This window comes from Rattus norvegicus, chromosome 18 (assembly GCF_021556685.1).
Source record: "Rattus norvegicus strain SHRSP/BbbUtx chromosome 18, alternate assembly SHRSP_T2T, whole genome shotgun sequence".
NCBI classification, from domain to species: domain Eukaryota; kingdom Metazoa; phylum Chordata; class Mammalia; order Rodentia; family Muridae; genus Rattus; species Rattus norvegicus.
In genome coordinates this window covers 53,484,380-53,772,737 of record NC_141551.1, presented here as the reverse complement: position 1 = coordinate 53,772,737, position 288,358 = coordinate 53,484,380, and the positions used below count along the sequence as shown (strand labels likewise).

The window sequence follows — 288,358 nt, the reverse complement described above, 5'->3', positions numbered from 1 at the left end:
TGTTTTCTTTAAATAAATTCCGATTGCTCCCTAAGCCCACAGATGGGAAGAAATTCCATCCCCCTGGTTATTGGGGCACAAAATCAAATAGCTGCAATTCTCTGGCTTAGAAACCAACTGGAACGGGAGCATAGGTGAGTGCTTAGTTGCTCTGGGTTTTACCCTAAAATACATGTAAGCGTGTGTCTCTTAAACATTGCGTTTCTCCACAGACCACCTACCTGAACGTAGAAATTTCATTTCAGTCCAGTTTGTAGGGCTTTCTTCTACAGCTTATAGGAAACCCAGAGGAACTAGTGCTGTGTGGGGAACTTTTCCTGAGGGGCTTCAATATACACAGACACGCCTCCCAACACATACACCGTACATGCACACAATTCCACAGACAAAAACACACCACACATAACACACACACATACCACAGACACACACACATACACATTCACCACACACACACACATACCACACACACACATACACCACACACACACACCACACACACACACACCACACTACACATACCACAGACATACACACACACCACAGTCACACACACACACATTCACCACACACACCACATACACACACACTACACATACCACAGACACACACACACACCACAGACACACACACCACACACACACACACTACACATACCACAGACACACACACACACCACACACACACTACATATACCACAGACACACACACCACACACACACACCACAGACACATACACACACCACAGACACACACACACACACACATATACACACACCACACACACACCACACACACACCACACACACACCACACATATACCACAGACACACACACCCATACACCACAGACACACACACCACAAACACACACACACACATACACCACACACACACACACACACACACAGAGACACACACACACTCAGAGGGGGTTGAGGGGAGGAGAAGGGAGAGGGAGAGGGAGAGGGGGAGAAAGAACTGAAAATAAAACACAAGGCAGACTAAAGCAATGATTCTATCAAAGATCAACCTGGTGGTGAATCGCTGTGTTTTTACTGGAATTAGCAACAAAAATACAGACGAGCAATTATTTACAAAATCGGGGATGACCCCAAAAGTGTCACCATAAAGCCCCCCTGAACACAGGTGAGGACTCATGGGAGCTGCACCCTTGGTGCTTTCTGCATGATTTGCAAGCAGCTCAACGGCTCTGAGAAGTCTCCTCTTTGCAGCTTGCCTGTGTGAGTCTGAAGTCTCTTTGCATTTGCCTGTACGAGTCTCCTCCTCTAGCAGGTTTTTTTTTTCTTTTATAAAATTGGGGAGGAGCCTTTGGCAGTCTTCCAAGTTTTTCCTTACCTGGGAGCTAGTAATTAAGGAAATTTGGAGACCTTTCTGTAGGGGTCTCTGAAAACACTTCGGCTGGCAGGGGAAGGCTCCACCTGAGGTAAGAGATAAAGGCAGGCCAACACAACCTGTTAGAGAATCTATCTGATTCAAACGCCTACGGTCTAACCCCGAACTTTGCTTTTGACATATTTAAGCACAATTCAACTTTGGGGGAAAGTTTACTCGTGAAAATTATTACAACAAGGCAAAAGGCTTAAGTTTAGAGGTCTGGTGGGATGGGGTGGGGTGGGGTGGGGACATCCTCATGGTGACAGGGCTGAGCTGGGGAGGAGGTATGGGATGTGGAACAATCAGGGGGTGAACCAGGAGGGCAATAAAATCTGGAGTGTAAAAATAAATAAATAAAGAGAATAGGTTGTTTGACTGAAAAATCAACAATCAAGGTAAGGTCTAGGGAGGAAGGATTTGTAATAAGCACATGGGACATCTCACATAAGAATGGGTTTCATTGCCTGAAGAACGATGTTCAGGAGTCTGGGGTATATGGGTGAAGCCTGGCTCTACAGAATAGCAAAGATCACTAGGCCATCAACATCCACTCCCAGCTCTCCCGTGGCACAGGTGTACATCTTCTCCCTTGAAGAGAAAAGCCTGCGCGTATGACATTTCTGTTTTCTGGATTGCTACCTGTACCCTCTACTCATCCCCGCTGGCTTCTCAATATCTTTGTCTCTAGTCCAAGCTGCTAACTGCAGATGTGAGCATAACCTCCCAATCCTGCTCGGTCCTCTCGGCTTGGAGTCTCCACTCTATTGATGTCAAGTTCAAGGGCAAGAGTTAGTAGCGGGCAGAGCCCTGTACGCAGGCACAATTGACTGGAAGTCCCGACAGCCTCAGCTCATGGAGTCTGCAGGGTGGAAAATGTCTCCGGTCCCTCTTCAGTCCCTGCTGCTGGACTGTTCAGAAGCTTTCCACTCACAAGGCTTACTAGCTTCTTCAAAGCCTGTCTCTTCTTTGGCAATCTGATACTGAATTTCCTTCATGAATTTCCTTTTATTAAAGACTCTCCATGGGCACTGTCATTTCTTGGACACCTTTTCTTCTAGCTTTGCCACACACAAGTCATTCATAATGAGTCATGTCCTTCAGAAAAGAGAAAAAGAGCTTATAGGGCCATGATCTTAGAACATTGAAGGTAAAACAACCTATTATTGGGACCTGGGTAAAATATTAAGACCTAGATGAAATGTGGAAGCCTAGGTAAAATGTTAAGGCCTAGATAACTGTAACCTGGATAACCACCATTATAAGGAATATTTCTCCTATGTTTCTGCTTTTTCTAGGAAACTTTCTTTTTTTTTCTTTCTTTTCTTTTTTTCGGAGCTGGGGACCGAACCCAGGGCCTTGCGCTTGCTAGGCAAGTGCTCTACCGCTGAGCTAAATCTCCAACCCCTCTAGGAAACTTTCTAATGCCAAGATTGATTACATATTCTGTTTTGTTCTGTGCCTTTGGAAACCAATCATGATAGAAGTCAGTAGAACTCTTGTACAGTTACCCACAATGAGCTTGGACCAGAACCAATCACCCAACAGCACTTCTTTCACATGTGTATAAGCTTTTATGGTATTTGCCTCTATAGGCTGCTCCTGGGATGGACCTCAGCGAAAGAGAGACACCTGCACCAATATAAGAAATTATTTGGAATAAGACTTCCATTTTGAATAGTGGTCTAATCAAGTTTAAGTTCCTAAGAACTTCCTGGGAACGGACATCGTACTTGGCAGGAGGAGTCATATACATGGGTAACTGATGTCCCAAGTTAAGACATGAATGGGTAGGCAAGTTCATCCTGGCAGACAAGTTAGGACATGAATATTAGACAAAGCAAGTCCCCTGCCACAGTGATTACCCCAACCAATGGGAGCAGGGTAAGTGTACAACAAAGACATTTCCAAAGGAAATCCCCTCTCCCTAAATCCCGATTGGTAAAATAACTTGGCACAGATGTGTGTGGATTTTGGGCTTAAAAGCCCTTTGGGATCTTAACTCAATGTCATGGCTCAGTTCTCGAATTTGGACCATGGCCCTGGTTGACCTGTTCTTGGGCATATGCTCAATAAACTATCTCTGTCTGACACAGATCAGTGTTCATGTGATTTGTGAGGTGATACCAGAACCCCAGCACCTACCATGAGAAAACAAAAGACAAAATAGTCTCCCAATAAACTCCCTACCCCATGATAGTATGTATATATATATATATATATGTGTGTGTGTGTGTGTGTGTGTGTGTGTGTGTGTGTGTGTGTGTATCTAACACTATATATTATTTATAATTGCTAAAAAAATAATCCTATGTGTATGCTGAAATGTTAATCATGTGTGTCAAAACTTCATGAGGTTAGATTTGGGGCAAGTATTTATTATCTTATAGTGCTCATTTTGTGAAATTTTGTAAACTAATCTCAAAATTATTTTCTCTTCTTTAACACCACCAAGAAGACCTGGCAGTTGGAAATCAGTGGCACACATCCCTGTGCTGTAAGCAGTACCTGATTTCACACTGGTGACTACATGTACCAGCTTTGTTCTAGCAATAGAAATCCCTTTAGAAGACCGAGAGCTAAAGGCACAGTGTTTTACTTAGAGTTTCTATTGCTGCAAGGAAGCGGCATGACAGAAAAAAAAAAACCAAGATCTGAGGGAAGAGTTTATTTGGCTTATGCTTTCATATAGCTGTTCATCATCAAAGGAAATCAGGACAGGAACCTGGAGGCAGGAACTGATGCAGAGGCCATGGAGGATGCTACTAACTGGTTTGTTCCTCATGGCTTGCTCAGCCTGCTTTCTTGTAGAACACAGAACACCAGCCCCAGGATAGCACCACCATCATGGGCTGGGCCCTTCCTCAAGAATCACTATTTAAAAAAAAAAACAAAATGCCTTATAGCTGGATCTTATGGAGGCATTTTCTCAATTAGGGTTTCCTCCCTTCAGATAACTCTAGCTTGTGTCAGGTTGACCTACAGTTTGCATCACCAGGGAAAGGAAAGAGAAATGATCAGCTACTCATAGTGAAGACTTAAGACAGACGTCTCAACTGCCTGGACTCCACTCAAATAGTCACAACCCTACTGCTCAACTGGTTTGAGGGCGAAAGGTTTTTCTTTTATCAGAATCCAAAGTTAGTGGAATTCAGAAGAAAATCAACGTGGTTTTGCGGTACATCTCGTACTGTATCACTTCCAAACATACCATCGACAAGCCATGGTTGGACTTGTAAGATTAAAATTTATCTTGAGGCTATTAGACGCTAGTACACTTGGGGTTTTAGATGTAGTTTCCTGATGTGGGCTAGTTCTCCCGACACTGAAGGTTACACAGTTTTGAAAGTGCTTATATTTTTGCAGAAAAGGAAAACCGACCACCCCGGGAGTTAGGATATTTCTAATATATATTTTGAGCACAGGTAGTTTCTCCAAAAGCCGGGGAATTAAAAACTTATAACACTAAGGGCTAAAATGCTCCATATTCTAATGGTTTTTCCAAAAATAACAGAAAATCAAGGTTTGTAAGAATTATGTTGCATTCCTAAGGAAGTATTGAATCAGCTGGCTTCCATATGCCACTGTGCGGTGAGACACTAATTAAAATGCTCACACCCAGGGGAAAATGATGAATTGTTAACAGTACATCCTTGATACAGTGGCCAGAGTAAACAATTATATCTATCCTGAATTTCCAACTGTAACTTACTGATAATTTTCATACTATAATTAATTTCTTAAAGACTGTGGCAGCTCACATTTGAGTCCATTTTCTTTTGAGGTCGAAACGTGAAGCTAGCCGAGAGGTTGTGCTTACAACACTCATGCTTTTGATCTTTATAGTACAAATATGTGACTTTTTGTGCTAACAGTTTCCAGAGAAATCATTGAATTGGTACCAACTTGGTTATGAAATAAATATTTTGTTTTCACCCCAAATTTGTATGTTAACAACTAATCCCCAGCATGATACAATTAGGTGGTAGGACCTTTGACAAGAAATCAGGTCAGAAGGCTGGTGCTCATGACCAGGATTAGTGATTACAGAGAAGGAAGGTTACAGACAGTTCTCTGGCCTTGTTTCCTCTGTGCAGCTACAAGTCGTTTGCTCTCAGCCTGGAGAAAGACTTTCACAAGAACATAAGAATACCAGCACCCTGCCTCAGTTGTATGGCATTCAGAGCAGAAGTAACAAGATTCAGAGCAATCATCAACGAGTCACATGCTGGGTATTTTTGAATAGTGGTCTGAACAACTGACCCAATGATACAATTTCAAACATGGAGAAATTGCATTTATTTGGAGAGCAAAAAAAAAGCATTATTATCCCCAAATAACATCTTCTAGGTATCTTAAGTGTTTGAGAAGTAAACATGTTCGATGCTAAAAGAAAACCCAAGATACTGGTTTTTTATCTGAAGGAATTGGGAAGCCGAAAGAGAATCAAGACAAATATTTCTGACCTCTGACCTTTAGGTTCGTGTCATTTCTCTTGTTGTTAAAATCGTGTTTGTTTTAAATGCGTGTTAATATCCATGTTCGTTATAGAAAACTCTCTTCCAAAAATTAAGAAGGGAGACTCTTGAAAGGCTGAAGACTTCTTTGAGGGTTGTAGGTTTTGGGGTTGCGGTGGTGGTGGTGGTTGTTTATGAAAACAAAAATAAACAGAGTTTGCTTCCTATTGCTGTGAGGACCGCCATGTCTAAAAGAGTTGGAGAGGACAGGGTTTGCTTGGCTTTCATGCGTCCATCATAGCCCATCAAAGAGAATTCGGAGGAAGAACTCAATCAGGAGCAGGGGCAGGAAGCCTATCAGAAAGCTGCTTACTGGCTTACTGCTCACGGCTTGTCATCATAGTGACTCCTCCTGCCACTGTGGATGGCCTACTCAATGGGCACCACCCACCTGGGCTTGGCCCTCTCACAGTAATCATTAATCCAAAAAAAAAAAAAAAAAAAGGCTCACAGGCTTGCCCACAGGAAAACCTGATGTGGGCAATTCAGGTTCTTTCCAGGTGATTCTAGTTTGTGTCAACCGACAAAACTGAACAATTGCTAAAGGGCCCATTGGCTGACAAGACAAAAACGTTCTTTCAGCCTACTGAAATTAAAAAGTCGTTTAAGGAAAACTGTGCTAAACTTCAAAGTATTCACCCCAAAACTAACCTTCCCAACGACCGTAGGAGTCATTCATGTTATATACACATACATACGTACGTACATACATACATACATACACACACAGATATGTATACATAATATACATATGTATATATGTGTACATAAACCCGTATATGAAACATATCACTGGTGCTGACCATGGAGCGAGCTTTGGCCAATGGGATACTGCATTCTATACCCAGAGGCTTGAGAAGGGCTTGCCCGATAGGATTTACCCTTTTGCAATGCTCCTTCTTAAATTTAACTCTGGGGGTGCCTAAGAAGCCATGAAGGGAGGCTGATATGGGGAACCACTGGAGAAGGAGCTCTGCTAAGTCTCTCAGCCAGGACAGCACCAGCCACCAGTCAGATGGACGGGACCACTGTAGACATTTTTCCCTTGTCAGCGTCCCCAGTTGACTGTATAGGAAGCAAAGAGGCCTCCCCATTGTTATAAAATTATGAAACATAAAAATTTGTGATTGAAGTAGAGATTTTGAGGTAGAATTTGGGGGAGAGATATCATACGGATTGTTCAGCCTATGGAAGGTCTGTTCTATGGTAGGCTAAGAAATGGATTATCTTCAGACAAGAAAAATAAACATCGGACAAATGCAAACTCTAACGACACATACACTACAAAATCTTCAGAATGGTTAGGATTAAAAACAATAAACGTGAGTCTATGTGTGGAGTGGCTGGAGTTTCCTCACATTCCTGACAGAAGAAAAATATCATACAACCAGGGTGAGAAAAAAATCTGTAAACATCTTATAAGAACAAAAATTCCCAGTACCAACCTTCTGAATCCACAGTGTGCTCTGTGGGCTTCTTCATGCATGACTCAAAATGGCAACTCTTATTGACTACAAAATGCTGGTCTGCCTAAGATTTTCTCAACCAGTGTGTGGAGTACTGTGCTCTTCAGTCTCAGTCCTCTTTCCCTTCACAAATGTCAGCCAAACGTGACCGTCTTAAGTGTCTCCCTATGGAGTATGTTAACATCTAAACCCCAGAGTAATGCCATGGAATGGTAGAAATTTGAAAGTAAATTAAGCCTCATGAACAGGATGAATGCCCTGACAGGGAAGGGAGATTCCAGGTGGTTCTCAGGATCCTGTCCCTTTTCCGAACAAACATCTCCCTTTGCAAATTCTTTGCATATCAAATCTTGCCTTTACAGCTGCTTCACAAAGGACCTGGACTGAGACAATATGGGTGAATCTCAAAAGTACTGTGTATTGAAAAATATAGCCTCAAGGGAATAAATATTATAACACAATTCTATTTACGTAGAGTATATGAGAAGAAAACAACCAGAACAACCCCTGACTCCAGAGTTCAGGGATCTTTTGCCATGACTGGAAAGAGATATAACAGAACTACCTATCAGGATGATAAAACTCTGAGTCTCTATGGAGTTTAATTGAACAAAACTCACTGATAGACTGAAAATTAAGTAAAATTCAAGGACTGTAAACAAATATTCAATCCTAGATATATGCAAGTTAAAACATCTAGATATTACATTAGTTTCTTTGTGATAAGCTTTGATTAAATACCTGAGCAAAAGAAAGTCTTTCCAATAAACTTTTCTGTTTCCATATTCACTGTAAAACTGGGTAAAATTAACTATAATACATATCCTTACAACAGCCTGACTGTTTGATTTTCTTGAAATTTCCTCTATGAGGATAATTAGTACATAGTCTTTAAGCAAAGGACATAAGTGTTATGTATGCTAGCTATTTATCAGAATGTAATAGGAATAACCTGGAGTTCAATTCCTAGTAGAAGCTTTGGTTCTGACCTGAATCCTCATGAGTGCATTGAGTCTGTACTGCTACAGCCATTTTAATCTCTTAACTTTAAGAAAGCATTGCTCATTAAGCTCTACTTACACCACTCAAGGGATTTCTAGTCTTTATCTCCAATCTCCTCCAAATTTCCCTAGAAGTCAATTCCAAAGGCTTATGAAACACATAATAGAGAATAGTCCCAATGTCCCCTACTGGTGCTGATACATTATTCTATTTCATTCAGCCTTCATTCTGATGGAGATTTCCCTATGATGTACAATTGAGGATGTATTTCCACTTATGGTTCTCAAGTTCTCAATCTAAATATCAGATAATTCTACTGCTTTGAGCCTCTGGTGAGATGGAGCAAGTGGTGCGGGCTGGTAGGTGGGGGGTGCCCTGCAAAGCCACTTATTCATTTCTTAGTAGCCAGAAGCAGAGAACAGAGACAGGAGGTATTCCCAAACCAGATTACCCTGAAAAGGCAAACCATCAGTGAGCTGCTAGTTGGCCCCACATTCTAACATTTCTACCACTTCCCAAAATAGTACCAAAAGCAGTACAAGCATCCAGCACATGAGCACATGAGAAGAACTTTTCAAATTCAAAGCATAGTAGAAAAGCTAATAGGAGAAATTCATGATGGATTGACCTCTGTCTTGCAATAATACATGATGTGGCATGTTATCTGCAAAACGAGAGAAGGTTTGGTAGATTCAGTTGCTCGAGCATTCTAAGCCATGTGTTCTTATAGTTTTATTTATTATTATTAGCATGTATGGGCTCTGGACACAGATCATAGACTTGTGCAACAAGTAATTAGCTGTCAAGCATCTCATTGGTCTCTAACCTAGATTCTTTTAAAAATGGCTCATCAACTGTGGTCTGTGTGATTGAGAGAGACATGCATTCCATCCAAGTTGTACTTGCAAAAGTAAAAAATAACAAAATTACAAAGTAGATCTAGAGAAGAACATTATTGACAGAGAAATTAAAATTTCTTCTTTTTTATCCAGTTTCTAGAACTAGGTCATTAAAACACATCCAAGAAAGTCCCCTAGCAAAAAAGACTCTAATGGCCAAAAGAGGGACAATAACAACACAAATGTCATGTATAGGTAGAGATAAATTGCATGGTGGATGGGAGCTTGTGTTCTAAAATTCAAATTCTGACTATGACTGTCTTAGTTATGGTTTCTATTGTTGTGATAAAGCATCACGGTCAAACCGGAAAAGGGAATAACATTTGAAATGTAAATAAATATATCTAATCAAAAAAAAAGGGGAGAAAAAAGCAACCTAGGAAGTAGAGGGTTTGTTTTAGCTTCTAGCTTGCAATCCATCATCCAAGGGCATCAGGGCAGAACTCAAGGCAGGAGACTGGAGGCAGGAATGATGCAAATCTACACAGGGGTGCAGCTGCTTATGGGCTTGTTCCTCAGGGCTTGCTCAGCCTGCTTTCTTATACTACCCAAGACCACCAATTCAGGAATGACATTGCCCACAAGAGCTGAATCCTCTTATATCGGTCATTTATCAAAAAAATATACCACAGGCTTGTCCACTCTGGGAAGTGCATTTTCTCAACTGAGATTCCCTTTTCCAAATTGTCTCTATCTTGTGTGAGGTTAACACAAAACTAGCCAGCACAGCGACTAACTGACTTGGTAACTTTGTGCATTTACCAAGTTAATTGTGTATTAATGAATTAATAATAATAATAATAATAATAATAATAATAATAGCCAAGTATTTAGAGAAATACAAAGCAATGTGCAGGAGTCAATACTAATTCTTGAAAATGTAGCATATTGGTATTGGATATATAACATCATCTGAGTAAATTACATACTTCCTACTCCAAAGTGAGTCTAGTCATGGAATCTTGCACACCGTTGCCCTACCAAAACATTTACACTCGACATTTCCAGTGAATACAATGGCTTTATGATGTACTCATGGTCTAGAGTCTACTGGCCCTATAAAGAGATAGAGAGGACAAATGAATGTAGATTAAAGTCATCATGGTAAAGAAATAACCTCTGACATTAATAGTAAGCTCTATGATACACTAACTGTTCTGATCAAGCAAACGGTAAATGATTCTGGGTTTCCACCAACTAAATTATATCAATATAAATTGAAGGGCTGAGAAGATGGTACCATCCACCTACTTACACATTTTGTGTTAAGAATAGGAAAAAAATCAGAGCGTTTCCAGCATCGAATGGAAATGAAACCTGAGGTAGGTCACTTCACCTTTTTGGAACTCTGAAAATGCAAGTAGAATGAAGGGTTATAGGCTGGCTTGACTGATTTTTATTCTCCAGGAAAAACCAAATTGCCACTACAGGGGAAAGAACAGAACAAACAGAACACTTTCTCACATTTCTGGTGCCCACTGGTAAAAGTTTGGCAAAGGCTCTGGCAGCCGTGCAGGCAGAACCAGTAAAATCTTAGCTCCCAGGGGAATGAGTGCTTGAGTGACCCCATTGGACAGAGGATCCCAGCCAGCTAAGGTGCCTGGAAAGACACAGAGAGGGGGAAGGCCTCCAGGGCCAGTGGTGGCCTCCTGGCCAGATCAAGACCAAACTGAAGATTCTACCTGGTTCTGATGCCTTGGTAAGACAGGGCGATGCTCACACATTTCTAATCATGTTTCCTTTTCTGAGGGAGAATGCTGACAATGACTGATGATACAACGTGAGCAGAATGAGTAAGTTCTGAAGTGGCATCGTGCAGAAGTAAAGCAATAAACAGAACCAGAGACGTTGGACTGGACTCACCTCTGGGTTTCTAACTCTGGAAAGGAAGGTACGAAAGGCTCCCCTGTCCACCCGAGAAAGGAATGGAGCCAAGGACAAGGAACCCTGCCTCACCCGGAACAGCTGGAGATCTCACATCCTACAAAGCCCTATTCTAGTCTCCTGCTAATATCTGGAGTCTTGAAGACTCCATCTTTCCATGGCCTGAATTTTAATACAAGAAAGCAAGAAAGGAAGGAAGGAAGGAAGGAAGGAAGGAAGGAAGGAAGGAAGAAAGGAAGAAGGAAAGGAATAAACAAATGAACACAAACAAATAAACAAACTGTCTCCATAATAGAATGGAGGGAACCTGGAGTCCAGGTCTCCTGCCCCACCAAAAAGTAAGGTGTCCTGTTTAGCAGTTAAATTTATATGTTCCACTCTGTTTTGTGACTTTCTGTGAATTCTAAGATGCCACAGGTGTGATGTGGGGGATATAAAAGTCTTATTCCTCATCAGTTTGGCCAAGCTGAAAATAAATTTGTCTTCCATAATTCATTTATGTTTCTGGTTTCCTTTAAAAGACAGGTAAACTGAGGTAGCAGACTTAAAGACCCAAGGGCCCACTGGGTGTTAGTGTTCAAGGCTCATCAATGGAGGTCAATCCTGGAGCAGTGTGTAGAGCAGAGCAGGTCTGAATGGAGACCTGGGATGTGTTCCCACAGCCTCTGGGTTCTCAGTTCCCACCTACACTAGAGGCTGTTTTCATGGTTTGTCATGCAAAGCCAGCTAAGGTAAAGCTGTTTTCAGCCCTGTAGAAGAAAGACACTGGAAGGAACATGGGGGAAGTAAACAGGTAGCTCTGTAGCCCCTTTCGGTCTCGATCCAGGAGTCAGACGCGTCAAAATCCAGACATCCATGTGCTTTAAGGGCAACTTGCTATACATGGGCGTCACCTGACTGGGAGCAGTACCTGAAGACGTGTTCTGATTGCTTGGGTAGATCTGGAGGAATCCGCCATGCTGGGGTGGGCGCTGTCTGGCAGCAGTGCAGGTAAAGGTTCTGAGCTGAGGAGGATCACTTACATCCCTCTTTGCTAGCTTGGCCCTCTCCTGGCTGCACATTGATCTGCCCAGTTGTTGCTGCTGCTCCCTCCTTCCCTGACTGTAGAAACCGTGTCACCACACTTTCATCACGGACTAAGGACAAGCAGCTATCTAGGAAACATCAGGGCTTCCAACATCAGACTTGGACCACTAAGGCACAAGCCTCAGGGGCTTGAGCAACGAACTGCAGCTTGTTGGCCTCCTCCCTAGCGAGAGGCAGCCATTTGGAACTCTTCGAACTGATGAGGACCTCAAGTACCAAGTAAGTGCTCTCAGGAAGGTGTGATTCTGGTGTTGCTACTCCCTAAGATCTGACTTAAGAAATCCCACATATTATGTGTATATATTCAACTTGTTAGTTCCTACAGCGGGCTGTGACTAACACAGATGTCAAAGTCCCCCCCCACACACACAAGCGGTCATAAGTGAAAGAAAAGAATCGGGGAATACATGACTGAGACCCCGACCCAACATAGCTCAGGGACAAAACTCTAGTTGACAAGGTGTCAGCTTTGTGTTCTATTTCAGGGCCCCGTGAAATCTCAAAGTATTCTCCTACTTTAGGTGTCTCTGAATAACCATTCAAAGAGAATGATGAGAGCCCTGCCTCGGGAATCTCAGGCAAGCCTGACTCCTTCCTGCCCCCAGCAGATTACTCGGGGCCTCTAATAGAAATCTCAAATTACCTGCTTCTGAGGAAACTTCATTAAATTTTGCAAAGGACACAGAAACAAACCTTCCATTCAGTGAGATAATGGAGAAAACTATCCACAGAGTGCACTTTGGGAAGCAAGGCCCAAAGTCAGAATCTATACAAACGTTCCACACAAACATCCCTTTCTTCAGTATTCAGTAACTAAATACATAAAGAGATTTTGTCCTTGCTGTGGTGTTAACTCCTCTTTATTTAGTCAGGTTTAAAATATCCCCCATTTTCCTTTTACAATAGCCAAATGAAGTTTTGGTCTTTTCTTTCTTCAGCCTTTTTCGGTTCCAAATGGACTCATGCCCAGCGTTGCTGAAGGGAACATTTCTCCTCTACGGTCAGCGGCTTCCACAGAGCTGATAATGCAAGCTCCCTTTGGACATCTAAATCTAACACCGGAAACGGCGCTTTGTCCCTGGCCAGCCATCCCCTCTAAGTCAGATCCAAGTTACGTTATTGAAGCAAGGTACCATGGTACCTAAAAATAATCTGTCTTGGGCATTCCTCCCGAAGCCCTGCCCTCCTCCTCCCGTGCTCCCTTCTTCCTCCCGTGCTCCCTTCCTCCTCCCGTGCTCCCTCAGTGAGATGCAGTATAACTATCCAAGTCCCCACATGAAATATATGAAGCACTCGGGAGTCTGGGCCTGCCATTGTCGGGTACCCTCCTTAGTGCCTCTAGATAGACCCTATCACAGAAATTGCAACAGTATCACGCAGCCACTCCTCCCCGAAATTTGACTTCCCTTCATGCCTCTAACAGATTTTAAGTCACCAAATGACTTTTCAAACACAAGACTTTCTGTTTAATGATTCCGCGCCTACCCACTGTCCAAACACCACACACCTGTAAGACCACGCATGGGCAGTCTAATCCCATCCCATCAAAAGACTCTCTCAACCTTTAGGCTTTTCTTACTATTCATTTCTTCTTGTGTTTTCTCAAATACTTGGTGTTTTCTTCCCCTAAGGCTCTGCAAAGGACCTCCTTCAATGCTGCTTTTGCCAGTCATTCTTTCCCTAGGGAAATTTGCCTCCTTCCTCCAGAACCCCTCTGATGACTGATGACTCAGATCCTAGCCCTGTTGTGCCCCTCCGTAAAGCACGCTATGTTGTATTTCCTTTAGGCCAGTCTCCCCAACACCAGCAACTGTGTGCTTCTGCAACGTCAAGACTAGCAACCTGAAAGCAAACGGCCACTGAATTAGTGGCTTATAAATGTGTGTCTCCTCCACGCGCACACTCATTCGTGGGTGGCAGATGCTCGTTTGTCTTGTATCTGAAGCGCCTCCTTCTCGGGGCCGCAACTTTTTTATTTTTATGTTTTGATTTGTGGTAAAGCAATACTCATGACACTTTTTAAATGCAAAACAGAAATAACCAAGCAAATTGACAAGGATAAAATATTGCGGAAGATGGACAAGATAATATTTTGAAGCTGTACTTTGTCACCTAATACTAAGAGGCAAAAAAAATAATAAAATATATTGTCTTTAGAAAAATCATGAAGTTTACTTGGTGCATGAGATTTGTGACATCCTGCCACACTAGGGAGTTAAATAGAGGAGACTGTTTTATCTATTTCTTTTGACTAAGATATAACATTGTAAGTTTCCAGATAATAATGACATACTTTGTAACGTTTTGATACATATATTCAAGGCATGTTTAAATCAATTTAAACATTTATTTTCTCAAATACTTGTCATTAATTGTAAAATTTTTCAAATAGTTTCCATTTTATAGTGCCTCCACCTTTCTCGTTTGATTTATTCCTCTGTGTTTTTACTTTATTTTTAAAGTTCCTATAACTGGAATTTCTGTTCCTGACTTTCCTTTTAGATAACTTACTATTGGCATAAATCTACACCAGTGATGTTTGTACTTAAATTAGCATTCTGAAGCTTCGTTGGATTCACTCATTGATTCTAATAGGCTATTTGGATAAGTAGAACAAGCTTTTCAAAAATATTCAGTAGAATTTAACAGCAAATCCATCTATCGGAGATTTTCTAAGTGAGAACCTTCTTGTAATGACTCAGTCTTCTTACTTGCTATTTATTTATTTGTTTTATCCCACAGACGCTAATATGTTAGGTCTCTGCTTCACTCATTTAAAGCAATTTTAAAATGTATTTCTTGAATTCTTCCTGAATATTCTGTCTGTTCAAGAATAAATTGTTTACTTTCCATGTGGTCATGTTGTTTCCAAAGTTTTGCTTGTTTTCTAGCTGTATTCAATTGTGGTCAAAAGGATAGTCAACATGATTTTAATTATTGTTAAATTTGTTGAGTCTTTCTATGTGACCATCATGTTGTCTGTCTTGAAGTATCTTTCATGAGCTAAGAAAGAAATGTGTATTTTACAGCTGTTGGGTAGAATTTTTCTGTAGATTTCTGCTAGTTCCATTTAGTCTAGGAGATGATTAATTATTTTTCTTTGTTCATGTTCTGTGTCAAGGATGTATATTCAGTGCTAAGAGAGGGTTGGTATTGTCTATCTTGTCCATTCAGTCTATTAACATTTTCTTTATTATTGGGTGCTTTATGTTCAGAATTGTTCTTTTCTCTTACAGAATGGAGAGAATTAAATAAAATTTTTCTTTGCCTCTTTCTGTCTTTGGATTTAGTCTATTTTATCTAAGATCTAAGAATGACCCTGTTTTATTTTAGATTTTATGTACATGAAATGGACTATTTCATCTTTTATTTTAAGTATATATTTAGAACTCAAGTGAGTTTCTTGTAGGAATGCATAGTTGGGCCTTGCTTTATATATACTTATGCACATCTTTTAACTGCAGAGTTTAATCTATTTTTATTTAAGGTATTTATTAGTATGTAAGTTCTTATGGAGCCCACTATATAGCTAGTTACATAACTTTTTTATAGTTCCTTCTTCTCTTATAACATTCTTTTATGGTTAAATAATTACTCTTGACATTGTCATTTCAATGAATTATTTACTGCATGTGTGGTATATGTGCTTATGCATACTTGAGTATGTGTACATACTTATATACAGCTGAGCATACATATACCTGTATATGTAGAGCAGGGGCCAATGTCTAGTGTCTTCCTCTATTGTGAGATGAAGTCTGTGATAGTTAGGGTTGACTGTATTGACTGGGTTAATTGAGATGGGAAAACTCACCTTAGAGGAGAGCAACAGAACTCCCCAAGCTTGTTTCTGAGACTTCAAATAGAAGCAAAGAAGCTGAGCACAAGTATTCATCATTGACACCTTCCTGACTGAGATAGAGTGCAACAATCTGCTTCCTGCTCTTATGCCTGGACTGCCTCATGTCGGCTATAAACCCTAATAAACCCTGGATTTGATTTATCACCACAACAGAAAAAGTACCTAAGACATAGTCTTTTGCTGGATCTGGATCTCACCAATTCATCTTCACTGTTTGGCCAGCAAAGCCCCAGGATCTTCCGTCTTTCCTTCCATAGCATGGATAGCACAGGTGTAAGCCGCTGTATCCGGCTTTGAAATGTGAGGTCTGGATCCTAACTCAGATCCTCATGCTTGTGGAGCAATGTTCCAAATGGGTCATCTCCATAGTCCCTGTGGCATATTTTGGTGCATTCCTTTTAATTTTGCTTATTTAAAAAATATATTTGAGAGATTCATGGTTTAATGCGGTATTTAGTGTCAGTGATGTGCCAGTTATATTTTTGTTGTTCTGATAACTTAACTATAAAAGGCAAACTTATGGCACAGAGAGTTGGTTTCAGTTTACAGTTACTGAGGGGAAATGCATGGCATCAGGCAGGCCAAGCTGGAAGCTGTATGATCATGTCTTTAACCAGACACAGAAAGCAGTGAGAGAAAACTAGAAGTAGGGTAAGTCTATATTCTGATATTCTGAAAGCCCTTCCCCAATAATATACTTCCTCCAGCAGGATCCTATCTCCTAAACCAGTGGTTCTCAACTTTCCTAATGCCACAGTCCTTTAACGCAGTTCCTCATGCTGTGGTGACCCCCCAACCATAAAATTATTTTGATGCTACTTTAGAACTACGATTTTACTATTGTTGTGAATCATGATGTAAATGTTGGATATGGAGGATATCTGATATAGGGACGGCAACTCACAGGTTGAGAAACACTGTCCTAAAACAATGTTTCAAGTATGGGAGCCTACGAGGGCCAATTTTTATTCAAACCACTACAGTGGTTTAGAGCTCTCTCCTTCTTGTGTTTGTTTCACCATACACTCCTCCCATGACGCTCCACATCATCACAGGCATAGGAATAACAGCCAAGTGGCTTATGGACTGAAACTTGAAACAATGAGCCAAAATAAACCCTTTATACTTTAAGTTGATAGTGTTAGGTATTCTATCACAATAGCAGAAAGGCAGAGTTGTAACGGTTTTTAAATTTTTCCTTAGCGCCTATGCTCTATATATAACTCTATAACTCTATTTATCAGTTGGTCACACTTGAGTTCCACATTTGCGAGGACCTTTACAATATCAGGGCTATACCTTGCTATGGTGGTCATATGTCCCATATCATGCCATTTGGTAGAGGGAGTACAGATCTACACCTGGTACTACAGTAGCACTTGAGCCTCATATGAGTACCGTCCTGGTTATGCCAGATGTTAAATGGTGGAGCCAGCCTCTTATTAACCAAGGCTAATTAATAATAAGCATTCTTGTACCTAAGTCTCCTAGATACAGAAGGCCTACACAGTCTTAAATGTATGTGCCCCAAGTTACCTGCGAGGCTGGAAATGTGATAAAAACTCAATTCTATAATGGAATACAGGTCTCTGGTGCCAGGACCAATCCATATGTCTCTATCTGTGATCCTTGGCCTGCTTATGGGGCCTAAGTTTCTACCAGTGCTAGGTGTCCCAATGAGCTTCAAAGCATTATGCTATCTTTCACGTCCATTTCCCCCTGAGGAGAGTCTTGCTCTGCCAACCCACATTGGAGGGTAGATGGTGACTGCTGGCAGCTGTCTGGCCTAATGCAGATCAGGTGGCTCGTGGTTGTATCTACCTGACATCAGGCTGTGGGACTTGACCAAATTTAATCTGCTTTTGGATTTCAGATTTAAAAACTAGATTTAATCATTTTTCCTTCTACCCAAGAAGAAGTTGATTTCCACACTGAGACTGGGAAAGGTGACACTGAGAAGTCCTTTGACTTGCTTTTTTTTTTTTTTTTTTTTTTTATTAACTTGAGTATTTCTTATTTACATTTCGAGTGTTATTTCCTTTCCCGGTTTCCGGGCAAACATCCCCCTAGTCCCTCCCCCTCCCCTCCTTTATGGGTGTTCCCCTCCCCACCCTCCCCCCATTGCCGCCGTCCCCCCAACAGTCTAGTTCACTGGGGGTTCAGTCTTAGCAGGACCCAGGGCTTCCCCTTCCACTGGTGCTCTTACTAGGATATTCATTGCTACCTATGAGGTCAGAGTCCAGGGTCAGTCCATGTATAGTCTTTAGGTAGTGGCTTAGTCCCTGGAAGCTCTGGTTGCTTGGCATTGTTGTTCATATGGGGTCTCGAGCCCCTTCAAGCTCTTCCAATTCTTTCTCTGATTCCTTCAATAGGGGTCCTATTCTCAGTTCAGTGGTTTGCTGCTGGCATTTGCCTCTGTATTTGCTGTATTCTGGCTGTGTCTCTCAGGAGCGATCTCCATCCGGCTCCTGTCAGCCTGCACTTCTTTGCTTCATCCATCTTGTCTAAATGGATGGCTGTATATGTATGGGCCACATGTGGGGCAGGCTCTGAATGGGTGTTCCTTCTGTGTCTGTTTTAATCTTTGCCTCTCTATTCCCTGCCAAGGGTATTCTTGTTCCCCTTTGAAAGAAGGAGTGAAGCATTCACATTTTGATCATCCATCTTGAGTTTCATTTGTTCTAGGCATCTAGGGTAATTCAAGCATTTGGGCTAATAGCCACTTATCAATGAGTGCATACCATGTGTGTTTTTCTGTGATTGGGTTACCTCACTCAGGATGATATTTTCCAGTTCCAACCATTTGCCTACGAATTTCATAAAGTCATTGTTTTTGATAGCTGAGTAATATTCCATTGTGTAGATGTACCACATTTTCTGTATCCATTCTTCTGTTGAAGGGCATCTGGGTTCTTTCCAGCTTCTGGCTATTATAAATAAGGCTGCGATGAACATAGTGGAGCACGTGTCTTTTTTATATGTTGGGGCATCTTTTGGGTATATGCCCAAGAGAGGTATAGCTGGATCCTCAGGCAGTTCAATGTCCAATTTTCTGAGGAACCTCCAGACTGATTTCCAGAATGGTTGTACCAGTCTGCAATCCCACCAACAATGGAGGAGTGTTCCTCTTTCTCCGCATCCTTGCCAGCATCTGCTGTCACCTGAGTTTTTGATCTTAGCCATTCTCACTGGTGTGAGGTGAGATCTCAGGGTTGTTTTGATTTGCATTTTCCTTATGACTAAAGATGTTGAACATTTCTTTAGGTGTTTCTCAGCCATTCGGCATTCCACAGCTGTGAATTCTTTGTTTAGCTCTGAACCCCATTTTTAATAGGGTTATTTGTCTCCCTGCGGTCTAACTTCTTGAGTTCTTTGTATATTTTGGATATAAGCCCTCTATCAGTTGTAGGATTGGTAAAGATCTTTTCCCAATCTGTTGGTTGCCATTTTGTCCTAACCACAGTGTCCTTTGTCTTACAGAAGCTTTGCAGTTTTATGAGATCCCATTTGCCGATTCTTGATCTTAGAGCATAAGTCATTGGTGTTTTGTTCAGGAAATTTTTTCCAGTGCCCATGTGTTCCAGATGCTTCCCTAGTTTTTCTTCTATTAGTTTGAGTGTATCTGGTTTGATGTGGAGGTCCTTGATCCACTTGGACTTAAGCTTTGTACATGACCTGCTTTCTTTAATACTGATTGTTATTTAAAGGGAGAGGGGGCAGGCATTGTGAGCTCTCACCCCACTTCCTTAGGTCTGCATAGTGCTTTCTTGGCCTTCTTAGTCTGTCTCTTGGAGATGTGATGAAATAGTCCTTGTTTTGTCTTTTTTTGTCCTTTTGTCATTTGGAACTTGAAAATTCACATTTCTTTGCTCCCAAGTGACCAGACACTTCAACTGTAGATTCTAATTCTGCATTTTCTGTTTAAAATGAAAACCTGTGAACGCACATTGTCATTAAAGAGAAAGTACAGTTAATTCTAAAATGCGAGTCTTTCAAGTCTATCTCCTCAATAGTTTTCTCCAAAACCAAGTAGAAATGAAAAGCTGTGGTGATTCCGTATGTCTTCAATGGGCTCTAGGTAGAGAAATCATGCAATTAAAGAACATGGACTATTTGCAACTACATTACCTGATTGCATCTTCACGTTTCTTAAAGGCAAGTGTATTTATTTCTATATCTAATTTTATATATATAACATAATATAAATAATATACATAATATATTATTAATATTATATATTATCAATATATAATATGCTATATTAAATGTTATATAATGTTATATGTTATATATTTTATTATGCATTATGTTATATGTTATATATATTATATATTTTATTATATATTATGTTATATGTTCTACATACAATATATATTATATATATTAAATATAAGTGTCGACTCTTGACACTTATGGATGCTTAACAAGAATTTCATATACAGACTGTTATGATATGGATATGAAAGAATTAACTTCATTGGTGTTATTTACTAAGATTGCTAATATTCCTGCTAAAAATACACTTAGTAGAAGTTATAAGGTATGATAGGACTGCTGGAATTCTGGACCTATTTCTTTTTGTTACAGACATAAAATGGAAACAATTCTATCAGACTTATTGTTACAGAAGCATTGTAACAACAGAAATTTTAAACACATGCAGATTTTGTAACAATATGTTTCTATTCCCAAATTTTGTGACATATAAAGACAGGAACAAGAACTCTAGGTAGCCCAGAAGGTTGCAAATGATATACATCAACCAAGTCTTATCTTACAATTGTGTAAATGAATTTGTAACACAGAATATGCTCCAAGAACAACCACATAACATTTCTTCTCAAATTTAATATGAAACATTGATGAAAGTTAGGAAATTATGGATATTAGTGGTTCAATGTCAATATTACCATGTTCTTTTTATGCCCTAACCTTATAATTGGAACTTTTATTTTTTTAAATATAAACGTTTTTAAAATCTTCACTTGTCCTTCAGAGTCCTGTAGTTATATAATTTTAGTGAATATTAAGATGAGTTAAGAGCAGCTTCTGGAGAGAAGTTTCCTAAGTCATTTCTCTTGTTTCTATTTCATGTGCGACTAGGAAAGTAATATTCCCGGCGAGCCCCCAAGCAATGGTTTTAAAGTACTTGATGGGAAATGGGAAATCCATTAGTTGTTGGTATTTTAGAGCTCTGAATTCTAAGTTTGGCTTTATCTCTCTGTTCTGATCTTATTATTTAAACCTAGGAAGGAAATTTTGATTGAAAAACCCTCTCTGAAACCGTGCAGCAGTGGGAAGCAGGATGTGAGGGCGTGCCATTATTTCCTTCCAGCCTCCTGTGTGACCCCTTTATTCTGATAGTAGATGATCGCTCAACAGGAGAGAGAGGTTTCCCTCGATGTTCATGCATTTTGATACCTTTGGTGCATTGAGGGACACAATGATTTGCCCCATGTGGGTGAAGTTAGCAGTCTATATACGAATTTCTTGTTAAGCATCTTAGGCTGACTTCTGTCATGGGACTTGGTGAGTGCTGAAGATTTTAAGAATCACCAAGCTGCCATATTTGACCCATTGGATAAACTTTTTTTTAAAAAAAAGTTATAAAATGCAACAATAATCATTTCGATTTCACTGTGCTGACCAGATGAAATCATGCATGGTTTCACACACTGCATGGTACAAGCTGCTCAGTATGAGATTTATGTAAGACTTCCTTTAGTTCACCTTCAACGTGTCAACCATTTCCTGCTACCAACTCTCCTTTTCTCTGATTATTCTATGTACAAGGGGTGTTTATTCAAATTACACTATTGGCATACCCATCTAGTACCCAAAGCAAAAATCAATTTACTTGCTAAATATCTCCAGAGCGATTTAAATTTACCCATGGCAGGCAGTTGTGATGATGCCCAAAAGAACAGGAGCCTCATGTTACTGTGACTTCAGTTCTGATTGAGTTTAACTCTCTTTTCTAAAAGGTTTTATTTTTATTTATGTGTATATCTGTATGTGGTGCGTGTGTGTGTGTGTATGTGCGTGTGTGTGTATGTGTGTGCGTGTGTGTGCGTGCGTGTGTGTGTGTGTGTGTGTGTGTGTGTGTGTGTGTGTGCTACCCAAAGAAAGCATCAGATGCCCTGGAGCTGGAGTAACATGCAGTTTAGTTGCATGCTACCCGGGTGCTTGGAACTGATCTTAGGTCTGTTAGAAGAGCAATGTGCCTTACCAGCTCAGCCCATTTATTTCTTTTGCTCCAAGAGACGGAAAGGTCACTGCCACTCTGTGGTCATTTTACCCATCCAACACATTTCCAATTCCCAGAGCAACTGTTTTAATCATTTACCATGTCTCCAAGGCCATCATTCTTTCCCTAACCTTTGACTCTCACCATATGGCACAGTCCTTACTTAGTGTAGAGGAAAACATAGGCATTCGGATTTAGCTCAGACTCTATCAGGCTTTAGCAGTGTCCCCACGTTGTCTGTGTGTATCTCACAGTGGGTATGAACACAGAGGTAAGCAACAGAATGTTCTGTTCAAGATCTCTTGAAATATTTGCTTACCCAAATTCTTAGAGAAAATAGAATCTAAAATGTTTAACTTTTAAAAGCTGTGCAAACCAGAAAAATGAGGCTTTGTGTGTGTGCGTGTGTGTGTTTCTGGAAGCCTGGGGTGTAGAAGATTTCATTATAGTCGTTAATTGAATAATTTTGCTTAGATCATTAATGGATTATAAACATAAATTTCTCTTATTTCAAATTACATTAGCTAGAAATACAACTGTTTGTTTAAAAAAAAATGTTCGTTTTTAGGTACCCAGCCTTCAAATGACACTTTCTAATAGCAGGAGTTGCGAAAGGAACTCTGGACAACCGGGTCTAGAGGATGAGAAAATATGTAAAAATCCTCCTTTATTATCAAGTAATGAAGTTGAAATAATTAATGACCAACAGAATACAGACTCGTTGGAGTGTACTAACACAGTAGCTGCCACAAAGTGCTGGTATGCATAGAGTAACGTGCATGGTTGCCATGCCAACCAACAGCGGGTCATCAAAGTCAAGCAGGTCTCAGGAATGTCCTGGATATCTATCTTGGAGAAGCAGAGACTTCCTGCTAAAGTTTACTGCTTACACAGCTACTAAAGTATAAATAATGAATGATAACAAGTAGATATGCGTAGCCTACAACACTCTGAACACACAACTTCACACTTTCACAAAACACAGTCACGGCCTCTGAATCAGTTCCTCCATCCTTAGAAACCCGGGGAAAGACAGAGGAAAGCTCCACTGTGACTCAACACGAAGTTTCTCTAATGCTGCCTTCCGTCCATCTGCAGAAGAACACGAGGTACAGAACACTGTGAAGACTAGGTAAATGGAATGCCAAAACCTTTTACGTAGTTCAGGATCCTGAGCTCTCAGTGATTTTAATTCCAGTAATCCACAACATCAGTGTGTCCTGATGGATTTAGATTCCTGGCATCAGGATAAAAGGAAGACCATGCCCAAGGCCAATGGAACAAGTGGCCCGATTGTTATTTTTATAAAGTAGCACTATACTCTTAAAAGGCCACTGGCAGAACCTTTATAATGGCTTGGTGACCAATGATGTCAAAGTCACTGTGGAAGGGAAGGCCAAATGGAAGGTCTTGGTGCTGTGTGTTCTGAAGCTCACCCACACAACACATACTCAGCAAAGTTCTATGCATTGAACAGAAGTAGATTTTTTTACATGACAGTACAATATGGGGGCTCCATAAAGCCCACAGTTCTGTAATCTCACCTCTTTTTGACCCATAGGTCATCATCATTCTTTGACTCCATGGGTAGCCTTGAAGAAAAAGAGGTTGAAAATGAAACAGAAATATTACCAAAATGCCCTGGCCTTTACTACAATTTCTGTTCAGTTTGTCAAGACACAGTCAGAGGATCACGTCTAGATACAAAAAAATCTGGTAAAGAAACTTTGAAGGTAATTTCAGATGACTCTGCTACAAGGGGAAATGTAACTGGCCTGGCTTCTGTGTGGTTTTCACTAGCAGCTAATGCTAATTCAGGCTGCTATTGAGTTATATTCCCACCAAGATGTTGCCCTAAAAGAGAGTTCTTTCGGTGGGAAGAATTGTGAGTCACCATTCTCTCTCCTTATCACCTAGCTCTTGACAGAAAAAAAGAGCCAGAGATTTTCTGCACTTCTGCCTCAGTGCTGGCTCTCAAACAGATCTCTCAGAATTGATAAAGGCCAGTAACAGTTGTGTCCCCTGTAAATGCTCCCCAGATAAACTCTGACTAAGAGATGTTTAGAAAAACAGGGGTGAAACCAACAGCAGCAGTATCTTATAAAGAGCTGGGAGGGAGAAGCAGAGGGAGCTTCTAAACCTTGGTAACCAGCTGCAGGGACTAGGTTGATGTAGCATAGAGTTTCCCAGCTGGAAGTTGAACACACTAAAGCATCACTTTTATTGGTTTTCTTTATGTCACTGAGATAATTTATATGTGTGTAAGAGTCGTTATGTTAGTGGAGATCATTTTTCATTTCTATGAGATAGAAACAGAGAGACAGACACACACACACAGAGAAAGAGAGGGAGGGAGGGAGGGAGGGGGAGGAGGGAGGGAAGGGAGGGGGAGAGAGAGGAAGGGAGGGAGGGAGAGAGAGAGAGAGAGAGAGAGAGAAAGAGAGAGAGAGAGAGAAAACAAGTCAATATGTTACTGATAGAATCTTATAGGCATCTGGTTTTTTGTTTGTTTGTTTGTTTTGTTTTTCCAACATAAAGTACTTTCCTTATCTTTATGGCTGAGAAAGAACCTTATGGTTGGGAAAACTGACTTCTGTTGCTAGTAGTCACTAAAGTATGAGAACAACTCAGAACATGCCTAATAGATATCTCATCTTGGAATTCAAGTTAGAAACAGAGATGGACAAGAACAAGGGAGATTAAAAAAAATAGTGGCAGGTTCCAGACTCAAGCAAGAAAACTCTGTACCCTCTTGTATACCGATCCTGAAGCCATATGGTTTTACTACTAGAAAAAGAAGATTTTATGGACTTATAATTTATGTTCCCATATTTTTAAAATATGTTTGGTACTAATGCTTTATCTGGGTTGAAATTTTTTGAATGCCAAATAGCAAGTGGCTAGGAAATAGCTTTGAAAGTGATCAACATCCTTAGCAATTGGGGAAATGCAAATTAAAACTTGAAGATTTCATCTTATCCAAATCAGAATGACTAAGAAATCAAAATAAGTGACAGCAGATGCTGGCAAGGATATGGGGAAATGGGAAACTTTATTCACAGTTGATGGGATTCCAAATGGGTCCAATGGCTATGGAGATTAGTATAGAGAATTCTCAAAAGGCTAAAATAGGTACATAATATGACTGAGCTATACTACTTCTTGCCATGTGCCCAAAGGAGTTGATATCCTACCACAGAGATACTTTCTTACCCTGTGTGTTGCCAATCTCTTCACAATAGCTAGAAAAGGGAATCAACCTTGGTGCCCTATGCATCATTTAGGGTTTCCATTACTATGAAAAACACTATGATCAAAACAACTTGGAAGAAGGGACTATTTCATCTTATAATTCTCAGGTCACAGTTCATCTCTGAGGGAAGTCAGGACAGGAACTCAAGGCAAGAACCTCCAGGCAAGAACTGAAACAGTGGCAGTGGAGGAATGCTACTTCCTGGCTTGCTCTCCATGGCCAGCTCAGCTTGCTTTGATTTACAACCCAGGATCATATACATGCCTACAGGTGGGACTGCTTAGAAAGGTGTGGGCCATCCTACATAGGTCATTAATTAATGAAATATCCTACAAGCTTGTCTACTGATAAATCTGATAGGGACATTTTCTCAGTTGATGTTTCTTTCCCAAATGACTGTAGCTTGTGTCAAGTTGATTAAATAAATAAATAAACAAACAAACAAACAAACCTCACCAGGACACTTTTTGACTAACAGGTGGATAATGCAAACATGGTATATATACACACTGAATTGTATGCAGCTAAAAAAATGGAAGCTCCCATGGGAAAACAACAACTGACCATTTTGCCTAGCTGCAAAGCCTAGGAACTACAGTGACTTGCATGGCATGACACATGTGGTTCAGTAGTGGCACTTACACTTGGGAGTAACCAACATCTGCCTAGTGAACTTAAGACATGCTCACAAGGAGTGAACTCATGTCTGATATAGGCCTAGAAGAGAGCCTGCTACTGCCATCTTGGAAAACCAACGTAGCTCCCAATTGTATTATTAATGTTTATCTTTGGTCTATCAGGGTTGGGTAGCTAGAGCTCACTCCTTGCTTAAGTTTCTTTTTGCAGTAGACAGCGGTTGTTATGGAAATCCATCACTGGTCAAAATTATGATATCATGTGACCACGAGTTCAATAGTCCTCTTTTGTACATCGAGATCACTATACACAAGGCTCAGGGGATCTTGTAGAAGATGATGGTAAGGGTGCAGAAGGAGTCTAAGAAAAGCCCGGAAGCCTTCTAGAGAGCCTGTGACCATCAGTCCATATTGGAAGTTCATGTAGAATATGCTCATAGACCTGCCCAGAAATACATCTCAGTTGACTGTAGGTCCAGTCAAGAAGACAATCAGTGGGGTTGTGGATTTAGCTCAGTGGTAGAGTGCTTGCCTAGCAAGCGCAAGGCCCTGGGTTCGGTCCCCAGCTCCGGAAAAAAAAAAGAAAAAGAAAAAGAAAAAAGAAAAAGAAGACAATCGGTGTAAACTGTAATAAACATGTCATAAGCAACAGTCTTTTCATCTTTGTTATAACCAATATTATCTTTGAAAATTAAAACAGAGGCTTTATATTAGTCCCACTTGGCGGTTCCTGTGGACTTTGACGGTAAGTCAAACATAATTCTAAAAATACCGGGGAATGTCAATATTTCATTGGGTATTTAACATCACTTCTACGTGAATCTCATTGTCTGGTGTGTTGGGCATACCAGCCACAAAGACGTTAATTATAGTGTTTGAATGTTCACAGATCTGTGGTAGCCTTCATGACTGACAGTTTTCTGTCATACTGAACAATCGTGCCATAGGATGCCCTTTATAGGACTCTGTTGTTTGTATCATTAAACTGGAAGCTAATGTATGCAGAGACAGAGTCACAGAGATCAAGTAGAGGCCTTGTTGTATTTTATCAAAATTGCGTAAATTCAAGATGAGTTCTGACTATTGACCTTGACCTTTATCATCTGGCTTTAAAGTGTTTGCGAAGTTTCTTACCTACTAAGTTAATTTCTTACTGGCTACGTTAGTTTCTTACCTGCTACGTTAGTTTCTCTTTTTGCTCTTCTGCTTTTCCCGTTCACTCTTCCCAGGGATATCGCTTTGTGCAGCAAACTCCAAGGGAGCAGGTATTTCTCTTTCCTTCCTTCCAGTTGGAGCAGCCTCACGATTTGTGAAAACAAACAACTTAAGCATGGAATAATTATATTACTTCCTCTATTAATTTATTCATGGAATCAGGAAACCTTGGGTATTTTGTTTTCTGATTTGGGCTGTAAGGCAACACTATTTCATTTATTTTGTCATTCAAAAATTTTCAGTTTTAGAGATTTAAAGCTCTTTTAATAGGTTCTGTCTTAATTTAGGATTTCTAACACTGTGATTTGAACCCTTCTACCCCCCGCCCCCAAAGAGTAAAATCAACACAAATCAACTCAGGTAGGAAATAACCAATTCGTGTTTCAGTTTACACCTTATAGTCTCTTATCAGGGAAACCAAGGCAGGAACTCAGGACATAACCTACAGGAAGGAACACAGAGACAGACGTGACGTGCTGCTTACTGGCTTGTTCCTTTCTGCTCACTGCACAACTTTCTTAAACCTTCCAGGACCACCTACCTCGTGTTACCTCTTCCTGCAGTGTAAGCCTGACACATTTTCTCAACTCACGTTGGTTCTCTCTTCCCAAATGACTCTACCTGGTGTCAAATTGACATAAGATCTGGCCATCACAGACTCCTGTTTCTTTTAGGAAATCTCATCAATGGATATGAGTTTGTTTGAAAGTTATTTATTCATCTGAGCCTGTCATTAGTTTTGAGACTAACAAGCTCCAGGCCCAGCAGTTATCAGCACTTTTTCAAAGATAACAAATAGTATAACAGAAAACGGATAGTTCCTAAAGATAAAATAATAAATTATTGATTCTATTTCTTTCTCTTTTGGCCAATATTTTTTCAGTCTGATCAACTTTCTTCAATAACAGGCTATCCTTTTAGTGGTTCTCAAATTTCAAGTTCTGCTTTTTCTTCGTTAATTATTTCAAAATATTAATGTCTGTTGAAACTTCTTTCTACGCATGTTATTTAGGATTATGTCATCTAATTTCCTGGTAACCCAACATTTTTCAACTTTCGGTTATGGATTTCTGTTATAACTCCATTGTGATGCTAATTAACTTTCCATATTGTCTATTATCTAAATTTGTGAAGTAATGGTTTCTGACCCAGAATACTGTCCGCACTGCTCACTGTTTCAGGTTGAATGTTCCAAGTTTAAGGGGGGAAAAGGAAAATTTCCATTCCTGAGTGATGTATTCTACAATTGCCCATTAGATACAGTTGATTAATGGTGCTATTATGTTTAACTATATCCCCATGGATGCTCAGTATCCTGGAAAGAAGTGTTGACATGTCCAAGTACATTAGCAGATTTGTCTTTGTAACCCTATCAGTTTTTGCATCATATATTTTTGACTCTATCAAGCCCTGATAATGTGACTGCAAGGTGTGGAAGGGGAAGCATTCTATAATCCCACGATTGAGTCTCACATTTTGAACTGGCCTATGCCTTGAGCTGCGGACTTGGCTGACTGCCTTATACTGGTCAGATAAGGCCCCACTGAAGCCTGTTTCCCTGGACAGAATCTATGAAACACTGATTGTTCAATATGGTTATGCTTCAGCCACAAACATGAAAAGCCTTCTTGACTCTTCATCATGAGAACAAGAGTTGCCAGAGAGAGACTTTGCAACAATATGGGAATGCCTAAGGATTGAATTAAAGGAAGTTTCTGGTCTTAAACTAGTCCACACTTAGGCACCATCTATTCAACAGAACCTCTGCAGTGCTGTGATCGGTTTGTGGCTATAGTGGCTTCTGCTCTGGGGAAGCTCTTCTAAACTGTGACCCTTTGCATTCAGCTTGATTTCACAACGACAATTTTCTCTGTAACCACAATTCTCTAGTGGGTCCAAGGAAACTCCAATTTTCAATTTATGAAGGATTTTTCTTTTTGTGAGGATGGAGTGACAGCTTCCAATACTTTATAGGTCAGAGTTGAAAGGCCCTATCTCAGCTTACAATTGCTTCTTTGTTTTAGTTAACATACAAAGCAGCAGATATCTTTATGGCACTTCCCTATATTTTCTAGATTCCTCCACATTTCATTCGTGGCCCCCTCACACCTCCATTGTCTCCCTTTCCATTTCCATAGCTATAAGAATTCTGTCACTGCTCTTTTCCTTCCTTAAACCCTCTTCTGTCCCTCTCTCCTGCTTCTCTTTATAGTTTTCTGGCCTCTACCCAACTCAGTCCCACATAAATATCCACACAAAAATAGGAGCTATGAGTCACATGAGAAGGTGTAACTATTTTTTTCAAAGCTTACTTTTAATGATGGTTCTTAAATGCCTTAACCTCCCTTATAGACCACTACCCACCAGGAGTAGTGGAAAAGAAAGGATACAAGGAAGTGGACCTGTTTAAAAGTGGTTCTTTGGAGCAGATCCATTGATTGTCATCTGCATTGTCAGGAAATCAGCCGTTCAGTTCAGCAGGAGTGAAGCAAAGATCAGCATATATGAGAGACCAAGAGGCGACTGACTATGCAAACAAGCGAAGCAAGCTGTTACCACTGTCTGTTGAGTCCTTTTTTTACTCCTTCCAAGCATCACATGTCCTCCACAGGTCTCGCCTCAGCACATGCTTCTGTCTCAGCTGACATCATTCTGCCAATCAGCCTGAATTCCCAGAAGTAACAAGAAGCCTGGACATATGACCAGAAGCTTTTTTGATGTGTTTCTATGGAGTCGGGACAAAAGGAGCTCAACTACGCAATGTAAGTAGGACCAGTGCTTGCATTTGTTAGCAAAAAATCCTTCATTGTATGTCCTTCATGTACTTGCTTCAGCAGAACATCCTTCAACCTGTGTCCGCTTCAGGAAAATGTTCCTTCACGTGTCTGCTTTAGCAAAACCTTTCACTTGTGTTTGCCTCAGGAAAACACTCCTTCACGTGTTTGCTCTAGAAAAACACCATCAGACACAACTGATTTTCCAAAGAACCTTAATTTTCCACTTCAAGAGAGCATATATATATATATATATATATATATATATATATATATGGAGAGAGAGAGAGAGAGAGAGTCTGTCTTTCTATTCGTGGATTGCCTAATTCAATACAATTGTTTCCAGTTCCATTCATCTTCCTGCACGTCATAATTTCCGTTCTCTTCCCATCTGTATAAAATAAATGCACAATGGTGTGTATTTACCACAAATTTCACTATGCAGTCATTTGTTAGTGGGCATCTAGGTACGTTTCATATGACTGGGACCAGAGTTGGAAGAAACATGGATATACAAGTACCTCTGTGGTCAAATACAGAGTCCCTTAGACTCCAGAATGTTACATCTAGGTCATATGCTCTAGTTTTTGTTTTTGGAGAAACCTCCAGACTGACTCCCAAATGTGCTGTCCTGGTTTATATTCACCACAGTGTGAATAAATGTTTATCTTTCCCCGTATCCACTCTAGCATTCTGACTGATGTGAGTTGGAATTTCAAAGTATTTTGGATTTGTGCTTTCCTAATGGTTAATGCCGTTAAACAGAATTCAAGATATTTACTGGGCATTAGTATTTCTTCTTTAGAGCACTGCCTGTTCAGATGACTGGCCCATATATTTGTTTGTGCAATTACTTCATAGCTGAAGGTTTGGGTCCTTATCTGATGGAGCTAGCAAGGACTTTTCTCTTCTCTGTGCTTTCTGTTTACTCTACTAATGTAATCATTTGTTTTGCTGTGCAGAAACCTTTTAATTTCATGTAGCCTCGTTTTTCAATTCTTGGAGTTATTTGCTGTACTGTTGGAGTTCTATTCAGAAAATTCTTGTCCATGTCTATACTCTGGAGTGCTTATATTACATTACATTTTCTAATAGCAATTACATAACTTCAGGTTTTTAAAAATCACACTTTTCCCAGTGTATGCTTTTGACACTGTGCTGGTTAGTTTTAACTGGCAACCTGACAGAACCTAAAATCACTTAGAAAGAGACTCTCATGAGGAATTTGCTAGATTATATTGGCCTGTGGACATGTCTAGGAAGATTACTTTAATTGTTGTTTGATATAAGAAGACCAAGCTGGAGTAGCTCTCTGCTCCCAGACCCCGTGAGAGAGAGACCCAACCGCCTGGTCAGGTGGGCACTCCTGAGGCTGCAGAGCGGAAGAGACCACCAACACTGCCCACCCCTGCCCACATCCCTGGCCCAAGAGGAAACTGTATAAGGCCTCTGGGCTCCAGTGGGGGAGGGCCCAGGAGCGGCAGGACCCCTGCCTGAGACACCGCCGGAACCTGAAGGAAACAGACCAGATAAACAGTTCTCTGCACCCAAATCCCGTGGGAGGGAAAGCTAAACCTTCAGAGAGGCAGAAAAGCCTGGGAAACCAGAAGAGACTGCTCTCTGCACACACATCTCGGACGCCAGAGGAAAACACCAAAGGCCATCTGGAACCCTGGTGCACTGAAGCTCCCGGAAGGGGCGGCGCATATCTTCCTGGTTGCTTCCGCTGCAGAGAGCCCGAGGGCAGCACCCCACGAGTGAACTTGAGCCTCGGGACCACAGGTAAGACCAACTTTTCTGCTGCAAGTGACCTGTCTGGTGAACTCAAGACACAGGCCCACAGGAACAGCTGAAGACCTGTAGAGAGGGAAAACTACACGCCCAAAAGCAGAACACTCTGTTGCCATAACAGGCTGAAAGAAAACAGGAAAACAGGTCTACAGCACTCCTGACACACAGGCTTATAGGGCAGTCTAGCCACTGTCAGAAATAGCAGAACAAAGTAACACTAGAGATAATCTGATGGCGAGAGGCAAGCGCAGGAACCCAAGCAACAGAAACCAAGACTACATGGCACCATCAGAGCCCAATTCTCCCACCAAAACAAACATGGAATATCCAAACACACCAGAAAAGCAAGATCTAGCTTCAAAGTCATATTTGATCATGATGCTGGAGGACTTCAAGAAAGACGTGAAGAACTCCCTTAGAGAACAAGTAGAAGCCTACAGAGAGGAATCACAAAAATGCCTGAAAGAATTCCAGGAAAACATAATTAAACAAGTAGAAGCCCATAGAGAGGAGTCACAAAAATCCCTGAAAGAATTCCAGGAAATCATAAATAAACAAGTAGAAGCCCATAGAGAGGAGTCACAAAAATCCCTGAAAGAATTCCAGGAAATCATAAATAAACAAGTAGAAGCCCATAGAGAGGAGTCACAAAAATCCCTGAAAGAATTCCAGGAAAACACAATCAAACAGTTGAAGGAATTAAAAATGGAAATAGAAGCAATCAAGAAAGAACACATGGAAACAACCCTGGATATAGAAAACCAAAAGAAGAGACAAGGAGCTGTAGATACAAGCTTCACCAACAGAATACAGGAGATGGAAGAGAGAATCTCAGGAGCAGAAGATTCCATAGAAATCATTGAATCAACTGTCAAAGATAATGTAAAGCGGAAAAAGCTACTGGTCCAAAACATACAGGAAATCCAGGACTCAATGAGAAGATCAAACCTAAGGATAATAGGTATAGAAGAGAGTGAAGACTCCCAGCTCAAAGGACCAGTAAATATCTTCAACAAAATCATAGAAGAAAACTTCCCTAACCTAAAAAAAGAGATACCCATAGGCATACAAGAAGCCTACAGAACTCCAAATACATTGGACCAGAAAAGAAACACCTCCCGTCACATAATAGTCAAAACACCAAACACACAAAATAAAGAAAGAATATTAAAAGCAGTAAGGGAAAAAGGTCAAGTAACATATAAGGGCAGACCTATCAGAATCACACCAGACTTTTCGCCAGAAACTATGAAGGCCAGAAGATCCTGGACAGATGTCATACAGACCCTAAGAGAACACAAATGCCAGCCCAGGTTACTGTATCCTGCAAAACTCTCAATTAACATAGATGGAGAAACCAAGATATTCCATGACAAAAAGAAATTTACACAATATCTTTCTACAAATCCAGCACTACAAAGGATAATAAATGGTAAAGCCCAACATAAGGAGGCAAGCTATACCCTAGAAGAAGCAAGAAACTAATCGTCTTGGCAACAAAACAAAGAGAAGAAAAGCACACAAACATAACCTCACATCCAAATATGAATATGACAGGAAGCAATAATCGCTATTCCTTAATATCTCTCAACATCAATGGCCTCAACTCCCCAATAAAGAGACATAGATTAACAAACTGGATACGCAACGAGGACCCTGCATTCTGCTGCCTACAGGAAACACACCTCAGAGACAAAGACAGACACTACCTCAGAGTGAAAGGCTGGAAAACAACTTTCCAAGCAAATGGTCAGAAGAAGCAAGCTGGAGTTGCCATTCTAATATCAGATAAAATCAATTTTCAACTAAAAGTCATCAAAAAAGATAAGGAAGGACACTTCATATTCATAAAAGGAAAAATCCACCAAGATGAACTCTCAATCCTAAATATCTATGCCCCAAATACAAGGGCACCTACATACGTAAAAGAAACCTTACTAAAGCTCAAAACACACATTGCACCTCATACAATAATAGTGGGAGATTTCAACACCTCACTCTCATCAATGGACAGATCATGGAAACAGAAATTACACAGAGACGTAGACAGACTAAGAGAAGTCATGAGCCAAATGGACTTAACGGATATTTATAGAACATTCTATCCTAAAGCAAAAGGATATACCTTCTTCTCGGCTCCTCATGGTACTTTCTCCAAAATTGACCATATAATTGGTCAAAAAACGGGCCTCAACAGGTACAGAAAGATAGAAATAATCCCATGCGTGCTATCGGACCACCACGGCCTAAAACTGGTCTTCAATAACAGTAAGGGAAGAATGCCCACATATACGTGGAAATTGAACAATGCTCTACTCAATGATAACCTGGTCAAGGAAGAAATAAAGAAAGAAATTAAAGACTTTTTAGAATTTAATGAAAATGAAGGTACAACATACCCAAACTTATGGGACACAATGAAAGCTGTGCTAAGAGGAAAATTCATAGCGCTGAGTGCCTGCAGAAAGAAACAGGAAAGAGCATATGTCAGCAGCTTGACAGCACACCTAAAAGCTCTAGAACAAAAAGAAGCAAATACACCCAGGAGGAGTAGAAGGCAGGAAATAATCAAACTCAGAGCTGAAATCAACCAAGTAGAAACAAAAAGGACCATAGAAAGAATCAACAGAACCAAAAGTTGGTTCTTTGAGAAAATCAACAAGATAGATAAACCCTTAGCCAGACTAACGAGAGGACACAGAGAGTGTGTCCAAATTAATAAAATCAGAAATGAAAAGGGAGACATAACTACAGATTCAGAGGAAATTCAAAAAATCATCAGATCTTATTATAAAAGCCTATATTCAACAAAACTTGAAAATCTTCAGGAAATGGACAATTTCCTAGACAGATACCAGGTACCGAAGTTAAATCAGGAACAGATAAACCAGTTAAACAACCCCATAACTCCTAAGGAAATAGAAGCAGTCATTAAAGGTCTCCCAACCAAAAAGAGCCCAGGTCCAGACGGGTTTAGTGCAGAATTCTATCAGACCTTCATAGAAGACCTTGTACCAATATTATCCAAACTATTCCACAAAATTGAAACAGATGGATCACTACCGAATTCCTTCTATGAAGCCACAATTACTCTTATACCTAAACCACACAAAGACCCAACAAAGAAAGAGAACTTCAGACCAATTTCCCTTATGAATATCGACGCAAAAATACGCAATAAAATTCTGGCAAACCGAATCCAAGAGCACATCAAAACAATCATCCACCATGATCAAGTAGGCTTCATTCCAGGCATGCAGGGATGGTTTAACATACGGAAAACCATTAACGTGATCCATTATATAAACAAACTGAAAGAACAAAACCACATGATCATTTCATTAGATGCTGAGAAAGCATTTGACACAATTCAACACCCCTTCATGATAAAAGTCCTGGAAAGAATAGGAATTCAAGGCCCTTACCTAAACATAGTAAAAGCCATATACAGCAAACCAGTTGCTAACATTAAACTAAATGGAGAGAAACTTGAAGCAATCCCACTAAAATCAGGGACTAGACAAGGCTGCCCACTCTCTCCCTACTTATTCAATATAGTTCTTGAAGTTCTAGCCAGAGCAATCAGACAACAAAAGGAGGTCAAGGGGATACAGATAGGAAAAGAAGAAGTCAAAATACCACTATTTACAGATGATATGATAGTATATTTAAGTGATCCCAAAAGTTCCACCAGAGAACTACTAAAGCTGATAAACAACTTCAGCAAAGTGGCTGGGTATAAAATTAACTCAAATAAATCAGTTGCCTTCCTCTATACAAAAGAGAAACAAGCCGAGAAAGAAATTAGGGAAACGACACCCTTCATAATAGACCCAAATAATATAAAGTACCTCGGTGTGACTTTAACCAAGCAAGTAAAAGATCTGTACAATAAGAACTTCAAGACACTGAAGAAAGAAATTGAAGAAGACCTCAGAAGATGGAAAGATCTCCCATGCTCATGGATTGGCAGGATTAATATAGTAAAAATGGCCATTTTACCAAAAGCAATCTACAGATTCAATGCAATCCCCATCAAAATACCAATCCAATTCTTCAAAGAGTTAGATAGAACAATTTGCAAATTCATCTGGAATAACAAAAAACCCAGGATAGTTAAAGCTATCCTCAACAATAAAAGGACTTCAGGGGGAATCACTATCCCTGAACTCAAGCAGTATTACAGAGCAATAGTGATAAAAACTGCATGGTATTGGTACAGAGACAGACAGATAGACCAATGGAATAGAATTGAAGACCCAGAAATGAACCCACACACCTATGGTCACTTGATTTTTGACAAAGGAGCCAAAACCATCCAATGGAAAAAAGATAGCATTTTCAGCAAATGGTGCTGGTTCAACTGGAGGTCAACATGTAGAAGAATGCAGATCGATCCATGCTTATCACCCTGTACAAAGCTTAAGTCCAAGTGGATCAAGGACCTCCACATCAAACCAGACATACTCAAACTAATAGAAGAAAAACTAGGGAAGCATCTGGAACACATGGGCACTGGAAAAAATTTCCTGAACAAAACACCAATGGCTTACGCTCTAAGATCAAGAATCGACAAATGGGATCTCATAAAACTGCAAAGCTTTTGTAAGGCAAAGGACACTGTGGTTAGGACAAAACGGCAACCAACAGATTGGGAAAAGATCTTTACCAATCCTACAACAGATAGGGGCCTTATATCCAAAATATACAAAGAACTCAAGAAGTTAGACCACAGGGAAACAAATAACCCTATTAAAAAATGGGGTTCAGAGCTAAACAAAGAATTCACAGCTGAGGAATGCCGAATGCCTGAGAAACACCTAAAGAAATGTTCAACATCTTTAGTCATAAGGAAAATGCAAATCAAAACAACCCTGAAATTTCACCTCACACCAGTGAGAATGGCTAAGATCAAAAACTCAGGTGACAGCAGATGCTGGCGAGGATGTGGAGAAAGAGGAACACTCCTCCATTGTTGGTGGGATTGCAGACTGGTAAAACCATTCGGGAAATCAGTCTGGAGGTTCCTCAGAAAATTGGACATTGAACTGCCTGAGGATCCAGCTATACCTCTCTTGGGCATATACCCAAAAGATGCCTCAACATATAAAAGAGACACGTGCTCCACTATGTTCATCGCAGCCTTATTTATAATAGCCAGAAACTGGAAAGAACCCAGATGCCCTTCAACAGAGGAATGGATACAGAAAATGTGGTACATCTACACAATGGAATATTACTCAGCTATCAAAAACAACAAGTTTATGAAATTCGTAGGCAAATGGTTGGAACTGGAAAATATCATCCTGAGTGAGGTAACCCAATCACAGAAAGACATACATGGTATGCACTCATTGATAAGTGGCTATTAGCCCAAATGCTTGAATTACCCTAGATCCCTAGAACAAATGAAACTCAAGACGGATGATCAAAATGTGAATGCTTCACTCCTTCTTTAAATGAGGAAAAAGAATACCCTTGGCAGGGAAGGGAGAGGCAAAGATTAAAACAGAGACTGAAGGAACACCCATTCAGAGCCTGCCCCACATGTGGCCCATACATATACAGCCACCCAATTAGACAAGATGGGTGAAGCAAAGAAGTGCAGACTGACAGGAGCCGGATGTAGATCGCTCCTGAGAGACACAGCCAGAATACAGCAAATACAGAGGCGAATGCCAGCAGCAAACGACTGAACTGAGAATAGGACCCCCATTAAAGGAATCAGAGAAAGGACTGGAAGAGCTTGAAGGGGCTCGAGACCCCATATGTACAACAATGCCAAGCAACCAGAGCTTCCAGGGACTAAGCCACTACCTAAAGACTATACATGGACTGACCCTGGACTCTGACCTCATAGGTAGCAATGAATATCCTAGTAAGAGCACCAGTGGAAGGGGAAGCCCTGGGTCCTGCTAAGACTGAACCCCCAGTGAACTAGACTGTGGGGGGGAGAGCGGCAATGGGGGGAGGGTTGGGAGGGGAACACCCATAAGGAAGGGGAGGGGGGAGGGGGATGTTTGCCCGGAAACCGGGAAAAGGAATAACACTCGAAATGTATATAAGAAATACTCAAGTTAATAAAAAAAAAATGCCTGAAAAGTTGGGGATTTGGCTCAGTGGTAGAGCGCTTGCCTAGCAAGCGCAAGGCCCTGGGTTCGGTCCCCAGCTCTGGAAAAAAAAAAAAAAGAAGACCAAGCTGAGGTGGAAACTTCTAGTTTCTCTGAAAAGTCAGTTATGTCAAATGGTGTTTTGCTGGGGCACACAGGTGAACAGACAGACGTGGAAAAGAATGTCTTCCTGAAGCAGAACCAGGTAAAAGGATGCTTTGATATAGCAGACCCATGAAAGGACATGTGATGGGGGAGTATAAATATGACCCCACAGAGAGTGGGAGAAAGCACTGAGCGTGGTTTGGTTCGCTCCACCTCGCTGCTCTTCACTAATGACCTGCATGTATTGGTTTGCCTTACATAACGTGGTTGAGCTCAGCTTATGGTAATGCGGTCATTGAGAGAAACTCACCAAAGAACTTCTCCTGAAGTTCCCATGGCTTCTTGCTATTGTTTGGCCTTGTGGTTTTCTTCAGGATTGAACTACAGCTGCTGGTTCCTGCATGGTGTGTGCTTGCCAAGAGGGCTGGACCATAGCCGCTGTTTCATATTTGGTGTTCGCTATGGGACTAAACTGCTAACAAAGAAGATGGAGCTCGCCAACAAGAACCCAAACAGGTCCACTTCCCTCATATCTTAATAACTTTTCTCTTCTACTACCTCTGGTGGGGTGGTGAGCAGGAGGAGAGAGGTTGAATATTTATTAAAATAGGCTGAAAAAATTTATGCCTACACCCAGCCAATTATGGCTGACACTACTTATTAAACAATGCAGCATAAAAAAGAAGGCAAATAAGGTTCTATTTAGTTTCTCTTTGTCCTTGACTGTGGAAGTGATGAGTTAGATGCTTGAGATCTACTTGGATGTTCTTGATATGATTGGCTATAACCTAGAATTGCAAGTCAAATAGACACTTTTTCCCCAAAGTTGCCCTTTGCCATGGTATTTTATCACAGTAACAGAAGTGGAACTGGAATCTTACCTTTGTTGTATACCAGTGCCATGGCAGCTTTTTCATTATGGCTCTGTGGTATACTTTGGGGTCAGATACTATGATATATCCAGCTGTGTTTTGATTAAAATTTCTTTGCCTTTCTGTGGTCTTTCCTGTTTGCTATGGATTTTCAGAGTCCATGGACTTTAAAAATTAAACTAGCCACTTTGAGGTTCAGCTACTTGTGATGTAGATCAGAATTATTTGATATTTTCTGTGGATAAAATGGTATTATATGTCAGATTGGAGAAACACAATACTGAGTCTCACTGTTAGAAGGAGCTAAAGGTATTTTTGCTGTCAAAGAAGACATTGTTTCAAATGAAAATATAGCATAATTTGGGCAGGGGAACAAGATCATTTAGAGGTAAGCCCAATAAGGTTTGTCACGAGAGACAGCTTAATGAAATCAAAAGATAGTTATACAAACAAAAATTTGACTTAGCTTTTGATCTGACATGAATTCCCTATAGAGGGGGATAAAATTGAACACCAAAACTCAATAAAACAATCACAAAGAATGAATAAGTTTACAAAAATACAGTTACTAATGTCAGCTGGGAAGTCAGTTCCAAGGAGACTGTACTCTAAGCATAAATGAAAAATTAGTCCTTAGGCAGTGATATATGAAATCTTTATGATTATCAGGGAAAATGTTAAGATGTTTGCATAACATGTTTTGTAGGTTGATTTATTGCTTCATAATGCACTTGACACAAAGACAAGAGGAGAATGGGTTCATAAGTGTGTAGGTCGGTCTCAAACACAGCATCAAACAAATTGGCAGAAATACAGAGACAAATGTAGGTGATGAAAAAGAAATGGTGAGAAAAAAAGAAAACACAGAGAGAGAAAGAGTGAGAAACTCTTGCCAAAGTATATTCAAAGCCTTGCTACAGCTCACAGACCATCACTAGCTATTAATAAAACATAACTTCAAAGCTAAGTATGGTGATTCTTGCCTATAATCCCAGCACACAGAAGTGGATGCAGAAAGATCAGAAGGGCAAGGTCAGAGTGGTCTGTAAGAGACCATTGATTTTTAAAAAAGTGATGCAATGTCACCTGGGATGATAAAATAACGAGAAAGCACTGACTGCCTCCCTAGTATAGTCTGAATTGTTCCATTTATCATTTTTACATGGCAGTTAACATGGTACTCAGTAACAAAGTCATCATGAAGACTTCCCTGTATAGCCCACTCTTGTGTGCAATGAAGGAGTTCTGTCTTTTTCACACGCATAGTGAGATTTCAGGGGCCATGTTTATCAATGTAATAATGGATAATTATGGATAAGTGGCTGAGATTTTCATTGGTATAGGAGGGATGAGATAGACTCAGTTCCAAGTAGTAAGACCCATTTTCTTGGACCTCTGTTGGTGTAAAAAGGGAGAGCTCTCCTGCCTGCTTTAGGGCAGTTATAGTGACTACGACAGGAGTTCGGGACTGCTCGCCTCCTGTGCAGATTTGGAGGAGACACAGACTGTGAAGGCTGCTTCCACAGAGGTGTGTACTCCCTTGGCTTCATGTTGAAGAAGCAGGTGCTGCTTTAAGTCTACATTAACACTGATGGGTTTGGTTCCTTTTATCAATCTATTTCTATTCTGTGCAAACCTCTGTCGAACCCAATACTTTGACTTCATTTTCCTAGTGATAAAGAGTAATGTGGAGAGTTTTTATTATGTTAAGCCCCAAGAATATAATAAAATGGAGAATAGTTTCCTTTAAACTTTTTATAAATTAATTTTTATTGGATATTTTATGTATTTACATTTCAAATGTTATCCCCTTTCCCGGTTTTCCCCTTTGCTATTCCCCCTCCCCCTGGTCCTTTGAGGATGATCCCCCTCCCTCCTCAACACCCCGACATACCCCTACACTGGGGAAACAAGCCTTCACAGGACCAAGGACTTCTCCTCCTATTGATGCCAGATAAAGCATCTGCAGCTGGAGTCATGAGTCTCTCCGTGTGTACTCACTGGTTGGTGGTTTGGTCCCTGGGAACTCTCGGGGGTCTGGTTGGTTGATGTTGTTGTCCTTCCTATGGGGTTGCAAACCCCTTCAACTCCTTCAGTTCTTTCCCTAACTCCTCCATTGGGGACCCTGTGCTCAGTCCAATGGTTGGCTGCAAGCATCTTCATCTGTATCAGTAAGGCTTTGGCAAAGCCTCTCAGGAGACATCCATATCAGACTCCTGTCAGCAAGCACTTCTTGGCATCAGCAATAGTGACTGGATTTGGTGGCTGCATATGGGATGGATCCCCAGAGGCAGTCTCTGGATGGACTTTCTAGCAGTCTCTGCTCCAATCATTGTCCCTGTATTCCTCTCACGAGTATTTCGTTCCCCCTTCTAAGAAGGACTGATGCATCCACATTTTAGTCTTCCTTCTTCTTGAGCTTCATGTGGTCTGTAGATTGTATCTTGGGTATTCTGAGCTTTTGGGCTAATATCCACTCATCAGTGAGTGCATACCATGTGTGTTCTTCTGTAACTGGGTTACCTCACACAGGATGATATTTTCTAGTTCTATCCATTTGCTTACATATTTCATGAAGTCATGGTTTTCAATAGCTATAGTCTCCTTTAAGCTTTTAAATATATAGTTATTGGTATGTGTGTTTGCATTCATGTTCATGTGCGACTTGCATGCATGCTTGCTCGCACAGCATGAATACATGAGCATAGCATGGCAAATGCAGGTTTTAGTGGGTTTGGGGACTGGAACTGGGGTTACCAAGTTCGCACAGCATGTTCTTTTCACCTGCTGAGCTAGCTCACTGCCTCCATTTTTTTTCAATTAAAACACTGTTGCCTCACTAATACCTTCCAAATACAGATAACAAAATGCAACTGACTTCTATAGACTAAACATCCTATGGCACATGCCTTAACCTTAAGTTCGTAAACACTTCATCTAGTATCACACATGCACACACACACACACACACACACACACACACACAGGCACACGTGCGCACACACACACAGGTTTAATGAACACTGATACCCAATGAAGACATCCCACTGACATGTTTATGAGGACGTAGAATAGTGGCTTATATTCTTATCATTTAGCTACGTGTTCTAACCACCTTCAAGCATCAGTGCTTCAGAGCACTCCAAACATCCACCTTCTATTTCCCTCTTAACAATATCCATCTTTATTCTGTCCCCACTCAACCTGAGTCTTGCCAGGTTGGCCAGTATTAACCACCTTCATGGCATGTTTGACACCCAGTCAATGTTAAGTTCTAATGGGAAAGTACAGCAGAGTTAGAGACTGACTTCCCTAAGCCCCTGCTGTTCCTTGTGGCTCTTGATTGTCTTTATCCCACTACAGAGGTATTTTCCATTTTGAAAGAGCAATTCCTCTATCAAAGTCTTTTTGGCTTCGGATTTTAAAAGCCGGGCCTTTGTCAAGATTAGAGATGGGACAATGGGTTTTTTTTTTCTTACTAAAGTAGGATGTCTACCTGATTCCATATAATTTCATTATATGCCACCTATATATCAATTAATATTTTTTCTTTTGTGCATGTGTGCTGTGCATATTGTAGAGACATATATGATTTTATATGGTGGATGCACCAGAGGTTGACATCAAGTGTTTAGTCTCTTTCTACATTATTATTTGAGAAAGACTTTTTCTCAGCAAACCTGAAGTCCACTGATTCAGCCAAACTGGCTATCTAGCAGCCAATGTGATCTGGCTGTCATCAATGGCCTCACTCCTCCCAGCAAGGAAGTTACAGATGTGTGTCACCAGCCTGGTTTATGTGAGCACTATTGGTCTGAACACAGATCTATCTACATGCTTTGCAAAACAAGTACTTTAATGACCGAGCCATCTTCTCAGGACAGAGCTTTCCTGTTCTTGAACTTGTAAAATCACTCAACTGTCAGTGTGCCAGCTTTTTCTAACCAGAATCTCTGGCTGGTGCAATGTCTTCCCTAAGCTCTGCTGCCCAAGATGCATGCTACTTCTCCACATCTCTCAGTCTTTCTGGTTCCTTCCGCATACACTTTTCTCACCAAATGGCCATCTAGAAGACTTAGCTGAATAAGAGCTAGTTGCCAACTTAAGGATGAGCCATCACCATTCTTTCCCCCCTAAAAATTGTTCTGGAGGATTCAATAGTTGTTTCTGTTTATGGAGACTACCGTGTTTTCTCATAACACCAAAGTTCATTCCCACTGACTCACTTGCTCACCAATCCTCCTGATACCACCTATACTAGCACATATGACTATGAACTGTTCAACCCTGTCAGCCTTTAGAGATGAGAAGTTTGGATAAATATACCTGCTGCCAACAAGGAGATGACAACATTTACCACAATGGTTTTCAACACTCCTAATGTTGTGACCCTTTAACTCGCTGTAGGAACCCAACCATACAATTCTTTTTCTTGCTACTTTATAACTGCAATTTTGTTACTGTTATGAATCATATAAGTATATATAATGTACACGATATCTGATATGTGACCCTGTGAAAGAGTAGTTTGATCCTCAAAGAGGTCTTGACCCACAGGTTGAGAACTGCTGATCTAGAGAAAGAGGCAGAGTCTGGCATCAGATTTTTTGTTTCAGTCTTCTCCATGACACTTTAGCTAAAGCCTACCTTCTGCCCTTCCAGCTTGTACCCATACACAGCAATAAGAAGCACCTTTCCTTCAAATTCCTGACTCCTGCTAGTGTAGGATGATGGCAGACGCAAACAGACCACTGCATTGTGTCATGGAATGCATTGTGTGTGCTCATTCTAACTTCTTGACCAAAGAGAAATGATAGGACATTTCAACCTTTCAAGGTACACAGGGACCCACTATTGGTTTAATGGCCCACGTGTCTTAGTCACACTGCTTCCTCTGTGTGTATCTTCTTTAAGAACACCAAGGGCACAGTGATATCAAGTCAAGGGTGTGGTGGTTGCCAAGCTTCCCAGGTTAGCTGCAAGGTACTGGAAATTCCACGTCTCCTCCACCATCTTTCTCTGCAAGGAGTCCCGAAACAAGATGTTGATTTGTACACCTAGGGCCTTTAGAGTCAGCCAGGGGTGCTAGCAATAACTTTGACTTCTGTCTGCAGGTCACATCTGGATGGGGGTTTACAAGCCAAAAACCAACCACATACTTGCTACCTCTAACTGATCTCAACTTCGGAAGCTATGTTCTCAGCACCTTGTAAGAAAGTTTACTGCTTGTATTTCCCCAGTCTAAACACATGTGCTCAACCAATCTGTCCTTCCTTTTGAGAAGCTCTTGCCAAAGGTCCACTACAGAAATGTGCATCTTTCCCAACTCCTCGGCCATTGCTTTTATACATCAGTATCAACACAGGCCACGGTGACAGTCCTAAACTGGGTCTTGTTAGCTCAATGCTTTTCTTTTCTTGTGCACTACATTTGTCTAAAAAATGTTTCACAGCACCCAGTCATCTGGCCTCACTATCACGAAATGCCTTGAAAAGCATTTCTGGGTTCTCTAGGTCCAAATTAACTTGATCCGTTTCTTCTTAGCAAGAAATGCCAAGTTTCAATTGCCTGTAGATGCTAGCTGATTAACAAGTGGATATTAGGAAAATCCTACATTCTAATCACTGGCATACTGCTGGCACCTAAGTTATCGGGAATAAATCTATTGTTTACACTTTCTAGCCAAGTGACTTCTGACCAGCTCTTTACCTTTCCTGAACCTAGACGTTTCGTTTTTAAATCAGAAAACCAAAGGTATAAATTGAATCTAGAAAGTTGAGCATTTTTCATAACCCAGGCCATATCCATATTTCTAATAACAGTTATCCATTAGGAAAGACTTGAGAGGGAAGTCATAATTTGTGAGATGGATGTCAAAAGAGAGAGATCGATGGGTATACCACTCTGAATGCATCCAATCTAGGAAGCTAAGTAGGGCTGGGTCTGGTTGGGACTTGGACTGGAGAAGGGGAAGATTAGCATCCATGCTATGCATTTACCTTTGTTAGGAAATGATAATGGTTTCTTCAGTAGCCAACAAGAGCTGCTGACCTAATGATCCATCCAAAGATGATCTGAAGAATATAGAATAAACATGACCCACACCGTCCAACACTAGCCATTCTGTAATTCCTTCAGATGATGTCTTCGCTCTTCTCGGTGTTTATAAAGAGCAGTTACTTTCATCCCCTTGTAGTTAAAAGTAAGCACATACACATGGCAGCCACACTATGCAGCGCACTAGAAATAAATATAAATTTTATCAACACATTGTTTCCCAATCGCCATTTGAAAACACGAATTGCATTTTTATGCTTTGAAGGGCGGAGACTGACACTGGCAAGAGGTTATGCGCCGCCTGTTAAGTACACGTGTTGGATTTTGCTAACGGTAAAATACGAAACTCAAAGTGACTATTACTTCATTTTTGTCTCCTTTTTGCTGTTAGCAAAACATACGTAGAATATGTGAAATATTTCAGCCCAGGCTGTTAGGAGAAGGGTGTAACGAACATTTCCTTTTCAGTCTGAAAATTTACAGGAATGCACCGAGACGTCTGTGTGGAATTAGGGCGCTGATTCTATAGATTCAAGCAACTCTCCACTTGCAGTTTCGGCACTTCTGAGACAGGCTTTTGTCTGTTTTCTTTAATAAAAATATGACTTGTCTGCATTATGGGGGACAAAACTAAACCAGAATAACACAAACTTGCTTAAATATAAACTCCAGACCATCACATTGCTTCATATGTTTGCCTTCCCTTATAAAATATGATCTCCTGAGATATCTTTCATTGGGCCCAAAACCAAAACAAGCGAACGGATTCAGAAAGCTCAAAAGACACTGTAAGTGTTCTGGGTTCTTGAAGTTGATAAATTAAACTTTCCTATGTAATAAAATGACTTCATCTTGGAATCTCGTTGGCTGTTTAATTTATGGACACTACGTGATCCAAGCTTACATTTCATAAATGTGTAAATATATTTAAGACAGAACACACCAACTTCATTACTCATGCTGCTCACCTCTCAGCTCCAAACTGTAGCTCCTTCTCAAGCATCTACTCTGGGAATTCCCTCACAGTGCTGGTTTGTTTGACTTCCAAGGACTCGCATGCCTGCCTCAGTTTTGTTTTGCTTTGTTTTGTGAATGTTAAATTTTATTACAACAGCAAACCCCTAAATACAATGAATGGGAGAAAGAGAGAGACAAATGTACCAAGAGCCACATAATATCAAAAACCATGAGAAGGACAATAATCACTTGTCATCTTGTTCACACTGAGCCCTGGATCCCAAATGATAGGTGAGCCTCCCTCCCATCAATAAACACTGTATTTTAAATATACACACGAAACCCTGCAAATAAGCATAAACAAATATGAAAGAATCATATCTTAGCGATTGGAACAATTACAAAGTATTAGCCTAAGGCATTATAGAATATATTATATTTCAAAATATATATTGTACACTGTATATAATACACAGTGTAGATATATATTTTAGATCTATATTTTTCTACAGAAAAAGGGAAATTTATCTCTAGATAAGTACATTCAGAAGTTTGAAAGAAGATGATAATGTTGTGACTATGAAGTCCTAGATTCTAAGATGTCCGTGATCAAGACTCAGGACAATGCGAAGAACTCCATAGACAGCAGCAAGGACAAGAGCCATGTGCACAAGAACCAAAAGGGCCATGAAGCCTCCATTCATGAGGGTAGAGCCTTTGTCTAATCCTTCTCCAAAGGACCCTCCTCTTAAAACAGATATATTGGAAATTGTTTCAACTTGAATTAAGGAGGGACACAACTGTTCAAACTATAGGAATCAGTATTTTGCATATAGCAATTTGCCATGGGTCCTGAGTGTCTTACATATGGCAAGAATGTAGCCCTGTCTTTTTTCCTAAGCCATGTTGTGGGGTTGTGTTGCGGCAAGAAAGCAACGGATAATGTTTTTCCTTCCTCTCCAGAATGAATAGATGGCTTCCGGATGCTATAAGGCACATAATCCTTCAGCTGTGTGATTCTGCTATGATAGCAAGCTCCCATCTGCACAGCATCTGTCTCTACTGCTGTCTTGTCCCTGAGGGACTTCAAAGAACTCCAGCAACCCAGCAGGAAACAGGCGCCCTTTGCTAAAAAACAACTCCCCCACCTACTATTTTTGAGACAGAATTTTGCTTTCTGTAGCTCAGGCTAGCCTGTAACTCACAGTCATTCTTCAGCCTCAACCTCCCAAGTTCTGGGATTATAGACTTTGGGCCTCCATAATCATTTCTTAGTATTATTTTTGACATTTCATCTACATATATGATAAAACATAATATTCTATGAAATCACCCTTTTGATTTAAGTGGAGAATCGTCTTTGAGAGCACAGGACCTGCCAGAAAGGACGTAATCCTTCCCACTCTGCTGTGTTTTCATTGGGTGAGCGATACTGCCCCTCCCACCCTCACTCCCTGCTACTCCTATGACGGAAGCCATAGGTAACAGTAATGTTTCCTGGGATCGTTCTAGAGACCTGGTGTGAGGTAGACGGAACCACCTGATAAATGTACTCCAGCCCATCACGTCCCAAGTCTCAACTGTTTCATCTGTATTATACCAAGGAAGTCTGGATATCTGAGCTGTTAAGCAGCTAATAACATTGGGAAGATATGACTTTGTTAGCTAGGAAAGAGAGCGAGCCAAGTGAATAGTCTATGTCATCTTTGAACTGAACATCCACATCTTTGAGATTCATGTAACTTTTTATTCTTACACGTGTGTGTGTGCAAGAACCTACCATGGGGATTAGAAGAGGATGTTGTATTTCCTGGAGCTGGAGTTACAGACAGTTCCCATATGGATGTTTGCTATGGAAGTTGGGCCCTTTGGAAAAACAGCAAACACTCTTAACTGCTGAGCAATCTCTCTAGATCCATTTCACATAACTCTGAAAATCTCTGTTCAAGCACTGAATTGAATTGATACTATTTATTGGCAACTTCAGTCATCAAATTTCAAGTTGGAGCCTTGCATTGGTGTCTCTATGCCTCTAAGAGGTAAGATTGAAGTTAAGAAAGTTATATACCCTCCTTAGCTTTTGTTTGATGCTGACTTACAACATGTAGATCTGATAGAGATATTCCTTCCCCCTCACCACCCCCCCACAACATATCTGAGACCTTTTGAATCAGCTCACTAGTTAAAGGCTTTGAATTCCTTGTGGTTCTTGTAATGGTCACAGGCAGAGCCAATTAATAACACTGAAGCCTTGTCCTCAACGGCAGGAAATGACAGGAATGTAGAAGCCAGTAATTTGCTTTTATCTCTGCTTCGACCAAATTTCCCTATGGATTTCTTTGAGGCCATTACCTAGACTACGATTTAATTATAAAGTAAACGAAGGTGCTTAGTTGCTAGCCAAAGAAATAACTAGCACAATCAGAAGGAAGCTCTATGGGAAGGAAGCTAAACAGCTATGATAAAAATTATAGAGCAAGGGGTTGGGGATTTAGTTCAGTGGTAGAGCACTTGCCTAGCAAACACAAGGCCCCGGGTTCAGTCCCCAGCTCCGAAAAAAAGAAAAAGAAAAAAAAATTATAGAGCAAGACTCAAGAGACATGTGTTTAAAATGGCTATCTTTAAAAGGTAGGACTTGTCACCACTAGAAGCTATCACCTGTACTCTCCAATATTATATTCCTACTTCCACTTCCAGTTCAGTGTCACAGACAGCAATATCTAAGGCTTCCCCATTTTCCTCTCATGTCTGAAGCTGTATAACCAAGTCCCAGTGGCGGTGCACAGTGAGGATGATCCCTAGGAAAGAAACTGGAGAGGAAGACGACCAAGCTTAGCACTTGCAAACATAGAAATGAACCTAACTTCTCCCTCTGGCCTGGGGTTCTGATGTCTAGTGTAACCTGCAATTCTCTGGGTAAATTCTCCTGGCTGGACATCTGTTTCTTTTGCCAGCCTCTCCTTCCTTTTAAAAGTGTTGTTTTCTATCAGTCAGGTTGCTGATGAGGCTAGGCGGCCATCTGATTCGCAGGAGCTCACTAGGGCACTGCCTCTTCTTTTTCCTTTCTAGAGACTGTGATGCGCTTGGATTTCCTACTATTTCGTTCTCGATACTCTGTCCTTCCTTATTCGCTTGAAACTTGGCACTGCTACCCCTAATTCCTAACCCTTGCTTACTATTTAGCAACTACCGTTTTTGAAACTGGGTCAGTTGGGAGGTCTTCAATGGAAGTTCCACCTCTCACCCGGAAGTAGTGACGAAAGCCCTCCTTTCAGTCTCCAAAGGGCTGTTCAAAGCAGAGTCACTTGAAGATCTGAAAAGCACGCAGTGATTAGTCTTTGCGGCAAGAAGTTTTCCTTCTAATGTTTCTGAGATGTCCTAGTAGGTACCCAATTCGACCCTCTAACCTGTCACACTTGGGTCCTTTCCTTTAGCTCTCTGCTTTTCCTTCTGCCACGTACCATCTTCTGAACCTTCAACGGAGATTTCTTTTTTCCCTCTGTTATTTTCATTCTAGTGGAGCAAACAAGTACCTGTGTGTCCACGGGCATCTTTCTGGTATTTGTGAAAGCCACAGCTGTGGGCTACTCACTGACCTACCTGTTCTTTGTGCATAGTCTGCGATACAGAAGGAGCCTAGGGGATCTCTCCTGCCTGAAGTTACAGCAGTAGAGGCCCCTATCCATTCTTTTGTTGTTGTTACTTTCACTCTTTGCTCATACATTACATCCCCACAGCAGTCTCCTCTCCCCTCTTCCCCAGATCAACTCCTCTTCTGCCCCGCAACCCCAAGGATCAGGCCTACCAGATGTAGCCATCAAACATGCTCTAAGAAGATAGAATAAGACTGGGAACAAACCCTCACTTCACGGCTGGATGAGGCAACCCAGTAGGAGGAAAAGTTGATTCTGTGGGCCAGGTTCTGGCAGTGTCCTGGAACCCTCTGGCTCCTACAATCTTTCCTTCCCCTCTTCTGTGGGGTTCCCCTGACTCCACCTAGAGTTTGGCTGTAGGTCTCTGCATCTGCCCCTCTCGGCAGCTGGACACTTCTTCACTGATGATGATACCAGAATATATTAAGAATTACTTCATTTAAACCCATTGCCAACAATGGTTTCTCCTGATTAACTCACAAAATGCACTCATTCCCACAGCCCCCCATTTTGTTCTTTTTACCCAGACTCATTCAGTCGTTTCCTCTTATTCAACAGAAGCCTTTGGAACAACGACTCCCCTACACACACACACACACACACACACACACACACACACACACACACACACACACTCTTTCTCACACAATGCTCTTGACTTTTGTTCCTGCAACACTGTATCAGGAATGTTCCTTCCCACCTCATTCCTTACCAATTGCAGCTTCTCGACATCTCCTTCTGGCTGAACAACCTCAAGATAGACCTGGCAACTGGGCATCTCCCCATCTCACGCGGCATCCCCCCCCCACCTCGAGTTTTCTGATTCTCACGGCATGTTTAATATTTGCCAACATTATTACTCCTTGTCCTTAATGTAGAAAATCTGCAGGAACACAAGTCTCCTCTTCGAGGTCTTTGAGTGGTTTTGGCGTTCCCAGTTTTCTCCCTGCTGCCTCATTCAGAACACAACGACCTCCTTCTGCCCTTCTGCTTCTTCTCCGTCCTTCTGGAAGTATGTTAGACCACTGAAGTCCTATTTCTTTATGTTTGAGACAGTGTTATTCAAGAAAATCAAACTAATTTTGTTTCTATGTTGACTAAAATCACTGCATAGGACATTATCAAAACCTATAGAAACTTAAGACACACCAGAAGTCACAAATGTCAAATGGCCAGTAGATGGGTAAAGGCATTCTCATTGCCCTTTTGTTTTCCTTGGCATTGCAGTTTTCTCCTGCTTGGGTTTTCCTTGAAGAGCTTTACTAGAAGCATGACTGCTATTTAATCAGCTTGTCAACAATTTTTTGAAACTCAACTCAGTGTCAGGCACTACACTAGTATCCATGTGTAGAGATGTCATTCACTGAAGGACTCACTAAAATATGTGCCCTCTGCACCAGGGGCAGTCTCCTTTCCTGAAACAATTGCTGAGGTAGGCAAAAGGGAAGATCTGCTTAGTTTAGGACAATCCTTAGCCACCACTGGCCCAGGGAAATTTCCCTTGTAGAGGAGACAAAACCAAAATAACAACACAGAAAAAATTCCTGGTAATTAAAAAATAAGCATTCACTGCATTTATTCTATTTAGTCTACACATAACACTTATTGAACTTGATAATTGCACTGATGTGCACTGATATATATATGTATATATGTATATATATCATATACACACAATTATTTATTTGCTTAGATTATGGTTTTAGAGATTGGCAATGCAAACACGAAGACACAAGCTTTGGCAAGGGTGAGGAACAATACCCAGAAAATGGAAAACCAACGATTGGGAGAGAGGGACCACTCTATGACTTTACACGAGGCCTCCACTACTTAAAGGTCCCAGAACTTCTTGATACTGCCACCCTTGGAATGACATTCAAAACACATGACTTTTAGGAACACATTAGTTGTCTGAGAACCATATCAACTGACATTTATGGATTCGCATTTTTTAAGCAAATAATTTTGGAAGAATTAATACTCTTACAAAATTCATCCTTCTCAGACAGAAATGACAGATACAGTTTCACTTACTATTCATGGGTCTCCCAAAGAAAGATTTTTACATGTTATTTGTATTTTGTATATAGTGAAAATGCTTTCCTGGAAATGTTATATGTCTGATATATGTAAATATTAATTTGTTTACTAGATCAAATAATATTTATAATCCCAATTTTAAAAGATATACTGGCATTTCACCCTAGACTTCATACCTAGACTTCACCCTCCACCCAGCTCCTAGCACTGACAGATGTGGCTGCTTTCAGCCTTGGTCACAGAAGCTTCATTTTGTTGTTGGCAGTGGTCGGTGAGAAATGCATTCTAGTAAAAGTGCTGAAAATGGGAGATTGGAAGCTCAGTTCCAAGTCAGACATCATATTAATCTCTCCACCACTATGGCTCAGGGAACGCTGAAGAAGACTAAGAAAGTATGTGAGAGAGGGAAGGTATACAGAAGGCTGCAAAATGCTCCCTTGGGCACGCCTATCCCAATCATGAAGTCACAGCTCTGTGGTACCTGTGTAAGATCTATGTAAGATCAAGCCAGTCAGAATCCTGTCATGGATGGGGCAGCTGGTCTGGAGGCCACATCCCTTAGTGAGAAGTTACTGGCATTGGATCATTGTTGGGAAAGAGATATGTTTATTTTATTCCTATGTGGTTTTTTTTTAATGTGACTACTGGTTTTTCATACATCCATAAATATATAGGCAACACTAAGTGAAGTTAGTGGGTTTTAAAAATAAAAGTATTTCAAAAGGCATGAAGTTAAGAGGGAGTTGTATTGGTCATATATGGTTGTATTTAGAAAAGAAGGGGTCTATATGATGGTATTTTATAAGAAACATGAAATTCTCAAAAGTAAAGAAAAACCCAAAATGTATGTGCTGTAAAGGATATAGGTTTTACATTTTCATTTCTTGGTATGTTAATAAACTGCTTTGCCTTCTACTCTTTAAAATCCTCATTCACATGTTATTGAAATGATATTGATTTCTTGTTGGACACAAAGCAGGGACTGCAGCTATGTTATTGTTATTTATATAATTATGGGTATGTGCTGCAATCTCTTGAGCTCATTAGTAATAAGCTGCGATCCCCAAACGGAAGAACAAGATCTTTTGGATTGGGGCTATTTCTCATAGCTTAGAGTTATGCTGTCACACCTAAGGGCTTAGGGTTAACTCCAAATACAGAAAACAAAGAATCTTTTGCATTTTGTCTATTTAATTAATTTGGTAAAAAAAAATCCTAATGTAAAGAATCTTTCCATGTGGTATAAATTATCACGTTAAGTATAGATATGATTGTTACTATTTCTTTCTGCTTGTTTACCTGTAAAACTATCATATCTATGGAAATAGATGGAAACTGTGTTTTAGTGTCTTCCTATATCTAGTAGAAACAAAAGTAAGATTTGTTTTAAAGGATAACTTCGTAATGTTTCATGTACCAGAGCTTTAAGTTCATTTTACTAAGAACTTGACTATGAGATGGCTATTTTCCACTTTTAAGTCAACTGATTTTGTTAAAGAAACTAGAACTTTTGTCTTGTTACGAAACGTTAAACTTCAGTAGTGACTTTCCCATTATTTTTATCTTTCTATTTCTTTTCCAACTAGTTTTTTGGCTCTGGGGTTAGCACAATATGAGGGAATTTTATTTAATTTTTCTCTAAACCACTTAAGTATAATCAATAAAAGCTCCATTATTCTCGTAAATTCCGTTTGCTCTACTTTAAAAGACCCAGTAAGTGAACCAGGTGCTTGGCACCCCCTCTGAAGGCGGGCATTCTGCAAAGCTACTCATCTAGGACGCCCTGGGGTGTGAGCAGGAGATGTGAAGTTACCAAGACGCTCGTCTCTTTAACATCTGCCTTAAAGCCTTAGACTTACTAAGCTTGCTTAATTTGGCAAATTCCATTTACTTTTATTTTGGTCCCCATCCCTTACCCCCCTTGAATAGTTACAGGAGTCATGCAGGTTCAAATTTCACATCTTTAAACTGTATTAGACAGTTTATGGGGTTGATTTTTAAAGCCAACTGCAACAGTACATTTAAGGTTCACTGATGTACACACCCTTTATACCTAAGATTGGTTTGCCCCAATGCAGACTATGTAGTATTTTATTGTTAAGTTTCTTTAATGTTCACTTCTCACAATGTTTGAAAGGAACAATATAGACCTGGCTGCTTTCTTTAGTGGTCACCGTATTTTGTTTGCTAGTTTACGTTTAAGTTCACTTATTCATTGGGGTGAGGTGGATGCGTAGATGTTGGAAAGAAACCGGACGTGTGTAGGATGGGTATAAGTCTGGAAAGTGATGTGAATAAATTTATAATGAGGATTAGACTCACATGGTAGGTAGTCTAGACTGGGTAGGTAAGTACTAAAGCCATGGAGTAGGTTGTCAGGAAGAAAAGCTGGGGACTCAGGAGAAGGAAAGATCCAGAGTCAGACAGGGTATGTTCTCCCTTGGGAAAACTTCACTCTTAAGGTCTTCATGTCTTTTAACTGACTGGATCAAGCCCACCAAAATTAGCAAAGGTAATCTCCTTACTGAAAGTTATTATTGTAGATGCTAAGTCTACAAAAAGCCTCCATCACAACAGCTAGACTCATGGTCAAATTAGTTATAAGAATACCCAGTGAAGGACTGGAAAGGTGGTTCAGTGGTTAAGAGCACATATTGTTCTTGCAGAGGACCAGAGTTCGATTCTAGCTCCTGTATTAGGCAGCTCACCACTGCCTGTAACTCCAGCTCCAGGAAAGCCAACAGTCTTCTCTCATCCTATGCAGACATATGTAATAGTAATAGGAATAATAATAATAATAATAATAATAATAATAATAATAATAACTTTGAAAAATACCTAGCGAACACATAAAACTAACCACTACATTGAACAAGAAAGGAGAGTTAATAATTCTATTCGCCAGTCAAAGACTCTCAAAATATATGTGAAAAACTTAACAAAATATTAACAATTGTATTAGTGAAAGAAATTAACCAAGACCTAATCAGAGTTGTTCTGTGTCTCCTTGATTCAAACGCCGAGTATGGATGAGACATCCACTCTTCTAAACTGTCTACAAACTCATTGAAATTTCAGTCAAAATCACAGTAGAGCTAAACCAAGAAAAAGCTTGCATGTCCATCATCAAGTGAATAGAGAAATTATAATACAAATAGACACTAATTGAAATGTTCCCACGGTATAATTACTAAGCAAAATGGGAAATTGAATGCTGTACAGTAATGAGGATTACATTTAAAATGACTACAACAAGAGTTACAACTTCATGCTGTATGAAAGAAGACACAAGAGCATACAGAATGCTGCAATTCATATGTTTCTATATCCTGCCCAGGGCAAGCTAGCCTTGTGTGCAACTGGATAGGGGTGGGAAGGTTAGCTTTGTCCCTGCAGGAGCGATCTTCCCCTAGCGATGCAAACAGTCTCCATTTTAACAGAGAGAGTGACAGGACTCGGGGCCATCATCACAGTCCACCCGACTGTACACACTTATAATAGATACACTTCACAATATGTCATTTTTTTTTCCTCTCTCCATTTACACAGACAAAGAAAAGTGTCTATGGGGAGGGAGGTTGGGTTCAATCGCCCTGGAGCTGAGTTCAGTTGTTTCTTAACAAAATATTTTTGCATGATTTGATTTGTGACCAGTTGTTTGTGTTGCTTTGATTAAAGTTTACTTAACGAGCACTCACAGACGTCCAGGTTAAGATGGTGGACTGAAAACAACCGAAAGTCTGCACTTCCCAACCGCAGTGAGAGAATACCAAGGGGAGAAACCAGTCAAAATTCCTCAGACTCGGTCAAAGGAAAAGGCAGAATTTCCTGACATCCAATTCAAAATGTGCAGTCCCACTCGATAAGGAGAGAAGAGGATGATGGGAAGAGATGTGAAGAGAAGGAGGGGGAGGAGAGAAGAGAGAAGTTTCTTCCTGCTCATCTCAACTCTGTTGTAAAACTTAATCTCTAGTTCAACCCCGGAACACAAGCTTGGTAGGTAAATCATATGAGAGAAGGTTTAATTAATTATAAGACAAGCTGAGTCAAGACACAAAAGATGTGCCTGAATTGGAAAATATATCAGAAGTATGCCTGTTTAATTATTTATTGATTGATTGATTAATTTGACTTAAGTTAAGGTCATCTGGAAAGATGGAGTCTCACTTGAGAAAAATTACTTCCTCAGACTTCCCAGTAAACAGATCTGGGTGGGGGAGGTATTTTCTTGATTAATGATTGATATGGGAGGGTCCAGCCCACTGTGGGTGGTGTCACACCTGGGAAGGTGTTCCTGATTGCAAGCTGAGCAAGCCATGGGGAACAAGCCAGGAAGCAGCATTCTTCTATGGCTTCCACTTAGTTCTTGCCTCCAGGTTCCTGCCTGGAATCCTTCGCCTGACTTTCCAGGACAATAGACTACTGGCTGCAGGATGAAATGAACTCTTTTCTCCCCAGGTTGTTTTTGATGGGAGTGTTTATCACAGCAGTGAAATCCTAGCTCAGACAGAAAGTTCGGTATCCATTTGCCGGTAGGAAACTAAAACGAACGGCATGAGCGGCCATTATATTCCAAGAACCTGGGCACCTTGCTCTGTGCTGGGAACATTCCTGTACAGAATGACGTGAGCGGCCAGGATAGTGTCAACGGGGAGCTGTGGATACATAGTAAGAGGTGGGCTCTGTGCTGCAGACAATTCTCTAGAAAAGAGATAATGGAAAAGTCAGGTGAAATCTCCCTACAAAACGATAACAGCATAAACACAGTAAAAATGATTCATTTTTTTTTAATTTGAGAATTTCACACAGGCATATAGAATACATTTTGATTTGACCCACTGTCTTTCTCTTCCCTCTAGGTCCTCTCCTAACCACCACCCCTTTTTCTCCAACTTCATGTGCTCCTTTTTTGGTTTTCTTTTTTTTTTTTTTTAACCCAGCGAGGTGCTGCCTGTGCAAGCAGACGCTGATTTATGGTCTAGCTTAATTGTAGCAATATAGGTATAATTAGCACTGCTGTGATACCTCACTAATTTGTAAGTTGAGTTCTCTTGGTTGGGTTTTCAAATACAAAGCTCAATATATTTAAAAGTCGAAGAGAAGACAAATGAGCATTAAGGGAAATCTTCAGACCTTAGAACCTAAAATATGTGTTAAGAAGCAAAACCCAACCATTAACATCTTCCTGGCTAAATAAATTCAGACTTGGTCACCAACAAAGAAGTACATTTTGAGATGACAAAAGCCATGACAACAGCCCCATAGAAAAAAGGCAGGGCAAATAAAGCCAGTGGATCAGCACACAGGCCAGACAAACACATCATCTGTCCTTGAAATGAAGAGCTCTGTGTTGCGGTATAATTTAAAAAACACTGCTTTTATCCCATACTAGTGCTGGTACTGTAGGGCCACTGGCATCTGTGGGATATTTTCATCTCAGTCAACAAAGCGTCTCACCCGCTAAGCTCCATCCCATCTCACACTGCCGATGGCTACTCTCTGAGCCTGGTGGCAATCTCTCTACCCATTTAGCTCCCAAGGCAGGTTGCCTCCATGCCAGGCATACACATCCCAATTCCGTGGCGGGCCCAGTATGTCTGGCCACCACACACTCTCTTGAACTGATTTAAGTTGTCACATGAAAAAACACATCGCACAATGACCTCTGATTCAATTGATAAGATATAATTGCCCATCTAAACAGCACAAAATCCTATACCCAAGAATAGTCATATCAACCTATAACCGTGCAGAGAGAAATCTTAACATCTGCCTCCATATTCTCTGGACTGCTGTCCCCCTCGCTCCAGTTTCCTCCCTTCTCCTCTCCTCTCTAAAACTTTTCTCCCACCCATCCTTCCTTCTTGTCCAGTGACAGGCCTTGTTCTATCCTGTACCTGCCTTCACCTGCATAATGACATCAACCTACAGCTCTGCACACAGGGTCCAAAGATACTTAAAGAACCATAAAAATTCATTTTTTAAAGAAAACAACTGAATCTATAGATGTCTAGAAATGAAAACAACATGTACCAAGACAGGGTGTGCTGGCTAGTCTTATGACAACTTGACCTATCAACTAGAGTCATCTGAAAGGAGGGACTCAATTGGGAAAGTGGGATCCTCCATAGGATCCAGCTTTAAGGTATTTTCTTAATTAGTTATTGATGGGGAAAGGCTCAGCCTTGGGCTGGTGGTCCTGGGTTCTATAAGAAGGCAGGCTGAGAAAGCCATGGGAAGCAATCCAGTAAAAAGCATCTTTCCATAGCTGTGCGTCAGCTCCTGCCTCCGAGTTCCTGTCTGTGTGAGTTCCTGTCCTGACTTCCTCTGGTGATGAACAGCAGTGTGGAAGTGTAAGCTGAATAAACCCTTTCCTCCCCAACTTGCTTTCTTGTCCTGGTGATTTATGGCAGCAATAGAAGCTATAAGTAAGACATAGTTCTTAGATACGTTTGTAAAACATGAACACTAATGCTTCCAGGGAAGAAAAATCAGGTTGAATGCTGTTAAAGGATGGAAAAGGCAAGGCAGGTCAGCCATATCCTGACCTAGAGCCCCAGTCAGAGTCCCAAGACACTGTGCTACCCGTGTTGAAACAGCTAAGGGAAAGCACAAAGCCACTCCTCTATACAGTGCTTGAAACTCAAAGTAGTTTGAATATGTAACAAAAGGGCTGGGAAACAGCTCGGTATCAGAGGCAAGGCTCGATTCACAAGCCACATCTGTTCTCTGGAATTACAGTGATGGTGATGATGGTGATGATGGTGATGACGAGAGGTAATAATGAATGATGGTAATATACAACAAGAAAGGTGCTGAGGTAAGATTCAGCATTAGAAAGGGGGTGCTGCCTTGGCCAATTGTAAGTTATGCAAATAAAATGAAACAAGCCAAAACTTGAGGGAATTCCTTTTATAATCATTCTCTTACTCTTATCAATGATAAGTCAACGGCCATTTAAAAGTGAATAACTTAGTAAATGACATTAAACTGTTAGTATGTGACATAATTGAAAGGCACTATTAGACTCTTCATGGGGGCATCAATCAGTATTGACTAAAGCTGCTCTAATGAGAAGTTATAGCTGGAAAACTATAAATACTGAGCAACGTTTCCATAGTCATGTCTGAAAACAAGACATTGCAAATCATGAGAAGCCCCTCCCCCACCACATGAGCAAAAATGAAGTGTTTACAACCAAAATATAAAAAATGGAAACAGTTAAACCAATGATATGGAGAATGTATTCACACAAAATGATCAGGTTTAGTAGAGGAGGAGGAGGCAAGGGAGGAAAAGGAGGGGGAGGGGGGAGGAGAAGAAGGATTTGAATACAAAAGAGGGATAGGAGAAAAGCACCATTCAAAAGGACTTAATTTCAAGCAATGTTTGAACAGGATAGCAGTCCCCTGTATGAATATAAGGCATACGATTTACTATGAAGATAGAATCATGCAAACTATATGGGTTAGGCCAAGCATGGTTTATGCCTGTCACCTCAGCTCTTAGGAAATAGATTAGGAAAATTGTTATAGCCTAGGCTAGCTACATAGTGAGTGCCAGGTCAGCCTGGCTAAAAAGAGAAACGCCTATTGTAAAAAAAAGAAAACTGGGATTATAGTAAAATAACACAAGACTGTAGAAAAGTAAGTTAGGAGCCCTGTGCTGTCTCAGCAGGACATTTTAACTTGCATCGGTAAAGTCAGAACAGATTAGCTGGAGACGGAAAAGAACAACTCCAAGTTTGAATTATATAATTGTTATTTATGTGCTAGCCAACAGAAGTCCTGAACAGTGTATTAAGAGCACGCACTATGTTTTCTTTTTAAACTTGTATGGACCATTTAAAAAGACCAACACCATGTAATGAGACGGATAATGATCACAGAGTTACGTGAATATGCAGAGGACAGGCCATAATCCCTGAATATGTCCCAAGATGACTAGAAATCAGTAATCACAGATACAAAAATATGTAATCATAGTAAAACTGTACACCTTTTCCTTAACTACTTCGAATTCAAAGTGAAATGAAAAGTTAAGATAATGAATATTCCACACACTAAAAACGAGTATCCATCACCTAAGGTTTGGTTTAGGAAGAAATCATACTGTACACCCCTTGAACAGTTAAAAAGAAATGTAAGCACCTGGACACAAAAGTTTAAGGAAAATGAGGAAATTAAAATGTGATTTCCACGACAAAATGACTCAGCAGAAAATAACTCCTCTGCATGGCAGAGAACTAGTAGAATTTTAAGACCTATATGTGGAAAGTTTGTGGTTAACAATAGGAGAATACAAACAGGAATAAAGCCAGAAATAACTTTTGATTATGAAAAAAGTTCATTTTTTAAAACATCAGTTCATTAAACATCACGTCAGAGATAAGCACATCTTGTGCTTACTCTTACACTGCATCCTGTGCCATGTTGCTGGGATGACTGTGACCCTTCAGAATTCTTGATGGCGTTCAGAGACAGTCCTGTGCCTATGCCATTCATCATGGCTGCTTTCACATAGAAACTCAAGAGTCAATATATCACATAGTAATAGCCACAGAATAAGGAGCCAAGACCTTTTCTTTGCAGTTGGAGTGACCGTATAGGTAACTTCTAGATGCCAGGGTCTCATCACTGGGTAGACAACATCCATCCCTTTAGATCTTTTTTCTCATCTGGTCTTTAGTTTCCCTTCTGTTAATGTTTGGCAAATTCATTACAGTTCCATCTCAGCAGGTTTTCTTCAGAAAGAAGGCAACTGACATTAGAAGATGGTTATTAGCTCCATTTCTTTTTAGTATTCCCTGCATACACAACCCTATCACCTGCAAACAACTGCGGTTTTAAAGATGCTCCTAATCTTTATATTTTGAGTCCACATTTTTGTCCTATTGTACTCTGCTGTGGACTAGAAACAGTGAAAGAAGACATCTTCGCCTAGTTCCCAATCTTGAGGCAGTCCTAATCCGAAAGTTCCTATGGGAAAGAATTCAGTTCTGATCATTAAATGTGTTAGCCACAAGGGTTTTAGAGATGTCTTTTATTAAGCTGAGGAAATGTCTATCTCTAGCTGGTAAGATTTAAATGCTTTTTAGTCTGTGTGGTTATTGGTCTGTTATGACCATGAGTTTGCTTCATTAAAAACAATGGGAGCTGTGGGAATATGTCGCCTATGCAGTAGTGTATAGAGGTGTGCATGTTCATGCATATGCAGAGGCCAGAGGGAGACACAGTGTCTTCTCTATTTCTTCCCACTTCACTCACTTGATACAGGGTATTTCTCAACCTGGAGCTAGAACAGCAGCTAGAAATCCCTTAGTATCCTCCTGTCTTCACAGTTTGGGGACTACATGGCTGTGTCTGCATACACGGGGGGTGGGAGATTTGACCTCAGGTCCTTATATTGTACACGCCGTGCTGCTTTTACCCACTGAACCATCTCCCCAGCTCCTGAGATTTCTTCTTGAACAGACATAGTATGATAATTCCCTTAAAAATTATTTTTTGAGGGTTGGAGAGATGGCTCAGTGGTAAGAGCATTGGCTGCCCTTCCAGAGATCTTGAGTTCAACTCCCAGCAAGCACATGGTGCCTCAGGACCATCTGTAATAGGATCTGATGCCCTCTTCTGATGTGTCTGAAGACAGTGACAGTGTAGTCATATACATAAAGTAAATAAACTTTCAAAAATTATTTTTGATTATTTGGGAATCTCACACCGTGCACCCAGATCCCACTCAACTCCTGGTCTTCCCATGTGTGCTTTCCTCCCCAGTGACTCCTCCTCAAATCCCGCCCCCCCCCACTCCCAGAGAAAAGAAGAAAGGGGAAAAGGAGAAAATTAAGTCCACTTTGTGTTGTCCATATACTCACTGGAGCATGGCCACACTCCTAGTGGCCAGCTCTCCTGTCCCCATGCCACAGTCACTGCCTGTACCTCAGTGCTCTGAGCCTTCCAGGAGCAGGCCAGCTCTCCCTCGAGGGAGGGAGCTAGCTGTCCGTGTGCCCATAGCACTGCCTGAATCACCCTGCTCTGGGGCTTTGAGGTTCAGGGCCAGCTCTCCTCTGCCCACAGATATTACCATGGCTTCAGGCAGCAGCCCAAACCACAGTCATCCAGCCTTCAGTGGTAACACATGCAGCAGACACCAGCCTGTCCCTTAATCACATCAGGACCACAGACCCACTCATGGCAGCTGCATGGACCATAGGACTCTGCATGGTCTCAAGTGGCTACACATGCAACTTATATCGGGATAGAATCCCCAAGGCAGTGAAGCCAGAAGACACCACCAAAGTATCAGACAACACTAGAGCTGTGTATGTCCACATGGCTTCAACATGGCCTGAGGCAGTAGCATGAACCACTTGAGATATTAATCCAATGTGAGCACTGTTGTCCATGACCCACAAGCCATTAGTCCACTCCATTTAAATTAGCATGTTTGTAACACAGTTGCTCATACTGTGTGTTTCCTTTTGATGCCACTAGGGTAAGTAGTGATGGTCCTTCATTTAATAGAGCGACGCACGTCTTTTTCTCCCTAGCTTTGCTAGGTTTTATCCACCTTACTGACCTTTTTTCAATAATCAAACCTCGGTATTGTTGATTTTCTCTATCATTTTTCTGTCATTGATTTCATTTATATTTGATCTAATTTTTTTAATCCTATTTACTTGGGATTTAACTTACTCTTCTGGTTTCCTAAGATGAAAGTTTGATTATCAGTGTTAAATATTTCTTTTCCCTTAAAATATACCTCAAATTCTAGAATTTCCCTCTAAGTACTGTTTTCATGATATACATATGAACAAATTTGATTTTCATTTAATTTAGTACAGCGTTTTTTTTTTTAATTTCTTGAGACATTTTTTACATGAGTCTTATTTGGAAGACTAAAATTAAATCTCTAAATTTCTTTGGCATTTTGTCTCTATCTTTTGATTTATTGTTTTCAACTTTAATTGATATTCTCATGGTATACTTTGATTTCTATTCTCTCAGAATTTGGCAAGGTGTGCTCTACTGCTAAGGTGACTACCATGGTGGGTAATTTACATGGTTATGGGAAGAATGTGTATTGTGTGACTGTTAAACAGTTAAAATTTCCCAAAATGTGTCAATAAGTATAACCATACACATTCAAGAATCCTAATAAATCACAAACATAGTAAACCTAATTAAATTGATATCAAGATTCATCACAAAGTAACTAATCAAATATAAGGATATCTTGAACTCAGAGAATTGATTTTACCCATTAAAGAAAAGCCATTGAGTTAGATAAACAATTCTATAAAATCCAACTAGATCAAGTTGATTGTTGGTGGTGTTCAGTTCAGTCTTTTCTTTTTTGGGATTTCTACCCATTGGATCTACCCATTTCTAATAAAAGGCTACTCACAGCTCTAACAGTTACCAAGCGTTTGCCATTTTATTTTATTTTATTTTATTTTATTTTTAAAGATTTATTTATTTATTGTATATAAGTACACTGGAGCTGTCTTCAGACACACCAGAAGAGGGCATCAGATCTCTTTACAGATGGTTGTGAGCCACCATGTGGTTGCTGGGATTTGAACTCAGGACCTCTGGAAGAGCAGTCGGGGCTCTTAACCACTGAGCCATCTCTCCAGTCCTATTTTATTTTAAATAGGAAGCACTGTCCTACTTCACATTGACAAGATAGGTGAGGTTGAGTCCCTAATTTTAAAGGGTTTGTCTCTCTCTGTGTTATGTATTATTTACCTATTTATCATGTGCGGGTGGTAGCAGCGTGGGCGTTTACATGGCACGATGCACCCACGGAGGCTAGAGGACGACCTGCAGAACTGACATGCTTCTTTCACAATATAAGTCCCGAGGGTCAAGCTCAGCTCTTCAGACTTGGCGGCAAACACTAAACTATCTCCCTGACGCCATTTTCTTTTGAGCATAAATTTACAGAAAGCTAAAAAGACAACAAAGAGAACCTATGTGCTCGTCACCCAGATTTCCCAACCCCTACTTCTCAGACACTTAGAACATCTAGGGAATTGACATGTGAAGATTGGGAAGCACTACCCAGCCCCTAGAGAGTGACTTCATTGTCACGAGGTGGTTGCGTATCCTCCTGGTCCTAACACAGTATCCTCAGAGCAAGGTCCTAACATTCTGCACTCGCCTTAATGCTGCTCCATTTATTCTATATTTCTCTTAAATACTCCTCACACATACATCGAGAAACACATAAACAATGTAATGACATTAGAGAAACAATACATTAAACCATGCTCTCCCGTCTTTGCTCATGTCAGAGCGGTCTACTGCTCTTTATTCTCAGTGTCTACACTCACTCTCTTTTCCTTTCCTTTTTGCTAGAGAATGTCTTTTGATCATTATTTTACAGTAGGTTTTCTGGAGGAAAATTCTTTTTGCTCTTCATCAGTGTGATGGTTTAAATATGCTTAGTCATGGTGCCTTGGTCATGGTATCTGTAAAAGCAGTAAAACTCCTTTTTCTTAATTATTATTACTTTTACACTCCAGGTTTTATTCCCCTCCTGATCCACCCCTCCACAACTGTTCCACATTCCATACCTCCTTTCTGCCCCCTTCCCCAGTCTCCACAAGGATGTCCCCACCCAACCTACCCCACCAGACCTCTAAACTTCCTGGGGTCTCCAGTCTCTTGAGGGTTAGGTGCATCTTCTCTGACTGAACCCAGACCCGGGAGTCCTCTGCTGTATATGTGTTGGAAGCCTCATCTCAGCTGGTGTATGCTGCCCAGTTGGTGACCCAGTGTCTGAGAGCTCTCGGGGGTCCAGGTTTAGACTGCTGGTCCTCCTACAGGGTTGCCCTCCTCAGCTTCCTCCAGCTTTTCTCTAATTCAACCAGAGGGCTCAGAATCTTCTATTCATTTACTAAGACAGAAGCACCCTAAGACAATCTGAAAACATCTTATAGGTGAATGCCAGCAACAAACCATGGAACTGAGAACAGGACCCCCGATGAAGGAATCAGAGAAAGGACTGGAAGAGCTTGAAGGAGCTCAAGACCCCATATGTACAACAATGCCAAGCAACCAGAGCTTCCAGGGACTAAGCCACTACCCAAAGACTATACATGGACTGACCCTGGACTCTGACCTCATAGGTAGCAATGAATATCCTAGTAAGAGCACCAGTGGAAGGGGAAGCCCTTGGTACTGCCAAGACTGAACCCCCAGTGAACGGGATTGTTGGGGGGGGCAGTAATGGGGAGGGAGGATGGGGAGGGGAAGACCCATATAGAAGGTGAGGGGGAAGGGTTAGGGGGATGTTGGCCTGGAAACCGGGAAGGGGAAAAACAATAGAAATGTAAATAAGAAATACTCAAGTTAATAAAGATGGAAAAAATAATAAATAACAATAAAAAAAAAGAATTAGGTGACAGCTTCTTCCACCTCTGTCATTTCCCGAGAAAAGCCTGCTACTGCTACTATTCAATAGCTTTTCTCCATTGGGTAAAGTCAAACGTCTGCTGAGTTCAAGATATTCTTCTGTTTGATTTACTTTTTGATGACTCCTGGTATCGATTTAATTATTTTTACTGTGTTTATGATTTACTAAGACTCTTGAATCTATCTGTTTATGTTTATTACCACACGTTGGGAAATTCTTGATACTCTCTAAATGTATAGTTTCAGAAATTCCACTCTTCAAACTGAAAGGTCATTCATTGACTGCTGTTCCTCCACAGCCTGAACAACTCAGCAAGATTCTATCTAAAAAAAACAAAAACAAAACAAAAAACATATTAATTGGAAAGAGCTCCATTCTCCAGCATTGCAAACAAATAATACCACTTTGCAACATTTTTATTGCTGTATTTTTTCATTTCTTCTTCGTACCTCTCTTTTTAAATCTATTCTCGCAAATACTCACTGAGGCATTTTTATCGTGTCTGCTTTGAAAACACTGTGAGGCACATCTGTATCCATGCCATCTTGATGCTGGTATGTATGGATTTTCATTTCCCATTTGTATTTATGGTTTCCTGAGTTTTGCAAAGTGAGGGATTCATATTATGAGATTTTTATATACTTAGTCTATTTTAGTCAGCCTTGGGAGGGAACTCACTCATTACAGTTCAGTAGTGACGGAAGTCCAGTTTCCATACTTAGCTTCCGTTGACATTCTTCAAGAAAAGGAGTACACTATCATTGCCAAAGAAGAGTAGAACACAGGATTCTCTTTGTAGCTTATCAATATCCTCCTAGCTGGGAAAGATAGGGGCACTTTACTACTGCTCACCAGGATGGTAGCATGATTAGATAGTCCACATAGTCAGAATCCTCTACTGAAGTGTCTCACATGTCATCTAATCAGATAGGGCCACCTCAATACTGAGACTAAATGCATGGTGGTTTTTCTGGATGACCTCAAAGTGAATGGATTGAAGCATGCCTAGAAAACTAGCCAATCATGACTTACTTCTGCTTGGGCCTGTGAAGTGTTTATTGAAGAGATTACTAGTGAGGCAAACATTGGAATGGTGGAATAGATTCAGTATGGCCAAGCACCATTTCATTAGCTGGAGACTCAAGGCACAAGGAAAGAAAGAGGAGCCTAGCCTTCTGCTTCATCCTTCCGAAGCAAGGGACAAACTGGAAAAGTGCTATGAACCAAACACAATCTAGAATCACCCGAGAAGGAAAGCTCTATTCAAGACTGAGTTCACCTTTGGGTGGGTATAGTGGGAATTTTCTAAATTGGATTGATTGGGGTAAGAATGAGTGTGAATGACACCATTTCAGGGGCTGAACCTTGGACTAAATGAAACAGAGTGTAAGTTGAACACTAGCAGGCATGATAGAAGGCATCACCTTCTGCTCTTGATTGTGGATGTGATGTGACCAGCTGCTTAAAGTTCCTGCCACCTTCACTTCCCTCCAAGGATGGTCTGTAACCTGGAATAGTGATTCTAATGCATCCTTTCTCTGCTAAATTCCTTTTGTCAGGCGCTTTACTGCAGCAACATGAAACAAAACTAAGATACAAATGCTTGAACATTCTCTCCCCCTCCCCCAGCCTCCATCCTTCCCTCTCTAACTTTTCATTCTGCCCTGGCAATAGTCCTTTGAGGTTCACAAGCCTTTGGCCTCCAACTGAGACTCTACTTTTGACCTCCTTTGTTCTATGGCTTCTGGCTTCCTGGGATGACTCAAGTTGTTGAGTTCTCTGGATTTTCAGATTGCAGAAGAGGCTTTTCAGTCCATGTTTTGTAAGCCATCCCTCTTATAAATACTTATCTACATGTATACTACTGTTAATTTTGATTCCAGGGAGAACCTACTAACACAGGTTGCAAGTCTAGTTTCTCCATTGACTTGGTAAAAGGGTGACTACACTTGGTAAAAGGGAGGATTGGCAGTCACACTCCCAACTGGGTCTCCTCAGATGCTATTTAAGGTGGGAAGGTCCCTTTGTTACAGCCCAGTGTGGGTGTCAGTTTTCCATCTGACCTCTGTTGGCATACGAGTAGGGACCACAGTTGATTCTGTGATGTTTTACTTGTAGAATAGCTGTTATTTAAAGGTTTGGTCCTGCTAGGTTATCCTTTACTGGAGACAGCAGGTGTTCTTAGAGTCTTTCCTGAGTCCATGTTGTTGGCATTTCCAAACAACCAACTTCTCCTGCATCAGGCATACATGAGGCACCCATTTCCATGTAATTCTGGAGGTACCAAGCTCACTACGAAGTCTATCTTATGTTTTGAGTCTTCCTGGGCATAATGATTCTTCTTTCTTTTGCTTAAATATATTTAGCAATGGTTAGAGAGAAAATTACATCTAACCCACATTTTCAAAACCCAGTCTTTATTTCATTTTTCTCTAGTGGTTTAATTTAAATTTGAAGTATCATATCCAATCACAAAAAAAATTTTTAGTTGGTATAATATTAACAACTATGTTACCTAAATCAAATATGCCAGTGATCAAATATGCCAGTAAACCCCCATTCAAAACAGAAAATAATCATTAATACATAATAGTTTTCAGATATTCTCCTGACTATACAAAATGTAATTTTGCACTTCTCATGTGCATATAGAATTCCTAGGTATGATACTATTATTTTCAGTTGTTGAACCAAAACAGTTCTCTTTCTTCCCACTCCTGTTACCTACTTGAACAAACCTGGTCATCTGGTATACCTCACCTCCTAGCTACAGTCATGTTATGTTTTATGACACTAATAGTCCTGCAAAGCAGAAGTTAAATAAACAGATATGAATATATTCATGTTCAATGTTTTTGACATTTTTAAACCAAAAATATCCAAAGAGGTCATCCCTCTTACTCTACCACATGGATAGACCCACACTGATTGGTTTTATCAGTTTTCATAAATTTGTAGTTATTATTCTGTAAAATGTTCCCTGATTCACTTCCCCATAGTGGCGGACTTCCATAGGGTGATATTCCAGTATTTATACTGAAGTTGACACTGATCCCACTTGGTTCTGGGACACTAACTATATCCCTCATGTTTCTCCCACACCACTATGCACGGTCTTGTTACAACAACCATAATAAAAAAGACCTCACAGTTTAAGCAGCCCATTAGTTTATGGATCACTATTTCAGCAAACTTTGCCAAGTGGTGTTACTTTTTTCCCCCTTTCTGAGGTTCCTACACTTATTATTTACCTTTCTTGGAATAAGCACTTTCTCTCACCCTTCCCAGCGAAGGTAGAATCACTGTTTATCTTCTGAAAGTAATGACCTGAAGAGACTGAACTTCCAAACTGACTGGCTAACCTTTTTGAGTATCCTTTGGGGCTCTTGATTATTTTTATATTCTATACATCTAAGTCTCTTTCCCTATAAAGCAGAGTAAATGCAGTGAGCGGTAACCATGCCAAAGCCCAATGTCTTGAAATTTCCTCCATAGAACAAGTAGTCCATCACTTTAGGAATCAGCTTGACTCAGATCTTAGGAACATGGACAGTAACTTCCTGATTCTTTATCAGATAAAACCTGAATGAGTTCTACTCCAGTTCCCAAAAAGCCCTGCCCCACGACATCACATGACCCAGGCCTCTGCTGTTCACATTTCCCTCAACATTTTGGCTCCCATTATTTACAGCATTTTTTTTTTTAAAATTTAAGTGTGTGTGTGTGTGTGTGTGTGTGTGTGTGTGTGTGTTGTGTGTGTGTATACATATTCGTGCCACAGTATAAGTGTAGGGTCAGAGAGGTGGTTCTCACCTTCCCATCTGTGAGGGCAGAATCTCTCTTCTTGTTCTCCTGCTGTGCTGTGTTCTATAGGCTGCCTGGTGATGAGTTTCTGGTCGATTCTCATGTTCCTCCCTCTCAACTCTCCGTAAGAATGCTGTGGTTACAGATGTGCACCACTCCACCTGGCCTTTACACGATTGTTGAGCTTGAGTTTACGTTCACAAACAAAATTTACCCACCTTTCTTCCTTTCTCACACCGTTCCACTGAATGATATTTTAGACTTCTTTATGTTTTTTTTTCATTCTTAAAGTATAGTTCACTAGAGACTCGCTGTTCCAAATATGGTCTTGACTACCCGCTTACTCTGTGCCTATGTTGTAGATGCCAGCCACTTATTTTGCTTGGCTTTTAGTTCTTTTACATTTTAATTATTGTTAATTACATAGGTATGTAGATGGTTTCAAAACTATAAGAGTAGGTGAAGCTTCCACAAGGCTTTCTCCTGTATTCCCTTTCCCTTGCATTTTTGTTGTTTGACTCATTCTTCTATTACAGAGCAATGCACAGCACAAACACAGACAAAAGGCAGCATGCAATGCGAAATTACGTATCTTACATTTGAAATAATTATCGTAAAGTAGTTTATGAGATCACCATTTTAATCATTTTGAGAGTACAGTTCACTGGGATCCCTTGTACTTAAAACTTTTTCAAAACCCGGAACTCTGCAACCAGAGGGCAATGGCTCATCGTTCCCGCCGCCCTCCCCCTAGTTCCTGTCCAGTTGCCTTCTACTTTGTGACTCAATAAATGGCCGATTTTGTCCCATGCCTTGCAGATTTTCCCTTGAATCCTCTTTGGTAGATGCGGCTCAATAGGAACACAGTGTTCCTAATTAATTTTTCTTATATTTGCATAGCATTCCATGGAATGAACTAAGTATGTATGTGGCCAGTTCTGTATTGATGAAACACTTACATTTCTAGTCCTTTGCCGTTACAGCCGTGCTGCAATGCCTAGCTTAATGGATCCCTCATTTTGTACTTTTTTCCAAGTATTTTTTATGCAGGCTCCTAAAAGCCGCATTATGGAATGGAAGGGTAAAGGCATAGGCGAGTTTAGAACATTTGGGCTTAATGAAATGAGCAGAAATGAAATATGAAGTCTTTTGAGTATTAAACGCGAAGTCATAGGTAACAGTAAAATGCTTCTTTAACTCATGAGATCACTTATTTAGCTCTTTAAATAATTATTTGTTCGACTCAAAATTCAGGGGAAAAAAATTACCTCTCTAGCTGTCAGTGTCCCCTCCCCCCCAAACCGTGGTGGCTCCTACTTTTTCTTCTGCTCCTAGGATGCTGTGAGAAGGGCTACTTACTACCTGAGAGTCTTTGTCTGCCAACTACAACTACACTGGGGAAATAAAGGAGGGAGGTGTGCCAATTCTCCAAGAATTTTTGGCTGTCAAATAGCACATCTGGACAATTCGGGCTAGGAAAAACAAGCAAGCACACTCGTTTCTTTTAAAGTAAAGCTCTCTAGGCTGGAATGAGCCGGACACTGTTCCCAAGAACTATTTCCTAAACTGTGCTTGTTCATTCCTGGTTTTCAGAGGTGTGTGGTCCCCTGGCCCATTAATTCCACTGACTAAGAGATGGCAAGGGATTCATAGAGACCTCCTGAATTCAGGGCCACCAAAGACCCCAGAATCTGGCCGAGAGACACCCTAAGTTTACAGACCATTCATTGCACCAGTTGCCAAGTTTAATCATTAATCAGACGGGGTTCAAGACAAAAACCAAAGCCACGCCCAATCCCATTTACCATCTATGTGGACGAGCGACCCCCAACCCCAACAACAAACCATCCTGTTTAAGGACCCAGGCAGAGTTCTGCCAGGGGTCACACCTGAACACATCTCCTCTAAGAACTCCTCTAGACTGTGGCGCCAGCGCGTGGCCAAGTCTCCTTCCCCGTGATCTGAATTCCTTCTGTACACTGCAAATGCAGTACAATCTGGAAACATCCAGCCCCTGTTTGTTCTGCGGGTTGATGGTGTTCCTGGTGTGGGTAGCAGGGCGATCCAACTCCGAGAATAGAGGGTGCGATCCAGTGGGAAGGTCTGTCCCTGGCCATCTGTGAACCCCCACCCCCAACCTCGCATCAGAGTCTTGACGCCTGCTGGAGAACTGGGTCCCTTACCATGCTGCCTCTGTCCCACTGGGACGCTCAGTAGCACCCTCAGGGACCCTTGTCTCCAGTCCTTAAGACCTGGAGCTCTCAGGAGAAGAGGCAGGGCGCCGCTGCGGGGTCTTTTCCCAATCTGGCCGCTGACTGCCCCCTCCCCCGCCGTCTGCTTGCTTTGTAAGGCAGTCAAAACAGAGCTAGCGGCCAAGGAGCGGGACGGGAAGCCCGGCCGCCTCGCCCCTCCAGCGGGCCCTGGCCCCCTCCTCTCCGCCAGGCCTGCCCTCCCCTTTCCCACTTCTCTCCTCACCCTCACCTCCCCCATCCCCCTCTCATTTCCTCTGGCACCCAGGCTCGCAAATCCCTCATCCGAAACCCCGCTTCCAACCTAGACTGGGCACTCAAACTCGCTCCCCCCTCACCTCTTCTACTCCCCAATCTCAATCTCCTCCGCTCCCTTCGCCCTGCCCCCCTTCCTGCCTCTACCCCTCCCCCATCGCCCCCCCCACGCCTAAAATCGCCCCCTAACATTGTCCCCGCCCACCCCGCGACGCCGGCCCCTGGGTCCCGGCTGCGCTCCACGTGTGGACCGCTGCGCCCCGGCCCCCTCTGACAGCCGCCGCCCGCCGTCCCGCCCCGCGCCCCGCCGGGCCTCTAAAACCCCGGCGCCGCGCCCTCCTCCGCGGCATCTTCCCCGGCGTCCAGCCTCCTGCCCTCCCTCCCGCCAGCCGCTCGCCCCGGCCCCCGCGCACCTCGGCCGGGCTGTGCAACCACCGCCCGCGCCTAGCTGCCCCAAACGAGCCCCGAGGAGACCCTCCTCTTCTTTTGGGGGTGACTTTTGTTCGCTAGCCTGCTTCCTTTGGTGACTTCTGCAGCTTTCCAGGATCTGTGCCCGGAGCGCACGGGAATCCGCTCAGCCTCTGCACACCCCCACCCCCTCCTTTTTTTTCCCTTGTGAGGTCCGCTTTCTTTGTAACTTTATGCCGCGGCTGCTCCGGTTACTTTTGTAATTTCCCGCCCCCACCCGCTGGCGGTCCTGAAGTCGCTCGGGGCAGTGGCCCGGGGGATGCAACGTGGACCGCGCGGGACTGCCGTCTGCACCGCCGCCGCGCCTCGCAGCCCCCTGCGCTAGATCCCGCGCCCCGCGCGCTGCCGGGCAGGAGCTGACGCTGCGTCCCGCTACAACAGGACACCGCAAGCCAAGGGAGTCCTGCGAGCTGACGAAGGGTGGTCAGACCCTGACTTTATTTTTTTTCCGGGCCGTGCGGATTTGGTCTCGGACAGTGCTCTCCCCGCGGGCCTCATTCCGCGCGCTCTTGGCGCCGGCGATGGGGAGACGGCGGCGGTTGTGTCTCCAGCCCTACTTCGTGTGGCTGGGTTGCGTGGCGCTCTGGGCGCAGGGCACAGATGGCCAGCCCCAGCCTCCGCCACCAAAGACGCTCCGGCCCCAGCCGCCCCCGCAACAGGTCCGGCCCGCAGGAGCGGGCTCCGAAGGTGGCTTCGCGGGGCCTGAGTACAGGGACGAGGGCGCGTTAGCGGCGAGCCGGGTCCGCAGGCGAGGACAGCAGGAAATACTCCGAGGGTAGGTGGGTGGCGGGGTGGCTGGCTTGTGCGAGGACCTAGACTTCCCTGCTCTTTATTCCACGCCCTCCCTGACTGTCTTGCTAACGGGTAGAGCCACTGGCCTCTCCACGAGGACCTTAAAGACCCCTGAGCTCCAGGAGCGCCTCTGCCCCCGTTTTTCTCCAGAAAGCCTCAATTCCTCGTCGGAAAGCCCTCCCTTGGGGGCTTCTGCTAGCTGGCGAAGGGGAGTCCAGCCTTCGGTTGCGGTTGGCAGAGCATGTGCAACGTCTGTGGCTCTGGGAAAGTTTCTCATTGTCAGACCCGAAAGCGGGCATGGGTCTGCCCTGCTCCGGGGGCCCCCCGGAGCCTGCCTGCTCCCCACCGTCGGGGGCGCAGCTCTAGAGCCTTTTGTTTGAGGACGTGTGGAGGGAGGGTAGCGGCTGGTTCTCTAATTGCCAGCTCCAGGACTCCACCTTCTGAGTAGCCTTCCTTGACACTTAAGAGCCAGGGACAAAGTTGATCTAGGAGGAATGGGTTTGGGAACAAGGGCAAGGATTTTTGAACGGAGTGCCCCTATTGTTCTCAGCATCCGGATGCTAGAACAGTAGTAAATTGTGTGTTTCTCCTTTCTTTTCCCGGTTTAAAAAGGCAAGCAAAAGAGAGCACATGAAAGGGCACGTTTAGAGGTTCGGACCCTTCCCCATTCCAGCCTCTAACCCATCTGTTTCCCAAACCCCAAACATGTGAAGTAGAGCTTTGACTTGTTCGTCGTCCCGACATCTACTCGCTCTGGCTTTGCTTACGGAGGCATTTTTGTATGACTGCATCCATCTTTACGTGTGTATCACCTTGTTTGTCCCCTGCAGGCCCAACGTGTGCGGTTCTAGATTCCACTCCTATTGCTGCCCGGGATGGAAGACGCTCCCAGGAGGAAATCAGTGCATTGTCCGTGAGTGTTGGGCAGGGCACACAGTCTAGGGCAGCAGCGTACTCAGCTCCATTTCAGGGCTGACCTTACATTCAGTGTTTGAACACTAGGTTGCCTGTAAGAAACTGTGGGTCACACACAACTGTGGTAATGAGAGCTCAGTGGGGGGGGGGGGGGGGGAAGGAAGCCGCATCAACTGAGACTTCACTGACAGAAACGTGGGAGGCAGATATCGATGAAGGTTTTATAATGCTCGATCAGGTGTTTGTGTTTACCATTTATGTGTATTGATACAAACGGAGGGGGGGCTTTGTGTTAGAACAATTCTCTAGATAACTGAACATCACCTCTTCTTTAAAATTCCAGGGAAGACCACAGTGTTACTATGGTCATGCTTGGACTCTTAGGTTTTGGCCAACAGAAGATCAGTCTTGAGACTTTATATCACATTCTCATCTCTGGGCTGTTTCAGCAGCCCCATGGCAAAGATTTTAAAAGGAGTACTCTCACAGATTTTAAATTAACCCAAAGTTAAAAGAATTTTTTGTTTTGTTTTGAAGAGAAAAATCTAAGTTGTTTGACTTTTTTTTGGGGGGGGGGGTGAGGGAACAGTTAACTTAGAATTCCCACAGATCAGATCTTACAGTGGACAGTATGTTTTCTCAGATGTGACTCTTACACCTTGATAACGTCTGTGAGTCAGAATTTACAGGTTGGGATTATTAGCAACAATAGCAGTACTTTTCTTAAGATTCCAAAGTGCATATAGGCAGGTCTTCAATTTCCAAGTGAAGAGCTCATTAGTTCCTTGGGTTATGATCAAGGACCCTGAGGGGTCTTATTTCAGAGTCTCCTGAGGCCTTTCCCTGTGTGTTTATGTAGCACAGACACATTTGTCCATTCTGGAGGACAGCCAGGTCACAGACAGCACATGCATTCACAGTCCATCTTCACTTTAGACTGACCTTGATGCTCTTTAGTGGAAAGATAATTATGTCGCTGTGAACAGCAAAAGGGCAAGCTACCCTAGGCAAGGGTGCTGCAGGCATGGTGGCATTTTCAGCTCTGGATTTATTGGTTTTGTGGGTTTGAGACAGACCCTACATGCTATTTCTGTTCTTTAAAAGGACAGAAGTCTGAAGTTTTATTGTGAAGATTGGTTTTCTCTCCCCCCCCCCTTCTATTCAAAAATCCCACAACCTCTAGTAATCAAACAAAAATGAGAAACAATCGCCATGTCCTTTCAAGGGATCGATTTATAAATATTTTTAAATACATTCCATGAATGTATAGGGTTTTGGCTTTGGCTTTTTAAATGATGTTCACCTGCCTTCTCTCCAACATCTCCAACACAGAAAGTCCTATGTGAAATATTTACGGAAGGCTCCTTACTCTCAGGCCACTGGGGCAGTGCTGTGGATTCCTGACACCAGCAAGCTCTCCCAGACTCTGGGAACAGCTCCTGCCACTCACCACACACCTGCCACACTAGCTGGGAATGACTTGGGCCCCGGGGAAAGTCTGACTTATTGAGCCGGAGAGCAGCCAAGGAGAAGGGATAGGTTTATGGTACGCATTGAAAATCCATAGAGTCAGGTTTTATTGGACCAGTAAGGAATGGGAATTCCAGAGAGCAAAGCCTTCCAGCCTACTTGCTATAGGAGTGTATATATGGCCCAGTGAGTGTCCGCCTTAACTGCTCTGAGTCTTAGACTATCATTGTGCCATTTCCTTCAGGAGAGTCTTGTCACCTGTGTTTCTTCTACTTGAAATATTTGGATGCTAATGAGTTGCATTAGGCAAACCTTGACGTTATATCATATCTCCAAGAAAAAACACTTATGATATTTATGTCAAGTATAGCTAAGCCATATTTATTATTAACACCTTTGGAAAGCAACTGACATTCTTGAGAGTATAAAACTTGGGCACAAAAGTCAGCAGAGAGGATGTGCAGTGCAGTGCCCTCCCCCATGCACGAACCTCACCTAATTTTTAGAGACATTAAATTCAGTATTTCTGATAGCTTCACATCCCAAAATGGTCACATGTGAAGAATTAAGGAAACTAAAACCATTGCAGATTTAAAACTAGGAGTTTCAATCACTGAATAATTTTTTTGATAGTAAGTATTTCTTCATGGAATTTACTTATATTTCATTACGAAACAAAGACAAACTCTGAGGTGATTTGTAAATCATAAGAGCAATATGAGAGCCAGTGGTTAATTTTCTCACACGTTTACATCTCTGCATCCTTTCTATGCAGAACAAGCTCCAAAGTTTAATGTTCGCCTCTTAGCAGGCGTCACACAGGAAGCACTAAGGAAATACGTCTATTATTTTAAAAGAGTGATGCCATGCGTTATGATTCCGTTCTCTTTTTCCTTAACGGTTATTTAATTAGTAGTATTTAAAGACGGGGTCTCTAGCGAGTCCCCTGGAATGGAACTAACTGTGTGGAGCAAGTTGGCCTTGAACTCCTGGGTTCTCTCTCTGGCATTCAAGGGCTGAGATTACAGGCTTGAGCCACCGTGCCCAGCTGTTATTATTCTTAATTGTGGCTTGAAATGTCATTGAAGTACTTCCAAGTTTCCATGTTTGTTTCCAAACTGACTTTCTAGCTTTCCTTTAAAAAAAAAATTCAAGAGAATTATCTTAGAACATGGAACAGTGGAGGAAGAGTTGCCTGTGCCTTTACTTATGGAGAAAGTACGCCATGGTGTTTTCATCATTGGAAAACAGTGGGCTGGGATTGGCTTGGCGTCGTGGCATTTGAGAGCTGAAAAAGACAGCTATAGAGTATTCATGTAAATAAAATAAGTAAATAAATCTTTTTTTAAAAAAAGAACCTTCCAATATAACCCCTTTAATTTATGTTTCTAATGAGAAAACTGAGCCGTAGAAGTTCTGAGTGTTTCCTGTGCTCACTGTGGCTCCTTGGCCAGGTGAGAACCCAACCTCACATCTCGTATGCATCACATTCTAAGCACCAACCCATCCACCGTCTCCAACATCTCCACACTCCTAGTATTTACATCCTGTCTGCCACTCCTTCCAACACTGCGAGGCTTAATAATTTTGATGAAAATGGAGCAGTTGTAAGGAGACCTCAGACTGAGACTCACACAGGGAGGAAGGGGTTCATTAGTCTGACTTCCTCCTGTCCTGTGTGCAGAACACGCTGAAGCATTGATAGACAGCCAACTGTCCAGGCCCCACCCCCTTTAACCCTCTTTGGTTTGAGACCTAGATGGGACCTTCGTCTTAGCCTAGATTCACCTGCCCGAAGGGACCTTTGAAATAAAGCTATTTGAGTGAGCGTGTTTCACTGAAAAAAAAAATAGTGATCAGAAATAAATACATTTTAAGTATTCTATGGTGGAAGCCGTTTTCTTGCTTTTTTTTTTAAGTCTTAAGAACATAATTTTTTTTTTGCAGTGTTTTCATTCAGGAGAACTTGTTGAACACTGTTCATATTATACAGATGCTAAAGGGGATCTTAGAGAAGGAAAGCAATTACTAAATTGGTTTGCTCCTGGAAAGAGTGTTCCTCACACTATTGGAGGTCCTCGGTCTTTTGAAAGCATTGAGACCTCTCTCTAGATTCGTATTCTTGTCACAATTCTTACACATTGTTTCAGGACATCCCACACCATTCTCCTCTTCCATGCATCCAGAGACAGAACAGATCAGCACACAGCCTTTGTGCTCAAAGAGGGAATTCAGCTGAGGGTAGAGAGATAAATCTGTCAGCTCCTTAATGGCCTGGCTAAATTTGGGAGACAGTTCCTATTCCAGAGCTCTTGACTGGAGGTTTTGAGTATCTGTGGCATGTGCTATGTCAGTGAGCCTATTATTCTTGGCTCAGATGACCCTCTTGTTCACTAGAGGTCACAGCTGTAGGAAGAAGCTTCAATCCCCACCCCTGTCATAAGGATTTTTTGGAAGAGCAGAAATGGACTAAGTTGCATTGGTAATGTAGCAGAAGACTGGAGGAAGGAGAGAAATTATGAAGGGGGACAAAATTGATGATAGGGTGAAGCAGAAGCCAGCTGGGTTGGACTGTTCAAGGAACCTGATGTTTGGCCAGTCCGTGAGGGCCTGGGGTCTCCGTTTCTACCAATTTTACATTCTTACATAGTGGGCTGTATTTTCTAAGACGTTCATTCGGTCTCTCTGGTTTTCCTTCCCACTGCCAGCTCCCTAAGGATCTAGACTTCCTCCTTTGGTAAACGCTGAATTCGAAAGTTTTCAGTTTTGAATTTGTTTTTTTAAAAAGCAACTTTCATTGATAATCAAGTTAAAGAATTGGTGTTAAATTAGTATGATAGAATTTAAAAGAGTTATGTTGGTACATCATCACAAGGAAACTGTAAAGCTTAGTGCCATGTCTTTAGTGGGTGATTTGGTTCCTGCTGAAAAGTCAGACGTTTCGCCAACATTCATTCCATGTCCTAGTTTCCCAGACCTGTGGCTTTAAACTATGGCTTCCATACTGTCAAGCTCGGTGGAGGGTGCTGACACTCATTCCCTCTTGTGTTGTGCTCTCTGCAGCCATTTGCAGGAACAGCTGTGGAGACGGATTCTGTTCCCGCCCCAACATGTGTACTTGTTCCAGCGGACAAATATCCCCGACCTGTGGAGCAAAATCAAGTACGTTCCCTCCCTGGGTCTCATTCTCCTTAAACTCGTGAAGCAGTGACAAGTGTCCTCCTCAAATAAGATACGGATTGGAATGGTTCTCCCTATCCAGGCCTTGGCTGAGTTTTGCACTAAGACCATCTTGGTGCCTCAATTGTCACCTAATCATCAAAGGAAATGTGTGTGGGTAGTGGGACGGTTAAGATTCCATGACGTAATTCTTCACAGTAGCTATAACTTCCCGTTACTCGCAAGGTTCTATGTGCGGTGTTGGCATGATTTCAAGCCTCTCGCCACCATTATTTGATATCGATAAGATCCTATTTTGCAGAGGAGGGAAGTGAGGCACATAATATATTTAATAACTACTGTCCTGCTTAGATGTCTAGTGCTGTGATAAACACCATGACCAGAAGCACTTTGGAGAGGAAAGGGGTGTTTTCTCTTACAACTCCCAGGCAACATTCTATCACCAAGGGAAGTCAGAGCAGGGACTCAAGGCAGGAACCCGGAGTCAGGAACTGAGGCACAGGCCAGGGCAGAATGCTGCCTACTGGCTTGCCTGCATGACTTTCCTAGCTTCATTCTTTACCACCTGGAGCCATCTGCCTAGGTAGTGTAGCTCATAGGGTTGGGCCCTTCCACATCAACAGTTAATTAAGAAGATGCCCTGTAAAGTTTCCCATGGGCAATCAGATGGACAGGGTATCCCCAGTTTGTGTCAGATTGACAAAAGAACCAGCTGACCCATCTAAGGTAACAGACTTGAATCTGCTGACTCAGGCTGACTCAGCAGGTAGCCACACAGTAGCCTGCATTTAGCGCCTTTGGTGTACAGTGTTGCAACCTCAGGCTAGTCTCAGCTATGGGAACAGAAGGCTATAAGAATGACAACAGATACTTAATAAAATACTGACTAAATACTTTATATATATTAAGCCATTTGTCACACATACTAATTTTCAACAATTTCATGAAGATAACTATAACGGAAGACTAAGAATATATATATATATATATATATATATATATATATATATATATGACTCTTTTTGTTGAGACTCTTAAGTCCAAGACTGACCTGTGTAAGGGTTTAAGATCACACTGGATAAGACAGAAAGAACACTAAGTAAAGCAGAAATGATATCGCTTATTTAACTGCTCAATATCTAAACGAGGGCCTTAAATCTGCCTTTTAAAATGAGTATGAAATTGTTACACCTTAATCGTTCCCTCCACGAGTTTCTTGCTCAGCAAGGGTGATGTAGAACCTGTCTCATCCAGGAGTAAGAGTCAAGCAATTACATGCCAGTGTGTTTGTCGTCTGATGGACCACTGACAAGAGCCTCTGGGTCCACCAATTTCAATAGTCTATGTTTTAATCAGTGATTTGAAACTTATCATCGAAACGCACTAAGACAGGTTGTCTGCCGGAGACCTTTCCTCCATGCCTTCATTGTCTAATTCTCGATTTGCTCACACCCACCCTTGGCAATACCACAAAATACAAACTAAAGAAATACCGCTTCTTTTTTTTTTTCAAAATAGTATTTTTGTTGATTATTTGGGGATTTCACACAATGCACCCTGATCACACTCACCTTCCTGTCCTCCCACCCTTGTGGAGGACACCCTTGTGACCTCCCCTCAAGAAAGAAGAAAAAAATACAAAGTGCAATATTGCTTCTTAATGCCGACCTGAACAAGGAACTCTATACATGGTACCGCGCTTAGTCTGGAATCCGCACACACTCATTAGAGAATACCCAATTCCTTTCCACCTGGAATTTTCTAACTCTTCCAACCTTCATCCTGTTCGAACTTGTTAGAGCTTTTTAGCAGTATATATATCACTAACTGCCTGAAACACTTTCTAGGTATGTGTGTGTGTGTGTGTGTGTGTGTGTGTGTGTGTGTGTGTGTGTGTGTGTAAGAGAGAGACAGAGACAGAGAGGAGACAAAGAGGAGACAGACAGAGAGGTGGGGGAGGGAAGAAGAGGAGAGGCCAGAAGTTAACCTAGGGTGTCATTCCTCAGGTACTGCCTACCTCCAAAGTGAAACTTTTAATTCATGACTGACCACACACAGTCTACATGTCTGCAGATGCTTCTGCCTCAGCACGTGGCCACATCTACCTAGTGCTTACACAACTATAGTTTTCCTTTTTCCATGTCACTCTTTAAATATGTGGTTTCTACTAGGCAGTGCATTTCAACTCCACCATTTTGCTTTCCGTGGGGTTCAAACCATCCTCATTCTTCATCAGGCTCCCTTGCACCTGGCATCTTTAAATCCCTTTTCTACAGGACAGTTCCTCTTTTAAAATCAAATATCTTCACTTTCTTTGATATATTTTCCTCCCATCTGCAATTGGAGCATGGTAAACCTTTGGCGGGCAAGGAGCCCCACCTTATCTGGCTGGCCTTGCCTGCCTCTCCAAGACACCTTCTACACCAGTTCTTTGGAGGAAACCCTAAAAGCATCCTAGGATCTTTAGAGTTTGTGTTCTTATCCTTCCAAAGTGACTCTTTGCCTGGCTGATTCTCATCTTTCCAAGACCAGTCCACATGTCGCATCAAAGTGGGCTTTTCCCGGTGGCTGTATCTAAGTTCTTAATTCAGTCTAGATAGTTCTCCTTTGTATTGTCTTTCTCCAGACAATTAATCACAATTTCTCCTAACCCTGTATTCTAACCTTGGGTTTGGTCTGTCTCCCAGTTGATATGAAGGTGCCGTGAGGCAGGCGAGAATTCTACCACTGAACCACCAATGCCACCTGAAGGCGCCATGAGGACTGACCTAAAATCCATGCCAGCATCAGGCCCATGGTCCTGCTCTCTAAGTAGATACTAGTCTCCCATATGCCCGGAACTATGCTACTAACAGCTTCTAGTGATTTCCTTTGACACTGTAGTTTATTTTAAATATATACTAAGTCACATGTCCTAACGGGTATAGGCACATGTGTGGACTCAGTGAAGGAATAACTTGGTTGGATTGTTTGCATTAGTAGAGTGCATTTGCCATCAGATTGGACAGGTAGTTTATTGATGTATGTGCTCATGGATGTAATTTGGTGACTGGTGCCTCTCTTTTTCTTGCTATTCTTCACAGTTCAGCAGTGTAGTGTGAGGTGCATGAACGGTGGGACCTGTGCGGATGACCACTGTCAGTGCCAGAAGGGATACATCGGGACCTACTGTGGACAACGTAAGAAACCTCAGAAACAACTTTACTGTAAAACCGTGACTTAGTGGCCATTTCACTTTGGTCAGAACATAAGTTCTTACAAAGCTCATGCTTGGGCATTGGAAGAGGTCATTTTATACAGTAAGTCATAGGTCACGATTGCGCCTGGATGAATTCTTCTATCTCAGTAGTTCTTTATGCTTTACAATATTAATGTTGAATACTAGTGATGTGCTATCAAGTTTAGTACTTATCATGGGTATTAATGCCACAAAACAGATATGTTCCCGAGGAAAAAAATACTAAATGGTGCTGGAAATCTCTACAGCTCTCTTCCCAACCTTGTTTTAAGAATCATTCAAAATCCCACGAGAGCCAGTTTCACAAGCTGTCGTTTGTTCAAATGTATTGAATAGCAGATATAGAACTATGGAATTATTTGAAGAGATCAGATACCACTGTGAAAGAAGAGGCTTTTAACAAAGCTCGCAACTACTCACCCACCCTGGGGATTGAACTCGGGGTCTTGTACATCACGTTATGACTGTGCTCCATCCCTGTGCCAGGAAATAAAACTGTCTCCAACTGGGAGAATCACACACTGATCAAGAAATAGTCCTGTTTGGAGGAGGGTGTAGACTGTAGCTCCAGGGCTGTCACACATCCCTGGGGAATACAGTTGGCTAATGTTCACCAAACTGGGACACTGTTCTGAGAGCTTGTATGGTTTTTGGTTTGTTGGTTTAGTTTTGTTTGCAGTACTGAACGTGAGCCTAAGTCTTCCTGCATGGTAGCCAGGCTTTCTGTACCTGAGACATAGCTTTGGTCTTCTTCTTACTTTTTAATTTGAGGCAGAATCTTGCTAAATTTTCCAGGCTGTCTTTGACCTCACCAGCTGGCCCAAGCTGGCCTAGAACTTGGAATCCTCCAGCCTCAGCCTCCTTAGCAGCTGGGGTGAATAGACCTGCTCCACCTGGCCCAGACAAAAGTAGCATCATGTTAAGTACATATGAAGAACATTAAAGAACATTGAATCACACATGAAAGATCATCCATGTTACTTCACTCATATTTCATGTGAGCCTAAACTCTCCATGGCTTCCTTACACAAATTCCCAAACTATTTCCAGCCTAGGAGAACTGGTGTTAAGTGTGCATGCATATCTACTTTTAATTACATTCATGATTTTTGCCACAGTTTAAACTGTTTCTTGATAAACACCTATAACACGGCATTTGTCTCCTTCAACACTTGGAGTTACAGCTCGGAGGCACTGGTCCACTCTCAGTGCACGGCAGGCATCTCCAGGGTGTCTGTACTGTAAAGCAGGAGATCTGAGCCTGAGATCACTGTCCTCATTTCCCTCTCACCCAAGTCCTGGCATGGGCCTTGATTGCTCTAGTTATGTCATAAAGTGTAGTCAGAAGGATCTACCTGTAAGCACAATATTTGTTCTCTTATCATGGGCTCAATTTACTTAGCCTGATAATTCCTGTTTTATTCAAGTTATAACATGTATCAGAATTCCTTCCACATGAAGGCTGTATTACTATCAGGAATTCGTTCATTCATCTGTCTATCAGTCGGTCTGTTTCTCCCTCTGTCTATCTATCTCTCTGTCTCTGTCTCTGTGTGTGTGTGTTTCTGTGTGTCTGTCTTATCTGTGTGTGTGTCTGTCTGTCTGTATGTCTCATGCGTATGTCTCTTGTGTGTATGTCTGTCTCATCTCTGTGTGTTTCTGTGTGTCTGTCTCATCTCTGTGTGTGTGTATGTCTCCCCCCTCTCTCTCTGTGTGTGTGTGTGTGTCATTGTTTACACATCTGTTGATGAACATTATGTTCATTCAACTTTTAGCTATTATGAGTGATTCTGTTGCAAATGCTATTTTACATGTTTGGGTCCTGATTTCCATTCTTTGGGATATATAACCAGAAATGGAATTGCTGGGCATAGGGAAGCTCTGTTTTTAGAAGAGTTTGAGGAAAAGCTATACTGGTTTCTGTTATAGCTGCAGGAGTTTTTCTTGACATGATGCAGAAGGGCCCGTGTTACGTTGCTAACACTTGGTGCTTTGTTTTCCTTTTTTAATGAAAACCGCTCTAATAGATATGAAGCAGTGTTGCCCTGTGGTGTTAGTTGTTTCTAACATTGTCTTCTATGTATAATTGTAACTTCCTGAACAATGATGTAACGGTGTAAGGCAATCTCAAGAAAATCAGTTTATAGTCCAGTAAAGGCAGGAATAGATCAATTCAAAGAGTAGATAATACATATGTTAGTATTTGCTTCCTTTGTTACAAAGACTGGACTCTGGCACTATGTAAAGATGGCGACAGACTTGTGTTTTCTAAAGGAGAGTTAGGGGGACATAGGAAGATAGGAAAGCCAGATCCTTGTGAGGGTGGCTTCTTGTTCCCAGAATACATTGCAAGCAGAACCTGCTTGGGGCCATTATCTAAACTGGACCGATATGGGAAAAGGAAGGGGCCCTTTCTTAATCATCTTAGACATTCAGCCCAGGATCTGTTTAGCAGAGCCCCAGTATTAGGGCTCCTCCCAACCAGAAAGGGTGTTTTTGCTTTCAAAAGCAGCTCAGTGTTCTGTCTTTCCTGGATGCTCAATTCTTTGTTCACCCCGGGGAATGAACAATCCCCTAGATGATCAATGACACCCCGTTGATGATCAGTGACACCCCATTACAGTACATGGGAAATCTCGCTTACTCAAGGTTGCACACCTGACCAAAAATCAGAGAAAGACTCAGAAGTGGCTGCTCTCTGAGGGCCTCTTCCTAGAGAGGGGAGCACTTACACACATAACTATCAAGGAGGGAGCTCCCACTCAGTCATCATGAGGGCTAGCATAAGGAAAGGAGACTAAGGGATTGGGCGCCATCATATCAGGATGTTTAGGTCTCTTTTGGCTAGACAGATATTTCTCCTTGGAGATAGTAGAAGCTTCCGTTGCAGCCCCTAAGCCAAGAGACAGGGCATGACAAACCCCAAGGAACCGATTGTCTTCCTAGAGAGGAAGGATCGGGAGGATTTTTCACTCCACATGCTTGGGAGAGTGCAGCATGTAATTATTAAAAAAAAAAAACAATCCACAGGAAAACAATCCACACTAACACCGCCTACTCACTGGCCGCAGCGGTCTCTCTGCCCCCATGGCTAGCGGTCCATTCAATTTCCTGTGGTTCACTAGCAGCCGAACCGCTCACATTCCCAGTCTTAACAGCTAGTCTGCCACAATTTGCTCTAAACCCGGAGCCCTGTATAAAGAAAACACCAGAGGCTTGTAATGTATCAGTCAGGTTTAGAACAGTAAATTCTCAACCCACAAAATGCCCACACAAAGAGCTCAAAGGTCAACTGATATTGGTGCAAGCTGCCCACCTAGATTGGATAGATTGCTGTACATTGCTCTATTGTTCTTCTACCTGTGGCTATTTCAAGCCGCCATATGCATCCGGTTCGACTTCCTCTCCTGTAGGTTCCATCTCGTCTCCTTGTCTCCTCTCTGTCTCCCTCTGTCCGTCTCAAAAACTCTCAGCCCGCCTTCCTTTTCCACTGCCCAATCACAGGCTCTAATCGTTCACCTACCCTCACCTGCTTACAGGTGACACTCTACAGGAAACACCCATGGAGAAGGTCACTGTGCTCAATGACTTTTTACTCCATGCCCAGCTCTTAGGTCCCTGTGCCGTGAGTGACTCAAGGGTCGGCACCTGCTCATGGGGGGATGGGAAGACTTGGTCAGTTCTATTTTTGAACCATCCCAGCGGGTAGGCAAAACTTGAAGTAATCTTGAAGTTTCTGACGTGGAGTAAAAAGGTGTTGTCCAGCAGGCTGTAAGTTGAGGTGGAGCATGTTTGAAATTCAAGTAGAGGTTCTGAGTGAGTGAGGGGGACTGCTCTGTCTCTGCATGGTCAGTCTTGTCTGAGGGATGACACTCTTTCAAATGTCCCCTGCATGCACACACCCTTTCTTCTGCCCAGGATCCACCATATTTCTGATATATATATATAAAGCTCTTTGCTGACCTTGTAGAAAACCCAGGCTTCTGGAGGTCCACAAGCTGATGGGGGAATTGGGGAGAGAACAAAGGAGGCACTGGCTGTGGAGATCCAGAGGTAAAAGGCTTGTCTACCTGACAAGGCCCTGAGGTCCATTCCTAGCAGCACAGCAGTCAGTTATGGAGGAAAGACATTTACGAGGTTTCCCAGCTATGTGCTTCTGTCGCTAACATAGCTAGACCCGATTGGCAGAAACCCAGGTTCAGGTGCTAGACCAGCTACCGTCCATGGCAGCTCCAGGCAAAGAAGGAAAAGAGTCCTTGGCTGGAGATGAAGTCTCTACAGGTCTTAATGCCTGGCCTTTCTGCCTGGAATCTTCAAGCCTTTCTGACTAATTGAGATAGAACATTCCCTCCTGCTACTTGCTTTCGTTCCTGCTCGGTTGTGCCTCCTTTGTCTTGTCTCTCTCTACTTGCTGTGGCATAAACAGTCAAAGGGAAAAAGCATCCTGGTGTTCTCTAGAGATGGGGTGTCTGTGTAAGTTACTCACCCTGAGTGCGTTTCATACTTGCCGACAGATTATAAAATTAAGGAAAAAAAAGAAAGAAAGAGGTTAACATGAATGTCTATTCCAGACGTGTTTTCGATGGTACATCTTACCCAGGCTAGATAAGATTAAGGTTTTATTAAGGTCACGGGGTACCAAAGAGTCGTCATTATCAGCAGAGACAAATGTGACCAGGCGCTGCCCTCTTCATGGCCTCCAATGAGGAAGGCGCACCTGTGCGAGTTGGTAATGAACAGGCACCTACTTTTCTCAGGGTTGCTCAGGACAAAAGGGACAGGAGATGGTACATCTCTGGTGCAGCCTCTGGAGAGAGAGACCAAGGGGAACGTCTGGAAGATGTCCCAGTATATTTTCTTTTATCCTTTGTTACCCAGTGGTGACAGTTTTAGCATATCTAACCAGATGAAAGACATAGGTACTTTTCCTAGTTCAACGTTCCGCTCTGAAAGGGAGAAAGTGGCATTTTCTTTAGAACCACTGAGTAGAGCAGGGCATCAAGTGTTTGTTTAGAGCCCTTCTTAGGGCTGTCCTTGCCCTGGTTGTTTTCAACCTGGATTCAGTACTCAGGTATACTTAGGGTGTATAGAACAATAGGAGGGTGTCTTGTCTGTTTCTAACACACAAAGGGTAAGCTCTGGAGTGAAAAGCCTCTCCTTTATAGACGAGTGCTTTGATCCCCAGCCGGCCTGCTATCAACCTTACTGACGCTGTGCTCTCTAGTTGGAGAAATCTATTAAGCACTGAGTTCCCAGCCAGGATACATGTGAACAGCTCTTTCCTGAGTCTCATAAGATGGAGCCTTCTGTCTGCTTTTGTCACAGGGACAGTAGAGCCTACAGTACAAGCAAAACCTTACCTATAAATCCAGTAGTTGCCAAATGAGGTGAGGGCGGTAGCTGGTGGACAGGAGAGACAGGAAGAATTTAAGATGACATTTTCATCTAAGTTGTCTTGTAGGAAAGGGTGGTACACCATTGAGAGTGAAGAAGGAGATGCCGATTTGCAGCTTTTGAACCCAGAAAAGCCCTTGGAATACGATGTTTGGTGATAGAAGGGCCACAAAAACACTTAAACTGTGTTAAAGTCTTGTCCAAAATGTCAGCAGCGCTCTTTAGGAATGTCACTGTGTGTCCTTCCCTCTGCATAGCACAGAAATACTGCATGTTTAGGGAAGAGGACAGCCAGGTAAATGAAGAAGTGAGAGTCTAGCTGGCTCATTTCTTGTCAACTTGGCACAGTCTGGACCCATCAGCGAAAGGGGAACCTCGACTGGGGAGTTACCTCCATCAGATGCTTTGGCAAGTCTGTGGGGCATCATTGACTGGTGATTGATAGGTAGGGTGCAGTTCACTGTCAGAAGCGCCACTCCCCAGGGCAGAAGGTCCTACGCTGTATGAGAAAGTGGGCTGAGCAAGCCAGCAAGCAGAGTCCCTTGATGGTCTCTACTTTGGTACCTGCCTGCAGCTTCATCATGGATCCTGAGGGCCATTTTCCACTGGTGGGTTTTGGTCAGTGTTTTACTATAGCAATGGAAATGCATGTTGTGTTTAATCCACTGGAAATGTAGGTAGTGAGAAGGTCCAGGATGGGAGGAAAGGGAACGTGCACTTTCACACAGGCCACAGTCTCTGTGATCCTGTGGGAAAGTGTTCTGGACACACCGAAAAGCCAGTTGAGAGATGCTGTGGCAGACATAGACTCCGTGGACTTTGAAGACAGCCACAGAACCTCTGGGGCCGGAGTAAGACGAAGACAAAGGAAAATGGCAGGAGACAGATCTGGACAGGAAGGTTTGGCTTAATAGGCCAAGGGAAGAAACTTGAATTACCTCTCAGGCATGACGGGGAAATGATGCCTTCTGAATGGTCAAGTGTCTCAGTTAGGGTCACTGTTGCCGGGATGAAACACTGTGACCAATTTGTGGAAGAAAGGGTTTATTTGACTGAAGATTCTAACTCACAGTTCATCACTGAAGGAAGTCAGAGCAGAGACTCAAATAGGGGAGGAATGTGGGGGCAGGAGCTGATGCAGAGACCATGGAAGGCTTCTGCTTTCTGACTTGCTTCTTATGGCTTGCTCACCCTGCTTTCTTATAGAACCTAGCACCACCATCCCACACAGCACTACCCACAGTGGACTGGGCCCTCTCCCATTGGTCACCAATTAAGAAAATATCCTGCAGGCTTCCCTGAAGCCTGATCTTATGGAGAGATTTTCTCAATGGAGCTTCCTCCCCTCAGAAGACTTTAGCTTGTGTCAGCTTGACATAAGACTAGCCAGCACATCAAGTGCTATGACCTGATTAACATTGTTTACAAAGTCGCCATGGATGCTATGTTGATACTGCTTGTGAGGGGGGCAGGAAGGAAGCGGAGGAGGGGATGGACACATGGCCACCATGGCAGCGAAAGCGCTGGTGACAGCACAGGTCACACTTGTGCTTTGGGAGTCGTTTGTGGTCCAGGTAAGATGGGTTGAAAAGAAAAGGAAAAGGCAGAAGTTCCAGATGGAGGATTATCAGTGGAGCCTAGCTGGCTGGTAATAGAGTTTCCTCATGTGGGATCAGCTGACAGTGAGGCTAGATGGGCAGAGACTGGTGTGGATCAATGGTTGTGCCAGGTCTAAAGATCTGTTGGACTTCCAAGTGTACACAATTAAAAAGACAGACATCAAGACAGAGACATAAATTGGATGTACTTGGATTTAAAGTTCAGTCATAATAGTTTAATAGACAATAATTAGGATGTTATAGAAAAAAAAACAGACTTGAAGTCAGAGCCTTAGGTGACCTCAGCATTTTGATATCGACAAGGGGAAAGGGGCATGAAACGTGGATGAGGAGAATAGGTTGAGATCAGGCAGGCCTGATACCCTGGAGGAAAAGTCGCGGTATCATCTTCTGCTGTCCTTAACATGGTTGAGAATGATATTTTTATGTGATGTGTCTGCGTAGAAGTCACAGCCACATGCACTTCTTCCCTGTGAAGCAGTACAGGCGTCTGTCTCATGAAAACCCGTGCCTGTCACGTGGCCTCTCACAGAGCAGGTGCCAGGGTCATGGCTGCCGTGAAGTGTTCTCTGAGTACCCAAGCTCCTCCAGCAGGTGAGCATGCTCTGTCCCTCAGGCTGATGCCGTGTGGCGCTCTTGTTGCAGAGCTTGCTGGCAGCTTAGACAGTAGCTTCTGCGGACTCTGCTCTCTCCTCCCTGCCCTGCGCTTTGGTGCCCTGCTAGGTACAAGCCTCTTCTGAGTGGGTGGCCGGTATTTCTTCTAAGGTAAAAGTTTGGGTGTATTCAAGGTCTTTCCAGCAGTATTTCAACTATAAAGTACTTTTTCCAGATTCATTTATCATAAAAATATTAGTCTATAAAACCATACTTCACTCAAAAGAAGAAAAGTACCCTCTCCTTTGAGTGTTTAGGCTCCATTTGCACTTTCAGTATATCAAGTCTCCTCCTTCATGCTTGGGTTCTATAGCAAAATAAAGTGGCAGCTAAGAGTACAAAACAGAGGCCATGTGTGGGGTGCATGCTCTTAGTCCCAGCACTTTGGGCGGAGAGGAGAGCAAATCACTGACTTTGAGGCTAGGCAGGACTATAAATTGAGGCCCTGCCTCAAAACAAACAAACAAACAAACAAACAAGCAAACAAGCAAACAGCTTCCCCTAAAAAAAATCACCCCAGGAATATAAAGAAGCCGTACTATATCTTTGGCCTTCCGTGCAGGTTTACTTAATCACAATACGGTGGGCTGGGGACCACCAGCTGTTGTGAGCAGTCATGCTGAGATCAGGGAGTTTAAAATGCTGGAGCGGAAGGCAGGGCTTACTGCTCCTTACACCGTATGCCTGGCAAAGTGGCAGAAAAGGTGCTGAGAAGGGCTGTCACAGGGCAGGGTTCCATCAGTGACCACACTGCATGGAGGACGGAGCTTAAGTCCAGCTAATTGTTCCTCTTATGTGATTGACAGGCCTGGGAGCAAATGACTTGCAGTGGGTCTAAGCCTTTCTGTTCCCAGGGCCCTTATCAATATTCACAGTGTCAGAAATTTGACACGGGAAATGTAAGAACTACTTGCTAACTCATTTCATTTGGGGTCATGTTATTTGGTGTCAAACCATGTTATATGTCCACATAAATATTTTTATTGGATATTTTTTTATTTACATTTCAAATGTTATTCCCTTTCCTGGTTCCTGTCCGTAAACCCCCTATCTCATCCCCACCTCGCCCTGCATCTATGAGGGTGCTCCTGCACTCAACCACCCACCCCTTCCTGCCTCCCCACCCTGTCATTCCCCTACACTGTGGGGTCCAGCCTTGGCAGGACTAAGGTCTTCTCCTCCCATTGGTGCCCAACAAGGCCATCCTCTGCTACATATGGAGCTGGAGCCATGGGTCTGTCCATGTGTACTCTTTGGATGGTGGTTTAGTCCCTGGGAGCTCTGGTTGGTTAGTATTGTTGTTCTTATGGGGTTGCAATACATATTTTTATGAGTGATAATTATACTTTCTAAACCTCCAAACATACTGTGACGAAATAGAGATGATTAGTCTGACCAAGACAGGTTAGGCTAGGGTTACACTGTAAGTCTCTGTCTCTGCAGGAGAAGCAGAACCCTCACCAGGACTACCTTCCGGTTTGGAGAACTCCAAAGTTAGCCTCCTGCTTGCTTATAGGACCTAGTCATGGGCAGACAGAGTCTCCCCATTTGTGTCTTTGTGATTTGAGGGAATGTTGTCCATGCACCTGGAGGACAGAGATTGTCAGATACCTTTCCCGGCTCATTTTAATTTTTTGGGACGGTGTCTCACTGAAGCCGGAGCCACCATTCAGCTAGGATGGCTGGCCAGGGAACTCCAGAAATCTGTCTGTCTCCACCTCCACAGTGCTAATCACAGGGGCACCAAATCTTTGTATGGATGCTAAAGTCCAAAGTCAGGTCCTAATACTTGCACAGGAAGCACATTCCTGGCTGAGCCATCTCCCCTGCCCCAACTGTATCTTTTCCAGAGGCTGGTACAGTACCAAGAGGCTGTGTCTGGGAAAGTTCCATTTCGACGTTCTCCCACTTAATGCATTTAAAGAAGATTCTTTGCATTTCCAGTAATCACATTCAATTAGAGTTATCCTTCTGCAAAGTACGTGTTGGGCAGTTGGGAAATCCTCGACCCAAATCGAGCACTTATTTACAATTGAGCCTTCGAATACTAGCAGTTGGTTCCAAGAATTACATGCTCCTTAGAGATCTCTGGGAAGTTTCTGTTCCATTTGAGATTCCTATCCACCCCGATCTGTCTCCCAGCCCTCATGGTCTTCATTCCCCCTTTCCTAACCTTTGTGTTTATCCTTCTCACTGTTGGCCAGTCTCCGTGTTCAGTGCAATGGAGTATCAGGAGTGGTACTTAGAAACGTAGCGTGTTACGGGTAAAGAAGCAGAAGGCATGGTTCCTCGGGAGACACACTTCTCCAGAGCCATATAGCATCATGCCTTGCATGAAAAGCGACAGTGGAGTAACCCTGAGGTCACTGACATGGCGATGCTTTAAGACAAAGAAAACATTTTCTCCCCAAGTGCTATGATTGGGAGGGCAAGCATGCCGTGTGCTCTGGTCAGTCATGATGGGTGAGGAAGGAGCCAGGTGGCTGCACCTTCAGCCCACTCTTGTGCTTACTGATATGTAGCCTACTTGAAGGGCATGTGAATGGATTTTGCCACTTACGTCCCAATAGAAAAAGTGATGGAATAGTGACTATTGATCTTCTGACTCCTTGAGCATCAGACACAGCCATTGTTGAAGTATCTCCATCTGACCAATCAGACACATTCACTTGTGTTTTAGAGAAGCGACTGGATATAAGGTGTTTTCTAGTCAGCATCGCTCCAGGATCTCTTGGTAATTTTTTTTTTGTCCGCAGCTGTCTGTGAGAATGGATGCCAGAATGGTGGGCGTTGCATCGGCCCTAACCGCTGTGCTTGTGTTTATGGATTCACCGGGCCACAGTGCGAAAGAGGTAAGAGGGAAGAAGAGACTGTGGGACTTAGGTTTTCAAAGTTTATTCTATAACATTACAATGACGAATGTGTGTTTTTGTCATCCAATGAGAATTGGTCTAATGAAATATATGTTTGGCTCCGGTAACTTGAATGGAAAGATTTGGGGCAGCAAGTGTATCAGCGACTTTCATGACAATGACCCTGGTCTGAGAGGCCAGTTCAGAAGCAGTTGCTTCAGGGCGATGGCAGATTCTTATCATATTCCTTTCTTCTCTGGACACTGTTGGAGTACACTCTCAGCTGTAAATAATAATAATAATAATAATAATAATAATAATAATAACAACAACAACAACAGCAATATAATAACAACAACAACAACAGCAATATGTCCCTGGCTAAACTCCACAAAATTTGACACAAGTTGTCCTAATAATAAGAGAACACACTATATTCCATAACACCAGTCTAGAGCTCCTGGGCTTCATAATCAAATGGGATTAAGGCTTCAGATATCTTACTCCTCTTCTCTTAGACCTGCACTCTCTGTGCTTCTGTCTGGCCTGACTCTGGAGGATGCTGGAGTGTTTTCTTGTTGTATGTTTTGTGACTGTAGGAGAACTATCATTACTGAAACAACACATTTCCTTGTTCCATCTGTGGAGAGAAACTTCTCCTCTAACTGTTTCCGGGTCAGTTCGAGTCCTCAGAGATAGTTCATGCTGGTGGGATTAGGCTTGGATTCTCCACAGTAGTCCATGGTGAAATTAAAGTGTTACTGTGTTGGCTGTGGATTCAGCAGCCATTCCTGCAGCACGGTAAGGAGTAAGCCTCCCCACAGCTACATGCAAGGAAGGGGCGGGTAATTCCCATTAGAACTTCCTTTAGGCAAGACAACTAAGAAAGTATCCTGAGCTGAGCACTGTGTCTCCAAAAAACAGTCATTAAAGCCATTATAAAATCAGCTTATAATAATTTCCATAGCAACTAAACCTGTTTCCTCTCAGCTGCTGAGAACAGCCAGCACTGATGCTCTAGCAACCTAGTCCTATAGCCTGATAGGTGTGGTCGCCGTGATCCACCAAAGTTGAACCTTATAAAGTGTAATAAGTAAGTGCTTAGTGCTGAGCCGTGAGAGCAAACCTAAGTTTAGAGTAAAAGTAATATTACATTATCATATTGCTGGATTTCATCTTTAGATTTATTTTCCCTGGGCTGTGGGGACAGCTAAAGGCACATAGAACTTCACTGGAAAATTAAAGTGTATGGTGTTGATGTCGGTGAAATGATACAAGTATACATGCAGAGAATCTTTACATTGTGAATATACCTTGTACTTTAAGACTGAGACTCATTACCCTCAGAAAAATCTCATCTTAGCGTTTAGCCTAAGTCTTGAAATTGGGAAATTTGAATAATATGGAGAAGTATGTGACGCTAGACTTAGGCCAACTTTTAACATATGTCTGTGTGATGCACACTGGGAAATTTATGCTCTTCCTAATGTAATTGAGGTTTCTTGGGACTAAAGTGCATTCCACAGATGACAGAGTTTATCATTATTCTTAGGACGGACTCTAAAGCTTTGTACCAGATGTTCTTATTGGGGGAAGAGGAATGAATTGCGACATGCTAACACAAACGTTCGAACGGGATATACTGATTTGCTAGATGGTGTGATTTAAAGGCCAGGGAATAGAAGATGGAAAACTTGAAAATGCTAACCTGGTCCTGACCAGCGGGGACGATGCTCCTGCGAGCTCTACAGCACTTTCGTCCCAGAGCAGGATCCAAAGTTAGTTTCTGCCGGGCACGGAGTTGGCCGTGTCCTTTTGGCCCAAGCTTCCAGCTATTACATCACCGTTCTGCAACAGTTGCTCGTTCACTCCTGGGGATCTGACTCCGGCCGAGCTGTCTGCATTTTACATGCACAGTAGCATGTTTGCAGAAGGGCTTATAAAATTAATCCGTTAATGAACTGACCTTAAGGATATTTTTAAAAGGTTTTTAACCACTGCACTTCAGTATTGAAGTACAAAAGCGTCCTCTCTTTCTAAGAAGCGGTCAGGAATTTTCACTCGTAAACTGCAGCCATGAACTTTTCAACCTTTCCAGGACACGTTTACTATTTTTCAGTTGATTTTTTTTTCACATGCACATAGTTTTTGTAACTAGGAATTCTCCCTTCAGAACTATTGTGACCACTATATACAAGAGGGGCGACCCATGTAGGTTGGGTAAACAGGTTAATTTGCCTGTTTGTAGTTAAAGTCCACTTTCTTAATTACTGATTTCAAAATACCCGTCCTTTATTATATAAGAGAAAAGAGTTTTATAAAGTCAAGGAAAATTTCCTTGCTTAATGTGGAATATGTATAATTTCCCTTTAAACTAGCCTCCTTGGCTTGGGGGTCTTGTAGAGGAGGTCTGCTTTTCCAGCTATTTGGTAGACTACTCTCTGGGCAAGCAGAGACTGAGTGTAGCTAATGACTGGCTTGATTAAGCTATTGAACTCGAGTCTTGGAGCCGTAAACTGAAACTCTGGAGTCTCTTGTCTTTATGATATACACAATGACCTTTTATAGTTAGAAGAAAAAGAGGGAGAGGCCTTGTGGTCACATGCTGACTATAAAGTGCAGACAGCTTAGCTGCGTTCAAAGAGCAGAGAAGTATTCCATTATTTTTGTTTCTTTCGCCAGACAGATGAAAAAAAAAAAAGTACTTCCTATGCACCTGAGGAAAAGAACGAGAACAGAAATCAGTATTCTAGAGCAGGCCTCAATGTTCCCCTAAGAGTACCTTACTTCTTAGCAACAGAAATTTCAAGGATACAGAGAGGAAATAAGGGAGTCCACCTAAAGGATGTTTAGACACACTAAAATGGTTATGTGAATCCCAATGTGGTCTGCCCTGCGGTCCCTTTTTAAAACTTCTTTGGCTTCAGTGAAAACGTATTTAATGATTGAATTTCCCTTGAAGCTTCCCCTGAGGAGCATCTGGTAAAAATGTATGTCACACCCTCTTAGTTACACACAGACTGTGACGACAGATTATTTTTGTCATATAAAATATGTTTTTCTTCCAAAAGCATTAACTACCCTGATACCTAGTGACATTGTCTTTAATTTTTAAGTCTTCCCAACACTACCAGAAGAAGGTGCTTTTTAAAAAGCGGGTCCAGAAGGTTAGTTTTTGAACCAACGTTTTCAAGAAAATCTTCCCAAAGTGTGCGTTTGCAAGGGCGTGGGTTGTGATCATGCCAGTTGTGCAGCTTGTACTAGGGAAGCTTTCACGTCTGTAGGGAAGGTATATGGAATTGGTTCCACATTTGGGCAGCTCTCAGGAAATCCTACAGTTGTATAGAATGATACAAAATGAACTCATTTTGCAAAGTGAGGCTGAGGCTGAGTCCTCTAGTGTCCCTGAAGCCACATGGCTCTCATGTCTACCTGTAGTAATTTCCTTCTCATTTCTACTGATTGGTTGAAGGTTGAATCTTCTCCATTGTTTCTCTTCTACTTAGCTGGGACATTTAAAGCATGCATACTCACACACACACACACACACACACACACACACACACACACACACACACCACACACACACACCAACTAAACAGTATCTGTCCTACAGACATCTCAGACGACTGTGGGCAGTAGGTTTGAGACTTTCAAGGGATGTCAGTGCAATCCTTTTTATTTAAACCATACTTTATTGTACTTTTAAAATGAACAGTAATGTGCATATAAGGTAATTGAGAAAATAATACAAGATAAAAAGAAAAATTACAGTTGTTCATAATTCCTAAGCTCAAGGTTAATTACTATTTAGTTACTAAGTAGCTTTAGCCTCTCGTTCCTATTGAACATAAAGCATTTCCTAAGAATGGGGTCTTGCCGTTCTTCCCAGAGTCTGCTCCTCCGCGATCTGAAACACTCTCATGCTTCCCTTCTCCTTTGGCACTGTTGAATACACCATGGGCTTTGATGGCTGCGTTATATACGGTAGTTATAAGGATGAATCCGCACTGGTACACCAAGCCTCTGCCTTTTATAAAGCCATTCCTCAATCTCACAGACAGGGAGGGTTTGCTCAGGTCATACCCATAGCACTGATTATGAAAATCAGAAGACATACACCGCAATCCAACTCAAGACCTCAAGCCTTTGTCCCTCCATCCCAGGGGTCGGCCCAGGTAGTCCTCTGTCATTTGACATTTAAGGTCATTTCCAAGGTTATTTAAGCTTGGTTTGTTCTGGATTCAGCTCTGTGCAATAAACATTTGTGGGTAAATCTGTATCCTGAGCTATATTCCTAGGCCATACCATATAAGTATAGCAAGGAGTTTGCAGGGTGTCTGGGAACAACGGAGACTGACACGTTCTGCTCATTTCCATGGAAAAGCTCACTGTGGTTCTTTCCACGCCCAGTGTGTCTGGAAAATCCTTTCTTATTCTAAAATCTTATGAGTGACTATTTTTTTTAACTTTTGGTATCTTATTTCTTTTAATCTTTCCAGCCATGAATTGAATATAGGACTGCTACTAAACTGCTCTCCCTCAAACATTTGTTCAGAACTTATCAAGGATTGAGCTTGGAAATCTAGTTCTAAAGAAACAATGTATACTCCATTCACAAGAAGCTAATTGTGTATTTAGGGACCAGGACTGGAAATCTTCAGAGATAGAGTCACTGTGGTAGACATCATAATAGGAATGGAAGGAAGTAATGATCTCAGAGATGCTTCTCAACCGTGGGCAGTTAGAACAGTGCCTTGTCACCCATGAAAATGTAGACTAAAAAACAGAACGTTTCATTGTCTGCCACCGTAAAATGCCATTAGACTATCGCCTATGATTGATATTACAAATGGTACTATGGCTCTGTCCTATACAAACACTATTTAAGATGCATAATTAGTTTTACTATGCCAGTAGTATACTATGTCAGCTTCCCCCTGGAAGTGCATTTCCCTTTTATTTCACACTGAAGATTTAGTAAAATGGAAATAGCAAAGAGGAGATATCATGGAGTCTAAATGTTAAATCCACATATGCTTATGAGCCAGGGAGCACACACATCTCAGCAGTGTGCTGGTGTGCTTTTACAGACACACACACACACACACACACACACACACACACACACACACACACACATTTTCTGCTCCAGCTAAGAGAGAAGAACATTTTATAACCTTGTACCCTTTAAGCTAAACTTAGCCTTAAATGGGCATCAGAGAAATACCAGAAGATCTGTGTGAACTTTATGTTCTGGCACTGGCTCAGATGGCATCTTTATCTTGAATGCCATGAAGAAGACGAGGGGGGAGGGGGAGCAGACTCTAAGGAGCAGAAGCAGAGGAAGAGAAGAAAAATCAAAGGTGACAGAAATGGAAGCAGCAGCAGTCGTCAAGCCATATGATGCTGGTGTGTGTTGAGGGAGAATTGGGGCTTAGAAAAAAATCAATTCTTCAATAGGTTTATCTGGAAAAGGCCCTGACTTCCACCTCTCTGTTCTTAACCTAAGCCTCTCTGCTTACATCTGCAGAATAAGGCATTCCCCCACTTCACCATCAGGTCAGATGGCATTGCGTCAACACGTCTGGAAACTAGGCCAGGCTGCCGTACCATGTATAAACTCATAAAATGTAATTGTCATAAGATATCGCTGTGTAGGAGCTCATTGAAAGACATTAAATATATGTATGTAGAGAGAACATTAGAAAACAAATACAATTTTTACCCAAAGATCCGAGACAAATAATACTTGTCTCTAGGAATGAATATGGCCTTGTAATTTCCCCTTAGAATTATTGGGAGGATTAAAAGTAGTAAAACCTGATGCATAATTATGCATAATTAGTGTGCCCACCACACAGGCAAGCATCCCCTGTTATCTATTGTGTCTTAGGAACGTTGGGTGCAGTAAAACTTCAGACGTTGGTGTTACCCTGGGTGGCTCTGTTTGCCTACTCTGACACCTGCTTCCATACAGGTAATAAGTTTCTGTGGGAATTAAATGACAGTAATAAAGCGTGACATCCCACAGAAGATGATATTGGTAGTTTTATTGAAAAGATGGACATGACGGTTCCTTATTCAGACTTAAATCTCAGGTGCCAGAACCAACGTGAGCCACGTTAACTGAGGTAACGTTTAATGCTGCTTCTCTTAACAGGAAGGACTTAAATGGGACCTTTTCAGAGAATCTCATCTTCATGAAAGGAGAATTGAGAAAGTTCCTAGCTGGTGTTTGGCACCGAAAAGGTGCTATAACTACAAAAGTCATGAAGCCAAGTCAGGGATCTGCACACTTAGACTTGGTGATCTTACTAGGTGCTGGGAGGCAGGCGAATGATTTAGGATTCCGGGCTCTCACTCCTTGCTCTGGTTCATGGTACATTAATTGTTAGTGACACCAATTTCATCTCCGTTGTTTCCTAACAGTATAAGGCTGACTAGAAAATAGTCTTTAGCGTTCTCACCAACTTGCTTGGTGCACAGTTGAATGATCAGATGCTGTATGTCTTATTTTGACCTATTTAATTTACCCCAAATATCAGAATTACTGCTACTGTTTTTTGTTTTTGTTTTTGTTTATTTGGCCCCTTTAAAGTACATCTTTTCCCTGCCCACAGAATATGGTTCTTAGATTTTTCACAAAGAAGGGTCTTTGGACAGATCAGGAGTCCATTAATCTGCAAACATTCCTTCTCCACTTATTCATCTGTGACAGGCACACACACCCTTCATCTGCCATTTTTCAGTCCTGTAGAATAACTGTGTTTATCCCTGTGTTGTACGCACACTTACTTGGCTGTGAGTCTTTTAAGAGCAGAGGATTTTTCTCTCCACTTGCCTGTAGGATCCAGAGAAGAAGTACACAGTAAAGGTCCTTTGTGGCCATAATACACAGTCGATGAAAGAAAGGACAAGGCTGGGGGGTAATCTCAGACCTCTGTGTAGAGTGTGGGGGAAGAAGTCCAAAGACTACTCTTTCTTCAGTCTGCACTGGGGGAGGGGCTTCTGAACTTGAAAGTCGTTCCCCACAAAGGTCAGTCCAGGGTGACAAGATGGAATGCAGGCTGGGGAGAGAGAGAGAGAGCACCAAGAAGACTTCGGAGAATTCACGTCTATCAGAGTGTCGCAACTGAGTAGTAAAGTTATATGAAGATGATATATTCACTGGAGTAATGGCGTTTGTGTGCCTAAGTCAGACTATTAGCGTAACTATTAAGTAGAAAAGTATGTAATATTGAGAAATGATACTTACTGACCATTTCTTATGGCTGACGCTCTGAAGTATTTAAAGTATTGTTGTACTCACACAAAGAAAATGTCTTCTAATTTAATTCGATTTAAGAATTTAAATTGTAGGGGGCCGTGGGGGGCGGGTGCTCACCTTTGAATGCGTGTGTGGGAGTCAGAGCTTGACACTGGGCGTCTTCTCCTGCACTCTTCCACCTTAGATTTCTGAAACAGCCTCTCCCACTGACCTTGGAGCTCACCTATTGGCTAGATGGGCTGGACCCACCTGTTAGCACGTCAGCACCAGGGTTACGTACATCACTACATCTGCCTCCTATAAGGATGATACAGACCTGAGCTCAGGTCATTACTCTTGGGTAGCAATCACTTTACCCACTGTATCATCTCCTCAGGCCCAAAGATAGCATTTTAAATTTTGTTTTTTTTTTTTACAAAAATAAAAATGTTGTCCATGACAAGGTATTTTATCCAAATTCACCAAAGCTAAAAACGGAAGACCTGAACACAGGCGCCTCAGAACCTGTATGTTTAGGCATAGCTTCAGATGGAGCACACATGCCATCTCCTTAGAAGTATATGCTAAGCACTAGTCGGTATGTGTAAGAATAACAGATGTGCTACTGAAGTAGTTAAAATGGGTAACCCTGGAAATGCTTATTTTGCTATCTCTATAAGTGAATTCATTTTTGCATATAATTTCAGATTATATCTCTGAACTCATATACTGAAAACAAACAAACAAACAACAATAACAAAAACAAACAAACAAAAAAACATGGTTTTTGTGCCTGGCCCAAAATGATCAAATTTCCTCATCTTAAAAGAAAGTTGAGACTTTTAATTGAGACCAGGAGAGGCCATATTGACCCTCGTGACTGAAAAGAAAAAGTAAAATATTTGAGACAACAATTCTGAAAAAATTGGACACCTAGCTTTAGGAATTGTAGGTGTCCCTCATGACGGCTTGCTCCTCAGTAATGCAGTGCTCTCTAGGCAGAGGACAACAGGATGCTCATGAGGTCTCCAACTCCCACCAAATGACTCCATTGGTGGATTCAGGACCTTAGCGGGTTTTGGAGGGAGACACTCTTTCTCTTCTTCCTAGCGGCATGAGGTGGTTGGCCTTGCTCCTCTCTCTGCTGTGAGCTTTTGCTTTAGCACAGACAGAAACAGTGAAACCCAGTGACCACCAACTGAAACCTTGTGTTGAAACAGGTCCTTTCTTCTCTGGTTGCTTTCCCTCGATACTTGATCTCAAGGAATGCGAAAACCAATTAACACACCATGCAACAGAACCCAGCTATCAATGAGAGAAAGAAAAATGAGCAGAACGAGCCGTCCACTTTTCCCAGCTAGCGGTGGAGTTTCCCATGCTGTGTCATGGTTAGAAAGAAATACAGGCCCAACCTCATAGACTCCCTAAGACGCAGTAAGGTACTTGAGATTCCAGGAGACCATGATAGCTAGAATTCTTATGACACAATGCTAAGGGGGAGTGGAGAATATATAAAGAACTGTACCTACAGGATCACACCATTCACCTTCTCTGTAAAACGTGATGAGGTCATGAGGTGAGCAGTCATCCTAAAGCTGGAGAAGGAACGGAGCAACCCAAGGGCCTCAAAATGGATCCAGGGGTGTGCTCTTCCCTCACACTAAGTCGTAAAATCACACAGTTTCTGAAGTACAGATTTTAGCACTCTGAAAAGTGTTTAAGGTGCAAAGTGTTAAGAAATAAAAGGGAGTGATTAGCCATAGAACGAATTTTACTCTGGTCCTGACTATTGACTCCAAACAGTAAATATTCAAGAGGATCAAATATCCATTATCTAAATTCAGAATGATTTATGTGATTACAAAAGTTCTAAATAGTCAGAAAAGCGCTGACAACACATGGCATCTAATAAGTTATTAACAATCAAAAGTTCCCTGTGACAAAGTAACAGAGGTCAATCACAGTGAAATCAGAATCACTCAGAGCTCATGTAATCATTAGGGTTGTAGACTAGACAATGTAAGATTGCTTTAGTGATCTTTTGTTTGTCTGTAACACTAGAGAAGCCAGTAGCAGTGTTGCTACCAAACAGAACATTTAGACGTGAGCTACTGAATATTGTCGATGAAAGCATTAGTAAAGCTAAGGACACGTCAAGAGAAAATATTAAAATATATTACAGAGACAGAGGCCATTAAATGTAAGGGTCCATGAGTGTTATGCCAAATTCTAGCAAATTTAAGTATATGTAGTTGGAGTTATCAGAGGTGTGGAAGAAAGAAAAATAATAGTTGAAAATGCTCCAAATTCTTTTATGTTGTTAACTGACATGACCAAGAATATCATCGAAGCCCGAGACAAAAAAACAAAACAAAACAAAACAAAAAAAAAAACGTTTAAAATATCAAGGAACACTGTAATCACATTTCTAAAGTGGCAAGGACATTGAAAAATCTTCTAGCAGGCAAAGAGGAACAGACACATCCTTATAAAGAGGAGTGAGGTAAGCCTGCTGACCCCAGCATGTTTCTGACTGGGGAGAAAGCAGGTGGCAAGATGGCGGAGCAGCGCGCTCAGAGGGCTGCCTTTAAAGGCAGACCTGTGCAGACTTAGAAAACACCTTTCAAAAAGGAAAAGGAAATAAATCAATTTTAAGATGTGAAGTATAAAAACATCACCACTGTAAAGTGTTAAAGAGAGCCTTTCAGACCAAAGAAAAATATTACTGGGCAAAACCATCAATTTATATAAAAATATGAAGAGCCTAACAGCACTTAACCATCTGAGTAAATAACTTTTATTTTTAATTCTTGTGTCTCTTGAAGAAGAATCTGGCTATTGGACCAAAAGGTAACTACAGTGTTGTTGTAAAAATATAAAAAATAAAAGTCTTTTTATCCCTCACTAGGTCTGTCACCGCAGTGCCCCAAGATATCTGCTGGATATCTTAAATCTCAGTCAGCAAAAGCTCTTACCTGCTTTGCTCCATCCCCTATCATATTGCCCAAGACCTCTCTCTGAGCCTGGCAGCCATCTCTCTACCTACCTAGTTCCCAAGGCAGGTTTCCATGCCAGAAACACACATCCCAACTCTGTGGCGGCCCAGACCAGCAGCTCCACACTCCCTTACACTTAAATCTGCACATGAAAGAACACACAACAGAATAACCTTTGACCCAATTGATAAGATATAACTGCCCACCTAAAGATACAAAGCCCAGTACACATCTATCCCTCAAGGACATTCATAACAACCTGTTAATACACAGAGTGGGATTTTTTTTTTCAGAGCTGGGGACCAAACCCAGGGCCTTGCGCTTCCTAGGCAAGCGCTTCACCACTGAGCTAAATCCCCAACCCACAGAGTGGGATCTTAACATCAGCTTCCATGTTCTGTCTGTCCTCCCGGCTTCTCTCTGTCTCTCCACTCTCTTTCGTTCCTGTCTTCTCCTCTTCCTTCAAACTTTTCTCCCGCCCATCCTTCCTTCTCATCTAATGACAGGCCTCATTCTACCTTGTACCTGCCTCACCTGTGACATCATCCCACACTACAGTGTTCCTTTCTCCACCACATGGTTGGCCAATGACATTTTAGAATGGAGTAGCCACTATAAAACTCTAAAATCTACTCGTGAGTGTCTTCTCATTATAACAGATGTGGAGTTTATTATCTCAGGTTTGAATTACAAGTGGTATCTGTTTAATTTTGAAGGTTTATACACTTTCTACTCATTTCTTTGAGTATAATACAATTATTTCCTGACATTGAATATGCCGTGAAGACATTCGGTTCTAGCTTTATCTTTTTCACCCGAAGCTATTGCCTATTTTCCTGCAATACTGAGTACTTGGGCTTTATAATTATGGGCAAAGTTTCTTCTTCATTGTATAATTTTTAGGGCTCGATTGATCTGGAATAATAACCATTTGAAAACTTAATGGAATTTTTCTTCTATTATATCTCTGAGCTCAAGTTTAGGTCCTCTACTTCAGTTACATTAATACTTATCAGTAAACTTAATTTGCCATCTGCTCTATAATTGTTTTAATCTTTGTAAATTGGTTTTTAACCACATTGTTCTTTTCACCAATTAACAGTTTTATAATAATCTGCCTTTGTCTTCAGTTTCTTTAATTTTTAAGTTTTCCTATATTGCTTTTGTTTTATCACCTAAATGCTGCTCTTTTGTTTTCTATTTATTTACTTTAATTAATCATTTTATTCACTTGCATTTCAAATGATATCCCCCTTCCCAATTATGCCTCCACCAACCCCCCCACCCCATTCCCCCATCCCCATCCCCTTTGTTTCTATGAGGATGCTCCTCTACCCACTCACCCATGCCCCCCCACCCCTCTCGCATCCCCCTGCACTGGGGCATGTGTATGAGTGTTTTACCTACATGTACATATGTGTGACACAGGCATGCTTGGCACCATTGGAGGTCTGGAGAGGATATCAGATCCCTGGAACAGGAGCTGGGGATATTTATGAGACACCGTTTGTGTCCTGAGAACCAAACCTAGGTCCTGGCTCTGAGCCATTCTAAACTGCTGAGCCATCTCCTCAGACCTTCCGTTAGTCTTCTTATGTAGTTTTTAGCAGACTTCTGTGGTACAAAGAACTCCTGTCTACTTTTTTGTTTGGGTTCCTAGTTATACCTTTCTTCCCCAGGAATGGAGCAGTCTTGTTTTTTCTTCTGCGACTTAGAGTGAATGAAGCAAATTCCCGCCCTCTCCTTTATCCCTCTCCCAGCAAAGCCAGGCAGCTCTGTCCAGGGTAATTCACAGTAATTGGGCACAAGAGATAAGTTTTCTCTTTCTCCTTGTAGACATTACCTACACATCGTTTCCATTCCATAGCTCTTGTTGGAGGCCCAGGAATTTCAGGCTTTTGGCAATCTGAACCCCCTTGGACTAAGGAAAAACTCAGCTGGGCTTTGGTATCTTGCTGGCCCCACCCCCATTTCAGGTCTCATGCCTGGTAATACACTTGCCGTGAGTGGACTCTGCTGGCTTGACTTAGCTTTTTCCCATCCCTTTCCAGAGACCGCCCCTCCTCCCTGTCATTGTAAAGGGCTTCGCCCAGTCTCTTTCCCCCTCCCTACATTCCTTATTTGCTCTCTTGTGTTTATAATGCTGGAGATAATTGGCCCTGTGTGGTGATGATCTCCAAGTCGTCTGTAACTTCCTCCCATCTGGTAGAGATCACACTGGCTGGAGCCTTCCAGGGCTTGGGCTTTCCCTTCCAGTGTGGTGCTATATTGGTAGCGGGGCCTCAGCCCCTACACATTTTCTCCAGCTCATAATCTGAAGCCAAATACAGCTCTCTATGGGAGCTGGTGGACTTTCTCAGGAGTTTGAATAGCTGCCCTCACTCCCTGTATGGTCTGCAGGGGAAAGCTTACAAAACCTCTCTGGGTCATCCTACTCTGTCATTGCAGTGCCCTTCTGGGCTGTTTCCTTAATTAGGTGTTGGTGATGATCTTGTCTTGATGGTGGGTTTTGAACCCCGTTGAGCTTTTGCTCATATTTACTGTGGGGAGGGGAAGAGGCTGCTATATGGTTTCAATTTGCTGTGTTTTCTAAGACGTTGACATCACATAGAAAATTTTCGACTTGGAAATGTATCTAAAGCCATACAGGAAGCCAAGTGTAGGTAATCCTCGTAGGGATATAATTTGTGATTCTATATCCGGTATCTATAAGTGCAGTTATGGTAATGCATTGGGTACATCTATTGGAACCAGGACCTGCCCCCCGCCCCCCAATTCCACGGCTGCCTCTTCTTCTGTAGGTTACAGATGTTTCCCATGACCATACTTAATGTCACAGCTTAATGCATGCAAATTCCTTCCATATGGGCCAAGTTGCATGTCCGTGAGTGTTTTCATCTGATTTAGAAATAGCACACAAGGCACATTCCAGGCTCGAACAAGACCGTTTTCATCTTAAAAGGAAAAAGAATTAAGTTCCGAACATTACCGTAGAAGCTTTAATCAGAATTTAACACGTTACTGTGTTCAGTAAAATTGCTGTTTGGGAAAAATCAGGATGTGTGTGCGCTGATTCTCAGTTGTAGGAGTAACCTGGATATTTTGACCCAAAGCACACCCTCCCATGCCAGTTCCCCTGAGGTTCTGATTCAGGGCTCAATTGCAGTGATACCAGGACGGTGCGCAGCAAGGGGCTTGAAAGATGCTGACACAGGCCCCGCCTGTGTTCAATCTAATACGCAGTGAGACCCACGCTAAGGAGCCATCAGTGGTTTGCAGGCCCCCACAGTAATCCCGTTATAGGGTGAAGGTTGCAAAATACTTGCTTCCACATAGTCCTTTCAAAACACCTCAGGGTATTTTCTTTACTAACTAAATAAGGGGTTTACAAAATATTTCCATTACTTTTTTTTTACTGCAGAGAGCCCCAAATGAAGCCGTTTGGGATGAAATTCACTTTTAGGATATTTTGAACCAAGTTATATGTCCTCAAATTGTATTATTACAACAGTTGTGTGCTTCCTTCTGATTTAGCAAAACGAGATTTGGGAGAAGTCTATTTTTATCATAAGGTTTTTCTCCTTACCTCCAATTTTTAATCCTAATGACTTCAGTCAGAAGCATAATACCTGCTGGGGGCAAAACAGCCCAGAGTCTTTATGATGGCTTAGGGCGGGTGTCAGTGTGGGTACGGTGACATAAGTCGGTAGTAAGTCAGAAAAACTTTAGAAATTATGTGTCCAAAATGGAAAGTTTCCTTGAGATTTTCAAAAGGGCAATCTCACTCATTCTGAAGCAAACTTCTGACATATCTTGCTGTATTTGAACTGTATTTTACTCAATGATTACATGAGCAATTTGGAGGGTTTAATAAGATAGTGTGGTATAGACTATGATACCTGAAGGAATACATAATTATGTTTCCTTATGTTTATAATGCTTACTCCTTTTAGATCACTGTCTGTTTCTAATGCTTATATTTTTTAAAGCCACACATTTTCTGTTGGTGATAGAGCAAAGCTAACACAGTACATTTAGGGTAAGGCCAGAGGAAGACGATGAGTGTCTTGGTTCCATCAAGAATGTTTGTGACGGAGGGAGAATGTGAAAGGATGTATGTTAGAAAGACAGCTTGAGACGCCTGGCTCAGGCATCCCCGGCCAGATAAATATCACTTGATGGAAAACCGTCACACCAGAACTAAATGAGACTGAGGACTAGCTCACCAGAACATTCTGAAGGAATAGAGGATGTGAATGTATCCTGATGTTAAGTCTAAATATCCTCTAATTAAGGCCTTAGTACTGTTGTGGTGTTTGGATCTTTTTCTCCCTATTTTTCTCTTCTTTTTTTTTCTTGTTTGCCTATTCATACATATGAATATATATGACAATATATAAGATTTTTCCTAACCAGACCCTCTATCAAGATGTGCAGAGGTATTCTGGGACTGCTTGGAGGATACTGGGTTTGCTGAGTCCCCAGAGAAGACAAATATACCCTGCCCTCTGTCTCCTTTGAGTTCCTCTATCTCCCTACCACACTTCTCTGGACAACGGACTAATGTTATCAAAGGAGGAAGCGTTGCTGTAGGGGTTGGGGATTCGAGGTTTGGATTTATTGTCCATAGTGCACTTTGGTAAGTAGAAAGAAGTCAGTACCCTGCACGATACAAATACCAAGTTTTAGTTACTAACACTATGAAGCACATTCATCCAGTCATTTCCTTAGAACCTGTGTGGGGAATTTTGTGCTGTTCATTTTAAAAATCCAATTATAGTGGGTCTTGAAGTTTAGAATTAACATTGTCTAATCCAAAGCTACCATGACTTAGTGAAACGTTCCTTCTCACAGGGGGCACTTCAGTGCCACTGACATAGCATGATAACTGGAAATTGGGTGACTCTATTGTAAGTCTCTCTGACAAGAGCTGAGACTGTATTGCTCCTCCTGTCAGCTGCATCTGTCTGAACCACATTACCTTAGAAGGACACTAAACAAACCTGGAATCTAGTTATTTGAATTATGTAGTAATTCTGAGTAAACTATTAGCTCTCACTGCTTTGGTCTTCCTTCATTTGTGGTTGGATCTGTTCTGACTACCAGACCAGATGTCGGAAACTAAGATGATAAGTCATAGTGACCCAATGATAAGTCATAGTAACCCAATGATAAGTCATGGTGGCCCAGGGGGATTGGATCCACAAATCTCTAAAGGTCATGGATTTGATAGACTAAATTTCCCTAAGTCTAGCATTTGGTATTCCAGGAAGTGGTCCTGGCACTTCTGAGTATCCATTTTTCACACAGTATAGCTCAAAGTGTCCTTCTCTTATTTGTTGAAGACATCTTAGAAAAGATGTCTGATAGTCTTAAGTTATTGTTGGTTTGCTAAGCTAGTTCTTTGTTGCAACTTGTGCAGGAAAGGATTTATTACATCTCACAGATTATAGAGTCCTTCATCAAGAGAAACTGAGGCAGGAGCTGAAGTGGAGGTCACAGAGGAACACTGCTTATTAGCTTATTCTCCAGGGTTTGCTCAGTTCGCTTTCTTATACAACCCTTGACCACTGCCCACAGTGGACTGGACTCTCTTACATCAGTCATCAATCAAGATAACACCCAGCAGATATTCTCCCAGGCCAGTCTGACGGGGGTGGGGGTAATTCCTCACCGGACTCCCAAATTTATACAAATTAGTGCTATTCTATAACCTGCTTATTGATATGATTGACCATATTCATATTATCACTTTATGAGCAATTTTATTTCTTAGAACCAGTAATATTATCTCCTCATTTCTGATGTTAACAATTCTAGTGCCCCGTTTTTTCTTTGGTTCAATACAGCCAAGGATTTGCCAAATTTATGTATGAAAGGACACATTTTTACCTTTGTTGCTGTCTATTTAATCTTTCCATTTTTAGTTTCATTCATTTCTCTGATTTTATTGTCTTGGTTTGCTTTCACATTAGTTTGATCTTCTTTTCCCAGCCTCGGATTTGTCTTTTGTGGTTTTTTTTTTTTTTTTTTTTTTTTGCTTCTGACAAGAAAACCATTAATTGTGCCGGGGTTCTTTCGTGTGGGAGGTGTTGGCTTTGTCAGACTGCTTTAACAGTTGGCCTCCTCGACCAGGTTCAGTCTTTGATTTTAATGAGTTGGAGTATTATATATTGAATTCCTTTGAGGTTTCTGATAGAGCAGAGTGACCAAGACAACTTATAGAAGAGGGTTTTTGAAGGCGTTCAGTCTCAGAGTTAGCTTTCCTGACCGTTGTTCCGGGGAGTGTAACGGCAGGTCTGCCGACACGGCAGTGGAGCAATAACTGAGAGCTTACATCTTGAGACACAAGCACAAGGTAGAGAGAAAGAATGGTGAGGACCTTTGAGACCTCAAACCCAGTCCCCAGTGACACATGTCCTCCAACAAGGCCACGCCTCCTGATTCTTCACAAACAGTTTCACCAACTAGGGATAAAGCATTCAAATTTATGAGCCTGTGTGGATCATTCTCATTAAACCACCACAGAGCTGTAGATTAATTAATGATGTGTTCAATCAGGCTGGGAGATTTTCCTGCCAGTATTTATTTCATTGTTGCTTTTGCTTTCCCTCTTTTTCTGGTGCCATATTTTCTTGTTCTTATTGCCCATGTTTTCAGATACTTAGTGGTATTCCCACATTTCTCTGGCTCTCCCTCCATTTTAGGTTTTTTTTTTCCTTCTTTCATGCTCTGCCCTCACAATGGAATCCCAACAGAAAGCCAGTGACCTACCTTAGAAGGTAATTACATTTGCTGCCAAGTTTAACACTAGGATTTTGATCCCTGGAGCCCATGATAGAAAAAGAAAAAATAATCCCACAGATTTCCTATGTCCTCTACAGTACAAGTGCATGCCCCCTGATCCCCCCCCACACACACACACAACAAATACGTAAATTAGTTTTAAAAAGAAATACAAGCTAAAATTGGACCATTCTTGTAATCCTGACCCTTGAGGAACTGAAACAGGAAGAATTACTACAAGTTTGAGAACAACCTATTCTCCATAGCGAAGCCCTGGCTATAAGACCCTACCTCACAAAAAAGGAAAAGGAATCAAAGGGAAACAAAGTGAGGGATTAGGGATGGTCTGTTTTGCCCAGTCCACTCTCGTGCTGGCTTCCATCTTGTCACTTCAGACTTCCGGTTTGGTTTTTTTTCCTCACTGCCCAATTGATTATGATACTCTCACCACACCTGACTTGTCCAGCAAAGATCTCCTTTAGCCCTTGAGAGAGATTCATGATTGCTCTGAATTCCATCAGATCGGATCCTGTGGGGCCTCTCCCTGGCTCCGTGCCTCCCGTCCCCCAGTGGGAACCATAGTTACAGTCTCCTCTTTTCCCCCTGGTTTTTGTTGCAGACTCTAAGAGATGATACATTATAGCCAGTCTATGCTTCTACAGCTCAGAAACCTGATGCTACTGTTTGCCTGCTGAAGGGATCGAGACACAGAACAAGTTCTGAGCATGCTCAGTCACCCTGGGGGACTAGTGGGTTGAGCAAAGCTTTCTTTGACTCTCCCTCTCTCTGATCTCTGTTAAGCTGTCTGCTTCTGTTGATGTCACACCCGTTTGTGGGGTTCCACTAATTGCTCACTAATTACTTCATTGTTTCTCTAATGCCTTAGGGCATAAATTGCTCCACAGGCTCCTTCAATTAAATTCAGGCCCCTTTGCAGAAGAATTCTTTGAGACTAGTCTTTGAAGTGCTTAGGGTTCTTTTTCTGTGGTTTTCTTCTAGATAACCAACTGGGCTGTGGTTTAGCTCATTGTCCTCATAAAGCTACCTGCGTCCTCTTGCTTGCTTACCATTGAAATTTCCATGTTCAGAAGAACTCTTATGTAATAATTTAAATATAGTAGCCCTTGTGAACTAAATCTCTGAGCACCTGCTCAGGATGGGAGCTGGAGACAGTGGTCTGCCTCTCCTCAGCTTGCCTGTCCTCACTGGAAACCTCTCCCCTTAGCAGCAAGCTGCTACATTAGCTGCCCTAGTGTAAGTGACCCTGAGTAGCAATCCGTTCCCTTCCGCCAAACCCCTTACCTGTCTGTCCCTGTAAGTGAGTCTCTACAACACCAAGCTGAGGACACCAGACATAACCTGCTTTCCCCAGGAGACAAGACTCAGCCCTCAAATGAAAAGGGAGAAGGAATATCTTGCTGTTCTTGCTTGTACTGGAACTTCATGAACCTAAGTTGGTACATCAATAGGAGGAAGGAGGGTGTGGCTCCCAGTGACAGGGACTCTTGCTGTTACTGAAATTTTGTAGACTTTTTTGAAGACATGTTAATTATTCTGCTTTGTGCCCTTAGGACAATATTCACAGACTTAAAATGGCTGCTGCCTCAAGTACTTTTATTAGTTGTTTTACTGGGGACCAGGTTGGCACATCTTCTATCATCTTTCTATGGGTTTTTATGTGTATTTAAATGTGTCTTTAAATTCATCAACTTCCTTTCTGACATTTAATTAATCAAAGCATCTCTCTCTCTCTTTTATTTAATGTCATGTATCCCCCCCCCCACCTCCTGATTGTTTCCCTGGGCCGGTTCACAATCCCACTTTTTATCCACTCACTGAGATCCGTCTCCAGCTTAGACTGAGTCTCAGCCTATACTGAACCCTCTCCGCCTGCATCCCAGGGTCCCAGTTCTTCTGTCTTTGTTTTGGCTCTGGGATTATTGAAGCACGAAGTCCTAAGGTTTTGTCCACCCAACAGTCTCAATGTGAGAAATGAAATAGTCAGACCCACACTGGAGGATACACTCACTCATTTGCAAGAAGACAGGAAGGACCCAAGTTCAGTATCCACATTCTTTACAGCTTCTATAGTGACATGTTTTTAACTCCTGTGACATTTTTTATTTTGTGTAGTTCAGATCTACACTGTTTATGCAGACGACATCTGAGGTTACCTAAGAGTCTCGTTTATAGGTCTGGACTTCCTTTCACAGGGTTCTCATGTGGAAGCCACTGTGTCCCTGTTGTACAATGAGCTTATATTTCACCTATATATTCAGGCTTGGGATTATACATGTGTTTTTATTTTTTTCCTGTGTGTTTAATCTCTTACTATTTCCCTTTATTGTAACAAAGTAGGTAATATTTACTACTTATTTCTTTGCCTAAGAATATGATTTTTTAGAGTTTTATACAGTACCAACATTATCTCAATAAAGTGAACATTTATTCATTGTGCAGTACTCGCTAGTAAACTGCTAGACACACACAAAAGAAAGGATACATTCTCTGGTGAAAAGAAAGAGTTTTCTGATAAACTTGACTGGAGAAATTTCAAATAATGGCATAGGACTTCCCACTCTGAGGACGTCATTTAGTCTAAGAGCTCTGTTAATTGTGGTTCAGGTCGGTGCTTCTTCTCTTTCTACTTTCAACAAATGTTCCTGTGACCCTGGGTGCATGGTTGCATAAACTAGGAGCACAGAGAGCTTTTAACTGATAAGTCACAAAGGAAAATGTAAGACTTGTTTTTATTTTATGTGTACCAGTGATTTGCCTGCATGTGCTAAGTGCAACATGTGACTGCAGTTCCCATGGAGCCCAGAAGAGGGCATCAGACCTCCCTGGAAATACAGACTGTTGTGAGCCATCCTGTGGGTGCTGGGAACTGAGCCCAAGTCCTCTGCAAGAGCAGCTCTTAACTGCTGGTCCATGAATCCTGTTCCAGGAATTTTATTTTTAAATGATTCTTGAGGCATGCACATAATTTTTCCATTTACTAAAGATTAAAAATAGCAAATTTGCATATGGAAATGTATGCTTGCATACCTTTACATGAATCATTGGCTATGAGCTCATTGAATACTCGATCCCATCACACACAGAGCAGCTTCCATGTTTTTCAGAGTTGACAGACATTTGAACACCACTGACTGTGCACCAGAAAGCAGCAGGAAACACGTGTGGAGCTGATTCAGAAATTGTTAGAAACTCTATCCTAATCCCAAACCAAAACTAATGTAATGAATTTTTGTGAACCAACTCAAAACCAACTACTCATGCAGCAATTGTAAGAACCCGACATTCTAACGTAATGGACCCTAATCTACTAATAAATGCAGGCTGAGAGTGGCAGTTGGAAAACCTTCGTCTGCATTTTTATAATCAGCCCATTCTATCTCTGTACCTTGGAGTGTACGGTGAAACCTGCCGTTTGAAAACATGGAGCAGGGCCAGCTTTAGCCCAGGTATTTCAGGCCGTCATTGTGAGCATGATGCTGTGTGTGCATGTGGTACATTAAGAAACAAGACTGCAGGGAAGTCGTGTAGGGCCACATGGGCCATTGCTGACAGAACAACTCAGATTCATTACAGGTGGGGTTTTGCATTCCTTTTGGCCCTTGTGTATTTAGAACCATTTTACTGTTGCCTGTTTTTTTTTTTTTTTTGAAACTCCCACATCCAATAATATGACCCCATGTGGAGTTTCCACCCACAATGTGTGAGGCTCTGAGAGCTGGCACGCCAACCAATCACAAGACTGCTATTCAATTTACTTAGTCAGCAACGGTTAATTTCCGTTTACCCACATATCCAGTGGAGGCTTGTGTGAGCTTTGATGGTTGTAGCAGCTCGAGGATCTGCGAAGGAAATGACTCACTCTCATACTCACCTCTGTAGATACAGAAGCATGGAGAGGGGATACAGTGGCGTGGTAGCGTGTACAGTGGCTGGTGAAACTAGCAGGACACTTCTGTTCTTGCTTTGTTGACTATAAATGTCACGTGCTCTAGTTACATCTTTGTAACGGATAGAGATCTATCTGTTTCTTTCCATGTGTCTGTAAAGGGGCAAGTTATATTTGATAGGCAGCGGCATGAACCAGTACAAGCCTGCTTTTTGGGGAATGGGAGACCTGGCTATTTTACAGACCTGGTTTTGTTTTAAGGACCTGGCTGTTTCAAGAGTTGTAGAAAGAAGGTTCTTGACAAAGGAGACTTCACATGAATGGCTTTAACTTGGAAAGAGCTGAGTGTGTTTGAAAGATGTTGCGGTAAAAATTGAAAAAGGGCACAACCGGTTCCCCCGCATCACCGCCCCTCACTGGGCCCCTGGTACCCTCGGACCCGGGCAGTTGCTCCCCTGGCGTTAGTTCTGGCACCGTAGGGCCATACAGCACTAACCTTAATTTATCTCAGCAGTGGCTGCTTCTAGTGAGGCACCACGCCACGTTAGCCTAGCTGTCTTCTAACCCCAGGAGTCTCTCCGCTCCCGTTGCTAGTCGCCCTGGCTAGCCCTGGCCAGCCGGGAACGCTGGTCCCAGCTACCCAGTAACATCAAGACTCAACAAACTATAACCCAACAATCAGATTTATGTGTTAAATTCTCAGTCTATGATACCTCCACAGAATAAACTCACTGTCAATTAATAAAGATAGAAACCGCCCACCTAGACAAAATAAAATTGACCGAGACCACCTGGATCCAATCATCGTTCCCCAGTCTCCATCTTGATTCCCCTGGCTCCTCCTCCTCTCTCCTTCCTAGACTTTTCCCCGCCCACCCTTCCTTCTCATCCAATGATGGGCTATGCCTTATCCTGAACCCGCCTTGCTGCATGACATCATCCTACAGAAAGATCAGAACGAACCTGGGCTGCTGGAAGAGTTCTTCACATAGCTGTGAGTTTAGGATCCTCAGAGTTCTCATCGCACCCCTTGTCAGCAGGAGCACTTTTCTGTTCCACACATTTCGTTTACAGCGATTGCACAGGGGTATGAAACTAGAATTTATGTTCCTTTCGGAGGGATCTTAATTTAATATCAAGTGTGCTAGATTTTAAAACCAACCATGATTTCCCCCCCTCCAATTTACTTGTCTGTGACAAGCCCTAGCAGAGAAGGAGGTCTCCAGAAAAAAACTGTGAGGTAAGAGACTAAAGTCTCTTAACTATAGAGTCAGCATAACACTCTCGTTGTAATTTTTTAAATACATGATCCCTGGTGATATATGTATGTTATCTTTCAGCAAAACTGAGAGATGTCTCCAAGTAAATCATATATATATATATATATATGTGAATTATTGCTTTGATTCAGTCCCTTCAAAATAAGATGATTCTCCCTAATGCATCATTTGTTTAAAACAATCCCGTTCTTACCAAGGTTGGCTTTGTGTAAGACTTAGTCATTTTAAAACATGGTGTACAGTGGTTAGGGAGATGGCTCAGTGGGTAAGAGGCGCTCTCTGTGTAATCATCAGGATCTGAGTTTGATTCCCCGGTACCCACTCAAAATGAGGGAGATATTGTCCTGATGCCTGTAGCCTCAGAGTTGTGGAAAGCTGAGACAGGAGGACTGCTGAGGCTTGCTAGCTGCTAGTCAAGCTCCAGGTTCAGTGAAAGACTCCATATAAAAGGCATATGATGGAGAGGAGACAGCAGAACCCCTGACTTCCTTCTCTGCATAGACACATGCACCCACTGAGACACACATGCAACTAACCACATGCACACACACCACTCGAGTCCACTATACACACGGACACGCAAAGCAAGAAAACTAAAGGAAGTGGCTTCTGATTATTTTTCCTCTCTGTTCCTTCAATGAATGGAACTTTATTGATATAACCTTTTGTATTTTCTTTTCATTTCTATCTTTCCTTCCTTATTAGACGCTGTGGCTGTTAGGCCTGTTCAGGGCATGTAAGCTTCTAGGGAACCAGGAGGGGTCAAAGCCAGGCCTCCTCGTACACTTGCCAAGTGTGCCACCACTTGATATCCCCAGCCTGTGTGACCTCTAGTCATTGGCATTTTGGTAGTGCTAATGTTTTTATCCACAGGAGATTTCAGTTGTTATTAAGTCCCTTTATGGTTTCTGCTTAGAAGTAAGAGACACCTCACCTCCAGGTATTCAGATATGCAGTGGCGTATGTGAGCTTGGTAATTACAGAACAGTCTCAAAACCTCTGAGTTATCAAGGTTGGAGCTGAGAGAGTGTAGCTGGAAATAAATGTACTCGGACATGAACAGGTCGGGCATGTGAAAGTGGTAATTCTATGAGAAATCTAAAATAATACCACCAACAAAAGCTTGAGAGATGGGTTTCTCCTCCACTGAACAGTTTTAACCCTTTCCCTGCCTTTGCCCATACATCTTTAGCGCTGCGTTAGGTAGCCCAGACAGTCACAGGCCTCCGTTGTAAGAAATGTTACATCCCTTCACTTGAGTCAGACACTGCAAGATTAAAATACAGCTATGAAGCCCGACTTGTCTTCTCTATAAAGACTGTGATTTTGAAAAGTGTTACTACATGCCTAAGTTTTTCCAGGTATTTTCACTTACGATGTGAAGAAGCACTGATTCACACAAAACACTAACACCCTCTGGTCCGTCCCGGACACAGTGTATTTTTCAGAGCCCAGAACACTCTTAGGAGTTCAGAGTCATTGTACTTTACGTGTTCTCAGTCTGCCCTAAGTATTTCACTGAGGATTTTCACAGAGACTTTGTGGAAATTTGGAATGCCTCTAGATGGTCAGCACCTTCCCGGTTAAAACATCAGCCAGCCTCAGGTGGTTTACAAGACCATCCTTCATTTCCAGCTAGAATCAATTGCCTCTATGTCTCCTTGAAGGCGCCACAAAGTCATTTTACATGTATCAACCCCAATCCAGTGCGTCCCATCGGATCCTTTGTGCACATCGTTGGAAAGCTCACGATTGTCTTCCTGACAAATCAGTGTGCTGGAGAGAGAAGTATCCCATGTTGAGGGATTCCCACATGTACAAAGACCTCTGTAAGAGCTAAGCCTCTTTAAATGGTAATGATGTTGGCACTAGGACTCTTTAAGCATCTCAGTGTTACAGGAGATATGGGGAAGATTAGAATATGGAACTGCAGTGAAGAACAGTACTCATTGAACCACAATGCTTAAACTTCTCATCAAAACCCAGACACACTGGCAAAGAACGGCCCCTGCTTGTGCACGCTGCTGCAAAACCAGAAACTGGGGAAACTATGGAGTGGATTTTTAAGTCGTAACTAACTTTTGAAACTTTTAATAATTTCATTGTCCATAAGATGCCAACATACTTCAGCCAGGGCTCTCAGTGACCAAACAATCTACCAGAGGGAAAAAAATGTAGCCTATGTAACTGAAAATAGGAACCAGAGGACTGACTGTGTAAGGGTGTCCTGTGCACCATGGGGCAGGACTTGCAGGCAGTGCAGAGAAAGGAGCCTGGGGAAGGTAGGCAGGAAACCCACCCAGGTCCTTCCCTGTCCTTTGCTGCCCGCCTTGTGCTGAGAAGACTGTGCAAATAAGCGACTTCCCATGATGCTCCCACCAAGAATAACACAATGGAAATCTCTCCCAACTGGAAAGAAGGCATGAGCCCAGTACAAGTTAAACATATCTACATTTTCTTCTGTGTAGGTCAGGATATATTTTGAGTGTGAGTTTTGTCTGCTCTGGGGATCTAGATTTGTGAGAGTTTATCCTATGAACAAAAGTATATTGCAAAAATGGAACAATTCAGCCGACCTTAGCTGTTCAATTTTTGGTTTTGCTCCAAATCAGCAAGAGTTGTTTTTAGTGAATAACATTTGATTTTGCTCCTCAGAGGTATGATCCGTGTAGAAAGCCCACCTCATAGGTCTTAATATTTCCTCTCTGTACACCAAGCAAAATTGTCTGTGGTTCCCTGAGAACTGGGATAATTTTTCTAACGATGAAAAGGAACATAGTCACAGACCTTCTAGATCAAAAATGCAAATGTGGAAGAATTTGTGGTTCTGAGCTCAAAGAAGATATTTTTCCAATAATAATCTTGAAGTTGATGATATTTACTAAATAAGGAGAGGTGATAAATGACTGATGATTGATAAGAAAGATGATTGATGGTTATGGATAAATGATAGATGATTGACAGAAAACAGATGCATAGATATATAGATGACAGGCAATGCCTTGATTGGTGATATTTAGATTGACTGATAGGTAAATAGATATGATAAACTTCACACTCCTTTCAATTTTGAGTTTAGAAGCATACACAGTAGCAATCAAATGCCCAAATAGAAACATTGCAAATTAATTGAATAGGAGATGTTTTTATATACCTAGAATGTTAGTGACATTTGGAAACATGGATATCCAAGTAGGTTTTCTTTGGTGTCATCACGGGCAGGGCCAGTTTTCAGTGGCTCAAAGCCATTGAAACCCAAGGGAAGCCAGAGAGGCTACAGGGACATAATCTGAGCAGATAACCTCAGGGCTAATCAGGAACCCCGGCCAAGCCTCTGTTCTGGTCAGAGCAACACTGATAGGGGCAACACTGAGAGTTGGGAGCCAAAAGTGCTCTCAGTGGCAGAACAGGGACACTGACAGGCACTCTGCCTTTGTGTTTGCCCATTGCACTTTCTGGTGAGGTGAAAAGGGAGAGCCCTTTTTCCCTCTAAACTTTTTTATGGATCTGGTATTTCTCTCTGCAAAATAAATTTATCCCTGGCTACACAGCACTGCTTCTCAGACTGTGAATCCCGGCTTTGGTGCCAAGTAGAACTTTGAGAAAGAGGGAGCTTGAATAATAGACTCAGACGTGTATTATTTCTTGGGAGGATCCACTTATCCATTTAAGTGGTTTCCTATGGCTTTCACGAGCAAGAACACTTTATCCATATATAATTACGAGGCTCAAAGCCACAGTAAGTTTTCCACAGACTTCTCTGCCTTCTTCATGCCTTACCTTTCAGATGTCTCTGTGGTGGCATAAAGAGCTCAAAGGCACAAGTGTTTGTCAAACAGGAGTAGCCTAAGACATTAGATTATTAGTGGCCATAGTGATAAGGACAGGAAACAGGCAGTGTGCATTTATTAAAAGGCAGACACTGGGTCCAGCACACAAGGTTTGTCCTTACACACAGTGTAAGCTCTGCGGTTTTTCCAGATTCAGTTTACAAACACAGAGGCAAAGGTAAGTGAACCAGATGACTATGTAATGTTTCCAAATATCTGGACTGCTAGTGACCTTTGGAAATGTGGACACCCAACTAGATTTTCTCTGACGTTCGTCATTAGGCGAGGCTGGCTCTCAGATCACCGGCAAGCTGCTGGTGAAAGCTTGGGTTCCTGAACTGCCAGAGAGCGAGCCCCTTCCCCATTCCCAGTCACCGAGCTTGGTTGGTCTGTACAGAGGGGTAGAATGTGATACCTTGCTTATCCGAGTGACAGAGAAGCAAGTGAACTGCTGGATGATCTTGGAACCATTTTAACAACCATAAAGGCCTCACCAGATTGCACTCCTCTGTGCGCGCGCGCACACACAAACACGTGTGGTCTCCCGAGCACTGCATCGCTTGCTTCGGAATGTAGGAATCACATTTCAGGCCTGAGATGTGAGCTTTGGCAGGTAGGAGAACAGCACCAGGCAGACAGAAGAGCCTTGGGGGCTATGACCATTTACAAACTGTCCTTACAAACACCGTCAGCACTGTTCACTGTGGCAGTGTAGGATCTGCTGCAGAATCTTGTATATCACAGCATGGCACCGGCTCTGACGTTCTCCGGGATATTTACGGCAGCAGTGATGTCATCTGGAGGAGAGCCAGTCACACGAAAGGTATCCTTTCACTAAATCTATTTAAGGCAGCCTCGTTTGAGGCTATGACAGAGGCTCGCGGAGTGAAAAGATAAGTGTTTGCCAAAGTGCGTTTCACCCTACACTGGTCTTCAGGAATGCTTCTATATAAAACTTCTTTATGAGCAAATAAATTTTGAAGACTGCCTACTATAGCCTCCTCTTGGCAGTTAATACGTACACGAGTACATTAAGCGCTCCCAAAGGCTGCAGAGTCGTATCTACAAAGGAGCCAGTTTTCTTGAATTCTAATATATTTTCTGATGTTTGACCACAGAATCCTTTTTTTTTTCTTGACAAAATATTCCTAATAGTTTTGTGTTCCATGGACCACATACTGGTTACACTCTACTCTGAATTTCAACCAAGTGTATTTGGTCATGAAAGTCATGAATCACATCAAAGACATACCTGGCACCTTAAAGTCCTGGCTCGTAGGTACCCCGGTACCATTTTCTGTTGTGTATGGCAGGCGAATGAGCCTGGAGGTCCAGGCTCTCATCTTAAATCCTTCTGAAGAAATGAGTTTTTCCCTCTTTGCAGACTCATTCATTCTCCCCTCTGCTGATCCACAATCAAACCCCTTCATTCCTACAGTGTTCCCTCTCTAAAGGTTATGGAAAAATGATTCAAATTTAAGTCATTGTTCCATTGCTTAAAATGCTTTCATACATTCTGTCTAGTTAGGGCTAAAACTTTTGGGAAGGCGAGAAACAGAGCCTGCTGGCACCCGCCTAACACTTCAGATCCAACGGAGACTTTCCTGAGAAAGTTCCACGTTATCTTCTGTAGATAGTGTGTCTGGCTGCTTGGGCACTCGGTGAGCATTGTCTGCCATCCATCTAGGCACCGTCACCACAGCCTCTTTCAGCACTGAAACAGCACTCCTTTACACTCTGCCCACGAGGAGAGCAGCAGCAAAGCTGCACCAGGGTGTGAGCGAGCCGGGCTATCACGCTGCGGGAGTAGCTGCTCAAAGAGAATGTCCGTAGCTAAGAATGATGTAATCGGAACAGCAGCAGAAACAGCCATACCCAGGCAGTGGTTCAGGAGTCCGAGACACAGTGGCTCCTGGGATGCAAATCAAAGGGCCCAGTGGAGCGATCAGTAAACCAAGCTCCTTTATCGACAGAATAAAGACCTTACAGTCTTAAAAATGTGGGATGGAGTAGAGGAGGCACAAAAATGTAGTGGATACGAAGCAAGATCTATTGATCAAGTGTGGGATGAACTCTGCCGTGATAACCAAAGACGCTGAGAAATAGGAGGAGTGTGATGGCTGAGGATATGGTTTTGGGGATGGAGAGATGGCTCAGCTCACTGTGCAAGCTTAAGGACCGAGGTTGGATGGGCAGCGCCTGTATAAAGGAGCCAGACACAGACTCCCAGAACTGAGGAGGTAGAGGCAGGAGGATCTCTGACTGGCCAATCTGATGAAACCATAGAGCTCCTGGTTCACGGACAGACTGTCTCCAAAGATGACAGGGAGAGTGTTTGAGAAAGACACCAGACCCTGACTTCAGGTCTCCACATGCATGCACATATATGAACGTGTACACACAAGATTCTGGGAAAGGGGCAGGATTCGATGTTAGTTGCAATCAGTGATTCAAAGCCTGCTTCACTTCACTAAGGACTATGTCGCTTTGGGCAGTTCTGAGATCAGGAAAGGAGTGAGACATACCACTGTCGAAGTAGCCTCTCCAACCCGAATATGCCCGAGCAAACAAGACACAACTCGATTAATATGAGTGCAAACTCACTATAGACTGGGCAGATCTACCACTGCGCTATCCTGTTTCCCAGCTCTGAAATCCCTCATAACTTGTGGTTACTCCATGCCATGTGCTTCAGCTCCATCTTCCTCCTTCTCCTCCGACCCCCTCTCACCCTCCTCTTCTGCTTCACCTTCCCTTTCCCTGCCCAATCATCGGCTCTCGCCTTTATTTTACAAATTAAATGGGGAGAAAGTTCTGACGAAATCACCTGACTCCTGAGTACGTAGCCTGACTCCTGACTAGGCAGCCTGTCCTTGGGGCAGCAGAATTAGCATCAAAATACAGGTAACTCCTGGGCAAACCACAACATTGTCCCCAAATAAGACTGTTACACAGATTAAGCGGAGTGCTGTGCCCATGCTCTACACACACTTCATGCTTGGCACATGTGTGCTCTTTGTCCTCTGTTCCCTTTCTCCTCTATGCCCCACCATAGAACTAAACTATTCCTTAGATAGCTGCTTTTTGATGCTGAACAAGATACAATGATGCATCCTGTTGCATGTCTGTCTGTCTGTCTGTCTGTCTGTCTGTCTGTCTGTCTGTCTGTCTGTCTGTCTGTTGCCTTTTCAAGGCAGGGGTTCTATCTGAATCCCCATATCTTCAGACATATAGCCCTTTATAGAGCCATCGCCTCAGTACCAAGCTGTTTCATTTCCGTTTCTCTGTGGTCTTGGGAGATAACCACAGCAGCATGTATAGATAGAGCATTCTGGGATGATGGAAATACTTGTGCCGTCGAGTTTGGTAGCCACTAACCACCGTGCGGCCTCTGAGCACTTGACATGTGGCGAGGGTGACTGGAGAACTGAACGTTTGTTTTATGTTGCTCATGCTTTAGGTTGAAATTGAGGAAGCCACATGTGGCTGCTGGCTGCTTCTGTCAGCCATACAGCTGTGCATGCTGGCAAACCGCGGCGCTGTGATGTTAGAGCTGGTGCACTTTGCTTCTCTAGAATGATCGATTTCATGTCACCAATTCTGTAGTGGGGACAAAAGCATCGTTTCTTTGTAAGCAGCACGGGATGCTCTTTCCCGGGTGACCGTCAATTCTTTTACCCAAAACTCTTTACATGAGGGCTATGTCAGCTTTCAGTTTCACCCACTGTTTAAGACACAACACTTCGTTTAGTAGAAAGCTCAGGAATCCATTGATGTCCTTCGAATAATTGTGCGGTCATAAGCAAAGATTTAATCATGATCAATTAGTCAACTTGCCAAAATAAATAAAAGAAATACTAAACAGATGCATTTTATTTTGATAAACTTTATCATGATAAATTATTGCTCCCTGAAAAGCAAAAATAATACGTAACACAGCATCATGTGTCATCTGCCAAGACAAGAACTTGTCTTCACCTTTTCTGTTAGCTGCTTTACTTCTGATAGACTCTCTGTTTCCAGAAGTTTTTGCATACTCTGTATTTCATCATAAATTTTAATATAAAAATGACATAAAACCTTACCACAATTTAATTTTACTCTTATGCCAGTCAATGGTGTGTGTGTGTGTGAGAGTGTGTGTGTGTGTGTGTGTGTGTGTGTGTGTGTGTACACGTGCACACATGCACAGTGCTAGGAATGGAACCAAGGCCTCAGGGATAGCACACCCTCCCTCCACGCCAAGCTCCCTCACTCGTCCTTCAGTCGGTACTGCTGTCTTCACATTGTCCTTCTTCCCCTATTGGTCATTGTTACTCTGTGCTTTGCTAATATTGGCTTTTGTCATTTCGTTTTAATGATTTTTACAGGTACCAAATAGAGTCCAGTGTCATTATTTTAATCAGACCCATCATATGTTTACTAAAACCCCGACTTGTTCAGCTTGCTTTCTCTGTTCGTCTTTGCTAGTTAGCCTTTTTGGTTCATCCTGTGATATTTCAAACTCCCCCAGCTCTGACCTTCCTGAAAGATCATTTTGCCTATGGACTTTGTGATAAAAATGGCTGCCTGGTTTCCTTCACCACTGTATTGAAACCTCTGTGCCTCTCTTTTTGTCTTTTGGGCAATGTCTAAGTTAAATGACATTTGTCTCTCTTAACTCACTCCTTTCCCACTCCTCCCGATGTGAACTGACATCATAGGAAGAATTAACCTCCAAGTCTGTGCTATAGGAAGCCCCCCTCCCTTGTCTCTTTGTTTCCCCGTCTTAGAATTTACAAATTTGCCCTCTAGATGTGATCTCACTCTCCTTAGCGTCTCTGTCCTACAGATGAAGAGAAAGAATACTGGCCCACGGCATCCTTCAAGGTAGCCTTTCCCTCTTGTTGACTAGTAATGGAAAGTTTTATTCTTTTATTTCCACGCTTAATCTTAGAATTCAAAGGCGTAGAGATTTTGTACGGCTCTTTCCTTGGATGAATCTTATTTTTGTTGTTTTTGTTTGAGATATCACGGGCTGTTTTCAACTGGAGATATAAAACTATTTCAATTCATGAAAATACTTCTACTATTGCTTTTTTACTATTTGTGTTTGTGCATTTTAAGTTCCATTCTTCTGTTCGCCTAATCACACCCTGTACAAGACTGACTATTCTTAAGTCTCATTTTGTACTTAGTATGTGCGCCCATGTGGTGAGCTTTTCCTTACTGTGATGACAACTCCTTACCTTTCATGGAGTGACTGTCCCTCCCCCCTCTTCCTCCTCCTCTTCCCCCTCTTCCTCTTCTTCCTCTTCCCCCTCTTCCTCCTCTCTTCCTTCTCCCCTCCTCCTCCTTCTCCTCCCCTCCTCCTCTCCTCCCCTCCTTCTCCTTTCCTCCCCTCCTCCTCATCCTTCTTCTCCCCTCCTCTCCTCCTCCTCCTCCTCCTCTTCTTCTTCTTTTGAATGATGGTGTAAAGGGTTCACTTTCCAGAACCAAAGGAAGACCTCTGTCTTTGCCATTTTACTCGTGTCTTGATGAACTATGTGTCCTTACTACCAAGGCTAGCTAGCCTGCCTGTCGGTTTCTATGGCTACTTAGATTTGCAAATCTGTTAGGATATGGTCATTTCAGTTTCTGATATGGTATCACGACATTCTGTCCTTTTGCTGAGTGGCCATAGAGGATGTATTCACTCTTGAATCTTTTCCAGTGTTGATCCTTAAGGTTCCAAGTTCAAGAACTGGCAGGGTTCACTTCAGCAGTGCAGATCAACACATGTCCAAGCCGGACCAGGTCATGCCTGCTGGGCCTCTCACAAACTTCTTCCTCTTCTAGTATTTCCCTGAAGGTCCCAATAATGAAAATCGGAGTATAGAAGCACAGGGATGTGTTTTGTCTGTTCAAGGAATCTTAATGGGTCTACCACAATGTTGCACTGGGGATCACCTGTCAGGCAGTTAATCAGGTTCAGGGGAAGAATGGGATATTTTAGACTTGCCTGACTTAGCACGAGTGGTCATGTCACTCAGGAACCATTGATACACCAGAGTTAAGTTACATCAACAATGCACTGGTGTACGAAATATCCCTCAGCAAATCATGTGGGAAGTTCTTACTTATTTCCCACCAGAGTCCAGTCTTAAGGGCTTTACTGTGTTTGAGGCAAGGCACCCATAAGAGCTGTGGAAGTGACACGTTTTTATTGGTTTAGTCTCCCTTGAATATGCGTAATTATTTTGTGAGCATATATCATTTTTTCCTGAAATATATTCAGGACCGCTTTGCTTGTGTTGTTAATTAGAGCTGTAAACGCATTACTTTTCACAATCTTCCCTTTTATCTCTTTCCCCCCTTGTTAACTCAGGTCAAAATACGGATTTGTCTCTTCAAACCTTTATCTCAAAGGTGGCTCTAATCTTCTTCTTAATTCTATTTAGCTTGTGATCTGCATCACTTTGGGGGTTGCTCTTTAAGTAAGTTAATTGATTTTACTTAAGAGCACACACTTCCAGTACCTAGGCCATGAATGTTAGGAGCTCATCCTTGATAGCCTTCATCCTTATGGAGAGAACCAGCAAGGACAGGAATGTTGTTCGTACCATTGGCCAGCACCTAATTGTCATCCTGCCTCCCCGTCTCTAATGCATCCTTTGATGCTATCATAAAAAAAAAAAGTGGTCCTTCTATACCAAGTACACATCCCACTGATGTATTAAATGTCTCTGTTAGAGGTAAGATGCAGCTGTGGTCACTAAGGTGGCTACCCATTTATCACAGAAGCGAATCTTCAGTGTTGACCCCAGGTACCAAGGAGTCATGACTCCTGGTGTCAGGGATCAAATGGAGACTTCATCTTTGGGGAATAATCAAAATGAAAGTGAGCTATCTAGTTATTTGTGTAAATAACATTTGCTTTCAACTCATGTCCACACACATACATTTCGAGACATTAGTCACTTTTAAGTTCAGGAACGTGAACTATACTCACAGTGAGGCATGTGCACTCTTGTGCAGCCACTCCCCCATCCATTTGTAGAACCATTTTTTATTTCATCAAGCTAACATCTCCTTACCACTTAGACACTACCTCCCCGGTCACATCTCTTGGCTCCCAACAACCAGTGACATGATTTCCGTTGTTATGAGTTCAATTATTCTGGTCGTCTCATGTGAGTGAGGTCACTTTGCTTCTGACCTCTTGTGACTGACTTACTTCAGTCCACGTGCCTGCATCCTCCCCCACCCCCGCCTTTCGTGAGGGTAAATGATACTCGGTTGTATGGACTTATGTCATCATACTATTCATCCATCTGCCACTGGGTGGTTCCTACCACTTGGTCATGCAAATGCTGCTAGCTGGAGCATTAACACACGGACTGATAAACATGAGTGCTGAGATATTAACAAACAGGTTTTAGTAGCCATGCTAAGAGAACTTCAAGTAGTCTTTGGTTTTCTCTTACACTGTAGCCGGAATATTACTCTACCCTATCAGTTGCTTGTCATATTACAAGTTCGTCACATATGTCTGATGCCGTCCCTAAGGGACTCAGCTGTATGCCTTAAAAGCGCACCTAGTACTCAGATCTTACAAGCTAGTGAACTCAAAGCTAGGCATATTAATGTGCAAACAAACATTTTGAAAAACATGGAGTCCATCCACCACTGATACTCAGGATCTTGTGTAACCATGAATCTCATTCGTCACTGTTCCCTAACCAGAGAGGCTTGTCTGAGTGAACCTGAGAATGGGCACAAGCAGACACATTTACAGGGCAGCCTGATGCTATATCAATCTAGGCAAACAGCAGTATTCAGTTCCTCCTTAGGGCCTGTGATCCCCTTGCCGTAGGGTCTTTGTAGTTCAAGGTTTCTAGTATGAGGTTTGTGCTTCGTCTTATGAAGCAGATCTCCAATCCAAAGAGAAAGCAAATGGTTACCCCATAACCGTAGAACCCCTAGGACATACACTACTTACTTAGGTTGGCCTCCTTAGATCATAATATTCACAGATAAGTAAGACCATTGATCCCTCTTCTCCTTCAGTAGCCTGCATAGCATCTTCTGGAACTATAGACACTAGTAGGAAGGGAGGACATTTTCTGCTCAGTCCTAGTTGTTTTCTGCATACCACACATCCAAGACGAATAGTGTCATTAGTAGTAGGGCCTTCTCATCTACCTCTGGTTGGCAACCAAAATAAATTGGCCAGAGCTTGTATTGTTTTGGAGCCTCCGGGGCCTCTTTGACTGACAACTCAGAGGTACCCCACCTGTATCATTGGGGTTTTAATAAAGAATACTTTCTGAGAAGAGTTTTTTCTGGCTACATAAGGTAACTTTGGTTAAACTCCATATATATATATATATATATATATATATATATATATATATATATATATACACATATATATGTACACATATATATGTGACACATATATACATATATACATATATATATACATATATATTTTTAAAGCTTGGTTATGAGATACTAAGTATGTGTATGGCTTTCTCATACCCAATGTGTTTTGATTAGTCCCCTCCTCTCCATGTCTTCTCTCATGATACATACTTGTGTTTTTGCATCCTAGCTAACCTCTGTCATGCTCTAGAGCATTTTCCCCACTCATCCAAGGATAACTCCCATATACAGATTCAAGCTCTGATGTCATTTATTTATATGAATTGCCCTGAAAATGCAAATTCATAGTGCCAGGGCTTGGAGAGCAGTTGTCTAGGATCAGACTAGTCATAGTCATAAGGGGCGCTGGGGAAGTGGCAATGATGTTCCAGAACTGAAGTGTGATGATAGCTGCTCATTTCAATTAATACACCGTAAGTCATCTACTGTAAACAGAGAGATTTATGACATGTAATCTATACCTTCATTAATTCGTTGGGAGAGGAAAGAAGTGCAAGGAGTCTGCCAATTGTTTTTATGAGTTTGCTAATTGCCCTAATGTGCAAAATCATGAAATAAAGAGCCAGAGAGATAGAGTAGCAGCAGTTAAAGATGCTTGCTACTCCAGTTCGAAAGCCTGCTGGCCTGAGCTCTGTCTCTGGAACACACATGAGGTGGGGAGGAGATAGTTGACTCCAAGTTTTCTTCTCACCTCTACATGTGAGCAGCGTTACACGTGACTCTCCCCTCCCACCCACATCATGCAGTTGCACACTGGCTTGCAATAAGAAAGAATAAGACAATAAATTTGAGAAATAAATATTAAATGAAATGGCATACCATTCTCATTCAGTAGCATTTCAGCTAGATATTAGAAAATAAAATTAGCAGTATTTGAGTGCCACGGACTAACCTTTAACAAATTTTTATTGGTCATATCCCAAGGAGGAAGTCAACCGTTTCTCACCCAACGGCTCCAACATCCTAAGTTAATGGGACATTCCTGTACTCTGCTCTCATCCTGACTCCCAATGGTTGCGGGAGTGCACAATAATATTCTACTATGATGAAACTTTCATAAAGAGAGTCCATGATCTACAAGAGATCAGTTAGAGCATTTTAGGATCCTCATTCATAGCCAAGATATGCATAGAATTTAGGAACAGAGTAAACTGCCCAGGAATTTAAATTCCTTTTCAATATGCAACACTGTTCTTGTTTTCACCTGGTGACAGTTGCTGTGTGCAGAGCTAAGACTGGGAATCTAAAACTTTAAGCTATTTAAGTGAGAAAGAAAAGTGTCATCCCAGTAAGATTCTGCATAGTTGGTGCAAAGGGAGGTATAAACAGTAAGGAAGAAGCAGAAACTGTGTGGTTGGGAAGGGAGCCTAAGGTTGCCTACGTTCTTACACTCCACTAACAACGTCATTTGCAAAGGACACACAGCTGCTTGTATCCACCAGCAATTCGCTAAGAGGCTCACATTTTGAGGGCGCTGTGGTTAGATGGAGGCATGGGTCTCCTGGCCCCTTGCTTCCCTAGAGGAAAGCCCACAGGCCTCTTCCCTGGGGATCTGAAAAACCCTAAAGAATTTGAAGATACATATTTATGCATGCATCTCGAGAAGTCATAACTTTACCACCGTTTGGTGAGAAATGAAGTTTTCCTATATGTTCAGAACTTGATATAATTGAAAACCACAAATCCAATATTTAAAATGGCAAAATACGGGTTTTATGAAGACTTTAAAAAGTTATGACCTGGCAAATGCTTATTCATAAGGCCGGTATATCTTCCCATATACATAAAAAAGAATTTTCTTCAAGAATGTAGTGTGCAGCCAGTACATCTGCTGTTCTTAAGAAGGATTAAAATGAGCTATTTTTTTGTAGAAGTTAAGCTGCAAGCATATAAAAACCTTAATCCAGCTTGTGCCCAAATACCTGCTCTCGATTTATTTCATTATGTTGAATTTAATTATCTTTATGTTAGCTCTCAAACTGCACTGCGCTTTCAAAATATCCATTTCTTATTTACGAAGAAGCCTCATTTTTCATTAAAAACTTTTGTATGTGGTTTTAAGTTCTGCTTGATCATTTGTAGCCTTTATATCCTATATAACATTATACATGTCATTCTGAATATCATTTTATCCATTGATTTTCACAGTAGAAGTTTTCTCATAAAAACCATACCACTAATCTTTGCAATGGAAGCCCAAGACATCTAGTATTCCCCAAGACTTAGTCAACGATGAGATACAATCTTTCTAGAAAGAGAACTCTTTTTTTTTTTTTTTGAGCTGGGGACCGAACCCAGGGCTTTGCGCTTCCTAGGTAAGCGCTCTACCACTGAGCTAAATCCCCAGCCCCGAGAACTCTTTTTGTATGTGCTCCACTTACATGTTCAGGGTCAATGGGAGTCATTACATCAGTCTGTCATTAGGAAACACTTCTGACATCTTACAAATCAGCATCAGTAACACTCAAAGGCTGTCTTGTTGGCAATTCAGTTCTGTCTACAAGAGTGTTTACTGGTTGCCTAGAATGTTTACCGAAGTAAATTTACAACATGGAGAAAGTAGGCTAGAAATACCCAGAGCCAGCCTTTGAGTCGCCTGCAGTCTGATTCAGCCCTCGGGCTTTGAAACGCATGTGGAGTTCTTGAACATTTCACTAAATATACTGAGTCTGGAACAGCGAGTCTTAGGGGTGGGCTACGAAGTAACCCCAAGAGAGCTTGGCCTCGGACCTTACATTTTGATGTGTAGGGATGACCTGACAAGTCCTCATTAGAGTCAGGACCTCACAGGAAGGTCATAGGTTACCTGTACATCATGCACCTACTGTCATTCACTCAGACTTTGCCCATCATCTACCGCAGCGCAGGACAATGGTCATTTGGTAGAGAGCAAGGAGGATAGAACATTCACTAGCCTTTGAAGAGCCCATGATTGCAGGTCTCTCTCAGCGTGTCTTCTAAGGGAGCTAACCATACAAGTGCAGACTGATGCAGAGATGGTTTATGTACTGTTTAGACTGCTCAAATATGTTCTTGGAATGCAGAAGACATCTTCATCAGATCAGTTTAGCTTTCTGTACTCTTGATCACTCGGTCTGCAAAGGAAATACTTCCGGGGTAAGAAGGAGTAATAGTTAATGCTGATGCCTTCAGAGCCCTGGCGGGGCATTTGAATGAGCACCGAGGGTCAGCATTAAAGTAGGAGAAGCCTTGGCAGGAAAACTTCTTTACCCTATGATTTCCGTGTGGTGTGTTGTGTTTAGCCTAGCTAGAACCTTCAATTTTTCAAGAAAAGCCTGAAATACAAGTTTCTCGCAAAATGTTCCATTTTTTACAATGCTGGCTACTAACTCTTTAAAATGATCCAAGCCAAGACAACACGTCTGAGTGCCATGAACCATCCATTCGCAAAGCACACTCCACTGTGGTCTCTTAACACACGGCTCCTGACTGGAAACTTATAAATTTTCTAAGTGGAACTCAACTGCCCTTCTGTCCTTAGACATTTTGCTCAGAGGAAAGGAAGAGTTTGGGGTTTCTGCATATGGGGTCTAAGTGGGTCTAAGTGGGGTCTAAGATTGGTGTGTGCTCATAAAAGTCATCCCCCTTCATTCTCATTACAGATTACAGGACAGGCCCATGTTTCACTCAAGTCAATAATCAGATGTGCCAGGGGCAGCTGACAGGCATCGTCTGTACGAAGACGCTGTGCTGTGCCACCATTGGGCGAGCCTGGGGCCATCCTTGTGAGATGTGCCCAGCCCAGCCTCAGCCCTGCCGCCGGGGCTTCATCCCCAACATCCGCACTGGAGCATGTCAGGGTAAGTCAACTACTACTTAGAATATATAATTCTATAATAAGAGGGCGAGCGTCTCTGTGCCTGTATCCAGATGGCACAGTTCTGCTGTAGAGACTAATTTCTTCTCTCTTCTCCGTGATCCATGATGTCTTTTTCTCCAGATAATCTTCTGTGACGCCTCATAAGTGGCTCTGGTACACACCGAAGGCAGCTCTGAGACCTGAGGCTCCTACAGCCACAGTGTCCACCTCAAGTGACCTTTTCTCACCAGTTATATCTACTAGGTTTCAGCCAACAGAGCTCTTGCCAATCATTGGCTACTTTTGTGACGTCATCTAAACTAAATCCGTCTGAAGAGCTTGGCAATACTCTTTCTAGTAAGTCGCTGAATGGGAGTTTGAGATGCCTTTTGCATTCTCGATAGAAACGGTATTGCTTCTGGAATTAGAATAACTTATTTGAAGTAAATCGTGTGCAAGGTTAGAGCTTGTTTTTAGACTGAATTCAGCAAGTAGTGTCAGAAGTAAACACGAGATTAGACTGCTGAGCAGATATCATGGTGTGGTAAGCAGACCGGTGTCCCCTGTGTCAGAATCGCAGCTGAGGATGTGCAGGCAGCCTCAGCTCAATTGAATAATAAACCATGGGTAGTCTACCCAATTCGGTAAAGTATCCACGACAGACAGACGCATCACGACAGACGACAGATGCATCAAAAGATTTTTGCTACCTTTGTAGTTTAGGATATAGGGATAGTACCCTGAACTGAAAAAAAAATCAAAATTTCAAAATGCTCCCTAAACCAAGAACATTTCAAGTACTGACACCATGCCATGAATGGAAAAATTCCATTGTAACCTCGTGTGATAAGACTTTTTGTTAAAATGCACAGAAATCAGGGCTGTAGAAATGGCTCAGTGGTTAAGGGTATTAGAACTAAATTTGGCTCCGTGTTCTTACATGAGGAGGCTCGCACCACCTGTAACTGGAGCGCCAGGCAATCCAAACCTCCCTGCCCCCATTTGGAAGACACACAGAAGCGTGCACCTACCTACAAAGGGGAAAAATAAGTCTTTCTGAAAAGGCACAGAATCGTTAAAACACTGATTAAAACTTACCTTGAGGCCCTTTGTGCAAGTAGGGGAATCAGAACGAACTTTGCGGTTAGAATTACACCTCATCAGTCAGTCATCCCATGTGGGTGCTGTTAGCCCAAAACCCTGGAAACAGCTCTATCAGGTCACTCATGTAAGGCACCACTGAGTAAACTGGTGTTAATTAATCGCAGACTAATCATAGTAGTCTTCAAAAGAGAGCGCCGGGAGCCATGAGGGAGTCACAATACAAGTCCACAGATCAGAAATTGAATACTTAGCAAGAATGAAGGTCGTGTCAGTTGTGGACTTACTGTGGTATTTTAGTAAAAATTACAGATTAGATCTCAAGCAGGAGGGCTGTGCTAAATGCTTGTTTTATTAGTATTATATTATACCAATTAATTATATGTGTATATAATTATAGTTATATACTTAATAATTATATATGATATATTTATATATGCAACATAATGTAATTAATATGTGTAATTAGTATGCATAGGACACCATAGACAGAGATAACTGTTGAAAATAAAATAATCCATTCATAGATTTTATAATAATTCTTTTTCACTATTCTACACCACTTTCCAACTTTTAATACACTTCTTTTCTTCCCTGGCTGGGTTCCCTGCTCATCGAATATAATCTTTATGAGGGCAGGAATCTTTGTATGCTTCGGGCCTCTAAGACAGTGTCTACCTAGTGTGAGTGCACACACGGAAATGCAGCAAACACCCTTTGAGCAAGGAAATGGTGGCAGGAACTAAATCTTCCAGAACTTAACATTTCAAGGAAAGAAATCATTCAGTTTAAAAAGTCATTCAGCCAAACTATTGAATCTCTTCATCTGTGTGTACAGTTTTTTCCCCCTTCAATGTTCTGAAACCTTGTATTTCAAAATGCAACTGTTAAGAGATCTCTGCTCAGGTTCAGTCGTCAAGGGTTAGTGACGCCTCCCAGGGCTTCCCTGCTTGGCTTTGCTTCTGGAGCAGAGACAAATGTTAGTACTTCCTCTGTCTCAAAACCCGAAAGGATTAGCTCAGCAATGGGAGCGAAATGAAATTTGCCGCACGATTGAAATGTCTGGAGAAGGGAGACGTTGGCTTCATTGAAATGAAACGTTTGGCTCCATTTCAAGGTCACAACTTGCTCAGGAAGTTCTCAGTTATGTGTCAGTCCTCAGTTTAGAATGCTCATAGACTGCTGCTTTCTGTGATTTTGTTTTCTCTTTAAGTTCCTATGTTATTTCCTGAATACTTCTACCAAATTTAGGAAAGGTGAGATATTTAAAAAAAAGCACACTGACATACTCCCCCCTCTCTCTCTTTCTCTTTCTTTTGCTCTCTCTCTCTCTCTCTCTCTCTCTCTCTCTCTCTCTCTCTCACACACACACACACACACACACACGCGCGCGCGCACGCACACACACACACACACACACACGGTAGCACTGGCCACTTTTTATAGGATGATTGAAATTGTTATAAAATTAAAAACAAATGTCAGTTCCGTAGGAGAGGGAGGATAGAGGGAAGGATTGTGGGAGGGGGTGACCGGGAAGGGGGCAGTGAGCGGGATGTAAGGTGAATAATAATGATTTTAAAAAGTTGCTTAATATAGGCCCCGAAACACTGATCATACCAGCCAAGGCAGGCGGGTTCTGAGAGTCTGCACCTAATGAAGTTTTAATGTGTGGGTGGCTTGAGAATGAGCGAAGCATGGTTTTGTAACAAGCAGTAACTGTGGAAAATGGGAGATAGCAGAAAATTAAGATGGTACTTTAGAAAACGTATTTGTGGGGGAAAACAGCAAGGTTTTGTTAAGCTTGAACTGCATCTGTGAGAATAGTCTAGACCTGGATGATGAGCTTCTCTGGCGTGCCTACCTCACCTGGGTGCTCAGCGGGTAATCATTGACTTCTTTAAAGCTGAGGGCAGAGTGAGCTGTTCCTGTCCTCTATCCACACTTAGTGGTGTGCGGTCTCCTTCATCCGTCATTCACCCTTACTAATGTGCTTGAGTACTGCACTAAGTAACCAAAGGTAATTCACACCATCCCTTAAACGTAAGCTATCCTAAAACAAGTGAAGACAGAGTGTTGGTAGTTGAATAAGGGCCTGGAGAGATGGCTCAGCGTGTAAAAACACTGGCTGCTCCTCCAGAGGACCTGGGTTCAGTTCCTAGCACCCATATGGCAGCTCACAACTGTCTGTAACTCCTGCTTCAGGGCTATCTGAAAGCAACATACCAGTGTTTATAAAATAAAAATGTCTTAGACAGGGTTTGTAATCCTGCACAAAAACATCATGGCCAAGAGGCAAGTTGGGGAGGAAAGGGTTTATTCAGCTTACACTTCCACATTGCTGTTCATCACCAAAGGAAGTCAGGACTGGAATTCAAACAGGTCAGGAAGCAGGAGCTGATGCAGAGGCCATGGTGGCCATTAGTTACTGGCTTGCTTCCCCTGGCTTGCTCAGCTTGATCTCTTATAGAACCCAGGGCCACCAGCCCAGGGACGGCACCACCCACCATGGGAAGGGCCCTCCCACCCTTGATCACTAACTGAGAAAATGCCTTACAGCTGGATCTCATGGAGGCATTTCCTCAAGTGAGGCTCCTTTTTCTGTGATAACTCCAGCTTGTGTCAAGTTGACACACAAAAACCAGCCAGTACAAAAAAATAAATTTAAAAAAATAGCTGAATTAAATCCTTTCCCTAATATTCATGGCTTTCACGTCCTATGTAAATTTCTGCTATTTTCTTAGGGCTTGTGTTCTTATCTAAACACATGCATATATTTGAATTCGAAATGATACTTTGTTTGAGATTAATACATGACTTTTTGTCTGCTGTGGTTGAAAATAAATGTCTCCATTTCGAATTTTTAGTTATATTAAGCTAAAGTAATACAATTAATGATCTACGTCATCGATAGTGAAGTATTGAACTTTTAAATGTCTCTGTCTGTTCCAAAACGTGAAAACCTGCTGATGAAATTTGTTTATTAAATTCTAGTTCACGGTTGAGAGGTTATTATCTTGATTAATGTAAATTAGTAAAAAAATTAGTTATAGCCAAGGTACATATATCTTGGCTGTCTACACGGACCAAAGTAATCACATAATTAACAATAAACACCTAATGAATGCCAGTCTTAAATAAACCTTCTGTCAACACAAATCCTAGTCAATCCAAAACCTTACTTAAAACTCAATCACAGAAAACCTCTGTTAAAGACAGCAGGCTAACCCCTGTCCAGCCTGGCAGCCTTGCAGAAGTACCAAGAGGATGCTCACTAAGAACAGCTCACAATGCTAAATGAAACTCTGAAGGGATGGTTAGGATCAGTGAGGAGCACTGGGAGTCGGGAAGCCATTTGGGCCCGGCTTCTAAATAATTAAAAACCTAATTGTGTGTGTGTGTGGCGGGGGAGGGGGGCAACATCATCCTAAAAGCTGCTCAATTTGTGTTTGTTTGGACCTACTGATTCCTAGATCCAGGGTTCCCAAGGTCCCACTGAAGAGGAAAACAGTGTACTGAGACAATCCTTAACCTCAGATCATCACAATAACAGACGGTGGCAGGAAAAGAAACTTAGAAAAGCAGGGGCTAAAAGAGAAAAAACTTAAGAAAAAGGCATCTGTCCATCTGAGCCCTCTCCCCAAGCAAGCACTTGACCCACTGAGCCATCTCACCAGCCCCCTTCTTTTGCTTTTTAAAATAAGGAAATCCCTCACCTTGATTTGCATTTCTCTCAAATAACTCACTCATAGAACAAAACACAGCGAGGCCAATGGTCTTGTGCTAACCGACCTTTCGGAGGATAATCTGTTTTTTTGTACTTGGATGCAATTTCCTTAGTCTCTGTATAGAAAGGTTTGAGCACATGGGGCTGAATGAGGAAGACAAGAAATGAAATGGAACATGAATGGCTCTAATAGAAGTTTGAGTGATGCCTGACAGAGACTGAGGGAAGGTGTGAGAATGGGAAACACATGTGATGATGACGATGACTACGAGGACTACCGGATGATTATAGTAATAGTAATAATAGTAGCATTGGGGCTGGATATACGGTTCAGCAAGTAACAATACTGTTACTCAGTAACAACTCTTTAGAACTCAGGATTCCGTTCCCAGCACCTACCTGTAACTCCAGGTCTAGGGGAGACAGCTCCCTCTGCTGGCCTCAATAGGCACTGCATAAACATGGTACACCTTCATGCGAGCAAAACACTCATAAAAATTAAAATGAATTGAGTCTATTTGGTGACCAAAAAAAGTTAAACATTATTGAATATAATTGTTTCCTTGTCCTTGGTCCCTATGCCTATAAATGAGCCCTCATTTTTGTCTATACAACTGACTGCATTTGTCCATATATGGGCAAGAACTTAAAATGTGCCACCGAATGGTAGTTTTTCTACTGAGTTTGTCCTTTTAGGACAAGAGTCCTTGGAGAAGTTGGAGAATGCATTTTCATAAACAATAATTAACATAGCTTTGTTACATTGTTTATAATCTTAGTAGAAGGCACTGAATCGACTGAGTTAGGCTGCTGCTTCAATTTTCCTTAATTGCATATAATCTTTGCATACGGTTTGAATCATCCGACATTTATAGGAATGGATGGGATGAGCATGAATTAACAAGGAGCAGAAACACGCGGCACAGTCTGGGTAGTGGACACTGAATTGTTCGGTGTTGCTTGTCTGAGATCTTGAAGATGTCGTTGGGAAGTCTGGGCTCGCCTCTTGTGTTTGCAGACAGTGCTGCTGTGTGCTTCTAAATAGATTATTTCCATTTTGCTTCTTTAATACTTCCCTCTCAGGAACCTCGGGGGTCTAAAAGATACCATGTATCATTCAGTGAGAGTGTAATTACTTTTGTATTTTGAAACAAGTTCTCACTCTTAGTCCCTGTTAAAGATGTGGTATTACATTCCTGTCTTAATGAGGCTTTTAGAATCATGAGTGTGAGTTAATTCTGTTACTTGCTTTTCTACATCTTATAGAATGATGTTGCCTCCTATTCTTTAATTTGTTAATATGATGAACTATACTAATTAATACTGTGATCTACTTTTAGGAAAACCTTTAAATTACTGGGATAAACTGACTCTGGTCCTGTTACATTGATTTTTGTTGTATATTAATAAGTTTGACTCATGAAAACTTTCTGTGTTTCAGAGAGAGACTATCAAATTCCATTCTTTTTATTCCTGTATTTCTTTCGGGAATGCCTTGGTCTGGCCTTGATGTCAGAGTTATGCTTTCTTAGTTACATCAACAGGACAATGTCCATCTTTTTTGCTGTAAGAATCGGAATGAAATTTCTGCCATCTTTTCCTTTAAATCTTTCATAAGCTTCAGTGGTGCAGTGGGATGAGGTATTCTTGTGTAAATATAATCAAACTGTGAATGAAATTACTTTAACATATTATGTTTTCTTTTTCTGTATCAGAGCTCTCTCTGCATGTATGCCTGCATGCAAGGGCAGCCAGTGCTCTTAACCGCAGAGCCATCTCTCCAGCCCTTTACTTTGTTCTCAATATCTGTTTGTTTTTGAGTGAGCCTAGGCATTTGTAACTTTCAACAGACTTGTATATTTTACCTTAATTTTTGAATTTCTATTATTCACTCTTTACGTCTTTTCTCATCTTCGTTGACTATTTGGCAATGTGTTTATTGTCAGTACTTACATTACTAAGTTTTCCTTATATCTGTGATTAATATTGATGAGATAACATCAATTGTACTTATATTTCCAGAAGGCCAGATTTCAGAGTGATTACCTCTCTGGTTTTTTGTTTTTTTGTTTGTTTGTCTTGTTGGGTTTTGTTTTTGTTTTATTTTGGGTTTTGGCCTTGTGCTTTATTATATTCTCGTACTTCTACTGAGTTCACATTTACTTAGTGCTTTTAAAATTTGTGAATATGGAAGCTTAGGTCATTGGCTATGAAGTTTACTCTTTGCAGTTGAAACATTTTACTGCTCCGCCTTTAGTTCTAGGTACCAGTTTAGCTACAGCTCACAAGCTTTATTGGATATATTTTAATTATATAATTAAAAACGTGTTCAAGTTTTGATTTCTGTTTTGATCCATGTATTTTTACAGAATATATTATTAAATTCCAATATCTGACCTTTGTCTGCTTTTAGCTTAACTTTTGTGCTGACATAGCTTATTTTCTATGGTTTACACAAACACACAAACACACACACACACACACACCCCTGAGAATCTAGGGATGGAACACACAATCTTTTGCATGCAAAGCACGCTACCCACCAGATTTGTGAATGCAATCCCCCCTTCATATGTATAATTCTATGTAATAAGCCTTTCCACATGACCTTCACTAGAGAGGGTATTCTGTGTGTATTTGAGAAGAAAGTCTGTTCCACTGAGGTGTGTGATGGGTACAGATGGGTGAGGAGCTTGAACGAAAACCAAGTCCTGTATCTCCTGTGAGACCTTCAGTCCATTCATTTTATTTTTTCCAAAGAGACACGTGTGAAAATTTTCATTCCAGTTGTAGGATTGTTGTCTTCATTTCTCATTCTGTCTGCTGAGGTTCCATTTTCTCTGGGTGTTTAATGTCTCATAGGACACGTGCCTGATTAGCATTGAGTTGAACGTCTAAATGAACTGAATCCTTGGTCATTAGAAAACGTCAGTTTTTCAATCCTCAGTGGCCTTTCTCATGGCAAGCCCTTACATTTGCCGCGGGAGACTTCTTGTCACCAGATATTGTTTGATTTACCTTAGGCTCCTTCCGTTCTAAGTCGTCAAAGTGGCTTTCTTGTGAACAGCATATAATTGAGACGCTGTGTTTCAAAATAAAATATCACAATCTCAGCCTTTTAGATTAGATTGTTACGCCCTTCGAATTTCATGTAAACGTGAACATTATCATGCTGAAATCTATGTTTCACTTTCCCCGCTTGTTCTGCTTTCCTTTCCATACTTCCCCTTCCCTGCTTCTATAGGGTTGACGGTGTTTGCTCAGCTTTTATTTCTGGTGGATTGTGTGCTGCGCTGTGGTTCACTCTATAGTGTTCTCTATACTGTTCGGCAGTGCGTTGGGTTGTTTTCTTTTTGTTTATTTATTATAACCTACAAAATACTTTTATTCACTACTTTTGTTTACAGTCAACAATTATCTCTTAAACTTACCAAAATAAGAGAAACACTTTATATTCCTCCACACACTTACTATTTCGAGTGCCTTTTATTTTGAGTTTAGGTTTTAACACCCATCTCACTTTCACCTGAAGAAATTCATCTGACATTTCTTAGAAACTCTCGCATTTTATCTGTTGCTAACTTTCATTTTTACTTCGTGAATGTCCCCATGACAATATTAAAGCTTTAACATTTGTTCCTAAATGGGTGAGGTCAACACACAGTGTAAGATTCAGGAGCTCTTGGCCATCTAAAACTGAGGCTTTAAATGGGAGGTCACTAACCACAGTGCGATACTGTTTAGGGGATATACATTCATAGATTTCAAGCGAGAAAATAATAACTCTAAAAAACTTAGTAGCAAGTAACTGAAGCGATGAGAGCGAAAGTCGTGTACTTTTGCTATTGTTTGGTTAAGGGAAGTTAAGAGATGACATAGTAGTAGCAAAAAGTGGAACAGTTGTAGCAGGAAAGAGGGAAGACCAAGTGTTCATGACTTACGGACGTGGAGCATGGAGTGCTCTTTACAGCAGGGGTATGTATGCCCTGTCCAAGACTTCTGTCCTAGATCAACCGCAGAGAGATCAAGTGGCTTTGAATCCTCAAGGTCCTTAGTCACTGAGCTCCATTAGGAAGCACATTGGGGGCATTCACTTTATGTGGAGAAGATAGGAATGAACTCAGTGCCAGAACCAGGAGAGCACACAGTAGGAGCACACAGTAAGAAGCACTCTGTAACTAAGCAGCAGATTGTCCACAGGCCAGCACAGGTGGGTCCCCAGCAGGCATCTTTCTCCAGAGGAAAGCATCAGGGTTAAGCTGATAACAAGCATGGAGGGTCCACTTTCCTCGCCCTGGTGTCCTGAGGGCATGTTCCCTTGCACATAAGACACCCACTAAGGCATGTCTGGAAATCAGTTTTGTTTATGTTTAAAATGTCTTCTCCTTGCAGATGTTGACGAATGCCAGGCGATTCCAGGATTGTGCCAGGGCGGAAACTGTATCAACACAGTGGGCTCTTTTGAATGCAGATGCCCTGCTGGCCACAAGCAGAGTGAAACCACACAGAAATGTGAAGGTGAGAGGGTGTGTGTGGGTGTGAGCCCCGCAGAGGGGCACAAGCCTGGTCCAGGGGCACAAGCCTGGTCCAGGGGCACAAGCCTGGTCCAGGGGCACAAGCCTGGTGCTGAATTTGAATTTGAAAAATAAGATGCATCTGGAATGGTTAAAACTAATGAACATAATCACGATTCTTCATCTTAATATGAAAATGAAGGTGCACCCCTTAACATTTGGTGCTAGAACCATATGTTGTAGCCGTAAAGGATTTGACTTGAACGAAGACAAGGTTAGTCTCACTGCCTACAAGGCGGGGAGAGTCAGTTAACCTCTGGTAATTTTCATTTCGTCTGTGAATTCATTTCAGTATGAGTACATTTATTGTTCTAACTTATCTGTGAACAAAGTCTGTGTCCTTATTACAAAACTTCTAGATGCATGTAGCTTCAAGGATCATGTTTGTTTAGAATGCTTTTTAGCAGTACTGAAACTTTTTCAGCCATTACTCTACTGTGATCAATTTATTTTATCACAGGTAAATTTGTAGTGTGTGTGGTGTGTGGTGTGTGTGTGTGTGTGTGTGTGTGTGTGTGTGTGTGTGTGGTGTGTGTGTGGTATGTGTATGTGTTGTGTGTATGTTGTGAGTGTGTGTGTTGTGTGTATGTTGTGAGTGTGTGTTGTGTGTATGTTGTGTGTGTGTGGTATGTGTATGTGTTGTGTGTATGTTGTGAGTGTGGTATGTGTATGTGTTGTGTGTGTTGTGTGTATGTTGTGTGTGTGTTGTGTGTGTGTGTGTATGTGTATGTGTTGTGTGTATGTTGTGTGTGTGTGTGGTATGTGTGTGTGTTGTGTGTATGTTGTGTGTGTGTTGTGTGTGTGGTATGTGTGTGTGTTGTGTGTATGTTGTGTGTGTGGTATGTGTGTGTGTTGTGTGTATGTTGTGTGTGTGTATGTTGTGTGTGTTGTGTGTATGTTGTGAGTGTGTGTGTATGTTGTGTGTGTGGTATGTGTATGTGTTGTGTTGTGTGTATGTTGTGAGTGTGTGTGTGTGTTGTGTGTGTGTGGTATGTGTTGTGTGTGTTGTGTGTATGTTGTGAGTGTGTGTGTGTGTGTATGTTGTGTGTATGTTGTGAGTGTGTGTGTGTGGTATGTGTATGTGTTGTGTGTATGTTGTGTGTGTGTGTGGTATGTGTATGTGTTGTGTGTATGTTGTGTGTGTGTTGTGTGTATGTGTTGTGTGTATGTTGTGAGTGTGTGTGTGTGTGTTGTGTGTGTGTGGTATGTGTATGTGTTGTGTGTATGTTGTGAGTGTGTGTGTGTGTGTTGTGTGTATGTTGTGAGTGTGTGTGTGTGGTATGTGTATGTGTTGTGTGTATGTTGTGTGTGTGTGGTATGTGTATGTGTTGTGTGTATGTTGTGTGTGTGTTGTGTGTGTGTTGTGTGTATGTGTTGTGTGTATGTTGTGAGTGTGTGTGTGTGTGTGTTGTGTGTGTGTGGTATGTGTATGTGTTGTGTGTATGTTGTGTGTGTGTGTGGTATGTGTATGTGTTGTGTGTATGTTGTGTGTGTGGTATGTGTATGTGTGTGTGTATGTTGTGAGTGTGTGTGTGTGTGGTATGTGTATGTGTTGTGTGTATGTTGTGTGTGTGGTATGTGTATGTGTGTGTATGTTGTGAGTGTGTGTGTGTGTGGTATGTGTATGTGTTGTGTGTATGTTGTGTGTGTGGTATGTGTATGTGTTGTGTGTGTTGTGTGTGTGTGTGTTGTGTGTGTGTGGTATGTGTGTATGTGTTGTGTGTATGTTGTGAGTGTGTGTGTGTGTGTGGTATGTGTATGTGTTGTGTGTGTGTGTTGTGTATGTGTTCTGTGTATGTTGTGTGTGTGGTATGTGTATGTGTTGTGTATGTGTTGTGTGTGTGTGTTGTGTGTGTGTGGTATGTGTATGTGTTGTGTGTATGTTGTGTGTGTGGTATGTGTATGTGTTGTGTGTGTTGTGTGTATGTTGTGTGTATGTTGTGTGTGTGTGTATGTTGTGTGTGTGTGTGGTATGTGTATGTGTTGTGTGTATGTTGTGAGTGTGTGTGTGTGTGTGGTATGTGTATGTGTTATGTGTATGTGTTGTGTGTATGTTGTGTGTGTGTGTGTGCGTGTGTGCGTGCTCCTGTGTGAGGTGAGGAGTAGCATACTGACCCCTTGCTGTATATACACCATGGTATGTGTGTTGTGAGTGTGTGTGTGAGGTGAGGAGTAGCATACTGACCCCTTGCTGTATATACACCATGGTATGTGTGGGTAGGTTAGCTTCAGGTGTCTGCCCTCATCTTCCGTCTTATTTGAGGCAAGTCTCTTGAACTCCTATCTCTACCGTCTCTGCACGGGGGTGGGATGGGGGGACTTACAGAAATGCTAGCACATCAGCCTTTGGACGGATTCTGAAGATCTGAACTTAGGTTCCATGCTTATACAACAGGCCTTTTATCCCCTGAGGCACCATGTAGCCCAAAGGTCATACCTAAAGACTGCACCATGTAACTTATTCTAGTTGGCTGTGGAAGAGCATCCTCGTTTACTCTAGTTCGGAGTCCCCCATTCTTCTTTTATCATAGGCAGGCGTTAGTTATTTCATGGTGGTCAGTTACAAAGCAGCATGCCCATCTACGTAGACAAGAAAATGGGAAGATGAAAAACCTAGTATTTAATTGCACAAGGTCAATGGGAGTCTAAGCACTGTGAGGAAGTAAGAGGTAGTGTGTGGAGATCGAGGCTCGCACGAGCAAGGATGCGCCATGAGCACATCCCCAATCCATGAGTTGTTGGGTAGCATCAGCCTCTGCTTTCCATGTTCCTCTGTTGTTTACAGTCGGCCTGAACTCATCTCTACAGTCTGACCATTTCACACCATTGCCAGACAATCTCACACTCCTCACAGCAGGGAGGTGAGGAAGATGTCGTTGATTACCTCGAGGAACGAATATGTTTTCTCTGACACTGTTTTTTTTTAATAAAATCCAAGTGATTTTTGCTACTTTGATACAATTATTAGTCATCAGTCTACTTGCAGTGAAAAGGTGGAGAAAAATACTTGCACAGTGAAGGACACGGGATTCTGAATTAGCACAGGAAGTGAATCAAACATTAAATGGTCTGCAGAAATGGTGCTTCTATTCCAAAATCCTCCTAGGTTTTTGGAGGCATTTATACTATCGATTTTATTCTTCATTCCCCTCTACTTTTAACTTCTGGAATAAACTCCAAGCTCTATCCAAGCATGGGGGAAGAGAAGCCAGCCTTTGATTGTAGGTGAGAAGGCACAGCCACCGACTGATTCTAGTGGTTGTGACGTTTCCGTTACACATCAAACAATGAGTTTCTTCTTAGTCGAAAATGGAAGAAGTCTTTTCTCCATCAATTTCATCAAAAGAGCATGCAGAGCCAAGGCACAGCTCAGAGGAAGACAGGGCCACTCTTTATTCTTGCTCTCCTCGTTCTCTGGGAACGGGAGTTATTGATAGAATGTAGGCACCACCCAGAGCCCTGAATCCAGTCGCGTCTTGGCTTACTTCCTGCCGAGGCAGCCAACTCCATTTAAACATTGCCCAGAGAGAATTATATGATTTAGTATTTGTGATTTGTGGGAATGGTGGAATTGGAACAAGGGCTGATTAAGGCTCAAAACCTAAAGGCCCTGTGAAAGCTTTACTTGTTTATAAAGCGTATTTATTTAGATGTCTTAAAAGTAGCTATTATCAATTTTCTTTGGGTAATACTGTTCCTGTATACAAAAGAGCAAGCAGTATTTTTTTTAAATTATTTAATTCAATCAGTATCAAAATGTACCTTGAAATACCAGAGCTGTGGCTATACCCAATGTCAGGTTTTGAAGCGTACTCCCTTTAATACAGTGCTGTCATAAGTTTAAATTTGATGGATGTTTCAAATAAGAATGCAACCACAGCATTTACCCTTGTCTATCAAAACGTGGGTCTTTAAATTTCGGTGTTAAAAATGTAAAGTGGAGGATTAGCAGATTTATTTTTCTAATAAAATTTTTCCTGTTTTTTTACTACATGAAGTCCCATGCTTTTGTTCATGCAAAAGAAACCTCTCACTTTTTAAGTTCCTTTGTCAAATCAAATCTACGAGGACACAGCATTCTTGGGTCTGAGTCACTGGGGAGATGGAATTCTTACTAGGAAACTGCAACTGGAGGCTGGTGGTTTTCGACAACTGTGATGTAACTGTTGCTTTCAAATGCTTGAATAAGATTCCCAAGGACAGAAATTCTTCCTTCTCCACTACTCTGTTCCAGATCTAAGACTTATTTCTAATATATCAGATTCCTGACCAATAAATGTTGATGAGCAGGATCCAAAGTTCAAAAACTAGGTGAACTGTGAAACCAGAATAAGGAAGTCTTTGGAAAGAGGAAACTCATCCAAGCAGATTGTTTTTTCTTCATTAGACCAGTTTTCATTTCCCTCTAAAAGTGCATAATTAATTATTTGTGTGTTTGTGTGTGTGTGTGTGTGTGTGTGTGTGTGTGTGAGTGTGTGTTTGGAGACTTTATGCTACCATATAGCTCTGGTTGCCTGCAACTCACGGTGTAGCCCAGGCTGGCTTTAAACCTGTGACAATCTTCCTGCCTCTACTTTCAGAGTCTGGATTTACTGGACTGCGCCACCATGCCCACCTCCATTTGAAAAAAATAATTTCATTTTTGTTGTCTGTGCCACTGTTAGTCCAAGTAGGACATTAAATGTGGCATGCTACTTTTCCCTCCTCTGCCATTGTCCCTTTGTGTTGACCTATTGCTCTGAGATTAGGGAACCTTTGCCTTTTTTGAAGTAGAAAGATGTCTGCTCACTTCTCAGAACACCATCCTTCCATTCTAAAAGGCTTGATCTCCTAAGTTATATGCGTTTATGCATGAATGGCTTATGGGGTAACTCAAGGAGAGGACAGAGCTCATCTCTTTAATGTTTGGAACCTGTGCCTTGGTGTCTTCATGGAGGCTGTTGTGTGTTGTGTGCTGGTCTGGTAGGTTCTGCTAAAGGATAGGCTTCCCCTCTCATGCTCAATATAGACTACAGCTCAAGCCCTAAATTCTCAGCCCGAATCTGGAAGTAGTATGTGTGTGTGTATATGTGTATGTATGTATGTATGCATATATGTATATATGTATGTATGTATATTGTATATATGTATGTATATGTGCATTATGTGTGTATATATGTATGTATATGTGTATTATGTATATATGTGTATGTATATGTGTATATATGCATGTATATACATATGTATATATGTATATATGAATGTATGTATGTTATGTATATGTATGTATGTATATATGAATGTATGTATGTATTATGTATTTGTCCGTGTGTGTATAAAGAAGATCATCTCTCCCTTCTCTTTGGTTAGGAGCCCAGTTCCATAAAATCCCTCATGAAGGCAGCTACAACCATGTCTTAGTTCTCCTGAGCGAGCTTGCCTCTAAAACCCAATGTCCTAGTTCCGTCAGACAGCAGGCAAATGATTCTTCAGTGGAGTAAATGATTCCTTCACATCCAAAAGGGAGGTTGGCTCAGCCACTTACCTCAGACATTCATTAATATAAATATCTGTGTGGCTTAAATGAAGACGAGGCACTGAGGACTAAGCACCTCCGTGCGGCACGATGCTCACCATTGGGCTGCCCAGCTTTCTTCCTTCTGCAGCCATGTCATGTTGGCTTGCCTTGCCCTGCACATGAATAGAAACAAGCGGGTGCCCAATGTCCTTGCTTGTCCCCTCTCTTCCCTTCTGTATCTTCTCTAACATTCCTGAGCCATTTATTCTGCCTTGGTGTGTTGTGCGGGCAGGAAAGCTGTGTTGAGATTTTTCCTTTCTAGTGATTTGTGTGTGTGTGTGTGTGTGTGTGTGTGTGTGTGTGTGTGTGTCAGATGCCCGTTTTAAACTATTCTGAAGAGTGTTTGGCCTCGGCCTATTTTTACAGCATTTTGTCATTTGGGGTCTGAAGATAACAAATGTGCTTATTTATGCTTGTGAAACCCCCAATACATTTTGGCATAGTCTTTTTGCTGCAATTACAACTCTGCTTTAATAAACCTGGGGAGAGAAATTCTTCACAATAGGATTAAAATTATTTGCTTTTACTCAGATTTCCAAAAGTAAATTAATTTTAAAATAAATAATAAATGCCCCACCTATGTGTCAGGGGGAAGCCCATATATGAAGTGGTTAGTAGGGGAAGACGGTTGTTAGCAAGGGCAGACAATGAAAACTTAGAGGTCAGCAACACAAAAGTAATGAAAACCAACATCTTCTAAATCCTTTGGAAAGCTTAGAACTTTGAAGATGAAATGGATGCATTCCCTTTATTGAAGAAGGAAGTTGGCACTGCCATATCCAAACCTATTTCTTGATCTCATAATAAATAATACTTAATCCCCCTGTCTCCTAGTTCACTGTGTTTTAAGTGGCTCTGTTATTTTTTTCATGCCTGAGTCTGCCAGCAGACTATATCCACCAATAATAATGTCTGGTGTTCACCAGGAACTTACTATAACTTTTGGAGATACTGAGAAAATAAGATAACCCAGTTTACAGAGGTTGTTGTTCTGGATTATCACAACAGATGGGGAAACTGACTGACTAACACTAATCTACTTAACAGCTGAAAAGACCTCTGTGGGAGGGCCTGGGGACTCTCTCCAGGTAAAGAATAAAAAGGGACATTACAGAGAGCTAGCTGGTCGACCTTCATTTTCACAGGAAGCTCTCCCATATCATCGATGGTGATAGATATTTGTAACCTCTATCTCTCTGGCTCCCGATGAGTCACCATTCCCGCTCTTTCCTCAGACTTGTCATCTGAAGGATGTGACACATCTAGTGTCCCTGTACTTTTCAGGAAACTGGCTCACAAGAGTTTATAAAATGCTGTCATGAAATTTTATTCGTGATTGGACAGTCATGAAGATGCTGCTGTTTGAGCAAAGGTCTGAGGGTGTGAAGGAATGAAACATGGCTGAGGGGGAAGGAAAACGCCTGGTATGTGCCTACTTCTTTAGGACGCTTACTTCCTCCTGAAATGTGTTCTGCTGCCTCCCTGACTGGCACATTTGGATACACAGCTAGTGGGTCTTCTGTCACATTCTATATTCATTAAAATGTGGTTTATTCTGTGCCGCTGCACTGAACTAATCTGGTCATCAAGACTGTAGACTTTAGTAGATCTAGGAAAGCGAGAGTCCGGGGTAAGGGGGTAGAACTGAAATAATTCCCTTGTTCATGGAAGGACTCTACAGAAGTCGTTCTAGAGTGGGGATGTACTCAACTGTTCCTATGGAAGAATAAGATGAAAACTTAAAAGTCAAGCATGAGTGGATGCGGTGACAATGGCTTTCCCAACATTAGGAAGGCAGAGAAAAGCTAGCCCTTCTGAATACTAAAGCATGACAAAAATATCTAAAATATTTACTACAGCATTTGTATCATCAGCTTTCTGGTCTGAGAAACAGAACTCAAGGACTATTTTTTTTTAGTCAGAAAACATCTCTGAAAGATTCTCCCCAAAGGCAGAGAACTCTCAAACCCTGAAAGATGGTTATTTTTTCTTTTTATACACCTCTGGCATCTTTGTCTCTATATAAGATGACTTATGTTCCAATGAGATGTGAGGAGTGAGTAGGAGAGGGAGGAAGGAAATGGGTTACAGGAGAGATCTGGTAGAGTCACACATCACTCAAGCACACTGACCAACAGGTGACTGTTTCCTTTCCTCCTCCTCCTCCTCTTCCTCCTCCTCTTCCTCCTCCTCCTCCTCCTCCTCCTCCTCTTCCTCCTCCTCTTCCTCCTCCTCTTCCTCCTCCTCCTCCTCCTCTTCCTCCTCCTCTTCCTCCTCCTCCTCCTCCTCCTCCTCCTCTTCCTCCTCCTCTTCCTCCTCTTCCTCCTCTTCCTCCTCTTCCTCCTCTTCCTCCTCCTTCTCCTTCTCCTCCTCCTCCTCCTCCTCCTCCTCCTCCTCCTCTTCCTCCTCTTCCTCCTCTTCCTCCTCCTCCTCCTCTTCTTCTTCTTCTTCTTCTTCTTCTTCTTCTTCTTCTTCTTCTTCTTCTTCTTCTTCTTCTTCTTCTTCTTCTCCTTCTTCTTGATTGTCAGGGGCCTAGCATGCACCAAAGACATTCAACAGAAAGTCGAGCAAAATAATGCATATATATAATATGTAATTAATAAGGAAGGTGACTGAGCACACAATGAATAGTGTTGAGAAAAGAGGATATCAAATTTAAAAAAGATTGGATGAGACGTTACACCTCATACCAGTGGTTCTCAGTCTTCCTAATGCTGTGACCCTTTCACACAGCCCCTCATGTTGTGCTGATCCCAACCATAAAATTATTTTCACTGCTACTTAATAACTGTAATTTTGCTACTATTATGAATGGTAACGTTAATATGTATGCTTACCGATGGTCTTAAGCAAAGCCTGTGAAAAGGTCTTTGAACCACCCGCCCAACGGAATCACATCTCATAGGTTTAAAACCATTGCCTTATAGCAAGATAGACCTTTAATATTAGTATCAATTAAGACACATGATATCCAAAGTCATCATGAAAGATTTTTTGTGTAGTCTTCAGACAAAGAAGACATATTCCCATGTTTTGCCAACCCTGAAGTTATAGAGGAATAGATTGGTAAATTCAACTTGTAAAGTAAATTCAACTAGTAAATTCAGCAGTAAAGACGCCCTCCACAAAAAGTACCACTTTTGCCAGAATCATTAATTCAGAAGTTTAATTTTTGCGTTGTTGTTTTTCTAGCATGGGCATAGAGACTGAAACCAAAGACACCCAGATCCTTGCTCAGGGAAAAACTGTACTAGAGACAAAGAAGAGACGAGAAGCTTATAAACCTCTGTAGCTAAACATGATCAAATCAACAGGAAAAAAGCAGAGTTTATAAAATGCTGTCATGAAATTTTATTCGTGATTGAACAGTCATGAAGATGCTGCTGTTTGAGCAAAGGTCTGAGGGTGTGAAGGAATGAAACATGGCTGAGGGGGAAGGAAAACGCCTGGTATGTGCCATCCTTGGCAGTGGCCGTTGTCCAACGGAGGCCAGGGCATACCAGGAGTTTGGAGGAGACATCAGGAGATCTGTGCCCTTGGGAAAGTGAGCAAGAAGGAGCAGGGAGCCTTCATCACGAAGTGATTCAGTCTCACTGAAGCCTATGAAGCATTCAGATTCCTGTGAAAACTGTCCAGAGTCATTCCTCACGGGTTAGCAGCAGCGAATTTCCTACAGCAGCAGGTGGTCCGTGGCTCAGGATGGATGTGTCTGAACCAGCCGATCAGAGGGGTCGTCTGGTGAGGTTCATCTGTGAGATTTGTAGGCTACACAGTTGGCCATCTTGATCTTTTTTCATTTTCCACAGGAAGTACTAGAAAATAACTATATTATGTTTGTGACTCCAGCATTTCATTGTGAAAGTCAAAGTATGCACTTTATAGGCTGAGCCTGAAGAGTGACCGTTCCACACTGATATATCCAGTTACATAATCCCCTTTTCATGTTTACACAAATGGTGTTTACATCACACAGTAGATATACAGCTGCTCTTTGAAGTGCTGGAGATTGAAAACAGGGCCTTGCTCACTCTGAGCATGTGTTGTAATTCCCATGTGTGCCCCCTAGCTGTGTACCCTACTTGAAAAATCAAAGAACTTAACTGGTATGAGAAATTTCAAAATAAAGCAGAACTAAGAAAATACAATTAAGAAACATTCTTTATAGAAATTTTACGTAGTATGTGTGTTATTAGTGGATGAGCATAGACATTCCGGTAAGTCCTTTTCTTTCTAGAAAGTAAGAAAAGCACAGAGGTAGATCACCACTCATGACATCATACTGCTGCAATAAGAACGTAGCACTAAATTCACTTTCACTTGAGACTGTTTATAGAGAAGATAAAAATAAATTACTCTTAAATGTATCATTAGAGTGTTGAGGACATCCCCACTTCTTTGGTTTTCTTACAGTGTCTTGCCAAAATGCTTTACGAAATATCAAAGTTTTACATCCCATATACTAATGAGAACAGGCGCACACCAGTGCTGAATTCCTGAAACGTCGCCAAGTCCAAATGGTTATAGTTCATTTAACGTTGGAATGTCCTGACTTTCGTGTTCAAGCTTTTATCCAACCTTAAAGGGAGGCTTTCCATTCATCTTCTCTGCATTGGGACTTTCAAGGAACTTGAGAAAGGTGGGGGAATGGGAGCAAAGGAAGACTGAGAGTCTACTGGAATATGGTTCTGGGGCCGAGTGCTCACTAAGTATGAGTTTGATCCCCAGAGCTGGGAGTAGGAATAAAAACCAAGAAAGATGCCAGAAGGCAATTTAACAGGGCTCCACTCCACTCTTAGAGGCCTCGTCTCACAGATGAGCGGCTTTCACCCTATTGAATCTTCAGCATTTTAAAGTAATAAATAGTAATTGGTTCGATTTGTCCTGAAGTCCATGTTCTAAAAGTAATCTCGTTTCCCATGTGTCTTAAGTTTGGATTAAGGAAGGGTAACAGCATATTTTCACCCTGAATAAAATGATTGAAGGTGTGTGTGCAGTTAATAACTATTGATAAGTGTGGCTGTGTTGTCTAAGAAAACCATTTTGGAATATAGATCAAAAACTAAAGCTCACGTTGTTTGACTATGTTACCAGTATCCTTTATGTATTTAAGTGGAAATCATTTCCAGAGTGTTGTCACAATGCTGCAAACATCATGGTGGCATTGTTTCTTGCTGCCAATACTTCATGCCTGAGTTACTACAAACCAGTGTCTAGGAAGATCCAGCACTGAGTTCAGGCAACGGGGAACCATTTATGGTATCGCTCAATAGAAGCCTTTAAAAAAAACACTATTGCGAACACAAAACTGTGAGAAAGTTCCACTAGCGTCCATTTAAACTAATGTACAAAGAGCATTTTTCAAATGCACTTTCCTAGACTGACAGCAATAGAAAAGGGGGGATCAAGAAATTAGATAGATAGATAGATAGATAGATAGATAGATAGATAGATAGATATTTTTGCTGATACACAGATACAGATTAATATAGTATGGATGATAGAGATACAGATGTGTAGATCCATAAATAGATAATGATAGGTAGATGACGATGATGATAGTTGATAGATGATAGATACATTGGATAAATAGATGATAGACAAACAGACAGTCAGACAGATAGATAGATGATAGATACATAATAGGTTGATAGATAATAGATTAATAAACAGATGGATGGATGGATGGATGGATGGATGGATGGATGGATGGATACTGCAGCATAACCCTGAAGTGGCATAGGACACTGATGTGAAGGTATAGACTAAACTGTTTCCACACAGCTCCTGGTGTTGTCCACCATCCTAGAAGAACATCCTTCCCTTCCATCATTTCTGTGATTATTACCCCTCTCCATCTTTTCACATAAACTTTTGGGATTGTTGACAGTCATTCCCTAGTGTCTCCCTTCTCTGCTAACTTCCAGGCTCTTTTGCTCCCTCACACACTTATGTCAGACCCCTGAACTCAGTTCCTGCGATAAATCACTCTTGCCAAGTCTTGTGTGTGCACTTTCCCTCCACCTCAGTTACCTCTGCACTCCTCTCTCAGTGTCCCCTCGAGATCTCTGTTGGTCCCATTCTGAGTGCCAGGCACTATTCAAGCTCTCCCACCATCTTGTCCTCAGATCTAGTACTGTTCTTTGGGTCACCACTGCTAACTCCCAGAGTCCTTCATTTTGGCTCAGCTCATCACTCTGATATGCTATTTCTGGTCAAGGGAAGTGTTTGATCTTGTATTCTGAAACCAGACAGATCCTTTCTCTTTGGTCATCAGAAGTTTTGCTGTCAGCGTCGTGTGCTTAGAATCAAGACAAGGGAGCAGAATGCTTTACTAGACCTGAGTAGAAGTCATCTGCATGTGTAACTAACTGTCAACACAGGTGACTTCTGAGCACACCACATGTTTTCTCCACATCCTCAGTTTCTATCTTCCCTGTTTTTGGTAAAATGTCTATCAGTTTTTGCAAAGTTACCCTCACTCCTCACTTAACCCCATTCCCTGTCCGTGCAGCTTTGAACTCCTGCTGCCACTAGCCATTAACTCAAGCCACCGATGTGATGCAACTAAAGCCATCCCAAAGGTCACAATAGTCTCCTGACTGACTCTCAGTCACCACTCACCACATCGTTCCCTGTAGACTTCCTTCTGTGGGTAGATTGTCCTCAAAGCTGATGTGTAGCGGCTACCCCAAGATGCTCCCTGCCTATGGTTGACTTTCCTTTTGTGGAATTGTGTTCTCTCCAGTGCCTGGTAGCATTATCCGTAGTGTGCATGACTCAAAATTGTAGGAGCTGAACATTCAACAGGCATCAGAAAGTCAAGTCGTCAGAGACACTGTCTCATGCTCAAACTCTTTGTCTCCTGTCAGTAATGGTTAAAAACACCGACTCCAGCTGAAGCAAAGCAAAAGCTGCAATTTTTAAGTTAAGGAAGCTAGAAAGATGACGGCAGCTCCTGGGGCAGCAGGGGACTTGAAAAGTGTGTGGCTGAGCTGTCAGGCTCTTTTTACAGAAAGGTAGAACATTTTCCTTCTTGCTTCTACTGTGATCTCCTTTCTCTATATATAATTTCCACTGCACTGATGGCCTCATCTGCCTAGATTCTTGACTGACAACCACTTTCCAAAACTTAGCTGTTTCACTGTAACTCAGAGTTAATGAAGAGACCATGGGTTTCCTCCTCCAATGCCATTGCTGGTTTACTAATTCCAGGTCACTAACAACACTTGCTGTGTCTTCCTCTTACCCTTCCTTCTTGCTTTCATGATATTGCATTGTCCTTTTCTCTTGGAATCTTGATCTCATCAGCTGACGCTTGATGGCGTCTACTGCCTCCGTCATCATTATTAACTCCTTCCTGTCTTATTTACCAGCACATGCAGGTCTTCTTCATCAACAGGGAACCCTGTTCAGCCTCTACCTCACTTTCCAAGATCCAGTTGCCCCATCTTTGCTCTGAAACAGGGACAGCAAAGTGTTCTAGGTCTTTCTCTTTACCTTTTCTGTTTTATTTTCTATTACCTCAGCTCACAGGAAAGCTCATTCCTCACACAATGGGCTCCCTCCATGGTTTGGAACTCACTATTTCTTACCTGGAAAACACTTCTTGTTCCTCTATAGGTGAATGTTTGTCATAATCTTTAAGGTCCTTTATCAGATGCTATGACTTCCAAGTACTCATTCTGAGAGTCAAAACTGAATCGAGTGAGAATTCTGTTTTAACACAGTGTTGTATTTCAGGGTGATCAGGCATCTTGTGATTTGTTTTATATCCATCCTCTTAGCAGATTGCAAATTCCTGATAGTTACAGACCATGCATGATTAGTTCTTGGTATGTGACGAATCAAAGGCTTCTAATCACCAGTAACTTCTTGAATCTGTAAATGAACAGCACGTGTCTAATCGATGCTTCGTTGTTTAAAGAATTAGAAGGCTTCTTAAAAGGATCATTTTAATTATTACTTTTTTAACTCCAAACAAATTGCTTGAAATATTTTGCCTTTTAAGGAGAAAAAGGACCAAGAAGCTGGAGATTCTGTGTTTGTTTAAACACCCACCTCATTCAACTTTTTCCCACAAAACATAGATGCTGTTTTGATCACTAAAACTAATATCTGTGAATTAGAGTTGAAGGCTCAACAGTGATCATTTAGAAGTGATACAACCGCTTTTCCTGACTTTCTATGTTTTTGCTGTATGGGGAAAACTCACAAGATTCTAGGGATTGTATTTTTCAAATGTCTCATAAATACATTGAGAGAAAATAATCCTGTGCCAGCCCTCTGGCTGGTCTTGAGAAATGAATGTGTCATCTTTTATTGATATAGAGCCATGTAATGACTAACATTTCATTCTACACAGATAAAGTTTAGAGAGTTGAATTCAGTATAGAATGGCATGAAAAAAATCAATTTCTCTTAGCAAGACAGGGATGCAATTGGCAAAAACATTGATTTGGAAAAATCTCATTTGTTTAAAATCAAGAACTAAGAAGGCAAGGTCCCGTGTGAAAATAACTCGGCATCATTGTCGGTAGCAGATCTTCCACAGACGGGCGGTTACACTTCACTGTCAGTTAAGATCTGTCCTGAGAATGTAAACTTGGCTCAGCATCTTTAAATGAATCCACATAGAATATCAGAGCAGATTAAAGACCATGATCTCTACAAAAGATGTGGGGGAAAACATGGAAAACAACAGAAACCAAACTTGCTAGTGTCACTTCCTGGTCAAAAACATCTTCACATTAGGCATTTCTTGAAAAGACTTCCACTCCCCTGACCAAGTGCCTCTGTGTAAAACAGCTGACAAGCTTCTTAAATAATAAAAGCGTGTTTCTCCAACGGCAGGAACAAAACAGAGTATGCTGCCCCCATTTCTACTCAGGCGTAGTGGAGGTGGTAGCCAGGGCAAGTAGGTAAGAAAAGAAATAGAGGGAATTAACTAGAAGATGAACACTACAGCAGTCTCTCCTTCATTTCAAGGGATAAATCCCAGACGTCCCCATGGATACCTGAAACTGTTGTTAGTGTTTGTCTATTTCTGTCTCTCTGATTGTCTAGATATCTATCTCTTTAAATATGCATATATAGTGCTTTTTGTTCATATATATGAATATATGCATATTTGTGGTAAAGTTTAACTTACACATGAGACATGTTAATTAGGTGCAGTAATCACATTAGCACAATTTTAAGAAACTTAGGGAATTCTTGAAAGCAGGAAACATCAAGGGGACAAGGCAGGAGAATATATTCAGTGTGGAGGTGCTCAGTAATGGCGTGTTTGAACCCAAAGTAAGACACAAGTTTTTATCACTACTCAAAATGAATACAATAGTCTGTTCTCCATTTAATATTTTAGACTGAGCATGGCTAACTGAAATCACAGAATGTTGAGTCATGTATAAGAGGGAGCTGTAAGCAAGTCATATCAGAAACATAGATATATGTGCGTATTTCCATAGTGGAAGAATGTATTGATACATTTACGAAGTACAGAGGTTTCAAAGCCGACCATCTGCCTAACTATCCTGTTTTCCTCAGTAATCTGGTTGAGAAGAACACATTCCTTTATTCCAATTTTAGTTACTAATTTTAACTCTTATATCAGAGCTCACCCCTCTCTCTCTCTCTCTCTCTCTCTCTCTCTCTCTCTCTCTCTCACACACACACACACACACACACACACACACATATTATTTGTGTCTGTCTACTGTCTGTGTGTCTGAGTGTTTTTATATGGGATATAAAATGGATAAAAGGATAAAAAGATAAAAAAGGAAAAAAAGAAGAGTTTTCAGAGATTTCAGAAGTAGGCTGATAAAAGGGCAAACAGAGTCTATGTTGCTATAATAACAAGCCCAAACCAGCTACAGGTAAAAAGGGAAGGCCTGGCTACTAACCAAAATGAACAGATGTATGGGCAGCAGGTTCAGAGGAGCACACAGGAGGATGAACAGAAGGCAATTCAGTAGGTTGAGTCAACAACGGGGATTAGCTGAGGAATAGCAAGGAGTTCTCTGCCCGTTGACCCTTGATGCACATACATGACGACAGGTCAGTGGTTGAAGGGTCATTGACATCACCATCTTAATGGTGAATGTTTACCTCTTCATGCAGTCCGCATGAGGGAGTTTAATGAATCCCTCTCATGAGTCCACTGTACCAGATAAATTCTTGACCCCGGTCTCCCTGATATGGTTTCAGTATGCTCCTGTTTACCATGACATATTAATAAGGTGACAGGAATTAGTCATGCATCCGTCTGTACTGCGTGGGTGGTGCCGGATAGGTGGCGGTGGTGTGTGAACATACCCAGGCCAATGTGATGTCCCATCCTCAGGATGTAGTCAGAAGCTGCTTGTGAGAGGGAGTGTTTTAGGATGAGGTACAAAGTGAAAACCAGTGTTTACATCGTGAATAGTTTAGAGCAGGACACAGCCTGGTCTCCATATGGCGAATGCTGTGTCTGTGTTGTGGATGATGTGCTGAGCCGCTAAGATACCACCCAAATGCAGTGAGATGTCCCCTCAGGAGCCTGCAGTATACTCTAAGAAGATATGAGTTGGGTAAGCTGGTTCGTCATTGCTGCAGCTCGTCCTCAATACACAAAACAAATGCTATGTACACTGACAGTGAGCATTCTGAAATTGAAACTAAGAGAATCCCATTAATAATAAGGTCCAAAAGAATGGAATGCTTTGGAATAAATTTGAAAGGGATCAAAAATTAACATACTGAAAACTATAAAATATTGTTGAACTAAAGTCTAAATGGAAATATATTCTACTTTTATCAATTGGGAGGCTTAATCTTGCCAAAGTGTAAGGAGAAGCCAAAGAGTACACTGGGAAAGGAACCACAAAGCCCACCCCAGTGACACACCTCCTCAAGAAGACCACACCTCCTCCAAGAAGACCACACCTCCTCCAAGAAGACCACACCTCCTCCAAGAAGACCACACCTCCTCCAAGAAGACCACACCTCCTGCTCTTTCCCAAGTAGTTTCACTTACTGGGTACCAAGTATTCAAACATATGAGACTAGAGAGGCTATTCTCATTCATAGCACCACAAAACTCAATAATGAAATGTTTTTTTAAATAGGCAAAGGAATTAAATACATTTTTCTTCAAAGAAGATACACAAAAGGCCTAGAAGCAGAAAATGAAAATATCAACAGGACATCGTTAGGGAAATGCAAACCACACAGCAGTTTGATAGCCCTCCACCTCTATTTTTAAAAATAACCCTCCCCCAAATACTTGCAACAAACAAACAAACAAGAGAGAGTAACAAAAGTAGCTGAAGCTAGGAGAAGTCGGAGCTGGGAGAAGCCGGAGTTACGAGAAGCCAGAGCGCTCATACACTGTTAGTGGGAGTATAAAGTGTCACTGCCGCTTGGCAGACAGTTCCAACTCCTTAGGTTTCATGGGGATGGCAGGTTTGTGTCCATTGGCACCCAAATATAAACCACCCACACATCCACAATGGGTGATAAGGTTCGTAGTGTATTCAGGGACCCCCAAGGAGCAAGATGGGGTAATACAACACAACACAGCATGGAGAAGCTTGGCAAATGTCAGGCTGCATGGAAGCCTCCTGTCACAAGAGACCACGCTTTATCACCTCATTTGATGGACTGTGCGGAAGAGCTGGTTGGGTAGCCACAGAGTCTAGATTAGTGGTTTCCTGAGGCTTACCGGAGGCCATGGAGAATGATTAATTGTGGCGTGGAATTAGTTGGGGGGGGGTGTGAAGGCGTCATAAAATTAGGCTGTAGTGATGGTTGCCCAGTCCTGCACTGTATTTTAAAAGAGACACAGTAGAACTTAGTGAGCTGGGTGTGTGAAATGTACAGTATAGGAGTCGTTTCTCAGTTAAGGGGCCCCTACACAACTCAGAGCGCAGGTCATGTAGGCTGTGCTCTCAGAATCTAGGTAGGAGAAAGCTAGCATGAGTATTCCATTCGCAATTCATTTTATCACACCAGCATTGCCGTATTCTGACATAAAACAGAAAGAAAGAAAGAAAGAAAGAAAGAAAGAGAGAGAGAGAGAGAGAGAAAGGAAGGAAGGAAGGAAGGAAGGAAGGAAGGAAGGAAGGAAGGAAGAAAGAGAGAAAGAGAGAGAAACCCACATCAGTTGATTGTAAGTCACATTTCAGCTCACGGACTTACCTACTATACACTCCTATACATTAAGAAATAGAAATTTAATATATAACAAAAACAATTGCATATCAGAAAAGCTCTGCAGATTGCACCTACTATAACAGGCCGTTGGCACTGGTGGGAAAGAACTATTCCAACAGTACTTTATAAACGAAATCACTTACTTTGTTCGCACTAAGTTTTCTGGAGCGGGTGCTGACAGGGGCTTTTGAAGATGCTGTGTCTGTTACAGCAGAGCATCACCAGGACAGCGTTCTCAGGAGTTGGTGGAGATCACTCCACTCACTAAGTTAGCACCATATCCTGCTAAGAGTAGGACCTACAAGAACGTGACGTTCTGTGGCTTGTCAATAAGAAAGCCATCCGATGGTCTTCTTTAGACCCCGTTTTCTTTTCCAGAATCCCTGTGTTCAGATTCATCAATCCCCCCCATACACTGTGAGGTTCCTCTTACTTCCCATTTCCTGGGCTCTTCCTCTGGTCTCTGTCCTCTCACTTCCTGGTCTCTTCTTCCTGGTCCATCTCTTGATGAATTTTCCTTTAGATATGGACGGCTCACACAGCCTCTTCTCTAAATTCATCTCTGTTTCTCCTTGTTTAACTCCCACCAACTGTCACACCTAATACGAGCTGTATGCTTTATCAACCATAAAACTATTCATCCAGAACTTAGCTCTCCGCCGAACTCCATACCCAGAATTTGAGTGTGTAGTTCATTAGTCTACTTCCCTCCCACCAGACTCTCCTTCGGTTTGGCTCCCCGTTCCCCGTGTCCTGCTCCTCTCTTAATCATTCTACGCCATCTGTCTGTCATCCAAGGTTGATGTCTAACACATCTTCTCAGTGACAAAATTCTGTTGTTTTGTCTTCTTTCCTTCTTGACTTGTTTTCTTCTCCAGCAACCCTGACTTCAGGCGTCCTGCAATATGGTTCCTTCATGTAACACTCTTGTTTTATCTAAAACCTTTCTTAGAAAGTAGACCAACGCTCTATAAATGATGCTGAAGGGCTTGCCCTGTGTCTTCCTAACTATGCCATCTACACCAAGTTTCCCAGCCATCCATGCTAACGTGAGTCCCGGTTGTCAACAGTACAGTGTTTCAGACTCACCCACACTCTTCTACTTCCTGTTATGTATTGGTCTAAACTTAGTTGTGTGGAGGACCCCAGGCTTATGCTGGTGAAGATGCTCCTCAGACTAAGGAAGGATTCAGGTATTGTCTGTGAGACGATTCGAGACGTTAGGATGAGAGGGAAGATTTATGGGGGCTTTCTTGGAAAGTGTTTCTTCCTCTTAAGAGGGCAGACATCCTGGAGAGAGTCTGTGCTTTACTGGATGGCCTAGTCAGCCACACTCACTGTAGCCCGCTTGACCCCAGTAGGGAAGCAGACGGGAGATCTGTCAGAAAACAGAAAGGTTCTCCCCAGGTGTTCAGATCTGTAACTAACTGCCCCCAAGCTTCTCCATTTTCTGAAAACTTTTCAGGAAACAGAATTTAGTAAAGGAAAATGGGGTATTTCCAGTTTAGCCAAGCCAGGGGAAGAATCTAATTTTTCTCTGTACCCTGCCCATATCAATTTGAGAACCTTAGGATTCATAGTAAAGTAACACAAAGATCAGACTGTTTAGACAGCTGGGTGTGTAGCAGTTTAATCTGTTTTGTTTTTTGGTTTTTTGGTTTTTTTTTTTTGTAGAGTGCAGGGGAATGATCATCTTGACCCCGTCCATTCTCAGCATGTCATCTTGCTTCTCCTATATTTGTACAAGGTTAATAGGGTGAATAATAGAACATCAGCCCAGGTGTCTTGTGACCCCAACAGGAGACACTGACCTAACAAATCCCGAGGTCCATGTTACCTGGACTTTCAGCCACGATGCTGTAAATCTCTGGCTTGTGTTTAGATCAGTCTTTCTGAGATTTGAAAAGTAAAGCTCCCAGCTCGCTTTAAAAGTTCAAAATGTTCAAGATGTGGGGGGAGCATAATAGATGTGTGGAAATGATCTTAACTTTTCTTTTGAATTGGACCTGCCACCTTCAAACACACTTGCTTAAACAAACTTTAGTGTGTGATGTTCATTGTTATAGACTTTCTTCCAAATCTGATGATAATACAGAGTCCTGAAGAAATGACATAAGAGAACTCAGTTCATGTAGCCCACTGATCATAAATGTTAATGCTAGATTTTATTAGATAAACACATACTCTTATACTGAAAAGCACAATGTCTGGATCCTTACGTTTCTGTGGTCAGTTGCTTGCTTGCTTGCTTGCTTGCTTGCTTGACTTCTTGTTTTCACCTATCTCTATAATTCTTAAAATTTGGGGAGTAATTTGCTTAAAATAGGTTTTTTTAAAAAAATCATCATTTTACAGAACCCTCAGCCTCATAACAGAATGATTATGGCATGAATCTATTTAAAACCCTATCTTTTAAGGTTTCTATCTCATTTTAAACACAGACTGTAAATAATTAATATTTTAACAAAAGCCATCAAAACTGAATGCCATTGGATGCTGGTTAGTTTGTATCAAGTTAGTGAAAAATTGGAGCCAACTGGGAAGACGATTATTTGTTTGAGGAACTGCCACCATCAGATTGGCCCATGGGGAAGTCTGCAGGGCATTTTCTTAATTGACAGATGTGAGGAAGTCCAGTCCACTCTGAGTGGGCAGATATTTTAGGTGACAGAAAAAGACACACTGAGCAAGCCATGAGGAGAAAGCCAGTAACAGTGTTCCTCTTCATGGCCTAAGTATATTAGTGACCAACTCTGAGTCACTGACAGTGCATTGATTACACACTAAGGACAGAAAAGCATGTCCGCTAGGAGTCGTCCAACCAAGATCAAGTACAGATTTAGATTCTCTACTTCATGCTCCCTGAGTCTTCTGCCTCTTGTCAGTTTGCCCTGTGAATCTGAATCCTTGCCTGCATCTGTACCTGTATCTGTCCATGTGTCTGTCTCTCCCAAAGGGCTTGGCTCTGTCTTTATTGAACTGTACAGAAAGCATCCCATGGGGGAGGAATGGCATAATTTACAGAAACCTTTAACAAAGCTTGACAAGGGATTAAGTCACTGGCTCCAACTGATCCCAACTGGTCCCAAGTGACCCAGATAACAAGCATCATTGTTTATCGACCAATATCCATGCATGGTTGCTTTCGACCTTTATGGTTTATTTTCAGAAGTTATTCACAGCTTCTGTATTTACTGATTTCAACAAATGATGCCCACGAATTATTTGGGCCCGGGCATGGAAGAACATATTACTCATGATTACAGATATGTATTAGCTTAGGTTGTAAACGTTGTTTACAGAACAAACCCAAGGCAAGTAAGATTGACTGTTACATTGTTCTCTTAAAAGCAGGCTAAGCAAACTATTGGGGTAGATGTTAAGATAGCCATCTTAAACCTGAGGTGACCTCTAGGTCTGTTATTAACTTTGGATGTGAGGTCCAGCAATAGTTCCGGTTTCTTAAAATATAAGAAATGTTTTGTAATATTGCTTTAATCCCCTCTCCAACATGACGTCAGCTTCAGTTCCTATCTCTAGGTTCCTTCCTTGAGTTTCTCTCTTGGTTTGCCTCAATGATGGGATATATATAGCTGTATATATACAAAGAAGCAATCTCTTTCCTTTGTTCTTAGTCAGAAATATTGTATTTGTCTCTATCCCAGATATTTATTCCAAAATTACCTCCCCTCAAATGTCAAACATCTTTCCCTTTTTGGTTTTGGACAAACTTGTACTTTATTAGAAAATGCTTGCAAGTGGAATTTCATGTTCAGATGAAGGTCACGAGATCTTAGAATTTCATTAATCCTAAACTACACAAGCTCTTGAATTGTTGGTATTTTTGGACAATGAAGGGGAATGTAGACGCAGGGTTTTGCCTGCCCTTTGTGCTGCCTGCCTTACATCACGCTATTCTCGGTTTAGTCTCCCTTGGGGAGAGGTGATTTATCACAGTCTTGTTGACTACAGTCTCTCTGCTCCTTCATCTCTGTGCCCGTCTCCGTTGTCTGACAGCACCACAGAGCAGGAAGATGGCAGCTCGGGATGCGACAGGTCCTAATTTGCACACATGGTTTCATTTTGCTGGGTGAAGGCTGATGGGAGAGCTATTACCACATTACACATTTGCTCCTCATTTGTGCGGGCAATTCTTGTTAGGATTCTGGTCCCTTGGGGGATTGCTAGGTGTGGATTTGTGCCCCTGTCCTTCAGCAGCTATCGAATCTCAGATGAAGATGGTGTTTTAGAGGACGTCTGAACGTTAGCCTTCTTTTCGAAGAACGTAAGGAGGAGATAGCAAAACCCCCAGTTGCTTCTTGGTGCAACCGATTTGCCTGGATATGTGTCGAAATCAATGGGTAAAACGTAAATGAGTGGACCCATAGAGGGATAGCAAAAGGAGACGTCTAACTTTGTGTGCTAGTATTTAAGACTGAATTGTTTGTTTCTAGTAGCTTCCATTTCGTAGTTTTAACTACTTTCTGATCAAGGACTTCATACTCCCATATGACATCTTTGATCAGATGTTCACACACTTTCCCCTCCAGTTCTTGCTCTTCCTCCCCATTTCTCCCCCAATTGCTCTGTTTTCAAGCCCACTGAGTCCACATTGTACTGCACGTATGCATATGGGCGTTAAGGACTTTTTATTCAAGAGTAGCTTCTCAGGGACCAAATCCCTAAGAAACTGGCTCTCCCTTCTCTGGCTAATAGCTTGCTCCTCAAGGAACCGCAGGCTTTAAGGTCCACCTTCCTTCTCCATAGGGGATTTTGGCTAGCTTCATCTTGTGCCTGTTGTCAGGGCCCTGTACGTTCCTGCGAACTCTGTGTGTACTGCTGTGCTCAGGACATACAGTTTCACTGTGGAAGTTCACCACCCTTTACAATCTATTCCTGCAGTGATCCCTGAGGCTTGGGGGTGGAGGGTAATTACTGAGCTTAACCATTTTCCCTTGCATTTATAATTAAAGTGCAATTATTTCCCCTGTCTTTCAAATTGAGACATTCTAAAAGAATGTATACAACACAAGAGGACAAGAACGTAAAAGAAACAAAACGTTCCCATTTTACTTTGATTTTAAGTAATTATGTTTATGACTTTTATAATTGCTTCCTCTATTCATTGGTCTTTACTACACCAGTTTCTTTGCAAAACAATGCCAACAGTTGGGTATCCCTGGCTGGGTTTCTCCGGGTGGCTCATTTCCTTTTGTAAAAGGGATTAACGTTCAGCTCCCAGTGTGCCTAATTGCGGTTTTGTTTGACTTTCCACCTCTCTCTGCTCACAGGATTTCTGCGGGAAAGCTTGCAGAAATGCTCAGGTTTCCGCATCTTTGGGGACAATTTAAGAAAAAACAGACTTTTGTTCCTGTGATAGGAAACAGTCCATTCCCAGAATTAAGCCGAGTAGATAAACACGAAGAACCTCAGTAGGAAAAGTGGACCCTTCTCCGTGCCTCTCGGGTTTTCCCTCTGCCATAGTTCTATATTGTTTCAAATTGAAGTTATTCCCAGAATGTCAAATATACCCACATTCACGTGCACCTACCGAAAGCACATCCCACAGCCAAATAGGAAAAAATAATAATGATCTGATAGCGTTTGTTGGTTCCAATGATTATTGTAAAAATTACCTATGCGTTTGTATTTAATTATTCCATATTTAAGAGGTAATTGTATACGCGTTTTCTGTAGGGTCCGGGTAGGATAATTCCCTCGTTGGTGTAGATTAGAAACTAAAACTTTGACATCTTTACTTATTTAAGTTGCATTTGAGCGGAAAGGGCTATATAGAGTTTTGCTTTAGTTGGCCCTGTTTTGCTGCCCTGAGAGGTTGCTCTCCACTCAGTTCCCATAGATATGTACAGGAAATTCCTCAGGGCCTGAAGGAAGACTATCTCCAGGGTTATATGATCCACCTAATCAACCGTGAGTGCTCTCCTAGTCTGAAATCCTTTTGTTTAATGAAGGCCTTTCTCAATTATCTTCCCTTGATTAGACATCGACGAGTGCAGCGTGGTTCCTGGAATCTGTGAGACAGGCGACTGTTCCAACACCGTGGGAAGCTATTTTTGTCTCTGTCCACGCGGCTTCGTTACCTCAACAGATGGCTCCCGGTGCATTGGTAAGCCTTGTGTTTTGAAGTTACAATACGTGGCTTCTTTATAATGACAGAAGAGCCCAACAGGTATGAGGATGGTAATGATTATAGAACCACTGGGCGAGTGGATGAAAGGGTTGTTCTAAGGCCTTAATAGTATTTAACATCACGGAGGGATTGATAGACCAGATACTGTTCGTTAAAGTCTTCGCTTTCAGGAGCCATCTGGCTTAGTTTTATGTTGTCAAGATCATTTTTTGAAAGAAAGAAAGAAAGGAAGAAAGAAAGAAAGAAAGAAAGAAAGAAAGAAAGAAAGAAAGAAAGAAAGAAAGACTTGCCCAAGATAATTACTGCCCAGCATTGCAGACACAGAGCACAAGGGAGGTGTAAAATCTGTTGGGGAGCTGGACTATAGGAACTTAAGGTTCCTCTCTTGCTATGAATCATGAACGCAGCACTTACTTACTTAAACCTTATTCTGGTAAAAATGCGTATTACAAAGAAGGAATGGGCACCCCTGATTTTGTGTTTCAAGTCTATCCAAATGAAAGCCAAGTAGACTTACAAGGTCCGCTCTGTTTAGAGAGATGAAGCTCTGTGCTTTGCAGACAGGATGTAGGTTATCCATCCGACAACACACCTTACTTAGGCCTCCATCTTGTGAGCGCTTTGATGTACAATCCTGGTAAAGTTATCTACCTTTACGTTTCTCCCCTTGAGCGTTCAGCCTGGTCAGTTCCAAAATTGAGCTGACAGAGTTTTGGATAGCTACAAAGAGATGGAGAAATATGTACCATGTCTATAGCAGCCCTCAAGATTCATGTATGAGGAATTAGAGAAAGTCATCTAGTGTCCAAAGAATCGTTTCATGGTCCAGTGATTTTTTTTCTTATTTGTCTACCACTGAATTAAAATTTTGTTTCTCTCAATGACTTAGTTAGGGTTTTACTTCTGTGAACAGACGCCATGACCAAGGCAAGTCTTATAAAGGACAACATTTAATTGGGGCTGGCTCACAGGTTCAGAGATTCAGTTCATTATCGTGGTGGCAACATGGCAGCATCCAGGCAGGCATGGTGCAGGAGGAGCTGAGAGTTCTACTTCTTCATCAGAAGGCTGCTAGCAGAATATTGACTTCCAGGAAGCTAGGATGAGGTCTTAAAGCTCATACCCACAGTGACACACCTATTCCAACAAGGTCACACCCACTCCAACATGGCTACACCTACTCCAACAAGGTCACACCTCCTACTAATGCCACTCCCTGGGCCAAGCATATACAAAACACCACACCCAACTCTTTCCTGGGCCCCAGGGCTTTTAAGAATCCAGCCCAGCTTGTTTTTGAGTTTGTCTGTAAATGTCTCGAACCTTACAATCTCTCATTGCTAAACGTGATGGCATCGTCTTGCTTGCCTACAAACTCCTCTGCCTGAATTATCATGGCTTCTCCTTTCCATACTCATTAAAGCTCACTCATTCTTTCATCCTCAAATCGGGAGTTATTTTTAATAGCTACCCTTACCTAATCTCAATTGTCTTCTTGGACAAAACAGTTGAGCCCCTCCTACACTATCCACATGGCTACACTACCCCGTAGCCCAGGGTCTTTTGTCATCTCTCGAGTACTTGTGCTTTCCCAACCAGCCCGCCTTTGGGGCTCCTGCCTTAATCAGCCTTGTGCACCTTAGACTCCATGTTACATATATATCATATGCATTTCCTGCTGAGTGGATGCATTTGAATGCATGGGAAAACCACCAGAGGGGTGAATGAGGTGATATCAGATATAGGAGTCCCGCTTGGTTAATGACAGCTTTGTGTCCTCCTGATAGACAAGATGACATGGGACTGAGTTAGAGTCCTGCGTATGTATGCCATACGTTGATTCCTGAAGCTGAGTCCTGGGCCTTCAACAATCCCCTTCATCTCAGAGAAAGCATCCCCAGGGGACAGAGGGAGAGCACCTCAAAATAGGAAAGTGGAAAGTGACCCCCCCCAGGAAATAGAAAGCCAGTGCTAAAATTAAGTTTAACAGCTTAATTTTCAAGATATTCATATTATATTTTGAATAAGCATGTCTTTGCATGTGTGAGAAGAAAAACAAATATAGCATTCTAATGTGTAAGAAGTCTTTGGGTTTTAAAAAATCAAAGTGTTTATTTTCTCGGATTGAATTTATTTGTGATCGAATCATGTCATGAATATATGACTGCCCCTCTGGTGTTTGTTTTGTGAGCTCACACTGGGCACGCCACTGAGTTAGATAACCTCCCAGTTTTCTCTAGTATGAGACGGCACACTATATGAACTTCTTTTGGAGAGTTTGACTCTGGCTTGCTTCCTTGTTCTATTTCTCCCTACAGAATCATAAGAAAATCATCAAAGTAGGTACACTGAGTCTAAACCACATCATAAAATACCAGGGAGACTGATCCCTTCTTGTGGGCAAGAGAAGCGTTTCATGGGACAAAGGCATTTAATCTTCAAATAGCAGAGCCTTCCCATTTCATTTAATGCTAAATTAGGAAGACAAATCCTAACTTAATTTTACCTAGTGTGTTGATCAAATTTCTTTTTAAAAAAAATCCTTAACTTAGAAACTAACATATGCCACATTTAAAAGGAGCCGAAGTGTCACAATAGTCTTTTCTTTAAAAGCATTTTAATAGCGTTATTTAACGAGCCTTATGTCATTTTGGAATTCACTCCCCTTGGGCACCATTAATACCTAATTTCTACAATTTAATGCAGGCCCTGAAGAATGACTGGCACAAGCAGTAATGAGTAATGAATATTTAAGCCACAGAGAGCAAGCCTGATGCAGGGGAAGGGGGCTGACTCTCAGTGCTCACAGAGCTAGCAGAAGCCCTTAACTAATGGGGACAGGCTACTGCCAGCCAGGGGCAAAACAAGGTTCAGAAAAAAGATTAAACATTTAGAAATTCTTGCAGAAAGCAATGTCGAGACATTCTGATGCCTTTTCCTCCAGCCTTCCGTGTCTCATTGCACAGCCCCACCTGAAAAAGTCTGAGGTTACAAACCCAAAACTGTAATGTGAGTTGTGTGCGAACATGTATGTGTGTGTGTGGCGGGGGGAGGGGTGCACACGTGTGTGTGTGTCTGTGCGTCTGTGTGTGTGTGTGCACGCACATGTGCGCACGCATGCTTGCACACATAAGTAAGTTTGAGGAAGGTAGTAACTCACTTCTAAATACTCTTTCTATGAAATGTGTACCATTAAGCAAAGCAAAACAGAACGCTAAGCCTAGCGAGAGGGCCCGACCGTGAAGTACTTGTACAAGCCTCATGATCTGGGTTTTGAGCCCCAGATTCCACAGAAAGGTGGAAGGAAAGAACCAACTCCACACAGGTGTCTTTGACCACCACATGTAGAGAATAATAACAAACAAAAATGTTTTAAATGTTGACAGTTAGAGTGAAGTTTTTTAAAGGGAGTGTTGGAGAGAAGGCTGGATGAATTACGTACCTGCTCCGCAAGCTTGAGGGCAGAGATTAGCTCCCACAACCCACACAGAGGCCAGACAGGTGGGGCGGAAACAGGAAATCCCTGGGCAGACTAGCCGGAAACAGGAAATCCCTGGGCAGACTAGCCGGAAGTAGCTATTTCCGGGGTCCGTAAGAAACTCTGCTCAGTAAATGAAGTGGTGGAGCAATTGGCAAAGACTTCAGTCATCAATTTTGGGCTTCTATTCGTATGTCTACACTCTTGAAAATGTATCCCTTTACACACATGTGTCCACACAGAGATACATGCATACACACATGCGCACGCACGCGCACAAATTAAAAAACAAAAACAAGCAAGCAAATCCTTGGAAAGAAAATTCTCAAGAGATGAATTGATGAAGATCTCGATAAACGCACAAGAGCGGGATCTGTGGGAGGAGCAGGAGTTGCCGGACAAGAGAATCCCGTGAGCCCCTGGATGCGGAGAGGACTCCAGATGGAGGCACTGAGCAGAGATTGGTTGGGAAGAAAGTGAGCCAGCAATTGGTTGGCTGTAGGACATCAGGCTGTGAAAGGTATCCTGATTTCTAATCCCCAGGGACCCTAAAAGGGACAGCAGGCACATTTCCAGTACCCCAGGAGATCAGGGCCTTCTCATGTAGCTGCAGCCCCCCACAGATCCCAGTAGAAAGGTTTGAGACAGATCAGTCACTTAGGACAATGCCCCAAGCCCCTCCTCCACAGGTGAGGATGTGACCAAAAGTCACATAGGCTCCAGACAGATCAGTCTCATAGAAGCAGGACCACGCCCCTGAATATGTAGATGAGGTCTTCCCAAGCTCTCAGGCCAAACCAATAGGAAGTGCTGCTGTCAGACACTGATCCATCCAGACACTGTATTTAAGAATCGTGTTCAGAAGGATTAAATGGGAGCTGGAATTATTCCATCGTCTGAGAGCTTCTGACATAAGAGTTGTAACACTGCCACTTGGGAAAGAGATCTGCTCTCCCGAAATCACCACCAGAAGCTCCCCTATGTTAGCTAGCCAGTCCCCTGCTGTCCCCGCCCCACCCCACCCCTGGGCTCAAGCAACCAAAGCAGCAGCAGAAAGGAGCAGCAGAGGTGGTGAAGGTTTTCTCCTCCCTGACAGAGTTCTCTTCCCTTCTGAACCTGAGCACCTGGCCAGCTCAGAGATCTCTGTGGGGAGCCCCCAGCACACAGCCCCACAGTTGGCAATAAAACAAAAAGACTGAGGCTCCTGCAGTCCTTTCTCTAACTCCTCCATTGGGGTCCCCATGCTCAGTCCAATGGTTAGCCACAAGCATCCTCATTTGTATCAGTAAAGCTCTGGCAGAGCCTCTCAGGAGACACCCATGTCTAGTTCCTGTCAGCAAGCACTTCTTGGCATCAGCAATACTGACTGGGTTTGGTGACTGCATGTGGGATGGATCCCCAGGTGGGGCAGTCTCTGGATGGCCTTTCCTTCAGTCTCTACTCCACTCTTTGTCCCTGTATTTCCTCCTGAAGGGGTTTGCAACCCCATAGGAAGAACAACAATATCAACCAACCAGAGCCCTCCGCCCCACAACTCCTGGGGACTAACCACCAACCAAAGAGTACACATGCAGGGACCCATGGATCCAGCTGCATATGTAAGAGGATGGCCTTGTCGGATTATCAGTGGGAGGAGAAGCCCTTGGTCCTGTGAAGGCTCGTTTCCCCAGTGTAGGGGAATGCCATGGTGTTGCGGAGGGAGTGGGTGGGTAGGAGGGGAAGCATCTTCAACAGAAGCAGGGGGAAGGGGTATGGGAAGGGGAAACTGGGAAAGAGGATAACATTTGGAATGTAAATACATAAAATATCCAAAAATACAAAGAAAAAGTAAAAGATGTGCACAATGTTAGGTTAGCACCGAGTCATCAGAATCTTCTGTGTTGAACGTGCAGTATCCCAGCAGACGACTGAAGAGCGGGGCCCATGTAGAACGGCTTCCTGATAAACCTGCTGTCTTGGGCTTTACATTCACATCTTATATGCATGGCCACATTCCAAATGGAATGCTGTGCCTGAACCCATGCAATGTGCTGAAGTGGGCAGAGTTTTCTTGGTTTCCTTTGCTCTCGATAGCCAACTTCATTATGTTCAATTTAGTGGGAGAAGTCTCTGGCGTTTGCTGCCGGCAGAGCAAACGCTTAGTTTTTCGAAACCTTCGGTACACGTTTGAAAAGAAACCAGCCCTCTCGTTTGTGGCTGGGAGACTCCGGATATGCCTATGAGAGGAGACGGGATCGTTTGGTGTTGAGATTTCTCCTCACCTACAGAATTAATTCTGCTGTTACTGTCGGTTACTGAAAGAGCTGTTACCGTTCTACTGTGGGGCTAGGTTTATTTAAAGTGTTTACCACAGACCTCTGTAAGTATTATTTTATGTAGTTTGGATTTGCTCTTTCTTCTCTCACTTTAGATTTACTGTGGATTTCTTAGGCCTAAGCTTGTGACATTGCTAGAAATTTCTGGAAGGTTTGCATGTGTAGAGCATTGCCTGTTATTCTGTCTGCCCTCTTCCAGATCTCTTATTAGATGATTCCTCGTTCCCTTTCATCGTCACATCTCTCAATCTTTTTACTGCATTCCCTATCTTTGTTAGAGCAACATTGACAAGGATGTGTACACACAAGCCTCCCCCACCAGTACCTCTCTCCACATGTGCCTGGCAGAGGGTTTTTTTATTCATATTGTCATAGTTTTCAGGGTAGTTTCATTGAGAGGGACGTTCCCAGTAGACAGTCTACCAGTTGGGTGGCAAAACAACAAAACAAAACAACACAACAACGACGACAGCGACAACAACGAAACCTATTGTTTTATTCCGCTTTCCCACCAGCTCTGATCTATGAGTAAGAAGTATTAAATGCAGTTATGGAAGTAAACCTGGGTCTCTTGACTCAAGGCTGCTACAGCCTCCTTAGTGCAGAAGCCTTGCCACATGGCACATGTTACGCTCCCCTGTAGCACTGATTGGACGCTATAATTTGGGGGATCATTCTTGATTATTCAGAGCTTCCTTATCTTAATTGACATCTTGTTCCTGAGAAGCACAGCAATCAACTGGAGCTAAGAATACAATCCTTTGGCTCCCAGAACGAATGTTTTTAAATGGGTTCCCATGACTCACTTCGCAATAGAAATCGACCGGGGAAGTTACGCACATCTACAGACTGTTCAAGCTCAGCTCCTGAGAGTTTTAGTGTCTCCCACGGCTTTAAGCGTGATGCATGTGGCCAGTTCTGCACTGTGCTTTCCCGCAAGCCGAGTGTCTGCTGTCAATGAGAGGACGATTTCCCCATCTCCTTGGCTATCTGCAAGACAGCTCATCTGTTTCCTTCTGGGTTGGAGGCCGTCTGAGAACGCTGTGGACCATTTGGGAAAATGGTGTATTTATTGTTAGACTGCATAATTAGAGCTAGGAATGTCAGCTGTGTCTATTACTGGAGTTATTCACAATAATTTTTAATTTAATTTAAAAAATATTTTATGAGTACTGTATTTACACCAATTTCTATCCCTCTTTCCAACTCCCCCCACGCTCTTATCATATTGATGATCACATTTGCTTTAATTAGTATTGCTAAATACATGTGCATCTGTACCTGTGAGTGTACATGTGTGTGTGTGTGTGCGTGTGTGTGTGTGTGTGTGACTTACTCAGTCTATTTAGTGTTGATGGTATTTACTTGTGTTAAGGACTGACCATTTAGATCTGTATAAACTATCAGGAAACTTGTCCCTGAAGAAAACTGATCTCTCTGTTTTTGGCGTGACTGGCGTGAGGCTCCTGAGTATTGTTTTGTACCTTTGTATGATCATGGAGATATGTTTCTAAATAAGAAGACATGGTGGCTTACATCCATAATCTAAGCACTTCAGAGGCTGGGGAAGGATAGTTTCTAGTTTGAAGTTGCTCTGGGCTCCAGAGTCAGCTTGAGGGATGCCTTGGACATCTGTCATCACCCTGGGGACTTGTTAGTTTGTTTATCTGTTTGACAAAGGAGCTTGCTCACATTACAATAGTACAAAGCTAACTGGATATAACTTTTTCAATTATTAAAAGAAAGGTGGTTGTATATCATGTTTGCCGATGATTTGTATTTTTTTATTCCTGTGTGATTTGGAATCGAGAGCCTTTTGTTACCATTACCACTTTTTCTTGCTGTGTTTTCTGCCACTCTGATTCTTTCTCAGTCTAGTTGACAGGGTGCGCTCTATCAGCCTCAAATCTGATCATGTTAATTTCCTACCCCAAATCCTTCAAATATTGTACCAAGGCTTTACCACAACGGTTTTGCCAAACTCAGCGATGCATCCAGGTTTCGCCTTGCTTCAATTCGGACTTCCTTAGCTACCCTGAGTTCTTAAAAAATGTCATCCAGCCTTACAGTTTTAGATTATGTATGTGCACTGACAACTCCTGGATACACATATCTGTCTTAAATCTTCCCCTGGGCTCCAACTCATGTATTCAACATCCTAAGTATATTATGGATGACAGAGGAGCCTTGCCCGGTGTACTCTCAGCCCACTGTTTCCTATTCATTGCCATCTTAGCGGTCCAAGTCGAAACTCAGGAAATTTCCATCACTCGTTCTCTTATATCCAGCATGTAAGTGATTTCCTATTAGGCCTGTCTTCAAAGTGCTCTTTATAACATAGTCCTTGCTACTGCTCTCATCAAAGCCATTGGTCTCCTGAACATCTCCTGTCTCCTTTTACATCAGCCATGATCCTAAGAATGTCAGTCACTATCTTTTGTCTAATTGAAACCATCCACAAACCCTCATGGCATTGCATTTAAATCCCAATGACTCTAGGGCTCCTATGATAACAGCCTTCTTTTCTTCTTAAGTATGGGACCCTATTCTTTCTATGACTACAATCCATTCTCTTCTTCCCTTGCAAACTGCTTTTGCAGTTATTACCAGGGTTTAAGTGTGTGGTCAGACATAGTGGTCAGGCAGCTTCTGATTGACCTTTAAGTCAACATCTTCCTTAGACATTGTTGCAAAGCAAATCGCTACGTAGATCTCAGCGGCAGACCTCAGGATACATGTGGGTCCACTTTGATGCTGGCCTGAGATACATTGCAGCTCTAGACCAGCCTCACATGCATAGCACAACCCTACTCCCTTACTCCCCAGTTTCAAAAAGTATCTTGATCAACCTCAAATAGGATTGTAGAGACCAGTGTTTTGAGCTCCAGACCTTGGCTTGTCAGCTCAAGTTTGCCTCAGATTTACATGCCTTTCACTTTCACACCCAAGGAACAGGACATAGAATCACTAATCAAAGGAACCTTTACTGAATAAAGGAATAAAGCAATGATCAGATGTGTAAGAATTAAAGAGACAAAGGAATGAACTGATATAAAAATAATGAGTCAGTGGAATTCACTTCTCCTTTATTTGCCTACCACTAAAAATGGTTGCTGTAAGACCTGGAGGTAATTCCGCTGTGTCTTCTGTTTTTTCTTTACATCTTCAGATCAGAGAACTGGCACATGCTTCTCCGGCCTGGTGAATGGCCGCTGTGCTCAAGAACTCCCAGGCAGAATGGCAAAAGCTCAGTGCTGTTGCGAGCCCGGCCGTTGCTGGGGCATCGGGACCATTCCTGAGGCCTGTCCTGTCAGAGGTTCTGGTGAGTGGCAGGCCACTGTCTCCTTGGCACCAAAGGTGTTTAAAAAGTTAATAACTGTGATGTACTTTGCCCTTCTACTTGGGGCAGGTCATATGCTTATATCAGATGACCATCAGTGTATAGTGCACCAGTCTTTTACAATATTTTCTTTCCTTTCTCACGACCTTGAGAATTAATTCCTCTCATATCCTGTGTATTCTAAATTAGTTTGCTTTGGGAAACTCTGCTTAGGAAGATGAGGAGTCCCTCTTGCTATATGTACCATGAATAGTGCAGTTAATTAGAGATTCTGAACTAAATACCTTGATGTTTTTGTCATCTTTATTATGGGGAAAAATGAGATACATTCTTTGTTCTCTCAAAATCGTGAAGCCATAATATACTACTTAGTTTGATCTCTAATATACTACCCTAAGTCCACAAATAATTAAGAAAATATGGTAGTTGCTTCTTTTATACTTCTACAACTAAGGAAAGATTTGAAGGCTACCTGAATAGATTCTGCTGCTGAAACTCATTTTAGAACACTGTTCTGAACATATATTAATATCAAACTCCTTAAAATGAATAAAACAGACATAAAGTGTGGGTAGACAGAATACTGATGAGAATTCAAGTAAAACTAAACATGTAGAATGAGTTACCCAAAGCTTTTCACCTGCTCAAGTAAATTTCTCGCATTCATAGTTATGTCTGGAATTTTATGAGCAATATTTAGAGTGTAAAGTAAAAATAGGTTCATACAAAGGGCTCTTTGTCTTTTGTAACTTGGTTAAAATAATGAGGACCATAAGTTTTAAATATTTCAGAAATGCCCATACCTTGTTCTTCTCACTATACAGCACTGAAAATATTGAATAATATAATAACCTCCTTATTCATATTGTATAGAACAAGTAAACTAAAAGTGACCCATGACAGCTATGTTTATGATGCAGCGAGAACTCTATTTGTGTTTAACCAAACTCTTTCTCTCACAGAAGAGTACCGTAGACTGTGCCTGGACGGTCTTCCAATGGGCGGTATTCCGGGGAGTTCAGTTTCTAGACCTGGAGGGTCTGGAGGCAACGGCAATGGTTATGGCCCAGGAGGAACAGGCTTCCTGCCCATCCCTGGAGGCAATGGCTTTTCTCCTGGTGTTGGAGGAGCTGGAGTAGGAGCTGGAGGGCAGGGACCCATCATCACGGGACTAAGTAAGTGATCAGGTTTCCTGTAGATTCTTGAGTTCCAGCCTTAAGTGATATTATATTAGCTGACACGTGTGTGTGTGTATGTGTGTGTGTGTGTGTGTGTGTGTAAAATGGACCAATATTAAATTAAATTAAGAAACTGTGATAGCAAAGCATTTTACCTATTCCTCATACCTTTGGATAAAATGGAACAAAAGTATGTGTGACCAAGGATCTTTCAAAATCCAAATGCGAGTCCAAGACATCTGATCTCGATGACATCACTGGAAAGCATGTTTGGGGTCTTGGTGGAGTTCATCTGGCCCGTCTCACTGCTCTGCTCATACACTGCTTGGATTACATTCCAAGGCCATGTCTCCAGTGAGAGAAAGCAAGCCCCGCTCTGTGCCTCTCCCAGTCCTCTGAAGCACACAGCCTCTCCACCTCACGTTTTGCCGTTGTTGTCTGATTGCTTGAAACTGAGAACCGTGGGCTGCGGAGCAGAATTGGTGCCCGCTTGCTTGACACTTAAGCCCGCTCTTTAAAAGCACTGTTCTTGATGATAATATTTAATAATGTCCCACAGTGCTCTGTTTATTCTTTCTGGCCTGCTGCCTATTTGCTACATCTAAATATTCAACAAGTTCCAAAAAGAAAAAAGTGCTCAAACGTATGGGAGAACATTCCTGAAATTTTTCAGAAAGATGCAAGTTTCCAGATGTGTGACTTACAAACTCTACTTAAGGCCATGTGCCTCAAGTATTTATTTTTAAGCTCCTCCATATTAAAGTTTAATAAAAATGTGAGGGTAACAGAGAATGACTACGAAATGACTATATATATATATATATATATATATATGTGTGTGTGTGTGTGTATGTATGTATATATACATATACATACATATATAATATGTAATATATATACCCCAATTGAAAAATATAATTTAATAAGATACAGAGTAATGCAGGCTTTTGATACAATTTTAATTAATTTCTATGAAACTTCTAAAAATCCAGTTCGAGTATATAATGCATGTTGTAATGACCAAGTATGATTTGTTATATTTTTCTGTAGCAATTCTCAACCAGACAATAGACATCTGTAAGCACCATGCCAACTTGTGTTTGAACGGACGTTGCATACCTACTGTTTCCAGCTACAGATGCGAATGTAACATGGGCTACAAGCAGGATGCTAATGGAGATTGTATAGGTAAGTTCACATTCTTTAAGCCTTCTCAGTCTTCAGATAGCCTCTGGACCATAAAAACAAATGGGACTGAATACGAACTTTTTAAGGTTGTTTGAAGTAAAATGAATTTCAGTGCTGTTTTCCTGGTGTGTATGCCACTCTCTGAATCATGGGACCCCCTTAACTGGTTGTTGACCTAAATCCCATCAAGAATTCCCCATCCCCTCTTTCTCTAAACGTAATTTCTGTCTCTCCTTCCTTTATAGACTTGCCTATCCTTAATATGAATTAAAATTTTAAAGTGAATGTATTTCACAGGCAATATTCATTCGATCCATTCAAGGTGAGAATGGATAGCCAACTATAAATATTTAAATAATTTGGTCCCAGGCTCATTTAACATCTAAAAAAGTACTGGGTCTGACTACATGACTGGAAACATTAACTTCCACTTCATTCTCTTTGTCTTTCTCCTCTTCCTCCTTCTCTGTCTTCCTTTGTGTGAGTTTTGGGTTGGTGTGTTTGTTTGTTTTTGCAGTGATTTTGTTTTGTATTGGGATTTTGGGGGTTTGGGGAAGGGGTTTGGTGGTTTTGTAAAACAAAGTTTCTCTTTGTAGCCCTTACATGTCCTAGAACTCACTATGTAGACCAAATGGCTTTGAACTCACAGAGATCTGCCTGTCTCTGCTGCCCACTGAGTGCTGAGATTAAAGGAATACAACCACACGGGCAACAACTATTAACTCCTTAAATACAGAAGGACCGCATCTAATAAATACAGAGGGCTTGGGGGATAGCTCAGCTGGTAAAGTGTTGACTGTGTAAGCGTGAAGATTTCAGATCCCCAGACATACATGTAAGAAGCAGAGAAGTGTGTGTCTGTAATCCCAGACATGGGGAAGCAGACACAGGGTTTCCTGGGACCTGCTGGCCAACTGGTCTACCCTATCAAGGAAGACCAGAGTCAATAAGATATCCTAGCCCTAAAGTAAGAAGAAGAAGGAGGAGGGGGAGGAAAAGAAGGAAGAAAAGGAGGAAGAGAATAATTGTTAGACAGGGATGTTAACCTCTGGCCTCTACACATATCTGCATACATCAATGCACACACAGAAAGAATAACCATAAATAAAAATTTTTTAAATATAATGACAGGAGCTGGAGAGCTGGCTCAGCAGTTAAGAGTACATCCTGATTTTGCAGAGGGGCTGTAACCTTGTCAAGTTGTTCCAGTTCCAGGGGATCTAAGAGCCTATTCAGGACTTGACAGGCACTTACTCATAGGTGGCATACATTCACATAGACACACACGTATACACATAATTTAATATAAGAATAAAAATCTAAACTAATTTAAATAACAGTATAAATATTGCATATCGATGTAGGTACCACCTGCGTGCATAAAAATTGCATGTTCTAAAATAAATGAAAGTATACTGATAAAGCAAAAAACTAAAAAGCTGTATTCTCTCTCTCTGTATTAGTCAGCTTGCTAAGTTGTTTTAGCTGGACCTTGTGATAAACTCAATTTTTAGTCATAAAAATCCCTATAAATAAAATAGTTGAGAAAGGACAGGATGTCATCAAGGCCTTCAGATAGTTGTGGTTCTTCTCTGCTATTCCACTCAAGGCCAGTGAATGCTAATGCATAGAGCTTCTCTGTAATGTGGAAACATCAGCAACCCTTTGTGTGTTGTGCAGAGCCCACTGATCTGTTTTGTGCATTGAGTGAATTTTGTAATGTGCATTGGTTGTCACTAGAGATTCAGTGTGTCACGAGTGATTCCACTATTTTAAAAAAAACAAGAGCAAGAGATGGCTCAGTGGTTAAGAGCACTGAGTGCTCTTCCAGAGGTCCTGAGTTCAAATCCAAGCAACCCGGCATGGTGGCTCACAACCATCTGTAATGAGATCTGATGCCCTCTGCTGGTGTATCTGAAAACAGTGACAGTGTATTCACATACATTAAATAAGTAAATAAATAAATAAACCTTTAAAAATAAATTAATAAAATATATCGATGTTTTTAAAACAACAAGCAAATAAACAAAAACAAAAAGCAGAACACAACCAAACGTGAAATTCTGCAATGCCTAGTGCATGTCTAATTCACACTTGTTAAAATCATTTTACTTCATATCATTTATCATGGGACAATGGGGAATAAATGCATTCCTCTCCTGCCCTGGGTAATATGGAGCTGTGAAAATTAACTGTTTTATAAGCTGATATAGTTATATATTACATACATAATAATTTCCAAGGGTAAAATTTTAAGCTCATGGTGTCTGAAATTTTAATAACTTCAATAATTAAAATATTTCTGCAATTCTTTTCATTTGTTTTAGGAGTCTAAGATTCCCATGAATTGTACTTGACACTACTCAGTCCTTAATGGAATCGTAGAAAGAAAGCAAAATTACCAAAGTATAGTGACTACAATGGTTGTTTATCTCCGTTCCTTTAAGAAAGGTAGAGACATGCAATGCAGGGCTCAGGAGAGTGTTGCCGGCTTGCGACCATTCTAAAACCAAATCTCCAGCTACCAGGGCTGGAGCTCATTGCTGGAGTGCTTGCCTGCATACTTAAGACCAAGGATTTGATTCCAAGAACTATAAAAAAGAAATAAAAATGAAAGCTAAATATCCCAATCCTGGTAAACAAACAGAAAGAAAGAAACCAAGTTTAAAGGGAACTTCAAATTTTAAAACAACTTAATTATTTTGCTGGTAAAGAAGTAAAGAAATCAAGGAGCAGATACGGTCCGTTAGCTGAAATGTAGGAGACTAAGAATTCAGCTTTGATACCTGTGAATGACAGGGGGGGTGGGAAGAGTTGTCATGGGCAACAGGAAGCCATGGGGGTGGGTTCTTAAGAGAGAAAGACATGCTGGGTGACACTGTAGATTCTTCCATTTTTCCATGGCTCCTTGGACAGGTTACCTGGAGGGAGGAGGTTGGGTGCTTGCTCTCTTAAAGTCTTCACCTCAACTCAGTTTTACACTGGGCTTCCAATAGGATACACCTATGAGTCATTTTTAGCTGTTGGGCTTCAGTAGTGCACCTCTAGATAACCGAGGCAATTCTTCAGCAGTGCAAAGCGAAGGTTCGGTTTCATAGTGGGAAGTGCGCAGATTGTACCTGATGTGTTTGTTCGCTAATGCTCTAAACTCTCTCTTCCCCATTCCGCTCCGCTCCTTTGGCTCAGTAGGATTGATGGTATCAACCAAAAGTGTCAATGTAAGTGAGTCTAAGGGGGCTGAAAGGACCCCGGGGTGAATTGAAAACTCACCTAATCCTGTTAGACTTTGCTGTCTTAATTGTATTCACCTTGAGGTTTTGTTTTGCCTTCTCTCTCTTGACTAGAGAGGGTTTAATTGCAGTCCATCTGAAAGTTTATATAAATGAGGCTGCCGTGGTGGAGAGAGCGCAGTCCCTCTGGCAGGAGCATCTGCGAGAAGAGCAATCTGTTTATTACCATGGTCCCCCTGGGTTGACTGCTTTGTTCTTTTCTCCAGTGTAACTAAAATTGAAATGCTAAGGACTTCTACAGGTACCTGAGATGGCAAACCAGTACAGCAGTGGTTTTAACTTGCCAGCATTCAAAATACTACTTAGTGGGCATTACTAAGAAAGGAGAAGTTCAGCGTACACTGGCACAGCGATTTCACTGGGATTTGCCTGGTCTGATTTGTTCAGTCTAGCCTGTGGTTTTACACACCCAACGTATTGGGTTCGCATTTAACTGCGCCTTAGGAGACCTTGCGTGAAAACTTTCAACTTGTTCATGCTTCAGATCGGATGATAATTACACCAAATCTTATTTTCTGTGAAAAAGAAACTCTCAGTACCAATTTCACGACTCTTAGGAGATCCAAAGTTAATGGGGAAGAAATCGCTGTTTATTCGGTTTTTGTTTTCTATATATTTATGATTGTTACTACAAAATAAAGCTTCGGTGAATATCTAGTTACGTATGTATAAACGAGCCTGCAACAAAGTAACAAAGAAATTCCCGAGTCCATCAGTTCCTTTATTTAAAACTAACAGTATTGACCACGTGGGGAGAGAGAGAGAGAGAGAGAGAGAGAGAGAGAGAGAGAGAGAGAGAGAGAGAGTCTTTAGAAACCATCCATTGTTCTCATGATATTGTCCAAGGCCTCAGGCTATTAACTTGCCTAGATTGCCAGGGCTGCTGAGTGTTCCTGTCTCTTGGAACTCACAGTTGTTATTTTTCGAAGCCTGTGCCTTTAATCACTGGGCATCATTCCAGTTGAAAAAAAAAAACAAAAAAAAAAAAAACAAAACCATTATTTCCTGATTAAAGCAAATTCACTAGGACTCTCCAATAAGCATTATTTTTGTAAATCTCCAAATTGGACTCTGTGTGTATTTGAGGAAAGGAATTTTCATTCATTTATAAATACTCTGCTATTTAGACTGTTACCACGGCCCGGCCTTCTCTCAAGTTTGGGAGGCCGAATGCACTTTAAACAAACATTTCTACAAATTGAGCGACGTCTGTAATGGTTTCTTTTGCTGCTCGCAGATGTTGATGAATGTACATCAAACCCCTGCAGTCATGGAGATTGTGTTAACACACCTGGATCCTATTACTGTAAATGTCACGCTGGATTCCAGAGGACTCCTACGAAGCAAGCATGTATCGGTAAGGCAGGGGCTCTGCTCGGAAACCCAGTCTGTGAGCTAGAGTCGGCAAGGCTGTTGAAGTTAAAGGAAGCTTATTAAAATGAGACAGATACGGATTAGTTAAGCACTGTTACATAGTGGCTTTGTTTGAGGATGCTCTTGGAGAAAAGCATAAGCACCGAGTGCGTGTGTAACCCAGGCGATGCAGTATCTGGCTTCAAAACGCTTTGTCTGCTTTCTTTGCGTATACTGCACAGCTGCCTTTCTCCAAATGACATCAGCACTGCTGTCCACTGAGCTTAAGATTTATAGTCGTTTTTCAACTACTTTTTTTTCACAATCCAACACTGAATCGTTCCTTGTCTGAATTCGTAGTCTCATTGCTTCACCCACGACATCACCGAAACCCTACCTCACTGCTGATTCAGCTCAGAATTCCTTTACGAGACAAGTTCGAGTGCCTTTCATTTCCTGCTCGTCCTCGCACAGTTAGGTGCCTGGATGGACTTCCTCCACCGGTTGTCCTCATATTGCTCTGAAGCCGGAAATTCCAGTTTCCTTCACTGACCCAGCACTGGGTTCTGACTTTTAAGGCTTTTGTCCACTATGCCAGAAACCGCTGCCCCAATGATTCCGGCCCCCTCCTACCCGCTCTCAGGCTAACTGCACCCATGTTCCTTTCTCTGTCTTTCCCCCTTCACCTACCATCCGCTTGCGCTTTCTATCCAAAAAGAGAAGCTAGTGAGAGGTGAGGATTTTGCTGAGAACTGAGCACGATCCTACACATGTAAAACAGCAGTGAGTATTTCAAATTGCATGCATGATCTTACGGCTTTCTCCAACGAGCATGACAAAGACTGTTTGGCTCTCTTTAATCTTGTCAGACATTGATGAGTGCATCCAGAATGGGGTCCTGTGTAAAAATGGCCGATGCGTGAACACAGATGGACGCTTCCAGTGCATTTGCAATGCTGGCTTTGAGTTAACCACAGATGGAGAAAACTGTGTTGGTATGGACTTCCTTTTCCCTTGAAAAGGATTTTTAGAAGATGTGCATTTTATTTAGGGCCACATATATGATGTCTACAAAGGCTTCCACAACTCGTGCGTGAAAGAAAGTGGGTCACGTTACCTAGGTAAATAGAATATGAAAGCACATGGCATGACTGGAAATGTAAAGCGATGGAATTAATGAGCCGTGAACGCTACAACAACACATAATCGGTGACGTCCTGCATTTCTCCTATGTGGTGCACATTTCAGTATACGTAGCAATTATTACTCAGCAATGTGCTGAATTTTAAATGCCACAGTCACAACACTGGCAATATAGAGAAGGGGCGCCCTCCTTCTAAATTTGGGGAAATTCTGTAGTAACTGAATCTCTTGATAGCTTGGCATGCTTAGCTGAAGAATAGACGTCAAACACTCACTAACGGAAGAGCAGATCACTCTACCTGCAGTGAGGCTCACTGGGTTTTAATTCCGTTGTAAACCGAACACCCATTGGGTGTTAAAAGACCACGGATGCTTACATGGTTTTAAGATGTATTCCTTGCCTTTTCATTCATTATACCGAAGGTCCTTCAAGCCTCTACATGACTTATGCTCATGCACTAGACAACCTTATTTTTAAAAGTGAAAGGAACGGGCAGTCAGCCCCAGAAACACATACAGATACACAGCATCGTGAAGATTGGACAGATTGTATGTATGTGTCTAGGAACATCAACAGGAAATGGGGAAAGAGGCAAAGGATTTGAAGGGAGCAAGGAAGGGAACATGGAGGGGAAGGGAAAGTGGGAAGAGGAGGGAGAAATGAGATAATTATATTATAATCTCAAAGCTAAATAACTTTAAAGAGTGAAATAGTGCCCGCAAGGACAGGATTCTGACAGAGGCAAGTTTGACTGTAGACTATGGAAGGAGAGGCATCTTGAGGCCAGGGCTCAAGGTCACTGTGTCTTCTGCCACAGACCACGATGAATGTACAACGACCAACATGTGCTTGAACGGGATGTGTATCAATGAAGATGGCAGCTTCAAGTGCGTGTGCAAGCCAGGCTTTGTCCTGGCTCCAAATGGCCGCTACTGCACAGGTACGTAGAGCTTTGAGATGAGCAAGTCACTGTGACTCACAGTCCCCGGGACCATGCAAGAGTATATTCTTTATTTCAATATCATCTTATTCATAGCGCCTGCTAGGAGTAAGACAGATGTCTAAAGCTTCCTATGGAAAAATACACTGTGAACTCTGTGAACTGAAAAGACGAGGAGAAACAATGGTGTCTTTGCAAAGTAATAATAGTATTGGAAAAATTAAGGGCCTGGCAGGGTGATTCGATTAAGTCTGAAGGAGACAATTAAAAAACAGTGTCTTCCTGCTTGTTGGCTAAATGAACAAGAGTAATCAAATGCCCTTGCAAACTTTTCATTTTTATATATTCCCAGGACTGGATTTTTCTAAGGTCATTTTTATGGGCACAGTATCTCATATTTTCCGTAGAGCTGATCTGCAGTTTCTTTGGAAACATATCATGAATCTATTATCTTAGTTTCATTAAGTAGAGACATAATTTGAGTGTTTTCATTAGCTATTTTGTTTATGAAGCAGTTGTGGAGACCCAACTCTAGTGATAATTTTAATAAATAGAGACCCCCTGGAAATCTGTGACACTCTATGACATCCATGCTCACAAGCAGAGCTTCGTAACATGGAACATGTCTTTGTGGGTTTTGTCTTGGAAGCAAGCTTTTCTTTTTATTTCCGTTTCCTTCCTTAGAGAAGATCAACCTTTCTGCCTTCAATTACACCGGTCTAACTGAATAAAATGAGACTCGTTACCATGCCCTATGACTTCATTAACATTGCAGGGACAGTAGGGATACAAAGTGGTGCCAAGTTTATGTATAACAGTTAGCTTTTGACTTTGCAAAGGAGGGGAATACAAAGTGGAGTGGACCAGCTATGGCTTAGGATTGATACCTCAAAGTCGGTTGGCTGAGATAGGTTTAACAGGATAGGTGCCCAGCATTGCCCTGTACCATCCAGGATTGCACGACAGTCTGGACCGTCACTTGAGAGTTTCTTAGGAAGATTGAACACCTGTATAAGATGCCAGCCTGTACCCATTCATCCTTCCTGGAAATCACTCTTCATCAGCTTTCTTTACTACCAGTGTCCCAAGCTATGTCTTCTCACTTCCGTGTCTGAGGTGGGCCTCTGCTGCTCAGAAACCTCCTTAGTGTTGGACGGCGTTTGATAAATACAAGTGGACTGGAAGCCAAGGTCTACCTCAGCTCTTTGTTGTTGGTATGAAATGTTCAAGGTAGTGCCAAAGCAGAATCTGCCTCCCTGTGAAAAACATTGCAAAAGTCGACCATAGATTTATAGAGACTTACTTTGCCTAATTTGAGTTAGATATTATTAGTAGTAAACAGGCTATCAAAGAGATAGTAGATGTCGTGAGACTCTTTTTTCCCCCTTCAATGCATAAGGCAGATCTTATTCGGCCTTCTACAAAAGCGCTTGATAGGACTGTATTGTTATAGATGCCAGTTTGCACTTATATAAAACCTTCTACAAGTTACTCAGTTGAAAGGCTGGTAGGCTAGAGTGGTTCAGCAGGCAAAGTCTGTGACTCAGTAACGGACCAGCTTCTGTCCCCCCTGGGCAGACGTGGACGAGTGCCAGACCCCGGGCATCTGCATGAATGGGCACTGCATCAACAACGAAGGGTCCTTCCGCTGTGACTGTCCTCCCGGCCTGGCTGTGGGTGTGGATGGACGTGTATGTGTTGGTAAGTGAAGCAGTCTATAATGGCCCGATGGTCCCAAGTGATCTCTGAAAACGTAAAATGGGATATGTCTACACAAAAGAATAGTATTTGACCACAAGGGAGGATGCATGCTAAAAACACAGGTAAGATTTGAACGCATGCCAAGTGGAAAGCGCCAGTCACAAAATGGCCACATTGTGTTCGATGTCCTTCATAGGAAATGGCCAGAGAGGCAAAGCTGCGTGCATTTAATGTGACTGCTAAGGGCAGAGAAGACATGGTGGTGGGAGAAGGAAATGTTAGCTAAAGAACAATGCAAACGGTCTTAAAGCCACTGTGAGTGTAAATGCTCTTAAGATGTAGAATTTCCATGGGTAAATTCTAGGGCATATAAGTTATATCTTAATAAAACTCTTTTCTAAAACTGAGGCCCTAAACTCTCTTTTCAAAGCTCTGATGATACACAAAGAAAGAGAGTTCTGAGTCCAGTGGTTATTCATGCTGTTATTAACCACAGCATATAGAATTGGGGATTATAGTCACATTCACGTACACTCTTAACTTTTGTTCAAATAAAGCCTGGAAGATAAGCAACTCGTGCCATGGCAGTGTACTCATATCCAATGCTTAAAGTATTCAGGAGTATTTCTCACCACCATGAAGGGAGACTGTGAGACGGAATACACATTTTACTCTAAGCCATTCCGAATTCCTTTTGGAAACTGAATGGACAGCATGGAAATGAATCAAAAGGGCCATGCTTTGGCATTGAAAAGGCGTGCGGAGGATGTGAGAGGCTGTGGGCTCTTCAAGGCCTAAGCAGTAACTCTGCGGTGATAGCGTAGAGACGTTAGAAGGAGACATTGACGGAGTTTCCCCTACCAAGTGCTTTTGTGACTTGAAGTATGGGTTGGTCTGATTCTCTGACTCTCAGCTTATGCAGGAAGACAGCTAGGCTGGTTTGAAAGCCTATTTGAGAGAAGGGAAATTCTTAGCCATCGTACTTTAATACTTTACGTGTAACTCCTGAGTCCCGGGCGGGATGAGGAGGGACAAGGAGGGGTCGGCAGATGGAAATCATCTGTTCTCTCAAATCCTCCGCTGTCCGGCGGAGGCTCCGTCCCAGCCTGCAGGTTTGTCCGGAGGAATTTTGGATATGGCAGCTAGAAGAATGTAGCTCCTTCCTGTGCAGAGAGCCCAGATATTTTTCAGTTTGCCTTAAAATACTTGGTTTCTTTTCATCTACACCTAAATGATTCCGCTGAAATCAAAAGTGAACGCCAAGCTGATTTAGGATGGAGAAATTACTTTTTTCTTTCAAGCACCCAATTTTGAGCGTTTATCACAAAATTGATGTTCAAAACCAAGACTTGGTCCTTTTTATCCACGCGCCTGGAACACATCAGAAATCTTCGGAATGCTTTTGTGAATTTTTTGTCTTCGTGGCAGTATCAACTTTTTAACATAGAGGACCATTTATTCGGGTGGAAAATTAAATATTGCTATTCTCACACTAAAGGTGGGTTTTTTCAGTCCTTCCAATAAACAGTGGGAACTGCTCCTTGTTACGTGAGGAAGAAGTCACGCCTATGTCCTCTTTGAATTGACTCTTTAACTGAAGTTTTTTTAATGATTTTTGTTTCTATAAGGATTGAAATTGTTAAAATAAAAACTTTCAGAAAATTAGGCTACAGTTTTAGCGAACTGAAGAACCATGGCTCCCAGTGTAAACAAGAGACAACACTTATGTTTTCCTCTCATCCCCATCCTTTTAAACTGTTTTGTAGTTATTTCAGTAGACAGAGCAAATCCCATAATGACGGAAGAAAAGTCAGGTTAGCCCATAACTTAGCAGTTAGGTAACCAAGAAATTCTATGAAGATTTTATTTAATGGGAGAGATCCAAATTTAGAAACTAAAATGTTCACGAGCACATGATAATTAACATTCCTGAGTTTTAAATAAAAAAATTCCCTTCTTCAGCTCTTCAGTAAGTGACAGTGGGGGCAGGGATCCTTTGTATTATTGGAAGCACCCTAGGATGGCTTTGCAAATATTAAAATTACCTTGCGTGCCCACCCCATGAAGCCCTTTCTTCATGTGACCCAGTCCACAGACATATCATCCTCTGTCCTGTCTATTGTGACACAAGGCTAGCCTCCTTCCATCATCTGTTCAGTGCTGACACTGTGGGTGTTATAGCATTGGGCTTGCCTCTTAAACCAAATAAAAAGCCCTCCCAGGGATCCCATGGGATTCTTTTGGTCTTGACAAGATTTAAGTAAGAAGAACCTCAATTTATAGCCCAGATTATGCACAAAAATCTTAACTTTTTAAATAACCATTTTCTTAAGAGCTTAACTAGCTAGATTACAGAGAGATGATAGACGATAGATGATAGATGATAGATAGATAGATAGATAGATAGATAGATAGATAGATAGATAGATAGATAACCTTGGGCAGATATGAGAGATCAGTCATTAATTTCTCTATATCTTATATCAGGATGGGATCTCGAATTTACCTTGCTATTGGAAATTTTTTATTTAAATTTCATTTTTAGTGGGCTCCTTTAAACACTGGCTTTAGACCATTTTCTCGTGTTTCCAAACCCTAACATATTTCCTTATAGAAGTTAATGTTCCCCTCTTTATCCATTCTGTTGTTTGCTATCTGTGTGCTATCAGACAAGGTATATATAGTCCCTCGGAGGGGGCAGGGACCACTCCTTTCCTCAGCGGCTCTGTTGATTAAATGTGTTAGTGCCACATACCTCACCTCTGTAAAGCATTGTACGGTGTCGGCTCAGAGCAGACAGTTAATAAGAAGGCTGCAGGGATGACTCAGTGGCTAAGAGTGCATAGCGCTGTTGCAGAGGACCCAACTTTGATTTCCAGAACTCGTTTTGGCACAATCCCCTTCTAACTCCAGACCCAAGGTATCTGATATCCTCCTCTGGCTTCATATGGGCACCTGCACATATGTGTGTGCGTGTACACGTAATTAAAAATAAAAATAAAATCTCATTTAAAAGAAAAATAGTACTTTTTCTTTTACTCGGTTAGAATAACGACATCATATCGAGGGTGAGTCTTAGGAGTTGCTTGCTGACTTATGTAGTAAAGTTGACACTAAAAAGCAAATAATGCAAAATGAGTATTCCTCATCCATATGTATTTTTTTTTCTTTTTTTTCGGAGCTGGGGACCGAACCCAGGGCCTTGCGCTCGCTAGGCAAGCGCTCTACCGCTGAGCTAAATCCCCAACCCCATCCATACGTATTTTGCTAGAGGTTTCTAAAATTTGTTAGCATATTGGTGAAATTTTCTCAAAATTACCTCATTTTAAAGAAAAAAACAGGCTAAAATGCAAATTATATGTAAAATATATATCTTAATATATACATATATATGTGTGTGTTGAATGCATATATGACTCTGGTCCACCCAGTTCCCACACAGGTCCTGTGATCTCATTCTCATAGCTCGCAGATTGCATTTGTCTTTCCTATTATGACTCGGTTACACTATTAGGGGAATATGAACTGAAGTTCTATCTTGGAGTCCTTGATCATAGTACTGTCCTTGTCAAAGATCAAAGAAATAAGGTTGCTACCCCCTGGGGCTTTTATTTCCTAAGTGTTGCTTGGCACCCCACTTAATGTTTAGCTAGCATTCCTGTTAATTTTAGAAACTACTCCATCGGTAGCCAGGAGTGTAGTAATCTGAGATACATCGTCTAACGGAGATCTGAACTCAGGGTAGGCGTGGTCCAAAGACCCACGCAAGAATCATGCTGCTTTCTTTCTTGGGGACCTCCTGGTATCAAGTGCTCTCAGTAACTTAGTCAACCACACAAACTGGTGTGTAATGAGCTTGCTCCTGTGATAGATTCCACAGCTTTTTGTCTACTTGCTTTTATTCTTTCACTGTTTTAGGTTTGTTTATTATTTTTACCTTTATATGTGTGTACCTGGGTGAGCTTGTGTGCACCATGTATATGCAGGTGCTCTCTAAGGCCAAAAGAAGGTGCCGGATCCCCTGGAATTAAAGCAACAGGTAGTTGTAATTTTCCATGAGGATTGTGGGAACTGTACTCAGGTCTTCCACAAAAGCAGTTAAGTAAGTACCATTAGCCTCTGAATCATCTCCCTAGCCCAGTCCACTTGCTTTTGAAAAATTGCACATTGCATGTTCTTGTCCTAAAAATGGAAGCAACTTTGACCGTGCTGACCCCTTACAAAGCTCTCACAGAAATCCTCCTTAAAATCAAAACTGTGCTTCTCCAGATTAGAACGATAAACTCAGGAATAACCAACATCTCGGCATTTAACAGAGCTATGAATCCGATAGAGTTAATGGTTAAAAACCACGAGAGCATAAGAAAGCATTAGAAGACACACACTAAGAAATAGATACAGTTATTTACAACTTGTGAACAATGTTAGGGGCTTAGAGTGGGGGCTATCTCTGATGAAATCACCATGTTCTGCTGCTTAGAAACTTTGTTGCCTCTCTGGCCTTTAAGATGTTCCAAGTTTTTTCTTAAAAATAATTCATTGTTTACTACCTCATAAAACTATAATTATTTCATAAGACTGGAGGGTGAGGGAATGAAGGAGAGTGGGATTTTTAGGGATGTGGATTGGCATAGAGGGGAAAGAGGCACCTTGGAAATCACTCAAGCCTGCCCTGAATCCCAACTTGGGCCTTTGGGAGTCTGTTAGTTTGACCTTTTACCTATTCTCTCTCAGCTCCAGTGACCTCTTTCATGAGACCATGTCTGCTTAGCCCCATTAGTAAGGTGCCAGAGGGAGAAAGTGATTGTTTTCTTTTTCTTAAGTCTGTATCTTGGGGTTGGGGATTTAGCTCAGTGGTAGAGCGCTTGCCTAGGAAGCCCAAGGCCCTGGGTTCGGTCCCCAGCTCCAGAAAAAAAAGAACCAAAAAAAAAAAGTCTGTATCTTAAATTGTTTTGTATCTTTAATTATTTTGTTTTGTTTTTCTACAACAAAATGTCATGACTAAAACAGCAAGTAGGGGAGGAAAGGTTTTTTTGGTTTTTTGGTTTTTTTAGCTTTTCTAAGTTGCTGTTCATCACCGACAGAAAAATCAGGACAGGAACTCAAGTAGAACCAGAACATGGAAGCAGGAGCTGAAGTAGAGGCCACAGAGGGATGCTGTTTACTGGCTTGCTCCCCATGGTTTGCTCAGCCTGCTTTCTTATAGAACCCAGAACCACCAGCTCAGGGATAGCACCACTCACAATGGGCTAGCCCATTCTCCACTGATCACTAATTGAGAATATGTATTATGGCTGAATTTCATGGAAGCATTTCCTTAACTAACACTCCTTCCTCTCTGATGACTCTAGCTTGTGTTCAGTTGGCAAAAGTCAACCCATTACAGTCCTTTTTAAAGGAACAGGTTCTCACTATGTAGCTGGCCCAGAACTCACTTTGTAGACCAGGTTAGCCTTGAACTCACAGAGATCTTCCTGTCTCAGCCTCCTGAGTGCTGGGAGTAAGGGAATGTGCCACCATGATCAGCTCATTTTTAAAACATGACTCTTAATTGAGCCAGGATACTGGAGACTAAAAACATAGTCACCAACTCATCCTCGGGTTGAGAAGAAAGACTTGCTAATATAAGAAGTGAAAGCAAGAGATCTCCTAGGCAATCTCCAGTCATTTCAAGGCAGCTGATCTTTGTTGCTCCTTAGAAGTTCTCAAATAGAAACAAGAGTCCAATGCCAGTCCGAGGCCAAGACAAGCTCTGATTAAAGCCCAAAGTGGTGGTTTTAACTGTTGCTATATCCTTAGCCAATGAAAGGTCTGTGAGAATGGTTGGGGTTATGGACACGTGTGTGGCACAGAGAACTCCAGATGGGTAGGGCGGGGGACTGCAGTCGTTGGTATGTTTTTAGCTGTCCCCTTACTCTACAGGCATTTGTTCATTCCCCAGCCTCGAAGATGCTAAAGATGGGAAATAAGAGAAAATGGCAGATGTTCTCGAACATTCCCAAGGCATAACCTCTTAGGTGAAAGAAGCCTTCCATTCTTGTCTCTGATGGCAAATCCCTTTATTTTCACTAGACACGCATATGCGCAGCACCTGCTATGGGGAAATCAAGAAAGGAGTGTGTGTGCGGCCCTTCCCGGGTGCAGTGACCAAGTCTGAATGCTGCTGTGCTAATCCAGACTATGGTTTTGGAGAGCCCTGCCAGCCTTGTCCTGCTAAAAATTCAGGTAATCGGGTGGGTGGGAGGGGAAGCATCCCCACAGGAGCAGGGGGAGGGGGGATGGGAGGGAGGACTGGGACATTCGAAATGTAAATACATAAACTACCCAATAAAAGAAAAAGGGAAATTGGAAATTCAACAGTGGACTCCGCCCACTCTAGAGTGTTTTGTCTTCTGAACTGAAGAAGAAAGAGCGGAGTTTATATCGTTATGTGAAGCAGGCAGTCAGCAGCCTCCGGTTGTGAGCCTGCCCCACTTCACGGTGATCACGGTGAACAAGATGTATTTGCTGCTGTATAACAGATTTTATACATGGCTGTTACCTGACAGTATAAATAGGTTGACATTGTACTTGCCACTGTTGGAATTATAAATACAAAACGGTCTGACTGGATCTTTTGAAATCTAGACACCTCATGATGTCCCACATCCATCGAGGTCGACCGTTGTTCATTCATGCTTGGGATGGGCCTCTTTGGATAATAATTAAGTCCAGTGAGGTTCAAAAAATAAACAACCTCCCTGCCTTTTCTTATACTATTCTGTGATTTTAGAATTCTTAAGACAATTATGTTCCAGAAAATGGATTTTTTCCATTATTAAAATGAATGTACATAAAATTGTTATTTTAACGGCTGAGTTATGGAACAGGCTAGGCATAACATCTCTCTGTGTTCATTGCTATATTAATGGCTGAGTTTAACGTCTCCATTGTTATGTTAATGAGTGGATGTGGTATGGGCATGGCCTGACTTCCTGTTTGTTCTTTCTCACACAGCGGAGTTCCATGGTCTTTGTAGCGGTGGCGTAGGCATCACTGTGGATGGAAGAGGTGATTCTGCTCAACTTGTGATTATAAAATATCGCTATATCGCTTGCCGGTTCTCAGATGGATAGAGTTGTTTACAGTGGAAATTCACAAACGGAGAAAGGGTTGTTAAGTTAGACAGTGTTAAGTGGCATTTTACAAGTGATTGCTTTTCCTTATAGACAAATATTTATTGGTTAAAGTTGCTTCATTGAGAATGTTACTAAAAATCCATAACCATGATTTTATGTGTTCATTTATTTGAGGCAGTGCTATATCACGTGATTATACGGACACAGCTAGAAAGGTATCCGTCTCTAGAGATGTATGATACGGATCAAGTCTGGGACATGCTCTCCCCAAATTAGACTGTGTTTTAGAACCACCAAGATGTTTCTGTCCAACTATAGAATTCATTCATGTTTTCTTATTGCAAACGTAGCATTATGTTTCAAGAAAACTCAGAGAAGAAGATATACGTGTTGAACAGGGGAGAATGTTTGATGTGATGTGAAGTTTTAAATGAAGATCTGAAACCAAAGAAAGAGGCAGAATTTTACAGGGATTTTTTTTTTCTCAGATGCAAAATGAAAAGCTAGATAATCAGAGAGTTTCTAAGGAAGTCTTCCTAATTGCCTTTTTCCTTTTTAAGATGGAGTCTCGAAACCCTGGCTGGCTTTGAACTCCTGATTCTCCTGCCCTGTCCTAGGTGCTGGGATTATATAGATGTTCTGTAGATAACCAATTCCTATAAATCCCAATTCCTATAAACAACCATTATCAGAATCTGATCACAGTGAACAGAATGGGATTTTTGCGTCACAGTCCTGTTGTTGTTGATGAGGAGGAGAAGGAGGACGAGGGTGGGGGAGGAGGAGGGTAAGGAGAAGAAGGAAGGTGAAGGGGGTGAGGAGTCCCCCTCAATGGCCTCCAGCTAAAGCCTATTGCCTGTTGGGAATTATGTGTTTGTTTCACGGGCGCTGGTGACACAGCACTCATGTGTCCGTGGTGTGCTGTAAATCACTGGGTTGTCAGCAGCCATATTTAAGTGTTTTCTGGATTCATTCCAACTCATCAACAATGAGAGACACTGCGTATCCTATTTCTTAGGTAATTGCTAAATATGAGAACAAAGCAGGGACATCCAGTGACCATAAAATCATACAGGCCTTCCTAATAAATTTCTATGTTTTAATTAGATGACTTTAAATACTTATTAAATTGACTTTTCCTTTGGATTTTGAGCCAACAGCCTGTAAATGTTCTTTATTAATTTTGTCAAAAATATAGACATACTGCATGACTTAATTATTTGGCTGCTGTCAACGCCTTTCTTTTTTACTGACTTACCAGTGAAGTGTCTTGTATCCTTCCATTTTATTTTCTTCTTTTTATTTTCCTTTTTTTATCCCCTAAAAGGCAAATTGTAGGTTAGATATTTCACGTGTTGGAAGTTCCTTACTAGATCCTTTTCTTAGTCTGCAAACAGGTGTCTGTGAGTGTTAACCATGCTATATTTCACACAGATATCAATGAGTGTGCTTTGGATCCTGACATATGTGCCAACGGGATCTGTGAAAACTTGCGAGGCAGCTACCGGTGTAACTGCAACAGTGGCTATGAGCCAGACGCCTCAGGAAGAAATTGCATTGGTAAGTTACTGGAGATCTATGCACAAGGGCCATCCATGTTGTCTGACCCCATGGATAAGAGAAGAAGTGACAATTAATGATGAAAACTAGACATCCCATAGCTCCCCTCATCGCCTGTGTACTGTGTATTGATACAGAGTCGTTAGGACTGAGTTCTGCAGCACAGCGTCAAACTCGCTGGTGTACTGTTACTTAAGATAGTCTTCTCCCAAATGAGTGAATCATTCACCCATTGCTTCTCTGTACTTATGTAATCCTAAATGTCTCCAATGAGACATAGACTTCAGAAACTAACACTCTTGGTTATAGTAAAGTTGGGGAAAGGGTGATGTTCCAATTGGAGGAACTTCAGCTTTATCCAGAAACCACTAATTGCTGCCACGTGCCTAAATGTGACAGCAGAAGTAAGTGTGCCCCTGTTTCAACTTATAATAGGAAAAAACCCTTCTGTGTAACTTGCATTCAGCAGAAGGAAAGGGGACAAAATGAACACAAAATGAACAGTGCTTTATTGGTTTATACACTTAAGATACTGGACGGAATCAAAATTGTCCCACAGAACAACTAACTCTTTTTCCATAAAGTGAGAATTAATAAATCTATCATTGGAAGGAATATTTACAAATTATCCATAATGCTTTTACAACCTATCAATTGATGATTGTGGATAAAGAAACTTAACATTCTAGGTTTCTACTGATGGATTTATTACTCAATATATCCATTTGACCTTGAGTTTAAGATGTATGCAGATAGACTTTTAATACTCCCTGATTACATATTTAAATAGATTGAACATCTGTAGGGAAAGGTACCAGCCAAAGATTATCAAACAGTTCTAAAAGCAGGCAAATGTGCTAGAGAACCTTGTCTAGCACTCAGGAAGCCTTGGGTTCAATCCTTGGCACCACATAAACCAAAGGGTCGTGGTACACACCTCTAATCCCAGAACCCGAGAGGCAGGAAGCTGAGGAATTCAATCTCTATAGCTATCGTAGTCCCTGGCCAGCCTGGGCTGGAAATCCTATCTTAATAAATAAATATACAACCTAAGCCATCTTTTATTCAGCACAAACAAAGGCACTTCCAAATTAGCCTCTAAAGAGTTCAGGTGAGGGGCTGGGGATTTAGCTCAGTGGTAGAGCGCTTACCTAGGAAGCGCAAGGCCCTGGGTTCGGTCCCCAGCTCCGAAAAAAAAGAACAAAAAAAAAAAAAAAAAAAGAGTTCAGGTGAGCACGTGAGTGGGAGCCTCGTAAAACCAGGGGAATTCTGTGGACGTTCCCACTCTGCGCACAGGTGGCATGACTGTACTACTTCACAGTGTGTGGTTTTGTTAAAATTTATAAATGAAGGGCCTGGAGAGATGTCTCAGCAGTTAAGAGCACTGGCTGCTCTTCTAGAGGACCGGTGTTCAGTTCCCAGCAACCACATGGTGGTTCACAAGTGATGTCCTCTGCTGACTTCCATAGGCACTGCATACACAATGGTAAACATACATGCATGTAAGCAAAACATCCATACACATAATATAAAAACGTGTGAGTCTTATCAAACGGTTGACTCATCCTTAACCCATTTCTCAGGTAACTGAACTGAATCCCTCAACGAACGTGCTTCAGAGTCCTTAAAGCTCAATAGCACAGGATGTGACCTCATTTGGAATTAGTTCTATTTTTAATATTATTTAATTTATTAACAATTTTATATGAGCATACTGTGCATTTTGATCATAACCACATCTCCTGCCCCTCCCCCAGCCTCTCCCACACCCACCCCTTACTCTCTGCCTCCTTCCAACTTCCTACCTTCCTTAAAAAAAAAAAAAGGAATTACATGTCAAGTCCACCCTGTGCTGCGCATATATGTATGGCTGTGTGACCATCCGCTAGAGAATGGTTGACTTCTAGAGGCCATACCCCTCATAGAAAACTGACTGGGTTTGTACAATTCTAATTTAAAAGTTCATATTAATAGTCAGAGTCAGAGCAAAACATAAAAGCGGGAAAAACTCAACCAAAACAAAAAGGTGATACTGCCTACGGTAATGATATGTGAAGTCATTTTCTGGTCTCCATTTTCAGTATCATTGGGGTGACGCTGTACCATTTGACAAAGTACAATGGTGTGCACGAGTAAAATACATAACCTTGAGCAAAGGGAACTCTTTATCCCCCAAGCATAGTTATTGTTTCTTCCTCTTGGTAATTATACTTGCTGATAAGAAGGCAGTGTAACTCGCCTGTAATCTCAGCACACAGGAAGTGAATTCGCTGCCAGCCCGACCGACATAGTGAGGTCTGTTTCCAATAAAACAAAACCAAAAAAGAGGTAGGAAGGAAGGAGGGAAGGAAGGAAGGAAGGAAGGAAGGAAGGAAGGAAGGAAGGAAGGAAGGAGAAAGAAGTGATGAGCCTTACTAAGTCCTGTGCATTTCCCAAGGAATCCAGAAGATTTTTAAAGCATTCACCAGCACAAGAGCATAGCATTTGAATAGCACTGGGTGTGTTTGCTCTAGTGTGGTATAAAGAGACAGAGAGGAGAGGAGGAGAGTCTGGGACAGTAAAACAAAGAAAAGTCAAGCATGAGAGGTCTGTGAATGATGCCTTTAACCTTTCCGTCTCCTCTCTTCCACTGGCTGCCTGCAGACATTGATGAGTGCTTGGTAAACAGGCTGCTTTGTGACAATGGCCTATGCAGAAATACCCCTGGCAGTTACAGCTGCACGTGTCCCCCTGGCTATGTGTTCCGGACAGAGACAGAGACCTGCGAAGGTAAGGACTATCTTCCCTGACTTGGCAAGTCCTAGCCCAGGAAGCACCAATGTCAATCAGTCACAGGGAACCAATGTGCTCAAAGCACGTGTGTGGACGTTGTCCTTGTTTTATGACCTCTGTCCACGGCTTTGGAAGTTCTGGAAATGGCATTCATGTAAACACGGTTTATAAACACCATTGGTTTCATTCTGTTCACACAGTCTATCCACAAGCAGTTAGAAAAACCAACAGAGAGAGAGAACCCTATCGTTTTACTCGTTAAAATAGAATATCTGATTTTGTTTGCTTGGTTTACCCTTTAAATAAAAATCACTATGACACATTAACCTACAAAGCCTCATTCCAAAAAGACTCAACTGTTGGCCCCTTTATTATGAAATAGATGGTTGATGGTGTCAAAATCTTGACCCAGAAAAATATTTGGAGTCTATGTGAAACTAATTCCATGCTGAAATAGTCTATTAAAATTATCATTTGCATGTGACAAGTTAAAGGACATTATTTGGCTTTGCAGACCATCGCTCGATATCTTAAGACTTCTTTTATGCCGTGAGTTTCTACACAGTGCAAGTTGCCTAAGGAAACAGTTGAGTGCTTGAGGAATTCTCAGTTTTCAGTGAGATGCGGGCTATGACATGAGTGCATGAGGCTATGATGTCATGATTCAGTATCTTGATCATGGTGGTATTTCAGAATAATCTGTTCCTTAACTAGCATTCGTTATCCCCCTGTAGTTTCTTCACACTCTGTGGGCCTGCCGGGCGCTCCCATAATATGCTCAAACCCAGTTATGACTTCCAAAGAGTAACGTGTTTTACGAAAGTTCCTATTAATTATTGCAGAATAACCCTTCCCATTTCTGTGGGTGGACTTGTCCCTCAGTGACATCACAGCTGGGAAAAGTGCAATAGCGTTATTATGCAAAAAAAATGGAGGCTTCATATCCTCTCTTCATCGTCTTCTTAACTTCAAAGCATTCCTGTGGATAGAAACAAGTCAGGACCATTGAAGAAGCAGCCACGACATAAGCGTCTCAGCTGAAGTCAATAGAGCACAATTACAGAGCACAGTTCTAAGTTTGGGCTGAGCTGCGTGTGTGGAGGGGAAACCTTTGAAAAACAGTAATTAGCCAAAAGGTGGGGGGGGGGATAGTCATTTACATAAAGTCACATTTTCCTAAACTTAACTGAGGTAACCGTTTCCCTGGTCGTCTGGCAGGGTCTGGCAGGACGTACCCATCGATCCTGGGTTGGAGTACTTGACCCCTCTTTTACAGATGATCATGGGGTTTCCTAAGAGTGAGGGGCATCTGTCAGTAAAACCAGTTCAGGCTCCTCAGCAGTGCCTGGGAAGGTTTCCAGTCTCTGGCTTCTGTTCTCAACCCTAACACCTGTTACCATTCAACCTCGCTCTGAGAAAAGTTTCTCTAGTCAGATCCCTGTGTTGTCCCTGTCTCCTCCCCCATAACGCCCACCCCACAAAAGGATGAGGTAAGCGATTGCAGGCGTCCCCCCCTACACACACACACCCAAGCCCCCCGGGTATTTGCACTTTCTGCTGCCTTTATCCACTGTACCAGTTCAGTTCTCTGTTGTAGAGTAGGTTTATCTACATCTCAGGAAATGTAAAAAGTAAGAGCAGATGAGACGTCCTCCCAATCAGCTCAGTACTGTGCATTCTTGGGTCTGTTGAACAACCTTTCTGTCACAACCGTACCAACCATACCCTCTGGTGATCGCTTGAGAATAATGGAAACCCAGTGGTTGGAGTCTGGTTCAATTGTGAAAGCAAGTGAGATGGAGTTGAAGGTACTGAGAGGTGAACTGCCCAACAGGTAAAAGACAGAATGATGTTTAATAGTGAAATATTGGGTGGCCGCATAACCTTTAAGGCGCTTCCTTGGCAAATCAACCAACAAGAAAAGTTAGAGAGACATCTTGACTTATTTTATTCAAGGGACACTTGTTTTTTGTTTTTTTCTTTTCTTTTCTTTTCTTTTTTTTTTTTTTCAGAGCTGGGGACTGAACCCAGGGCCTTGCGCTTGCTAGGCAAGCGCTCTACCACTGAGCTAAATCCCCAACCCGGGACACTTGTTCTTAATAAACCTCAACCTTGCCTTTGATATGGAAATGACTCTCATCTGTCATTCATAGGAAAGAAGTTCATGGTATATAAATAAGGATGAAATAATAGAGAAATATTTTAGCTCCAAACTTATGATATTGGTGGAAATTAAAAGTAAAAACAGATTTACACAGAAAACTTTCACCCCCAAAATTTTTTACACAATGTTACTTGTGTTTCATCAAAAGATTTCCCCCCAAATACTACACATGTACAGACCCAGAGGCTACTCACCTCTTCCCTCCTTGAATCTCCTGACTTCCGCCATTGGCCTCAGTCAATTTGTCAGCCGGAGTTCTCTCTCCTCTACTCTTTCTTCCCTAATTTCCAAGGGCTAGACAGCGAATCATTACCAGATTCATTGCAAACTTCGGCTTTCTGTGTATGTATTTTCTCTGTTCATGTAATTCATGTTTTCAGTAGATTAATTTAAATATATAATAAACAACAGTAACAATAAGCAGGATGTTCCTCTGTGTTTTAGGCTGAAGTTACAAAAAAAATTATTTCATTTGCTTGAGCTTGGAGAGTCTGAAAGTTAAATTTTTTACATCAAACCCTGTGGTTTAGATTGTGTTTCCAGTGACATAACTAGTTAAATGTAAACCAGATGTGCTTTGAAGTTTATTTCCAGAAATGTACAGTGAACTGTTTCAATTTCTGGTTCCATGACATTTATACCATAAAAAACATCATATTTAAGGGAGAACTAAATAGCTGATATTTGTACTTGTCCCTGTATGTGTTTATAGTTTTTGAGTTCACCATTGCTTAATTCAAAATGAATCTTTGTAAAACTATGACACGGGCACTTTTCTTTTGGGGACATCTTTTCACACATGAATTAATTGGAGAATTAAGTGTGGAATACCCTCAGACAGATTACCTCTTTCCTGCACATCTAGTTTCTTTTGCTCTTGGATGGTCATAGAAGGATTTCAATATTACATATGAGCATTTGCTTTCATTAAAAAGCTTTACTCTGAATTAGTGTATTATTATAAATACTTTTATTTCCCTAGTAGGAGGTCTTTTTCTACTGCAAACAATCTGAATGCAAAATGTACTTGTATTCCCCCAATAATTTATACTTCAAGAGCCTCTGCAGTCATTCTGAAGTAGCAATAATATCTCTACATAGATTTTTTTAAATTAAAATACAGCTATATAATTCTTACCTTGTCTATCTTCTCACTCTGACACCTCCCATGAACCTGTCTGTCAAGTCCATGACCTGTTTCTTTAGTTGGTGGTGGTGGTGGTGGTGGTGGTGGTGGTGGTGTGTGTGTATGTGTGTGTATTTCTAAATATATAAATATAACCGTCTCAGTCCATATGTTACTTGTATGTATATAATTTTAAGGCTGACCACTTAGTGTCAGATAATCAGTCATTTTCTTCCTGACTCTCAGCATTCCTTATGTGCCTATAGTTTCTTGTTTACAGTTAGGCTTCCATGACATTTCCCTCTCCCACATTAGTGTGCCTTTGGTCCTTTCACACAGAGTTTTGAACAGCTATTTTAAGCCCATTGGCTGGCAATCAGTTCTGAGCCTGCCCCCCTTTCAGGACCGGTTTATTTACATTTTTTTGAGATAGTCAGGGGCAAGAATTAGAACCTTCCAGCTTTACTTATATGCCTTCTGCAATATTTAGAGTAGAGCCCTATGTATGGAGGGCAATGTCTCCTTGGCATCGAAGAAACTCTTATATAACCTAGAGGGATGTTGACATGTTTGGAATAACTTAGCAAGGGGAGATGAGAGCTCCATGATGACTCCTGAAAAATGGGTGGTTGAATTTGTAGAGAAAGTGTCCTCAATGTTATTGTTCACATTTTAACTCAGAGTTGTGTTACCTCTGATTGACTCGAGTGTTGGGCGACTTAATTTTATAACCTTGAGCAATTCGCCTATTAAGAAATGCATGTGCGCTGTGATGATGTCTGCTTTTGTCACCAACAGGATTTGCTTAGATTACTGCTATATTACTTGATTTAAGGCTACAAGCAGTACTTACAAAGTTCTGTTGAGTGTAATTGAAATTTTTTTTTATTTCTAACAGTTCTGAAGATTGAATTTAGGGCCCAAGGCCCATGCTCTACCACTGAGCGACTCCCCCTGCCCACTCTGCCCCAGTTTTCCTATTTTATATCTTACCAAAGTTGGTTGTGTAAAATAATAAATTAACTAATCATAAAGCTATAAAGAGCTCAAGAAAGAGAATGGTGGATGACAACTGGAGAGAATTCTGTAGCCAGGATTGATATCCCAGTTCTTTTTTCTTGGTTTGCCTCTAAGGGTTCAGAACTAAAGCCAATGTTGGTGTGTGCTTTTGACTTCAAAGCTTCACAGAAGTGTAAGTGTCAGAAATAAATAACCTTTGTTGTGCCTGATAATTGCTCCTGGAATTAGAACCTTCAACAGAGCAAGACAGATCGACTGTATGTAGTGAGAGTCATAGAAGGCGCCCATGCTGAACCCTCTTCTGAACAGGCTGTTGCTTATGGTCCTACTGAGTCTCCAGTCATGTCGAGGTCTATCCGTGCTGTGGAACACATGTCTGCATTCCCTATTCACTTTAGGCCTTGTATATCCATATTAAAATTATAAGAGCCAAGTTTACCAGACATTCTGGCACAGTCTGGCTTTGCTGGAATAATATTTTCCAGAAACACATGGCAGCTCTAACGGAATCTTTTCCTTCTGGGTTGTAGATGTCAATGAGTGTGAAAGCAACCCGTGTGTCAATGGGGCCTGCAGGAACAACCTGGGCTCTTTCCACTGCGAGTGCTCGCCTGGGAGCAAGCTCAGCTCCACGGGACTGATCTGCATCGGTAAGATTCCTACACGGATGACCTACACGGGAGGTCATCACACACCTCAGCCTTCCTGAGGTGAAGACAGAGCTGGTAGGAGGAGAGCCGAGGAGCAGAAGTTAGGCAGGCCTTAACGTGTTAGACTCTAGAACACTTTCTTTTCATGTCTGTAGATACCTGCTGCCATGGTTGTGAGCATTTCTATGTGTACACATTTCGTATGTTTGAATTCCTTAGGCCTGGGCACAGTCAAATCTCATCCCAAAGACGTTCATTCCCAGATCATTGCACACGTTTCCTACCTTTGAACCCCTTAGGCATTGGCACCGTCAAATCCCATCACAAAACTTGGAATCCATCATAATCAAAGACATGATGGGATTTGGACTCAGTTCACAGGACAAGAATTTGAAGATTTTTAGCATTGAAGCACAGAGGGAGCTCAGTATTTTTCTTTCCCTTATCGATCACACGTTGATAGGTTCCAAAGAAAGGAAGACAAGTGTTCTCTTGCTTTGGGAAGTCTCTAGGTGTGGTAATACGACTCCAAACGTCTAAGGCCAATTCTTTCATTCATGATTTTGCTCAAAGATAGGATTTTGATGTACAGCCCAAGCTGGCCTAGGACCTGATGCAGAGCAGGCTGACTGGGAACTCCACAGTTCCTCTGTCTCAGCTTCACAAGTCATGCTTGCTCAAGGCCAGGTCTTGGCAATGACATATAATGTATGCAGAACAAGGTAATTTGATCAAGGAAGAAAAACAAGTATATGGACAAGGTCTACCTAGGTTATTTCTTCCTATGACTAGTGGCAGTGGCTCTATTTCCTAGGCACGCCCAGATTCCCATCACACCCTTACATCCACCTTAAAAGGAAACAAACTATAAATGGGCAAGTTCTTGCTTATTATCTAGCCAAAGTGAATCTGTCCAGGCCTTTTATAGTTATTAATGAAACAAAGACATTTGTTCCCAAATCATTAAGTCATATTTTTTTTTAATTTGCCAACGACTAGATGCTACCACGTTTTCCAGCCAACATTTTCAATGTTTTCATTCATTATGATAAAATTCCGAGTATTTCCATTGGCTCCCTTTCCACCATGTGAATCTCACGGAGAGAACTCAGCTCACCAGGCTTGTTGGCAAGCGTGTTTACCCACTGAACCATCTCTCCAGTCGGCCTTGGACATGTTTTAAGAAGGGCTATCAGTGGTTCTATCAGTGATGAGCCTGTCACTGTTAGTCACAGGATCTAAGTCACTTAATTTGTAGAGGAATGAAAATTCTACATTGTGGTTACTATTTTGAAATCAGACCATCTGTGACTTCACTGTGTACTAAGGCCTGTTCCAGAGTTTGAGCTGGTCCTTCAGACACACTAAATGTGATTTTGTAGACGCTAAGAAGAGTTTTGTATCCTGGTAAGTGTTGTTTGGCTTTCCAGGAGTTAAGTTCACCTTTCCTGAGCTGCGCTGCTCTAGCCAGATAGCACCCATGTCCCATGTCTTTGTCTTGGGTCTACACCCTTTCCCCATGTCCCTGATTCCTGTGGACATAAAGGGACAGCGGCTTCCCCAATATCAGATCCCACTGTCCATTCCTCATGGTAGGCTATCAAGAAGACCGCCACTCACTTTTTCAGGATCTGCATTGGGAACATCCCAACTGCAACTGTTTCCTTTTTTTTTCTAATTTCTTTTGCTCTGTTCTTCTTATCCTCCTGACCTTCAGACCACAGTATATGACCAATCTGTCCTTGATCGTTTTACATCCCTGTGTGCTCTCACCCCTAGTTGCTCCCTGCTGTTTCTCAGTCCCATGGATCCATCCTCACCTTTTTTATTAATCCCGGGCCTGTGTCTCCACCTGGCTATTTGGATGTCTCAGGACATCTCGACAGATGTCTAACACCAGGGTCTGATCTTCACACTTATTTTACTTAACCTTTCCAATTGGGTTTATTTCCCTACAAAAGTCACAAAATTCCATTACGTCTATTCTCTGTATGCTTACCTAGTTCTGCCTGCTCCCTCGCCCAGCTCCGCCCACATCCTAACTCAGCTCCTCCCACACTCTCACCCAGCTCCTCCCACACTCACCCAGCTCCTCCCACATCCTAACTCAGCTCCTCCCACACTCTTACCCAGCTCCTCCCACACTCACCCAGCTCCTCCCACATCCTAACTCAGCTCCTCCCACACTCTCACCCAGCTCCTCCCACATCCTCACTCAACTCCTCCCACACTCACCCAGCTCCTCCTACACCCTCACCGATCTGTCCACACTCTCATACTTTGACATTCCTAAGGTGTGTGCAACAATATGTGATTAGGGTTTATTATCAGAATCATCTGAGGAGAATGACAAGAATGCAGATTTCTGAGCTGCACACCTGGACCTATATATTCGCATTGATCAAGGATATTGACAGTATCACGCACACTTAGCTGAAAGCTGCAATTCTCCAATGAAAACTAAGTATTGTAGTCGTATAGGCACTGCTTTAAAACCAGTTGTCACTTACTTTGTTCAATTAGAATCTGTTGTTCTATCAAAATCTTTCTCCTGAACACACACAGAGTCAGAAGCGGTCGCTCACTAGGATTCCACTATATAAAAATAAAAAGTTAAATGAGATGTTGGGACATTTTAAAAATTAGGAGTGGCTCTCTAAGGTGGTCCGATGGCTAGGTGATTCTTTTTGTGTCTTGTTTATATTTCTCTATGTTTATGTGATTGAGTATAAATGAGTATGAGTTTTCGGGGCTAGAGCTAAAACGACAGGTGTGCAGAACGAAAACACCTAAAAGAAAATATGCCTGGCATAACCGAGAAGTGACAGGCTGGTCACATCACCATCATGTCTTACCGTCAGGTGCCTGTCATCTTTATTTTCTTTAGATTTTGTTCCAAGTTATTAATCCAATAAATGATTCAGCTAGGGAAATCCTGGCTCTTCAGGCTAGAATGTAGATTTTGGCTGGCTCGCTCAGTGGGGAATGAGGTGAGAAGGAAACAGAAGTCTGTTCTTCACTATCCCTTTCCATGTGTGTTACGGTGTCATCACGGCAATTTACCGCATTCCTGGTGCCAGAATCAACCCTCAGGAAGCAGTGACTATTCCTCCATAGACTATTAGTCCATATCATCATCGTATTAATGGCCACGACGTACGAGACAGTGCCGATCAGTATTTGACTTGTGGCATGTTTAAATGCTGGCACATGTCCGTCTGCTCAGAGAACATGCTGTAAAAATGACTGTGAGGATTAATACTCTTCTTGTGTCCTTTCACGCCGGAACACGTATCTTTGGTGTGCACCGAGTTCATTCTCTACCAATAGAAGAGCTTCCCGACCCCTCCTATTCCTTTCCAGACAGCCTGAAAGGGACCTGCTGGCTCAACATCCAGGACAACCGCTGCGAAGTGAACATTAACGGAGCCACCCTGAAATCTGAATGCTGCGCCACGCTTGGAACTGCCTGGGGGAGCCCCTGTGAGCGCTGCGAGCTAGGTAGGAGCCTGACCAGGCCTCCGACTTGGTCACTGAGACGTCCTCTGAGAGTCAGTGGTCACGCCTTCTCACACTGTATCCTAAACAACGGGGAAGGCTGCTAGGTCGTCTTCTCTCCAAAGCTGTTCCCGGTGAAACTCATCCTCCTCTTGAAATGTACGTTTGAGTTTCTCCTTTAACTGAGAGCGGATCTAAGTATCTCAGACTCGGAAAGGGAATTGGCTCAAACCTTCTGTCCTCATTTGAGTGTGTCCCGGTGGGATGTGATAGCCTCTCCCCTGAGGTCTTGACTGGTTCGCTTTTAATTCAGTTGTCAATTTGAGCAGAGGGGAACTGTGGGAGAAATCATTTCAACACTGATACCATAGCAACTGGAGTGCTTTCTGAATCAAAGACAACTGGTCCTACCTGGGTCTTTGTGACCCACTTTAAATTTAATTCCCTCGTACAGTTACTTGAGCCTGAGACCCGAGTATTTTTTTTACAAAGAAGTAAAATTCTGTCCTGTTGTTCTTACAGATGCAGCTTGCCCGAGAGGGTTCGCCAGGATCAAAGGTGTGACCTGCGAAGGTGGGTGTGACTCATGAACAAAGGGCACTGCTACCCGCTTGCATGTTGCTAGTCGCTATTCTCAAGGCCCCTGAGATTTCGGTTTAAAGTCCCTCAGTGTGATCAACATAGTGAGCTCAGGAAATAGCTTCGAGGTTCCCATTTCTCTTCTTTATGCCGTTGAGGAAATTTCATAAGGAAGTCCCCAGCCTTCAAGGCACGGAACAGCTGGCAAGGGAACATGTCTGGGCCGCACTTTTATGGACCAGCAAGACTGCGGTCGTCTGCACAGCTGGTGCCCAGGAAAGCTGGTGCTGCCTCGTGGAATATTTTTTTTTTTTTGCTCTAACTCAAGCAATAATCCACACCGTGTTGCAGATTGAACACACTACACAGGAAATGAGGCTACACCTGCTTTTTCTATTCGTAACATCTTTTGCCTTCTGCTAACTGCATTCCCCCCCCCCCCCACAGACGTTAATGAGTGCGAGGTGTTTCCTGGCGTCTGTCCAAATGGACGCTGTGTCAACAACAAAGGCTCTTTCCACTGTGAATGCCCTGAAGGCCTTACTCTGGATGGCACAGGCCGGGTGTGTCTGGGTAAGATGAGAACATTCCTGTCTACGTTCGAGGAGCTAACCGTCGGCTCCTTGTCCTTTGGGTGGTAGCCAGTCCAAAACCAGACTTTATACTTGAAAATTCAGCTTTAAATGAGATACTCTTTGAGGGGGAAATCACTCCAAGGTAAATCATGACTAAAAAAAAGAACTATTATTTAACCCTCAGTGTTAAATATAACAGATTGAGTTGTTCACATGAAGTTAATAGAAGAAGAAAACGAGGCATATTTCAAGCCTAGAATTTAAAACATTACCATGTTCCAGCCCACTGCAACTGGACTGTTCAGATAAAGGGGGGAGGGGCAAAGGTATGTCAATCAATCTGCTCTCTCCTCTGTCGCCATTAAAGATTTTGTTAATGCTTTTTTTTCCCCCTACAGATCTAAAACCCACAGACTCATTATCAACAATTATGGATGGTGGTTTGGCGTTAGTGTTCATCAGGGCCATAGCTGAAATTATTTGAGTTTCATAATGGAGAAAGAAGCTCTCCTTTATTTCCTGTTATATGTGACAAAAAAAAAATGCTTCTTTTAACGACAACTTACCCCTATAAGCTATGGAACATGTTTTAGTTTGCCAAACATGTTCCTGTCAGTTGTTCTGTTTGGAACTTAAGGAAGTAGACGGAATAGGGACCGTGGTGATGCCCTATTAGACGGTCTTCAAGTATTTAAATGTATCAATGCTATTTTTCCACTACTAGCTTAGTAGTTGACTCTGCAGTACTACAGAGCTTAATTCACTCTAACAGAGGCTTCATTTTAAGTTAATTTTGACAGCATATTTAAGTCTGGATAGAAAGCAGCATAGTGGTTCATATGGAATCATTTAGAAAGCGCATATTCAACATGAAAAATAATTTTTACTTGGTTGATTTCCTTCTTTTGGATGTGTACATTCTGAGTGCCTGTGTATACATTGGTACACTTATGAGTCCATCACAAGTCGAATCGTAGACTGGGTGGGCAATGAAACCCCTGCCATCCTTTGTCCCTACCACCCCAGAGCTGGGGTCACAGCTATACACCTCCATACCTAGCTTATAGATTGCTGGGAATCTAAACCCCGGTCCTCATTCTCGCACGGCAATCCTTGGCCTTACTTACAACCCAAATACTGCTTTCGTGAGCCTTGTACTTGATGAAAGATTTTGTTCTTTCTAACTTGTTCTATGTTGAGTCCTTCTGAGGATGTAAGAGAGTTTGGGGTGGGGGCGTTTGGCATGCGGCGGCGTGAAGATGCTGAGGACAGATTAGTGATAAGTTGCTGTATTAGAGCTTCATATAAAATAGGGATGTCATCTCGAGTGTCTGCAGGAGGTGAGCTGACGTAACAGTGAAGCAGGAAAAGGAGCAGTGGTGATTGTGGTGAATTCCCAAGCGCACATGCCGTTGGGTTCCAGGGTTCCATTATAGCGTTTTTTGCAAGCCAACCCAAGTGTCTACTTAGGTTTTGTTGCCCTGTGCTCTGGCTATTTCAATTCTTAGTGTAAATATTGATATGGATCTTCATAATAAAGACACCAGATTACTCTTCCCAGATATAAAGGCTTTTTACATTCTTGGTTCCCATAACCCATTTGTTCCAATTTATCACAGAATGACTACTGAGCGGACTACTTCAGTGATCCTTGGGACACCTATATTTAACTAAGATTTAGTTATTAAATCCTTCCCATCTCATGAAGATCCCTCCTCCCCTAGTGCCAGTGCTGGGTGAAGCCAACTCAGAGATCAGTACTTGGAAGTTGTGCCAATGAGACTTTGAGATGTGGCCAAGTGTGTGGCTTTTGCTTCCTGTTAATGTAGACTCGAAGTGAAACTTGACCATGCTCTCTCCTTAAGAATAACTTTCTTAGTTTCGATTCTTGGAAATGTGTGTCACTTGAGGTTAAAGACAGCTGTAGATATTGATGCCACCTTTGATTGAGAACTTGATGCCCCATATTGAGAACAACTGAAGAGTCAACCTGTCTATTCTTTATGGTGACCTTGCTATCAGGATGACCTTCCCTCTGTGAAGCAGTTCTCAAGCCCGCTGATGATGTCATGCCTCAGAATACTTCCACCAAAATCATTTTTATTTAGCTACGAAAACTCTCTCCTGAGCCTGTTACCCATGGCTGTCATTAAACAGTGTGTGACTGTAGTTGCTCCATCTCTGTTGGCCAACACATGAGCATACTGTCTGTGGATCGTACTGGCTCAACCTGTTTGTGGCCATTCATTGCTGCTCTGAGTCTCTGAGTAACACAGGCTAAGCACTAACATACAGTATGGTATGGATCGAAGTTAAGAGGAAAATGTTCATCCATTTAAAGAAATGATTTGGCCCTTTTGTGGTGAAGAATTTGACATGTCTACATGACTCGGGACAAAAATCCAGATCCAAAATGTGTAACAACAGAACAAAACACAATGTCATTGTAAAAATATCATGTTTTAGTAAAGCAAAATCTATAGATTTTACTAAGTTGCAGACGGAGTGCAGAAACTATTACTGTTTATGACTGACTAGTCCCTAACAGGACTGACTAGGCCCTAACAAGACTAACTAGGCCCTAACAGGACTGACTAGGCCATAACATGACTAACTAGTCCCTAACAGGACTGACTAGGCCCTAACAAGACTAACTAGGCCCTAACAGGACTGACTAGGCCATAACATGACTAACTAGTCCCTAACAGGACTGACTAGGCCCTAACAAGACTAACTAGGCCCTAGCAGGACTAACTAGACCCTAACAGGACTGACTGGGCCCTAACATGACTAACTAGGCCCTAACAGTGCCGACTAGGCCCTACCAGGACTAACTAGACCCTAACAGGACTAAATAGACCCTAAGAGGACTGACTAGGTCTTAACAGGACTAACTAGACCCTAACAGGACTAACTAGACCTTATAAGACTGCAAAATTATTTTAAGGTAGTGACAAGAGTCCATCATTGGAATTATTGTTCTGTTGTGGAAACAAAAGTAAGAGAGTGATCATTGGCCAGGACATGGAAGAGTCATGTGGTCATGAGTGCCTTTCGGGGTTCGTTGTGAGAGTTAAGTAATCTCCTAAAGAGCCCACCTTCACTCTCCCTAAATGACTGTTACCATGGAGTTCATTCAAGGTGGTGACAAACCGACTTCTCATTTTAAGTCTGCCCCCAGGCCCACCATCCTCCACTGCTTTCTTGAGTACACTCCACCTGGCATGGCCACTGAGGAAGGAAGAATCTTGGGAGATGTAACGGTTTTAGCTAAGTACAGGTAGCCCATAGTTTGTGAGGCTAAGCAGGATGCTCAGCGAGTGCTCCCACCTAAGCTCAAACTGCATGTGCGCTCTCCATGCAGATGTCCGCATGGAGCACTGCTTCCTGAAGTGGGATGAGGATGAGTGCGTCCACCCCGTCCCCGGGAAGTTCCGCATGGACGCCTGCTGCTGTGCGGTCGGGGCGGCTTGGGGCACAGAGTGTGAAGAGTGTCCCAAACCTGGCACCAAGGAATATGAGACCCTGTGTCCCCGGGGCCCCGGCTTTGCTAACAGAGGGGACATCCTCACTGGGCGTCCATTTTACAAAGGTAAGTACAAGCTGGTCTCTGGCCCGCCACACCCACAGGCCACTCTCTACACTCTCTGAGAATTAGTTGAGTTTTCAACATATCATTTGTGGGCAACCTAAGGTCCAAAACTATAAGTTACATGTAAAAGGCTGTATGGATAAAAAGCTGGGAGACAGAATGGTCACCATTCTCTTTCTCTCTTTCCGTCCCTGTACTTTTCTTCTGGCATAGATTGAGGAGAGGCAGTTCTGCCTACTTCCTCAGCAGCAGAGAGATCTCTGTCCCTATCTGAGTAAGCAACAGCCAGACATACAGGAGTTCAGACTCAGGTGATGGTGGAGCATCTCGCCCTTGGTGAACCCTTTCCCTGTGCCATCTCTGCAGTCATTACAGACCCCCGGGAGCTGTCCCTGTCTATGGGTGCCTGGTTATTGCCTAGGGTGATCAGTTTTTCAGTCAGGGTGGTGGAGGGACTCAGCCCTGTCAACCATCTCAGCACTGAGCCCCGTCTCTGCTCGCAGATATCAACGAGTGCAAGGCCTTTCCTGGGATGTGCACCTATGGGAAGTGTAGAAACACAATCGGAAGCTTCAAGTGTCGTTGCAACAGTGGCTTTGCCCTGGACATGGAGGAGAGGAACTGTACTGGTAAGGTTATTTTTCCTCCATGAACGAACCCTAGCTCTCTTGCTTGAGTAATCTGCTTTCAAAAGTCCATCTTCTTGGTGAGAACAGAACCCCACCTCCACCCCACCCCAACCCGCCCCCTTTCTCACTGTTTTGTTTTGCTTGACTTCAAGGCCAGGTCTCCAAATAACTTTGAGAGAGAACTACAAAATAGCACAGAATGCTATTTTGATGTAAAATTATGATCTTCAAAAACATATGAATACTAAAGTATATAGCCGCTAAGAGCCTGTGCCTGTTATATCGTATTTGAAGAGTATGCCAGGAATGGTCTTAGTTACTGAGAGGCGCGTCTCGCCTTGTTTTCCTCACCTGCAAACAGCATTCTTAGCCGAGTTGGCTTGAAAGGAGATGAACTCAGAAATGTTTCTCTTTGACACCGTGCAATTTACTTGCAAACGCCTGACCAGGCTCACCAGGGATTTCTGTGCAGAGTTGCCTGCATCTGTGTGTGGAATGTTCAGGTGTAGACGTCCCCCTTTTCTGACCTCTCACCCGGCGCTTCTTCATCACGCCCATTAAAATGTCTCTCTCGCCTCCTTCCTGTGCCTGCACGGCCTGGACTCTGCCTGGGCGTTCACAGCCGTCTGTCTCAGCCAGTTCTGCTTAGTCCTGCTGCTCTGCCCTCAGCCTTCATCCTATCCCGTCACCATCAGTAGCTGTTCTCCGGAATGCTGACATTGCGAATGCCGACATTGCGGACATTCGCCCTCCATGGGGCCCTTCCAGCTGCTTAGTAAACTCCTGCATTCACTTCCCAGCGCTTTTGAAACTTTTCTGTGCTTCTGAACCACTGACGGACCTTCATAGCTCTTCTTTCTTCATGACTGTCCCCAGGCTTCCTGTCCTCATGGAAGCCCCTCTTCCACCTTCTTCCCTCCCCCAGTGTCAGAGAGCTATGGGCTCTCCCTGTTTGAAGTTGACCCCCCTATCTCTCCATTCCTCTCCACTTGTGCTACAGGACAAGTCTCTGAGGGCTCTTGTCCCCTCTTTGATCTCCTTTGACTTTTGCCCAAGGGCAGCCGTTGCCCTTACCTGCCCCCCACCTGCTATCCTGCCTTCTGCCTTCCACTTTTTACCCTTTTCTTAGCCGGCTAACTATATTGCGGTTTGGACAGTTGCTGAAGCATCTTGACCATGGCCTAAAGATAGATGGCATCTAAGAGCAGTCTCCCAGCTCTGTACCCCAGAACAGAGTGCAGGAAGAAGAGAGCCTTTCCTCCTAGAGTGGTCTTTGTCTATGTATCAGTCTCTGCCACACGGCAGACCTACCAGTGCCTTCTGGTCTATTGCATTCCTCAGCCAAATCCTTCATTTTTGCAACCATGGGAGTTTTCAGGCTGACCCTTGAGAAATACCATTTTTGACCCAGGCCATCCTGGACCTGTATGGACAGAGCAACTGAGGCTCTTCTAGCCTCGGCCTTTCCTTGTTAGTAATGTGCAATTAGACAAGTTTCTTAACCTCACAAACAGGCACCTCTACTGCTGGAGAGAGATAGCTATTACTAGCGCTGCCTTGTTTAAGAACAGAGAAGGAATGAATCCCCTGCAATGCTATTGGTTCCCACTCTTGTTAACTGGAGGCATTCTGGGTAATCAGTCCCCATCCTGCCTGCCTTGATTGTCAGTCTCTGCAGCCAGCCACTTCTGGAAAACCAGTCACTACTCATCTACGTGCTTGTCTCCGCTTGTCCAGCGATTGATTCCACATCTTGAAAGTTAGAATTTCTATACAACCTTCGGGTTCAGTATGAAAGCCTTGCCTTTCAAAATGCCAGCTCCTAGCAGGGAATGGATCATGCTTATATAGCAATGTGTATGTGCCGTGTTTGATGCTTGACTCCCTTCGTTCTGGAGATGAGCCCTGCTGTAGATAGGAAAAATAAGATGAAGAAAATGATTGGATTTTTCCAAAACCATGAAAGATGAAAGACTGGGCTGTCCTTGGGCGTCTTGTCACAGAGTCCATACTTGTACCATGTGGTGCTCCTACGAGTTTATATTGACCCAAAGCTGGGCCCTGCTTACCACAGGGTTCACTTGTTCCCCATAGGAGGCTGAACACCAGTCACCAGAAATCGCAGGGCCATTCGTGTCAAGTTTTGGGTGTGGCTGGTGACTGGAGAAATAAATAAAAATTGAAATCGGAAACTGCAACTGAGCCTACCAAAGTGCAAATTGTCCATTGCTAATGAAGACTTCAATTATAGTTCATCAAAAAGACAATGAGCCTGGTGCGCTGGAATCTCATTCAGCATTTGACAGATAAAGGCAGGTGGATCTCTGTGAGGTCCTCATAGGATGCTTCAGGCCAGTGAGAGCCCACCTTAATAAATCAATACATATTTTAGCAAGACAGTGGCAGAGAATTTCTTTTATTGAGACTTATTTTTTTTTAAAAATGTAGCTCGTGTTTTCTTAAATATGCTTTGTGCGGATTCAAAATTGCTGTACTGAAAATACATAACAGGTTCGAGAGATTTCTCCAAACCTTCTGAGAGTGCCCATATACTGCTAATGAGTCTAACAGTCATATAGGACACATAGCAAAACATGAGCACGTAAGTTTTCTTTATTTTTGGAAAGCTGGGTAAGCCCTTCTCATCCGACTGTGACACAGATCCCATAGTGGCTTCACTCCAGGCCCTGCTGTGTCTGCATACTCTGGCTGGAGGAGTGCGCTGTGTCTGCCGTGGAGGGTGCCTCTCTCTGTCCTGCCAGCCAACCCTGAGTAGCATCAGGGTTCCCTGTCCACACGCTCCCACCCTTGGCTGAGGTAGCAGAATGAACAGTAGTCCCCATGCACACCTGTGGCTTCCTCCCATGTGAACTCACTGTCTCCTCACTTGGGCCACGTAGGAGTCGTGTGGTCTCTTCTCTGTTACTACATCTAAGCCACAAAGAGAAGGCCACATTTCAGAATTCAAAGACACACAGGCCCCACCTGCCGGTTGACCATGACAGTTTTGACAGTTGGAGAAAGGAATGTGCCTGATGAAGGCCTGGTCCCCCTCGTCCCTATCTCTTCAGAACATTTCTTGCTACTCTCAGCCCTGATTTCCCAAAGTTTCAAATGTGCAGCACCCTCTCCTAGAAGGCCCCGTCCCTCCAGCACTCTCTTACCTCATTCTGTGTTTTTCTTTTTTTCTTTTCTTTTGAACTCGTGGGCAGACATTGATGAGTGCAGGATCTCCCCTGACCTCTGTGGCAGTGGCATCTGTGTCAACACGCCAGGCAGCTTTGACTGCGAGTGCTTTGAGGGCTACGAGAGCGGCTTCATGATGATGAAGAATTGCATGGGTAAGCATGGCCAGACCCTCCTGGCTGGCCTGGAACCTGACAACTGTATATACTCGTCTGCTGTGCCTCTGCTGGCTTCAAGGCTATGGCAGCACCCTCGACAGGGCGTGTGCCGAGAACGAGGGGCTACAGAATCCCTTCCCCAGGCTGGAAGCAGCACACAGACTACCCAGGATGCATTTATTTAAAACAATTAGCCTTGTGCTGGCCCTAAGTTTGTATTCTGCCTTGCCAGTTCCATGAGAGCTGTGTCTTAGAGTTGTGATACTGAAAAATGTTTGGGTCACTATTTCACGTGAGTGACTTATGGCACTTAAGATGCTGCCACTGTAGGGGGTCCAGCCTTTTCACTTTGCAACAGGGGATTGTCCCTACAGTGAGCTGGGCTGGACTTATAACTGTCTTGGGCTGCATGTAGCCAAGGGCCAGAGGTTGGACATTCCAATTGTAAACATTCGGGAGTTTTAAGAAAAATTTTTGTAGTTGGGTTCAAGCCATAAACACTAAAATAACTGACAACAGTGTATGAACCCAGGTCTATGGTGATATAAGGGAAGAGTTATATTGATCACCTCTTGTGAGCTATCATCTTGTACATGAAAATTTTTCAGTGGTTTACTGCAGTGACAGTAAAAGTTACTTAATTTTTACATTGAAGCAAAAGATAAAGCTTTTCCCATTTCTGATTGGGTGTGTCTTTACGTTTACGGCACACACCTGACTTCTAGGGGCCCTTCTCCCGTACTATATGTGTGAACGTGTTTTCCTCAGGGTGCTTTAATGAATCTCACGTTTTTACCTTTCAGACATTGACGAATGTGAACGTAACCCTCTCCTTTGTAGGGGTGGCACCTGTGTGAACACTGAGGGAAGCTTTCAGTGTGACTGCCCACTGGGACACGAGCTGTCGCCGTCACGCGAGGACTGCATAGGTGAGTTTTCTCCCTTCGTATATAAAAAGGAAAAGAAAGAGAAAGAGAAAGAAGAGAAAAGAAAAGAAAATGCAGCCGGCACAGTGGGTGAAAAATGGGGTCACGTCTAGTGAATGCACCGTCTGAGTTCGCAGTGTCTGCTTTCTGGAAGGTTGGGCACTCAGCTGCTCTTCATGGAAAGATTTCTGTGCCACGTCATAAGTTCCTTCCATTGTGCAGGCAAGGTTGTGAGTGAGCTGCCCAGGCCTCTCCCTGGACAGCTGTGGGTCTGTCCACACACCTGTTCCTTCCCTGCTCTGTCCAGTCCATGCTCACCCGGGTCTACATACCCACAGGTGACCATGACAGGTCCCTTGGTGCTTTATGACCCTGTAAGTTCCGCTACAAGAACCACGTTCAGGAAGATGACCGGAGTGTGCTCCGGTGTTTCCTCATTCCAGCTACTACTTGGAAATCCACACGGTGTTTAGCATGTTCTAGAACACTTGCTGCCCAGCACTGACGTAGCCAGGGGCCATCGTCTTCAGGAGGACTGGCCCTCAGAACTGTCTGAGCACGGCTCTCAGTGCACGTACATTTACTCACAAGCCAGAGAGATCTCGGTGCTGCACATGAAAGGAACCTTAAATAACACACTAAGCAGACATTTTCAGAAGGGCAGATTTAAAGTTTTAAGTTGTTTTTTTTTTTTATATTTTGATGGTAGTGCGAAATATGATTGTATACCGGTGGTTGAAGAATCCATGGCTAGACAGGCTGGGCCTGAGTCTAGTTCGTCCTTGCTTATAGTTCATCAACCTTATGGATAAAAATTTACTCTTCAAAAGGGCAATGTATATCATAAAACAAATGCTTTGTATATGTGTACTTAATAAATATAAGCATAGATTTATTCAGTATAATCTTTAGGTGACTGTGTGAGTCTGAAATAATTTCTACTTACCATCTGGGGTCACTGTGTCTAACTCCTATTCCTTCTGATGAGCATTCTGCATATAGAAACGGATCAGTATGCCATTTTCTGGATGTTTGCTGGGAATTTAATAATTTATTCCACATGTTTTTTGCATGACTCTTTTTTAAAAATTTGTTTGTCTATCTTGTAAGGGCCACATTTTTTTTAAGGTATTTGTGAGGGCCAGGTTGTTTTAAACTAAGAGTTGTGGACCGAAAATCCACATATGCAGGCACAGAAACAGCTCCGTGAAAGTGCACACAAAGGTCTTACTGCCATGCCTCTGGTCCCTGGAACTGGTATCTTCCTTCAGGATAGTTTAAGTTGTATAGGCCGTACCCAAACAGCTATCGAAGTCTACGTGGGCACAACAGTATAAACCATAAAATAGTAATAAGCTTCATTTATGGTATACACTATGTCCACGCACTCTGCCATAGCAAGTACCAGCTGCTGTGGCTATGTAATTGTAATTAAAACCAAATAACAGTAAAAATTGCTCAGTCGTATTATGTGCAAGGGCTTGTAAAAACATACAGAAATACAGAAATTCTAGTCAGAGAAGGGAATGCTTCCAACACAACAAAAAGATCTGGTGTCGGTGAATAGAGGGCCCGACATTTTTACCAAATAGCCCAGGTTAGCCTACTCACTTCTTTGGTGAAGCCTGCTCTTAAAGGCTCATGTAATCCTGCTCTGGCATAAAGCATGGCTCTGTTTGCCTTTCACAGATATTAACGAGTGCTCCCTGAGCGACAATCTCTGCAGAAATGGCAAATGTGTGAACATGATCGGAACCTACCAGTGTTCTTGCAATCCTGGGTACCAGGCCACGCCAGACCGCCAGGGCTGTTCAGGTAAGGGTGGGTGCTCTGGTCTGCATTTCCCACCTCTCCGATCAGCAAGCTCCCTCACCAAATATGAACTAACACTTCCGGCAGTCCTTTGTACTGTAAATGAATGCAGGCAGCAGTCCAGAAGGTTTATTGGTTTTGCAGAGGACTTGCTGGCCTTATCATTAAAAAGTGCTCCAAACTCCATACGTACCATATTCCCCAGTTCCTCGCTCCTCGCACAGTAGATGAAATAGAATGCTACGCAGAAGGAAGTATAGGGATTTAAGGAGGAATAATGGTTTAATCCTCTATCACACACACAGCAATGGAGGCAAATCCAAAGCTAGTCAGTCACTATCTGTTTAAAAGGAAGACGCGCTAGCCGTTGCCATGCGTGGGTGTGGACTTGGCATTTCATGTGCTCCTGTAATGTCTGCACAGATATCGATGAGTGTATGATAATGAACGGGGGCTGCGACACCCAGTGCACCAACTCAGAAGGAAGCTACGAATGCAGCTGCAGCGAAGGGTACGCACTGATGCCAGACGGACGATCGTGCACAGGTACGGCCAGGATAAGACATGTGCATGCCGTGGTTGCTCTGTTACAAACGTGGCTCCAGACTTGGTCCAGTAGAGCTGAGGGGAGAAAATGTGTCCGGCACCAATGAAAGACATCCCTGCTTTGACCCGAGGCTACCTTTGTGTCCTCAGATATTGACGAGTGTGAAAACAACCCCGACATCTGTGACGGCGGCCAGTGTACCAACATTCCGGGGGAGTATCGCTGCCTCTGCTACGATGGCTTCATGGCGTCGATGGACATGAGAACATGCATCGGTGGGTAGCAGAAACCAATGATAGGTTTTTACTGTTCTTTATTCGTGCAGAGTGGAATATAATCATGTTGACCCCACCTTCCTTATCTCCTCAAACATGTCTCCCTCCCAACCTTGACTGTCTGTTTTTGGCCTCTGAGTCTCGCTCTTGCTGCCTGTGTGTACATGGGTGTAGGGACATCCACTGGAGTTCAGGAATCCTACCAGTGGTCACATCCCCCAAAAAGGAACGGTTCTCCCTCCCTCTACTGACCATAGCTCCTCAGTAGGGGCTGGGCCTTGACATCGCCCATCTCCTATGGGCCACCTTCGCTGGCTTGAGCTTGTGCAGTTCTTGCGCAAGTAACCACAGCTGCCATGAATCCATGAACGTGATAACCTCATTATGTGCAGAAGATCATGTCGCAGCACTCCTCTCCAACAAATGATTTGATACATGCATGAACACACACAAGCATAGAAAGAAGACTCTTTCAGTCTTGAAAATGCGAGCCATTTTGCCAGAACTAGAAAATCTGAGAAGGAAGCATTATTTCAGAAACCCTTAAAGACACACAGATACTGACCCTGCAAGACTGAATCTTCCAAGTGAACTGTATTTTAAATTTTGCCGACTCGTCACCGCCCTGTGCTAACATTCGGTTTAAAGGGTGGTTTTTTTTTAAAGTGCAGTGACGGTGATGGACAACAGTAACCCAATGATACAATGCGTTTTCCAGATGTGAACGAGTGTGACCTGAATCCCAACATCTGCATGTTTGGGGAGTGTGAGAACACAAAGGGCTCCTTCATTTGCCACTGCCAGCTGGGCTACTCAGTGAAGAAGGGGGCCACGGGATGCACAGGTAGGTTCGCACCCATGTCCTCCTGGCTTCGTCCTCAGAGAGGTTTCACGGGCTCATGTCATTCTGGCATTCAAACTCCCAGGACCCAGTCAACCAGGAAATGCCTGCCGGTGTGCTGAGAACTGGCTCTTAGCTAGGCCACGCATCGTCTCTGAGGTGCACCCTGCCTGAGCCACCCACTAGGGAGGAAGGAGCGGTGAGTCTGCCCTGCTTCTGGTGGATCTTGCAGCATCATTCAGTTGCTCAGCGTGGTTGCAGCTCAAGTGGAGGACCCATGTAAAGTGGGAAGTCAAAGCAGTGGTCCTCAGTCTTCCTGATGCTGCAGCCCTTTAATACAGCTCCTCACTCGTGCGGTGACCCCTCCCAACCAAAATTGTTCGTTGCTGCCCCGTAATTCTGATACTGTTATGAATCATAATATAAATATCTGTGTTTTCCAGTGTCTTAGGCGACTCTTATGAAAGGGTCATTCTAATGTCAAAGGAATCGTGAACCACAGGTTGAGAACCAGTGACTTAAAAGATCCAAAGTTCCATTTGATTTGCAATGTTAAAAGGATAACACATTCTAAGGTTCTATTTGGACTTTTACTGCCTTACTTCCATGGTTTCTCATCAACCAACCCCTCTCCAGTTACCTCTCTTTTTTTCCCCTCTGTTCACTCCTCTTCACCCCATGCATTTTATCTTCTGTCTCCTTTTTCACTGTTTAGTTTTATCTTTCATGTACAGATGGGACTAGAAAACGTCACTCGAGGTGCGAGCCACTTGTTTCTTTCTTTTTTTTTTTTTTTTTTTTTGGTTCTTTTTTTCGGAGCTGGGGACCGAACCCAGGGCCTTGCGCTTCCTAGGTAAGCGCTCTACCACTGAGCTAAATCCCCAGCCCCGAGCCACTTGTTTCTTGAATGCTCACTTTAAGGTCCCTGTATGGTATTTTGCTCGAGGCATCAGTAAGGAGCTCAGGCTATAGCAGACCCTTTAGCTGACCGTTCAGATAGAGGTAGATGATGAGGGCAGGTCTGTTGTGTGATCATTACTAAAAAAAAAAAAAAAAAAAAAAAAAGAGGATAGCAGCGAGAGTGTTTGCGGTATCTGTTCAGCAGTGGCGGCTTGTGGTCAGTGAGCTGTGAGGACATACAAATCACATGCTAGAAAGCATTGGGGCACCGAATCTACCTACTTTACATGAGTGTATATGTTATGTGTACATACATCCACACAGTTGTGTACTGCTTTGCAGTGGGGGTGGGGATACATTGCAAGAAATGGGTCCTTTGATGAGTTCAGCAACATGTTAACATCAAAACACATATTTATTCAAGCACAGCTGCATGTCTAGGCACTGTAAGCTTAGGGGACTGTTGTAATCTCATTGAACAAAATATCATTAGGTTGCACGTGACTGTACGCACCTGAATAGATCCCACATGTGTGTCTCTGTATAATTATTAAGAGAATAAACACATGCTGGAAAGCATTGGTCCTCTTCCACATCACATCCACAGAGAACATTCTTCACATATTCTCAGATAAGAAAGAAAAACAAAACAACAAAAGCATACACATAAGTGACAGTTTACAAAAACTCTACATAGATATGCACTATTGACCTGTGTGTACGGTACTGGAAATTAAACTTAGATGCTCACTCGTGCTCAGCAAGCACTGGACCACGGAATCCCATTATGGTAGTGACCTTTAAAATGAAGGGTGGCTCCTTTTTATTGTCATCCTCATCTTCGTGAAAAGTATGTGATAGATATTACCAGACGGGAGCAGCACAGCCTTTCTCAAAGTCTCTCCTGAATACGTATCTTCATGTTCTTCCCGCAGAGTTCTGTCTGGGCCTTTCTAATGTGGGGACTGACACTCAGATCCAGGGTCAACAACTTTCTCATTCCAGGAGGAAGTGGCTAGCAAGTTCCCATAACGAAGGGCCAGTTCGGTTATGATCATGAAGTTATAGACCTTAATGGAATAAAAAAGAACTGAAGACGAAAAGCAGTCTTAGTGCTTTCTCTGCAGTCTCGTGTTTATCCTAAATGGTTGTCTTTTCAGAAGCGACCTTGGAAGTAGAATTCAGCTCATGCCTCATCTTCTTCATGTCTTTCTTTCTCACCCTGGTTTCCCAGACGTGGACGAGTGTGAAATTGGCGCCCACAACTGCGACATGCATGCCTCGTGCCTGAATGTCCCTGGGAGCTTCAAATGCAGCTGCAGAGAAGGCTGGGTGGGAAATGGCATCAAATGCATTGGTGAGTTTGCAGACAAAGACCCTTCTGGAAAGGCCGGTGTCCTTACTGTTCTTTGCACGCTTATTAATCCACACACCTCCAGCAGGAACACGCTCCTGTCCACTTAGTCTCTTGTAAATCAAATCTACCTTTGGTCGTAGGGATCATTCCTGCCTGGGTGTTTCCTCAGGTTTAATATACATGGTCGAATTACAACAGGATGCTTTGGCCTCTGCCTCTTCATGCACGTTGCTCAGTAAAAATGATTGGATGTGCAGCCAGTGGTCTAAACAGCTGTACCATGAAAAAAAGACTGCTATGTTTCCCAGTCTTTACACAGTGTGGAGTGAAGTAAATGGAGAATGCAGAGGGGTCTCTCACGTGGCCTTGACATGGGAGTAAAGGAACAGTTCTTAGCAGATAGGATCGTTCTTGCAGGCAACGCTGAGTATTTTCTTGAATTCCAAGAAGTCTAGCTTGAAAAGAGAGAATAGGGAAATCTTTTCCCCGAGTGCTGGAATTCTTGAGCTGAAGCCTAACATTGTAGAGCCCCAAGGCAGAGGACTGGATTATACCCTGGGTGTCATTCACAGAGCTATTTAATATGCCCATGCTGTAGCAGCAAAGAATATTTCCAGGTGGTAACAATTACCCGGGTCAATTTAAAAAAAAAAAAAAAAGCAGTCTGAGCTAACCTCCCCATGATGAAGTTGCAGTAAAAGCTTATGGGCCCCACAGTAAGGATTAAAGCAGGAACCCTTAATATCTCTTACCAATAATGTGAATTAATTTGAATAAAACCTGCCTGTTCTGCCAAGTGTTTCATACTTGTCAAATATTTAAAGCCAGTTCACAGAGCGTGTATCATCATAGTTTCCAAATGACCTTGCTGTGTAACACCCTGAGTCGGCTTCCCCGGGTCTAATAGAAGCCCATTTCCTAGCCAGCCATCCCACTAGCATAATCTCATGACTTTCCATGCCTGTCCTCATTCCTGTCTTTTTCCCTGTCTCATAGGCCTGCTAGTTTGTTGTTGTTTTGTTTGGGGTTTTGAGGGGTTTTCTTGGTGTGTGTGTGTGTGTGTGTGTGCGTGCGTGTGCGTGTGCGTGTGCGTGTGCGTGTGCGTGTGTGTGTGTGTTCCTATTCATGTTCTTCATGCCAATCTGTCAGCTTGGCTACCTGTCACCTGACTGCCAGCCCCATGACAGGGTTACAGGGTTCAGGCACCTGTTCTCCTATACCCATTCCTCCTTTCCATTTTCATCCTGCGCTCAAGTCATTTGCTTCCCCTCCCCTTGCTCCCCCTACCTGCCCCATCCCCTCTCCTCCTCCTCCTCCTCCTCCCTCCTTCTGTCTCCTTCCCCCTCAATCCTCACCCCATCCCTCCTCTTCCTCTTCCCTCTCCCTGTCTTCCTCCATTCTCCCCTCTCCCTGGCCCATATTCCCTCCATGATCCTCCTGCAACTTATCCTTCAAATATTTAAAGTGGCAGAACCCTTAAGCCTCCTCTCACAATTTAACTCTTTAACTTTAGGAGCAACCCCGGGTTCTAAGTCGCCGCAGCATGTTCTGGCCTCAGCTTCCACTGCCCTGGCCCCTGTACTGTGCTTTCTTTGCCCCTCCAACTGCCACATCCTGTACTTTCCCTCTTTAGTGGCCCTGTGTGTGCTGCTGTCTAGGAGAAGCACTCTCCTCTCCTTCTATTCTTAGAGACCAGGCTTCCTCATCCTTGGAGAGGGAGTCTGAAGCTGATAAAAACTTGCTTCTTCAATAGACCTCCCTTGTCCCATGTGATCCAGATTAGGTTGTTTCTGTAACCTTCTTAATAGTACATAGAAAGACACACAATTCTTTCTTTTCTGTATTTGACATCCATCTTTTCCAATAACCCATTAGTTCCATGAGATCAAGAACTTTGTCTCTCTTCCCTTCTTTCAAAAGAAATTTAAAACTACGTGGTGACTCTCTCCTGTGGAAATCATTGTTACCTTAAGCAAATCCTCTCCCAGTGATCAAGGAACCAGTAGTAAAAGCCATGATACATGGAGGTTAGAGTGAAATCCAAGCCCAGTTTTCCTTAAATCCCTCCCACAACTCTCGAATCAGTAGCTGGGGCCACAGTTACGACGTGAACATTTTGGATTATGAACCTAAAATCTTAGGGACTTTGAGCAGTGCCCTTCCAGATAAACTAAGCCAGAGTCCATTTGGACTGGCTCGGAATCTCCACAAGCCAAACCCTTCCCGTGCATTAGACCGCACCACCTTCTCTCTGATCTTCTTGGTTGTGCCTGCTTGCCACACAGATCTGGATGAATGCTCGAATGGAACCCATCAGTGCAGCATAAACGCCCAGTGTGTCAACACCCCAGGCTCGTACCGATGTGCCTGCTCGGAGGGTTTCACGGGAGACGGCTTTACTTGCTCAGGTGAGTGACAGACCCGAGGTGTGCTCCCATGTGTTCAGCGCAGAACACCAAATGTGCTCTCCTTGTTTGAAGAAAACCATGAGAAGGATGAAATGATTGTTTCGGTGTTTATGCTTTACCTACAAATGGCCGCATACTTTTCTTTATCCATTAAACACAGACGCCTAAAAAGGCTTCCGTGACATTGGTGGGTGTTCTAAAGGAATGGTATATATCACCTCCTGTTGTGTTGATAACTGGCATTATCTATTACTGCTCTATAAAGTAATGGTCGGGAGAACGCAGGCTTTGGATAACCACCTGGGTCCACGGTATCTCCCGGCTTCCCCTGCTGGAAACTTCAGCACATGAGTGGCCTATGTGACTTCAGCTCTTCTTGTCTTAAAATAGCAGTACATTTTATCATTAAGTGGACAATCCTGGGGAACCTCTCAGTTCTTGAAGACAGGATGTGTAATGTGTCCTTCAAAGATAGGTTGTCAAAGCTGACTCTTCTCCTCCTCGGAGTTTCCACGGTTTTGAAAGGACCAAGAGCAAAGCACTTAGGAAACTTCAGAGTAAGAGGCTGTCCATACAGACTGCTATTTCACTCCTGCCCCTCCCCAGGGCTCAAGGGTGAAGTGCTGTCTCATTAAGGCATACATAAGACTAGGTCGTCCTTTCAGGCAAGAAAATTACCTATGCTTTATGAGCTGATCTTCAATCATACTTTAATTTCACTATTATAATACTAAATCTGTAATAATTCAGAGCTTGGAACTCATCAGAGTACAGAACTCATCAGTTTCAAGGTCCCCTTTTAAGAAAGTGTGTTTATTTGGTAGTCCTTCTCTTTAAAGCATTGGCTACTTTGTATTTCCTGGACTTTGTATGTGCCACTTTGTGTGTGTATCAAAGAAAGAATGGTTTTGATGGCAAACACATCTGGGGTTCAAAGGGACCCCTGCAGCTCTGTTGGCTGCTGGCGCCTGGCTGTGCCTGGTGAACTCAATGAAAGATGCATGCCAGGTAACAGCCACATCGCCTGGTAACACTGGTTCAGTAAACACTGGTTTCTCTCCTCCGTCTCTCTGCCGCTTCAGAGAATTAAGTAAATCATTTGCAAGGTCTGTGAAAAGTGTCTGCCTATGTAATTTTAATCAGATGTTAGGGATAAAAAGGAAACTTTGTTTCTATAGTGTCTCTAATTGTCTTTAAGCCCCTTCCCCTTAGGGAAGCCAGAAAGGTGCATGGCTGTGCTTCCAAATGAATGAACAGAATTCCAGAGCTCTTGGTCATGTCAACTAATATTGTTTTAATACTGATTTATCAATGGGCATGAAGGAGAAGTGAAAGAAACCTTATCAATATATATTCTAGCTGAGTGTTCTGAATGCAAGCTATGGCTCTCTGATCTCAGGCCACACATCCCAACTCTAGTGAACGGAGTCAACCGTTGCTTCAGGCTGATGGACACAAGCTCCAGCCACTAAAACCAATTTCATCAGGGGGAAAAAAACATGTGGCAAGACTTGGAACTTAACAGAGATGTCTTTTTATTCTGCAGACGTTGATGAGTGCGCGGAAAACATAAACCTTTGTGAGAATGGCCAGTGCCTGAACGTCCCGGGAGCTTACCGCTGCGAATGTGAGATGGGCTTCACCCCAGCCTCAGACAGCAGGTCCTGCCAAGGTGGGTCACCACGCTTCCAATTCACTTTCCAGTTGGATCAGCTACATCGAAGGAAACCAGGAGACCTGGAACGGGCTTCACCTGGAAGCAGAAACAGCAGCACATGCTGCACATATAAAAGCTACTCGTTTAAGCATGGATTGTTTTGTGGAATGAGTAGTGAGGAAGCTGGCTTTCATCTCTTAGGAAATTTTTCTGGCCAAAAACCAATAGTTGGAAGTTTGGCTCCAATTCCTCCTCCTCTTCCTCCTCATCTCTTCCTCCTCTTCTTTCTCCTTCTCTTCCTTCTCCTCTTCCTCCTCCTTACCCTCCTCTTCTTCTTTCTCTCCCTCCACCCCTCCTCCTCTCCATTCCAAACAACTTCCTTTTTTCCTTTTGTTTCACTCAATGAATGACATGTGACACACCGCTCCGTTTTTAAGTGGCAATCAATTATTGCCTGCTTTGGCTGTCAGTGTTTATCACACTCAGCAAAGTCTAAGTAGCTCGTTTATGGCATTTCCTTTCATGTTTGAGTCTGCCGCGTGTATGCCCGAGACTAGGACCCTCACACATCCATCAAGGACTCGTTGACTTCTGCTCAGGAGTAAAGCAAAACAAATCCTCTCTCTTTCCTAAAAATGGCGCTTCATGTCCAAAATGCTCTCTGTCCAAGGGAGAAAAACTGGATTCTCTCCCTCCAGTTAGAGATTTGATTCACATTGCACGTCGTTTGGGCCATCAACATGCGATAGGAAATACAACAGGAACGAAGAAGGAAAAAAGTTAGTTTTGTTGAGAGACCATGGAGCTTCAAAAAAATCTGTCAGTCACACAAACCCTAAAAAAATAAAAACATAAGTGACCCTCTTAGCTCCAACTTGGGCTCCTCCTTCTCTCCCGCCCCCCTTAAGTTAACAACAGGGCAAAGGTGTTAAACTGAAACAGATCTGAGGCCGTTCCTCTATCACAGTGTGGAGGGAATGGCAGACGAATGCATCATCAGTATTAACCAAACGCCAACTGTACTGGGGAGGCCCAAAGCCAAGCTGAGCCCTGCCCCACCCTCAAAAGTGGGCCGTAAGAGAAACCATTGCCTTAGACGCAGTGAGGAGTACATCACCATCTGGCAGTGTGGATTGCCTCTGTGCATGTGGTAGATAGAGGACACGGGGAAGAAGGCAGTCTTTCCTCATTTGTTAGCAACACATTCTGTATCTTTTGGATTTTTGGGTACCGTACCCTACCCTTATACAGATGCCCCATTAGGAGAAATGGGATGCTTTTGATAAAGCTCATTGGAGAGCGAAGTGTGTGCTTGAAAAGAAGACCCCATCTCTCCACCCACGACTACCAACAGTTTTGTTGCAACCTTCATGAGGAATTCATTGCTCTCTCTCCTTAGACGACAGCTTTCTTGTCCCAGCAAAGGACAGGATACACCTGAATATAAGCTGAACATAGAACACAACTTGAACGGCACCTTTTAAACCTAAGATAGTTGGAATAAATCAGTGTAACGATTTTAAATGACTAGAAGATCCTTTTAAGATACAACTGTTTCAAAATAGCAATTTGAAATGGCCTGTCTATGGAGCTTGAAGAATGGCCCAGCAAGTAAAGGTGCTTGCCTACAAGGCTGATGGCGTGAGGTCTGTCCATGGGACCCACCTGGTGAACAGAGAGCTGATTTCCACAAGCTCTGACATGCACACACATGTGCATGCACAACACACATGTGGGTGCGCGTGCACGCATGCACACACACACACATATACATCTGCACAGACACTCTAAATAAATAATGTAATATTTAAAATCATTTAAAAAGAATCATTTCCTTAAAAAAGAACGACTTTTCTCATCTAGCCTAAAATGTCAGGGGTGGGCTACCTCCTCTCAATTATTGGGCAGTTTACATATGAAACTCTCAACCCTCTTTTGAGTGTGAACACATTATTTCTACAGCTCAGTGTCTACTCCATATTGTGCCTTTGTTTACACATGCATGTAAGAGTGATAACCTCATATGTATTGCCCTTGGGCTTCAGCCTCATGAAATAGCTTTATTAGCTGAATTTCTGGCTTTAGTAGAAATAGACATTTTGGATTTCTCGCTCTGATTACATGGATATGTGTGTTGTGGAGTAGGGTGGTGTGTGTGCCTGGGAGTGTGGGTGCCCATGGAGCCCAGAAGAGGGACTCGAACCTCTGAAGCCAGATTTACAGGTGGTTGTGAGTCGCTCAGGGTGGCTGCTAGGAAGCGAACTCAGGTCCTCTGGAAGAGCAGTGCAGCCCTAACTGCTGAGCCACCTCTTCAGATCGTTAGCAGAGGTATTTTAATAAAATATGTAGACATTTATGGGTAGTGAACCGAACTGGGTTGTATCATGGCATAAGGAACAGTATTCTTCTCTAAGTGTTTATAAACGATTTTGTGGTAATATGTCAGATTACAAAATAAAATAAAAACTTAAAAAGTGTTAGACATTTCACCAATATCTTTAATATCTAGTGTTACTGAATTTCATATTTCGATTTGCCAACTACAAAATGTGTGCGTTTGCCCTCATTATGTAAAACCTTTTGTTGTTTTTGCTTTTTAAAGCTTCACTCACTTGACGAGTTTGCATTTAACTCTTGTACTTTGCTAATACTGCCTAAGCCGGTTCTTCCTATTTGAGTATGTCATAATCTAGACAGTTACAATATTAGACGCGCAGGTCTGGGGCGCAGCTCAGTGGGGAAGCACTTGCACATGTGAGACTCTCTGTTAGGTCCCTAACACTGCAGAAGGGGGGAAAGCATGAGAAACCCATTGAGTCAAAATAGTTACCTGTTGTATATCTTTCTTATCCCATGGATAAGACATATTTACCATTTATACTATTTATCCGGGGGGTGGGGAATGACAGAGAAAAACGTGACTGCTCATAAATATCTGAGAATTTAGAAAACTTCATTGTTACATATAAAAAACTTTAAAAAAATTTTTTTTGTCTTCAGATATTGACGAATGCTCCTTCCAAAATATCTGCGTCTTCGGGACATGCAACAATCTGCCCGGGATGTTTCACTGCATCTGTGACGATGGTTACGAACTGGACAGAACAGGAGGCAACTGCACAGGTAATGTCAGCGAGGACCTACTGTGTGCTCTCTGTGTTTGGCACTGGCATTCCACACTAAAGATAAGCTCCTCAAAGCTTTCTTGAGTCGTCTGTACCTTGGGCCGTGCATATTCCCGAAAGAAAAAAGTGCACCCTGGTACACTCACTCTCTACTCTGAAACAGTCTTGTGTTTAGAGAAGCAACTTCATCATTCAAAACAAAAATAGCAATTGTGTGTGTGTGTGTGTGTGTGTGTGTGTGTGTGTGTGAACTTTTACTTCTATAGCATGTTTTTTTTTTTTTTAATTTACTGTAGACAACCTTGCAAATGAAAGCCATCACATGCCAAAATTGACTAGAACCATGGTGGGTGCCTCTCAGTGAGCGTCCATTGGGCTGAAGAGGCTCTGAACCTGTGGAGCTTCTCACTGGACTCTCCTCTCTCTTTTTTTAAGCACATAATTCTTCTTCCTCATAATTGAAACTTTTGCTTATCACTTACATAATAGGATATTAAATGACATTGTTGAAAATATCGTAATTTTCTGAGTTCCAGGACTTTCTTCATAGTGAGCCAGGACTATAGAGTATAATACCAGTTTCTACCCCCTAATTTCTGCAAATGCACACACACACACACACACACACACAGAGAGAGAGAGGGGGGGAGGAGAGGACAGAGACAGAGAGAGACAGAGACAGAGAAACAGACAGAGACAGAGATGCACCACGCATGTATTCACCATGCACACAGAAAAGCCTTACCATTAGACATCCTATTTTGAGTTTATGGCGAATCTTAATCGCCACTTAGCTGAGTCCTTCACAATGACCTTTAGTAACTTGGGAAAGTGGTCCACTCAGTTCCTTGGATTAGCGCTTTTTATATCAAAGTAAAGATGTTAACACGGGCATCTTAAATGTTCACAGATATTGACGAGTGCGCAGATCCCATAAACTGTGTCAATGGCCTATGCGTGAACACACCTGGTCGCTATGAGTGTAACTGCCCGCCTGACTTTCAGCTGAACCCCACTGGTGTGGGCTGCGTTGGTAAGTGAAAGTTAAATGAAATGAATAGGATCACATAAAATTGAATATTTAAACTCTGTTGACAATGATTTATATAATATGTATCTGTCATTTAAAGATATGTATGTATATGTATTTAAAGATAAACAGCCTGTTCCCTTAAGAAACACTCTAGATGATTCCAAGTAATTACAAAGGACAATTTCGAGTACAAAACCAAGAAAGGAGGTAGTAAATATTTACGTGAGTAATGACTAAGTCCTTACTAAAATAATCAATGATTTTTCTCAGTATAGAGTTGCTCTTCTATAAACCCTATTTTAAAATTATTTTAAAACAATACAAAGGATCCACTGATTGCAGATAATAAAGGACAACAATCTTTACTTCTGAAGAACTTATGAACCATAAGTTTCATATGCCAAAGATATTAACACACTGACTCTTTCACAGATATGTGTAAGATTTGTGGTGATACAGAGTAAGAAACCAATTTAATAAACTGTGCAGGTTTTTAAAAATGCAATCCAGGCTATCAGGAAGCTGAGGCAGGAGGATTGTGCATTAGAGTCCAGCCCGTACTGCAGGGTATAACCTTATCTCCAAACAAGTAAGAATTATAAGCACTTGGACATCATAGAGCCCATACACAGTTTGTCCACAGAGCACATGATTAGACACTAGCTCTCAGACATATGACAGAAATGTCATTTATTGAAATTTTAAACGAACACATTAAAGATCGTTTTTATGAGAGCACATGCAAAAGCTGCTAGCAGGTCATTTGAATGGTCCAGCAGGAAAAGCAAAACAGGAGTGGAGAATGAAGATTTGAAAAGGGAAAAAAGAAAGGAAGGAATGTTGAATGAATCCAAACCCAAAAGGGAAGGGACGAGGAGTTAACTCGTTCTCTGTACCCAAGATTTGGCAACAGAAACAAATGAAGTCTTAACAATGGGAAGCAGCCAGATGGCTGTGCTGTGTGTAGCCAGAAGTAAAAGGTACTTTGTGGACTCATAAAAGCTTTCAAAATACTCTGGTTGGGATGAGACCTCTTGGGGGTGGCCTGGCCCAAAACAGTTCTTCTGAAGAATTACTTTGGCTACAAAGGCAAAAACAGACTGGACTTGGGCCAGAGATGGAAACTGAGATATGGGTTAGGAAACCACTGCAATAATCTAGGTTTTAAAAGATGCTGATAACTGGAAATCAGGCTAAGGGGAAAAGGCAGCGGTGACGTCAGTTGCGAGATGCATCTTGACGATAGAGTTATCAAGCCTTATTATTTCTGGTGTCACGGGGGAATGAGAGTAAAGGATTAGAAATGGCAGCAAGGCTGGACAGCTGAAAAAAGTGGAAAGTTCCATCGCTTGAAAGCCCCTAAGACTGGTGAACAGAGGGAGGAGTATCCAGTTTGGTTGCTGGGCATGTTGACTTGGAAATAACTAATAAAGAAATAGGCAGAAAGGTTTAGAACTCAAAGAAAGGTGAGAGAATGTTGACCTTGAGGGCACAGATTTGGGGGCGGGGGAGCACCATCTAAAGCCAGCGTTCAAGATGGTAACTATAAATAGAGACAAGGAGTCTTCAGAGAGATGTAGTTTGGCAAACTCTGAAGAATCTGCAAATGTCGCAGTGAAGATTGAAGTAAAACCAGCAGAGGATGCAGGTGAAAGGTCTTGTTACTATGTTACAGACTTGGTTACATTTGTATGTCTCTGAGACCCGTCTGTATTTCTTCACAAACTCATGAAGCAGATTACTAACCCCCCAGTTTCTCTTCTATTCGCCCTGCTTGAAATGTCCAGAGGGCCCCCAAAGAAGAACTGCCTCGCTGTCTTGTTTAGAGCGCGAATTTATGGACATCTGTCTGTGTTTTCTAGTGACTGCTGCTTGTTACTGTCTCTTATGGCTGACTTGATCATTCGAGGTTTAAAAGCCGAAGTTTATAGCGAGAGATTGCACTGTGCTAGCAGTTAGGATGCGCCTTCCCTGTCAGCATGCAGAACCTTGAACTTTGTCCTTTGCATGTCTTCGTGAGGATTTCTCCCCACGGTGGGGACCACTTTAAGCTCTTCTGTTGCTCCTCTGCAGACAACCGAGTGGGCAACTGTTACCTGAAGTTTGGTCCTCGAGGAGATGGGAGTCTGTCCTGCAACACAGAGGTCGGCGTGGGTGTCAGTCGCTCCTCCTGCTGCTGCTCCCTGGGGAAGGCCTGGGGAAACCCCTGTGAGACGTGCCCCCCTGTAAACAGCAGTAAGTATGGCAGGAAGAGGAAGGAAACTTCTGTTCCGGGATCTAGAAACAAGTTGCTATTGTATTCCAGGACTGTGGGCCATGGGAGGGGTGGCCTTGGACTATTGTCAATGCTTATGCTGAAATCAGTCAAGAGTGTTTTATAGAAAAGGAATTTGTTTCTGTCCTTCCTGTTTTTTTCCGTTATGTTTTTCTTATTTTTTTTTAAATCTTAACCACAATCCAATCTGAATGGCCATAATACCGATTATGCGTGGTATCGCAGATGAAGGCTGTTCCCAGTCCTTCTTGGAGGTTATTAGTTCAGGTTCATAAATGGAGTGTATCCTGAAGTCAGTCACAGAGCACTTTAAAAGAAACCATGTGTTCCGACATGTACAGGACCCAGACCTTTGTACCACAGACTCCTGGCATTTTTTTTTATTTACTTGCCAAAATATTTGTGATATGAATTATCTAAAGGGAAATGCTTTTTTAGAAAAAACAAACTAAACAGACAAATGGCTTTTTTTACCCTACTGCCTGTCATTGAAGTAATGCTATTTTGGAATAAAAGATGATGCACATTATCGAAAATGCGTTTAAAGGGACACAAAGAAAAATACAGACACCCCTGAGGCTGTGTGATTTGAGCTTGGAAGTGATTGTCTCTACCGCCTGGATCCAGGAATCAAACCTTTTGTTTTCCATTGTTTTGCAGCTGAGTACTATACGCTGTGTCCTGGTGGGGAAGGCTTTAGGCCGAACCCCATCACGATCATCTTAGAAGGTAAGTTCATCGCCAGATGCCATGTAGACTTAAATAAGCAACAGCCTAGTTAGAGGGACCTGGGGCGAAAGTTAGTGGGAAGCTATGCCAGAAGGATTCATGTACCCAACTGCAGGTAGGCAGCCTGTCACACACATGCTAAGCAAGAGTTTTACCAAGAAGTAGCCATCCATTCCAGCATCTGGTGTTCAGTTGCTGTGCAGAGAAAACCTTGTTACATTGTCCCCAGCAAATTACCCACAGCTTGCTTTGATTACTCTCCTCAGAAAACAGCAGGCCTGCAACAAAGGCAAGAAAATCACAGTCTGAATAAACCCAGCACCGAAGGGCATTCATTCCTTTAGGTGTGCAGATGCCTGTGGTCCACACAGGATGTCACGTTTGAAAGTTGCGATATTGACTCTTTGGTCATAGATTTTTATCGTTGATGGACTGTCTCCTCTTGTAGACATTGACGAATGTCAGGAGTTACCAGGGCTCTGCCAGGGTGGAAACTGTATCAACACTTTCGGGAGCTTCCAGTGTGAGTGTCCACAGGGTTACTACCTCAGTGAAGAAACCCGCATCTGTGAAGGTGAGGAAGCCTGGGCTGTCCCCTACCACAGTGTCTCCCCTCCTGGTCCTGCAGCCTTCAGGAGGGATCTGTTGAGACTGTTAATAGCTTTTCTTTTTTTCTTCTGGAGCATTTGTACAGTGATAAATCCAATCTGTGGCTCATTTGCAATGATTTACAGAAAATTTTTTCCGAGTAAAATGACTGATGAAAATAGAATTATATATGAAGTAGTAGACGCTGACAATAATTTTAAGTAGCAACAGGTAAACTTAAATGTGAATGTAAGTTAATATTTGTCGCTAATTTCTAAATGTTGGATATAATATAAAGAAGTTGGAATGTCGTACAGATTCTTTCCCCACCCCCCAGCCCTTGCCACATGCCAGTTATAATTTTATTTTTAGGTGACTGTTGTTCCCTCAAGTTCTGGCTGGCATCAATATAGCATCAGTGTTTTGTGTGGGATGAGAGGCTGCCTGGAAAGCTGAATGTTAAGAATGTTCATTGTTGCTGCCATTACATCCCTTAGTTTTGAACTTGTTAGTCAAATGCATCTGAAAGAAAAGTGATTTAGTAAGGGAAAGACCCAGTAGCTACCCTGCAGCGAGACCCAGTGAGAGGCTTGTACTTTGAAAGGAGGATCTCATAGCCTGCATTCAGTTTAAAGTTGCTGTTAAAATTTAATTCAAATGGCATAGGGATGGGGGGAGGGGCAGACTTCAAAGAAATTCCTCTTGGAGAATGTGGATTTCCACAAATGTCTACAGGCATGAGGCAAATTTGTAATTCATTTGCCTCTTTGGTCTGTTTTTGTAATCCATAGTATTTTTAGGGTTAGGAGCTTTTTATCTTTGTCTTAAATGTGTGGCATGTAAATGTAAGCACGTTGTTTGGGGTATTTTTTTTATTTCTGAATCTTATAAACGTGAAATTAGGGAGTCACCTGTAATCTGTTTAGTAAGCTACCCTGTATAAATCCGCAGAGCCATCTTAGCTCACAGACATTCTTGCCTGTTGTAGATATTGATGAGTGCTTCGCCCATCCCGGCGTGTGCGGACCTGGAACCTGCTACAACACTCTGGGGAATTACACTTGCATTTGCCCGCCCGAGTACATGCAAGTCAACGGAGGACACAACTGCATGGGTCAGTAGCCCTCACTGGGCCTGAGTCCAGGTTGCTGGCTTTGCACCTGTGGCACTTCCTTCTCAGAATTGCTGGTCCAGAAAGTTTGGAAACTAAGTCTTTATGAATGAGGAAGCATTTCAGAGTCCTGTGAACTGCTGCCCTGTAAATCTAAAAAAAAAAAAAAAAAAAAAAAACAAAAACAAAAACAAAAACAAAAACAAAAACAAAAACAAAACAAAAACAAAAAACAAAAAAAAAAACAAAACCCAAAGCATCAAGCTTTAAAGAGTAACAGATCTCAGACAATTCTGATTCTCTGTGTTTGTAAAAATGCATCTGTGTAGATGAGAGGGCATTTAAATGTCAACAGTTACCTCCTTTTCCAATCCAATTAATGAATGAATATCTTTTTCAATTAAGTGGATGTTTAGTAGAGAAGGCAAAACGTGACAAAACGTTGTCACCTGTGAAAAATGATCCGTAAAATGCCTTGCCTAAAAGCAGGAGATGTCCCATCTGAAAACAAGGAGCCTAATAGATGTTTTCCAGAATTGTATCACTCAGGAAAGCTGACTGAGAACAAGTTGGCCGCCTCCCTGACCAATTTCTCTCCATGTAGACATGAGGAAAAGCTTTTGCTACAGAAGCTACAACGGGACCACTTGTGAAAACGAGTTGCCTTTTAATGTGACAAAGAGGATGTGCTGCTGCACGTACAACGTCGGCAAGGCCTGGAACAAACCTTGTGAGCCATGCCCTACGCCGGGGACAGGTAAGCAAGCGCACAGCTCACGCTCTGCTGAAAGATCCGTCAGTGACACCGTAACAGTGGGTGCGTACTGCAGCCAGAGATGCTCTCAGTCCCAGAGAGACTCAAAAGGCTTGATTTCCCAAATGACATGACACACTTTGAGAGCCCAACAGTAACTCCCGAGACATGTCCCATAATGTCCAAATCTTGAAAAGAGACATCATTGTTAAGAGTTTATAGCCTTGACCTATTTACAATCATTATCAAACAAGACTGGCCATTCATTCATTCAATCATACATACATACATACATACATACATACATACATACATACAAAATGAATTTATTAAGAAACTATTGTTTGTCACAGTGTTAAACATGGAAGGTATAATATTTTGGCAAAGTAACTTAAAAGCTACCAACTTCAATAGCAGTTGTTTCAATTAAATCTTGAAACATGTTAAAAACCTAATTTTTAATGAAACTTTGCTTGAAAATATATAAAAATATTTCATGAAAAAGCTGCCTACACCATCCCTTGAATGTGTTCCTTGTGCAGTTTTCCCCACAACACAGAAGGAAACTTTACATGACTACATTTTAAAATTATTTTATATTTCATGTGCATGGGTGTTTTCCTTTATGTATTTCTGTGCCTGGTGCCTGCAGAGGCCAGAAGGGGGCATCTAGAGTCACAGACGGCAGTGGTCTACCCTGTGGGTGCTGGGAGCTGAAGGCAGACGGACAGACAGTACCCTTTACCACTAAGGTCTGTCTCCAGCCCTGCAATGGGGGACTTTTCACTACCACAAAATCCACTGAAAGAAAAAGTGAGCCATCATGAAAGACAAGAATAGCAACCGCATACCTTTGAACTCCTCTTTTTTAGACCTTACATGGCCTAGAGAATGGTAATTTCTCATAGCTACAGACACCTAAAGTTGAACGAGAGGACAGATGAGAGGCTGATTGTGCAGGTGTCACCAAGTACTGACATGCATACACTCAAGCACTTCAGTTACGAGGAGGCTAGAATGAATTCAAGGAGAGACGTGTGGACAACTTTAACAAAATACCTGATGGGCCCTTCTCGGAGATGACAAATTTATTTTGGCTCACAGTTTCTGAAAGTCACAATCCAACATGCGAACAAAAGCCAAGCAAAGCAGTTGGATCCAGAGTAACAAGCTTAGAGCATGAGCTTGTGCCAAGGTGTGGACCAGGAGGCAGGAGACAAAGGCAGGAGCCCGAAGCAGGAGTGACCCCTAAAGACAGCCCCTCCTGGCTGACTTCCACCCAGCGTGCCCAACCTCTGAGTGCTCCGCAGCCTTAAAATGGCAGCTTTGACATAAAACCAGAGGCCAAGCGTTCATAGAGCGAGTCAGGCAGGGGCACTTAGATACACACCGAGGCAGCTTAGACAGATGTGTTTAGCCTTCCCTCGCCCATCTGTGCTCCGTAAGAGGGAGTGGGGGCATCCTTACCCTTCGAGATTGCAGAGCTCCAAAAGTCAAAGTCCAGGATTACTGGTTTGGAAAAATAAATGCCCTTTTCCTCTCAGTGAAAGGAAATGAAGGGCTTAGGCTTGGGAGACTGGTCTGAATGTACATCAAAGCCCTGACACTCGTGTTAACCCAAGCAGGGGATTTACTCCTCCTGATGACTCATCTGAGAGATGAGGTCATCAACAGCCCCAGGGGTTATTCCATGTGTGAGCCACGCTGTCTGATGAGCTGAGGGGATGGATGGATGGATGGATGGGTGGATGGATGGATGGATGGATGGATGGGTGGGTGGATGGATGGATGGGTGGGTGGATGGATGGATGGATGGATGGGTGGATGGATGGGTGGGTGGATGGATGGATGGGTGGATGGATGGATGGGTGGGTGGGTGGATGGATGGATGGGTGGATGGATGGGTGGATGGATGGATGGGTGGGTGGGTGGATGGATGGATGGATGGGTGGATGGATGGATGGATGGGTGGATGGATGGATGGGTGGGTGGGTGGATGGGTGGGTGGATGGCGAGATAGATAGATAGATAGAGTAAATAGATGCTATGGATGATAGATAAATGATTGATAGATACTAAATAGATGATAAAGTAAGATTTTAAATTATAGATAGACAATAGGTAGAGAGATGATAGAAGATATAGATAGATGATAGATAAATAGATAGATAGATAGATAGATAGATAGATAGATAGATAGATAGATAGATAAACACAGACTGACCTGAAAGCGGCCAGTCTGTTAGAAATCATTGAATCGAACAACTCTTCTATTGAAGGCATTAAGAGGCACAGTCTATACCCATTTTTACCACTATAGTGTCTTAACATCCATCGAAAACAGTTTGCTCCAAGTCACTGTCCCTTTAAGTTTCTGTTGATTTGGTGAATTATAGGTAAGATTAACCCTTATGATCTTTATTTCTTCTCATGACAAATTGTTTCTTTTTTTCTCAAATTTCACATTCCAGCCGTAGGTGTTGTTTGGAAAAGAACTAAAAGACAAAAATCTTGCCTCATTCGTGGGTCATCTCTGGCCTGTGTCTCCACTGTAAAACCTTTCCCACACACCTGAGCCTTGTGCAATCACAGCCTTTTTAAATTCATGGTTTATCAATAATTATATGTCACATACATAACTTGTATATTGTATAAATTGTATGTGGGTTCCAGGGCTCCCCCGCATGTTGTCAGGCTTGCCCAACAAGAGCCATCTCAGCAGCCCAGACTGAGCCCATCGTTAAAGCCTTTTTTAATCATAAGGGGTAAAAGAGTTTAATTGCTGAAGAAGTTTTGCCTTTTTAAATATATTGCTAGCCTTCTGTTACCAGGTCAATAAAGAGGTATTGATAGAGAGTGCCCAGACCGTCCCTTCACAGAAGCAGGCACTGTTATCAAATGCACATGATTACAATTTAAAACGGGCTGTAAATAATATAACAGTGTTCTTGTTGATAAAAATAATGGCATAAATATATCTTAAATGTGTCTGTTCCACAGCTGACTTTAAAACTATATGTGGAAATATTCCCGGATTCACCTTTGACATTCACACAGGAAAAGCTGTTGGTGAGTTTGTCCCCACTGTGTTTGGGAATGTTCATATCTACATATTCATATATACCATATTTTGTGCTCTCATGTCTCAATGCAACAGTACCACAAGAATCAAATGATCTGGATTCCAGGCCAACATGATTAGTGAATAAAAGGAGAAACATGCTTTGGTACACTGACCAAGTATCAATAAAATTATTATATTCTATTAGCACAGCCTAGCAATTGAATTATTACTTGGCAATCCAAAAATTCGATGCATACCATGCAAAAATGTGAATTTCCCTCAAACTGCATATTGTTTTACATGGTTAAATAGTCTACCTCATTTTGGGTGTGGGAGGGGTGATATGCCTCACGTGTACTGTGTGTTACATATGTGTGCCAGTATTTATTGAAAGCCAGAGGCTGGCATCCGATGTCTTCCCTCGTCTATCTCCACACTCTTTTCTGAAGCAGGGTCTCTCACGGACTCCTCCGGTCTCTTATTCAGCTAGGCAAGCTGGCTGGGATTACAGATAATGCCAATGTGTCCAACTTCTCTTTGGAAGTTAGGGATCCGAAGCCGGGTCCTTAGGCTGATGTGGCAAGCGCAAACACACGGAACCACCTCTCCAGCCCCTCCAGCCCCTCCAGCCTTTTTTTAACTGCTAGTTACTCTTTTCAAAAGTAAATCTTAAGGCTTTGGTACATTTTTATGCCATCCCTTTCATGTGATCTCATTATGAATTTACAGAGTGACTTTTCAGATACATTGCTTCCTTCTGAACGGACTTCAACTGCTAACTCTATTTTTTTTTTCCTTCGTAGTTTAAGCAATGTGATTTTAAGTCTCTATGAAGCAATAGACTTGAGCATGTGTTTAACAAAATACATCAACTTAAGGAAACATACATAGCTTTATCAGAGGAAGGGCAGCTATTTGGATGACCTGACATAACTTGTGGTTGGGGCTCAAATTTCCCCAACCAAGGCAAGAGGGTTACCTTATGACCCCCTAAGATCTCTTGCTGTGTTTTTCCAACCCCCTTCACTGTTCCAAAGCTCTTGAGGGAACCTAACTGCTCTGCTAGTTCTCAGTTCTTCATATCTTCTAGTTCTTCAGAAGCCGCGAGACCATTCATGCCAGTTTGTATTTGACCGGAATAGAAAGTATGTATTTTCGTTTCAGGCTATACACGCATAGCATCGTTTCGAGGTAAGGTGGTAAAGACATTGAGCAGAAACACATGTATTTTACCAAATCCGTTCAATTTCAGACATTGACGAGTGTAAAGAGATTCCGGGCATCTGTGCAAACGGTGTGTGCATTAACCAGATCGGCAGTTTCCGCTGTGAATGCCCGACAGGCTTCAGTTACAACGACCTGCTCTTGGTCTGTGAAGGTAAACTGAGGAATTTATGTCCATCCTCCAAAGACTTTGCTATTTATAAGTGGCTTTTAGGTGGGCTTCCGGCTTTGGGCTACCTCCTCTGTCGAGTTTAAGAGCTGAGGACATGAATGTGACCCCAAAGCCATAGTGAGTGGCTGTTTACCTGGACCTGTGGTTCTTGCAGACATCGATGAGTGCAGCAATGGTGACAACCTGTGCCAACGCAACGCGGACTGCATCAACAGCCCAGGCAGCTACCGCTGCGAGTGTGCGGCGGGCTTCAAGCTCTCCCCCAACGGGGCCTGTGTAGGTAAGCACGAGGCTGGCAGTCACCAGCCATGGCACTCCACGGGTCCACAACATACTTTCAGGACGACTTTAGAAAGACCGTCTAACTCAGTCTATCCGTCAGGCTGGAACGCTCCCACCATAACCTTCAGATCAGTTTGCTGAGAAAAGAGGTTGCTTTGGTGGATTTCTCTGGTATAAAACAGAATCCTTGAGGTCCCAGTCAACCTACAAAAATTGCATGACTGAAAGGGGGTGGGGGTTGGGTACTTGAAAGGCTTGCTTACTTTGAGTCAGCTATTGTTCTGGTTCATTCTCAGCCTGTCTATAATAATTAATAGCAGGTTAGAGAAACGCATCTGTGCAAAACGAAGGAATCTTAATAAAACTCAGATATGTATAACATGTGGCCTTTCTTTCTTTCCTCTTTTTTCTTTGCCGTTTTAGATCGCAATGAGTGTTTGGAGATTCCTAATGTTTGCAGTCATGGGCTGTGTGTTGATTTGCAAGGAAGTTACCAGTGCATCTGCAACAACGGCTTCAAGGCGTCTCAAGACCAGACCATGTGCATGGGTAAGATGGGCGTTCTCTTCCAGGAGGGACGTGAGGCTGGGACTTAAGGACAGATGCTGGCAGCGTCACATGACCTCAGCAACTACGGCGTCTCCGCCATGCTAAAGAGTTTAGGGCTTCGATGTGAAACTGGCAAGCAGAGACTACCATAGTAGGTTCTTCTGTGCAGAGACTACCATAGTAGGTTCTCTGTGCAGAGACTACCATAGTAGGTTCTCTGTGCAGATACATATCATAGTAGGTTCTTCTGTGCAGAGACTACCATAGTAGGTTCTTCTGTGCAGATACATATCATAGTAGGTTCTTCTGTGCAGAGACTACCACAGTAGGTTCTTCGGTGCAGAAACATACCATGGTAAGTTCTTGTGTGCAGAGACATGCCATAGTAGGTTCTTCTGTGCAGAGACTACCATAGTAGGTTCTTCTGTGCAGAGACTACCATAGTAGGTTCTTCTGTGCAGATACATATCATAGTAGGTTCTTCTGTGCAGAGACTACCACAGTAGGTTCTTCGGTGCAGAAACATACCATGGTGAGTTCTTGTGTGCAGAGACATGCCATAGTAGGTTCTTTGGTGCAGCTATTCTCAGCATTTTGCTCCAGAAGTTCACACAGGATGATGGGCACTCAGACACACTTGGAGCTAGGTGAAAACCACCCACAGGGCACATTTCAGAGTGCAAAGGTAGTAAGGGTGACACATAAACACGTGTGCAAATGCGCATCCCTTTTAGACAGACTATAGCTTAGGCTTTAACGGCATCAATTTGAGCTTGAACTCTTGCAGAAGGGAATATAACCAGAGTCTTTAACTCCATTCCCTACAGCCAACATAATGGCTGGACAATGAATGAGAGTGGGGGTTTCCAAAGGCACATGGGGAAGATGCCCTGAAGCTGGGATCGCCAGAGTGCCCTAACTCTCTTGTCAGCAAGGGCCTGGGCCTCTGCCAGAGTTCCTCTCTAGGCTTTAGATTTGAAGGAGGAAAATTAGGTTTAAAACTTGGTTACTCAAGTGTAGCACACTCTCTGTGTGGAAACGCAGGGACTGTGCACCCAGTCTTTGGGGCTTCTAGATGCTTGATAAGTGAATGCTAAAGCTGGGTTTCAGTGGTGTGGAATCGTTCCCTTCACGGAGTATCTGTGCAATGAGGAGCATGTGGGGAAAGCCTCAGTTTACCCACCGCTCCCTGAGTGCACCTTCCCACCAAGGGCTGCCCCAGAATGACAGAGGAAAATCTCTAGCTGGTGCTTATGTGAAGGATATCGAAACTTCCGGTCCCCTGTGCATGCACATTGTGGGAATGCTTGCTTTCAGGAGACACAGGGGTCTCCTTCCATACTCTTCCAGAAAACATGTGCCCACCCCAAATCTGTGATATTTATGACTCAGAAATTCATATGGGAAAAATCTGCCCCAGTGTTCACCGTTCTTCCATGAGAAAAGTCAGATCCTCAGTTCTCCTGGGCACAGCTCTCCTCCTAGGGAGCAGTGTCTGTACCTTGTATGGTGGCTCTGCAGGCTGGTCTCCAGCACAAAGGTCTTAAAAGGACTCTAGCCAGTCCAAGCATGACAACCTTGGCTCTGGCAGGCCTTGTCCTTCCTGATTCCCTCTGCCTTGCTGAAAAACCATTAGATTGCATTCATAGAGCTGGCCACCAAGCTCAGCTCCCTTATTTGGCCACTTCCTCTGCCGGAGACTGACTACCAAGGACTAGCTTTCTAAGTATTGAAGTCAAGCAATTGGATCGCCCCCTTGGGCTGCCCTAATTAACATTCCCAATCAGAGTAAATCACCTGCACCCTAATACAGGCTTCCCCTTTACCTTCATAAACCGCCATCTGCCATCTGCCTACGGACCACGTCTGTCTCCTCTCTATCCAGAGGCAGTCCTTTGTCCCCATCCTGAACCCCTGTCCCCCTCCCTCATTTCCTCCCCCTTCTCCCTTGTCCTCTATCTCCTACCTTTGTCTCCTATTCCCTGGCCTTTGTCCCTCTGGGGCATAGAAATCTCCTTTGTGCTGAGGTTTGGGGTTACCTGAGCTGAAACCAATCCTTTCCGGCCCTCTGTCTCCTGTCTAGGATAACCTTGCTAACTGTTCATCCCAGGATTTTTGGAAAGCTTATTACTAAAGTCTTAACAAACTCCTATTTGGATTTCACTATTTCATCAAAGGGACTAAAGTCTTCCCTATGAAATTACGATAAATTCTTTAGCAAGTGTTAATGATGCTTTAATACTTGACAAGCAAGCCTGTTCTCTGCAACACTCTGCTGGGAACATTCCTCTCCCCCATTGTTGCTGAGAATTGTACAGACCAATAAGTAGTTAAACTGCTCTCTGCTTTCTGTTCTGTAAGTTTGTGAGTTCGATTTGTCTCCCCTTTGCATGTTCTCATTTTTATCAAATAAGCGTGGTTCCCTAGCACCGCCTGAGGAGAATGTAAACAATAAGTAGTGGGGGCAAGAAAACGTTAAGGGTGAATGGCCAGTTCTAGGTAAACATTGAGTTCTTCTTGGTAGATGTTGATGAGTGTGAGAGGCACCCATGTGGAAACGGGACTTGTAAGAACACTGTCGGGTCCTACAACTGTCTGTGCTACCCTGGCTTCGAGCTCACCCACAACAACGACTGCCTAGGTAAGTCTTTCCCTCAGGTCATCCTCGGCCCTCCCCGATCCCTACAGAATGTACAGAAATAAAAAAAGAAAACCAAGAGCAGGGTTGACTTTTGCTGTTAAACTTGCACACGTGCCAGAAAACAGGCAAAGCCACTGTGAACCCTCCATTTGCCTACAGCCGTTGGTTGCCCTCAGTAATCTCGACGCCGGGTACTGTTTTCCAGCCCTTTCACACAAATCCAGTCTGTCAGGGCAAAACGTCGCTGCGACGCCTGTACATGGATCAAGACTGATTTATAGCTTAGGCTCTCTGTCCCCTCTTGGTGAGACAGAGAGGGACCCTTTTATTCCCATGTTATTTCGCATGTTATATGACTTTATTCCTGATCTACACTTGAGCCCCGGCAGATTTCTACATACACACGTGTCTGTGTCTTAAAATTTCCTTACCCATCAGCTTCAAAAGCCCGTATGCCTTTCCCCAGCAGAGAGAGAGAGAGAGAGAGAGAGAGAGAGAGAGAGAGAGAGAGAGAGAAAGGCACACAGGAAATGGGTTTTGAGATGAGCCCTCAAACAGCACCTGTGCTTGGTACAGGATTTCAGCTTTTGCCTCACAATTTCACAATGACATACAAATGTGACTGGTGCTGGAGAGGTCCCCCAAGGAGGTGGAGTAAATATAAGAGAAAGGGTAACACCACTCTATTCCCTTTATCGTTTTGCATAGGATCCTTATGTAAAGATAATGGGTCTGGAAATTAACTCAGTTGGGTTACATTCCACAGTCCTTTCTCCTCCACTAAAAGAAATACTTTCCAACTGGGAGGAAAAAAATGGAAAGATTCACCTTAAACCTGTAAACCTTTGCCTGTTTATAAATGTCTAAATCATAGCTCATGTCCTTGGAAAACAAGGAGGCCCTCCATGTTCCTGCTGGGATTCCGTCCTTAGAGCATGCGCTCTCTTTCCTGTTGTTAGAGCGCAGTGTAGACCCTTTGTACACGTGGGCCAACAAGCGGGTCCCTAAGCTTCGGCTGGTGAGACAGTAGTGTGCAGACGACCCCCCTGAAGCGCTCACTCCTCTCTGCTTACAGACATAGACGAGTGCAGCTCGTTCTTTGGCCAGGTGTGCAGAAACGGGCGGTGCTTCAATGAAATCGGCTCCTTCAAATGTCTGTGCAACGAGGGCTACGAACTTACTCCGGACGGCAAGAACTGTATCGGTAAGGAGCTGAGGCGGCTCGCCCTGATGAGACGGTGTGAACCCCCACAGGCATGCTCAGCTCATCCACAGTGTCTCGTCACACATCGTATCACAGGACTGCCATGGCCGGTGTCGGGGTATTACTGCCAGTCGGGAGTACATCACAGGGAGGGTTTTTATTGGGGGCAGTGCTTGAGGCTATGTCTTGATAAATGTACAGGAAGAAACAAATCCTAAGGACTGACAGCAGCCTTCCTCCCAAGAACCACCTACGATATCAGAGGAGTGGCAAGGTGTCTTTCTTTCCTTGGTGACCCAGGAGATCAGAGGGCCCAAGTGGTCTGTTACTGTCATCCGGCAGACAGATGTCTGCAATGTCTGTCTCGTGTCTGGGTTACATTCTATTTTTGTCTTCTTTCTCTCTGAAGATACTAATGAGTGTGTCGCACTTCCTGGCTCCTGCTCCCCTGGGACCTGTCAGAATTTGGAGGGATCCTTCAGGTGCATCTGTCCCCCCGGATATGAAGTGAAAAGCGAAAATTGCATTGGTGAGGCTTGGGTCCATCCTGAGGTCATGAGGTGTGCAGGAGGAGAGGGCTTAGTAAGGCTCTGCGGAAACATCAACCCCAGCCTCTGTGTACAGGCTGGCCTCGGGGGCTAAACACACAGCTGCCTGCATCAGCCACGGCTGGGTTGGCAGCTTAGGGGCGTGGGCTTGTTTCCATCAACAGAAGTCTTACTGCTGGTCAAGGGATGTCCATTCTACTCTGGAGCTGGGTTCTAAATGTCAGGAAAGACTGTCCACTAAATTTAAAAATGTCTACAATGTAATCTTGAACACACGATTTTAAAATAGCTATAAAGGTGTGCCCAGGCTCCTGATAATGTGAAGCATGATGGTTCAGTGAGAGACAGTGGTTCCTCTGACGTATCCTGCATTACTTATCCAAGGTTAGAAAATATCAACCCCGTTGTCAGAGCCGATGTCTTCTCCTGAGGCTGGCAGCACAGAACACTGCTCAGCCTTGGAATGGGGACTCGGAAGGCAGACACGATGAGGGTGCCCTGTTGTTGCAGCATGATTGACACTCGAAGCAGCAGCATCTAAGTGAGGCTTTGCTAGCAGGAAAGGATCTCAGAGGTTGCTTTGTCTCTGAGGCTTTTGTTCTACCTCCCTTGACAAGATCCTCAAGATAAACAGCTCTGATGTTCATATCTGAGGCAGTTACAAAGTGAGAAGGGCTGTGGACTTCACAGAACCAAACTATATTTCAGACCAAGTGATTAGATACTATGGGTATCCCTAGTCGTCCTGGTTAGTATATAAAGTTTATTATAAGATTCGATCTTATTTTACTAGTCAAAGTAATAAAAACATGGTCAAATAGTCAAATCAGCTCCGTAAAATGTTTCTTGAAAGTTTAAGATTATCTCTGCCATTTTGTTAAATTTTGTTTGGGTGCTAGGAAAGAGGAATTTTTTATTTGTGCATGTGTATACACAGACGATTTTACAGCAAAGTAACAAAGAAATTCCATAGTCCATCAATCCCTTTCTCTAAAACTAGCAGTATTAACCACAATAGTGTGTGTGTGTGTGTTGTGTTTTGCTTGTGTGTATGCGTGTGTGTGTATGTGTATAGTACATGTGCATAAAGAGTGATGCATGGGGGAGATTCGTATGTGTAGTTGTGTGTGTGTGTGTGTGTGTAGTATAGTGTATAAGTCTGTATGCATGTGGTGTGGTATGTGTGTGGAATGTATTTGTGTATTGCAAATATATGTGTATTTGTGTATGTGGTAGATGTGTGTATGTATATGTGTATAGTATATGGTGTGTATTTACATAGTGTATAAGAAAATGTGAATGGTGTGTATATTTGTGTGTAGTTCATGTTTGATGCATGTGTGTGTGCATATGTGTGATGTGTGTGTATGTATGATATCTGTGGTATATGGGGAGATGCATATGTGATGTGTATGTATGTTGTGGAATGTTTGTATATGGTATGTATTGAGTATATGTATGTAGTGTATGTATGCATGTGATAAATATATGTGGTGTATGTGTGTGTTTGGGTGTGGTGGAGAAGACATATGTGTGTAGTGTATGTATGTTGTATGTGTCTGGCTTTGGGAGATATATGTGTGTATATTATGTGTGTACACAGTGGGAAGTATGGACTTGTGTATAGTATATTTGTGTTATATATGTGTGTAGTGTGTATGTATGTGTACTGGTGTGTGCATACGCATACATATGTACAGGAGCTATTGCTCTTAATCCCTTGACTCACTGAACCTAGAGCGAGGCTGGCAGGCAGCTAACCCTGGTGACTCTCCTGTGTCCACTTAGTGCTGGGGCTACCGTCCCACGTGACCAGTCCCAGCCTTTCCGGTACATTCTGGGGATTTAAACGTGGGCCCTCATGTTTGCCCAATGAGTGTCTCTACCCGGTGAGCCATGAGTTTTGGTTTCATGTTCACTTTTGGTTCTTCACTGTGTTCACGGCCCATCCTTGTATGGGGTGCTCACCACTGCTGCACAGACGCTCATGGTATGGGGATAGAAATGTGTATTTTGTGCACCCCAGCATCACAGGTACCTCTGTCTCATTGAAAGCAGCCACATCTATGATTCAATTTCACCCACATTGCCTTTCTTTAACTAAACCTTGCTCATTGGACAGCTATTCTCTTCCTATGAAAAGTTCACTTCCAGTTAAATTACTTTGCCCTATACTCATTTTATTCCAACTAGTGTTTCCTGTACCTGTTTTTCTCGGATGAGATTCTCCCGGCCTGGTCCAGCTCAGATGCAAACACATACATAGCTGTGTGCACACATACACATACACGTACACATACACATACACATACACATACACATACACATACACATACACATACACATACACATACACATACATAGCTAGCTGTGTGCACACACAGACACACACACATTCACAAATACATAGCTAGCTGTGCACGCACACACACACACACACACACACACACACACACACACACACACACATGCATATCTACATTCCTCAGACATGGCGGTGAGAATGTGGCCGCTCTCCGATACTTAACAGTGGGCATACAGAGTGCGGGCTCCACTTTTACAGAGTCTCCCACCTAACTGGAGAGATACAGTTTGAGTGAACGTGTTCTGAAAAGCCATCCTTATGATATAGCACGGCGAGCCCTGAACTGGAGGTGTGTCCAGGATGCAAAAACACATTAGAAAACGGAGGCAGATGTGACGTGGTGTGTCACAGCCACCAGCCACCAAGGGTCAGCGGTCACCCAGAGTCACTCCTGGGTGTCTGACAGGAATTTACTAATCAAAGATAAAAAGGAAGCAGTAGAGATGCTAGGGAAGCGGATACCCCAAGCGTAGAAAGGCTGAACATGGTTCGGTAAGGTGGCCATCGCAAGGGACAGCGTTAGTTTTAAGGAGGCATGTGATCTGACTTGTTCATTAAGCCTTTAGAGAATTAAATGGAAAACGTGCCAGACATCGCAGGAGGAGCAGAGGGCACAGCGTAAGCCAGACACGACACAGCCTTGGGATCCCATTCTTGACACTGTAGTATTTAGTCTCTTGAATAAAATAACCCACTAAATAAGCATCACACCCACGCACACGTGCGCACACACACACACAGACACACACACTCGGGGCAAGAGAGATGAAGAGACAGAGACAGACACAGACTGAAAACCAATGGTAAAGATTCCTTATTTTAAAGTGTCATTCTGGGCGTTGAGGAATGGTAGTCTTGTGGTCTAGTTTCACTGACCTGGACCATGCAGAACAGTGAGTTGTGTGTTCTGAAGGGTATCTTTGGTGGACAGAGAAAAGATTCACATGCTGCTGACGAGATGCTCAGTAATTGGATGGTGCCTGAGGCTGTCTGTGTAGAAGGCACTGGGAAGTATAGAACAGGCAGCTACACACATGTGCACAGGCATCAAAGGCCGGAGGGATCCCCAGTTGGGTTTCCAAAGAGGTGTTTGGGAGGGCATCCATGGGTAAAAGCTGTTTGAGCATCCCGAGTCTGTGAGGCATGAAGGTCGGACATGCCAGATAGACAGTGAAGTCCCCACCTGTAGTAATCAAGTGTCAGGACCTGGAGGTGTTCATGGGAAGCTCTGGCATGTGATTGGCTGAAACAGGGCATGGTCTCTCACTTTTAAAGCAACAATTTGCCTTAAAAGGATAAAATCACCATGTACATAGTGTCATCTCTAGTTCCATTAGTATATCCTTTAGTTAATGACTGTTGCAAGTAGACTGGGCAAGTAGATTATTTTCAACTGTAGAAAAAAAGATTGATTAACAAACTCTCACTGTTCTGCAGATATAAATGAATGTGACGAGGACCCCAACATTTGCCTCTTTGGTTCCTGCACCAACACCCCAGGGGGCTTCCAATGCATCTGTCCCCCTGGCTTTGTCTTGTCTGACAACGGACGGAGATGCTTCGGTAAGCAGTAGACTGAATTCCTCCGTCATGATCTCTCTTCATTGTGCTAGGGCTTTATTATGACAAAATGCGCTCTACTCATAATTCACCGTCCTCAACTGCAACCTAGACTTCTCAGGAGTGCCTCAAATGGACAGCCTGTACACTCTGTTAGCAGCATTAATACATACCCTCTGACTTTATGCTAAAAGAAAACCGTCTCGCTGTACTGTTTTTGTTATGTTGCTGGCATGAGTTGTAATTTATCAGTACATGGGTTGCCTCAGGCATAGTTTAATTTACTGAAAGTTAAATCCATTGTTTTTATGCAGTTTTAATGGGACAGTGAAAGGCAAAGACTGTGGGAATATGTTCCCGGCCGAGACTGGTTTTACAAATCCCTAAACACATCATAAAAACATTTTAGATATAATAACATTTTGTGCGCAGATCAGTTTAAACTAGCAAATGAAAGTGAACCATGGAGAATGCCCAGGCCCATCTCTAAACTACTGATCTCTCATGTGCCCTGTGCCCTGTCCTTGAGAAATGTCTGGCTGGGACCAGTCGTATCCATATTGTCCCGTCTGTTTAAAGAGCAGTGAGGAGCTGTGCTGTTTGCTTTCCCGATTAGATACCCGCCAGAGCTTCTGCTTCACCAACTTTGAAAACGGAAAGTGTTCTGTACCCAAAGCCTTCAACACCACCAAAGCAAAATGCTGTTGCAGCAAGATGCCAGGCGAGGGCTGGGGGGACCCGTGTGAGCTGTGCCCCAAAGACGATGAAGGTGAGAGCAATGTCAGAGAGAGAGAGAGAACTTTGTGTTGTGACTGTGTGAAGGGTGACATTATACCTTGGTATAAAACTATACCAGTGGTTCTGGGAGCAGCCACTTGGCAAGACCTCCCCCAACAGTTACGGACAGGACGTGTGCACTGAGATGGAACTTAAGCTCCACATCGCTTCACAAGTTGGAAGTGCTGAAGAGTAGCTTGCCAATAGAGCATGGGCCTAACACCAGCGAGGCTAGAGTTTAATCTTTGCCATCAACAAGAAATACGTAGATAAGAAAATCCCATGTCGGTGGAATTTCATGGGCCGTGGTTCTCGTAATGTTACATAAAATTCTGAGAACTAAAATGAACACAATGGCCCAAAAGTCTCCAAAGGCTCCATCAGCACCAGTGAACTCCCAGTAACTCCCCGTCAGATCACACTGGGAAAGGTCACTAGGTTAGGAGTGGTTTCTGGGTATAAAGGACAGGGAAGTTTTTGGACTTCCTAGCGTTAGAAAGAGCCAGGGTCCCCAGGTTGCCCTAGTAGAAGCTCAGATAGCCTTCTCTGAGTCTGCTCCGTGTTGGGTAATGAAACAAAACAAAATGTCTGCGTACAGTGGAGTGAACCTTTATCCAAGCACTCGGGAGGCAGAAAGCACGCTGATCTCGTGACTGTAAGGCCAGCCAGGTCTACAGAGCGAGTTTCAGACTCTGCTGCAAAACAGACTGGAAGAGAGAGAGAGAGAGAGAGAGAGAGAGAGAGAGAGAGAGAGAGAGAGAGAGAGAGAGAGAAACACACTCCTGTTGAGGATGGATTTGTACAGTGTTGACTGGTTCTTTACATGAAGCTCTTGAGTGATGGGGAATCTGTTTCTCTGCAGTTGCCTTCCAGGATCTGTGTCCATATGGCCATGGGACAGTCCCTAGTCTTCATGACACACGTGAAGGTAGGCTTTGGCACAGTCTATTTTTATTGTCGCATTTTATTAAAAAAATAGATAAATTTTCGTTTATTTTATAAATCATGCTAGTTTCAGAGTGCCCTGTAGTACATTTAAAGAATGATTATAATAGTTTATGAACCATATATATTATATGTGTATATGTCTCATATGACAATACTGATATGTGAAATACATGTTTTTCGGATGAAGTATGCATGTTCCGTTCGTGTTAGATTAGTAGATGTAGTATTATTGTACTTAGTGGATGGGGATATAAGCGCCTATCTTTTCATATGAGTGAGCTCATGGGAAGTGTTATATTTTAGATGTCAATGAGTGCCTTGAGAGCCCAGGCATTTGCTCAAACGGTCAGTGCATTAACACTGACGGATCCTTCCGATGTGAGTGTCCGATGGGCTACAATCTGGATTACAGTGGAGTCCGGTGTGTGGGTGAGTGTTGGCTCTGACTTTTGTAGTTCAGCTGGCCTGCTGTATTCCCCTATCTGCCCAAAGGCCCCTCAGCTAGCCTTGGTGGTGGTGGTAAGATTTAGAAAGCCAAGGTGAGCTGATAACAGTCTCTTCATCTCTCCTACACCTCCCCAGGCAACGTGACTCATTGTGAAGATGGAGTTTCCTAGCATCTGTCTTTAACCACATACACAATCTCTAAGGCCTTGGGATGTGGTTCAATGATAGGTTACATTTGCTTTGCATGCACAAGGCCTTAGTTTGGTCCCTAACATTTAAAATAAGCAAACAAGCAACATTAATTAATTAATTTTCAAAGCCCGAGTGGGAGAATAACTAGGAGAATTGGCCATTTTGCTTTATGTCTTTGCGTACTTCTTGAAGCAGATGTCCACATCTGCTCTGGACTCGTGACCATTGATTGCAGAAAGCATTACCATCTGGGACTGAGAGCCTTGCAAAGTGGTCCTTCAGGCCACTTTATGCACTGCATAAATGCTGACCAGGGCCAAAGGGAAGGTGCTGGGTGGGAGGGATGTGTCACCATGCCCTTTTCGGATCTTTGCAATGTGTCTGGGCCTCTGCACCCCTTCCTCTTGCTTTGCAGACACTGATGAGTGTTCGATCGGTAATCCCTGTGGGAACGGGACCTGCGCCAACGTGATCGGGAGTTTCGAATGCAATTGCAATGAGGGCTTTGAGCCGGGGCCCATGATGAACTGTGAAGGCAAGTCCTCCTGCCTTGAGGATTACCTGTTCTCTTCCTTTGAGAATATCGAGTTAGCTTTTGAAAATTATCTCCGCCTTTAGTCACTGCGTTATTCTGCTGTCCATACTCATCACGAGGACCGTTTCCTTTACCTCACCAAGCAGTCCCAGAGCTCATGACAGCAGCCCCTGTGTGCCTCAGGGCTGTCCTTCATTATTTCCTTGTTCTTTAAGATTCAGTTATGTTTTCTATATTTTCGTGCCTTCCCAATACCTTGGTTAATTTTTAATTTATACTATGGATATTGGGAAGGATACATCCTGGACTCAGATTATGTTCATGCTTTTTTTTTCCTTAGCAAAGTTAACTTGTGTAGACATAATTGCAGCCCGCTCAGGCCTATGAAAGTTCAGGTTTCAGTTCTACTCTTAGAACCTACAGGCCAGCTTCTTTGGGTTTTTTCCCACACATACATAGTTCAGGCAACAGACTAGGCTGTGTACATGGAAAGGAAGAAGTACACCATTTCCCTTTCCTGGTGCTCTTTTCCAGAACTTCATTCACTCTGGAGCACCATGGTGACCTCAAGATTGTGTCCCCAGGACAGATTATTAGGAAGTCTAGATTTAGCTCTCAGGCTGTCACCGGCAGGGTACTGGTCATCCGTAGGGCAGATTAGGAGAAGGAAAGAGGGAGGGAGATCAACCAATCATGAATGTTAGTCCTTGCAGTTTCCTAGCTCTGACTTTTACTCATCACCAACACTCCAGGTAGCTTTTGTAATTCTTCAGCACGTAGCCGTTCACTTCCTGAAAGATAGCTTTGTCAGGTACTGTATTTTATGTGCCAGAAGCAAATGTCCTGTTACCTTGTTGCTTCCTATGTGATCTGTGAGAAAACACATTAGTGTTTCTTTAAAGAAATTGTTAAGAAGAAGCTATATAATGAGTCTCATGCTAAACGCATGCCCATTTCTTTGGCCAGACATCAACGAGTGTGCCCAGAACCCGCTGCTCTGCGCTTTCCGCTGCATGAACACCTTTGGATCCTATGAATGCACATGCCCAGTTGGCTACGCCCTCAGGGAAGACCAAAAGATGTGTAAAGGTAAGGCCACGGTCGAAGGGAGAAGGGCAACTTGACTTGCCTCATTGGGATATAGCCTACTTTGGGCATAGACCTCTCCTGGACACCTTTCTCCCAGAGCATTACAGGAAAAAAAATCATGTGGCAGCTTTGCTATAGATTTCCTCTCCTACACAACAGGACACTTAAAAGTATGTGGATGAGATGGCTCGAGCATCCCATTGCTGTCACGTGCCCAGGCCCTTAGTAAAGCAAAAGTTACCTTTCCCTAAACTCATTGTAAGGACCAGTCTGGAAAGTGTTGCACATCTGGACTAGAGCCAGCTGTTCAGAAGACCGGGTGCCTTCGTCCTCTGCCACACCAGATGACAACGTGACAAGAGTCAGAAGAGCAGAAGTGTTACTGAAAAATTGCTAATGCCTATCTCGCTAAATAGAACGTTCTGTTCTTAACTGATGTGTTTCTTCCCTTTTGATGCATTTTAATGACTGTTTTCTAGATCTGGATGAATGCGCTGAGGGGCTTCACGACTGTGAGTCCAGAGGCATGATGTGTAAGAATCTGATCGGCACCTTCATGTGCATCTGCCCCCCTGGCATGGCCCGCAGGCCAGACGGAGAAGGCTGCGTAGGTAAGTCCCAAGGGAAGGTCTCTGGGCTCTCGCTCCCAGACGGATCTAACACTGATCCCCGAGAAGCCAAACCTAGGCCAGCTCCTTCCCAGGCTTTACTGAAGCTGGCTCTCATGATGTCGGGGTCCACGGTAGCACATGAGGCTCTGGGTCATGTAGGGTGTGGTTCACACTGCTGGAAACTGTGGGGGGTTGTTAGGTGTGAGCCTCTGTGAGTAACTGTCCATGACGTCCCTCCACTCACATAGCCAAACGGAAGTTTAAGGTTAACCGTCTCACCTTCGTGTCATCCCGTGAGTGAGGGAAATGGATAAGGAGCAGTCCACCACCATCATCATCTTTTCCCTTCACCTAACACGTTGAGTTTCCAGGCGTTCGTTTTCACAGGGATAAGGCAGAGCTGTCACTCATGGCCCGTGACAGTCTGGCAAGCATGTCACAGCTACCACAGTTGTTATCAGTGTCCTTTTCTCAAGGGCTGTCCCCCGAGCCACCGCAGCCCACCACACAGGTTTTCTCCTCCCTAAGAACTGTTTAACTCAGAACCTGCTGCCCCCTGCCAACCTCCATTACCCAGGAAAACTGAGGTCTTTTTTTAAAAGAAATTAATAGTTTCCTGTTTCTTCAATAAAAAGAATATCAAAATAATAAGATTTCTCAAAAAGGGATCTCCATAGAGTTGCCTGCTACTCAAAGTCAGAGCAGGGAGAGACTGAATGGACACTGGGGATGCCCCTAGGAGACGGGGATCTTCTAAGCGTGCACTGTGGTGACAGTTGTGAGAGCCTGTAATTGACCAAAAACCATTGAATTGCATGCTTACAAATTTTACGGCATGCAAATTATACCTCGGTAAAGTTCATCTTAAAAAGCAAAAAAGAGATACAGGACATAGAGCTAGTTATGCTGTTTGTCCTAACAAAAATAAAGAATGAAATCAAAATAGCCGCTCCAGACCCACAGACAGATGCATACTGGTATATCTATGCTAGAAAACATACGTAGCTGTTAAAGGAGCGTGATAACTGTATGTGCATACGGGTAGAGAAATAACCGTAATTGTGGAGCAGAGCCATGTAGAGTAACATGTCATTTTGTGGGAAACTGCAAGTAATATCATGTTTCCCGTAGTACACATGCAAGCATGTCAAAGACATAGGAAACGATTTAAAAAGAGAAACCACAGGTCACCCCAGGAGTTAACCACCAAGAAAGATACTTTAACTAGAGGTTACTAATCTAGAGTGGTTTTCTATCCCTATCTGCAAGATTTGATCTTTGACAGGAGTGAATTCCTAACGAGCATGCATAGCATAGATCTTAAAAATGAGGCACCCCATTAAATTCTGCCCGAAATTCCAATATATCTGCCTTCTTCCTGTCATCGCACCAAACTGCCTTTGACAGCGTATAAAGAGAAAAGGTTGTTTTGGTTCATAGCTATAGAATGTGTAGTCGGTGACCAGTGGCCCATGCTTTGACAGAATGCCCAGGCATCTCACTGAAAGAGGGAAAGCGCCCATCCCAGCAACAAGAAAGCCGGCTGGGACCTCCTCATCCCCTTGGTGGCCAACCTTTAGCATTCAGCCTTTAGGGTATGATCCTTAGTCACAGCACAGCGTGGAGTGTCTTGTGACTTGACAGACTATTTGACGAAGGTCACTTTGTTGTTGTTCTTGCCTTTTATCCCTTAAGTCCCACGTTAGGAGTTTAGTTAAATAGTGGTTGACTCAAGACCACTATCCAGGTAATACCCGTCAACTTAAGGGATTCACCTGGGCTGTGAAGTCAAAGCATATGTTCCTCAAATCTAGCACAAGGCAAAACTGTAACATGTGTGGAAAGGAGAAAATTACCACCCTGATTACTGCACCAAGACAGCGGATTTGAACTCATAATCCCAGGTGCCGGGGCCACAAGCTGGAGCCACTATGGTAGGCCTTGGGGCTTGGATCTTTTACCGTGTCTTGACAATAGAGTGAGGAGGTTTTAAAGTCTGTCAGGTCCTCAAGCTTCTCATTATAACATGCTGTGGAAAGGCCACTATGATTTCAGACTCAGAAGTCCCACACAAATAACAAAATACTATAAAAAATAAGGTGTAAAATTTAGAATGGAAAAACAAAGTCGTTTCAAAAATGGAACAATGTACACGCATGACATCAGAGTCCAAGAAAATTTCTGAGAGTTAATTTTCATAAAAGTGTAAACCGTGACAAGCTGAGGACATTCTGTAGGACGCAGAAAATCCCCCACCAAGGAAACAGAAAAACTATGCAGAGATGGAAACTTGATCCTGCGCTATATTGTAATCAAACAATCAGTTCTTGAACAAATCACAAATACCCAAATCTAGTAATTTGAAAAATACATCCAGGCAGTTATATTTGGTCAAAAATGCATTTATAAGCATCTGAGATTGTAATTTAGAAGGCGGTGTTTATTTTTAAGTATGAGGGAATAAAGGTATGTCCTTCTCAAACTTGAAGATTTTAGAAATGTCACGTGTAGGGAAGAGTCCTGGACTATTTTGATTTAAAGGCCTGTGGTGCACGTCTTTAAAAGGTGTGTAAAGTTTCAGCCACAGCACAGGGGTTTGGTGGCATGCTGTCCTTCAGACTCTAGCCAGCTATTTCCATTTTCAAGGGTTTGGTTAGACGATCAGGGTCAAGGTGGATGAGAGACATGGCAGTATTTTTGTGCAGACCCCATTCTACCCTGCAGTCTCCAAAAGGGCAGGCGTGAGAGATGGGTTGGCACCGGGCTGTTCAATTATAGACAAACAGGTCTAGACATGGACATTTCTAGGGAAAAAAAGGCCAAAAGGAGAGGGACGAAGCTGCCACTAGAGAGTCTGACTTAATGTGCTTTCTGACTCAGACTGCAGTGATCATCCGACTTAGTATAATGCCCCAGGGACAGAAAGCACGGCGGATTTGTTAAAGATGTTCATAAGAAGTGTGTGTGTATGTGTGTGTGTGTGTGTTGAAACCATAGATCTGGCTTTACACTGTAGACCTGCTGGGTTACTTTTTCAACAAGACTGAACAGTTTACACAAATATGGGAGTCGCAGTGGCCGAATAGAGGGAGAGACAGGAAGGAAGATAAGAAAAGAACGCAGTACGATTTGGAAAAAATCACCTTATCAAGCTGTGAGGAAGATCATTAAAGACCCCTGAACAGTTTAAAAGCTACTGAAACTCGGGAGAAAGGACAAAGTAATGAGAGAAGCTCAGAAAAGAAGCAGCCCCACATGAGAATCTAAAAACCTCTTTAGAAGTGATGGAGTAGAAATGAGGGGCTGGAGAGATGGCCCGGTCGGCAAAGGTGCAAACATGAGGACCCGAGTCCGACCCACAACGCCCAAACAAAATGTGGGTTCCACAGTGAGCACTGGCATCCTAGCAGTGGAGAAACTGTGAAAACAGAATTCCTGGACCTGCTACTAGCTAGACTGGTCAAATGATGAAAACCAGGTTTAGGCAAAACCTGTCTTTCAAAAAAAAACGAACTGGAGCACAAAAGAGGAAGACACATACCCATGATAATCCCCAGCCTGCATCCACCTGCACCACACATGCACATACACACATATGTGTGCCCGTGCACTCACACATCTGCATGTATTTGTGTGCACGCATTTGCAAAATAGAAATGGCAAAAAAGATGATTAGAAATGGGGCTGGGGATTTAGCTCAGTGGTAGAGCGCTTACCTAGGAAGCGCAAGGCCCTGGGTTCGGTCCCCAGCTCCGAAAAAAAAGAACCAAAAAAAAAAAAAAAAAAGATGATTAGAAATGTGGCTATAGAATGGATCAATAAAATGATACAAGCGGAGGACAGGTATTCACATATGCTTACGAATGTAACCCCTTTAGGAAAAGAAAAAACTAAGCAAATAAAAGATAATGGAGTATATTTGAGTTTAGAGAAGTTCTTAGGGAAAAGATTTAAATTCCCATCAAAAAGAGCACACTGCTTCATGCAAACCCTTACACGAGAATCATCCATTAGTTTAATTATATTTAGGAAACATTCACCATGTTTGTGGCGCTGGCAGTACAGAATAAACTAGTTTCATTTGAGGTCAAATCGCTCACTTCCTCCCTGGCTTGGCAAAAGGAGGCCTGAACAAATAGAGAAACAGACGAACATGGTGATGTCATAGAGTTGGAATTAAGCCATTTAAGGAAAACAGGGTTTTGTCATTGTGTAGGAGAGCACTTCGGGATCTAATGGAGTGACCTGGGGACTGCGAGACAGACTGGAAAAGTAATGTTGTTAATGTAGTTCCCGTGGCAGCAATGAAGGGAGCATTGCTGGAGCATGTGCCAGAGTAGGGCACAAAGGAGGGCCATAAAGGGAGGCAGCAACACTATAGTCACGGGAGAGTCTGGCTTCACGGCAGGAGCCTGAAGGCAAAGGGCTTTGTAAGGCCTGGGATATGCCATGAATGTGGAAAAAATAAAAATAAAAATAAATAAAATAAAATAAACCTAGTCGACTTTGACCAGCCAGTAATCTTGTGTAAACTGGATTAACTGTGTCTCGGATTACTTTCACTAAAAGAAATTATAATCATAAGGGCACTTACCTCATAGGATCGTTGTCATGGCTAATTTAGGACAGCGTCCAGCAGATAGTAAAATATCAATTAAATGCCAATCAGCATTGTTCGAGATCTCTGGCTGCCCTGTATGCAGTCCATTTTAAGGAGGAAGAAGCAGGAGAGGTGAAGTCATTTAGGTGGATATTTAAAGTCATCCAGACTGGGGCCATGGTTACATGTGGAAAGATCTAGCAAAAAACGATAAACGAATCAACTTCGGAGGTTGCTGATGGCCAATAGGGTTAGCACAAACGACTGTGCGGTATGTTGGATGTGTGTGACTGTAGAGTGTGCTGATGTGTGTGACTGTGGGGTGTGTTGATGTGTGTGACTGTGAGATGTGTTGATGTGTGTGACTGTAGAGTGTCTTGATGTGTGTGACTGTAGGGTGTGTTGATGCATGTGATTGTGGGGTGTGTTGATAAGTGTGACTGTAGGGTGTGTTGATGTGTGTGACTGTAGGGTGTGTTGATGAGTGTGACTGTGAGGTGTGCTGATGTGTGTGACTGCGGGGTGTGTTGATGTGTGTGACTGCGGGGTGTGTTGATGTGTGTGACCGTGGGGTGTGTTGATGTGTGTGACTGTAGAGTGTCTTGATGTGTGTGACTGTGGGGTGTGTTGATGTGTGTGACTGTAGGGTGTGTTGATGAGTGTGACTGTGAGGTGTGCTGATGTGTGTGACCATAGAGTGTGTTGATGTGTGTGACTGCGGGGTGTGTTGATGTGTGTGACTGTAGGGTGTGTTGATGTGTGTGACTGTAGAGTGTGTTGATGAGTGTGACTGTAGGGTGTGTTGATGTGTGTGACTGTGAGGTGTGCTGATGTGTGTGACTGTAGAGTGTCTTGATATGTGTGACTGTAGGGTGTGTTGATGAGTGTGACTGTAGGGTGTGTTGATGAGTGTGACTGTGAGGTGTGCTGATGTGTGTGACTAGAGTGTGTTGATGTGTGTGACTGTAGGGTGTGTTGATGTGTGTGACTGTGGGGTGTGCTGATGTGTGTGACCATAGAGTGTGTTGATGTGTGTGACTGCAGGGTGTGTTGATGTGTGTGACTGCGGGGTGTGTTGATGTGTGTGACTGCAGGGTGTGTTGATGTGTGTGACTGCGGGGTGTGTTGATGTGTGTGACTGCAGGGTGTGTTGATGTGTGTGACTGTAGGATTTATTGCTGTGTGTGACTTGGAGTATGCTGGATATGTGTGAGTGTGGGGGTGTTGAGCTGTGTGACTGTAGGGTGATTGGATATTTTTCACATTCCACTGGTATAATTATACATACAAACATATCTATCAGGCAGGGGTCTAAGTCACTTACAACTACATATCGTTTAAATGATCATGGAATTGATGTGGACACCAGGAAAAGATCATAGAGAAGAGGGAGGTAGCGTTTGAGTATTGCACACTCCACTATTTCATGGTGTTGAAAACCCACGGGAAATGAAAGCAGAGTGGCCTGTAAGAAAAGAGACACTGGATGCCGTACTGACTGTCTTGAGAATGTGGAGAACTGGTCATTGAGTAGGCAGCAGGGAAGTCCATTTTAGAAGGAGGGACTGAATGAAAGCACCAGATGCAGAAAGGCAACGTAACAGTTGGATTCGGTGGCTTTTCAGAAAGTATCAGTAGAAAGACAGCAGCTGAGTAAAGCAGAGAACCAGAGGTCGAGAAGTGGGGTAGAGAATTAATTTCTGTCCCTAATGAATAAGAAGATATGACAGTAACTGTGGTCACCATATGTATTTGAGAATGTTCTGTTCTGGCTTGATCTTGAAGATAGAAGTTACTGGGGAACATACACAACATACACCAGGGTATGATTTCTTAAAAAGGGGGAACTATGAGACTTGGAAGGCTAAACGAAGAGCTGGTCTTGGAAGACACCAAAGAGGCCTCAGCTGGTGTGGAGGGGAAAAGGTGAAAGTGGGAGTCATTACCGGGCAGTTCCAAGCAGGACAGTGGCATACACTTCTCAGAATGGCAGCTCTTGCCCACAGAAGTCCAAGTTCCATGGTGCCCAGACTCAATGAATGAAATGAGAACTGTCCTGGGTGCCATCCTTTCCTTCGTAGTGCTGTTGTGTTGTAGTATGATTAAAAAAGGGCACAACCGGTTCCCGTGTGTCACTGCCCCACTCTGGGCCTCTGGTACTCTTGGACCTGGGCAGTCCCTCCCTGGCATTAGTTCTTGTACCATAAGGCCATAAAGAACAAATCTTAACTTATCTCAGCGGTGGCAGCTGGCTTCACCACACCACGATAGCCCAGCTATCTTCAGCCCCAGCAGTTTCTCCGCTCCCATGCTAGTCGCCCTGGCCAGCCCTGTACAACAAGGAACTGGTTCCAGCCACCCACCCAGTAAAATCAAGACTCAACAAATTGTAACCCAGAAATCAGATTTACATGTTAAATACTCAATCCATAATACATACACAGAATAAATTCACTGCCAATTAATAAAGATAGAAACCACCCACCTAAACAAGATAAAATTGACCCAGACCACCTGGATTGGAATCATTTTCCTCTAATCCTCCCCTTCCTAGACTTTTCCCCGCCCACCCTTCCTTCTCATCCAGTGATAGGCTATGCCTTATCCTGGACCCGCCTTGCTGCATAATAACATCGTCCTACACTGCTGTGGGTTAGACACAGAGTAGGAAGATGGGGTGGGCACAGGAGAGCAGTGGGCATGGAGACGGTAATAATCGTTGGTGGTTCTCGTGTGCAGAAACTTTCCAAGGAGAGGCAGTGGATGATGAGGATCAAGATGTCCTGGGTGGTGTAGCACCACACTGAGGCATACCCTATGAAAGCTATGGATTTTAGCAGTGGTGGGGAAACCAGCTTCTTGGTTTAAAAACAAAAACAAAAAGCCCTCATTGTCAGCAGCAGTAAAACAAAGTAACGGTAAAAGTTGAAGCACATCAAGTTGTCCTTCAAAGGATCAGAGCTTATGAGGCAGTACAACCAGCAAAAGCTTTGTTGGAGAATCATCCCCTGCTGTTAAATCAATATAAATATGTTAAGCAGGACAGTGGCCATGCACACCTTTAATCTAAGCACTTGGGAGGCAGAGACCAGTGGATCTCTAAGTTCGAGACCAGCCTTGTCTACAGAGCAAGCTCTAGGAGATATGTCATATGTTTCTAGATGGATGGATGGATGGATGGATGGATGGATGGATGGATGGATGGATGGATGGATGCATGCATGCATGCATGCATGCATGCAGACAGACAGACAGACAGAGAGAACAGCATTTGAGAGAGGATCAGATCTAGGGGTAGCCAACCTAAGCCCTCAGATTCTAGAAACAACAAACTAGAAAACTCAAAATTCATAATCAAGCTCATTATTTTTGTGAGTACTTTTAAATGTTTATAGTAAGGTTTACCCCTCCCCCCCGCTAAAACTGAAAGTCTACATGAAATCACGTCTTTGGGGATTTCATAGACTAAAAACAAAATAAAATGCTCAACGCTTCCAGATGGGAAGGGGGTCTAGATTCCCTTCAAATGAATAAAAATGCAGGGTAAAAGAAAATAGCAGACGATTTTCAATATTTCTAAGGGAAATCATTTGGGACTAAAATTTCAAACTCAGTGGAATGGAAGAACAATCAAAGTGTTATCAGAAGTCTATTTAGGAATTTACTTTATATTCACATGCCCTCTCTGAACTAATTAACAAACTATATAATTGAATTTGAATCCAAGAGACAATGATTATATATGTGCAGCCACACCTCTGTCCCACCAGCACACAAGCAATTAGCTAAAGACGTTCGGACAGATACTACTGGAGCAGGACCAGAGGAAGCTGAGGCAAGAGGAAGGCCACTCCATATCCATCCTAGATGACATGGTCAGGTTAAGCTAGTCTGGGTAACTTAGTAAGACTTTGCCTCAAAATATAAAGAACCCAAGGACAATATCCCAGTGCTAAGTACTCACCTAGCATGCATAAAGTCTGGGATTCGATGTGTATATCAAAAAATTATAATGTGTACTTGATGCTGGCTGAGAATTCATTAAAAGAACATCTTAAAATCATTTAAAGGACGCTACCAGAAGAGTGGAAGAACATGGTAATACCCAAACCTGAGTTGGAGACACAAGGAAAGAACAGAAAATTAGATTGATTTGATAGATGTTAAGAGAAGGGGGAACATCACCATAAATGTGAAATAACTTGAAATATATGAAACAGCAGGTAAGGCTGGACTAGTTTAAGTTGCTGGATCGAAGATAAACGTACTTTAAACGTTCTTTGGAAGTTCGGCCAAATGTTTTTGTAAGAAACTCACCAAAACGAAAGGGTCTGAGGAAAATGTGAAAATAAAGAGATGGGAAAAGAGTTCAGGCATCTGCCAATAAAAAGACAACACAAAGGAGCAATTTAAGAAAGCTCATGACCTCCCTCATGTTGAAAGTCATCAAATCCAACACACAGAATGTCATACAAACCCAGTAAGGATATTGGGAATTTTAATAAACGAGTTTGGTTGTTTGTTTTTTACTTGTTGCTAATTTGTCACCAAGCAAAAGAGTGCAGCTCCCTAAGTTCTCCTTCCAGTTAACTGCCCTCGGAGGCCCCAGCTGCCCGGAGATCCCACTCAAAGCCTTCTTCCCTGGTCCCCACCATCCACCTCCGAGGACCATCTCTTGTCCCTCAGCCGTTTCCTCTCCCTTTCAGCCCTCTCTTCCATGGAATGCTTCCTCTCTGGTGGAGTCTCAATGTCCACAAGGACGCCATCCCTCTTCTACAGGGGCAGAGTCAGGAAGGAAACTTTCAGAAAGGAACCATCTGGCTGGATGAGGTGCACTGGGAGCAGCGGTCATGTCCGCTTTTATCCCGCCTCCTTGGAGGCGAACACCTAAAGACAGTTAGGAAGCCATGATTTTACAAGCTGCTCATTACTTGTATTTTTTTTTCCCCTATGAAGACGAAAACGAATGCAGGACCAAGCCCGGCATCTGTGAAAATGGACGCTGCGTTAACATCATTGGAAGCTACAGGTGTGAGTGCAACGAAGGATTCCAGTCAAGCTCCTCGGGCACCGAATGCCTTGGTGAGTGAATATATGACTACTTCCCTGGGTGAACATTGCACATCTATGACGTCATCACAGCACAGCTCCACACATTTATCCTTGCCTTGTACTCCACATGCCTCCGCCCACAGATTTACATCTATTAAAGTGATGTGTCTCTATGCCTACGCCTCACACACCCGTGTAGCCGAAGTAACAACCTGAAATAGTCTTTCCAAAGTGGAGATTAGTTAAAGCTCTGTGGAAAATGTGACTTTAGTAAGACTGACATCAGGAGATGATCTAATTCCAAAAAGAAAATATTTTCAGTGGGAGGTAAGCACTGCCAATCCTAATGCAAAGCAAACGCCACACGTTTCAAAAGCACGGCGGGGGTTAATCCTTACATTATGGTCCAGAAAAAAATGCTTGACATAATAATTTCTAATTGGAAATATAACCGCATGGGCACTATGGCTCACGGAACCAATGCTGGAACGTACACACTGTAGCTGGTGCAGTTAATGACGGCAGCTGTGAAGATAGGGTGTGGTCAACTTTAAAGGAACCAGATCAAGGTCCTCTCACTGTAGACAGTAAGAGATTAATAGAATAAAATCCATAACACAGCTTTGAATTTATTCTTCATTTCCTTCCTATCATCACTTTGTCTAACAGGAAAAGAACTTCATCCGATGTTTCTTCCTTTTGGGTTCTCTGGGAATACAGCTCCTAACCATTTGCCTGTTACTTTCATTGAATTGAAAAGAATAATAATTTGTTCAATATTCCCCGGAATAGCTTTTGTCAGGTTTAATACTCAATTCATAGTATAAACACCATGGGAGAGGGTGTTGTCAACAAACAATTGCTAGGCCACAACTGCTCACTCAAGAAGAATCCTTTGAGTTTTGAAGGTTTTGGGTGGGCAAAGACAGCATGATGGTCCACTAAGAACCAAACCGATCCCCAGCCTTGACTCTGGTCTTGTGTTCTGCTCCAGACAACCGACAGGGCCTGTGCTTCGCAGAGGTGCTGCAGACAATGTGTCAGATGGCCTCCAGTAGCCGTAACCTCGTCACAAAGTCAGAATGCTGCTGTGATGGCGGGCGAGGCTGGGGCCACCAGTGTGAGCTCTGCCCACTTCCTGGAACTGCCCAGTACAAAAAGATCTGCCCCCATGGCCCAGGATATGCCACTGACGGAAGAGGTAATGTGCTGAGGGGCCTAAGGCCTTGTGTCAGACCAGGGAATTTTACACATCCAAATTAATGTAAAAGGGATGTACAAAGGTAATTTCATCAGAATTCTGTCAGAAAGTCTGGTATTCTATACGCAAATCAAAATAGTCTTGCCCAATGCTGTATACAGGTGTGTGTGTGTGTGTGTGTGTGTGTGTGTGTATTCTACCAAGTAGTTTGTGGATGTTATGAAAGACAAACTGGTTTCTCCCATTGCTGTACAGATTCCCCGCCCTGTCCCTGGCTGCTAACTGACACCTTCCTCCAGAGTCATAAGGCAGGTGGGAACTGGAGGCCCAAACCTATGAATAGTAAATGATCACATATTTCAAGCAGCATCTTTCTAAAATGTACCAAAAATTGTAACTCCCACTTAGAATGCAAAATGAACAGTCCGGCATACGCCGTCTGGCATAGCCCTCCCTTGTTTCTCTCTCTGCCTCCTCAGGTGCCTCTGTTTCCCTCCCAGGTTGCCATTCTCTGAGACTTGAAAAGGGACTCTAGAACTTCTCTGGGGTGGCGTTCCACCCCCGCACCAGTCCCTGAACTCCTCCCCAGTTCCAGCTGTCTCCACTGCGCACACATTGGCTTCTATCCTTTTTTTCTTTATCTTCTTGCTCTGCAGATATTGACGAATGTAAGGTGATGCCAAGCCTCTGTACTAATGGCCAGTGTGTCAACACCATGGGCTCCTTCCGGTGCTTCTGCAAGGTTGGCTACACCACAGACATCAGCGGGACAGCTTGTGTAGGTAAGACGTGGTTGTGCACCGAGGGTTGGCAACTCCTGCTTCCTACGGACTAAGCACAGTCAGAGGAGCTCCGGCCTATGTAGCCTTTACTACGCTGGCCAGACATCTCGGTAATGCTCTTCTTAACTGCAGAGTTCTTGTTTTCTTTGTTTGTTTGTTTGTTTGTTTGTTTAACTGTGTGGGACACAGGGTCCAGGTCATCTCCAATTCTGTAAGATATGGGGAAACATAAAAATTGAAAATTCACTTTTGACATTTTCTGTTTTAATTTAAAATTTACAAATGGGTGTCTATTTGATAAAGGAAAAACAGGCTTTTCTTGTGAATCTGGTGTGTTTGTGTGTGAAGTAGAATTCTCTTTTCACATTCCTCATGAAGCAAGAAATCATCATCTAAAATCTCTCCTTGCAAAGATGTCTCACTGCAGCATCCTTCAGCTGTTTGCATGATGTTCTTCTTTAATTAGTAATGGTCTGACCCATGCCATTTTCTGACAAACATAAGGCTGTAGGAGAACCTTCTTGTAACCTTTCAAAGAGCTCTTGATTTCTCCCTACTCTCTCGCTTATGTGATATCTTCTTAAATGATCAATTTTACAAAAAGTGCCAAGCAAAACAGACCACCTAACGGACTAAGCATTTCATGCAGTAGAAACAGCATTCAAGAGTAGCCAGGAGTGGGCTCCGAATCAGGCGCTTCTGCAGGCAGCAGGCATCCACCCATCCAGCGAGCTCTGAGGAGGAAATGGAGATTGTCTGCTCTCAGTCACAGGCCTAGCAGTAGAGTTGGCCTAGCCCAGCAAGGACAGACCAAGTACAGCTTAGCAACAAGATCCTGTCGATGAGTGGTTCTCAACCTTCGTAATGCTGTGACCCTTTAATACAATTACTCATGTTGTGCTGACACTGCCATCCCCATCCATAAGATTATTTTCATTGCTACCTCGTAACTGTCATTTTGTAAAGGAGCAGTTCGTAAGACCATCTGAAATGTGCTTCCCAATGGTCTCGACCATCGTAAGGTTGGGAACTGCTGCTGTAAGTGAACAGCGGAGTGTAGAAACGTCACAAAGCAGGGTTCACCGAGCTTATATAACCCCACCCTGGGACCAAACAAAAGGAACAGAGGGAAAAGTGGTGAGACCCAGGCAGGAGAACAGAGTGTGCAGAGGGCATCTGTGAGAAGCTGCCTGGTGTAAACCCACGCCAGAGAGACAAGAAGAAGTGGGAGTGCTCCTAAAGTCTAGTCCAGCCTAATTAAGTTGAAGAGTTTCTAGGGTTTGGATTTTTGTTGAGCCCAGACAGTTGTCTAGACATTACAAGGTCTAGCCAAGATCTGTGCATTGACCCTCAAAGTAAGCCAGTTTGCTACTTTAGAGAAAACCGTTGTAAGAGCCATTTCTTGCTGGCTGGATTCACTGGATGTTGCAGAGGGAAAGCAAGAAGGACGGAGTGAGAATGTGGGGAGAATGGAGAGACTGGTCATTCCTCGTAACTGGGACTCTCATGTTGGTCTTTCCTCTCTGTAGACCTGGATGAATGTTCCCAGTCTCCAAAACCATGCAACTTCATCTGCAAGAACACCGAGGGCAGTTACCAGTGCTCCTGCCCACGGGGTTACGTCCTGCAGGAAGACGGCAAGACGTGCAAAGGTGAGGGGAGTTCCAGGAGCCGCCACCTTCACTTCTCTCTTCAGGAACGTTTGCATATCAGCCTTGTAGCATATGCTTCCCCTATGTTAAAAAACTGCTTCACAGAAAACACTGCCAGGGCTCCTGTTATAGAAGGAAGGGGACTTGAAAATCTAAATTAAAGTATTTTGCTCCTTAGAAATTAAAAGAAATAAAGTCTGCACATGTGCACACATGTGCACACACAGGCATACTTACACATGCTCTCTCAAATATGTACGATTGTGTATGTGCGAGTGCACAGACACACACACACACAGGAATATGGTTTTTTTTCTTCAGCCAGGGACTTCAAATTTACTTCAAAGGAAAGTGGTTGGAACTGGATGTCATCACATTAAGCAAAATAAACCAGCCTCAGGAATGCAAACATCATGTTTTCTGACATGTACAGAGCCTAGCCTTTTTTTTTTAAAAGGGGTATAAAAATGTCATAATGAAACCCACCACTTCGTATGCTATCTTAAATATTTATAAAAAAGAACTTTTAAAATAAACCTTAAAAAATGTCTGGCATGAAAGTGCAGAATACTTTTGGGGAGGTGGTCAGAGGAGAAAGAGAGAAATAAGAGACAATGGGGTGGTAAATTTGAGCAAGTTACACGTCTATGAAAATGCCATAATCCATCCATTCGTATGGTAACTTTTTCATTAAAAAAACATTGATGCAAGAGTTGGTGAGAACCGTCAGGAGCTGGAGCTCTTGTTGCTGCTGACCTCAGACTCTACCTCGGTTTTCCGTGCCTCTGCATTTCCTGCAGAAAGGTTAGGAGTCGGCGAGTGTGTAATCTGTGCACACACTGTATTGAAAGCAATAAGCCTGCCGAGTCTGATCACTAAAATGGCTTCAGTGCCACACAGTGTTTGATTTTATAGGAATCCTCCTAAGCAAGACACTAATGGACTGAACAGACAATTTAACTGCATTCTCTGTGAAGCAAGGTTTTCTTTCTAAACTATATTAAAAATAATAATAATTACAAAAAAGTAGCAAGTGCTGGTATTTTCTTGAACCTGTTTAGAGAAATGGTTCAGCGGAACTGTCTTTTTTGCACAGTGTCTATAAAATGCATGGAGCTCATCTGTACCTTCCTCTGCACGAACTTTGAATGCATTTTCCCAAATTAAGTTTTATTCAAGTCAAAATCAGATTTCGAGGTTCCTATTAAAAGAGTCCAGATATTCAGTCTTAGTTTATAGTTGTTCTGGTTTTGATTGGGGGGTGGGGAGAGTGGGTGTTTGTGTAACCTTGTCTGACCTGGAACCCGCTCTCATAAACCAGGCTGGCCTTGAACTCACAGATATCCTCCTGCCTCTTGCCACCCAAGTGCTAGGATTAAAGGCATCCCCCACCGGTGCCCAGCAGAAGCTGTGTTTTCAATTCTCCTCTTATAAGGAATGGTGTTCCCGTTTGGATCTGGTGAACCTCCCTCCATTTCCAAACTCTACTCTGTTTTCTCTTTAATATCCCCTTTAATAAGAACATATAACTATCTATGTACCAAACCACATTAACTACAAGAAGGACAGCTTTTCCATTACAACCTTTGAAAATGGCGGACCTGCTGTACTTTGGCCATCCAGTTTTCTTTTCAAAGAAAACTTTGCCCTATAACCCTTTAGCCACCTTGTCCCAGTTGGTAGCCTTCTGTGCTTAGGCTGCCTACTGTGCGCATTCAAACCCTTCCCCCTCTGAGGCATATGGGAGCCTCAGACTGCAGCTGAAGTTTAAACCCAATCGCCCCACGGAAAATGCATGACTTCCCCTGGGCTTCTCTGTCGTTTCAGACCTCGATGAATGTCAAACCAAACAGCACAACTGCCAGTTCCTCTGTGTCAACACCCTGGGGGGGTTCACCTGTAAATGTCCACCCGGTTTCACCCAGCATCACACGGCTTGCATTGGTAAGGCAAACCACAGTCAGGGTCTTTCACAGTCGTCGGGTAGGTGCATAACTGCGGCTCGGTTTGGGAAGGTTGGTGATGTGGATGTTTTCCTGACTAGAACACCATGCGCAGGAAGAAGGCCTGGACGTGCGTTTGCACATAGTCCCAGCATCCCATCCTCTGTACAGCTAAGGTGTTAGATCATGGAGGCGGTCCTGCCATGCATTTGCATAACAAGCATGTTGTAAGCCACGTCTCAGTTTCACAAGCCAAACACAGCCATGATGCTCAGATAAAACAGGATTAAAGGCTGTACTGGAACTTTTCAGTTTTATTGTAGAAGGCACGTTTTAATAGATCCTTAGTCTGTATTATCTAAAATGGTGCCTCTGGTGACTCTAAAATACATTTCTAGTTATGAGTCACTGAAAACCACTCGTTTCGTACTACTCTTGCTAATGAATTCTGACCTGACTTAGTCTCAAATGCTTCCCCCACAGAGTGAAAGCACGGGCTTGTGCCCCTCAATTTATTTCACGTAGTGAGGTTTCATTGACCTACACATAACCAGGAAACTCAACTCTTCCCTCCATCTTGTCCTTTGCTAGATAACAATGAGTGTGGGTCCCAGCCTTCCCTCTGTGGAGCAAAGGGGATCTGTCAGAACACTCCTGGGAGCTTCAGCTGCGAATGCCAAAGAGGCTTCTCCCTGGATGCCTCTGGGCTGAACTGCGAAGGTGAGTCCATGTGCACAGGAATCCTGAATGTGGAGGGCTCAGAAACGGTCTCAGAAAGCATGTGCCGTTCACCCTGAGTTCAGATGCCCAGCACCCAGGTAAAAGCCAAGTAGGCATGGAACCTCTTCTGTAATCCCCTTGCCCTGGAGGCAGGATTGGAATCTGCAGAGCAAGCTGGAAAGCTTCACTAGAGAAATCAGTGAGGTCTGGGTTTAGCAAAAGACCCTTCCTCAACATACAAGGAAGAGCGCAATACAGGAACACAAACACAGACACACGTGTACATGCACAGGCACACACATGTGTACACAGACACACACAGACACAGACACACGTGTACATGCACAGACACACACATGTGTACACAGACACACACAGACACAGACACACGTGTACACACACACACACTCACTGCTCCCCACATGTACACATGTGCCCATGCACAAAAGAACATGCACATGTATGCGCAGCACATACATACACACAGACAAAAATAATATTTAAACTCTGCACCCATGGCGCCACCCATGAGATAGGTAATTTTCTCTTGGAAAATCCTAAAGAGGAGCTGATTGGGAGAAGAGTCAGAAAACTGTCACGTGGGGCTCTGCAGTGTTCACTTGGCACATGCTCGCTCACGTCACGTACAGGAAGGCAGATACGTTAGTGTTGCGTGTCTCAGGTTATGAGACCAGCCACATCACCTCGAGTGTTTATATCGTGTTGGAATTTACATTTTCCAGTTAGTCATCCTTTTTTAAAGTCATTCCTAGAAATACGTGATTTTCCACGCTAGATACAATCAAAATACTAAACACGCTCTACGAATTATACGACTTTTGTGTGCATTTTTCAGCCATTTTTATTTAAAAATTGTAATTTTAGCTTTTGTATTTGAAATCAATAGTCATTGAAAGCATTCCGAGCCTACAGCTGCTCGCCATGTGTGAGTTCAGCTCGTGACCATCCACATAAGATACCATTTATTAATTATCCATGTAAATTTGTTACACACGCATCACGCATGCCAATTCTATTTCACTCTTTTGGGGTAGATTTCAAAAGCCTTAGTTGTCATTCCAAAATTGTATGCATATATTAACAAAGAAATTATTCCATATGTAGTACCACATCTTGCCTAAAAATAACAAAGTATCCAAATCCTTGAAAAGGATTTGCATCTAATTAGTCTTGACTGGGAATAAAAAAATTTTCTCATGCAAAACCATTGTACTTTAGAGATAACTCCGTAGTATTTGTATCTTACCACAATGGGGAAAGATACATATGAGTCACTTTTGAATCAACTACAATCTTCAATGCAAATATAGAAAATTTGCCAAATAAACCGTACCATATAGAGCCAGTCAACTAAAACCGTACCACAGTTGTGGCGACTATGGTTGATTTGCTGAAATTACAGTTACTCAGAGTGCTGGTGCGCTGTGGTCTGGTGGACAGCATAAGAATCAGGTGGTTTCTTACCTCAGCCATTCTTTGCACCATCACTGACTAAGAAAAGCCCAGTCCCATAGGCTGTACGTTGCTTGTTTGTTCCCTTAAAGGTTGCGTTTGGAATGCATTTACCTAGGGAATGTGAAGACCGTGCTTGGATTGTTTTTGCAGATGTTGACGAATGTGACGGAAACCACAGGTGCCAACATGGCTGCCAGAACATCCTGGGGGGTTACCGGTGCGGCTGCCCGCAGGGATATGTCCAGCACTACCAGTGGAACCAGTGTGTCGGTGAGTGCTCCTTGGTGGCCCAGCCCGTGGCTTTTCACGACTTCAGTGTCTGAGTAAACTAAATAATAGTCACTATAGTTGCAGGACAGACTCCTAAAACCAGTTTGACCATTTAAGGTTCATGTGCGAGGGGGCTAGAGTGTAAGGTTCTATCCCGCCCCTACGCACTGTTGAAAGGGTAGACAGGAGAAGTCTGCATAAAAACACTGATGCATACCAGGGTTTTCTTGTGCTCATCTCTGTATTTGTGCATGTGACAAAATCCATCCTAAATGTGTTTTCAGAATATTTAAAGGTACATCAACCAGAGGTGCAGTCACTTTGACTGGACGTACAGTGAGGTTGGGGATGGTGTCACAAAAGCCATCTACGTTTGCCATGCCTTGCCGCTTTTCATTAGTATTCTCTTAGATTCAGTTTGTGGATGGGTTCACCCGTTACCCTGGGATAAATCTAAAGAATTCTTTCCATCCTTTGAGTGACAGGGCCTCATATAGTCCAGGCTCGTCTGTAACTTGCTTGTCTTTAACTCACTATGTAGCCCCAGGCTGTCCTCGATCCTGCAACCTCTGCTTCCCAGGGCAAGGACTTAGGCCTACATCACCGAGCCTGGGCAGTAATTCTAAGCCCCCAAGGACATAGATTTAATGAGTATTACTATGCTGCTTTAACACAGAAACAGCAACTAGTTGGAGCAAATGCAACTGACAACTCCAGACACAAATGTGTATCAAAGAAAACACAACAAGCACTCTGTTCCCTTCTCTGCACTCATAGTAATCACAGAAATTCTCCCCATAAGAAACCACTGATCAAAGAGACCATTACTCTTCCCCAGTAGACTGACCGAGCATATGGCCAGTTTCATGGCTCTCTTTGAATGCACTCCATAGCTACCCTACCCAGCACGTTGTGAGAGCAGAAACTCTTGTTGCCCGATGGGAGAGAAGCAGAGCTCCCCCAGAGAGTAGGAGGCTGCTTCCTTGTCTCTGAAGTGATTTAAGACACTACACACGTCATTCGAATGTGCTATAATCATCCGCCAAATGAATTGATTCGATGTGATCTTTTATGTTCTTCTCAAAAAGGATTCTCTAATGGCAGCTTAATGAGCTGAGAAGAAAAACTGAGCATTTCATAAGAGAGATGAGGTCCACAAAGTTCTTCTTATCTGGACTGTGGCCTCCTGCCAGGCCAGGGACAGATGCTTTGCCCCACCAGATATGCACATCTGTGGGAGGAGAGGCAGACGGCCTGGGATTCAGAGCAAGGCCCAATGATTATGTGTGGGGAAGCATCACACTGAAAAGGATGAACAGAAAACTTTAAAAATGTGCAGCTAGCAAAGAAAGATAAGGCTAAAGTTTTGAACGATTATCAAAGCAATGAGTTAAACAGTCAATCAAAATTATATTTTGTAAATATAATTCACTTCTTTTTCTTCATGAAAAAAAGTTGCAGAATTCCTTAAGCCCTGATATATTCATTCATGTATATGAGGCCACGTGCTGTCAAGCTCTTTAGAGTATAGAAAGTAGTGGGTTTGACTATTAAAGATGTTGGAGAGGGGTTGGGGATTTAGCTCAGTGGTAGAGCGCTTGCCTAGCAAACGCAAGGCCCTGGGTTCGGTCCTCAGCTCCGAAAAAAGAAAAAGAAAAAAAAAAAGATGTTGGAGAACTTTATTACATTATGGTGTTTGTAAACACCCAGACCCATCGTTTTAGTAAGGACTGCAGACTTGGTGGTTAGTTCTGCAGAATTTAAGGCAGAAGAATGATTCTCTAGTAGTCAGTTTACACAGAATTCTTGCTTTCAAGGAGAACTTAGAAATTAGAACACATACAAGTCGCCAGTTCAAGTTTCTTCACTTCTTGAAGTTTTGATCTGGTAAACATCCACTGCAAAATCATCTGCACGAGCCTTTACTAACTTTGGAGTTTCTGTTGAGGAATGGCCTGTGTGCGGTTTGAAATGGTGAGGCGCCATCCCACTTGCGTTTTCACGAGTTCCTCTATTTAGCCTAGACCTCCAGAGTCCAGGCTCAGGCCTGCGAGTCTTCTAATCCAAGAAACACCTTGAACAGGCTTGGGAGCACTTGCCTGCCCTGCCAGCACCCAAAGACTGAAGCAGGAGGATCCAAGGCCTGGGAGACCCAGGCTCAAAAACACACTGGTCAAGGAAAGGAATTCAAAGCACATCAGCAGGTGTCTGCACTCCCCAGACAGGGTTAGCTTTTCTTTCTCCAAATGATTATCTTTAGGCAGTTGCCCCTTCCGTAGACAGAGACAGAATTGCAAAGGTTTCTGGATCCTCCAGGGAGTCAGCTCAGCTCTGATAAAAACGAACACTGTTCTTTCTTTTAAACCACACAACACAATTGGAATTGTAGCTCAGAGATAGGGCAGAAACAGTGATCTCACCCCAGCCGGGAAGCCAACGAAGCAACAAATTAGAGTAATGAGATTAGGACCAAGTTCAGGTTATCCTAGTCTGTTGGTATAAATATTCTGTGGCTGGAGAGAGGGTGGGGGAGAAGAAGAAGGAGGAGGAGGAGGAGGAGGAGGAGGAGGAGGAGGAGGAGGAGGAGGAAAAGGAGGAGAAGGAAGAGGAGGAGGAGGAGGAGGGGGAAGGGGAGGACTTTCCTGTCGTTTTCTCCCCTGGTGAACAGTCCTAAAGTTTCAGTCAGTACATCAGACTCCCTCAAATAGGGAAACTCCAAAGTTCACACCGGTGTTCCTGCTACCACCGATTTGAGATGAGTAAACGGTCTCTGAAAGTGATAATTTTGGAGAAAGCTTTTCATACAAACTCCACTTTGTGACCTTTCAGCCTGTTATCACAGGGCATTGAGAGAAAATCCTAGGACAGACTTTCTGAGTATAGACAGCGTTCTCAACCACCAGTGGGTACTGTGACCATTTGATTGAAACCGTGCGCTGATATGGAACTTTGCATATGGCGAAAACATTTTGGTGTGCTTTTTTTTTTCCCTGCCATTTACCGCAGATAACTTTCGGTTCGTTCTGTATTATATAAGCTTTCCTTAAACAGTCCCAACATAGCCAAGCAAGGCATCTCAATTCACAGTATACCTCAAACAAGGCCATTCTTAGCTAAGTCCATGCCATGTTACCATGTTATATATTTATAGTGTATAAATATGAAAGCACATGGTACTTCCAGAAACATAATCCTGTTTTAAAATGTTCTCGTAAATGGAATATTTAAACTCAATTTACCCAATTAATTGGCTTTCTTGGTAATTTTTCTGACTTACACAATACCTGAACAAAGTCTCGGTGGGAACCTGCCATTAAGTTGTAATCTGATTTAGATTCCATGTTAGACGAGAAATACTACATATGAATGTGAAAACGAACTATGAAAGTGGATGAAGCTTTGGGGCAGAATTCTAAGCCTCTCAAATATAGAAACAAAGCAGTAGATCCATTCAGATCCCACACAGCCAACCTACTGGGAATTTATGTATTTTCTGTGCATAAAATAGATGCCAGGAGATTTCAGATATTAGGCAAATGACCATATTTTGTATTCAGTGGCTAAGAGTTCTTCATTTCCTTGTCTCATTTAATTCTCCAACTATGCACATTACATTAAATTTGCCTAATGCCTGCCCTTTCGGTAGCCTCTATCCTTTGCTTTACGAAGTTCAATTTCCTGTCTAGAGGCCTCTGCTGAGTCCCAAGTCCATCTAGGAAATCTTCCTGAGCCGCTGTGGGTCCCCTCCGCCCCCACCCCCTGTAATCATTGTGTTCCCTGGGTCATGCGCGCTCACAGATGGGCCTGCTTGCACTCAGGCTAAAATATGTCCACAGGCCCTCTACCCTCCTTGAGCAGTCACAAGAATGGAAAGAATTCCATGGAACAGATGTGATTCGTGCCCAGCGTGAAGTTTGGGTTATAATAAAGCTCAGGGGAGTCAAACCCAGGGTTATCTCAGCCACCAAACAGGACCTCATAATTCCCAAAGTCAAAAGCACCTTGGGGCTCAACCCTTGATAACAGCGACTGAAAAGCAGAGCTGTAATTAAGCATCCGCCAGGCTTCGGCAGGACAGAGCTAAGCGTTTAAGCAGCAAGAGCTCAGTGTCAGAGATGGAGGGGAGGGTACAGTCCTCACAGAAGGCCCAGTCTGCACCAGGCAGGCTCCAGGGCAGTTAAAACCACTCTCAGTTCAATAGAGTCGATCAGGGTCCTTTTCATCGTTTTTCATAGAAGGCCCTGAATTTTTCAGAGAAAAATTCAGAGGTGGTGGAAGTGCTAAGGGCCACCAGGCACAAATCCTAATAGAGAGATGGGCTTTTTAAAAAATCCACAAGGTTCACGTACCACACAATTCACCCTCCTACAGTTTTAGTGTTTAGGTGTGTTCTCCTAAGAGTATGCAGTCATGGACCCCAACAGTCTCCATTGCCCCCCCAATAGAAATCCCATAACTGATAGCCACTCTTCCCTCTTCCTCCCTCACCCCCCCCACCTCTGGAAAGTGCTGATCTGTTCTCTCTCAGGATTTGCCTAAAATATAGGCTTTTGAAATAGCCCTTTGTTATGAAAATAAAAGAATTATTCATCGGGCAAACTGCAGATTTCTGTCCCTACAGGCCGCCAGTATGCTCACAAATAGTACTGTAGAATAGAGAGGGCAGGGCAGTGCAGGGGGCTGGGGCTTTCTCAAGCATGTAAAGACATATATTGGAGTGATTTTTTTTTAATTAATTCTTCTTATTGCCTTGAAGTCCATCATGAGAGTACTTTTAAAGTTATCTGACATGTAAACTAATAGGCCCTTGGAGACCGCCATCTTCTTCGCCCTTGCCCCTCCCCCTTCCCTGTGTAAAGGCGTCTTTCTTTCTCTGAACAGATGAGAATGAATGTTCCAACCCCGGTGCCTGTGGCTCGGCCTCTTGCTATAACACCCTGGGGAGTTACAAGTGCGCCTGCCCCTCGGGCTTCTCCTTCGACCAGTTCTCCAGTGCCTGTCACGACGTGAACGAGTGCTCCTCCTCCAAGAACCCGTGCAGCTACGGCTGCTCCAACACGGAAGGAGGCTACCTCTGTGGCTGCCCACCAGGCTACTTCAGAGTGGGACAGGGGTAAGACGGCCCAGTGTCCCCACAGCAACAAAGGGTGACTCTTCCTCTCTCCAGAGTGTTCAGGCAGCCTTGCTCACCACCCCTGCGGGCGAATCCCAAGAGGTGAAAGCCTTGGAACTAGGCACCATGCAGTGTAGGATCAAGTCCTTTGTGGAGAGCCTGAGACATGTGTTTCCACAGAAACCTCAGTCATTGGTCCTCATAATGGCTGAAGTTGATTAATCCGGACTCAAGGCCAGATTCAAAGCTTAGTCAGCTCATCTGTACAGTGAAAGACAGATGTGTAAATGACTTCCTCCCCTGTGTTGCTCTGCTGATTTCCACAGATGCTGATCCAGCTACCCCTGAGGAAGAACTTTGTCTCTTTCTCTGTTCATCTGGTTTTATGTTGCCCGAAAAGGGAACAGCCCTTCCTCCCACAGGCTGGTTACCCCTTGGGTCACTGAACCTTCTCAGATCTTACCACTTGTGTGTGGCAGGGTGGTACCACCACACCCAGAGACTGTTCTCTTCAGGGACACAGAAGATGGTAGTCTATAAGTAAATAGGGGTGACCTTCTTTGAAAGAATTAGTAAGTCTAGCAGGCACTAAGTAAGGGGCATGAGCCAATCTGACCAGCACTGATGTTCAGTCACACACAACAGAAATGATTGAGCCAATGACAGCCAATGCCTTGCCTCCTTCCACTCACTAAAATAGGGATGCAGAAATACCGATTCTTAGAGCAGGGATCTTTGCCTGAGCAGTAAGAGCTGGCTTCAGTTTCCCTCACCTTGTCTTGGGGCTTGCACAGCTGCATTTACCTCCTTAAGTGGATTATGTTCAAGTGCTTCAATTTGTATAGGATTGAGAACTAGAGAAGCCCAGGACTCATCCTCGGAAGAATTTTGCTGTTTCAAAACAAGAGGAAATCTTTCCCTCTGTGTGGCAAAGAACAGACCCACAAAGATCAGGTTTTGTGATTACTACAGTTCCTCCTGTTGTGCGGACCCCAACCACAAAATCATTTCCATTGCTACCTCATGGCTGTAACGATGCTACTGTAAGGAATCATCACATAAACATCTGTATTGTCCCATGGTCTTAGGCAGACCCGAGGGTTGCGACCTACAGGATGAGAGCGGCTGGCTTACAGCTCGTTCTGCTCCGTGTTTCTGTTTAGACCGCCCAGGCTGATGATAATGTCTAAGGGTGTTTTGCTTTTTGTAAACAGCCACTGTGTCTCGGGAATGGGCTTCAACAAAGGACAGTACCTGTCAGTGGATTCGGAGGCAGAGGACGACGAAAACGCTCTGTCCCCAGAAGCATGCTACGAGTGCAAAATCAACGGCTACGCCAAGAAAGATGGCCGGCGGAAGAGGAGCGCGCCAGAGCCTGAGCCCGCCACAGCAGTGAGTAGATGCATGCGGAGCAGAAGCCCTGCTTTGCCAAAAGAAAAAGAAAAAGGGGGGAGGTTATTCTCTCTCTCTCTCTCTCTCTCTCTCTCTCTCTCTCTCTCTCTCTCTCACACACACACACACACACACACACACACACACACACACACACACACACACGTGTATTCCTCGGCCCTTCCCACTGAACATCTTTGCTCCTAGGATGTGTGCACCTAACCTCTCCCTCAGCTCCTTCACCTGTAGAACGAGGATTGAAAACTCTCAGCCTCTGAATGTAGCTGAGCCTGCGCAGTGCTTGCAGCAGTGCCTGGTGTGCCCATCAGTGATTAATACCCACACACAGGCATGTTGGTGATTTCCCCTGAGGCCAGGGACAGTATGATGTCACCAGTCACCTCTCCTTTTAGTTAATATTGCTTTTTTTTTTATTTTATTTTTTTTTATTTTTTTTTTTATTATCTTGAGTATTTCTTATATACATTTCAAGTGTTATTCCCTTTCCCGGTTTCCGGACAGACATCACCCTCCCCCCTCCCCTTCCTTGTGGGTGTTCCCCTCCCAAACCTCCCCCCATTGCCACCCTCCCCGCATAGTCTAGTTCACTGGGGGTTCAGTCTTAGCAGGACCCAGGGCTTCCCCTTCCACTGGTGCTCTTACTAGGATATTCATTGCTACCTATGGGGACAGAGTCCAGGGTCAGTCCATGTATAGTCTTTAGGTAGTGGCTTAGTCCCTGGAAGCTCTGGTTGCTTGACATTGTTGTACTTTTGGGGTCTCGAGCACCTTCAAGCTCTTCCAGTTCTTTCTCTGATTCCTTCAACGGGGGACCTATTCTCAGTTCAGTGGTTTGCTGCTGGCATTCGCCTCTGTATTTGCTGTATTCTGGCTGTGTCTCTCAGGAGCGATCTACATCCGGCTCCTGTCGGTCTGCACTTCTTTGCTTCATCCATCTTGTCTAATTGGGTGGCTGTATATGTATGGGCCACCTGTGGGGCAGGCTCTGAATGGGTGTTCCTTCAGTCTCTGTTTTAATCTTTGCCTCTCCCTTCCCTGCCAAGGGTATTCTTTTTCCTCATTTAAAGAAGGAGTGAAGCATTCACATTTTGATCATCCGTCTTGAGTTTCGTTTGTTCTAGGGATCTAGGGTAATTCAAGCATTTGGGCTAATAGCCACTTATCAATGAGTGCATACCATGTATGTCTTTCTGTGAGTGGGTTAGCTCACTCAGGATGATATTTTCCAGTTCCAACCATTTGCCTACGAATTTCATAAACTCGTTGTTTTTGATAGCTGAGTAATATTCCATTGTGTAGATGTACCACCTCTCCTTTTAGTTAATATTGCTGAGAATTGCCCCCATCAACACGCACACACTAACTGGCTGTGCTTCAGAATTCTGGGTCTCAGAACCTCTCCTTATCTGTAGGACCATACTAAGCCCCCAAAATCTCTGATACTATTTTAAAATAACAAGTCAATGTTACATTTATTTTTAAGTAGATGTAAGTATCCGATCCATTGTCTAATCATGACAAATTGTTCATCAAGATATAAAGCCTTCTCACTGTGGTACACAGAGCACAATTCTGTGTAAATAATGGCGGGTTCCTCAAAGCCTCTGTAACCATAACATCACTAAAGCACAAACTCACACCAAAGCATCATGGGGTTTTCATGTCCTAACTCAAGCGGCATTCTTACCTCCCATCCCAAGTGACAAATTCGGTCCATATTATCTGGGCCCTGCTTTTTACCACTCCTGGCTCCTCTGCAGATGACTCCATGTGTACTGAGGCCCCTAGTAAATTCAGAACCCAGAGATGATTTCCCTAGGTGCGGGCCTGCTGTCGCATAGCAATAAGACTTCTCATTTTGACCCCACGAAAGATAAAATTAGACTCGTCTCTTGTCCTCATCCATTAAAGTGTTTACTTGAGAATTTCACACATGTATAAAATGTATTATGATCATATTGACCCCCATTTCTCCCCTCCAACCCCTCCCCCCGCAACACAGCAATGTCCTACTGGATACAATTAGTGCTACTCACATACACAGCGTGTATGGGGACAGCCACTGAAACGTGGGCAAACCACTAATGACCATGACACCGAAGAATATTGTCTCTCAACTTAAAACCTAATCTTAAGCATAATGTTGTATAAACCCTTCAAAGGAATCTGACCTGTGACTCTTGTCTGTGACCTAAGTCCTACAACTTTACCAATCTTGTTGAGGTTCAGTGAGAGTCAGGAAGATATACAGGGCATCCTCTGCAGAATGAATGAAGCTTTTCCCTGCCCTGACAGGAATTGGCAGACAGCAAATGGTCAGACAGGGAACGGCCTCAACATGCCCCTGTGACCTCACTCGTGAGCCACAGATGACCTCTGAGTCTACCTTGTGCCCTGTACTAACTCAAGCATGTTCCTGCTCTTTCCCTCAGGAGGAGCAAATCAGCCTAGAAAGCGTTGCCATGGACAGCCCAGTCAACATGAAGTTCAACCTCTCCGGCCTCGGCTCCAAGGAGCACATCCTAGAACTGGTCCCCGCCATTGAGCCCCTCAACAACCACATCCGTTACGTCATCTCCCAAGGGAATGACGATGGTGTCTTCCGAATCCATCAAAGGAATGGGCTCAGCTACCTGCACACAGCCAAGAAGAAGCTCACTCCCGGCACATACACACTGGAAATCACCAGCGTCCCTCTTTATGGGAAGAAGGAGCTTAGGAAATTGGAGGAACGCAATGAGGATAGCTACCTCCTGGGGGTGCTGGGGGAGGCTCTCAGAATGAGGTTGCAGATTCAGCTGTATTAGCCCTTTGCAGACTTGGGTCCCAGCTCAAATCCCAGCACAGCCAGCCTTCAGAAGTGTTTGGAACGTCACTGACTAATTTTGAAGAGGAAAAAAAAAACAAAAACAAAACAAAAACAAAACAACAAAGAATGACTTCCGTTCCTTTCCTCCCTGATTCAGACTTTGGAATGTTGACCGTCACAGGGAAGGATAATTCAGACTCTGGTATGGCCAAAGATTTGAGTGCAAAGGCAAACATAGTTACTGTATTTTTTATATAACTTCATTTTAAAATATATTAAAAAAACCTAAATGTTCAAGAGATCAGCATATGGCACTAAATGCACAAAAAGTAATGTGAGCATTCTTCCTGTTAGCAGTCTATAACACTTTGGGTATTTTGCTATAGTTGCTAATTAAAAAATATAGATGTTTATTTATTTTAATGCAGTAATATATGGAGAAATGAACAAACTATGTAAACAAAAAGGGAAACTCGCTTGTTTTTCTTAGATTTATAAATTTGAGCTATTTCTTTTAGAGGTGCTTTAAAAAAAAAATCCAATACATTCAAGAGATGTTTTCCTTTAGTTTTTCTGCCAGCCCTCCAACTGGTACGCACCTATATCAAAGAAAGTCTCACGGAGCTGAACGGGCAGTGCGATCAATAATTTAAAAGATGTGGAAGTCGTTTGATCCTGTCTAAAGGAAACGAAAGCCAGAGCAGCTCGCGTGACTGTATTTCACATCACCAGCTTCACCAGGCAACAGGAGAGGAAACTCAACCACTGTAGCAAAATACCTTGACTGCTTGTGAGACCGTTAGCATTGCAGGCCAAACTGTACTGTATTTCTTCCTCCTCATAACCTCAAGGATCCACACGTGCCTCCCACAACACCTCATTCTTACCAGGGCGCGCTGCGCACTTGTGGTCCTCTAGGCAGCTGAAGAACCCGCCGTTCCTCTGAGCGGGAACACCTGGTGTTCTGTTGCGTTTGGTGCTGTCGTAGATTAAATGGTGCATTTATTATGTTCAAGCTATTTCAGGATTTGCCATGTGTGCGAACAATCATGCCATGCAGCCAAGGAGTATATGTTGATGTTTTTATTTTTTTTAGAATTTTCATTAATACCGTAGTTATACACCATATGCCTCATTTTATCATAGCTTATTGTGTATGAAATACGTTTGTAAAGTGAATTGATGTTTAGTTTGCTTTAGTCATTTGAAGAGATGCCACACCAGGGGGCACCAGGAAGAGCACATGTCTGCGCTCTCCTCCCTGGAGAACCCATCCTCGGAAGAGCGATGGAAGAGTCGTGGAAACCCTAGATGCGAAATGGCCAAAGCACACACAGTCATTCCTCTCACACCTGTGTCGACCAAAGAGTAGTAACCAGCTCTAGCCAAGGTTTTTAGGGCTTTTTTTTTGTTTTGTTTTGTTTTGTTTCTTTTTGTTTGTTTGTTTTTAATAACTAAAAAAGAAAAAGAGGAACAGTGTAAATTTGTAATCAAGTGTTTGTGAGGAAAAACTTATGGGATTTGGTTATGTTTGTTTTTGTAGGTCTATGTATCAGATATGACACTTTTCTGGCAATAAAGCTTATTTTGGGGTAGTCTTGCAGCTGTGTGTTCTGAGACTCGACCGACTGGTACATCTGTGGGAGGCACTGGAGGCTGGGCTACAGGGATATTTATTAAAGAACTAGATAGAGTTCTTAAATATTAAAGAACTAGATAGAGAGCAAGGCAGAGGCACAGGAGGGGGGGTGCTGTACTGACAGAAGCAGGGGGGTGTTTGCTTCCTGGTCACATTCATATGGGAAAGTAGCATTATGGCGGTGGGCATTTTTCAATTCTACATGAATTATAAAGCGTCCCGGGGTCCAGAAAGTCTACTCCTTCCACCAATCCTAATAAAGGACTCTGGACCATCCATAAGGATCAGGAACCAAAAGTTTCCTAAATCAAAACCTTGAAGCAAAAGTAAACTGCAGGCGTACGTCAATATAAACGGCACAAAGCCTGAGGCAAACCAAAGCTCATCCCTTGCCTTGCACTCTACCCTTCAAAGTGAATAGATTTGACGGGGCTTTTAACGTGACCCTTCTCTTGATACATTGCTAAAATGGGCGCCTTCTCTCTCTCTCTCTCTCTCTCTCTCTCTCTCTCTCTCTCTCTCTCTCTCTCACACACACACACACACACACACACACACACACACACACACAAAGTTTCCAAAACTTACAAGTTAATTCAATCCATGGTAGGATTTGTGTGTTTCAAACTTTCATCCAAGGAGTAAGAGAACAAGGGAATATTGTGGCCGATCGTAATTCTGTCCTTTGCCAACCAGAAATTAGCTGCGTGGAATAAGAAAACTATGTGCCTCGGGGTGTCCTTTAAAACGCAGCGTGCACATGCAGCTCCATCTGCTGCTTATTAATAGTGCAGTGTGAGCTCTGTGATGTCAAATGACCCGGAACCAGATCTGACTCTAGTTCAGAACATGGAGCAACAAGGCTCTTCCTCCACCTTGAATCTGCTCATGAGGAACACTGTTGGGAGCTTCATGTCAACCATAAAAAGGCATCAGGCATGCAACAAGGAAGAATGTGCTGGAAGAAAATGAGTCCGAGAAGCTTTTACCAAGTGGGCAGTTTATGGGCACCCATGGCCACTTTATTACAAGTGTAAATTACATCATCGTAGAGCTCCCCACAGAGGCTGTTTTAGGTAGCATGTTGTGACATTCTAACATTCACTCAGCATACTTTTTTTTTAAATTTAGAGAAAAATATGTCAACTCAGGAATCTAGATCAAACCCAGTGACTTTATGTGATAATGGCCCTCAAATGACAGCAATTCTCTCTCTGCTCACTGCGATTTAGGGCTTTTCAGACCTCTATCCCGTTTAGTTCTTTTCCATGTGGCTGCAGCTTACACTGCATGGACTAAGTCACATTAGCATCTGAACTCTGAACTCAGAGGAACATATAAACCACAATGAATTGAAACATCTACTGTTCTGTATGCTCTCAGGACCGGGAACAGCATCAGTCCCTCTGCCTGTCTGTCCTCTGAGGCCTTACTCGACTTTAATTGGTTTGCAGAATAGATCCATGAGGTTAAAGGTCAGACAACTGAAAATCCCAAAGCACTGGTGTGCCTAGGTCTGTCAAAACGTTAGAGAACCATGGAATCAATATATGAGATCTAAAGAGGAGTGAGAGGTGGCCGTGGTTGACATAGAAGGTGGCAATTTAGTGTGTTCCACCTGACCACTCAGTATGTTAAAAGTAAGAAAGTCCCCTGCTCTTCAGAAGACCAGAAACCCCCAGCACCACGCAGCCTGGGGCTCACTTGCACTCCTGCTTTACCAGAGTCCGACAGAGAACCACACCACTTCCTCAAACACCCACTCCCTTTACTGTCCCATTGCACGCGTCTTTGGGACTTCAATAGATTAATTAGTATTTCCTATCTGGTGGTTTGGGTTTTTGTTTGTTTGTTTGTTTGTTTTTGTTTTTAGCGTGGTTGCTTTCTCCATATATTTAAATCCATGAATACTTAATAAGAAGTATGCTTTTCTATCTTTGAAAACCATTTCCTTAGAATCCTAGAATACAATGTATGACTCATTTCGTCATCCAATCAGTGACCCAGTACGGTCTTGTAATTAAAACAAAAACAAAAACAAACAACCCTCCTTTGAATGGAGCGAAACAATTTAATTCCATCTCATTGAGCAAACTGGATAGCGCCTCACTTCCCTGACTTGATCTCACTGTGTGGCTCCAAGGATTCAATAAAGACAGCTTCCTGTCAGTGGAGGGCTCAACAAATAAGTAGCAGGAACTCAGAAAGGCCGGCCTTTTCTGCTCCTTCCTTTTGTGCCATAGCCACCACTAGAGGATAAAGCAGACCACATGCCAACCCATACTTCTCCCTAAGTATGGCTCTTTGATCACCGGTGCATCACTAAACTGAAGTAACATGTCCAGACACACAGCACCCAGACGAACCAGTCCCCCAAGTGGTCCACAACTGGGAGATCTTTAGATGCCCCAATATTCCCACCAATGTTTCCAATTGCCGTACTTCTCCTTGCTTATTAGAATTGTGGTAAGAGCTCAGAAGTCCAAGCCACAAACACAGCCAGAGCCCTCGACTACACAGTCCCCAAGAAAATGACCGAAGAGACTGTACACACCGATTGTCCTCACTAGAATGATTTATCGCCATGAAAGCTAGAGCTAGGAAACCCACCCATATTTACAGGTAAAGAAACTGAGGTCCAGATTTGTAAGAGTTGAGTGCAAAGCCAATTTTCACACAAGAGAGACCAGAACCCTGGTTGTCTGGCTGAAGTCTGGTGCCATGAGTGCTTCCACTACGTGGTAAGCCTATTTGGATCTCCTTTAAGCCCTGAGGATATAGGCCAGTTCCCATGGTTTTGGCTTCTACTGAATCCAAAATGTTTTCCAAGCATGATTTAAACACTGCTTTCCCTTCGCCCACCCCACCCCTCTGTATAACTGCTCCCAGTGTCTCATAAACCAGAGATTTGTGTGTGCGTTAACATACCAAGATATTGGCTGCAATAGAGCAGACCCCACCCAAAACCCTGCACCTTTCGATGCATATTAAAGTCCTGGCTTTTGAAGGGTTAACCATTTTATTTAAACCAGACCTTCATATTAAAAACAAAACAAAACAAATACATCTTTTACTAAGAATGCTCAAGGAAAAAGTACACTAGTTACTTGTATTTCTTAATTGTCTTTCCCCCCTTTTCCTGTGAGCCTAAAAAGGGGGGAGTATTAGTAGATGAAGCTGGCTTTCTTTTGAAATTGCCAAGAACCTACAGCTCACATTAGTCACCCCCATTAAGGCCACAGATTAAATGTCAGGATGCAGTGTAGACGTTTTCCAAAGGAAACGGAAAACATGTTCCATGAATTTTAGAGCAAACGGTAACAAACGCTCACGTAAATAGCCTTCCCAGACAACGGCTTCATAGACTAGTTCTATTAACGAAATAACAGCAGAAGCTGTGAACAACCAGTCCCTAACACTGTCCAAAACAGCATTACCGTCCTAGCTGCTTACATTTCTGCCCCCAAGGGTTCCTCCTGCCTCTCTTTTTGCCAGATCCAACCTCCCTACACTCAGGTAAGGACAAGGGCAGGATTTAAGTTAAGATGAGGGCCTTAGTTTGGCCCTCGACTACGAACCAGAACTTAGAACCCCTGACCATCAATGACCCCATGTCCTCATTATTCTAATGAACTCAATAACTAAATTTAGAAATCTTCAGTGACAGAAGGAAGGATGAGAATGGTGAATGTACAGGGTCAGACTCATGGAGCACCCTCAATACAAATGAGGTGGAGGAGGGGGTTCAGACTACACAGAGTCAGTTCCGTGGCCTGCTTCCTTGACTTGGAGCTTTTGCAGAGAGCAGACAGCTCCATAATAGAGTTTACTAGAAGTGATCTTAACAGATTTCTAAAGTTCATTGGGTGCAAACTTCTTTAATTTAGAAAGATTTTCTTGATCCGTGCTACTTTCTGCACCTTTCTAGGGGGCCCTAGTAGGCCTCTCCCAAAGTATGCATGGAATGACAGGACGTCTGGGGCAGGCTGACTACAAGTTTTGTTCCATGAGGGTCCCCTGATTCACTGAAGCTATTAATGCTGTAGTGTTAGGGGAAGAGGCCCAATAGTCTTTATTGCAAGGGAGAATCTTTGTTACCTCACTATAATCCAGATATAAAACAATTTAGAGAAACAAGACAGCCATCTATGGCTGCCCACTGGTATTTACTCAAAGGCCATACTGACAGTCTTGCACAAAGACTCACACAAAAGACTCCCTAGAGTCTTGGGGAAAGGGTGGTCAGTGAAATGTAATACTTCTAAAAGAGCTCTCCCAGAAGAGATAGGGATGAGCTGGACCTCAAAGAGGCAGACTTTGATAAATGACACAGAGGACTTCCTGGGTCACAGTAGTAAGAACCGATGTCAGAACTTGTCATGTGCATCGCCGGCAGAAACAGGAAGAGAAGAGCCAGTGGGAGTTGAATCATGGTGCCACGTGGGATGAAAACCAAAAGCATTTCTCACCACAAAGAGTGGAGAGTAGTTGAGGTGATACATCTATTACTCAAAGTTGACCATTACCTGCCATACCATCAAAGCAATACCCTGATCATATAATTATGAACCATTATTACATAATAAAACCCTAAAGTTTAAAAGATAATATTCATATTAAAAATGTCTTAAAGACGTTCCTCTCCAGAATCTACCCTGGTGAGACTGGATGCTCCTCTCCTCTCTGTGGACCTCCCACCAAGCATTCAGATCTTACCTGATCCCACATCTAGGGCTCAGCCTAGTCTGACTGCCCTTACGTGTGTGCCATACCCAATTCCCTTACCACTGACCCACAAGACCCACCCATACCTCATATAACCTGTCCACCCAGCAAGATGTTGCATATCCAAGCTCCAGCCACATGAGTCCTCCACAGTCTTCCCTATCCCCAGATCCACCCCCAAACTCCAGGCTTGGACCACAATGCACATCCTGCATGACGACACTGTTCCCTGTCTTCACATGATGTCACTCAACCTAAGCTATTTCCAAGTTCTAGGCCTAACCCAACCAGGCATCCTCAGTTCTGCCCCAACATGGTCTTTCCATATATCAGACACAGAAGTAATAATACTTTTTAAGGTGCCACATGTCCAGATCTCATTGGAAAAGTACAAACAATATGAAAAATCAGGACAGAACCCACTCTATAGAACAAGTCCAATAGGAATATTTGCCCATGATTAGTAACTGGATGAACTCCAGGATACAGAATTTAAAAAAAAAATCATAAACTTCATCAAATAACTCAAAGATGTGAAAGAAAACCCAAAGAAACAACCAAATGAAATTAAAAAAACAAAAACAAAAACAAAAAAAAACCCTCTAAAGACAATAAACTCCTGAGTGATACACAGGACTGGACAAACATAAGGCTGATATAAATGATGAAGAGAGTCCAGGATTTAAAACAGAATTCTATAAATAGAAACATTAAAGAAGACTCAAGCTGGGGTAAAGATTGAAAAACTCAGTAACCCAACTAGAAAACTCAGAATAAAGGAGTAAAGAGGATCAGAAGAAGATATCAGGACTTGAAAATAAAAAGAGGACCTGCAAGAAATGAGAACTCTAAAAAATTAAAACTTAGGAAAGAGATATGCAGGAAATGTGGGTCGCTGCAAATGAAACCAGAGAAAACTTCCCAACATTATGAAATAATACGCCCATATAGAACATCAAATAGACAAGACCAGAAAAGAGCATCATCTCCACCACATATCGTATCTAAAACATTGTGTATACCCATCAAAGAAAGTATATTGAAAAATGCAAGGGGAAAAACACAAGTCCCAAGTAAAGGGAGACCCATCAGAATAATAGCTGACTTCCTAGTGGAGTCTTTGAAAACAGAAGAGCCATGAAAAACACATTCCCAGTCCTAAACACAATAGGAGTCAACCTCGAATCATGTACCCAGCAAATTACATGACATAGTTGAAGAAGAAAAATAAATAAATAAATAAATAAATAAATAAATAAATAAATAAATAAAAACAAGACGGGTTGGGGATTTAGCTCAGCGGTAGAGCGCTTGCCTAGCACTCGCAAGGCCCTGGGTTCGGTCCCCAGCTCCGAATAAATAAATAAATAAATAAATAAATAAATAAATAAATAAATAAATAGTTGAAGAAGAAAGAAAAACTCTCCATGATATAAATACCCTAAAAACATTTAGAGACAACAAACCAAACTCAAAGAGCAGACAAGGAGCAATATTCCAGGCTGAAGGGAGGAATGAGAATAGCCCAGAGACTCTAGGAACAGATAGGTAGCCATTAATACTAAGACACAAAGTACTCCTGAGAGCACAAACAACAGAAACAAAAATCAGCAATGCCCAAAATTAACATGCACATGCAAGACATAACTTTAAATATAAATGGCCTCAATTCTCCATTCAAAAGGCACAGATTGCCTGAATGGGTCAAGAAACAAAATACACTGATCTGTTTTCTTAAAGAAACACATCTTTGGCTTTGAAAAATAGGGACTGCCTTAGAGTAAAAGACTTGGCTCAGTTCTTGCAGAGGAAAACCACTGACTGTCTTCTAGAGAATGGTGTAGTCTGCTTTGCCCAAGAGATAGTTGTTGCCATTTCACAAAACACCAAGAAAAACACATAGAGAGAAACTGTTCGATCTCAATAATTACACTTCATAAGCCATTATGGTCAGAACTGCCCAGCTAATAGGGAAGTCTAACACTGTAGCCATGTATCAGCTACTGTAATTAATTGAGAACATAATGCATATGAAGGTTTGTGCGACAAGTAACTGCACAAGTCATTTTTGAAAGCATAAATGCATTTGACCTAACAAGGCTAATTCATATATTGAAGGGCCAGCCGTACAAATGTCATGTTCATCCAGTAACTATTTCTCCAGGAACCTGGCAGTTGAATTCTTTTCCTTTATCTTTCTGGTCTCACCACACATGAACGGTTTTCAGAACAGGGGAAGAAAGGAACTTCTTCGTGGTGTCTGTTTTAAATCTGGTTTTTATCTGCATTGTGTGTCTGACTTTGTCCTTATATTCGTTTTACAACAAAAACAAAATAGAGAGAAGATATCAACTATGTCCTCAAAAGTTTATATAAGTTCCTCTTCACTGTTGATAATAAAGGCAGTTTTGTTTTATAACATCGATCTCACCCATGATCTACAGCCATCCCAGTCCCCTCACTTCCTTCCAGGCTCTTTGAGATGGCACAAGCATCCTTTCAAGATCCTGCACAGCTGCTGTGTCTGTAGAATGAGTCTGCCCCAGGGTCCACAGATGCCCCTGATCACTCACTCACCCTTTGAATTTATACTTGGATCAGATCAGCAAGAGACAGTGTGGAGAGCGGTGTTTTCTACATCTTTCCACGATTACTAACTAGCCTTCAAGCAATTCACAACTCCTCATGTAACTTAAAACCCCAAGTGTGAGACAACCCGGGTCTCCTCCTGTTCTTCTACCTGTGACTATTGAGAGACAGAGAAAAGATGAATATGAGGTTAAATGAAGCTATAAACTTTAGAGACCATGTAAAATAATCATTGCTTCTAATGTACTAATTAAACTGGTTTTTGTTTACATTTATAGTAATAAATATCTTTGGTCTAGGTATGTTTTGAAATCCAAAATCATTTAACACAGATTCCAATGCCATTTCTATTATTACCAACATTGTTTGAAATATGCCCCCTTTTAGATTTAATGAATCAGAATCTCCAAAAAATATGCCAAGTCATGGGCATACTCAACAAACATATATTAGTAAAATCTATAGTGGACCATTGCTTTGAACTAGTCTACTGCAGCAGGATACCTCAGACCACGTTGCTTGTTTGAGGATGGGAAAAGCAAGCGGCATCATTTTCCTAGGATGCTAGAACAAAGCATCATAAATCAAGTACCTTAAATAAGAGAAGGGAATTGTCTCAAAGTTCTAAATACTGAAATCAAGATGGGTTTTGGCCCATGCTCGTTATGCAACTTGTAGTGTAGGCTTGTTAGCCTTTACTGGTTTAGTAGAGCATCTGTTGACTCTCATATTCAGCTACTCAGTTTCTGATTCTGTGGTCATGTGGCAAGTTCCTCTAATGTATCTGTGTCCGTATATGGTCTCCTTTTAGAAGGACCCCAGCCATATTGGGGTAAAGAACTACTGTAATCCAGCTCGACTTTGCTGTTGTAGACAAGACCTCATGCTGTATGGCCTTGTCTGGCTGTCCCAGGTTGGCCTTGAACCAGGTGATCTTTTCACCTCGGCCTTCTGGGTGTTGGCATTGCAGGCATGAGTCACCATTCCACCTTAGTATGATTTCACCTTGACTTACATCTTAATAACTTTCACCAAGATTCTATTGCTTGATGAGGTTCCTTTCATCTCCCAAAGCAGCAAAGAAGACCAAAAGCCATGGTGAAAGCTGATTTGCTGGAGCAGAGGAAGAAGCAGTCTTGAAGACTACAGAGCTCAGCTATGTGTGTTTGGGACAGTCACAGAGCTCTGTAAGGTCTGTTCCCCATCCCTATACTCATCCCTTTCCTCATCCACCTGGCCATCCATTCCCACCTCCCATTCTTTCTTGGGGAGATTTGAAAAGAGGTTTTTGACGGATCTGTCCTCTAAATGCTTTTCTAGGTTGTGTACTTCCCGACATATGTCTCTGCCTGAAACAAAGACTATCTCCAAACTTAAGAAGTTCTATTCCTTAGGCAAACTGTGCTCACCATCATTATCTCTTGCAATAAACTTATTGAATCTCAATTAGGGAGCCCCTCTCACCCCTCCAGGAGTTCTATAAGTCATATGAGCAAAGGCCTATCTTGTTGATCAAGAGAAAAAAATGGAGGTAAACAGTTCTTTTCCCTGACTCTAAGGTCCC

General features: G+C 42.7%; 1 protein-coding gene across 1 annotated transcript; it reads left to right on the top strand.

Moving 5' to 3' along the window:
* The first annotated feature begins 72,538 nt into the window (after positions 1-72,538).
* Fbn2 (fibrillin 2) lies at positions 72,539-277,935 on the top strand. Its single transcript, NM_031826.2, is given in 65 exon segments — positions 72,539-72,792; positions 73,640-73,722; positions 78,258-78,356; positions 81,458-81,553; positions 92,036-92,131; positions 130,209-130,406; positions 139,626-139,751; positions 163,561-163,686; positions 172,673-172,825; positions 173,806-174,018; positions 175,072-175,209; positions 179,737-179,856; positions 180,722-180,847; positions 181,814-181,936; positions 183,515-183,637; positions 189,710-189,862; positions 190,634-190,687; positions 192,190-192,315; positions 194,959-195,084; positions 199,928-200,047; positions 203,411-203,548; positions 204,068-204,118; positions 204,572-204,697; positions 208,064-208,291; positions 208,795-208,920; positions 212,133-212,261; positions 213,068-213,193; positions 214,880-215,005; positions 215,426-215,548; positions 215,699-215,824; positions 216,543-216,668; positions 218,800-218,922; positions 221,208-221,330; positions 222,877-223,002; positions 225,988-226,110; positions 227,023-227,145; positions 229,219-229,380; positions 230,081-230,149; positions 230,598-230,723; positions 231,726-231,851; positions 232,453-232,605; positions 235,603-235,671; positions 236,919-237,044; positions 237,217-237,342; positions 237,768-237,893; positions 240,418-240,534; positions 241,610-241,738; positions 242,148-242,267; positions 246,089-246,214; positions 246,828-246,980; positions 247,851-247,916; positions 248,240-248,365; positions 248,991-249,110; positions 250,077-250,199; positions 250,679-250,810; positions 260,367-260,492; positions 261,457-261,663; positions 262,320-262,445; positions 263,975-264,097; positions 265,925-266,041; positions 266,632-266,760; positions 268,387-268,506; positions 273,388-273,619; positions 274,834-275,011; positions 277,465-277,935. Coding segments are annotated over 65 exon segments (8,724 nt in total). The 3' UTR covers positions 277,840-277,935.
* The last annotated feature ends 10,423 nt before the right edge of the window (positions 277,936-288,358 follow it).